Consider the following 288,358-nt stretch of genomic DNA (forward strand, 5'->3'; position numbering starts at 1 on the left):
CCTGTAGCCAATGATGACCTAAAAATCAAAGCCAAAGGCTCAGCAATCTCTTCCCTGGCTTCCCAGAGAATCCTAGGATAAATCCCATCCGGCCCCGGGGACTTATCTATTTTCACCTTGTCCAGAATTGCCAACACTTCTTCCCTACGCACCTCAATGCCATCTATTCTAATAGCCTGGGTCTCAGCATTCTCCTCCACAATATTATCTTTTTCTTGAGTGAATACTGACGAAAAGTATTCATTTAGTATCTCGCTGATCTCCTCAGCCTCCACACACAACTTCCCACCACTGTCCTTGACTGGCCCTACTCTTACCCTAGTCATTCTTTTATTCCTGACATACCTATAGAAAGCTTTTGGGTTTTCCTTGATCCTACCTGCCAAAGACTTCTCATGTCCCCTCCTTGCTCGTCTCAGCTCTCTCTTTTTTTTTTTTTTTTTTTTTTTTTTTAGCAGTCTTTTTTTTTTTATAAATGTTTTTATTCAGTTTTCATGTTTTATATTGGACAAATTACAAATTGTTAGGAGAGAAAAAGAACAAAAAAAAAAAACAACAAACAAACACGCAAAAATTAACATACATATTTACAGGTAAGCATCTTCGTAGTAGTAACTGCGCCCGCCCCCCCCCCCCCCCCCCCCCCCAACATGTTTATTTAGTTTGGTTTTGGGCCTTAGCTAGCCATCGAACCCCCGTACCGAACCTGTAGCCCCTCCCGCTACCTTCCCCCGACTATTCTTCCTCTTGTACATTGGCCACAAATAGGTCCCGGAACAGTTGCATGAATGGCTCCCACGTTCTGTGGAAGCCGTCGTCCGACCCTCGGATGGCAAATTTGATTTTCTCCATTTGGAGAGATTCCGAGAGGTCGGACAGCCAGTCCGCAGCTCTGGGCGGTGCTGCTGACCGCCAGCCAAACAGGATTCTACGGCGGGCGATCAGGGAGGCAAAGGCAAGGGCGTCCGCCCTCCTCCCCAGGAATAGATCTGGCTGTTCTGAAACCCCGAAGACCGCCACTATCGGGCATGGCTCCACCCTCACTCCCACCACTTTGGACATAACCTCGAAGAAGGCTGTCCAGTACTCCACGAGTCTGGGGCAAGACCAGAACATGTGGGCGTGGTTGGCCGGGCCTCTTTGGCACCGTTCACATCTGTCTTCCACCTCCGGGAAGAACCTACTCATACGGGTTCTTGTTAAGTGGGCTCTATGTACCACTTTTAGTTGCGTCAGGCTGAGCCTTGCGCACGTGGAGGTGGAGTTGACCCTATGCAGTGCTTCGCTCCAGAGTCCCCACCCTATCTCCATCCCCAGGTCGTCCTCCCATTTCCTTCTTGTTGCGTCCAGTACGGTGTCGTCCCTATCTACCAGTCGGTCATACATGTCACTACAGTTCCCTTTCTCTAGGATACTTGCGTCCAGTAGGTCTTCCAGTAGTGTCTGTCGTGGCGGTTGTGGGTACGTCCTTGTCTCCTTTCGTAGGAAGTTTTTGAGCTGCAGGTACCGTAGCTCGTTCCCCCCAGCTAGCTGAAACTTCTCTGTCAGTTCGTCCAGTGTTGCGATCCTGTCGTCCGTGTATAGGTCCCTGACTGTCAGTGTCCCCCCGTCCTGCCTCCACCTTTTGAAGGTGGCGTCAGTCAGTGCTGGTGTGAACCTATGGTTGTTGCAGATGGGAGCCCTGTTCGACATTTTGGTCAGGCCAAGTTGCTGCCGCAGTTGGTTCCAGGATTGGAGGGTGGCTGTCACCACTGGGCTGCTGGAGTGTTTTTTGGGTGGGGATGGGAGTGCTGCCGTGGCGAGGGCCCGGAGGGAGGTTCCCATGCAGGAGGCCTCCTCCGCACGCACCCACTCAGCCTCTGGCTCCTGGATCCATCCCCTTACTCGCTCGGCTGTTGCTGCCCAGTGGTAGAATTGTAGATTCGGGAGGGCTAGCCCTCCCCTGGTTTTTGTTTTTTGTAAGACCTTCTTTGGGATCCTAGCATTTTTACCCCCCCCATACGAACGCCATGATGAGTTTGTCCAGCGCTTTGAAAAAGGCCTTGGGGATGTAGATCGGAATGGATCTAAACAGGAAGAGGAACCTGGGCAGTACGTTCATTTTGATCGTCTGAACTCTCCCCGCGAGGGAGAGCGGGAGTGTGTTCCATCTTTGCAGGTCCTTTTTAACTTCCTCCGTCAGGCTGGTGAGGTTCCATTTGTGGATCCCTTTCCAGTCATGGGCTATTTGGATCCCCAGGTAGCGGAATTTATGTCGGGCTTGATTGAACGGCAGCCCCTTTAGTGCTGCCCCCCCCCCCCCCTTGCGGGTGTACTGGGAAGATCTCACTTTTGCTCATGTTGAGTTTGTAGCCCGAGAAGGCTCCAAACTCTTTCAGGAGCGCGATGATTCCGTCCATGCTGCTTTGTGGGTCCGAGATATAGAGGAGCAGATCATCCGCATAGAGTGAGACTCTGTGCTCTCTACCTCCCCTTCGGATCCCCCTCCAATTTTTTGCTGCCCTGAGCGCGATTGCTAGCGGTTCAATTGCTAGTGCGAACAGCAGCGGGGACAGTGGGCATCCTTGTCTGGTGCCCCTGTGCAGCTGGAAGTATTGGGAGTTGGTATTGTTGGTCTGTACACTCGCCATGGGTGCGTTGTACAGGAGCTTTACCCAAGCGGTGAACCCTGTTCCAAGCCCGAACCGCTCCAGTACCTCTATGAGGTATTTCCACTCGACTCTGTCGAAGGCCTTTTCTGCGTCCAGGGAGACGATCACCTCTTGTGTTCTCTCCCCGGAGGGGGTCATTATCACGTTCAGCAGGCGCCTGATGTTCGCGGTAAGCTGTCTACCTTTGACAAAGCCCGTCTGGTCCTCTGTGACCACCTCAGGTACACAGTCTTCTAGCCTCTTGGCTAGGATTTTGGCCAGTATTTTGGCGTCTGCATTCAGCAGAGATATGGGTCTGTATGACCCACATTCCGTTGGGTCTTTGTCTTTCTTAGGTATCAGCGAGATTGAGGCCTGTGCTAACGTGGGTGGCAATGTGCCCCTAGCTAGCGAGTCTGTGAACATCTCCCGCAGGTGCGGGGCCAGCGCTGTCGCAAATTTTTTGTAGAAGTCCGCCGGGAATCCGTCCGGTCCCGGCGCCTTCCCCGCCTGCATGGAGCTAATGCTGTCCATGATCTCTCCCAGTGCTAGTGGTGCTTCCAGATCCCGTTTTCTGCCCTCTCCCACAACTGGTATGTCCAGTCCGTCAAGAAACCGGTTCATCCCAGCCTTCCCCGTTGGGGGCTCTGAGGTGTACAGCTCTTGGTAGAAGGCCTTGAAGGTTTTGTTAATCCTCTCTGGTTCTGTTTCCAACGTGCCTCTGGTATCTCTGATTTGCGCAATTTCTCTGCTGGCTGCCTGCTTTCTCAGCTGGTGGGCCAACAGGCGGCTGGCTTTGTCTCCGTGTTCGTATAGGGCCCCGCGTGCCTGGCGGAGTTGGTGTACTGCTTTCCTGGTGGAGAGCAGGTCAAAGTTCCTTTGTAATTCTTTCCTCTCCGCCAGGAGTTCTACGGTCGGGGCCTCGGAGTATTTATGGTCTACCTCCAGTATGGAGTCGACCAGCTTCTGCCTAGCCACCCTTTCCTCCCTATCTCTTTGCGCTTTGTAGGCTATGATTTCCCCTCTTAGTACGGCCTTAAGCGCTTCCCAGAACGTGGAGGGTGAGACCTCCCCGTTTTGGTTGATCTCAGTGTACTCCGCTATGGCCCGCGCTATCCTTTCGCTGAAGGCCTTGTCAGCTAGTAAGGCACCGTCCAACCTCCATTTGGGGCGCTGGGCCCTTCCCGTCTCTAGCCGCACATCCATGTAGTGTGGGGCGTGGTCTGATATCACAATTGCGGAGTATTCCACCTTGTCTATCTCTGGAAGCACCGTTTTCCCCACCACAAAGAAGTCAATTCTGGTGTACACGTTGTGTACTGGGGAGAAGAAAGAGAATTCTTTCTCCCCCGGGTGGGCGAATCTCCAGGGGTCTACTGCTCCCATCTGCTCCATATAGTGACTGAGTTCCCTTGCCATGTTTGAGGTTTTCCCCGTTCTGGGGTTTGATCTGTCCGTCGTTGGGTCCTGTACACAGTTGAAGTCCCCCCCCATGATTAGTCGGTGCGTCGCTATGTCCGGGATTTCTGCCATGGTCTTTTGGATGAAGCTCGTGTCGTCCCAGTTGGGCGCATACACGTTAACTAGGACTACCGGCGCCCCATCCAGGGCCCCGCTGACCATGACATATCGTCCCCCTGGGTCCGTAACCGTCTTTGTCGCCCTAAACATTGTCCTCTTGCCAATCAGGATCGCCACCCCCCCTGGCCCTTGCCCCATAACAGGAATGATAGGTTTGTCCCACCCAGCCCTTTCTTACCCGCAGTTGGTCCTGCTCCCTCAAGTGCGTCTCTTGGAGGAAGACTATGTCGGCCCTCATGTTTCTAAGGTGGGTGAGGACTCTAGATCTCTTCACTGGGCCATTAAGTCCCCTTACGTTCCAGGTGACTATTCTGGTGGGGGGCTTCTGCCCCCTTGCTCCTGTGGGGTTAACCATATTTGTCCGGTGGACGCGCCCCTGCCCTCTGGGGTTTCCCTTTGTTAGGGGGCTGTCCAGGATGTCCACTATCACTGCTCTCCCCATGCGGTCGGGTCCCTGCGCTCCGGGGTTCCCCCTTGTCCCGGGGACACCCGCCATGGCCGTCCACTGTGTGTCCGCCACGCGGGTAGCCCCCTGCACTCCGGGGGGCCCCTTCACCCACAGACCGTACTGGGTGGGTGTTTGCAGCAGTTCCCTGTTTCGAGCCCTTGTCTGTGGCACTTTGTGGCCCTATTCCCTTTCTGGCCTCTTTTGTCCCTTCGTCCCTGCATTTCCCCTCCCTGGTCTCTCGCCCCCCGAGTGCCCCCCCCCCCCCCCGCTCTATCCCTTTCGGGGATACCCCTGTGTACCCCTCCATTGCCCCTCTCTCCCCCATTCCTGTCCCCATTTGCTCTCCCACCTTTGATGGGTGATCCCCCCCCTCCCCTGCCTGGCGCCTTCCCCCCTGTTGGGGGTGCGCTGCGGCCCTGCTCTGTTGCGCGCCCCCTTCGCTAGCTTTCCTGCTAGCACGGTGGCTCCCCGCTCGGAGGTTGCTGTCCCCCTTCCCCTCTCCCCTCTCCAGTACTCCCGTTCCCTCGTGCCGGGGCCTGGCCTCCCACCTGGAGCGGGCCCTTGGGCATTGGGTTGTTTTTCCTGGGTGCTCCTGCCAGGGGGGAGGGGGCTGGCTTTGCCTCGCCCCTCCCCACCCCCCCGTCGGCATGACGTATCTCCTTGCCATGGGCCCCTCGTCCCTACTTCCCATGGCGTTTTTCCAGCCCGTGCTCCTCAACGAATCTATTCGCCTCGGCAGGGGCTGTAAAGAAATATTCCTTGTGTTGGTATGTGACCCAGAGTTTTGCTGGGTACAGCATACCAAAACGTACTTTGTTCTTATAGAGAGCTGCTTTCGCTCTGTTGAACTCCGCCCGTCTCTTAGCTATGTCCGCTCCAAAATCCTCGTAGATTCTGATGGCGTGCCCGTCCCAATTGCAGGCTCTATTCTCCTTGGCCCAGCGCAGGATTGTCTCCCTATCCCGGTACCGGTGCAGTCTGGCTATAACTGCTCTCGGTTTTTCCCCTTCCTTGGGCTTCGGGCGCAGTGACCGATGAGCTCTGTCCATTTCCGGTGGGGTGGGAAAAGTTTCCCGCCCCACTAAGGAGCCCAGCATCGCAGCCACGAATGTTGTGGGATTTCTACCCTCTATCCCCTCTGGCAGGCCCACTATCTGTCTCAGCTCTCTCTTTAGATCCTTCCTCGCTTCCTTGTAAATATCAAGCGCCCCAACTGAAACTTCACGCCTCATCTTCACATAGGCCTCCTTCTTCCTCTTAACAAGAGATTCCACTTCTTTGGTAAACCACGGTTCCCTCGCTCGACCCCTTCCTCCCTGCCTGACTGGTACGTACTTATCAAGAACATGCAATAGCTGTTCCTTGAACAAGCTCCACATATCCAGTGTGCCCAACCCTTGCAGCCTACTTCTCCAACCAACACATCCTAAGTCATGTCTAATGGCATCATAATTGCCCTTCCCCCAGCTATAACTCTTGCCCTGCGGGGTATACTTATCCCTTTCCATCACTAACGTAAAGGTCACCGAATTGTGGTCACTGTTTCCAAAGTGCTCACCTACCTCCAGATCTAACACCTGGCCTGGTTCATTACCCAAAACCAAATCCAATGTGGCCTCGCCTCTTGTTGGCCTGTCAACATATTGTGTCAGGAAACCCTCCTGCACACATTGTACAAAGAATGACCCATCTAATGTACTCGAACTATATCTTTTCCAGTCAATATTTGGAAAGTTAAAGTCTCCCATAACAACTACCCTGTTACTTTCGCTCTTTTCCAGAATCATCTTCGCTATCCTTTCCTCTACATCCCTAGAACTATTAGGTGGCCTATAGAAAACTCCCAACAGGGTGACCTCTCCTTTCCTGTTTCTAACCTCAGCCCATACTACCTCAGAAGAAGAGTCCCCATCTAGCATCCTTTCCGCCACCGTAATACTGTCCTTGACTAGCAGCGCCACACCTCCCCCTCTTTTGCCCCCTTCTCTGAGCTTACTAAAACACCTAAACCCCGGAACCTGCAACAACCATTCCTGTCCCTGCTCTATCCATGTCTCTGAAATGGCCACAACATCGAAGTCCCAGGTACCAACCCATGCTGCCAGTTCCCCTACCTTATTTCGTATACTCCTGGCATTGAAGTAGACACACTTCAAACCACCTTCCTGAACACTGGCACCCTCCTGCGAAGTCAAATCTGTGCTCCTGACCTCTATACTCTCAATCTCCTGTACCCTAAAACTACAATCCAGGTTCCCATGCCCCTGCTGAATTAGTTTAAACCCCCCCAAAGAGCACTAACAAATCTGCCCCCCAGGATATTGGTGCCCCTCAGGTTCAGATGTAGACCATCCTGTCTATAGAGGTCCCACCTTCCCCAGAAAGAGCCCCAGTTATCCAGAAATCTGAATCCCTCCCGCCTGCACCATCCCTGTAGCCACGTGTTTAATTGCTCTCTCTCCCTATTCCTCATCTCACTATCACGTGGCACGGGCAACAACCCAGAGATAACAACTCTGTTTGTTCTCGCTCTGAGCTTCCATCCTAGCTCCCTAAAGGCCTGCCTGACATCCTTGTCCCCTTTCCTACCTATGTCGTTAGTGCCAATGTGGACTACGACTTGGGGCTGCTCCCCTCCCCCTTAAGGACCCGGAAAACACGATCCGAGACATCACGTACCCTTGCACCTGGGAGGCAACATACCAAACGTGAGTCTCTCTCGCTCCCACAAAATCTCCTATCTGTGCCCCTGACTATTGAGTCCCCAATTACTAATGTTCTACTCCTTTCCCCCCTTCCCTTCTGAGCAACAGGGACAGACTCCGTGCCTGAGGCCCGTACCCCATGGCTTACCCCTGGTAAGTCGTCCCCCCCACAAGTATCCAAAACGGTATACTTGTTACTCAGGGGAACGACCGCAGGGGGTCCCTGCACTGACTGCTTCTTCCCAGTCCCTCTTACAGTTACCCATCTATCTCCAGTCTTTGGTGTAACTATTTCCCTGAAGCTCCTGTCTATGACCCCCTCTGCCTCCCGAATGATCCGAAGTTCATCCAGCTCAAGCTCCAGGTCCCTAACACGGTTTTTGAGGAGCTGGAGTTGGGTGCACTTCCCACAGATGAAATCAGCAGGGACACTGACGGCGTCCCTCACCTCAAACATTCTGCAGGAGGAGCATTGTACTGCCTTCCCTGACATCACCTCTAGATTTAAAAAAAAAACAAGAAAAAGAAAAAGAAAGGAAGAGCTTACCTGATATTACCTCAAACCCTGCTCCCGCTCAAAGGTAAGCAAATTTAAAGGCACTCACTCACCTTCACGACAGGCCCCTGCTCCCGCTTCCCAACCACCGTGGGGTGGGGGGGTTGGCTAGAGGAGGAGGTAGGGTGGGAAACACTCACGAAGTGTTTCGGGTTTAACTGTCACTTGCCAACAGCCTCTCCACAAACCACCTTCAACTTAGGTTGACCGCACTGCACGTATGCAAATTTCTCCAGAACAGCTGATCAGTAGCTCTGCTCTGCTGGATGATTGCCTTCACTCAAACTCCTCGGGTCCCCTTCGCAGATTCACCTTCAACTTAGGCTGACCGCACTGCACGTATGCAAATTTCCCCAGAACAGCTGATCAGTAGCTCTGCTCTGCTGCCCTCTGCTGGATGATTGCCTTCACTCAAACTCCTCGGGTCCCCTTCGCAGATTCACCTTCAACTTAGGCTGACCGCACCGCACGTATGCAAATTTCCCCAGAACAGCTGATCAGTAGCTCTGCTCTGCTGCCCTCTGCTGGATGATTGCCTTCACTCAAACTCCTCAGGTCCCCTTCGCAGATTCACCTTCAACTTAGGCTGACCGCACTGCACGTATGCAAATTTCCCCAGAACAGCTGATCAGTAGCTCTGCTCTGCTGCCCTCTGCTGGATGATTGCCTTCACTCAAACTCCTCGGGTCCCCTTCGCAGATTCACCTTCAACTTAGGCTGACCGCACTGCACGTATGCAAATTTCCCCAGAACAGCTGATCAGTAGCTCTGCTCTGCTGCCCTCTGCTGGATGATTGCCTTCACTCAAACTCCTCGGGTCCCCTTCGCAGATTCACCTTCAACTTAGGCTGACCGCACTGCACGTATGCAAATTTCCCCAGAACAGCTGATCAGTAGCTCTGCTCTGCTGCCCTCTGCTGGATGATTGCCTTCACTCAAACTCCTCGGGTCCCCTTCGCAGATTCACCTTCAACTTAGGCTGACCGCACTGCACGTATGCAAATTTCCCCAGAACAGCTGATCAGTAGCTCTGCTCTGCTGCCCTCTGCTGGATGATTGCCTTCACTCAAACTCCTCGGATCCCCTTCGCAGATTCACCTTCAATTTAGGCTGACCGCACTGCACGTATGCAAATTTCCCCAGAACAGCTGATCAGTAGCTCTGCTCTGCTGCCCTCTGCTGGATGATTGCCTTCACTCAAACGCCTCGGGTCCCCTTCGCAGATTCACCTTCAACTTAGGCTGACCGCACTGCACGTATGCAAATTTCCCCAGAACAGCTGATCAGTAGCTCTGCTCTGCTGCCCTCTGCTGGATGATTGCCTTCACTCAAACTCCTCGGGTCCCCTTCGCAGATTCACCTTCAACTTAGGCTGACCGCACTGCACGTATGCAAATTTCCCCAGAACAGCTGATCAGTAGCTCTGCTCTGCTGCCCTCTGCTGGATCTGGTTTGGGTGAGAAATGATCTTCAAGCGTCTTAGTTAATTCCTTGTAAGTTATTGTGCCAGGCTTTGCAGGATGGACATAACTTTGTAATAGGGTGGATGTTTTCTGTCCTATTACACTCAAGAAAGAAGCTACTTTAAATTCATCCAGGATCCTGTTTGCAGCAAGGTTGTATGGAATCGCTCTGCATAGGAAATCCAAGTTTCCATATTATCAACAAATTATTCCATCTTGATAATATGGAAACTTGGATTTCCTATGCAGAGCGATTCCAATACCACCTTGCTGCAAACAATTATTCCATCTTTTCCTGGCATCATAGTTACAAGTTCTTAAGTTGTAGTACTTTCTTTAACGTTTTCTCCCCTCTAATTTCCGTTTTTTAATTTGTCTTATGTATTTTGTTTTTCTTTTAATAATGTTCTTTTCTTAGTTGGACTTTGACCTCAGGAATTTCTTTTTGGCAAACATCAATCTGTTTTAAAAACAGGAAATTCCAGCTGTAATTCATTTAATCTTGATTACTATTGCGTTATTTTTCCTCGTTGACCAGTTGCTTTTCCCAAAAGCAGGCCTCTCTCTCTCACTCTCTGAGTTGAAGGATCTAATATTGTAGCTGAAGGTGCTCAGCTGGAAAAACCCTCCAGCACGATAAATAACATGTTTCTTTTCAGCCCATCCCCTTATTTCCTAGCTTTCTCTTTTCGAGGAGGTTTCCACTTTCTCTGAGCCCACACTTGTGCTCTGTCCAATAAATCTTCTCCTTTCCTGCCTCTGACTCAACAAGAATCCTGAGGACTTTCCTTCACCTCCAATATTAATATGTGTTCCTAGCACGGATAAAAACCCTGTCCCTAATAGCTTGTTTTACTGTACATTTCTAAATGGTGGAGTGTTCTCCCGAGACTTGAGTGCCAGGTCTGAGTTGTTGTAGTTTCTTCGGACAACTACGGGAAATATATCCTCATCGCCAGCTTTGTTTTTTAATAATGTTATGTTTTCGGGGTTTTGCTTTTACTCACAAGTTGCCAAACTGTTGGTTACTTAACCAATTGTCAGAGTTTATTTATAGAAATGTTAATTGCTCACTGTCTAAGATGGAAGTGAGGGAAATATCCCAATTGCCTCTGATGATGTCTCCATGTCATCATGTGACATACTAGACAGAGAGGCATTAGAACATAGAACATACAGTGTAGAAGGAGGCCATTCGGCCCATCGAGTCTGCACCGACTAACTTAAGCCCTCACCCACCCTATGATCGTAACCCAATAACCCCTCCTAATCTTTTTTTTGGACACTAAGGGACAATTTTAGCATGGCCAATCCACCTAACCTGCAAGTCTTTGGACTGTGGGAGGAAACTGGAGCCCCCGGAGGAAACCCACGCAGACCCAGGGAGAACGTGCAGACTCCTAGCCGGGAATCAAACCTGGGACCCTGGTGCTGTGAAGCCACAGTGCTAACCACTATGCTACCGTGCTGCCCTTGGGTACAATATGTAACAGTTATCCAGTTGCGTATGTTAAAAATTAACTTTTACATTCTGCAATGATAGTAGTAATGTATTTACCATTCAGGAATTATGTTATAAAGTCGGTGAACTACTAGAAAACCCTCAAACATTAGAGAAATTGTGCACTGAGTTAATTTTTGTAATGTCCAATTTCATAGGATCCTTGCAGTGCTAAAGGTCATTCAGCCCATCAGGTCTTCCCCGACCCCCCAAAGGAACGCTCTACTCAGGTCCAAGCCCCTCCCTATTCCCATAACCCTGTAGCCCCACCTAACCGTTGGACACTAAGGGACAATTTAGCAAGGCTAATTCACCTGACCTGCACATAGAACATAGAACATAGAACAGTACAGCACAGAACAGGCCCTTCGGCCCTCGATGTTGTGCCGAGCAATGATTACCCTACTTAACCACGTAACCCGTATACCCGTAACCCAACAAACCCCCCATTAACCTTACACTACGGGCAATTTAGCATGGCTAATCCACCTAACCCGCACATCTTTGGACTGTGGGAGGAAACCGGAGCACCCGGAGGAAACCCACGCACACACAGGGAGGACGTGCAGACTCCACACAGACAGTGACCCAGCCGGGAATCGAACCTGGGACCCTGGAGCTGTGAAGCATTGATGCTAACCACCATGCTACCGTGAGGCCCCGTCCATCGGAGCCTCCATCGGAGAAACCGGAACACCTGGACGAAGCAAACATAGACACAGGGAGAACATGGAAACTCCACACAGGCAGTCACCCCAAGATTGCTTATGTGTTGACAGCTATTTTCTTCCTCTGAGTGTAGCATTTGTTATAATGGCACAGTGAGGGGTATCAGCATGTATCTCCGCAGCCCAGCAACTACTGGGACAGGAGAGATGGGGATCGTGCCCTTGTCGTAGTGTTGTGTTCGTTGCTCAAACTTCTAACAGTTTGTTCTTTGTAATGATTATAATACTTTTGTGTAGCACACAGCTTTCCTACTATGACAGACCTTTTGAGGAGTACCACCGCTCCTGCTTCAATGATTATAAATAGAACATTTGTTAACTGTTTCTATGTAAACATCTTTTTGTACTGACAGCATTGAAATTACACATTGTTTATTCACAAAATGCTCATCTTCAAGATTATTTGCATGCTTGAGATGTTTCTTTCCAATCTCCACTATAAAATTTCTACACTGGGTTACATTCTCTTCTGGCAGCAGAGGTTGATGTCAGAAATCACTTGAAGGTTTAAAGTCAAACGTCTATTGCTCTGATTTCCGCCTCCTAACAGAGCAGTTTCCAATATACATATCTTGGGGCAAGAACTTTAAGCTGCCTTGGTCCATTTTCAAATCACTTTGCAAATAGACCGTCATACATCTTGTACTGTCTTGTACAGGCATCCAGCCCCACCCTACTCTGGTCCATCAGTGCTGTCATGCCCCAGGATTTACAAATTACCCTCGCTAAAACTATGAAGGTAAAAGTAGGGCGGCACGGTAGCACAGTGGTTAGCACTGCTGCTTCACAGCCCAAGAGTCCGGGATTGATTCTCGGCTTGGGTCACAGTCTGTGTGAAGTCTGCACGCTCTCCCCGTGTCTGTGTGAGTTTCCTCCGGGTGCTCCGGTTTCCATCCAAACGCCCCGAAAGACGTGCTGTTGATAGACAGGTAAATGAACGGGGAATGGAGGGATACAAATCGTTTGGGCAATAGGTAGTAGGTGTAAATAAGGAATCTGAATCAGCACAGGCTTGGTGGGCTGAAGGGCCTTTTTCTGTGCTGTTTGTTCTTTGCTCTTTATTTGAAGACACATAATACATACCCTCTGTGGTGTAACAATTCCTGTGAGCAAGCAGCATGGTCCATGTGATTTGCAAGTGGCGACAGAAAGGTTGTTGCACTGTGTGGCACGTGCCATCATTGTGGGATTGAGGATTTCTGGGTTGCCTTACATTAGTAAATGTTCTAATGATTATAGCCTTTTTTAACCCTAAACTGCATCCAGCTCCTCTGAATGTTGGATGGTATAACTCCCGCTTCTGAAAATTGCTCCAATAACTTCCACACCGCCCTGTGGTAGGCATCACACCTTTCAAGCAATTTCTGATAATGGAAGTTACCAGGTTTTCCTGCCTTCTACTTCCTTTGAGCAAAGAGCGAAAAAAAGAACGAGTGCAAGTTTTATATCCAGCTGCAGCCCTTTACACACTCCCTCCTCCCCTCTCCCAAATGAGTGGGAGTTAAGTGCACACTTGTGGCCCATCTGGGGGTGACTGCTTGTGAAACATCTGAACACTTGGTTTGTAATGTTCCAGTCTCAAATACCAGGGCCAGAAAATGTAACTGCTGATTTGCATTGTGTGTGAATTTAAAATGGAAGCCCCACATATTTATTGAATGCGAACATGTCATCAACCGGCAGCTGTCAGGAAATTTATGTGAAATGCAAAGGAAAAGGAATGAGAATACGTTCCTAAATACCCAAATTCCCAGTTCCACTTGCATAATTTCCGCTGCACTTTTGCCAGCAAAACATTTGCATATTTTGTGCCTGGGCCCATTAGAAACTGGTTCGAAATAGCCCACATTTCTTTCAGATTAAATATTTCAATCAGAGGAAGAAAGGCATTCATCCCGTTAGTCTGGGTGAGGTTCAGACACGGGCCCAGAACTATATTTTTGACAAACATATCACACAGTCACAGTCGTTTTGACAAAAGACCTTTTTACCTCCTTTTGTTTGTCAACCTTCCATTAAGAAATATATGAAAACATTGGCATAACATCCAAAGATGTGCAGGCTAGGCTGATTGGCCATGCTAAATTGCCCCTGAGTTTCCAAAGGCTAGGTGAGGTTATGGGGTTTGCAGGGATTGGGTGGAGGAGTGGGTCCAGGTAAGGTGCGCTTTGAATGAGTCGGTGTAGACTGGATGGGCAGAATGGCCCCCTCTGCACTGCAGGGTTTCTACGATTCTATTCCATGTTGAACTTTTCAGGTTATAAATTCCAAAGCATAAAATTGAAATTATTATCCAAGACTGGTAGCAAAAGGTAACCTAATCATTGAAAATCGATTATTTTTAAAATATTTTTATTCTGAAGACTAGGAAAGCTAATATTATGAGGGGCAGCAGGGTAGCATGGTGGTTAGCATAAATGCTTCACAGCTCCAGGGTCCCAGGTTCGATTCCCGGCTGGGTCACTGTCTGTGTGGAGTCTGCACGTCCTCCCCCTGTGTGCGTGGGTTTCCTCCGGGTGCTCCAGTTTCCTCCCACAGTCCAAAGATGTGCGGGTTAGGTGGATTGGCCATGCTAAATTGCCCGTAGTGTCCTAATAAAAGTAAGGTTAAGGGGGGGTTGTTGGGTTACGGGTATAGGGTGGATACGTGGGTTGAGTAGGGTGATCATGGCTCGGCACAACATTGAGGGCCGAAGGGCCTGTTCTGTACTGTACTGTACTGTTCTATTTGACTTTACCTATTTGCCCTTTCGAATACGGTGCTGAGTCAATTTCTAGAACTGCGTGGAATACCCATATTTCCATTGGCAGTGCCACAAATTTGGCCCTGTGATTATAAAGGAACAGCGAGATTAGCAATCCAGAGACTCAGGTTAATGCTTTGGGTTCAGTGCTTAAATCCCATCGTGGCAGGTGGTGAAATTGGAATTCAATAAAATAATCCAGAATTAAAAATCTAATGATCAGGAAACCATTGTCGATTGTAATAGAAACTCATCTGGTTCACTGATGTCCTTTAGGGAAGGAACTCTGCCATCTTTACCCTGTCTGGCCGACATGTGACACCAGACCCACAGCAATGCAGTTGTTTCTTAACTGATCTCTGAAATGGCCCAGGAAAACACTCAATTCAAGGCTGATTTGGGATGGGCGATAAATACTGGCCCAGCTACATCCCCTGAGCGAATAAACAAAAATGGCCAATTTAACATGGTTTGATGAAGGGGAATTACTACAGTCCAACCTCTCAATAATATTTTACACCAAAGCCCAGTGTGCCAGTGACAGATGGAGTGGACATTTAAAATAATGGATGGGATGCTAATCGGTAGACCTCTTTGTCGCATTTGGTCGTGAACTTCTTGAGTACTATTATAGCAGCACCCACCCAGGTTAGAAAAGCTCATGAGATCAAGAAGGTGATCCATTCAGAGGTTTATTTCTAGCCAAAATAAAAGACCGCAGTGCAGCATATAGCACATAGGTCCCAACCGGGACGACCGATCATCTGGTCTCAATCCAGGCCGCCTTTTAAGGGTTGATTTTGTGAGCACATCAGCGGTGGAGCTCCACGGGGAGATCACTTGGGTCATCCCCATGGGTCTCGGTAATAAGCAGGTCTTTCACACTATTGTCTTACGTTCTGTGGGGGCGGTCTGGTCAGTTGATGAGACATCTGTCACAGAATTCTCAACCTCTGGCCTATTCTAGTGACCACAGCATAGAACATAGAACAGTACAGCACAGAACAGGCCCTTCGGCCCTCGATGTTGTGCCGAACAATGATCACCCTACTCAACCCCACGTATCCACCCTATACCCGTAACCCAACAACCCCCCCCCCAACCTACGGGCAATTTAGCATGGCCAATCCACCTAACCCGCACATCTTTGGACTGTGGGGGGAAACCGGAGCACCCGGAGGAAACCCACGTACACACGGGGAGGACGTGCAGACTCCGCACAGACAGTGACCCAGCCGGGAACCGAACCTGGGACCCTGGGGCTGTGAAGCATTTATGCTAACCACCATGCTACCTTGCTGCCCAACACGGAGAGAATGTGCAAACTCCACACGGACAGTGACCCAGAGCCGGGATCGAACCTGGAACCTAGACACCGTGAGGCAGCAGGGCTACCCCGCTGCGCCACTGGCTGCCTTGGGATTTCCTTTCTCGAATGTCACCACCCCGCTGCCAATGAAGAAATGGGTTTCCAGCAATGAAAGGTCAGGAACCCCATTGCCGTTCATTGAAATATCATTAGCCAGCTCCTCCACTGCATTATGAAATAAAAATCGCTTATTGTCACGAGTAGGCTTCAATGAAGTTACTATGAAAAGCCCCTAGTCGCCACATTCCGGCGCCTGAAAATTATTATAAACTCCCCGTTGGGGAATTGAACCCCGGTCTCCCGCGTGACAGGCGGGGATACTGACCACTATATTGCACTTACAGCACTTACGTTGCAGTAATTATTTTCTTTATTTGAAGTGAGTTTGAGTGGGGTGATCATTGCTCGGCACAACATCGAGGGCCGAAGGGCCTGTTCTGTGCTTTACTGTTCTAAATCTTCTAAATCTATTTGTTGAATTAAAGCAAAGAAGCAGGAAAGGTATCTGATTGTCGAACTGTTGCAACGATTTGGGATGAAGCGGGTAAGGGTTCCTTTATGATCCAATTAGAGAGTGAGTATTCATCCTCCGTACCCTGATGCTGGCCAGAAGCCTGTATTGGAAATCTGGCCGTGTGGCAGTAATCATTCACTTAATTCACTGCAGCCACCAAGTGTACCAGCCTCCCCGGACAGGCGCCGGAATGTGGCGACTAGGGGCTTTTCACAGTAACTTCATTGAAGCCTACTCGTGACAATAAGCGATTTTCATTTTCATTTTTTTTTCAAATGTGCCAGAGTGTGGACTGCAAGGTCTTGGCGCCAAAAAAAAACAGGGGCAGAGCTGAAAAATGTTTGAAAGACAAATTCCCATAAAAGGATGATCACCAATAGGGTGCACCTCACTAAAAGAAGCGTGCAGCAAGGATTTGTCAGGGTGCTGCCAGGAATAGAAAACGGGAGGTATGAAAAGAGAGTACAGATGTGATAACTATATTCATTGGAGCTGAGAAGGCTATGAGGAAAATTAATGGAGGTTTTGTTCAATTATGAAGGGTTTTAATTTGATGGTGCAAAGAAGGAAGATCATTTTATCTGCTGGGATTTTCTTTGAGAACGGGTCATCATTTGTAGGATAGGTTTACACAATTTGTAAAGGGTTTTTAATGGAGCACGGAATGATAGAGGGAATGAAGCGGAAGCAAAACGTGTTTTAAGCAAAAACAGGGTAAATATTTGAGGTTGTGGAAGATACATGGTTTTTGAGAGAGTGGAGGCTGATGCATTAGGTGGATTGGTTTGACGTAGACTGCAACTGGATGCAGGGAAGCTAGAAACAAACGTCTAACACCGGAGATGATCCAACACGGTTTTATTTAAACTATGAATGGCTGTACATGTTCAGCTGTGGGTTGACACTCTACTAATCCTACTGGCGACCTCTTACTGGTTCTACCAGACTTACTAGCTACCACATGGCAATAATGTCCATTGACTTGTGCACTCTGACTGTCTCAGTGTCTGGGTCCTGAAATGCCCTGTCAGCTTTATAGTGGTGGTGTCTTGTCTGGTGATTGGTTGTTCTGTGTTGTGTGTTCATTGGTCATCCCTATGTGTCAATCACTGCCTGTCTGCGTCTCATTATATACATGAGTGGGTATTATGACAGAGGCTACTGGGATTATTTTGGATGACTCCAGCAAAAAAAAATGACACAAACCCAGTGGGCTGGATAACTTGCTTCTGGGTGTTATATATCCATAACTCTGCCGTGCTTGTCAGATTCTTCAATTGTCCATACCATGTGCAACTTCCCAACCATCAGTAACAATGAGACTTGAAGGGGCTGAAAGAACTGATCTATTTGTTCCTCTATCCGTCTATCCTCTCTACCTTCTCTTGGGTGCAGTCACTTTCTAAAAGGGCTGAAAAAATATACCTTAAATCAGTTGTTAATTTTGGACAACAGCATATGTTTACAACCCCATCCATAGCCAGCCTGAAAATCAAGTACATTATCCACACAAAGCTTGTCATAGAATTTACAGTGCAGAAGGAGGCCATTCGGCCCATCGAGTCTGCACCAGCTCTTGGAAAGAGCACCCGACCCAAAAGGTCCACGCCTCCACCCTATCCCCATAACCCAGTAACCCCACCCAACACTAAGGGCAATTTAGCATGCCAATCCACCTAACCTGCACATCTTTGGACTGTGGGAGGAAACCGGAGCACCCGGAGGAAACTCACGCACACACGGGGAGGATGTGCAGACAGTGACCCAAGCTGGGAATCGAACCGGGGACCCTGGAGCTGTGAAGCAATTGTGCTATCCACAATTCTACCGTGCTGCCCTATTGGTTGGGAGGTTGGGAGAATGTATAAGCTGAAGAAGTGCATTGGAATTGTCAGCTGTCTTGTAGGTTGTCTTCAATCTTTCACAACTGCATAATCCAAGGTTATTTTGTGATCCTGCTGGACTAATTCTGAATCTGACCTGATAGATTACTTTGTGTTAAATGTTTACTTCATGTAGCCCATTATATCTGCACCTAGGCTCTCCCCTACTCACTTGCTTTCCCCATCACCCTGCTATTAAATCTCCTCCAAGTACTAGATCCAATTCTTTTTGAACGTTACTATCGAATCTGCTTCCTCCACAATAAACAGTACATTCCAGATCATGATACTCACTGTGTAAGAAAGAAAGACCTGCTTTATACAGCTTGCTCCATGACCACCTCAAAGTTTTTTACGATCAATGAAGTATTTTTTCAATTGCAGTCACTGTTGTAATTCAGGATAGGTGGCAACCAATTTCCCCTCACAAACAACAAAGTGATAATGACTTGACAACCTGTTTCTTCTGTGAAGTTGATTGAGGGATAAATATTGACCAGTTAGGGCTCCAGAGAGACATCCCCCCACTCGTCTTCAAGAAATAGTGCCACAGGATCCTTTACGGATTAACTGGCAGATGAGTCGTTGGTTTAACATCTCGTCAGAAAAATGGCACCTCTAACGCTGCAATGCTGCCTCAGCACTGAAATGGAGAGTCGGCCTTGACTGTTATCCGCAAGTCTGGTGGGACTTGAACCTAGAAACTTGTGAGTCAGAGACCAGATGAATACTAAAACGAGAATGATGACATCCCAAAAAACCTACTTTATCTCCTCGCTAGTTTGGCAATTATTTAAAATCTGTGTCCTTTGCTGATATTTTACAGGATCACTTTGAGATTGTACTTTAAGGTACCCAGAAAGCTTACTGCCCTTTCCACATCAGTGACTGCTTTGGCTCAGTGATAGCACTTGCAAATCTGAATCAGAAAGACATGGCTTGGAAACGCAAGCTAGCCGGAGATTCCACTCCGACACTGAGGGCATGCTGTTTTACAGCAACTTCATTGCAGTGTTAATGTAAGCCTACTTGTGACACTAATAAAGATTAATATTATTATTTCAGCAGCGGTGTAACTTTTGGATGAAAATTTAAACCTGTGATGCACTATCAATTACAAGAAGACGAGAGTAGAATGTAATCGAGGCTTTATTACACTGAGATGTGGGGCCTCCTACAGCAGCTGACGAAATGGGGAGCACACATATTAATACTCCGCCTACTGGGTGGAGCCAGCAGGCAGGGATCTACCCCCATACCTGTAGTACAGGGGCCTTACCGTAAAACACATATATATATATAGTATACACCAGTGGTGACTACCACATTCACCCCCTGTTAAAAAATGAGTCCAGCGGGGGTGGTGGAAATTAAATGAAAATCGCTTATTGTCACAAGTAGGCTTCAAATGAAGTTACTGTGAAAAGTCCCTAGTCGTCACTTTCCGGCATCTGTTCGGGGAGACTGGTACGGGAACTATATATAAAGTTGTGTTTAAAATTACAGATATTATTACAAATTCAGGCGGTCCGGTACCTTGATCTGCCGTCGTGAGCGCCGTAGTGCTGGTGACGACTCAGGCGGCGGCTTGGTCTTCGGTGACTCCGGGAACGTGTCAAAATCCTCTTCATCCCCGGGTGGGAGCAAGGGGAGGACGGATTGTCCCGGAGCGGGGGCTGCAGTGGGGTGCGCTGGGAGAAGGGAGGGTGGTGCCGGGACAGAGGAGGGGGGTGTGGAACCAGCTGGTGCCAGGTCCCTGAGGGAGACTGTGTCGGGGTACACTACGTAAGCGTACTGCGGGTTGGCGTGGAGTAGCTGTACCCTCTCAGCCAACGGGTCCACCTTGTGGAGTCGCACGTGTCCACAGAGGAGAACGGGTCCTGGAGCTGTAGCCATGTTGGGAGCGAAACCCCGGAAGTGGACTTCCTAGGGAAGGCAAAGAGACGTTCATGGGGGGTTTCATTAGTCGCGGTGCACAGGGGCGACCGGATGGATTGAAGGCCGTCGGGGAGGACCTCCTGCCAGAGGGAGGCCGGGAGATCTCTGGACCGTAGGGCCAGCTGGATGGCCCTCCAGACCGTCCCATTCTCCCGCTCCACCTGCCCGTTTCCCCTGGGGTTGTAGCTGGTCGTCCTGCTCGAGGCAATGCCCCTGTTGAGCAGGTACTGGCGCAGCTCATCGCTCATAAATGAGAATCCCCGGTCGCTGTGGACGTAGGCGGGGAAGCCGAACAGAGCGAAGATGGTGTTGAGGGCTTTGATGACGGTGGCAGACATCATGTCGGGGCATGGGATGGCAAAGGGGAATCGGGAATATTCATCGACCACACTGAGGAAGTATGTGTTCCGGTCGGTGGAGGGGAGGGGACCTTTGAAGTCCACGCTGAGGCGTTCAAAGGTGCGGGTGGCCCTCACCAGGCGCGCACGATCTGGCCGGTAGAAGTGCGGTTTACACTCCGCGCAGACCTGGCAGTCTCTGGTGATCGCCCTGACTTCCTCAATGGAGTAAGGCAGATTGCGGGCCTTGATGAAATGGTAAAAACGGGTGACCCCTGGGTGACAGATTGTCGTGCAGGGTCCGGAGACGGTCCACTTGTGCACTGGCACATGTACCTCGGGATAGGGCAATGGGGGGCTCGTTGAGTGGTCATCAGGGGGCCGAGCACCCGCGCCCATAGTAATCGACCCTGAGGATCTTGCAATAATGGCAGAAGAAGCTAATTGACCTCATGGGAGTGGTCAAGGTCATTGAATGCATCTTAAAATGACACCCTTTGCACTACACATCCAACCTCTCATGTTGTTCAATACACCACAGCCTCAGCACTGACCCATCAATAGACCTCGCACTACCAGCCTAACATCTGGTACACATCATAGATGTTCCAATGATGTCAACCTCACAGGCAAGTCCCATTGCTCCCATATACTCCCAGTTATTCAGCTATGTTAGGCACATTATGGGGCCTCACGGTAGCATGGTGGTTAGCATCAATGCTTCACAGCTCCAGGGTCCCAGGTTCGATTCCCGGCTGGGTCACTGTCTGTGTGGAGTCTGCACGTTCTCCCCGTGTGTGCGTGGGTTTCCTCCGGGTGCTCCGGTTTCCTCCCACAGTCCAAAGATGTGCAGGTTAGGTGGATTGGCCATGCTAAATTGCCCGTAGTGTAAGGTTAATGGGGGGATTGTTGGGATACGGGTCACGTGGGTTTAAGTAGGGTGATCATTGCTCGGCACAACATCGAGGGCCGAAGGGCCTGTTCTGTGCTGTACTGTTCTATGTTCTATGTTCTATTACTCAAATGCACAATTATTGACATTCTTCCTCCTCTCTTAAGGCAAGCTTGCCCATAACTACCAGGAGAGAAAAGAACCAATCTCCTGCACTCAGCAGCGGAGGTTATTCTCGTGGAAACCATTGAGGATGATGTTATTTTCCTGCCTTTTGCCCCTTCACAACACCCAGCTAGCCTTGCCACATGGGCTGCTATTGAACCTTTTGCTTTCCACCCCACCCTATTCCCTTCTCCCTAACCTTCCCCTTCCAATTGTCTGCTTTCAGATGCCCAAACATGGTCACCTGTCCAACCAGAACTACCCCAGGAGGAGGAGAAAAAGCAATAACATAGCATTGATGAAGAGGCCTTTTCACTTGATGTGATAATTCACAGCCATCAGCTCAGATAGTGGCTCAGCTGATAGCTGTGAAGATAGCAAAGAGTAGGAATCTTCATGCGGTGAGTCACCATGCAAACCAGCTGCAGCCAGGCGAGGGGGAAAGGACAGTTTGTTTACCTGCTCACTGGCGAGCAAGGTCGCAGACAAGTTTTGCAACATGGAACTCAGATTAAAAGTTCGATAAGGAAAAATACAAAAGAATGTTAATGAGCATCAGCATTCCTGATGCAATGGTGATGCTAGGTGCACTGTTTGGCCAACCAGACAGCCTACAGTCAGTATCAAGGAGCATGGAGGAGTTCAGCTCCACTATGGAAGGCATCACAGAGAGCTTCTCTTCTCTGTCTCTGTCCAGCGCCCTGTCATGTTGCAGTTTCAGACACACTGCAGGCGTACATGCCCACACCTATTTCAGCCTTTATGTGGACAGATTATCAAACTCTTTGACTTCCCTGTGAGGAGGTAGTGACACACCTGGCCAAATACAGGTGCTCACCACAACCCCTCTAAAAACCACTCCATGGTACTTCCAGGAACTTTGAAACAGCATGGGTTTTCCCAAATCATCTTACAAGTTAGATGCCTGACACTTTAAATTACATGGGTGATCAGGTGCGCTTGTAGCTGTATGAATGTTCTATAGTGAGTAAAAAGCAAATAAATAAATTGTTAAAACGTGGTCCATATTTGTAAATCATGCATCAAAGCAGTCATATTGGCCAAGTCCTGAAGGAAAGATCTGCCAGTCTAGATTGCAGAAGATGGTGAGAAAACCAACAGAGGAAAACTGTACTTGATCTCACCCTCACCAATCTAACTGTCGAAGAGGAAACTGCCCATGACAGTAATACTGACCACCACACAACCCTGATAAAGTTGAAGCCCTGTCCTAACATTGCGGACACCATCCATCATGTTGTCTTGCTTTAGCACCTCATCAAACATTCAGAACAGGTCTAACAGCACAAACCTGGCTTCCACAATGTTCTGTGGGCCCTCAGAAACCAAATTGTATTCAGCCGCAATCTGTAACCTCTTGGCTTGTCATATTCCTCACTCCACCATCAAGCCAGCATCCAACGCTGGTTCAATGAGGTGCATAGGAGAGCAAGTCAGGGCGGCCCATCAGGAATACCTAAAAATAAGACTCCAAGCTGATGAAGTAATATGCTTACTAAGCAGGAAAGCAGCATGCTATCAACTGAGCTAAGTGGCCCCACAACCAACAGATCGGATCCAAGCTCTTAAATCCTGTCATATCCAGTCACAAACACAGATGGATGATTTAATAACTAACACAAGGACGAAGCTCATGAACATCCTCACCCTTAATGATGGCCACATCGCGCACCGGTCTGCAAAAGACTAGAATGCTAGAGCATTCACAACCTATCAGTCAAAAATGGAGGTTGATGATTTGCCTTGGAATCCTCCTGAGCTCCCTAAAATGAAGAATATCAGTTTTGTCTCATTAGTTTCATTGCACAAGACCAGGAAATGACATTGGGCGCTTGATACATCAAAGATTACAGCAACAGTAATATCCCTGGTATGAAGCTGAAGAGTTGCTTTTTTTAGAACTATTCACTCCTCTGTCCAAGTTGACAATGTGGAAAATTACCCAGGTATGTCCAGGCACACATTGTCGGACAAATCCAGTTCAGCCAATCACTTCTCCATCAGCCTACTCTCAATCATCAGCAAAATAATACAAGTTATTGTAGTCAGTGCGTTCAAATGGCACTTGCTCAACAATAACCTGCTCACCAACACTCCACTTAGGCTCCACCAGAACCACTCAGTTCCAAACCTTGCTATAACCTTGGGTCAAACATGGACAACAGAGCTGAACTCAAGAGCTGAGGTGAGAGGGACTGTCCTTGAGATATAATCATAGAATCATAGAATTTACAGTGCAGAAGGAGGCTATTAGTCCCTCGAGTCTGCACCGGCTCTTGGAAAGTGCACCTTACATAAGCCAATGCCTTCACCCTATCCCCGGAACCCAGTAACCCCAGATAACCTTTTTTTTTTACACTAAAGGCAATTTATCATGGCCAATCCACCTGCACATCTTTGGACTGTGGGAGGAAACCGGAGCATGCGGAGGAAACCCACGCAGACACGGGGAAACTCCGCACAGACAGTGACCTAAGCCAGGAATTAAACCTGGGACCCTGCAGCTGTGAAGCAACTGTGCTAACCAGTGTGCTACCGTGCTGCCCATAGAATCCCTACAGTGCAGAAGGAGGCCATTTGGCCCATCGGGGCTGCACAAACCCTCTGAAACAGCACCCTAGCTCGGCAACCCCCCTACAATCCCATAACCCCACCTAACCCTTTGCACATTAAGGGGAAATTTAGCATGTCAACCAACCTAATTTGCACATCTTTGGACTGTGGGAGGAAACCGGAGCACCAGGAGGAAACCCAAGCAGACATGGGGAGAAGGTGCAGACTCCACCGAAATTGAACACGGGTGCCTGGCATTGTGAGGCAGTGGGACTAACCATTGTGCCACTGTACCACCTTAATCAATGCAATGTTTGACTGACGGTAACATCAAGGGTCCCCAGTAAACACAAAGCCAATGGGAATCAAGGAGAAAACTTGCCAGTGAATAAAGCCGTACTGACCACTGAGTAAGATGTTTGTTGGATGGTGTGGTGGTTCGAGGCAATATCAGGGAGACTTCCAGTATAACGGAACAAGGGTTTATTGGCAACAGTAAAGGTAAACCATACACAGGCACAGAGTCACTAAACAGATCTTCACTCATAAGATGAAAAATGCAGATGTTCATTGATGATTGAAGAATGTTCAGTACTATTCATAACTCATCAACTCATGAAGCAGTTGTATCATGTTGTCATACAGCAAGTCCTGGACAATGTTCAGTGCTGATAGGTGATAAGTAACATTCGCATCACACTAGTGGTAGTTGATGACCATCTCCAATGAGGAGATATTAAGCACCTTGTTCAGTGGTATTAACATCACTGTATTCCCCCAACATCAACCTCCTGGGGTAACTGTTGACCAGAAACCACATAAATGCTCTGGTTAAAAGGGCAGGCCAGAGGCTGGAAATTCTGCAGTGAGTAACTCACCCTCTGACTCCCGCTAAGCCTGTCCACTATCCACAAGGAACAATTTGGCAGTGTGATGAAATTCTCTCCACTTGTCGATGTGCTGCAACAATTCACCAAGGCTCCTTTGTCATTATCGTCTAAATCTAGAACTTTTAACACCTAGGGTAGCCGATATATGAAAACACTACCACTGACAGAACTCCCTCTGATAGCATTGTGGGTGTCCCTACACCTCAAGGATTGCAATGGTTTAGGATGATGTCTTACCAATATGTTTTTCAGAACAACGAAGGTTGGGCCATAAATGTTGACCCTGTCAGCTGTGCTCACATCCAATGAATGAATTTTGAAAAAAAAAATAGACCTTGTCATGATGATGATGGAAAATTATGACTGAGTGAGATTTACCTATAAATTCACCATTAAAAGATTAAACTGTTGAAAGAGGGATTTATTTTTTCAAAACCCAAGAAATGAGAATGACCAAAGGTGGCTACCTCCACTCACACAATGCCTGATATTGTAAATTGACCAGTTTCTGGAAAGTGCCTGGGTGGATTGCTCTGCAGGCCTGCCCTGACATGTTGCATAGCATTTCACACCTGGGAGGTGTCATCGACCATTTTAAAAAGGGGGCTCTTGAAAGGAAGCAATAAAATGCAAAGTGCTGCATTTTAATCAACAGTAAAACAATGGGAATTGCTGACAAACTAGTTGCACTCAAACCCCCTGTGGAGGATGAAATACCCGCGTCTTCTGTTGATTTCTACTATCTTGAAATCTGTGAAATGAAAGAGATGAAAGATCAGAAATGTAATTACTTATACTCCAACAATGACTACAGGGCAGCACGGTAGTATTGTGGATAGCACAATTGCTTCACAGCTCCAGGGTCCCAGGTTCAATTCTGGCTTGGGTCACTGTCTGTGCAGAGTCTGCACATTCTCCCCGTGTGTGCGTGGGTTTCCTCTGTGTGCCCCGGTTTCCTCCCACAGTCCAAAGATGTGCAGGTTAGGTGGATTGGCCATGATAAATTGCCCTTAGTGTACAAAATTGCCTTTAGCGTTGGGTGAGGTTACTGGGTTATGCAGATAGGGTAGAGGTGTTGACCTTGGGTAGGGTGCCCTTTCCGGGAGCCGGTGCAGACTCGATGGGCCGAATGGCCTCCTTCTGCACTGTAAATTCTATGACAATCAAGATTATTTCCAGGAATATACAGACAGGAGGTTTAAGGATTGATTTTGTCAAACCAAAAGCAGAGAAAAGTTGTCTGGAAAAGCCGCTGAAGAGAGCAACAAGGAATCTCTCTGAAGTGAGGTGTTATTCCAGCAAAGTGCAGTTACCTGAATTACAATTGAACTCCTGGATTTTAGAGGAGCAGTTAACTTCAAAGGGTCATTTTCAACAATTTACACCTCAAGGACAAGAAAAACACTTGCATAATTGTATATTTTTATAGCTTTAATTAGCATTTTTAATTTTTCTTATTTCTGAGATTTTTGGGCATGCATCATCACATAGACATAGAACAGTACAGCACAGAACAGGCCCTTCGGCCCTCGATGTTGTGCCGAGCAATGATCACCCTACTCAAGCCAACGTATCCACCCTATACCAGTAACCCCCCCCCCCCTTTCTTTGACTCAAGAAATCCTAGTTTGATTCACTCCGTATTAAAAATTAAATGCATTTGGATTGGGAAAGGTATTTACAGGAAAAATAAATAATTAAAAATATTGTTTCAACCAAATGAAGGGGCTGAATAAGGAGAGAAATTCATTCCTACTCCGACCTGCAATATCTCAGGTATCTAAGGACGGCACAGTGGTTCGCACTGCTGTCTCATAGGGCCAGGGACCCGGGCTCAATTCCAGCCTCGGATGACTGTCTGTATGGAGGCTGCACTTTCTCCCTGTGTCTGTGTGGGTTTCCTCCCACAGTCCAAAAATATGCAGGTTACGTTGCTAAATGCTAAATTACCCTTTAGTGCCCAAAAAGATTAGGTTGGATTACTGGCTTACGAGGATAGGATAGGGGCATGTGCCTAGGTAGGGTACTCTTTCCCAGGGTTGGTGCAGTCTCAATGGGCCGACTGGCCTCCTTCTGCATTGTAGAGATTCTATGATTCTTCAATATCTCTCTGAATCTCTCAACATTTAGATTAGTTTCTTCATTATCCTTTCTGACAGAATGGACCATCTCACATCTGCCCACATCAAACTGTATTTGCCAAATCATTGCCCATTCATTTAACTCATCCATGTCGCTTTGTCGTTTCTTTATGTCCTCTTCACAACTTACTCTCCTACTTATTGAAGTTTCGGCTAGTGTAGACTTGAGAGATGAACAGACACTTCCAACACTGATGAAGGTTCAACTCAATTTTATTAACTATTTCTAGCTAACTAACACACAATGACTGTGGGTCTAAATGATGCTAACTAAAACTAGAGACCTAGTCCGAACCAGTTGATTCTCTCAGCACGTGTTGTGAGTCTGTGCTGGGCTGGATGAGTTCTTGTTACACTCAGAGGCAGCACCCAGAATGAGCGGGAACCGTGGTGCCCTCTGCCTTTAAAGTGTGTGTATTCTAACTGGTGATTGGCTGCGGTGTTTGTACATGTTGATTGGTCCCTGTGTGTGTCCATCAGTGTGTGTCTGCACCATGATATACTGGTATATATTATGACACCTATCTTGTGTAGTCAGCAAATTTAACAAAGGTATCTTCGATCTGGTCATCTGAATCAATGATATAAATTGCAACATGTTGAGGCACCCAGGCACTGCTCCCTGCGGCACACCACTCATTACATCCTACCAACCTGAAAATGATCCATTTACGCCAATACTCTTTTCTGTATGCTCGGCAATCTTTTACCCCTGCCAATGTGTTATTCTGAGAGTAATCCTGAGATTGCAGCACTTGAGGATTTGATTTTTAACATCCTTCGCAACTGCTCAAATCTGCTTTCAGACCTCATCTGTGGAACACGGGCTCTGGCTTTTCACCCTCCTCCAGAAAGATATCCTTTATCTGGCCTGTTACATCCTTGACTTTGACAGTAAGGAGGCACCACATCGTCTTGGAGTTCCTTTTTACAACTGCAGAAACATGTGTCTGATCTCCTGACTATGAAATTTACTATCTTTCTTGCTCTTCCACTCTACTTCTTCCACTTTACCGTGGGCAGCACGGTAGCACAGTGGGAAGCATGGTAGCACAGTGGGAAGCATGGTAGCACAGTGGGCAGCACGGTAGCACAGTGGGAAGTACAGTAGCACAAGTGGATAGCACTGTGGATTCACAGTGTCAGGGTACCAGGTTCGATTCCCCGCTGGGTCACTATCTGTGCGGAGTCTGCACATTCTCCCCGATTTTGCTTGTGTTTCCTCTGGGTGCTCCGGTTTCCTCCCACAGTCCAAAGATGTGCAGGTTAGGTGGACTGGCCATGATAAATTGCCCTTAGTGACCAAAAAGGTTAGGAGGGGTTATTGGGTTACGCGGATAGGGTGGAAGTGAGGGCTTAAATGGGTCGGTGCAGACTCGATGGGCCGACTGGCCTCCTTCTGCACTGTATTTTTTATGTTCTATGTTCTACTCATATTCAACTCATGGTGTCATAGGCTTGGCTCTGGCTGCACTCCCCTCCAGAAACATCACCCTCTCCATCATCTAAAGTTGAAAATGAACTTGCAAGCAAGGTAGCGTAACTGCCTGGTTTTCTTAGACTGCCTGGTGAGCACACATTCCTTCCCTGCCATCACACTCCTAATCTGCACTGTGACCACCTCCCTAAATCTACTATCAACATAGTTCTCTGTCTTGAAGATGCACTGCTCGAGCCACTGCTCGAGTTCTGAAACCTGGAACTCAAGATTCTGCAGCCAGAGGCACTTCCTGCAGATGTGTTCTTCTGGGAGCAAATGGTGGATCCATAACTTCCCACAGACTGCAGGATGTACATTCCATTCTCCCAAGCTGAGCTGCCATACCGTAACTTTGAAAACTATTGATCACAATTAAAATTGGTGAGATAGTGCAGGTGAGGGAGGGTTTAGATTCTTGAGGCATTGGGACTGATTCTGGGGAAGATCAGACCTGTACAAGCTGGGTGGGTTACATTCCAACAGGACCAGGGCCAATAGCCTCATAGGGGTATTTGCCAGTGCTTTTGGGGAGGGTTTAAACTGGAGTGGCATGGAGATGGAAATCTGAGTGGGAAGATAGAAGGGCGGTAACCAAATATAGAAATGAAAGACAGAAAGCAGAAAGTAAAAGTGGAAGACAGAGGAATCTAGCTGCAAATGAGGGTCATGGCACAAAAAAAATTTTTAAAGTATAAAAGTATTAAAAAAGACAAGTCTAACAGTATTGTATCTGAATGCATAGAGCATTCACAATAAGGTAGATGAATTAAAAATGCAAATTGATACACATGGATACGATATGATTGCGAGTATGAAGGCATAGCTGCAGAGGGACCAAGATGAGGATCATAATATCCAAGGATATTCAATATTTAGGAAGGATAGACAAAAAGGGACAGGAGCTGGTGTAGTGTTGTTAGTTCAGGATGAAATAAGTGCAACAGTGAGAGGGGATATTGGTTCAGAAAACCTAGTTGCAGAATCAGCATATCTCCAACAAAATATCTCCTGCTCCACCAGAGGTGCAAACACCCTGGACCACTGCTACACGAGCATCACAGGAGCCTACCGCTCCATTCCCTGACCTCAATTTGGCAAATCCGACCACAAGTCGGTATTCCTACTTCCGGCTTACAAAGAGCAACTCAAGCGTGCTGAGCCAGTCAAGAAAACCATACAGTGCTGGTGCGAGGAAACTGAGGACATCCTCAACGACTGCCTGGAGACTGTGTACTGATCCACATTCAAGGCCGCGGCAGCTAACCTGGACAAGTACGCAACCACCGTCACAGACTTCATCAGTAAGTGTGTCGAGGACTGTGTACCAAAGAAGACAATACGGGTATTCCCCAATCAGAAACCCTGGCTCAACCAAATGGTTCACTCACTGCTGAAGTTCCGGATGGATGCGTTTAAGTCTGACAACCCTGACCTATATAAGAAATCCAGCTGGCAAGTGTACTCTCAGATATCTTCACCACCTCACTCCTCCGCTCTGAGGTCCCCACCTCCGTCAAGAAGACCACCATAATACCAGTACCAAAGAAGAACAAGGTAGCCTGCCTTAACAACTGCCGATCGGTGGCCCTGACGTCTGTTATCATGAAATGTTTCAAGCCATCAGGGATGCAAAAAGATAATACTGCATCAAACTAGAGTCGCAGGCCAACGGCACTAACCCACAGCGACTATGGCATGGCCTACACGAGATTACAGGCTATAAAGCAAGGCCAGGCGGAATATCTGGGGCTGGAGCATCCCTACCCATTGATTGAACAAGTTCTATGCCCACTTTGAGCAGTCAGTCAATGTATCAGTGCCATCCGCCCCAACAGCCTTGGGCACACCCATACCCACTATTACAGCCTCAGAGGTAGGAGCTGCCTTCTTGAAAGTGAATCCGCGGAAAGCGACGGGTCCCGACGGAGTCCCTGGGCGAGCACTCAGAGCCTGCGCAGACCAGCTGGCAAGTGTATTCACAGATATCTTCAACACCTCACTCCTCCTCTCTAAGGTCCCCACCTCCTTCAAAAAGACCACCATAATACCAGCACCAAAGAAGAATAAGGTAGCCTGCCTTAACAACTGCCGATCGGTGGCCCTGACGTCTGTTATCATGAAATGTTTCAAGCGGCTAGTCATTAGACGGATCACTGCCAGCCTCCCAGATGGTCTCGATCCACAGCAGTTTGCCTATCACCGCAGCCGGTCCACAGCAGATACTATCTCCCTTGCTCTAAAATCAACACTCAAACACCTCGACAACAAGGACACCTATGTAAGACTGTTGTTCATCGACTACAGTTCCGCCTTTAACACTATTATCCAAACAAGACCAATAACCAAACTCCGCAATCTTGGACTTGACCCCTCCCTGTGCAGCGGATCCTCGACTTCCCCACCAAAGGACCGCAATCTGTCAGGATAAGCAACAGCACCTCCCCCACAATAGTCCTCAACACCGGAGCCCCACAAGGATGTGTGCTCAGTCCTCTACTGTACTCCCTATACACACATGACTGTGTGGCGAGATTTAACTCCAGCTCAGGGCAGCACGGTGGCACAGTGGTTAGCATTGCTGCCTACAGCGCTGAGGATTTGGGTTCGAATCCCGGTCCTGGGTCACTGTCCGTATGGAGTTTGCACATTCTCCCTGTGTCTGCACAACCCAAAAATGTGCAGGATAGACGGATTGGCCATGCTAAATGGCCTTTTAATTGGAAAAAATAATTGGGTACTCTAAATTTTTTTTTTTTTAAATTTAACTCCAACTCAATCTAGACGTTTGTGGATGATACCACTGTGGTGGGCCGTATTTCAAACAATGACGAATCAGACCACAGGAGGGAGATAAATCACTTGGTTGTATGGTGTACCGAAAACACCCTCTCTCTGAATGTTGGACAGACCCAGGAACTTCATCCATCAACTTCAGGAAGCGTAGCACGACACAGACTCCCGTCTGCATCAATGGCTTCGAAGTGGAGATGGTCGATAGCTTTAAGTTCCTGGGGGTCACCATCACCAACAGTCTGTCCCGGTCCACTCACATTGATGCAACAGTCAAGAAAGCCCAACAACGTCTCTACTTCCTATGGAAGCTGAAGAAATTTGGCATGTCTGCATCGACTCTCATAAACCTCGACAGATGTGCGATAGAGAGTATCCTATCCGGCTGCATCACAGCCTGGTATGGCAACTGCTCGGTCCAAGATCGCAAGAAACGGCAGAGCGTGGTGAACTCAGCTGGAAGCATCACACAAGATTGCCACCCCCACATTGATTCTGTTTACACCTCCCGCTGCCTTAGGAAGGCAGACAGCATTATCAGAGACCCCTCCCACCCAGGCATTGCCTTCTTCCAGACCCTTCCATCAGGCAGAAGGTACAGAAGTCTGAAGACTCGCACATCCAGACATAGGAACAGTTTCTTCCCCACAGCTACTAGACTCCTCAAGACTCTCCCTCGGTCTGATCTGTTCCCTGTAAGAACATTATTCATCTATTTGCTTTGTTTGGCCCCTTGTTTCGCACTGTAACCAATCACAGTTTGTCGATGTACCGTTTGTCAATGTTCTCTGTTGATTGTTCTTTCGTCTACTATGTACGTACTGTGTACGTTCCCTTGGCCGCAGAAAAATACTTTTCACTGTATTTCGATACATGTGACAATAAATCGAATCAATCAATCAATCAGTCAGTCTGAGTGGAGCTAAGTAGCATGTGGAGCTAAGGTGTGGAAAACATTAGGAGGAGCTGTCTATAGGCCTGGACACAGTAGCGATGAGGTCGAGAATGGCATTAAACAGGAAGTTAGAGATGTAACAAAGTGCTATGGTAATCATGGGTGACTTTAATCTACATATAGACTGGTATAGACTGGGTAACCAAATTAGCAAAAATATTATGGTAGATAAATTCTTGTAGTCTGTGTGAGATGGTTTATTTAGATCAGGATGTTGAGGAACTAACTAAGGAATATGTTATCCCAGATTTGCAATTACGCAATGAGAAGGGGTTAATTAATAATCTTATTGTGCAGGGTCCTTTGAGGAACAGTGATCATCACATGATATATGATGGATTGATTAGGCTGGAATGTGACAATGTTTGATGTGAAACTAGGGTCCTAAATCTAAACAAAGGAAACCAGAAAGTGTGAGTTGTGAGTTGGCTAAGATAGATTGGGGAAGTTGATTAAAAGGCATGACAGTGGTTGGCAATGACTCATATTTATTGAATTAATGTATGTAATGCAACAGTTATACATTCTTTTCTGGTTTAAAAATTCCAAAAAAGCGACCGAACCATGGCTTACAAAATAAATTAAGGATAGTATTAGAATGAAAGAAGAGCCACATAAATTTGCTCAAAGAAATTGCAAGCCTGAGGATTGGGAGTTGTTCAGTATTCAGCAAAGGAGGACAAAGATTGTTGAAGAGGGGAAAATAGAATATGACAGTAAATTTGCAAGTAATGTAAAAGCAGGCTGTAAAAACTCCATAAGTATATAAAAACAAAAAGATTATTGAAGACAGTCTGAAACAAGAGAATATATAACAGAGAACAAGAAAATGGCTGAACAATTAAACAACTATTTTAGTTCCATCTTCACAGAGAATGACACAAATAACTTCCCAGAAATATAAGGAATCAAGTGTCAAGTGAGAAGGAGGAATTGAAGGAAATTTCTATCACTCAAAAAATACTTTTGGAAAAATTAATGGGACTGGAAGCTGATAAATCCCCAAGGCCTGATAATCTACACTCTCGGGTAGAAAAGCAGGTAGCCATGGAAATAGTGGAGGTGTTGGCTATTATCTTAAAAATTCTGTCGACACTGGAACATCCCTGGTTGATTGAAGGGTGGCAAATGTAACCCAGCTATTTCAAAAAGGAGGGCGGGAGAAACATGACTCGTTACCTGAACATCAACAGCCGGACAAATTCTAGTGTCTATTACAAAGGATGAATGAACAGGACTCTTGGAATATCAACAGGATTAGACAAAGTCAACATTGATTTATGAAAGGAAAAACATGTTTGAAAAACCTATTGGAGTTTTCTTGGAGATGTAACAAGTATAATAGAGGGCAAGTCCCCAGGACCAGATGCGATCTATCCCAGGTTACTGAGGGAAATGAGGGACGAAATAGCTGGGGATTTAACAGACATCTTTGCAGCATCCTTGAGCATAGGTGAGATCCCGAAGGACTGGAGAATTGCTAATGTTGTCCCTTTGTTTAAGAAGGGTAGCAGGGATAATCCATGGAATTATAGACCTGTGAGCTTGACGTCAGTGGTAGGCAAACTGTTGGAGAAGATACTGAGGGATAGGATCTATTCATATTTGGAAGAAAATTGACTTATCAGTGATAGGCAGCATGGTTTTGTGCAGGGAAGGTCATGTCTTACAAACCTAATAGAATTCTTTGAGGAAGTGACAAAGTTAATTGATGAGGGAAGGGCTGTAGATGTCATATATATGGACTTCAGTAAGGCGTTTGATAAAGTTTCCCATGGCAGGTTGATGGAAAAAGTGAAGTAGTATGGGGTTCAGGGCGTACTAGCTAGATGGATAAAGAACTGGCTGGGCAAAAGGAGACAGAGAGTAGTGGTGGAAGGGAGTGTCTCAAAATGGAGAAAGGTGACTAGTGGTGTTCCACAGGGATCCGTGCTCGGACCACTGTTGTTTGTGATATACATAAATGATCTGGACAAAGGTATAGGTGGTCTGATGTGCAAGTTTGCAGATGATACTAAGATTGATGGAGTTGCAGATAGCGAGGGGGACTGTCAGAGAATACAGCAAAATATAGATAGATTGGAGAGTTGGGCAGAGAATTGGCAGATGGCGTTCAATCCAGGCAAATGCGAGGTGATGCATTTTGTAAGATCTAATTCAAGAGCGGACTATATGGTCAATGGAAAAGTCCTGGGGAAAATTGATGTACAGAGAGATCTGGGAGTTCAGGCCCATTGTACCCTGAAGGTGGCAACGCAGGTCAATAGAGTGGTCAAGAAGGCATACAGCATGCTTGTCTTCATCGAACGGGGTATTGAGTACAAGAGTCGGCAGGTCATGTTATAGTTGTATAGGACTTTGGTTAGGCCACATTTGGAATACTGCGTGCAGTTCTGGTCGCCACATTACCAGAAGGATGTGGATGCTTTAGAGAGGGTGCAGAGGAGGTTCACCAGGATGTTGCCTGGTATGGAGGGTGCTAGCTATGAAGAAAGGTTGAGTAGATTAGGATTGTTTTCGTTGGAAAGATGGAGGTTGAGGAGGGACCTGATTGAGGTCTACAAAATTATGAGAGGTATGGACAGGGTGGATAGCAACAAGCTTTTTCCAAGAGTGGGGGTGTCAATTACAAGGGGTCACAATTTCAAGGTGAGAGGGGGAAAGTTTAAGGGAGATGTGCGTGGAAAGTTTTTTACGCAGAGGGTGATGGGTGCCTGGAATGCTTTGCCAGCGGAGGTGGTAGAGGTGGGCACGATCGCATCATTTAAGATGCATCTGGACAGATATATGAACGGGCAGGGAACAGAGGGAAGTAGATCCTTAAAAAATAGGCAACAGGTTTAGATAAAGGATCTGGATCGGCGCAGGCTGGGAGGGCTGAAGGGCCTGTTCCTGTGCTGTAATTTTCTTTGTTCTTGTTCTTGTGAGTGGTGAGCCATGTCTGACTAATCTATTAAGCTATCTGACTAATTTATTGAGGAGATCACTAACATGCTAGATGGAAACTATCTACGACTCAGTTACAGGGCATTTAATAAGATTCTGACCCACAGATTATGAGTAGAAATTAAAGTCCATATAATTTTGTGATCTGGGTTGTTAATTGTTGCAAGGTAGGAGACAGAGAGCATGGACATAGAGAATGTATCTGATTTGCAGGATGTGACACGTGACATTGTTTAAAATAAGATCGGTTAGGAGAAGTGGAGGAGTGAAGAGTTTTCTGAGTCAATTCGCTGAAACTATTAAAAGCTAGTACAGGTGAGCAAAAGGTATTAAAATGGCTAAGTAATTGAACGTTGTTTATTTCTCTCAAAAGGATTGAAATAAAAAAGTGAGAAAGTTTTGCTATCATTGAGCAAAGCCTTAGTCAGACCTTAGTTGCAATAATGTGTTTGGTTTTTGACCCCAACGGAAGGATATACAGACCTTGGAGAAGAAAAATGTTCACCGGGGTGTCATTGAGTTTTAAAGGGTTAAATAAACTTTTCTTCTATTGCCTTGGCTTTAGAAAGTTAAGGGATAGCTAATTAAAGCCTCTGAAATTATGAAGGGATTTGGTAGGGTAAGTACACTGAGGCTTCTTTCTTTGATTCATGGGCAGCATGGTAGCACAGTGGGTAGCACTGTTGCTTCACAGCTCCAAAGTCCCAGGTTCGATTCCTGGCTTGGGTCATTGTCTGTGTGGAGGCTGCACGTTCTCCCTGTGTCTGTGTGGGTTTTCTCTGGTGCTCCGGTTAACTCCCACGTCCAGAAAGATGAGCTGTTCGGTGAAATGGACATTCTAAATTCTCCCTCTGTGTACCCAAACAGGCGCAGGAATGTGGCAACTAGGGGATTTTCACAGTAACTTCATTGTAGTTTTCATGTAAGCCCACATGTGACATGTGGCATTAGATTATAATGCAGAGATTAAATCTTTGAAATGAGGGCTGGTCCATACAGAAAGCTCTTTTACAAAAAGGGCAACAGGAATTTGAAACTCTCTCCAAAACGATTGTAAATGCTTGCTCAATTGGACTTGACAGATCTCTGTTAGGTAAGAGTATAAGGGAATATGGAAAAAGTATGGACACAAAGAATTGAGTCCAAAGAAGGGTCGGTTAGGTAGGGTTACAGAGAATGGGGTGGGGGTGTAGGCCTAGGTAGGTTGTTCTTTCAAAGGGTCGGTGCAGACCCTATGGGCTGAACAGCCTACTTATGTCAGCTATGATATAATTGAATGACAAGGTGAGCTCAAGTGGCTGAATGTCCTTATTAGGACACAAACTATGCTATAACATTGGCCTTGGCTTTGAGCTCATGTGTATGTAGCTTGCGAAAGGATGATTGAGAATTATTTCTCTTCCAGCAATCCTGTGAGATGTATATTAATGGGTTCCAGTGCAGTTTTTCATACTATAAGTTGGTCCTAACAAAACAGTGCATGTCTTGAAATATTCAGACCCTACCTGCAGTAATTATTCATTCACCATTGCCACTGTACATTCTCCCAAGAGAAGCCATGCATTGAAAATCATAGTCTAATACTGAACTCAGCCGGTGAAACGTCCATAATTAGTGTTTCTGCATTTGAAGTTTCCCAGAGAAACCATTTGTTGATTGAATGGGAGAACAAAATTAAGTGTTTATAGAGAAGCACTCTTCTATAAATGTTCTTAAGTGAATGCAAATGTAGGCCACACAATTTATTTCAACTATACTTACCATTATCTATGTCACTGAAGCTTACATTTGATTTGGGGCGACATGAAGCCGCAGTGGTTAGCACTGCTGCTTCATGGCGGCGAGGATCCGGGTTCGACCCCAGCCCTGGGTCACTCTCCGTGTGGAGTTTACACATTCTTCCTGTGTCTGCGTGGTCTCTCCCCCACAAACCCAAAGATGTGCAGCGTAGATAGATTGGCCACGCTAAATTGCCCCCTTAATTGGAAAAAAATGAATTCGGTATATTATGGGTCAGGGTTCAGAAAATTGCAAAGTATAGCATGGAGTTCACCTGACCCACGATTTTTCATAGATTTTGGTTATGGGGAGCACAAGAGTCCACACTCCAGATGTTATGCAACAGAGACCTTAAGTATTTTTAAAACAAAAACAATGTTTATTCTATGAACCCAGTTAACATTTTATAAATACACAGTAAATATCTTATCAACCACCAACACACATAACCCCACAGTACAATACTCTATAGGTAACCCTTAATACTTTTCCTAGCAACATCCATAAGTTAAACCCTTTTTAACAAAGACAGCAGTTTTAAATTCTCTCCAGAAACAGGTATTACTTTGAAATCATCAAGTGATCTGGAGACATTCCTTAGAGAGAGAGATATATACAGCTTCTTGTTTGAGTGCAGCTCTCCAACTGAAAACAAAACCAAAAACAGAGCCACAAAGCAGCTTTTCAGCTCAAAATGAAAGTAAAAGATAGACAGGCAGCCCAGCTCCACCCACACACTAACATCACTACAGCTATTTGATAAACACCCATTTCTTAAAGGTATATCCACCTGACAGGTACTCGAAGTTTAAAAAAAACTTATATTAGATTTAAAGATCAACATCCTAATTTTAATGACCTGTTCTTTTTGAGTTGCTAGATACATTTAAGATCAGAACAGTTGGTATTACTTAGCGTGAAGATGGGGAATTGGGATGGGTAGGACCAAGTACCAATGGATCCAGATAGAATATTGAGCTTTCAACATTTCTATGCTAACAGAACACATGGAAGCAATAGTTCAGCTTTTGCACTTTTAGGTTTAGTATCGTGGAACAAGGAGACAGATGGTACCCCACAGATATTTGAATTAATCTGTATTTCAGGTTTGGATTTGAGGATTCAAACATGGAATTCCAAATTACATTTTCAGCTCCTATTAATTTCCATTGTCTTTTTAGGTCTCATGCAGATGACTCATCAGAATGTTCCAAGTGTAGTTAAACAGAATCTTCTGCCGTATCATGTAGGGAATATACAGTGAATGGTAGAACCCTCAAGAGTATTGACAGTCAGAGAGATCTAGGTGTACAGGTCCACAGATCACTGAAAGGGGCAACACAGGTGAAGAAGATAGTCAAGAAGGCATACGGCATGCTTGCCTTCATTGGCCGGGGCATTGAGTATAAAAATTGGCAAGGCATGTTGCAGCTGTATAGAACCTTAGTTTGGCCACACTTGGAGTATCGAGTTCAATTCTGGTCGCCACACTACCAGAAGGATGTGGAGGTTTTAGTGAGGGTGCAGAAGAGATTTACCAGGGTGTTGCCTGGTATGGAGGGAATTAGCTATGAGGTAGGATGCCTCGGTGAAGAAGTGGCACCTCCACCATTCCCTATTGAATAAACTCGGTTTGATCTCATTGGAACAAAGGAGGTTGAGGGCGACCTGATAGAGGTCTACATAATTATGAGGGGCATAGACAGAGTGGATAGTCAGAGACTTTTTCCCAGGGTTGAGGGGCCAATTACTAGGGGGCATAGGTTTAAGATGTGAGGGGCAAGGTTTAGAGGAGATGTACGAGGCAAGCTTTTTACTCAGAGGGTAGTGGGTGCCTGGAACTCTCTGCCGGAGGAGGTGGAGGAGGCAGGGAAGATAATGACTTTTAAGGAGCATCTTGACAAATACATGAATAGGATGGGAATAGATGGATACGGACCCGGAAGTGTAGACGATTTTAGTTTAGACGGGCGGCATGGTCGGCGCAGGTTTGGAGGGCCGAAGGGCCTGTTCCTGTGCTGTACATTTCTTTGTTCTTTGTTCTTTGTATCACATGGCTTAGTAATAGCATTTGTGTTTGAATCACAAACTTATGAGCTCAAGCAACTTTGTGTAATCTTGGTTGACATTTCAATGCCAGACAAAGGGAATGGTGGAGGTGCCACTTCTTCACCGAGGCATCCTACCTCAGCCAACTACCCCACCCTATCCCAAAAACCCACCTAAATTGCACATCTTTGGACACTAAGGGACAATTTAACATGGTCAATCTACCTAACCTGCACATCGTTGAACTGTGGGAGGAAACCGGAGCACCGAGAGGAAACGCACGTAGACAAGGGGAAAATGTGCAAACATCATACAGACAGTCACCCAAGGTCAGAATTGAACCTGGCTCCCTGGTGCTGTGAGGTAGCAGTGCTAACCACTGTGCCGCCGTGCTGCCAATGGAGAAACTATCAGGAAAATAGAAACAAAAATCCTGTGATTTTTCTCAACATATCGGCATAAAATTGGATGTTACGTAGGAGAATTGACACCACTCCTATCAGCTCCTTAATACATCTTCGGTCAATGGCAACAATCATCTCTGAGATGGAGATTTGAACAGAGAAACAATCATAGAATCATAGAATTTACAGTGCAGATGGAGGCCATTCAGCCCATCGAGTCTGCACCGGCTCTTGGAAAGAGCACCCTACCCAAGGTCAACAACTCCACCCTATCCCCATAGCCCAGTAACCCACCCAACACTAAGTCCAATTTTGGACACTAAGGGCAATTTATCATGGCCAATCCACCTAACCTGCATATCTTTGGACTGTGGGAGGAAACCGGAGCACCCGGAGGAAACCCACGCACACACGGAGAGGATGTGCAGACTCCGCATAGACAGTGACCCAAGCCAGAATCGAACCTGGGACCTTGGAGCTGTGAAGCGATTGTGCTATCCACAATGCAACCGTGCTGCCCCAATAATTGGTACTGAAGAAGTGCTGAAGTATCAGAGGTGCTCTCCGGTTGCTCTCTCAGATGGATGTAATAGATCCCATTTGAAGAACAGCAGCGCAGTTCTCCTGGACAACAGTGATCCCAGTACTAGCATCACTGAAAAAGTTCATTATTGCTGTTTATAAAATGTTGCTGCATGTAAAATGGTTACATATATTGTAAGAGTGGCCAATCTTTGGAATAAATCACTTTATTAGCTCCAAAACATTTTGTGATATAATGAGGATGTGATAGAAGGTTTGTAAAAATATTCGTACGTAAGTTCTTGCTTTGCCCTTTAATATAATTTCTAACCACAAAACATTGGATATATTAAACAAACAGTTTTCGAAACATTGTTCTAAAAGTAATTACTTGCTGAATGACTGTACGTGTAAGTTATTCCAAATGTGACTTCATGCACCAATGACTTGCTGCTGAATATCATTTTTAAAATGTAGTTGAAGTTTCACAACCAAAAATAACTATTCCAAACATGTTATGCACTAACTTTGGTGACCTGCAAATTGCCACTTAATGAGATATCAAGATTTCTAGTGCCTCTGGGCACTAGTAATCTCCCACAAATGGTGTGAATGCTACCCTGCATTAATAGTGACTTTCAATAAGAGACAATGACTATGCTCACATGAAAATGGTCCCAACATCGAAAGCTAGGAATTACAGCTTTATTCTGCTTTGAAGTATTTCAGACCATGGTTGAATCTTTCTGTTGGATTCATATAAAACTATTGGACAATATTTCCTGTGCAAACCACTGAGCAGAAAGTTGACCTGTCAAATCATACTGTCGGGTGTGATGGATATGACATTTCACCTCAACAGTTCAGCTTTATTACCCTGTTTGTCCATGTTTTGGCCAAAGTTGTAATGAGACCTGAAGCCGAGTGATCCTGGCAGAGCCCAGCACGGTGTGCAGATTACGGATGAGTTGCGTAATAGCACCATCAATAACTTCTTGCACTTTGTTGATGATTGAGTAGAGTGATTAGGCAGTAAATTACCAATTGGATTTCCCTCCTTTTTGTGGATAGGACATTGAGTAGACCCAGTGTTGTTACTGTACTAGAATAGATCAGCTAGAGATGTGGCTGGTTCTGAAGCACAAGTCTTCAGTGTTACTCCTGGGGTATTGTTGGGATCGTAGCCTTTGCAGTATCCATTGCACTCAGCCATTTCTTGATATCAAGGGGGGTAAATCAAATTGGCTGAAGACTGACATCAGCAATATTGGGGACCACAGGAGGAGGCCAATACGGAATATCCAATTGGCACTTCTGTTGCAACGATGAGGTTCATAGATTATTATGTTCGGTTACGATGGGCGGTATTCTCCCCCCCCCCCCCCCCCCCCCCACCCCACCCCACGCCGGGTGGGAGAATCGCCAGGGCGCCGCACGAGTCACGCCATGCCTCCCCGGCACCCGCACGCGATTCTCCCACAGCCCCCCCCCCCAAAACCAGCGGCACAAGAATCGCGGCGGGTCGCTCGGAGAATCGCCGCAAACAGCGAGAGGCGATTCTCCCGCTCGGACGGGCCGAGCGACCAGCTAAAAAAATGACAGTCCCGCCGGCGTCGTTTACCCCTGGTTGTTGCCGGCAGGAACTGTGCGGGAACGCTCGGGGGGGTGGGGGGGGGGCTGTGGGGGGGGGGGGGGGGCTGTGGGGGGGGGGCAGGGGGGCTCCTTTATCGGGAGGGGCCTCTGATGGGGTCTGGCCCGCGATCGGGGCCCACCGATCGGCGGGCCGGCCTCTCCCCCTCCCCGGGCCTACTTCCTTCCACAGCCAGCCCCAGAACCCCAGCGCCATGTTGATGACGGGCCGGCATCCGTAAGAAGTTCCCTGCGCATGCACAGGATGGCGCGGCCCAACTGCGTATGCGCACGAATGAGCTGCCCCAACTGTGCATACGCTGGTTGGCGTGGCGCCCATTTGGCGCCACGTAAGGAGGCTGGAGTGGTGTGAACCGTTCCAGCGCCGTGCTGGCCCCCTATGGGGGCCAGAATAGGTCGTGCCCGGGCCCTGTTTGCGCTGTCGTGAAACGCAACGGGGTTCACGACGGCGCAAACACTTGGCCTCAATTTCGGAGAATCTCGCCTGTAAGATTTAAATTTAGGTTAAATGAATATGGTCATGCTATTTATTCTGCAGTATGCTGATGGTAAGCCTGAATGCTTTGATTGTTAGAGATCAAAAAAGGAACGGGATTCGGTGGCGCGATGGCACTGAGTGGCACTGGGTGGCACGGTGGCACAGGGATTAGCACTGCTGTCTCACAGCACCAGGGACCCGGGTTCAATTCCAACCTTGGGTGTCTGTCATTATGGAGTTTGCACTTTCTCCCCGTGTCCAGTGGGTTTCCTCTGGGTGCTCCGGTTTCCTCCCTCAGTCCAGAGATGTGCAGGTTAGGTGGATTGACCATGCTAAATTAAAGGTTAGATGGGGATACAGGGATAGGGAGGGGCTGTGGGCCTGGGTCACGTGCTTTTTCGGAGCGTCGGTGCAGGAATTCTATGATTCTATGATTATTTTACTGCAAAGGTACAAGGTATTCACACTTGGAGACAAAGGTAGCATTCTCTGAGTATATCATGAGTAGAGTTTGAGTCTCCCTACATTCCAGGAAGGTGTTGGGAAATAAACAGTTGTGATGTATCTTATTTATAAGATGAAAATAAATTGGGTCAAAAATAGCTTATTAGCCTTCTTACTTAGGTCGTTTCACAGTACCACAGGAGGTCTTGTGGCACAGCGGGTAGCCTCATTTGTTGTGAGCCAGAAACTCCAGGTTCAAGTCACACCCCAGGACCTGATGGCTCAGGAAGATGCATTAATAGCATGTCAAACAGGTTGAGTATCAACCTTCAAAATCCTTCCAGCATGCCAGTGGCGGATGGTAAGAGCGGGCGGGTCTCCTACTCAGCCATGCTTGATGTTAAGTAGTGTCCCCTCTGGATACAGGCTTAATGAGCTGCTCCAGGAAATAACTCGCAATGGGAATAGATGAAAGTCTGCTTTGTGTACCATTAGGTTCAGGAAGAGAAACACCAACAGTGCCTTGGGGAAGAGGGATTTATTTGGGATCAGGTTATGGGTTTCCCTATGAATCAATGAATATCACAACCCAACAGCAGCTTTCATTTGAGAGGGTACAGGGGACAGGCAACCAACCCTGCAAGCAAATCTGAAAAAATGCTGACTCTATTGTTCATCTCACAGAATCTAGATGAACGCTCTTGCTCAGCCTGTAGAGACTGAGATCATGAGGATTTAGAGGCTTGAAGGACTGCCTTGTTTCTGCTAGAAGATAGGAATCTCCAGTATAACCCTCAAAGTGAAAGTCAGGTCTGGGACATGAAGCAAGCCACTGGCAGCAGAGAGTAATTTTAGACTGGTTCTGGAATGGTGAAGTGTCCGCTTGAGGATCAGTGTAATAAATAATTAAAGTGGGAGCTTTTTTAATCATGCTAAAAGTTAAATTGGGAATCTATTTGATGTTGTTTAAAATATATGCTGTCTACAAAAGGAAAATTGTGTTTTGCTCAGAGTGATTTTTAGTCATTAGTTACAGTAGAAGTTATATGATGCAAAATATTGATGTGTCATTCTTTCAGCTGTTAAATGGAAGTTTAATTGCACTTTAAAAGTTATCAGTCTCTATGGCAATCATAAAAGTTCTGTCTGAGGTTGTTGGCAAATGCTTCAACCTTATTTATTGCACTGATGTACTGACACCGCCATTATCATTTAGAATGGAGTCTCCTCCTCCTGTTAGTTGTTTAGTAATCAAAGACTATTCATGCCTGGATGTGACAGGACTGCAGAGCTTTGATCTGATCCATTGATTGTGGAATAGCTTGGCTCTGCCTGCAGTATGCTACATCTCCTGTTTCACATATAACATGTAGCTTCACCAGTTGGCACCTCATTTTTAGGCTTGCCTGCTGTTTGCTCTTGCTATGCTCTCTGACACTCCTCATTAAACCAGCATTGGTCCCTTGTCTTCATACTAATTGTAGAGTGAAGGAGGTTCCAACCCATGATATTAGAGATAAGGGTGGAATACAATCCTGCTACTAGCCTACATGGCTCATGGATGCAGTTTTGGGTCTGTTCAAAATTTGTCCCATATAACATGGTGGAAGAGAAACACAACACAATGGAGGGTGTCCTCAATATGAAGACATGATGCATGCGACAATCTCTCCTGCCAATATCATGGATCAATGTATCTGCCACAGGTGAATTGTTGGCAATGAATTTAAATGTTCCTTTCATGTTGGTTTTCTCACCACCTGTTGCAGCCCCAGTTATGTCCTTTAAGTCATAATTAGTAGTTGTACTACTGAGCCGTACATGGTGATGGATTACAGACTGGAGAAATCAGAATGGCAAAGATAGTCCAGGAGCTGAGTTTGTAGAATGTGTTCTTGTCAGTATCCTCAAGCAACACATTGAATCATAGAATCCCTACAGTTCAGAAGGTGGCCATTCAGCCTGCTCGGTCTGCACCGACCCTCTGAAAGAGCACTCTACCTTGGTCACTCCCCCGTGCCATGCCTGCAACCTAACCTACACTACTTTGGGCACTAAGGGGCAACTAATTACGGCTAAAGCTATTTTCTATCTAGCGTTGTGTAATGAGGCCCAGTTAATTAATAATCTCATATTAAAAGATCAGCTGGGAAGCAATGATCGTTATACAAATGAATTCTACTTTAATTTTGAAACTCAAACAAAAATCTTAAACTTAAACAAAACTAATTATAGAGACATGAGTGGAAGAGATGGCTAAAGTTTGGGATACCTTCCAGTTGGCTGGCGGTGACTCGTGGAGTGAGATAAGGAATCAGTGTTCGGGCGACAACTATTTTTTTTTTAAATTTAGAGTGTCCAATTATTTTTTCCAATTGAGGGGCAATTTAGCGTGGCCAATCTACCTACCCTGCACATCTTTGTGTTGTGGGGGCGAAACCCACGCAGACACGGGGAGAATGTGCAAACTCCTCACAGACAGTGACCCAGGGCCTGGATTCGAACCCGGTTCCTCAGCGCCGTAGGCAGCAATGCTAACCACTGTGCCACCGTGCTGCCCCGGGAGACAACTATTTTTCCAGTTCATATGAATGACTTTGATGAAGAGACATAGGGCGAGATTTACCACGCAACCTGCCGCAAAAATGTGATGGCGGGAAGCGGCCTGCCATTTGCTGGCAGCGGGATCATCTGGTCCCGCCTTGTCAATGGGGCTGTCCATTGAACACACCCCTCATCACCGGGAAACCCATGGCGGGGGTGCACCGCCGACGGGGCTGGAACATTCCGCCAGCGTGAAAGGCTGGAAAGTTTTAGCCATGGAGTTTCCCGGTGATGAGGGGTGTGTTTCCATGGACACAAATCTAAGTGGGCAATCCAGTTGAGAGTGGATTACAAAGAGGCAGAAAAGAGGTTTAGATTGATTAAGTGAGCACAGACTGGGAAATATGGAGATGCGTGAAGTCATTCACTTTGATCAGAAAAAGTCTGGCAAAAATGGTACAGGGCTTCAGTAAGACCACTGCTGGATTATTTGTAGATTTGGGGCTGGATTCTCTGCAGCCCCACGCCCAAATCGCGTTTGGCGCGGAGGCGGAGAATCGATGTTTCCACCCGAATCGGGCTCGCCGCCACTCCTGCGATTCTCTGGTCCCCTGGAGAAACGCTCGCACACGAATTACGCGGTGCAGCTGGGGGGGGGGGGGGGGGGGGGGCATTGCCAGAGGCCCTCCCAGCAATGCTCTGGTCCTCATCGGCCGAATTCCCAACCACGTGGTTCTAACCACGTCTCGCCGGTCGGGAGTCACATACGGTGACTGCGGACTCAGTCTGCGTCCGCCCTCGTGGGGGGCAGTGGGATCAAATACCGGTGGAGGGGCCTTATGGGCGACCGGGGCAGCAATCAGGCGGGTTAGATCGAGCGGCACAGGGCAGATCGTTGGGACCTTCTTTGTTGGTCTAGGTGCGCTGACTGTGTCCACCTTGAGTTCGGCTCAGCCGCTGCAGGCCACCGTCATGACTCGCAACCGGAATACCGGGGCCCGTTCGCACAGCTGAAGCAGCGAGAAGCACTCCGGGACCTCCCAGTCCTCTACAGGTAGGAGAATCGCTGTAAATTGTTTTATGGAAAGTCTGGTGTGAAACGCCAGCATTTTTACCCTGGCGTGGGGACATAGCCCCATTTTTGGAGAATCCAGCTCTCTATATTTAAGAATTGATATACTTATATTGGAGCCAGTACAATGCAGGTTCACTAGATTGACCCTTGGGCTGAGAGGGTTGTCCGATGATGATCGGTTGAGTAAATTGTATTTGTATTCATTGTAGATTATAATAATGAGAGATGATCTCATTGAAGCATTCAGGATTCTTAAGGGGATTGACAGGGGCTAGATACTGATAAGATTTTATCAGCTCGGCTGAGGAATCTAAAACACAGGGGTACATGTTTTGGATGTTGGTTACATCCTGGTAGATTTAAATGAAATCTTTGCAATCTGAAGTAGGTTAACACTTTAAGTACTAGAACTCTCTACAAAGACATAATAAACAGCACATGCGAGGAGCTGCCTTCCTGCAAGAAACTGCACAGAACTCTATCCAACACCACATAAATCCTTGGTGTAAGTATGCGCTCCTGACATCACTCTGTGGGCAGTACTGTACTCAGTCTCACATTAACCCTATCTGTGACAGACCCTTACACAACACCCCAAGTACTTAACCAACGTATTTGTCATGATATGCAGACACACACATAATGATATATAGACAAGCAGTTAATGGACACAGAGAAACCTGCAAGGCCGCGGATTCTGCGTCTGACATTCACCTTGCGCTGCTTACATACAGGTCGACCCCACTGTCCACTGGCATGTCGCCGGCTCAACTCCTGATGAACAGGGACCTGCGAAGGCTTCCAGCCATAGATGTGCCCAACCTGGATCACCTCCCGGTGCTGCAGAAGGTGCAGCAACTCCGAGACCGGCAAAAGCAGGACTATGATGCTCATGCCACCGATTTGCCTGTGTTATCCCCATTAAACACTGTTTGGGTCAAGGTCCCTGATGGAGGCTGGTCAGCTCCAGCTGCCGTTGTTCGACACGCTTCCCCCCCCCCCCCCCCCCCCCCCCCCCCCGCCCCCGCTCGTATGTTGTGCGTCTGGCTGATGGTTCTGTTGTGCGACGAAACTGACGGGCGCTGCGCAAAGTTGCCTGCCCGCAACCACATTCTTCTCCGTTTTCTTCTGTTGTTTTTCCACCTCCTGATACCTCAACTCAGAAGGCCACCAATCAGGCTTCAATCCCACCCATCAAGGCACTGTTATCCCCACCACCCACCACCTCTCCGGCGGTCGACCAGGACCAGATGCAAGCCACAGAGACTGGAGTTATGAACATTTGTTCTGTTTGCTATGTTCTGTGTTCTTGCATTAGACAGCTGTTTTCACATGTCCATATGTTCACATCCACTGCATGTATATATGTTAATATTAGCCTATTCTTGGAAATACGTTCACATATGTCATCCAAACATAAAAAAAAGGAAGATGTCATGATATGCAGACACACACATAATAATATACAGACAAGCAGCCAATGGACACAGAGAACAGAACATGACCAATAAGCAGGTAGGACACTCAGGGGGCGATCTGACTATAAAAGACACAAGGCACTGACACTCCACCTCTTTCCACTGATGAACATCTAGAAAGTCAGTCAAGAGTGTTGTTACAATCTCACACCTCCACCATGTGGCTAAGAGCTGGTCAGGTTCAGTCAGACAGAGTAATCACACTTAAGTTAGCAGAGAGTCGAACTCACAGAGAACTGTGCTAACTGTGCTATTAGTTCGATAAAGCTGATTGAACTAACTTCAAGGTCTGGAGTATCTTTCTGATCTAAACTGCATCCAGTTGCAGCCAGTGTTAGACCAGTGTACCTAACACGACAGTATTTAGTGTTATTATTTAGTATCATTATTCAGTATTTACTATTTAGGCATGGTGGCACAGTGATTAGCACTGCTGCCTCACAGCTCCGGGGTCCCGGGTTCAACCCCAGCCTCATGTAACTGTCTTTCTGGAGTTTGCCCCTCAGTGTCAAAAAAGGGTAAGGTGGGGTACTGGGTTACAGGGGTAGGGTGGACTTGTGGGCTTAAGTATGTAAAACATTGGCAACAGTTGCTTAACATTGTGCACCTTGGTGAAAGCTTGGAAAGTCACTTGTTAGAATGGTTATTAGCTCTTCCAGTGTCACCGTCACCTTGTTTATACGAAAACACAGTATTTCACTCATTTCACATGGAAGTTTTCATTGCAAATGAAAAATATTGGTAGAAGCCTGCCGTAATTTGAAAAAAAAATCCTGATTCAGCTTAGTTAATGGAATAATGTACTTTGAAATGTTAAAAAATGATAAATGAGTGAAAGTTATTGTAAACTGTCGACTGAACTTTGTAGGTATTTCTATTGTATTAAATCTATATTCATGTATAATATGTGAAGTGGTATTTAAAGTGGTAAGACGTTTCCCTGCCATGGACCTATTCTCTTCCACTATAGTTGGGAAATTGCCAACACTCAAAACATTAGACCCTGAATGTTGGTTATTATCACAAAATAAACTTAATTTGTGGTGCTTGATCTCAACAAAAATGGTCACTTAATTTACAGTGAAATCTGGTTGCATTCAAAAGGTGGAATGAACAAAAACCTCTTGATTGTAGGTTACTTTCAGCAATCCTGTGTTCCCTGTTTGGAATACTCCTTGTCAGTAACTTGTCTCACAGATTGGTCCTTATTAAGGGCTCATATGAATCTTTGTTTAGGAAACGCAGTTTTGGTGAATTCTTCTTCTCTTTGAATCAGACTATTTTGAATAATAGTTTGCATTGTTTGGTTTGAAACAGATAATCAAATCATCTTGGATTATCTTTGAATGTTGTGTCTTATTTCACAAGTGACACATGTTTAAGGATTGACAATCAATGTGGGTGACATTTTCTGAGATCATAGTCTGAAAAAGGGGCGGGATTCTCCAATCCCGCGGCAGAGTGTCCATGCTGTCGTATACGCCATCCCAGGACTAATTCTGGCCCCAAAGGGGGCCAGCACGGCGCTGGAGCGGTTTGCGCCGCTCCAGCTGTCGATCCCAGCGTGAACTGTGCGCCGCGGGATCCGTACATGCTCAGTTGCGCCGGTGCCAACGCGTGCATGCGCAGTGGCCTCCTTCACCACGCTGGACCCGTGCAACATGGCGCAGGACTTACAGGGGCCAGCGTGTAGGAAAGGAGGCCCCCAGTCACAGAGGTCGGCCCGCCGATCGGTGGGCCCTGATCGCGGTACAGGCCACATAGGAGGCCCCCCGGGGGTCGCACCCCACCTAGACCCACATGCCGCCACCCGACCCTTCAACACCGAGGTCCCACTGGCCGAGAGCAGGTTAGAACGGTGCCAGCGGGACTCAGTTCTTTTCTTACGGCCTTTCGGCCCATCCAGGCCAGACAATCGGTAGGCTGCGTAGAGCGCCCCCCGTCCGGCACCACGCCACCCACGCCGGCGCCAATGGCCCTGATTCTCCGCTCTGCGAAGAATCACGTGCCGGTGTCAGGGCAGCTTGGCCAGTTCACGGGGATTCTCAGGCCCGGCCCAGGGCTGGGAGAATCCCGCCCAGGATCTCAGTCACATTGGAATAGCCTGCTATTGTCCACTCACTGATGGAAAGCTGGGTGTAGTGCACCCACAGTTGTCTGCTAAGCTTCCTGATAGATTCCAGGCCCAAGGTATTTCCCCTTTAATCTCTTTGGTTGCAAAAGTCTGTTGCATATTGTCAAGATTTCTGAACTATAGGTGTCAATTTGGGTCTAAAATGGTGTCCACATTCCACTTGTATGCTTCTTGTGCTGGCCACGCCAGGTAATATTTGATGACGTTGTTAGCACAAGGCACTGGGAGTTGGAAATATGCAGAGTACACAGATAGCGGTACCAATCAGCATGTAACACTGATTTGAAGTGAGTGGTGCCATTTGCCATTTCACTGGTCTGGTTAGCTCCTTTTCTTAACCTTGTGCCACTGAACATGCATTCAGAGCAGGAATGAACCCCACCATCATCAACACTATCTCAAGGGATAATCAACCACTTTCAGATTACGTAATCTTATTTAAGTGGCTTGCTTGCCCCTTGAGTAGAGGGAAAACAACATCATCGCCGATGGCACAAGTGGTAGGTGTTCTTTGAAATTTTGGTGTTGTGAAATAACTGTCAGGTAAGTTAAGCGCACCAGCCATTTTCTATTTGTGGCCAGGGAGAGGAAGTAAATCTTTCTCACTGTGGGAAAGCTCATGGAGCTTCATTTCCTGCTTAGATAATGGGACTTTTGCAAACCACATAAAACTATGCAAGTCTACCTCTGCAGCCTATAATTTGCGAATTAATGAACCTGTCTCCCCACAAAAACAACTATGACAGGCAGCCCTGGGAAGTGAACCTTCAACCAGCTGTGTGGGTGGTAGGTGATGTACCACCTGCATTGCCATGCAGCCTAATCACTTCCCTTGCTTGAAATGGCTGCTCAGCTCAGAATTACTCCATTGCACCTTAGGGAGATCAGCCACTTTAAAAACTATTCTTCTGTATCACTGTAGGTTGCACTTTCATTATTCAGACACAAGAAATTAGACCTGCTTTGGAACGCAATAGCACCATGACCTGTGTGACACAAGGGAGAATGCGCAAAACGATTACAGTTTCAATTATTTTGTTCAGCAACTGGCTTCAGAAATATTTAATGTGTTGAAGACATTAGCATTTCTGCATGGCATTAAAATATATTCAGGTGAGAATTATTCACATCTATCAGCGACACTATTAATGAATAAATGTTCTTTCATTCTGGAGTGTCATTCACCAGTAAAGTAGCAGAGATGATTTCCTTCCACTAAAGTACAAAGTTTTCTCACAAGAAGAATGGACGATTGCTCAGTTTGGGAAATATTTTTGAGGTGTTGTTTATAGATTCCACGAGATTGTTGTTTTGTGTGCACTCTCATTTTGTTTTCCAACATAATACTTTGGCTGTCAGCATGATCACCCGTGAAATCTTGTTTGTTGTCTTCTACCTCATGGCTTAATCAGAGCAGCAGATTCTGAAATGATTATACAATTGCAATGTGTATTTATTGTATGTCCTATGCTTTTTCGTGCATGGAATGATCTGCCTGGATTGTCCGCAGAACAATACTTTTCACTGTACCTTGTAGCCACCTAAAATGGACGCTGAGCTACAAAATACGCCAAGCGCTAAGACTGCTGGGAAACAGACAGTTTAGCCAGAACAGCAGTCTGCAAAGAGAGCATTTTTGCATTCTGCAGCAGCAGAAACCAGTTTGGGCTCAGGTGAGAAGACCTTAGCTAGGTGCAAATGGCAAAACGCTTTGCATGCTAATGAGGCAATCAGACCTGAACACCCACACAATAGATACATTTGATTCTGAATGGACACATTTTAATCAAGGCCCAGACATCGAGGCACCAGAAACCTCCAAACAAAAGGGCATAAGAAACGCCCCCCCCATCACGGAGACCCCCTCGCATTGGGGAATTAAAACAGTATCGATGAGGAATTGACCCAATAGGTAGAGCCCGCCCAAGAAGAGGGAAGGACAATGGAACCCCTATAAAAGATAGGGACCTCGTGTTGTCCGGTCTGTTTTTCCGTGCTCCGGCTCAACTTCGGTCAAGGTCTGCTTTTCCGTGCTCCGGCTCTGACCACGACCTTGAAGATCCACTCTGACTCCAGCCGTTGAGCACCAGCCGCCGAACCGTAAGTGCCAGTACGACGCTCGCTACGCGAACTAAGCCCGCTAGAACCCCCAGTGACCAGAACGCTTGCTGAAGGTTGCAGCCCAAGACCAGGACGAAGGCCTCGCTCCCTGACCTTGCCTGTTCCTGTTAGATAAGTATTCTGATTACTTTAGTTTAGTCATAGCTTAGTCTCTTAGTGTGTGCATGAATATTTATTATTACTGTATAATAAATATTATCGTTTGGACCTTACTAATCGGTGTATCGTCTTTATTACTTTGAACTTGACCTTGGAATACTAGTGACGTTGTCTATACGGCAACTGGCGACTCCTAAAGCTGAATAAATACATAAGACAGCCTAGTGGTGTTAAGCACTTGGAAGTTAATACACCCCAATAAACGCGTTTTACGCCCATAGTAAAACGTGCAACATTTAGTGGCGACTCCGCCGGGACACGGTTGTAAGTGGAAACCCCACACCGTCCAGGACCCAGAAATTTGAATTGGAACTCCAAATTACAGAGAAAGTAAGAAAGTAAAGAAAATCACAAGTATTCAAGGTGTTCAAACTAATAAGCGTAATTCGGAAGTGTGTTTAGTGCATGCGTACTAACAGGGCTGTAAGGTAAAACTGAAAGCATTTTTGTTGCGACAAACGTTCGGCAGTTTTGTGAACGGAACATAGTGTAAGCCGTACCCGTTTCTTGAAACACAACCCCAGCAACCCCCTGTTCCAAATTAACTAAAAGAGAGTCAGAGAAAATGGCCATGCAGGCAATGGAACGTCTGATGGATCCAGAAAAGTGTGTGGTCGCAGCGACCAGCAACAGTAGCAGGGTAGGCCAGTGTCCCACGTGGGAGCTGGAACTCCGCAAATATTTACAAGGAAAGGGATGGCCCCTTTGGAAAGAGTTTTGTTTGAATGAGGAGACAGGTCCCGGAAGTATAGGACATACTTGGTGGGAGAACCTCTCTCAAATTCACAAAAAGAACCTCAGTAAAGCACGCAAGCCGATGGCGATTGTGTCCTGTTTGGCACAATTGCGAGGCACAGAGGAGGTCGTCAGGACGCTCCGGGCAGAATTAGAAGAAAGGAACCGAATGAGTAAGGTCGATGTCAGGGACATTGAGAAAGAGAATCTGGATCTAAGAGGGAAGTTGGTAGAGAAAGGTAGAGAGGTGGATGATGCCAAGAGGGCACATCAGTCTTGTCTAGCCCATCTTAGCAGTTCCCAGACCCAGTACGAAAAGGCTTATCAGGACGTGCAATGTGCCGTTCTGATAAGAGAGGAATCAGAGAAGCAGGTGGAGGCATTGCAGAGGCAATGCTCTGATCTCAAAGCAGCTTTGAGAGCACTCCATGCTGCAACCACAGAGCAAAGGCAAAGTACTGTGGATCACGCGAAATGCAGGAAACAGATTGCAGAGCTGCAATCGCTGCTTTCGGTGCAAAATGGGTTCCAAAGCACCTTTGGAACCCAGTTAGATGGAGAAAATGCCCCAGATTGGCAAGAATTAAGTGAAACAGCACAGCGATATGTTCAGGGAACATGTGCGCCAGCAGCGCAACAGAAAAGGCAGGCACCCCCACCCCCCACAGATCAGATCATAACCGCACCCATGAATCCCGTAACCACGCAGAGAAAAGCCATAACAGAAGGCGCACCAGATATAACCTACACCACCCCCTTAACTGTAACCCAGCTCAGGGACGCATGTGAGAAGATCACTCCGTTCCTCCCCACCGCAGACCCCCACCAGTTCTTCGCTAAAGTAAAACAGCAGGCTACCATGTACGGCCTGGATGAGAGAGAGCAGGTTAAGCTCACCGTGCTGAGCTTAGACCAGTCAGTAGTAGCAGCCCTCCCCGACCCACAGAACGTTGCCGGAGGCACCCTAGAAGAGATGCACACCTCCATTTTAGATGCCATCGGGTATAATCGAGGTGACCCCGTAGAAGGTCTTAATAAGTGCCGGCAGAAAAGATCCGAACACCCCACAGCATTCGCAGGAAGGCTGTGGATTCATTTCAATGCAGTTTTCGGCGAGTTAAACAGAGCGCATTTGAACCGGGAAAATATGGTCAAATGGACGCGAACCATAATCTCACACGCAACAGAGGCAGGACAGAGCGCTTGCAACAGTTATGACCCCTCAGAAGAGGCCCATAATGAGAAATGGGTCCTGAAAAGGTTGTCCCGCGCATGGGAGCAATCAATTCAGGCAAAAAGTAAGGTTCAATCCCCAGAAGAGGCTCAGGCTGCCGCAGATATTCAGGCAGTGAGAGAGCATCAGAAACCCGCATGGGTCAATGAAGGGAAGAACAGCCCACAGCAGAAAGGCCAGGAATGCTATAACTGTGGACAGTTAGGGCATTGGGCAAAAGAATGCCAAGCACCCCAGCGATCTCAGAGAGGCCAGCAGACAGGCACTCTGAACCGCAGTAAGGCAAAACCCATCCACAATGTAGCAGTACAGTCAGGACCCACCAATGTGGACGAGACGAACTGACGGTGTTCGGGCTCCCCCACTTGGGTCTGTGACACACTATGGGACTCATCAGGGAGACCCGTAGTCACAGCGAGAGTAAAAGGGAAGCCCATAGAGTTACTGTGGGACACAGGAGGCTCCCGCACCACCATTAACTCTACGATCACGGCACACGCAGACACGTGGCCGACCACCTCCACCATTACACTTAGCGGGTTCACCGGACACTCGCAGCAGGGACATATCACAGCACCCGTAGCGATCCAGCTAGGGAACATCTCAACCAAACATCCCGTAGTTCTAGTAAATCTTCCCCGGACAGCAGAGCACATCCTGGGGATAGACTTTATGAACGCTCATAGCTTGTCGTTCGACCCAGTGAACCAGTGTGTCTGGCGAATGGCTAGATCAGACAGAGCACCAGCCACCCTCACAGTAGGCGACTACGCTAATCGGATTAGCGCAGTGGGAGAGTACTCATTCGACCTGACTACACTCCACACCGACAGACAAATAAAAGCCCTACTGAACAAACACAGGACAGCATTTGCAAGTCACCGTCATGACTGTGGCAGAATGACTGGACCAGTTCACGTTACCGGACAGGACCCCCGACCACAGAAACAGTATAGATTTCCCCTGGAAGCAGAGGTGGAAATAGAAAAGGTGATAGGAAGCTTATTGGAGCAAGGTGTCCTCAGAACGGTAGCCTCGACCAATAATGCCCCTATTTGGCCAGTGAGGAAGCCCGATGGATCATGGCGTCTGACCATCGATTATCGGGAACTCAACAAAGTCACCCCCGCAGTAGCCCCAACGGTAGCTACTAGTCCCGAGACCATGCTCAAGCAGGGACTCAACTCCAAATACTTCACGGTATTGGACATCAGTAACGGATTCTGGTCAATACCATTGGCAAAAGCGTGCCAGTACAAATTTGCCTTCACTTTTAAAACACAGCAGTATACGTGGACATGCCTTCCACAAGGATTCCACAATTCCCCCTCCATTTTCCACCGACAGTTGGCAAGTGGTTTAGAGAAATTCTCCCGCCCCGAATGTCTGGTACAGTATGTAGACGACCTACTACTGCAGACAGACACAAAGGCAGAGCACATTACGCTTCTGGCCGAACTCCTGGAACTGTTGACTTCAATTGGATGTAAAGTTAACCCAAGAAAGGCCCAGATTTTGGAAAGTAAAGTGATGTATTTGGGAACAGTCATGACACACGGCAAACGCGAGATCGAATTCAAAAGAATTGATTCGATTGTCAAATTGCCCCTTCCCCAAAATGTTTCGGCCCTCCGGTCGTTTTTAGGACTGGTTGGCTATTGTCGGAACCACATCGACGGATTCGCGACAAAAGCCGCCCCACTCTCAGACCTCCTTAAGAAAGGAGCCCCCTGGGAATGGCTTCCGCAGCATACAGGGGCTGTGGAGGAGTTAAAACGAGCCCTTAGTGCAGCACCCGCGCTGCTAGTCCCAGACCAACTTTCACCCTATGCAATAGAGGTAGCGAGCACCGATCTGACCCTCTCGGCCGTTTTGCTTCAGGAACGGCACGAGCAGCTAAGACCAGTGGCTTATGCCTCCCGACTGTTAGACCCGGTAGAACAAGGATTCTCTGCCTGTGAGAGGCACCTCCTTGCTGTCTTCTGGGCAGTGCAATATTTCTCATACATTACCGGACTCAACCCCATTACTATTCTGACCGAACACACACCCACACAGCTACTCCTAGACGGTCGACTGAAGGACGGTTCAGTTAGCCAGATTAGGGCAGCTAGATGGACACTACTGTTACAAGGACGGGACATTACAGTAAAACGGACCCGCACACACACATATTTAGCAGACAACCTCCAATACCCCGGACAGCCCCATGACTGTGAAATTGTAGCTCCCCTGCATAACACAGGACCCTTTATAGCAAAAACAGCCCCCAGGAAGATAGGGAACCCAAAACAAAGTCCCCAACCCACAGACACGTGTGGACCCCTGAGGATTTACGTGGACGGTTCATCCACAGTTTTAAATGGTGAGCGTATCACAGGATGCGGCATCTATGTAGAGGACGCGCAGGGGCGCGCTCTCGAAGAAATCGCTCTAAAACTACCAGGTCACTTAGGCGCGCAGGCAGCAGAGCTCGCGGCCATAGCGTATATAGTGGACCACCCCGCTTCTTTCCCCAGCCCAGCAGACATATATTCAGACAGCTTATATGTCTGTAATAGCTTGACAGATTTTCTGCCCCTGTGGAGGACACGAGGTTTTGTCTCCGCAGACGGGAAACCCCTTCCATCAGCCCCTTTACTCCAGCATATTTTAGAAAAAGCGAAGGACAGGACCTTCGGAATAATAAAGGTACGAAGTCACCATAGGTCATCCCCCCCTGGGAATGTAAAAGCCGCCGCACTGGCTAAGGCAGGTTCCAGGCGAGGACACTTATGGACCCCCCCAGCTAGCGCACCAGCTAGCGCCCCTGTGAGCGCAGTCCAAATCTCACAGACAGATATTAAAGATCTTGTAGCAGCACAAAAACAGGATAAGGACCTCAGGGAGGTTTTTAAAGGCAACTTTGTGCCAGAGTACGAGAGCTTTAAACACGCACTGACCACACATGAGGGTGTGATCATAAAGGAACAACTTTATGTGGTCCCGCAGCAGGACAGGAATGCAATGATTGCTTTATTCCATGATAACCACGGGCATCAGGGAATTGATGCAACAACGAGGCACCTCAGGCAACTCTGTTGGTGGCCTAATCTCAGGACTGATGTCACGCATTACATAGAGAATTGCCTTATTTGTGCTCAGAATAACCCGGAGAGGTATTCTAAGAAAGCACAACTTCGGCATACTCGCCCAGTTAACGGCCCCTGGACAAACCTCCAGATCGATTTTCTAGAACCATTGCCCCCTTGCAGGAATGGCTATAAATACGTTCTGGTGGTCATCGACACCTTTACCAAATGGGTAGAGGCATTCCCCTCTAAAACAAATACAGCAAAGACAGCTGCAAAGATCCTGACCCACCACATCTTCACGAGATGGGGTTTACCCCGAAGTATCGATTCGGACCAGGGATCTCACTTTACAGGACGGGTCATGAGGAACGTCCTGACAATATTTGGAATAAAACAAAATTTTCATATTGCGTATCATCCACAGTCCAGCGGGATTGTGGAGCGCATGAATCGGACTCTAAAAACTACCCTTAGGAAAATGGTTCAGGAGAATAACTCCACATGGGATTCAGTGCTCCCATTTGCACTCATGTTCATAAGGAACACTGTTTCCACTTCCACAGGCTACACACCACACACACTCATGACCGGACGCCCTATGAAAGGGACAGAATTCCTTTTAGGACTGGACATGACCAGCCCCGAGGTGACAGCCCTCACACACGAAAAGACGGTTAGAGACTTGGTTGAGACTGTGAGGTCTGCACAGATTGCAGCCGCAGTTCAGCTAGGCAAACGCCGCCAACAACGCACAGCTTGTTTTAATAAGACCGTACACCCCACAGAATTCCAGGTTGGGCAACAGGTAATGTTATCTGTTTACAACCCCAGCAGTTTTTTGGCTCCAAAATATTCCGGTCCCTACTCAATTTCGGATAAAATTAGCCCCTCAGTTTACAGGGTAAAATATCCTAATGGGAAGACCGCGTGGTTCCATATTAACCAGCTTAAAGCATATGGGACACAGTCTAACCATGCTCATCATGTACTGCTAGATGCAGCAGAACACTTCACCCCGCCCACTAGAGACACTTTTCCACCATCCCCCTCACAGACCAGTTCATCAACGGACTCGCCCACGACTCCGCCCACAGACCACGACAGACCACGCCCCGAAACGCCCACAAGCTGCCACAGCAGAGACAGCAGGATAGACACTGACTCTGAGGACAGCGACAGCACACAGCCATACAGCCCACACTGCACCAACTACGACCCCGACTCCAGTGACCCCATGGAAGTCACTTACCTTAAAAACCCAGAACCACCACCCGACCCCGACTACCCCGACAACACACTTGACACAACACTATGGCACAGGGACAATTCATACAGACTTGTCCGCAATGACGAAAGTGACCCCCGGTCACACAATTCGAAAATAGCATGCCTGATCCACACAAGGGTGTGGGATCCGGGAGAGCAGGACGACACGGTGTCTGAATCCCGACACGGCAACCCCTTTGTGACCCTGTTCACAGAGACAGAGGAAAAGTGAGGTGTCCAGATGATGTAAAATAGGAATCGTTTGAGGGAAACGATGTCCTTTCTGATGGAACTTGCACGTATGTTTGTCTATCGTTTTATGTTTGTATTGTCTCAGTACTATAAATGGTTCAGCTGGAGGATGGACATCTTCTTTTCAGCTGAAAAGATTGTGACCACCTCACATACACGTTAGCTTGTCCGCCGATACCTTTGAGAACTTCGGTTCCAAAAACCCAGTTTGATTGGAGATCTTTTCAAAGTTGTAAGACTTGTGACAGCCTTACACACCCAATAGTTTCTCTGCCGAAACCTCTGAGAACTTCCATGGTGAGCAGCTCACCTTATCAGCTAAATTGTCTGAAGCCCTGCTCAATTTTCAGACGGAGCATCTTGGCTCCCTTGTTTTTAGGTGCCCCTCTATTCGGCGAATAGAGGCTGCAAGTCACGGTTAACACATTCGTACCCGTTTTAATCCAGGTTACTCAGGCAGTGGACAAACGGCACTGAGGACCCGCCCTGTCTGAGAACCAACCTTGGTCAGCCAAGCTCGGGTATGGCACAGCACGCCCTACCCGGGGATCACATCCAACTCGTACCCGTAGCGGCCCATACGCAACTCATTCGGACGTTTCTTTCAAAATTTTGTTTCATTTTTCATTAGGCAGCCCTTCGGCCGCCATCCCACATGCTATTTACATCCAGGAACATTTGGATGGTAAACTAGCAAAGCCTGTGAGACGGCTCGCAGGAGAAGGATTGTTAGGTGTATTCTGGTCTTCAAATTCGCTTTTGAAAAAAAAAAAAATGAGGGGAGTCACAGGGTGTGACTTGGCCAGTCATTTTTAAAGGGTCAATCGGAATATAAAAGACAGATGCACTAACAGGTAAAGATCTTAAACTGTGTATTGACAGATACTGTGCTTGATCCCATAGCTTTCGAAGGACGAGACAGGGATCGAAGCAAGGATTGTCCATACAGGAGGAAGAAAGAAGAAAACCAAGATAAAGATGATGGAAGCTCACCTATTGTTGTTAACTGTTATATCTGTTTGTGTGGAAACAAGACACGTTTCCCCCACAACCCCCACAGTAAATGTTTCCCTTACAACCACTCCCCAGTGCTCAGCTCTGATCAGTGAGGTTCAGACCTGGTGCACTAAATTTATGACATGGTACTCCATGTCATACGTAATCGAATCACTACTGGTGATTGCGATCCTCGTTATCCTTGTACAGACCCTCAGGTTGAGGAAGTGGAAGAGGAGAGCCTCCCGTTCTTGCCCTTCCGTCTATGGAGTTCGATCTCCGATTTTCCGATTTCATCAATCCCCTCTGCCCCATGATGAATAAAGAACTGTGTAATGAATAAAAAAAATTCGACCCTGTATTGTATTGTCCTATACTCGACTGCCGAGTTAGGAAATGGGATGTTGTGGTGTGAATGGTTAAGGTTTTAGAGTGTGAGGAAATGTTTAAGTAAAGTTAGGGATAATTGTGATAGGTAGAGGTTCCCAGTTTATGGTAATGCATGTCCCCTTTGACATAGTGCCAAGTAGAGATGTTAGGTAAAAAAATTTTCTTCCCATAGTTTAAGATAGAGTAGCCCAGGAACTGGCAAGAGGTCAGGGGACACAAAGAGGGCAACCCAGATGCACTCAAGGCGACATACATTGTGATCCTTCACAATATTTTGATTGTGAGGATCACAAGGAGGGAATGTAGCCACCTAAAATGGACGCTGAGCTACAAAATACGCCAAGCGCTAAGACTGCTGGGAAACAGACAGTTTAGCCAGAACAGCAGTCTGCAAAGAGAGCATTTTTGCATTCTGCAGCAGCAGAAACCAGTTTGGGCTCAGGTGAGAAGACCTTAGCTAGGTGCAAATGGCAAAACGCTTTGCATGCTAATGAGGCAATCAGACCTGAACACCCACACAATAGATACATTTGATTCTGAATGGACACATTTTAATCAAGGCCCAGACATCGAGGCACCAGAAACCTCCAAACAAAAGGGCATAAGAAACGCCCCCCCCATCACGGAGACCCCCTCGCATTGGGGAATTAAAACAGTATCGATGAGGAATTGACCCAATAGGTAGAGCCCGCCCAAGAAGAGGGAAGGACAATGGAACCCCTATAAAAGATAGGGACCTCGTGTTGTCCGGTCTGTTTTTTCCGTGCTCCGGCTCAACTTCGGTCAAGGTCTGCTTTTCCGTGCTCCGGCTCTGACCACGACCTTGAAGATCCACTCTGACTCCAGCCGTTGAGCACCAGCCGCCGAACCGTAAGTGCCAGTACGACGCTCGCTACGCGAACTAAGCCCGCTAGAACCCCCAGTGACCAGAACGCTTGCTGAAGGTTGCAGCCCAAGACCAGGACGAAGGCCTCGCTCCCTGACCTTGCCTGTTCCTGTTAGATAAGTATTCTGATTACTTTAGTTTAGTCATAGCTTAGTCTCTTAGTGTGTGCATGAATATTTATTATTACTGTATAATAAATATTATCGTTTGGACCTTACTAATCGGTGTATCGTCTTTATTACTTTGAACTTGACCTTGGAATACTAGTGACGTTGTCTATACGGCAACTGGCGACTCCTAAAGCGGAATAAATACATAAGACAGAGCCTAGTGGTGTTAAGCACTTGGAAGTTAATACACCCCAATAAACGCGTTTTACGCCCATAGTAAAACGTGCAACAATCTCGGTACATGTGACAGTAAATTTACATCTCACAAGGGAACAAGTGCTAAATTTAATTGAAACCCTTTCCAGGGGCTTGCTTCATAAATGGGAATAAAAGCATATTCAACATTGCTTTTAGAAAAAGAAAACTTTATTTAACACCTTTCATGACCGCAGAATGTCACCCGGCGCTTTATGCCCGATTGCGTACATTTTAAAGTTCAGCCCATGTGGTAGCAAAAGTAATGCAACAAGATCAGACAAACCAAACTGAGATAAATGATCATTTCATTTATTTGCATGGTGTTGACTTAGCGATGGAAGCTGAGTGAAGTCTTGACTCTTCTTTGTTTAACATCTCATCTGAAATACGGCATCCCTAATGGAGTATTTGTATCCCTTTGTATCACACTGGTGTATTAGTCTGGATAATGTTACCTAATATCTGCTTCACGTATAGACTCATGCTGCTTGGCATAATTAGTCCAATAGCTGGCCACACATATCGACTCATAAACAAAGTGAAATCACTGGATTCAATTTGGATTTCTCCCTCCACCTTTTGGGAAACATTGAAAGTGGTAGTACTAGGGGAAACTATTGAATTTCAAGTACATAAATAAATAAATAACCTTTATTGTCACAAGTAGGCTTACATTAACACTGAAATGAAGTTACGGTGAAAAGCCCCTAGTCGCCACATTCCGGCGCTTGTTCGGGTACACAGAGGGAGAAATCAGAATTCGCAGCTGGTATGGGAATTGAACCCCCGCTGCTGGCCTTGTTCTGCATCACAAACCAGCTGTTTAGCCCACTGAGCTAAACCAGTGGAAAAATCAGAGCGCCAACGATTGATTGATACGATTCTGTAAGTAGATTGGCCTTACTCTGTGACTCCTACCAGTGAACTCTTGGCAGAACGGAGAAAACTGCAAAGGGAAATCTTTTTAATAACAATGGGGTAGGCGGTGAATCAGCTTTGCAGAGCAAGGGATGTTTTATATGAGTATGAGGAAAGGCCTAGCTGACTGCTAGCACACCAACTACAACAATAAGTTGCCGGAAGGGAGATAATATAATTGAGGGAAGAAGGAGGAGAATTGCTGACAACACTGGAGGGTATTAATATGAAATGAAATGAAATGAAAATCACTTATTGTCACGAGTAGGCTTCAATGAAGTTACTGTGAAAAGCCCCTAGTCGCCACATTCCGGCGCCTGTCCGGGGAGGCTGGTACGGGAATCGAACCGCGCTGATGGCCTGCTTGGTCTGCTTTAAAAGCCAGCGATTTAGCCCAGTGAGCTAAACCAGCCCCTGTCAAATAAAGTATTTGAATCAATTTTTATGAGATTATGTAAGTCTGACCCCCAGAGGGAAGGGAATGAAACGAAGAGATTTTTTTGAGGGATTGGTTGTCCCAGAAACGAAACAGTAGGAAATGGAAGCTCTGCTGAAATGATAGGAAGTGATGGATGCAATTGGCACGATGTAGTTGTAGCCACCTAAGATGGACACTGGGCTAACAAGATGGAGAACTGCTAAGACTGCAGGGAAAAAGCAGTTTAGCCAAGACAAGCAGTCTGCAAAGACTGATTAGCATTTTGCACGCAGCAAAACTAGTTTCTGGCCAGGTGGAAGATCTCAACCAAAGGTGTTAATAGCAAAACGCTTTGCATATTAATGAGGCAATCCAGATCTGGGCACACACAATGGCAACATTTGGGTTTGAATAGATACTTTAAGTGGATGTCCAGACAGAGCGGCACCAAAGGTATCCACCACAAGAGACCGCCCCCTCCATCGGGGAGAGACCCTCACATTGGGGGATTCGAAAGATATCGATTGGGAGCTGATCCAATCGATACCTGAAGGTAAAAGCCCGCCCCAAAAAGGCACGGACATTGGGGCCCACTATAAAGATAGACCCCCACACATGGTCCTGTCTGTTTTCGTGCTCCGGCTTTGACTTCGACCCAGAACTTCGACTTGTATCCTGACTCCAGCCGTTGAGCACCAGCCGCCGAACCGTAAGTGACAATACGACGCTCGCTACGCGAACCAGTCCCACTAGACCCCCAGCGACCAGCACACTCTCTGAAGGTTACAGACCAAGATCGAAACGAAGGCCTCGCTCCCTGACCTTGCCTGTTCCTGTTTAGTTAAGTATTCTGATCGCTTAGTTTAGTTGTAGCTTAGTCCCTTAGCGTGTGCATGCGTATTTATTATATTTGTAATAATAAATACTAATCGTTTGGAACTTACTAATCGGTGTATCGTTTTATTACTTTGAACCTGACCTTGGAATATTTGTGAGGTGTTTATACGACACCTGGCGACTCCCGAGCTGAAAATACACATATAGAGCCTAGCAGTGTTAAGCACACGGCCTTTAAACGGAGGCGTGTTAATACACTCCAATAAACGCGAATTACACTCAAGTAAAACGTGCAACATAGTCACCAGGCCAAGATGGATTCCCGATTTCTAAACGGTTGTGACAGTATTGGCCCCACATCTCTTAAAGATGTTTTCTGATTATTTGGCACAGGAGAACTACTGACCACACTTGCTCAGGCGTCTATTTAATTAATCCCTAAGAAAGAAAAAGACCCAGTGGAATATTGACCCATGTCCTTATTAAGTATAGATGCAAACATTCTGGCTAAGGTTTAAGCACAATGGCTCGCCATGTGGTGTTTGAAGCAGGTTTTGTGAAATGGAGGTAGTTGTCTCATAATAAGAACGCCTTTCAAATGTTATTATGACATTGGGCGCACGGCAGCCTTCACGGCCACTTCCGGGGCCGATTCTCCCCCCCCCCCCCGGGCGCTGCTAGGAGCGCGGCTTTGTGCGTCACGGCGGCGCGGCCTTGACGACAGTCGTCAAGGCTGCACGTCAAGCGTCACGGCAGCTGACGCGGCCGATGACATCAGCCGCGCATGCGCAGGTTGGACAATGCCAACCCGCGCATGCGCAGTTGGCGTCTTTCTCCTCAGCCGCCTGGCAAGACGTGGCGGCTTGATTTTGCCGGGCGGCGGAGGGGAAAGAGTGCATCTGTTTTGGACGCTGGCCCGACGATCGGTGGGCACCGATCGCGGGCCTGTCCCCTCCCGAGCACAGTCGTGGTGCGCCCGTGCCAATCGGGCCTCTAGATGCCCCAAACGGGCATCCGGCGCCCGTTTCATGACGGCAGCGAGCAGGTGTCTTTGCTGCCGTGTTGAAACGGGCGTGAAAGGCCGGCCGCTTGGCCCATCAGCCTCGGAGAATCGGCGATTCGTGGCGTGGGTCGGGCGTGGGGTGGGGGGGGAGAATAGCGGGAGGGCGTGAAAAATGTCAGGAGGCCCTCCCGCTATTCTCCCACCCGGCGTGGGGGGGGGGGGAGAATCGCGCCCATTGTCTAAGAATAGGATGGTGGAGGTTGTGGTGGCTATGTATGCAGGGAAAACTTCTGATCGGGTTGAGTGGGGTTATTTGCTGGAGGTTTTGCGGAAGTTCGGATTTGCGTCAACATTCATCTCATGGGTTACATTGTTGTATAAGGCCCCCACAGCGAGTGTTTAGACTAATTTGGTTAGCTCTGGGTATTTACATCTATTTAGAGCAAGACACAGGCTGTCCGTTGTCCCCACTTTTGTTCACATTAGCAATGAACTCTCTGGCTATTGCTTCTTGGGAGTGGTCACGTATTGTCAGAAGTAGAAAACATAGAGTTTCACTATATGGGGATGATTTATTATTATGATATATATATAACGCATTGAAATATATGGATAAGATTCTGAATGTGTTGAAAAGTTTTGGATCCTCTCGGGCTACAACTTGAATATAACAAAACGTTAAATATTTTCAACAAATTCCAAAATAACTCTGGGGAGACAAACAGATTTAAGTCCCCTTCCATTTAAACTAACCAAAAATAAATTCAGGTACTTAGGTATTCAGGTGGCTCATGACTGGGGCCGCAATGTTTAAATGGAATCTGACAGGCCTGATGATGAGGAGTAAAAGAAGTTTTAAAAAGGTGGAATACCCTTCCATAAGCATTACTTGTATTAGCTGGGTGTGGTGAATGTGATTCACACCGGATTATAATCTGTATATACATGTGTCTGTATTGTAAGTGCAGTTGCACTACCTGTCCTCCAGGGGGAGTAGCTCTGGGAATGCTCGAGTTGTATGGGGCTTCTCCCTTGGCTCTGCCCAGGACTCCTCCCCCGGAAGCTCCTGTATAAAAGCTCAGTGCCACATGGTCAGCCGGCCAGTTCACCGAAAGTTCAATGGCTCACCGGCTGGCTCTGTTGCGAGTACAGTTGTCCCCCTTTATAACGCGGGTGTTGGGGTCCAAGGCAGCCACCCGCGTTGCAACCGAGCCGCGGATATCCACGATGGGGGTTTTAAATTTATTTAAAAATCTATGCTAGCGCTTCCCATTGAGAGTCTATGGGGGGCGGGGGGAGAGGTCAGACCCCCGTAGACTCACAATGGGAAGCGCTAGCATAGATTTTTAAATAAACTTAAAACCCCCATCGTGGATCCAATTAAAATTTCAGCGGCCGGCTCACTTTGATCCGGAGAAGGAAGCTGCTCTCAGTGAAATCAGCCGGCCGCTGAAATTGACACTGCCCGCTGCTCTCTCCCTCCAATCCAACTTTTAAGTTTTAATGTTTCTGATTGGAGGGAGAGAGCAGCCGGCAGTGTCAATTTCTTTTTTTTTCCTCCGGCTTGCCCCCTCTCCCCCCACATCCTCCAACTAGACCCCTCTCCCCCCACACCCTCCGCCTCGCCCCCTCTCCCCCCCAACACCCTCCGGCTCGCCCCCTCTCCCCCCACACCCTCCAGCTCGCCCCCTCTCCCCCCACACCCTCCGGCTCGACCCCTCTCCCCCCACACCCTCCGGCTCGCCCCCTCTCCCCCCACATCCTCCGGCTCGCCCCCTCCCCACACCCTCCGGCTCGCCCCCTCTCCCCCCACAGCGTCCAGCTCGCCCCCTCTCCCCCCACACCTTCCGGCTCGCTCCCTCTCCCCCACACCCTCCGGCTCGCTCCCTCTCCCCCTCTCCCCCACACCCTCCTGCTCACCCCCACAGCGTCCAGCTCGCTCCCTCTCCCCCCACACCTTCCGGCTCGCTCCCTCTCCCCCTCTCCCCCACACCCTCCTGCTCTCCCCCACAGCGTCCAGCTTGCCCCCTGTCCCCCCACACCCTCCGGCTCGCCCCCTCCCCACACCCTCTGGCTCGCCCCCTCCCCCCCTCTCCTCCCCCGTCCCCCAACACCCGCAGGGCCCCCCTCTCTCCCCCAACACCCGCAGGGCCCTCCTCTCTCCCCCAACACCCGCAGGTCCACCCTCTCTCCCCCACACCCCCAGGGGGGTCTCCCCCACACCCAGAGGGGGGTCTCCCCCACACCCGCCCCCCTCCTCTCCCCCCCAACACCCGCCCCCCTCCTCTCCCCCCCAACACCCGCCCCCCTCCTCTTCCCCCCCAACACCCGCCCCCCTCCTCTCCCCCCCAACACCCGCCCCCCTCCGCTCCCCCCCCAACACCCGCCCCCCTCCTCTCCCCCCCAACACCCGCCCCCCTCCTCTCCCCCCCCAACACCCCCCCCCCTCTTCTCCCCACCCCTTCTCCCGCCCCCCCCAACACCCGCCCCCTCCCCAACACCCGCCCCCCTCCTCTCCCCCCCCAACACCCGCCCCCTCCTCTCCCCCCCAACACCCGCCCCCCTCCTCTCCCCCCCAACACCCCCCTCTTCTCCCCCCAACACCCGCCCCCCTCCTCTCCCCCCCCAATACCCGCCCCCCCCTCTCCCCCCCCAACACCCGCCCCCCTCCTCTCCCCCCCAACACCCGCCCCCCTCCTCTCCCCCCCAACACCCGCCCCCCTCCTCTCTCCCCCAACACCCGCAGGTCCACCCTCTCTCCCCCACACCCCCAGGGGGGTCTCCCCCACACCCGCCCCCCTCCTCTCCCCCCCCAACACCCGCAGGTCCACCCTCTCTCCCCCACACCCCCAGGGGGGTCTCCCCCACACCCGCCCCCCTCCTCTCCCCCCCCAACACCCGCCCCCCCCCTCTTCTCCCCCCCCCCCCAACACCAACCTTGCTGTCATGGATGACCCTATCAGGACCAAGGAGCTCCAAACAGCATCACTTAAGGGATCAATTCAGTGCAAAAACCTCGCCATCTTGCGATCCTCTTCTCTCCCCCCCCCCCAAACACCCGCCCCCCCTCTTCTCCCCCCCCCCCCACCAACACCCGCCCCCCCCTCCAACACCCGCCCCCCCTCTTCTCCCCCCCAACACCCGCCCCCCCCTCGGCAGTGTCAATTTCAGCGGCCGGCTGATTATTTCAGTGAGAGCAGCTTCCCTCTCTGGATCAAAGTGAGCCTGCCGCTGAAATTGACACTGCCGGCTGCTCTCTCCCTCCAATCCAACTTTTAAGTTTTAATGTTTCTGATTGGAGGGAGAGAGCAGCGGGCAGTGTCAATTTCAGCGGCAGGCTCACTTTGATCCAGAGAGGGAAGCTGCTCTCACTGAAATAATCAGCCGGCCGCTGAAATTGACACAACTGACAGTTGGGGTCCATAATCCCCCCCGCGGTATATCGCGAACCGCGGTATTGCGGAGCGCGGTATAACGGGGACTACTGTATATTAAAACCGCTATTCTAATCCTACAAGCACGTGTCCGTAGAATTGTTGGTTCCAACACTGGGCGCGTGCAAACGATCAAAATGAACATCTTACCAAAATTTTTATTCATGGTTCAATCGCCCCCCAATATTTCTACCTAAGGTATTTTCTATAAAATGGCTGCAATGATTTTGGATTTCGTATGGGCTGATAAAATTCCATGAATTTGACTTGTGTTTTTACAAAGGAATCAGCAGGTGGGAGGGTAGGCCTGCCCAACCTTTTATATTATTATTGGACGGCTAATATAGAAAGGTTTCAGCAATGGTGGAAAGAGGAAGAGACGGAATGGGTGCAGGTTGAGGAAGCATCGTGTAAGGGGACTAGCTTGAAGACTTTATCTGCGACCCGACTCCCATTTACCCCGGGAAAGTTTACAGAAAGTCCCATGGTGGCATCGTCCTTTGTCAGTTGTGGTCAAGGTCACACAGAGCATTGCAATTCTTCCTCCAGTTCCTCTCGGGACATTATGGCTTCATTAAATTGCACAATTTGTTCCCCATATGTGAATCGTACAGGTGACTGATGCCTTGTTTGCCAGAGTTAGCATTTTGCTACTGATTAGGTCAGTGAGAATGAGTGGATGCTCGAATATGCTGCTCATACTGGGTTCATACATCTTTAAAGAATCATGGATTGTACAGGATTGGCAACCAAAACACTCCTAGATCACCCAGGAGCCTTCATTTGTCAAAAAGGATTTCACTTCCTCAATGTTCAGCTTGTCTGCAGCCAGCATCATGCATGTCTGCGCAAGAAACTCAGTGATGATTTCATCCTACACTCGGCAAGTCTCCCTGAGATATTCACACTTTGAAGAAGAGTTAGGGGATAGGTGCCACACTCTGATGATGTGGCTGATGACACCTGGGAAGAAGCCAAACACTGACTTCCAGGGAAGATAGAGCAGAAGCTAAGTGAGTACTAAAGTTATCATTGAGCAAACAATCAGGATGCTGAAGATGTGTTTCAGCTCCCTTTGCCAGAACCAGAGACTCCCTCTAGTATGCACCAGCCAGGCTTTCCAGGACAGTCGTGTTCAGTTGTGGCTTGCATTCCATTGTCCTGTAGCAAGGACTGGAGTTCCAGGAGAAGGAGGGTGATGAATGTGTTGCAACTTAAGGAGAAAGTGGAAGAGTGACAAGAGGACCAGGATAAAGTAGTAAACAAACTGATGACTGCAGTGTGTTACAATTAAGAGGTTTATAAAATGTTTTGGAATTGTCTTTAAATTTAAGATAAGATGAAGAGGATCATGAAGTTGTTCTGTAGTAAGCCTGGGTGAATACAATACAACACAATACAATTTGGTTGTTACATAGTAGAGCAGGTGGAGTGAGGGGTTGGACATATTTTATTGAGAAGAAAAATAAAGTTGTATAGATTTAGAGACAATGGCAGCAGTAGATGGACTATGAGACTCCAAAGTCCAAGAAAAGTATTAAGAACATTGGATTGTGTACAGTTTGTGCCTTATTCTGTCCAATTAATTCCAAGGTGAAATAGGGCTGGGCTCTCAAGGATAGCTAATAAACATATCCACCTGGATGCAAGGCCCATGCGATTCATGTTGCCATGATGATTGGCTTTGATGAGAAGATTACAGAGGAAGCTATTGTGATATTAGATTACAGGCTTTACTAAAATATCACTGAGTCTTCTGGGTCCAGGGGAGAGAGAGAGAGCAGAGGAACAGCCAAATATGGTTCACTCTTCAGGAATGCAGGTTGGAATTTGTTGTCAGATTAGAAAGACCAGATTCTGGGGAATTATAATTAGGCTGGAAGATTTTCCTAGCTTTAATTAGTAGGAGAACTCTTCAGGAAAACTCACATTGTGAAAGTAACTCCTGGAGTTAAAAGTTTCCACACTGGGAGAGGAAAAGATTGGAAGTAAACCATCAGGGGTTAAGAATAGTTTTGACATATTCTGGGAGATTTCAATGTCTATTTAAAATATACCTGATAATCGGATTTCTTGGTTGTGTTAAAAGTTCTGTTTTGTGGTTTACAGTAAAAGTTGCCTGCAAAAATAATTTAGTCAACAGTACATTTAGCCTGTTTCTTAAATCAAATGGCTTAAAACATGAAATCTTGATCCTTTCCTTTTGAACTAGAAGTTCAAATTTTTCCATGGGATGCTAACAAATGAATTATTTGGGTGTTCTGGGATCCATGGCCTCCGCCACACGACAGCACTTGGGGAACTATAGGCTAGGGTGCTTTCTGAGATTTGTAGTTTTTCATCATATATCTGTGACAGCTCTGAGAAAAACAAAAGCTCAACGTCTATGCTTTTCAAATTGGAACAGCACCCCATTGATCGCGAAGCATTGCAGTAGAATATGGACTGAGGGCTGGAGAAGAATTGGGTGATGTTTCAAAGGTGAAAATAGGTGGTCTTCATGAAAAAGAGTATGGGGCCCAGAAACTGATCTTGGGGTCAAATAGGATGCCAAGCTGATGAACAGATCGCTTCATCATGAGACAGTGGTCGGCAAGAGAGATTGAATCAATCACACTTGATAATGTTGCTCACTACAATGAAATAGCCTGCAAACACTTTCAATCTTGGTTTCCACATGAATGATGGCCATAGGAACAAGGTATTAAAACCAGAACAATAAAACATGTTCAAGCAAAGAGGGGGGAGAACACTGGCAAAAGAGAGAGCAATTTGTAATATGTGCCTTTCCAGTTACGCATTTTATTGTGTTTCACTAAACAAGTACATCATAGCTGTTGGAGCTTACAGTTGTTTAAGCAATATTTCTGCCTAATAGTGTGTGCTGTAAGGTTTGTGCTTTATAGAATTGTGATTAAATTGCAAGTGGATAAGTATTCTTGGGGGAACAGGACAGTTTGCTGTTAACAAGAGTGATGAGGGGCTTTCAACTAAAATGTTTTCTCTTTGAGTGGTTATTATGGAATCAGTAAGTGCTTCATTCACTGTTATCAATGAGTCTCATTTTTACAGCTGAATCTGAGTGATTTGCATGAGAGTCTTTAGGTCGGTTTGATAACCATCGGCTTTCTCATAAGTAGGGAGCAATGTCCCTGAGTAATTAATTAACACAGGTTCAACCGTATTCATGCCACTGAATGCGGGAGAATTCCATCTATCTTTTCTTTATAATTAAATCCTTTCTCCACCATCTTCAGGTTTTGTTTACAGCCTCTATGTTATTAGCCTGCAGATGAGGAAGACCAACTTGGAGACTTTTCTCGAAGTGCTGCCAGTGTCACTCCATGCTCAGTATTCCTGGAGGTCATTCCAAGGATTGCAGGCAATGTTCCCTGTCCAGCATTTCCTGCTTCTTGCAGGTAACACAGGTAGAATTTGCTGATATCCTCACAATATAACACTTACAGACACAACAGAGGATGCAACAACTTTTCCACAAACACCACAGGTGCGATTCAACGAACCCCATTGCTCACGGCTCAGATCTGGGCGCAATGGGTGAATCACGTGCAAGCCCCAAATTGGGATCATTTAAATGTGCAGGTGCCAGATTCAGTCACCGTCCGGGACTCAACGGCCGCACATGGGAGACAACGCCAGCGCGCCGTTAGTACTGCTTCGCACAAACGTGAACCAGGTGTAACAGCACCTGAGGGGGTCTCCAAGGCCATTGGAGAACCAGGTGGTCAGGATCAGGCCTCCCAAAATTAGGGGTTAAGGGGGGTGTCAAAAGAGCAGGGGTGGGGGGAAAGATCCGGGCAGACTTCAAAAATGGCACCCTGATCTGCGAGAAGCCTTTCTAACCAAATGCGGCCTCATTGTGGAGAATCTCCCCAAGGCCAAAATACACGGCAAAGTGCCACTGGAATATGGGATGTTTCTCGGCGCTGTCGAGAAACACCCCATTACCCGTGCCGTTCAGTGGACTGTGGAGCTCAGTCTGGTGCCCAATGTCAAGTTGGAGTTGGAATTCTACATGTTCTTTAAGAATGACAGGATGCTGCCTGGTAGGCAATCATTGTACCCAGCATCTTGTTCTGCATGATCATTTAACATTCTCTTGAATGTCACCCCAGCAAAGCCCTCATTTAAGACCAATAGAGAAGAACTCATCTGTGAATTTGCCCTTACAATGGCCTGGCACACACACTTTTCCTCTTGGCTAGATTGCAAACTACTCATCCCGAGTGACTCACCATGTGCAGAACCTAACTCAATATTAGCCAAACCATCATTAACGCATTGACCGAGGCATATAAGAGAATGGGCTCACAGACTAAACATTGGAAAGGAAAGGGGGCGGGATTCTCCGATAATCGGCACGATGGCCAGGACCCAGCGCCAAAAACGGCGTGGATCACTCCAACGTAGGGCCCCCCCCCCCAAACGTTGCGAATTCTCCGGACCCGAATGGGCTAGCAGCGGCGTGACGCCATTCGCAATGGCGTCACCCGCTGTGGACGCGGCGCGTCACTTGATGCCAGGCAGCGTAATCAACGCCGCTCAGCATCACAGCACAAATGACGGCATCACCCCCCCCCCCCCCCTCCAGAAGATCTCCAAACATGGCCATCCGCCGCGCAGCCCCGAGGTTCCAGGAGCATGACATCGAGGCGCTCCTGGATGCTGTTCAACAGAGGAGGGAGGCCCTGTACCACGGACATGGCCGCAAGGTCGCCCCACGCCTCAGCCAGCACCTGTGGAGTGAGGTGGCAGAGGCTGTCAGTGCTGTGGCTGTGACACCGAGGACAGGCACCCAGTGCCACAAGAAGGTCAGCGACCTCGTCAGGGCAGCCAGGGTGAGTCATCTCCACCCCCCCCCCCCCCCAATGAGCGGCACACCCCCATGTGCAACTAACCCTAACCCAAACCCTAACCCTAACCCTAACCCAAACCCTAACCCTAACCATAACCCTGACCCTACCCCTGACCCTGACTCTACCCGAACCCTAACCCTGACCCTACACCTGACCCTGACCCAGAACCTGACTCTACCTTAACCCTAACCCTAACGCTAACCCCAACTCTGACTCTACCCCTGACCTTGACCCTCACCCTGTCCCTGACTCTACCCTAACCCTAACCCTACCCTAACCAGGAACCTAACCCTAACCCTAACCCTAATCCTGACCCTGACCCTACCCCTGACCCTGACCCTAACCCTAACCCTACCCTAACCCTAATGTGTTGCGACCTCTGCCAATATACGCGCAACCGCTGTTGTGCAGTCATATACCTGTCTAACACTGTTGCCCTTTACCCCTGCCACCCACCCGCCCGCCCCGCACAGGAGAAGCATGCACACAAGAACAGGGAGTGTCAGAGGACTGGAGGGGGCACAGCTGATGAGAGACCACTCTCCGTCCAGAGGAAAGGGCCCTGGAACTGGCATGCGGACCTGAGGACCTGAAGGTTGCCCTACCCAGGACAGCACTACCCAGGATAGCTCTACCCAGGATAGCCCTACTCAGGATATCCTTACCCAGGACACCCCTACCCAGGACACCCCTACCCAGGACACTGCCACACATGAGACTGGACGACAGGACAGTGACACACAGCAGATGGGTGGAGACAAGGCGCCACCCCAGGGGACCATGGACTCGGAGTCTGACGATGTGCGTGCCACAACGCCACTGCTTTCTCCTACACCCTCCACCATTGCAGAGACCATCACCTCGGTTGGACACTTTAGTGATGAGGCGTCTGGTACACTCACTGGTGCGCACAACACAGCCGTATCAGTACAGCAGGTGGAGGTAGGAGCAGCTGAGGGGCCGGGAGGTCAGAGGGCATCCTGGTGCAAGCGAACATCTGACGCCCAGACGGGTCCCGGTGTTCCTGGAGTTACCACACACCCGCCCATAGACCCGATGCAGCCACCAAACCAGGGACGAAGGAAGAGGATGATGGCTGGCTTGAGGCGGTTGCAGACGCAGTTGGATGAGTCCACCCATGTCCAGGATCTGGGAGTGGTGCCAGTCATGCGTGCCACCCAGGCCGAAACCGCATGGATGGCGTCCACGGTGGAGGCAATGGGTGCGATGGTGTCAGACGTGGGGAGCAGGGTGCAAGGCCTAGGGCTTTCTGTGCAGGCGGCGTCTGTGGCCCAGGACTTGGCTTCCTTCACACAGGAAGCCATGAGCCAGTGCCAGCGGCACATGGCAGAGGCGCTCAACGCAGTGGCCCAGTCCCAGCAGGCCATGGTGCAGTCCCAGCAGGCCATGGCGCAGTCTCAGCAGGCAATGGCCCAGTTTCAGCAGGCCATGGCCCAGTCAAAGTAGGCCATGGCCCAGTCTCAGCAGGCAAAGGCCCAGTCTCAGCAGGCAAAGGCCCAGTCCCAGCAGGCCATTGCCTAGTCTCAGCAGGCCATGGCGCAGTCCCAGCAGGCCATGGCGCAGTCTCAGCAGGCCATGGCCCGGTTTCTGCAGGCCATGGCACAGTCTCTGTAGGCCATGGCTGAGGGCATTGGCGCCATTGCCCAGGTGCTGGCCGGCGTCGCCCAGACACAGACAGGGATGGCCAACTCCCTGAGCTCCATGGCTGCAAATTTACAGACCCTTGTCGATACCAGCACGGGCCTCCAGGACTGGCAGCACCAGGTGTTGGGGAGGCATCGGATGGCCGGTCCGTTCGCACCCACGACCCATGTGAAGGCCCAGGGGCCAACGGGCACCCCGAGAGAGGAGGAGGTGCTGGGGACCATCCCGGGTCCCCCTGTACGGGAGGCCCCGGAGCACCGCGACACCTCGGACTCCCCCCCTTCCGTCCCAGGTGCATCTGGTGGGCAACGGGCAGAACAGGCTGGCAGCTCGCCATCCCAGTCGCCCGAGCCGCAGCCCGGCCCATCTAGGCCAGGCCGCCCCATGAAACGGCCGCCAAAGGGATCCCGAGTCACAGGGCAGGAATCACAGGAGTCCACCTCCAGTTCTGCTGTACCGTCTGGGGAACCACCTAGTCAAGGGGCCCGTAAGGCCAAACAATTAGGCACTGAGTAAGTTGGCACGGGTGAAGGGCACAGACGAGTCTTAGGGGCTAGGGCGCATGTATGGACAGTTTGTAATTAAAATCACTTTCACACCTACAGAAGCTGCCTTTGTGTTCTATCCGAAGCGTGCGGGGGTGTCATGTATGTTGAGCGCCAGTGTGTGTGTGACGGGGGGGTTCGGACGTTGGCCCCAGGTGAGTGTGCCCCCCCTCCACCTGGGCCGCCCTCTCCATCGCCCCGGGCAGAAAATGGGACCGTGCGCTGCAGTCTCACGGCCGCAAGCAGGGATGGTCCGGGTGGATGGTGGTACTGTGGCCATGGGTCAGGTATTGACCAACGATGTGGAGCCAGGAGCTCATCGCAGACCGGGTCGTCATCATCCTCCGTGGCCTGCAATAGACACGCTTCCACCAGCTTACTGGTGAGCCCGGCCCGTCGTGCCGCAGGTGAATGTGCAATGGAGGGGTGGTGTGCATGAGGGTGGGGTGGGGGTGGTTGGGGGGGTTTAGGGTGTTGGTGCTGGGTGGGTGAGGGGGGAGGTGAGAGTAGTCGGATGTTGCCATGGTGTGCGGTATGTAGCCATACTCGCCGATTCGTATGCCCCCTAGTGAGTGACCCAGGCGGCTATCAGCCTGTCCCGTGCCCGCTGGCCCAGCCGGCAACAGTGGGCAGCTACCCACCCATGTCCAGCCTGTCTGCCCTGACCATTTCCCCCATCTCCCTCATCTGGGGTGATCTGCGCCTCTTCCTCCTGCTCCTCCACTCCCCCTTCCTCTGCCTGCGGCACATCGCCCCTCTGCTGGGCGATGTTGTGCAGGACACAGCAGACCACAATGGTGTGGCCGACCCTATCGGGCGGGTACTGGAGGGGCCCCCCAGAGATGTCCAGGCACCTGAAACGCACTTTCAGCAGCCCAAAGCACCTCTCTATCACACCCCTGGTCGCTGCATGGGCATCGTTGTAATGATTCTCCGCGTCAGTCTGTGGCCTCCGTATGGGCGTCATCATCCACGACCGCAACGGGTAACCCCTGTCACCCAGCAACCAGCCCCTCAGCAGGGGGTGGCGTCCCTCGAACATGCCAGGGATGTAAGACCACGACAACACGTATGAGTCGTGAACACTGCCCGGGTACCGGGCGCAGACGTGCAGGATCATCATGCAGTGGTCACAGACCACCTGTATGTCCATGGAATAGGTCCCCTTCCTATTGGTGAACACAGCCCTGTTCTCCGCAGGTGGCCGCACGGTGCCGTGCATCCTATCGATCACCCCCTGGACCATAGAAAACCGGCCACGGCAGCTGTGATGATATGACCTGCATACTCGTCTGCCATTGGGCCAGAACGTCGGCTTACCATTGGCCCTGGTCGGTCATGTGCCTCTCGACCGATTGGCCGAGAGGCTGAGTTAACCACGCCTCTACCAACGAGGTATAAATGCTCAGAAGCCTGACGATCGTTCCTTTCCACTGTAGACGATCGCCAGGCTGTGTTCTAGTTAATTAAAGCCTGACATTGGTAAATCACTCGCCTCGCGTGCAATTGATGGTGCATCAATTTAATTAACTACAACTTTGAAGATGGAGTTCCGCATCAAGCCCGAATGCCTCCGCATCAGCCCGCAAACTCCGAACTCTACAGAACTTTTCAAACTCTGGCTGACTTGCCTCGAAGGGTTCCTGGCATCTACAACCACCCCCCCCACCGGGGCACAGAAGCTGCACGTCCTCCACTCCAGCGTGGGTATTGCCGCTTACTCAATAATCGAAGACGAAACAGACTATGATGAAGCTATACGGAAGCTAAAAGGACAATTCCTCAAACCGATCAACAGGGTATTCGCTCGACATCTGCTGGCCACCAGAAAGCAGGTCCCCGGTGAGTCTCTAGACCAATACGCCCGGGCCCTCTGTGCCCTGGGGAGAGGTTGCGCCTGTGAAGCGGTGTCCGCTACAGAGCACATGGAGCTACTCGTCAGAGACGCTTACGTGGCTGGGATGCTGTCCCCCGTGATCCGCCAGCGGATGCTGGAAAGAGACGAACTCAGTTTAACGGAGACACTGACTCTCTCCGCCTCCCTGGAGGTCGCAGATCAAAGCGCTCGCACCTATGACCCTGGCCAGGCCGCCTCCTGGCACGCTTCCCACCAGCTACCCACCGCTCCCGGCCTCCCTCAGGCTTGTGCCGCGGGGCGCCCCGATAAATCCGCGGGGCCCCGCTGCTACTTTTGTGGATACGCTAAGCACCCTCGCTCGCGCTGCCCAGCCCGCTCCGCCCTCTGTAAGAGCTGCGGGAAGAAGGGCCACTACTCCACGGTCTGCCAGGCCAAATCGCTGGCTGCAGCGCTTCTGGAAGCTGCACAGCACTCTCCCCCCCTCCCCCAGGCCTCTGCAAACGGCCTGTGTGCCTCTCTCTCTCCTCCAGGGCCGCCCCAGCTGCTCCCGACTCGCGCCCCGCCGCCCGACATGCGCACCTCCCCGGCCCCTCCAGGCCTCTGCCTGCCCGCCGCGCACGTTTCTCCCCCCCGCCCCCGGGCCCCGGCGCCCGACCGGCTCGCCTCTCCGGGCCCCCCTGGTCCCTGCCTGCCCACAGCTGCCCTGCTTCCCTCGCTCCCGGACCCCGGCTCCCCCCACCCCCGGGCCCCAGCGCCCGACCGGCTCGCCTCTCCGGGCCCCCCGGTCCCTGCCTGCCCGCAGCGCGACTCGGCTCCCCCCGCCCCCGGCCCCCCGCACCCGGCCCGCGCGCCTTACCTCCGCCCACAGCTGATGCACCTAGCCGGCGTCCTGGAGCCGGCTTCCGCATCCCCACAGCTGATGCACCTAGCCGGCGTCCTGGAGCCGGCTTCCGCATCCCCACAGCTGATGCACCTAGCCGGCGTCCTGGAGCCGGCTTGTGCATCCCCGCAGCTGATGCCGGTCACTCACCTCTTGGAGCCGGCCTGCGCGCCTCTCCGCTCACAGCGCCGGCAACGCTAGCTCCGCCTCCAGCGGCCACGAGGGCTTCCTGGGCGCCGCCATCTTGGGGTGCCGACCCCACGTGCGGGTCCTGGGCGCCGCCATCTTGGGGCCCCTACCCCACGTGCGGGTCCTGGGCGCCGCCATCTTGGGGAACAGACCTCACCTGGGGCTCCTGGCCACCGGCTTCCACATCTGCCACGCAAGGTCCCTCCAGCATGGAATCGGACAGCGACGACGGATTTTCTCCACGGCTCGCGGCTGTTCAACTCGACCAGTCTCATCCACGCACGCTCGCCAAAACGACTACGCTGATCTACCTCAACGGCCACAAGACGGACTGCCTGCTGGACTCCGGGAGCACGGAAAGCTTCGTTCACCCTGACACGGTAAGACGCTGCGCGCTCCCTGTCCATCCCGTAACACGCAAAATCGGTTTAGCCTCAGGTTCGCACTCCGTCCACATCACCGGGTGCTGCATCGCGGACCTCACGGTCCAAGGGAAGGTTTTTAAAAATTATAAATTCCTTGTCCTCCCTGACCTTTGCGCACCGGCACTCCTAGGACTGGACTTCCAGTGCAACCTGCAGAGCTTGACTTTTCAATTCGGCGGCCCTATACCCCCCCTCACTGTCTGCAGCCTCGCGTCCCTCAAAGTGGACCCTCCCTCCCTGTTTGCTAACCTCACCCACGATTGCAAACCCGTCGCCACACGAAGCAGACGGTACAGCGCCCAGGACCGATCCTTCATCAGGTCCGAGGTCCAGAGATTGCTGACGGAAGGGGTCATCGAGGCCAGCAACAGTCCCTGGCGAGCCCAAGTGCTGGTGGTCCGGACGGGGGAGAAAAACCGGATGGTCATCGATTATAGCCAAACCATCAATCGGTTTACGCAACTGGACGCGTATCCTCTCCCCCGTATCTCTACCATGGTAAACGAGATCGCGACATACAAGGTCTTCTCCACTGTGGACCTTAAGTCCGCTTACCACCAGCTCCCCATCCGCGCGAGTGACCGACTGTACACCGCGTTCGAGGCTGACGGGCGCCTCTACCACTTCCTTAGGGTTCCATTCGGTGTCACGAATGGGGTCTCGGTCTTCCAACGGGAGATGGACCAAATGGTCGACAAGTACGGATTACAGGCTACCTTCCCGTACCTTGATAATGTCACCATCTGCGGCCACGACCAGCAGGACCATGACGCCAACCTCCAGAAATTCCTCCAAACCGCAAAACTCCTTAACCTCACATACAATAAGGATAAGTGCGTGTTTAGCACCGACCGCCTAGCCATCCTCGGATACGTAGTGCGTAACGGAGTGATAGGCCCCGACCCCGAAAGCATGCGCCCCCTGATGGAACTCCCTCTCCCCAATACCCCCAAATCCCTCAGACGCTGCCTAGGGTTTTTCGCATACTACGCCCAATGGGTTCCCAACTACGCGGACAAGGCCCGTCCCCTCATGCAAACCACGACCTTCCTGCCGTCGACGGAGGCCTGCCAGGCCTTTAGCCGCATCAAAGCGGACATCGCAAAGGCCACGATGCGTGCCATCGACGAGGCCCTCCCCTTCCAGGTCGAGAGCGACGCTTCAGAAGTAGCTCTGGCGGCCACCCTGAACCAAGCGGGCAGACCCGTGGCCTTCTTCTCCAGAACTCTCCAGGCTTCCGAACTCCGCCACCCATCTGTGGAAAAGGAAGCCCAGGCCATAGTCGAAGCCGTGCGACATTGGAGGCACTATTTGGCCGGCAGGATGTTTACCCTCCTCACAGACCAATGGTCAGTAGCCTTCATGTTTGATAATGCACAAAGGGGCAAGATCAAAAATGACAAGATTTTACGGTGGCGGATCGAGTTGTCCACGTACAACTATGATATCTTGTATCGTCCTGGGAAGCTCAATGAGCCTCCTGATGCCCTGTCCCGCGGTACCTGCGCCAGCGCGCAGATAGACCGCCTCCGCTCCCTCCACGCAGACCTCTGCCATCCAGGGGTGACCCGCCTACACCACTTCATTAAGGCCCGCAACCTGCCCTACTCCATCGAGGAAGTCAGGTCAGTAACCCGTGACTGCCACATCTGCGCCGAGTGCAAACCACACTTCTACCGCCCCGAGCGCGCACACCTGATCAAAGCATCCCGCCCCTTCGAACGTCTTAGCATTGACTTCAAGGGGCCCCTTCCCTCTAACAACCGCAACATTTACTTCCTGGCGGTTATCGACGAACACTCCCGCTTCCCCTTCGCCATTCCCTGTCCCGACATGACCACATCGACCGTCATTAAGGCCCTACTCTCCATCTTCTCACTGTTCGGCTACCCCGCGTACATTCACAGCGATCGGGGGTCCTCATTTATGAGCGACGAGCTGCGTCAATTCCTGCTCGACAGGGGCATCGCCTCTAGCAGGACGACCAGCTATAACCCCCGGGGTAACGGACAGGTCGAGCGGGAGAATGGTACCATCTGGAAGACCATACTACTAGCCCTCCGGTCTAGAAATCTCCCTATTTCCCGATGGCAAGAGGTGCTCCCCGATGCACTGCACTCTATCCGCTCACTCCTCTGTACTGCAACAAATCAGACGCCTCATGAGCGTCTTCTTGTTTTCCCCAGGAAGTCGTCCTCCGGATCCCCTCTCCCGACGTGGCTGGTCACCCCCGGACCCATCTTGCTCCGGAAGCATGTGCGGGTGCACAAGTCCGATCCGTTGGTGGAGCATGTCCAGTTACTCCACGCCAACCCGCAGTATGCGTATGTGGAGTACCCCGACGGTCGGCAGGACACGGTCTCCCTCCGGGACCTGGCACCCGCCGGCGTGCAGCCCCCCCCCACCACAGACCCCCCCTCCCCTTTTTCACCCCAGCACCCCACTCAGCTTCCCCATCCCTCATCCATGGCGTCTCCGCGGCCAGCTCAGGTGACGGAGACTACTCGAGGTCTATCGCTCCCGGACTCCAGGACATCAGCAGGACCATCAGCCGATCCGACGACACCTCCTCCACTACGGCGCTCGGCCAGGACGTCAAGGACCACCAAACGACTGATCGAATCCATCTAGAGTTCTACGGTCCCATGGACTTCCTTTTGTAAATATTGTTATGTCTGGGCCAGTGGCAAGCCCCCAAATTCGACAAGGGTACGGAGAGAAAATTATTCTCCCGACGGCTACTCATATCATCAGTTCTTCCCCCCTCCCCCCCCCCCCCCCCCGGGTCTCGTTCACCCCCCCCCCCCCCCCCCCCCCCCCCCGCCTTCCTTCTCCGTAAGGGGTGAATGTGATGATATGATCTGCATACTCGTCTGCCATTGGGCCAGAACGTCGGCTTACCATTGGCCCTGGTCGGTCATGTGCCTCTCGACCGATTGGCCGAGAGGCTGAGTTAACCACGCCTCTACCAACGAGGTATAAATGCTCAGAAGCCTGACGATCGTTCCTTTCCACTGTAGGCGATCGCCAGGCTGTGTTCTAGTTAATTAAAGCCTGACATTGGTAAATCACTCGCCTCGCGTGCAATTGATGGTGCATCAGCAGCGAAGCCCGCTGCCCGGGCATCCTGGCTGGCCCGGTCCATGGGGAACTGGATGTAGTCCGCAATGGCATATCGGGCGTCTGTCACTGCCCGGATGCACCGGTGCACCAATGTCTGCGAGATGCCGGACAAGTCCCCACTCAGCGCCTGGAATGACCCCGCGGCATAAAAGTTCAGGGCCACTGTAACCTTGACTGACACGGGGAGGGGGTGACCTCCATCAGTGCCACGCGGTGCCAGATGTGCCAGCAGGTGGCATATGTGTGCCACGGTTTCACAGCTCATCCGGAGTCTCCTCCTGCATTCCTGGTCTGTGAGTCCTGGTCCGACGAATGGGGTCGGTACACACGCGGCCTCCTCGGGCGTTTCCGTCGCCGTGGCGCCACGACGTCCTCCACCCTCTCTCCGAGCTCATCCTCTTCGTGCTCCCTCTCCTCCTCCACCTCGTCCTGTCGGGCGGTGGCCCTCCAGCCTGGGCACCTGCCGCTTTCCCCTCTGCGACATGCCCCTCTGCTGCATGCTCCTCTGCGGCAGCCTGCGCCACATCTCTGCCACGCTCCTCCTGCTCCAGGGCAACATATAGAATAGCGGCTGCCGCCACGGTGGCCAACATCGCTGGCTGATCAGGAAACATGACGGCCTGTGGAGTGGGGGGTGGGGGGGGGGGGGGGGGGGGGTGGGTGGAACAACAACATGTCATCATTGCCTGTACCCCCCCCCCCCCCCCCTCCCCCCCACACCCTCCGGGCAGCCAGGTGCCATGGGCTGCATGGGCGGGACTGTGGGAGTATGGCACCTGGCAAGGCGGACGACCTCCCTTCTCCCTCCCCCTCCCCAGCACTCGCGCACTCCCCCCCCCCAAGCACTCGCACTCTCCCCCCCCCCCCCCAGCACTCGCACTCTCCCCCCCCCTCCCCCCCCACCCGCCTCTCTGGCACTTGCACTCTCTTCCCCACCCCCCAGCACTCGCACTATTCCCCCCAACCCGCTCCCCCCCAGCACTCGCACTCTCTCCTCCCGCCACCCCCCCCCCCCCGGCACTCGCTCTCTCCTAACCCCCCCAGCACTTGCTCTCGCCACCCCTCCCAACCCCCACCCCCCCCCCCCCCCCCAACGTCATCCCGGCACTCGCTCTCGCCACACCCCCCCCTCCCCCGGGCACTCGCTCCCGCCACCCCCCCACCCCCCCCCGCTCCCCCGGCACTCGCTCCTACTCTCCCCACCGCCCCCCAACCCCCCCCCCCACCCCCCTGCCCCTCGCCACACCCCCCTCCCCCGGGCACTCGCTCCCGCCCCACCCCCCCGGCACTCGCTCTCACTCTCGCCACCGCCCCCCCAACCCCCCCACCCCCCTGCCCCCTCACCCCCCACCCACAGACTGCAGCCACGCCGTCTCTTCTCCTGTGGCCACCCCCCACGCCTGTGACGTACCTCCGCACTGAACGGCGCCAACCATCTGCACTGGCTGACGCCGTTAAATACCCGTCTCCGGCCGGGAGAATACGGGCAGCACCGGGATCCATAGCCTCCCGCCAGACCCGCCATTCTCCGAGGCGGGCGGTGGGATTGACACCTCGCTGACTTTTTGGCAGTAGGATAATTCGGGGGCAGGATTGACGCCTGCCCCCGGCAATTCTCCGACCCGGTGGGTGGTCGGAGAATCCCGCCCAGGGCCTCTACATGCCCACTCCTGCCACACAAAACTGCCCCCCAACCATCAAGTTCCACGGTGAGCCCTTGGACAATCTGGATCATTTCCCATACCTCGGGAACCTCTTCTTGGTGCGAGCAGACATTGACGCCGAAATCCAACATCAACTTCAATGCTCCAGTGCATTCTTTGGCCACCTGAGGAGCAGAGTGTTCGAAGACCGCGAACTCAAACCCAGTACCAAGCTCAGGATCTGCAAAGCATGCACTGATCCCCACCCTCCTGTATGCATGGACAATTTACAGCAGACACTTCAAATCTTTGGAGAGATATCAGCAATGCTGCCTCCGCAAAATCCTGCAAATCCACTGGCAGGATAGGCATACCAATGTGGATATCCCCTCCCAGGCCAATATCCCCAGTATCAAGGCAATGGTCAGGCTCAGATATCTCCACATCATGATCACAAGGAGGGCAGAGGAAACACTGCAAGTACACTCTGGAAGCCTCTCTAAATAAATACAACCTCCCCACCTGCACTTGGGAATCGCTTGCCTTCAAACGCACATATTGGAGAAAAGGCATCCGCAAAGGCACCAATCACCTCTCGCGTTGGAGGGTGGAGCACGCGGAGGCCAAGCGTAAACAACGGAAAGAGAGCGCAGAATCCAGAGTGTCCCACCCACCCCATCAAATACCAACTGCCAAACCTGTGGCAGACTCTGTGATCCAAGGTCGGACTATTCAGCTACCGCAGAACCCACCTCCCCGGAGTGGAAGCAAGTCATCCTCGATGCTGAGGGACTGCCCAAGAAGAAGAGGATTAGCCTCAAAAATACATACAGTGCCAATAACCAAGTTGGTGGCTGAGATCAAATGACTGTGTTCATCAGTAGGCTGGTGTTACTCTCCCTTTTCCTCCTACGACTGCAGTGGCTGGACAGACAGTGGTTGCTGATTGTCTGAAAGCAGATAATCAGAATAGGAATTAGCAGTTTAATGATAACCATGAAACAATTGTCGTAAAAACCCAACTCGTTCACTGATGTCCTCAAGGAGAGGAAATCTGTCATCCTTACCTGGTGTAGCCTGCAGTGATATTAAGGGCGCGATTCTCCGCAAATGCGGCGAGTCGTAAAGGCTGCCGTGAAACTGGCCGTGTTTCACGGCAGCCTCCACGCCCCCTCCCAGGACCCGATTCTCCCCCCCGGGCGGGGCTCGCAGCGGGGCCCCGTGAAGCACGGCATCGCGGGCTTAGCAACCGTCGCTAAGTCCGTGCGCCAAGCGTCACACCGGCTGACGCGCATGATGACGTCAGCCGCGCATGCGCGAGTTGGACAGCTCCAACCCGCGCATGCGCGGATGACGTCAATGCGCAGACGCGTCAAACCCACGCATGCGCGGGCAGTCATGCCCCTCAGCCGCCCCGCGGACTGATCCTGCGGGGCGGCGGAAGAACAAATAGTGCGCGGGTATCGGACCCGCTGCCCGCGATCGGTGCCCACTGATCGCAGGCCCATGCCACCCATGGCACGGCCGTGGTGCGGCCGTGCCAATCGATGCCATGGTTGTCCGGCAGGCACTTTACGGCCGTTTTCACGAACGGTGAGAGCAGGTGTGATCGCGTTCGTGAAAACGGCCGTAAAGGCCTGGGAACTCGGCCCATCGGCCTGGGGAGAATCGCTGTTCGCCGTAAAAAATGGCGAGCAGCGATTCGTGTCATGGGGCGGCCGTGGGGGGGGGGGGGGGAGAATAGCGGGAGGCCGTGAAGATTGTCGGGAAGGCCCTCCTGCTATTCTCCGACCCGTCGTGGGCAGCGGAGAATCGCGCCCTATGTTTGTGTTATAATTCACTGACTGACCACTAGGAGTCTCACTAGTATATAAGTGAATGTTAGAGTCAAGTGACCTCAAACTGATGAGGGAGCTGGGAGAGAGGTTGATTGTGCATGTTCACACTGTTATTGATCTGCTGCTTTGGATATATTTGACCCACAGTTAATGTTAATAATTCATTTATAGGTTTAGGTACATTTGTACATTTGTTCTTGTAATATAAATCAGGCCATTCAACAAGAACATTACATGGTACCAGGTTTGGATGGTATTAAACACTGAGAAAAAAACAAGACCGCCACGAGGTCCACAGAGAGTTGAAGATATTGCAGACTGCACGTATGAACTACATAGAACCATAGAATTTACATTGCAGAAGGAGGCCATTCACCCCTTTGAGTCTGCACCGGCCCTTGGAAAGGGCACCCCAGTTAATCTCAAGCTTCCATCCCATCCCCATAACCCCACCTAACCTTTCTTGGACACTAAGGGCAATTTAGCATAGCCAATCCACCTAACCTGCACATCTTTGCACTGTGGCAGGAAACCAGAGCACCCAGAGGAAACCCACCTAGACACGGGGAGAACGTGCAGACTCCGCACAGACAGTGACCCAAACCGGGAATCGAACCTGGGACCCTAGAGCTGTGAAGCAACTTTGCGAACCACTGTACTACCATGCTGCCAATGGAGTCGTTGAAGCCACCAATGAGTCTCAGATTTCATGGTAATGTGGAAGCAACTGGCATGTGTTTAAACAACAATTTAATATGTTTCTTACTGCAGTAAATTTAAGAGATTCATCAGATTTGCGTAAGATAGTGATGCTCCGAATAGCGGCAGGGCCCAAAGCAATTGCTGTGTTTAATACATTAAAATTTGCAAATGATGAAGATAGTAAAAATTTTAAGGAAACAATTTGAAGATTTAATGTACATTGCACCCCTAGAAACAATGGCATTTATGAACACTATTTGTTTAGATCACGTTTACAGAAGACAGGGGCATCCACAGATCATTCCATTGCTGATTTAAATTTAAAAGCTAAAACCTGTAATTTTTTTGCGATGGAATCTTCCATGATTCAGGACCAAATTGTGTTTGGTGTGAATGAAAATAAGCCAAGGGGACGGTTGCTGAGGGAATGGGAGCTGTCTTTGGAACACACAGTTATGACTTTTCAGGCTCACAGGCTAGCAGCACAGCATTCTAAAATGTTTCTCAGCAATGGGTCTTATTGGAGAAAAACAATTTTTCCAGAAAGGCGGAAAACTTCGAAAAAAAGGTGGGAAAGTTTCTGCAGCTCCTCGCACACCAATAAACAGGTTAATAGATCAGGACAAAGTATTTCTGTGTAAAATATGAGGTCAAAAGCACAAATTAAGGCAGTCCAGCATTTAGCAAGTTTTGTTCCAGGTGCAAAGGAAAAAAATCACTTTGCTCAGAATTGGTACTCCAAGCTCCCCCTCAGTTCTCACATTTTTTGACCCATCTAAGCAGATTAAAGTGTCAACAGATGCATCAAAAGATGGTCTCGGAGGAGTTCTTCTGCAACTCGAGCATGACGCTTGGAAACTAGTAGCATATGCATCACGATCTGTGACGACAACAGTGCAGTGGTACACTCAAATCGAAAGAGAATTCCTAAGTTTAGTTGTAGGCTTGGAGCAATTCCATAGCTTCGTGTATGTGCTTCCAACTGTATATCTGCATGTCAATCTTATTTCCACACTACTGCCAGTGTCAGATACACAGTGAGATCCAAGAAAGGACCAGGAAGGATGCAACTCTTCAAGAGGCAATGGGGAAAATCAACTCACACTGGCCCAGAAGTCAATGTATGAAGTTCTACAATATAAGATCTGAACTCAGTATCATTAATAGAGTGGTGCTTTGTTTAAACACTGTAGTTATACCTCACTCTCTTTGCAAGGATGTACTTCAGAGGATACTTGAAGGATATCTTGGGATTGTGAAGTGTAAACGGAGAGCTCATGACTCTGTTTACTGTCCAGGTATAAACTAGGATATTGATGGTCAGTTGTTGTGACACATGCCAGATGCATCATTGCAAGCAAACAAGAGAACTTTCTGATATCTTTTTGATAGCAAATATCTGATTTACCTACGGCACCATGGCAGAGATGAGAGAAAGATTATTTAATTACCATAGATAATTTTTCAAATTATCCCGAAATGGCTCTACTGTCAGGAATAACGGTAAACAGTGTAATACTGCATACCAAGTCAATTTTTGCTGGACATGGATTCCTCAAGTTGTCGTGCGTGCAACGGTCCTTGTTTTAGCTATAAAGTGTGGCAACACTTCGCTGTCACGTATGAGTTCAAGCACATCACGTCAAGTCTGTTGTACCCACAAGCCAATGGAAAAGCCGAAAAAGGTGTACAGATTGTCAAGCAACTGTTGAAGAAGGCAACGGACAGCCAAACTGATCTATATCTTACATTATTGAGTTAGAGAGCTACACCATTATCACATGGTAGATCGCCAAAAGAGTTACTCATGAATAAAGGGTTGCGTTCCACACTTCCATACTTGGAAAAGAAGGCAAAGAAGGCAGTAGCACTGCAGGAAATGCAAAACATTAAAACAAAACATAAGCAGTTCTACAATGGAACTTTACTACCTCTGAGTAGTGCTGACATTGTAAGAATAGATGATTCAGGCAATTGGTTGAGAAAAGCTATTTTACTTGAAGAAGTACCGCATTCCTACAATGTACAGATGAGGATGGGTTGGTTTTAAGAAGAAATCGTCGCGCACCCTTGAAAACCAGAGAAGAATTTCACAATAACGTGATGAATGACGAAGCTACGTCAGAATCAACGTCAGCTGCAGTTTCAGATAGTTCAGCAGTTCCTGAGCATGAGAATGTCATGGACAACATTGAATCTACAAGTTCTGTGCAGCAAGGTCAAAACTTTGAGAAGATCAATCAGCGTCAGAATAAAACCTTATCAACTCAATTTGTAGATTTGGACTATTTGTCCATACAATGCTTGCTGTTCTTATGTATATATATATATATATATATTTGTTAAACCAGTTTTAAAAATTTTAAAGAAAATAATCAATACTGTTAGACTCACAAGCTAATGATATCACATGTAAATATACTGATGATAATATATTAATTTATTCCTTCAAAGGAAAGGGGATGTAGTGATATGGTTGTGTTCTAATTCACTGACTAACCACCAGGGTTCTCATTAATACATAAGTGAATGTTAGTCAGGTGACCTCAGACTGACTAGGGAGTTTGAGCATGTTCATCTGTTGTTTTGTATATATTTGACCCACAGTTAATGTTAATAAATCATTTATAGCTCAAGCTACAAGTGGTCTTGTAATATAAATCAGGCCATCCGACAAGAAGATTACATGGTCTGTGATCCCAGGACCACAGCATTGTGGTTGACTCATAAATGCTCTCCGGGATGGGCAATAAATGCTGGGCCAACGGGCGATGCCAACATACCATGAACAGATTTTTTAAAAAGGTTCTTGAGGTCTTCCTGAACCTCCCCATCATCTCACTGTTCATGTCCACTAAGAACTCCGGTGCTCAATTTGTGAATCTTGGATTTCTCTCTCTTCTTTGGTGCTCCATTTGTGCAACTCGTACTGGCAGCCAGTAATAGCAGATTCCTTGGAGTGCAAGTCCCCTTTAAGAAATACTGATTGCGTTTAAGAGGAGCAAGTTGGCTGCACCATGCACGTGCTGCTCAGTCCCCTGCTGAGTGCTCAGGCAGCCAGCAGGCTGGGCCATGCTTGGACCAATGGTACAATCAGGTAAATGAACAGGTAGCACTGAGCTTGCCTGTTGCCTGTCTCAATGACAAATGGGCACAGGAAGCCAGAGAACCATGACCTTCACTCCCGCAAATGAGCCAAATTGAATTTTCTGTCCCAAATGTTTCACATTTTCTTTTCATTACGTTTTACTCTTTGTCTTAATCCAATCTTTCTGTCCAACACTATTTATTTTCTTGGATCAAACTTAATTCTAGTTCACCTACTTTAATTTATCTTCCTTCCCCATTATTCATCAAGTTCTTTCAAAATCCTTGTGCATTGTGTGTCCTTGTGCATCAGTCACTAAAAGTAAATGCGAGGTACAACCGGCAGTAAAGAAGGCAAATAATATGTTGGCCTTCATAGTGAGAGGATTTGATAATTGAGTATAGGAATAGAGATGTTTTACTGCGATTGTATAGGGCATTGGTGAGGCCACACCTGGAGTATTGTCAGTTTTGTTGTCCTTATCTGAGGAAGGATGTTCTTGCAGTGAACGTTTACTGACTGAATCCTGGGATGGTGGGACTGTCATATGAGGAGAGACTAAATTGATTAGAATTGTATTCATTGGAGTTTAGAAACGTATAAAATTCTAACAGCATTAGACAGGGTGAATTCAGAAAGAATGTTCCCGATGGTGGGGTGGCCAAAACTAAGGGTCATCGTTTGAGGATAAGCAGTAAATCTTTTCGGACTGAAGTGAGGAAAAATTGCTTCATCTAGACAATGGCGAATCTGTGGAATTCACTACCACAAAAAGTAATTGAAGCAAAACATTGTGTAGTTTCAAAAAGGAATTAGTCATAGGGTAGCACGGTAGCATTGTGGATAACACAATCGCTTCACAGCTCCAGGGTCCCAGGTTCGATTCCGGCTTGGGTCACTGTCTGTGCGGGGTCTGCACATCCTCCCCGTGTGTTCATGGGTTTCCTCCGGGTACTCCGGTTCCCTCCCACAGTCCAAAGATGTGCAGGTTAGGTTTATTGGCCATGCTAAATTGCCCTTAGTGTCCAAAATTGCCCTTTGTGTTGGATGGGGCTACTGGGTTATGGGGATAGGGTGGAGGTATTGACCTTGGGTAGGATGCTCTTTTCAAGAGCCGGTGCAGACTCGATGGGCCGAATGGCCTCCTTCCGCACTGTAAATTCTATGTATGTAAAAAAATAGCTCATGGGCTAAAGGGTTCGGAGTATGCGGGGAAGGTGGGATCAGGGTATTGAACTTGATGATCAGCCGTGGTTACAAAGCATGGCTGAGCGGATTAGACAGGCTGAATGGCCTCCTCCTGCTACTATTTTCTATGTATGTTTTTTGTGTAAATCTCAATGGGCAGGATATACAATATTGGCCCTGCTGCCCATCAGGCCCCAGATTCCCCTTTGCCCTCACCATGCTGTTCCCAACTCACACTTCTAACAACATAGGCTGTTTAGCACACCGGGCTAAATTGCTGGCTTTTAAAGCAGACCAAGGCAGGCCAGCAGCACGGTTCGATTCCCGTAACAGCCTCCCCGAACAGGCGCCAGAATGTGGCGTCTAGGGGCTTTTCACAGTAACTTCATTGAAGCCTACTCGTGACAATAAGCGATTTTCATTTCATTTTCATTTCATATGGTGTAAAACATTTCTGAGCTGAAGACTTAAGTCTAACTAACGGCATATATCATGAAATTATCTCCTCCAGAAAGATCAAATCTCCTCTGTAAAATTCAAAATTAATATCTTCTGGATTTAATTGGCAGAGAAATTTGGTGGCCCATCTATGGGCTCTTTATTCACAGATGTCTAATAGCCTTCACTCAAATGGGATGGCTTGAGCAGGCCAGGAATTTGAGCTTCGAATCTCTCCTGTTCACTTCCCATTCCTTCAGTCACAGCTGTGACCATGGAAACTCTCACTCTTCCCTGGGGCTCCAATAGTGAAGCTCCTACATGCAGATTGGTGTGGCCATCTAAAATGGCCGCCTGCAAAGGGTAATGGGAGTTGTGGTCAAGCTGGGACACAGACAGTTCACAGCCACTGTGTATTGTGCAAAGGAAAAGCCAGACCGAACTGAAACCTGCACCTGTTAAAGGTCAATCACCGATTTCCCCAGGACAATGGACTCAAATCAAGGAATAGCACAATAGCAGACACCCCGGCGCCGCTCCCCCTTATTTGGAAAGGCATACACACTTAGAACAATGACGACTAGGACCCGCCCTGCCATCAGCGCCGGCCCTAGGGTTGCTGGCGCCCCGGGCAAGCTGAACTTCGGCGCCCTTGGAGGGGGGGGGGCTGGGGGGGGGGGGGGGCTGGGCCGGGGGCGGCGGGGCCGGGGGGTGGGCCGGGGCCGAGGGGGGGGGGCCGGGGCCGAGGGGGGGGGGGCCGGGGCCGAGGGGGGGGGGCGGGGCCGAGGGGGGGCCCGGGGGCGGGGCGGGGCCGGGGGGGGCGGGGGGCGGGGCCGGGGGGGGTCCGAGAGGGGGGGGGGTGGACCCGAGGGGGGGGCTGAGCGGGGGGGGCGGGGGGGGAGCGGACCGAGCGGGGCGGACCGGGGGGGGGCGGACCGAGGGGGGGCCGCCCTGGGGGAGGGCGGCCACCGCGCATGCGCTGGTTGGCACCGGTCCAACTGCGCATGCGCGGGACCCGAGTCTCTGGCGCCCCCTAGCACATGGCGCCCCGGGCGACTGCCCGGGTTGCCGGTGCCTTGAGCCGGCCCTGCCTGCCATCAAGGTACTCGACCCTAATTAGTCGGTATCGATCAGAGTGATTGAGACTCTATCGATCCTTTGGACCCTGAGTTAACCCAACCCAAAAGGGCGCGAAAGAGAAGAAGGATAAGAAGCCCTGCACACTCAGGATCTCTTGGGACCGGCCTGTGCCACACCAATCACAGCATAACGACCAGCCAAGTTCAAGACCACGATCGCTACCTGAGAGAGAGAAACGGGCCGCAGCCGAGACAAACCTGACGATTTCCAAACGACACACATGGGGACTCAGATAAAGGCCTTATCTACCCGCACAGAGCTGGTCATCCAGAAGTTAAGTAAAGGTCATCTTAGTTGATAGGTGTAGTTTAATACGTAGCCGCGTGTATCATTGCACAGAGAGATAAAGTCTTGTGTTTAATAATAAACTGTCTTTTGAACTAACATACTGGTTGTATTGACTGGTTGTCAATGCAAGAAATATACTCGCAGCTTGTGGTTTGATAATAAAGTGGCAACACTGGCAACCAGTAGCATATTTCATCCACTGAGGGAAGCTTCCTCTTTCACGTTGCCCCGGAAGAGGAGTAGGCTGGCTGTACCACGTATGATCAACACATCATTCTCAGCCCCGTCCTGAATGCTAGGGCAGCCAGCAGTGTGGGGCTGCATGGATCACACTATAGTCAGACAAATCGATGTGTAGGTTAAATTAAAGGGGTAATGGGATCGGACGGGGGAGTGAGCTTGGGTGAAGCACTCTTTCAGAGGGTCGCTTCAGACCTGATGGGCCGAATGGCCTGCTTCTTGCACTGTAAGAATTCTATTCTATTCTAATTGAGGAGCCAGCAACAAGATGCTTGCTGCCTGTCTCAACAGCAAATGGTTGGCAGGTCATAAACTATTCCACACAGTCAAAGAGAGGCCAAAACACATTCTCAGCCCTTTCTCTTTTGCGGCCATGAAAACAGAGAAAGGAAAAACTTAAAATGTGGTTGAGGAATGCTTACCTGAGTTAACCAGCAGAACGTTCACCGTGACCTGTTGAAGTTTCCCTCCTTTATCGCTGCTGATTTTAACCCTCAGAGCCACTCAATAAGAGTCAAGTTTATATCTTTCCCCAAGCTCAAGGGGATGAATGCTGCATTAAAACAACATTTTAAATCATAGTTAAATGGTAACTTGTTTCCTGTTACATGATAAATCTTTCACCTCATTGTTAAGTGTGCCTATTTTCCATGCCAATAATTCTTTAGTATGCAATGAGAAGCTGAATTCTGTGGCAACATAAATACAGGGAGACTGGACATTAATCTTTCAGGTCCAGGGATGGCAAATTTTCAGAATACATTGAGGTGATTAAATTAATTGCATTGTATTGGTTGGCACACCAGTAAAATAATGAATCGATAGTTTTGCTACATTAGATTATTAATGTGTTTTGCTGGATGAATAACATTATTAGATTTAACAAATTGAGATCATAAATATTGCAGAACCCATAGAATATATCAACTTCAATCCTGTCCTCCTCTCACACTTTCCACTCTTAATATTTGTTATTTAAACCTGCTGGATTGGAAATTTAATATCACTGTCTACAAATTAGTAAAATTATTGCTAATAGATGAAGCTAATTTCGTTCACACATTTTCCCTGTATAGCTTTTTTCTCTTTTGTCCTACCTGTATTCATTCTCCCTCCCACTGCGCCCATTTTCTGGTGTGGTGCGCCCCCGCCAGCAGTACCATCCTCCGCCCCAGCAGCCGGTCAATGGGGTTTCCCATTGTGGGCACCCCCACGCCGTCGGGAAATCCAGGGGCGTGAGTGCGCTTCTGGCGAAACAAAAGATCCTGCCAACTGAGATGTAAGAAATATAAATGCATTAAACTCAAATTACATCTCCTTTAATTATTAACGTTGCAGTCTTACTATCAAGACTATTTGGGAAATAATATGAAGCTGGAGGTGTCAACGTAGCTCCGCACTTTCACCTCTGAATAGAAAGGTTGCAGATTCAAGTACCACAATAGAGACTGGAGCTGATGACCTTGGTTGACACATTGACAAAACACTGGATCAGTTATTGCACTGTCAGAGGTGCTAATTTTTGCTTGAGTCATTTGCCCCGGTGCTACTTTGCTACTTTGATGGAGAGCATGGGATCTCTCCCTGGCGTTCTGCCCAATATTTATGTCTCAAACAACATCACTAAAACAAATTATCTGGTTATCACACTTGTTTGTGGAACCTTGTTGTGCACAAATTGGCCGCTGTGTTACTTCTATTACAGCAATGATGATGCCTCAATAATATTTAATTGGCTGTAAAGTGCTTTGTGATGTCTTGAGGTTATGAAAGGTGCAATATAAATATAAGTATTCTGTTTTAATGTGAAGGAGGATGACCTGAAGACTGCATGGATGTGAGTGCAGAGACCATTCTTTCTATGCACTGATATATTCCCACTATGTACTCGGGTCATAATTCTCTTCATTTATCAGCAGTTGGGTGTAGGTGTAGTGCAGAAAGTAGACATCGCAAAACTGCTTGTCCCAAAACTATTCTTTAGGGTGGATAAAAGTTTGGCAAGATAATAAAGTGCACTTTGGTGTTGGAGCAATGCTGCAGATGGAGGAACATTGGAAATAATTATACTGAATGCGTCAGCATTTCTTTCAAGTAATAAAGCAATATTTTAGTTACGCCATAGTTCAAATGTATTTTGTTGGACAAACAAGATCATTGCATTCACCAAGTTGAGTTGACACGAAACAGACAGGCTAGAAGGGCCAAGTTCTAGAATATGAGTTTGTCACATGTTTTGCATCATTCTCGACTCCATGGAGAAACTTGGTGGAAGGAATGCAGTCAAAGATGGACATCGGAGTGATTCACATTTCATTCAGCCAGGCAGCATCAGAAAAACATTTTTTACATGAGACACATCCTGCGGGATTCTCTGTCGGTGAGATCCTCCGCTTCTCTGGCAGAGCACGCACACCCGCGGGTTTCCCGACGGCGTTGGGGGTAGCCACAATGGGAAACCCATTGGCCAGCTATGGGAACGGAGAATCCCGCTGCCGGCGAGGACGTGCCGCGCCAGAAAACAGGGCTAGCCGGACAGAGAATCCCGCCCATTAATCTTGTGCAAATGGTCAGTAATGGAACATTGGGCCCGCCTGGCAAGAATCCGTGTGAGCCAGTTATGTCACGGCAGTGGCCTAAATCGGGAACATCGCCTGGCGCTAAGTAGTTAGCGATATAACCGACTCACACCCATTGGCGGATTCCAGATCTCGCCAAGGCACAGCGAAAATCCAATAACCACCAATTAAGGCCAATCTCTATCTCATTAACAAGATGGTCGCCATATCTAACGGCTTCATGGGATCTAACCAGCTCGCCAGTGAGAGATCCTGTCAGCGACGATTAGTCCTTGTCCACACAAATGGGGACCAGGCAGAATGCCACCTAGGGATCTCCCAGGCAAATGAAGGTCCCTGGGTGGTCAGCGACAGGGAAGGGTGGCACTCTGGCTCTCCTCTGGCATCTGGGCACCTTGGCACTGCCTGCCTGGCACCTTGGCACTGTCAGGCTGGCAGGAGAATAGCCAAGGTGCCAGGGTGGCAGTGACAGATGTGTCCTGGTGCTGTGGGTGGCACTGTCACGGTCAGGACCTGAGGGGAGTGATGCCCCTTAAAGGAGGGGTGACGGGTGTATGGAGGTTGGGGGCTGGTGAAATTCAGGTATCAGAGACCTCCAGAAGGTTTGGTAGTAGAGGGTGAGGGTCTAAGGAAGGGGGGGATCTGAAAGGGGATGTGGGCCCACGGCAATCCCATAGCAGGGTGGTCTCACTGGGAGGGGAGGAGGTGGCGGTGTGGTGTACTGCCCATGTGTGTGGGGGTGACATTGCCCATGAGTGGGGGCATGGGAGACGGTCAATCTCACTTAGATGTCGGGGCACCCTTCAAAAATGGCGGCTCGATCTCTGAGGTGCCTATCGAGCCAGCAAGCTCAGCTCCCCAGTGATGCAAATAATTCAAAGTGTGGGCTAGCCCATAGAGAAACTTGCAAGGGCCAAAAGCATGACTAAGTGCTGTTCGATAGCAGTCAAGAGTTTGCCGACACGGCCGTCGAGGAGCTTGCGGGAAACTTGGCTCGCTATCGCACTTAGAACTTGTCCCATTAAATTGCATCTATTGTATCAAACGGTTGATATATATATTACAAACTTTGGACTGTGTCTTAATGACAAGTTAAAGCATTCTTTCAAATGGAACAAGTTTTCACATGACTGAACTATGTTTGGACTTTTCTGCAATGGTAAAAATTGCTTCCTCGCTCTTGCTCAGTCTCTCTTTTTAATGCTGCTCCTCAACTAACTATGTATGAATGATTGTGAAGAATTCTAATGTTATTAAATATTGAATACCTGCCCGGTGAAGTTAAAAGGTAGAGACCCTGATGGCTGCATGAATTTCTATGCAGGCAGAAAGTTTACAGTTCAGTTCTTGCTCTTTGGTAAACTCGTTGACATTCCATGGGAAAGCTGTCAGCTAAAATTCCCTGAAATGTCCCGAAATCAACCAGCAGTGCAAAGGTCAATGAATATGGTACACGGTAGAGATCAAAGATATGTATGTTTTTTAGTACATAATTCCTAAGAATCCGAACAATAGGTTAACATTGTTTCTTTTACAACCATGCTGACAAATTATTAATACAATTTAAAAACTTGTTACAATTGGATAAGAAAATGACCGTTATCAAACACTTCACGAGGACTTGTCACATTTCCATGTAGTGGAAAGATAATTTCTGTATTATCATCTAGTAATGGTTGTAATTAGTGTCGCACAAGCAACAGGGTGTAAAGATGGGGTAATTACAGAAAAATCCAGAACTGAGTTTACTTAATTGTTCATCGCAGGAGCTGGCATAGGGAAGATGTATGAAAATAGCTGACAACTATTAAACCCCCAGTGAGACCTTGGTTTATAACGGACCTCAACATTTTCACTTCAGTTAACTAATGGCATCTGACAATGGTTCAAAATGGGAAACTCCAGGATGCAGTCAGGCACTTATTTTGAATCTGTGGGTGAGTGAAATGATCCTCATGAGATATGTTCTTTGATAATTAACCGTTGACTGTTCTTCAAAATGATACAGACTCCTCATATTGTGTGTGTGACATTCAACTTAATTGTTTTCAGATTTTGTAAAAGACCTTAGTTTAAACTATAGCACATCCCTACTTTCTATGGGTGTACTTTTGTCACTCACTATTACAGTGTGACTTTTAGTTTTTGGCATGGTTTAGAAATGCCATGGAGAGAATTTTAACTCCTGGGTGCAAAAGGTACCTAGCAAATAACCAACATGTCTAGGAATCACAGAGCGAAGTGCAGATGAATTTAATAGACAGACCTCAATAAAAGCCACTTGTCAACCTCCCTGTCAGAACGGCTGGCAAGCACTTTGAGGTTACTGCTTTGGGCAAAGGTAAGTATGAGAACGGTAGTCAAATGTTTGGGTAGGAGGGGTCCAGGACAAAAGCTTACATGATGCTGTTGTGGGCGGGGGAAGCACATCTGCTCGTCCTGGTCCAACAAAGAAAATAAATACCTTTACCTTGAAGGACATCTTCTCTCTATGATTCACCTCTGACCTGCTTCAGCCTGAAAAAATAGCTGCTTCCCTCCCTTTCTCAGTGCTAAATGGAAGTATTTGTACATATACAACATGCTACATTAGCGTTTAGAGCCAGAATGGTGGAAACCAGAGGGAGAGCGGTTCTACAGCAAGGCCTGGTATTAGAGGCCCAACAGCACAGAGAGCACAGCAGGGACCCAAGTGCGTGGAAAGAGGGATGGAGCCCAGCGAGAGTGCTGGAGGTCTGAGAGCACGGAATGTGCAGCAGAGGCCCAAGAACGCAGAAAGAGGGGTGGAGGGTGGAGGATGGAGAGCGCAGCGAGAGCGCTGGAGGACTAAAAGCACAGGGAGTGGAGTGGAAGTCAGGAAGCAAGGCGATAGCAAAGGGGACTGGAAGCATGGCCAGAGTGCCACAGAGTTCCAAGTGCTGGATGAGATGTTATGGCCTGAGAGTAATAGAGGCCGGAGTAAGTGGACAGCAAGGTAGCATAGTGCTTAGCACTATGGCTTCAAAGCGCCACGGTCCCATGTTCGATTAATGGCTTGGGTCACCGTCTGGTGGAGTCTGCATGTTCTCCCCATGTCTGCGTGGGTTTCCACCGGGTGCTCCAGTTTCCTCCCCAAGTCCCCAAAGACGTGCTATTAGGTAATTTGGACATTCTGAATTCTCCCTCTGTGTACCCGAACAGGTGCCAGAGTGTGGCAACGAGGGAATTTTCACAATAACTTCATTGCAGTGTTAATGTAAGCCTCCTTGTAACAATAAAGATTATTATTATTTTCTGTACACATGTAGTCATGTCATCACAGCCTTTGTTCTGCAGCATTTCGCTGCAATCACCCTTGCTCCCAATAATAATATGCCATCTTTGCAACTTAACTCATCTTTTCTTATCTAAAAGGTTCATAGCTGCTCAGACCTATTTTCATAATAATAGCTGTGAAGGACCATGGTTGGATTCTCCGTACCTCCAGCCCCGGTTTGCAGCACAGCACACTGACGGAGAATCCCGCAGCATTTGCTTGACTCGAGATTAAGTAGTCCTTCTGGGTCCAAAGTTTAGTCTGCTGTGTCGACACTGGCAATGTGTTGAAAAAGTGCAAAGCCTGATCAATCTCCTATGGTACTGGCAGAGGCGGTATATTCTGAGGTAAGGGAAGGCGGCTGGAAGCTTCCACGCTTGAAAGGTAAGCACCCATCATATGTTGAAACGTGGCCTGCTAACCACTGAGCCCAGAATAGGACCCTAGCTGAAACTTTGGGGGAAATGGTCTTATCATCCTAAGATAACCACAACAGGGGTTTGTGGTCTGTAATGACAATGAAATGTCATCCATAGATGTATTGATGGAACCTTTTGACTCCAATTATTAAGGCTTATCCTTTTTTGATTTGTGAGTAAGCTTGTTCAGCACTGGGCGAAGACATCGAAGCATGAGCTATAGGCCATTCTACAACAATTTCTATTTTCTGGGTTAAAACCGCTCCTATTCTGTAAGGGGATGTGGAGCAGGTAAGGATTATCTCTTTTGATGGGTCAAAATAGACCAAGAGACTGAAAGACTGTAAAGCTAGTTTAACACGGTCAAAGGCTTCCTTCTGATACTCTTTCCAATAGCACCTCTGGTACTTCTGAGGTAGTCTGTGTAAGATTACATTGTGGAAAGAATAGGAATAAATCTGCTGTTATAGTTCACCGTTCCTAAAAAGGATTTCAATACTGACATATTTTTGGGGACCGGTGCTTCATTAATCACTTTGATCTTCTCCTCCATAAGGTGCAGCCTCTTGATGTCTACCCTGAATCCTAAGTACATTATTTTATGAGCTTGGAACACACATTTTCTCTTCTTAGCCAGACTCCGGCCTTCTTAAACCTTTTAAAAAGTTATTTGAGATTTTCTAGGTGCTCCTCTTCAGATGCTCCTGTGATCAGTACATTATTTAGATAGACAATCACCTTGGGTAGGTCCTGTGGTAAACTTTCCATCTTGTGCTGGAATATCGTACACGCCAATTAAATTTCAAAGATTAAGAGTGTACTTATATAAGCTTTTGTTGGTGTTTATTGTAACGGATGTCCTGGATGTTTCGTCTAGCTCTATTTGTTAGTATGCATGACCCATATCAAGTTTGGTGTAAATTAAGCCTCCTGCTAATTTTGCGTATAAATCTTCACCTCCTGCTCCTGGGTACCAGTCCAATTTGGCTGCCTGATTTGCACTTACTTTGTTGGCCCAGCATATTCTAATGGTTCCATCTGGCTTCACCACTGGCACAATTGGAGCCACCCGCTCTGAAAACTGTGCAGGTTTGATGATGTCTAAAGTTCAACCTCAGCCTTTTCGTGTAAGGCATAGGGGATGGGTCGGGCTCTGAACAACTTAGGTGTGGCCTTCGGATTCAAGTATACCTTTGCTTTTAGGCCCTGTATCTTGCCTAACTTGCCTGGGGAAACCTCCTGAAATCTTTTAAGACAACATGGAGCCCCTACCTGGAAGATTTCTGGACAATTTAATCTAATTTGGCTGAGCCAATCTCAGGCCAGATTAGGCCCTTGGTCCCCCACCGCTATTAGGGGCAGTTTCGTTGACTGGTATTGATAGCTCACGGGTGTTGTTGTTGTTCCGAGAATTGTTAAGGCTTCCCAGTATTCGTGGCTAACCAGGCCAACGTGCTTCTTAATTTCAGGGGCTGGACCCTACCTTGCAGATAATGATACGCTTGTTAACCTATTATAGCGGAGGTCCCCATGTCCACCTCATAGAATCCATAGAATCATAGAATCCCGAGAGTGCAGAAAAAGCTCATTCAGCCCTGACCCTCATAAAAAGCACCCCACTTAGGCCCACTCCCCTGCTACAATCCTGTAACTCCATAACCCCACCTAACATTAACTTCTAAGTTATTACACTGTATATTTCAGATTTATTTTCAACGTTCTTCCCAACACTGTGTACTGGAGCTTTTTTTGACGGCCCCTCTGGGCTCTATCTAGTCTTGCATTTCCTCCTAATGTGCCCTCTTCTATTGCAGGCATAACATGTAGCTACTTTGAATTTATGTCCCTCCTGGGGGAGATCTTCCCCACACTGTACAAGGTACTCTGCCAAGTTGGTGCTGGACTCCTCCATGCTCATGAATGTTGACTGCACACATTCTGGATAGTCTGTCAATGCGCCAAGCATTGCATGGTGCATGTCCGCATACTTTTCTGGTAGCCAGCCCTTTAAAGACTTCATCTGCATTCTCTGCAGCAGAACTGTGTGTGATCTTGCCCTCTGGTGAACTGCCACCTGCACTATCCATTCCCCCTGCCAGGGATGCAGACAAAGTGCACTTGGTGGTTCACTATGTACAGATTCCAACTCGGTGCCACCCTCTGTTAGCTCAGATGATGGCTGCAAGTATCAGGTGGAGTGATGGTGTTTTATCATTGTCAGTCTCTTCCTCCTCTTGTGCTTTTCACTCCTGCATTAATGCCTGGTCAGGAGGATATCTTGGATATCTGAAAGGAGAAACACACAAAGATAAAGGGGCAGTTAGAGAAGGCAGGAGATGGGGTACACAGTGAGGGGCGCATGATTTTACCATTTGCAGCTTGTAAATCAACAGATATTATTGGGTGAATTGGAAGTGGGGTGTGAGAAGGTGAATTAGGTAGGAACATATGATAATCTTCAAACCATCAACTCTGCTGTTGACAATGACCTTCATCATTGACACTCTAATGATGAAAAGTACCTTATCCTCCCTGGAGTAAGGACAGCTCTGCCTGGCCCTGCTAATTAGGTGCTGTTGCATTTGGTTGTATACCACATTGTCCTGCAAGTGAGTGGGAAATATATTGGTAAATATGGTGAAATGCATTTGAATGAAAGAGTTGTCATAACTGGTAGTGTGAAAGGTATGAGATGTGACTGTGAGGCTTTCAACAATGCTAAGTATGCAAAATTGCGATGAGCTATGATTGAGTTGTGGTTGACGCAGATTATTGGTCGGTGAGTGATGGGTGGTGCATTGTGCAGTATGCGGTGCTAGCGGTGCAGTTAGTGGAATGTGGCGTATGATAAGATTCCATCAACCTTGTGTGAAATCATTGAACTTCTTGCAGCACTGCAGCAGGTCTTCCGGGCTACACTCCTGACAGTGATCTGCTTGGCTATCATTGCCTTCTCAGAGTTTGTCTGGTGGCTCGCCTGGTTCCCAAGAGATAAAAGGACCTCTCTTCTCCAGAACATCTCTTGCTCCAAGAACCCCACGGTTCTGTCTGAAAACCTTAGAGCAAGGTTGGCGGAGTGACAGACAGTGTTGAGGATTACTAGAGAATACAGCAGGACATAGATAGGTTGGAGACTTGGGCAGAGAAATGGCAAATAGAGTTTAATCCAGCAAAATGTGAGGTGATGCATTTTGGTAGGTCTAACATAGAGGGGAAATATACCATAAATGGCAAAACGTTTAGGAGTATAGAAAGTCAGAGAGATCTGGGCGTGCAGGTCCACAGATCTTTGAAAGTGGCAATACAACCGGACAATAGTCAAGAAAGCATATGGACTGCTTCCCTTCATTGGACAGGACATTGAGTATAAAAACTGGCAAGTCATGTTACAGTTGTATAGAACCTTGGTAAGGCCACACTTGGAATATTGCACACAATTCTGGTCATCACACTACCAGAAGGATATGGAGGCTTTGAAGAAGGTGCAGAGGAGGTTTATCAGGATGTTGACTGAATATAGAACATAGAACATACAGTGCAGAAGGAGGCCATTCGGCCCATCGAGTCTACACCGACCCACTTAAGCCCTCACTTCCACCCTGTCTCCGTAACCCAATAACCCCTCCTAACCTTTTTTGGTCACTAAGGGCAATTTAGCATGGCCAATCCACCTAACCTACACATCTTTGGACTGTGGGAGGAAACCGGAGCACCCGGAGGAAACCCACGCAGACACGGGGAGAACGTGCAGACTCCGCACAGACAGTGACCCAGTAGGGAATCGAACCTGGGACCCTGACGCTGTGAAGCCACAGTGCTAATCACTTGTGCTACCGTGCTGCCTACCTGATTTGGAGTGTGTTCGCAATGCAGAGGCTAAATAGACTCGGACTGTTTTCAGACTCGGACTGTTTTCAGTAGAACGACGGAGGTTGAGGGGTGAACTGATAGACGTCTACAAGATTATGAGGGGCTTAGATAGAGTGAATGGGCAGGCACTCTTTCCCAGGGTGGAAGGGTCAGTCACCAGAGGGCGTAGGTTTAAGGTCCATGGGGCAATGTTTAGAGGAGATGTGCAAAGCAAGTTTTTTACACAGAGGGTGGTGAGTGCCTGGAACGTGTTGCCAGAGGAGGTTGTGGAAGCAGATACCTTAACGGCGTTCAAAAGACATCTTGACAAATACATGGATAGGATGGGTATAGAGGGATACGGCACAAGGAAGTGCTGAGGGTTTTGGTCAAGGTTGGTATCATGACCGGTACAGGCTTGGAGGGCCGAAGGGTACGTTCCTGTGCTGTATTGATCTTTGTTCTTTGTTCAAGCTCTTTCCCATGCTTTTCTATTATTCTGTCTTTTCCAGGTTCAAGTTACTACTGCAATGTATTCTGGTTCTTACTAACACCAGCCCCAACCCTCTCCCTTTAAGAGTTGCTGGCATGATTTAATTAGCACAGGCTAACTTGAAATCATGCTAGCCTCTCAAATTTCTGTGCCTCAAGCAGCCACTCAACAATATGCTTAGTGATGGCTGCATGCTGCAATCATGTATAGTTTGTAACAAAGTTTGTAACAGGAATCAGGTGACCCTAAGCTGTCTTGTGGGCAAGGTGTAATATGAGGTGAACTCAGATCAGTGGAAGGGCTGTCAATCCCTGTTTTCAATCAATGAAAGGGATGGAGTCAATTTACAGATTATACCACGTGGCTATGGTGCGTAGACTCCACATCCACATTGTCCAATTCCTGTCCACCACCTGTCACCTCAGCACTTAATCTGCATATCATACCCATTTTGCGGAAAACCTTTGCGGAATTTGATTGAGAAAAACTCCCCAGAACCAAAATGTCCCAGTGATAGGGCCCATTGGCATCCTGATCAATGAGTGGTGGCTGAAGTTAGACCATGTCCCGGGAGCATGATGAGAGAGAAGCTCGGTGCCTGGGATGGTGTGGGTGAGTGTTTGCCCGGAATTAATATCAATAACATAGTTACCCTGCATTAATCACACATCACAATCTCAATGCCTGATTTAGGCCTTATTCAGTGTTTCCCTGCCTGCATGTACTGGATACTCTAATCGTGCGACAACCTTATCTACATTTCTTTCATACTGTGGAAAGCAGACTGATGAACACTGATGAGGCCAATTGTAAACCAGAAGTTTGTTTACATGGGCATAAAACAGAATAATTTCCTGTGAATTCCAATCTATTTAATCGCATGGAACACCACCCTCCTCTTGTTTAGCAGGCTAAATTCATTTGACAAACTAGAAAATCTCCATAGCTAGTCAGTTCTAATTATACGCAGAGTTAACAACTTGCATTTGTAAAGCACTTCTAACATAGTAAAACATGCCATTGCACTTCATAATCATAATCAGATAAAACCAACAGGTGATTAAAAGCTTTAAGGAGCTTTAAAAGATGAGAGAGAGGTGGAGATGTGTGAAGGTTTAAGCAAAGAATGCCAGAGATTAGGGGCCAGGAGCTGAAAGTAGGGTGAAGGACCCATCCCTTTGTGCTGGCCTCCATTTTCAATACCTGTATACTGTCCTATTACCCAGTTCAATCTGTCAAAAATATAGGGGCTGATTTTAATTTAGACAGCAATGGTGAGTGGTGTGATCACAATGTCCACCTGACATTCAGACTGAGCAGCCCAAGCCTGGGCAGCACGGTAGCACAGTGATTAGCACAGTTGCTTCACAGCTCCAGGACCCCAGGTTCGATTCCCGGCTTGGGTCACTGTCTGTGCGGAGTCTGCACGTACTCCCCGTGTCTGCGTGGGTTTCGTCCGTGTGCTCTGGTTTCCTCTCACAGTCCAAAGATGGGCAGGTTAGGTGGATTGGCCATGATAAATTGCTCTTAGTGTCCAAAAAAAAGGTGAGATTGGTTACTGGGATAGGATGGTGGCGTGGGCTTAAGTAGGGTGCTCTTTCCATGAGCCAGTGCAGGACTGATGGGCCGAATGGCCTCCTTCTGAGCTGTAAATTCCACAATTCTATGAAGCCATTTCACAAACCAAAACACACAATTTCACACATATTTCAAATATATATTTTCATAAAAGGTGTGGGGCACCTGACAAATCGCTCTTTTGTATTTCTGCTTTTCCAGTCCAAGCAATAATGGTCACATCTTACCGAAGAATTAGAACTTCCTTGTTAGAAAAATATTGAAACACCAGGTGAGCAAAACATTTCATAAGAAGAAAGGCACATGCTTAAGTAAACTACTATATCTTTGCTCACCTCTGAAGCTGAAACATATTTTGGATATCGTGAATAAATTCCTGCATTTATTTGTTTACACGCACTCGTGGTGTACAAGTACTCAGTATGATTAATGGCCTGCAGTTTATTCCTGACATTGCTGCTGTTTTCCACACAGCTCCAAAAATAGATTTCAGACAAAATTGGCAATGCATTTTATATATATTTAGAATTTTAAATTCAGCAGATTTATATTCTCCCCCCAGGATTAAAATTAAACTGATCAGGGTCCGTTTTCTTTTACCAATTAACTTGTAATTATGAATTAGCCATTTGAATTGAAAGTGCCACACAGGTGATGCTTTGGAAAGACCTCAGAGACCACTTAACAAAATGTAATCAATGTCGTAACCTCATCATTTCTGTGTGAGATCCAGCCTTTGAGTTTTATTGCTCTGAATATTCATTAAGGTCAAATGTTAACCACATTTCCTTTTTCTATATTACCACATCTCTTATACTCTTTGCATCCTTGGTGGTGTTCTGCATTCTAGCCCTTACTTGCCTCGCCTTGTTTCTCAATTAAAATATAAGCTGTGTGTTTTTGTTGTAGCTCCATAATTTTAAGACTTGTCATCGCTATTGTAAGAAATATTGGTAAGAACAACAGTCAGTTCCATTTGTTCATGTTCTTGGTCTCCCTCCCCCTCTCTCTTTTGTTCTCTGTGTTTCTTCTCTGCTCTCTTTCTCTCTTCATTTCCCTTCTTCCTTTAACTCTGACAGTTCTTTCAACTATGCCTAGTGGTCATCCCATAATATTCCCGAGCAGTGACACGTCGTCAAACTGGGCCCAATAGTCATGCCACTCGATATCTCAACAACAAGGATCCCTATATCAGACGATAGCTGCACCTTCAACACTATAATCCCAGCCAAGCTCATATCAAAGCTCCCAAACCTAGGACTTGGCTCCTCCCTCTGCAACTGGATCCTCGACTTCCTGACCATAGACCACAATCAGTAAGGATAAACAACACCTCCTCCATGATAGTCCTCAATAACGCGGCCCTGCAAGGCTGCATACTTAGCCCCCTATGCACGCACAACTGTCTGGCAAAATTTTGGCTCCAACTTCATCTACAGGTTTGCTGACGACATGACCGTCGTGGGTCGGATCTCAAACAACAATGAGTCAGAGTACAGGAGGGAGATAGAGGACCTAGTGAAGTAGTATAACAACAATCTCTCCCTCAACAGCAGCTAAACTCAGGAAGCGAAGAATCATATACATGTCTGTATAAATGGTGGCGAAATTGAGATGGTTGACAGCTTCAAATTCCTTGGTGTGCACAATCTGCCCTGGTCTTCCCACTTCGATTCTACAACCAAGAAAACACAACACCACCTTTACTGCCTCTGGAAACAAAGAAAATGTGGCATGTCCACTTTGAATCTCAACAATTTTTATGAATGCACCACAGAAAGCATCCCATTTGGCTGCATCACAGCTTGTTTGGCAACTGCTCAGTCCATGGCCACAAGAAACTACAGAGAGTCATGAGCCCAGCCCAGTTCATTACGCGAACCTGCCTCCCATCCATTGACTCAGCCTACACCTCCCGCTGCCTTGGGAAAGCAGGCAGCATAACCAAAGACCCCTCCCAGCTGGGTTATTCTCTCTTCCAACCTCTTCTCTAGGGCAGGAGATACAAAGGAGAACACGCACTAACAGATTCAAAAACAGCTTCTTCCCGCGGCTACCAGACTCCTAATGGATTATTAGGGTCCATAATGCCCCTCTTATGGACTGAAATGATCTCTCCATGCACTGACTAGGATGACACTCCGTATGCCTCACCCAATGTCTATGTTTATGTATTTACTTTGTGTATTTATCATAGGTCCTATGTTTTTAATGTATGGAACAATCTGACTGGACTGTAGGCAGAACAATAATTTTCACTGTACCTCGGTACAAGAGACAATAAATTTAAATGCAAATCCACAGGACTAGTTAGCTTGAACAAGTGGCATCCTGAAAATATTTAATCACATTGGCCATTCATCATGCTCTCACACTAGTTAGAAAACAAGGAAATTAGAAATGACTAAGACAGTCAGGAGAAAGAAGATGTATCCTGGTTATAACATGTCCATCTATAATACAGGGCAAGAAAAAAATCCAGGAAGATATTTCACATCCACAGCTCTGAATTCAGACATCTTCATTTAAATAGATCAACATTGAAGGCCGCTTTCAGGGGAAGCTTGATAAACACATGAAGGGGAAAGGAATAAGTTGTTGATAAGAAGGTAGGAGGAGGCTCAAGTGAAGCATAACATTAACATATCTCAATTTTGGATGAAGGGACAATTTCTGGGCTGTAAAATCAACGTAATTCTATCTCATGCTGTTTTGAAATCTTAAGGGTCTTCTGCATCACACATGTTTTCATGGAGCATTTTCTGGGTATCTCACTCTGGTAAGAAAAGTGAATGGAACAATAGCCATAGCAGAAAGTACAATCAAATCTGCAGCTGAAAAGAGATTGACTAAAAAGAGGTATGTTTGTAAAAAAAAAACTTCATCCTCCCCACAGAGTTTATAGGCCCAATACAACCTGTAGTGTTCAATGGATCGACTGATCTGTGTTTGATTATGTTGGCCTGTTCACTAATCTATGTTAACTCCATTTGATTGCTTAATGGCTGAAGTTAATTAAAACAGATGAGCTTCTAACGAAAGGCCTATATACTAAATGATACCATGTGCTTTAAAATTCGATGAGTTCTGATAGGTTTTTAAGTAATATAAATAAACATTTTGTAGGTTTGGAACCAGTGTATTTTATGCTTTACTCTGAGATAATTCCAACATCTCAGAGACACAGTGACCCAGTGAATACACAGCAATATTAGTGATGGGGATGTTCAGAAAGTTTAACTTTAGCTCCAGAATTATTTCTCTCTTTGCGGGGCATCCTCTTATGTTGTGGAAGTGATAGATTTCGGGATTCAAGATCTACTTTTTGGCGACAAAGATATAAAGTGCAGGTATAGCAGCTATCTTGAAGAAAGCAATACTTGTTCATATTCAGGGAACAGAAGGCCAGTGAATATTTGAGCAGCTCACATTTACATTTACATCTACATTTGATATGGCAATACGTGCTCTCAAAAAATACTTGGGCAAAGAAATGTGCAATGATTGAATGATATACATTCCACAGAGATGCTAAGGAATTTGAGAAATGGTCGTGTAGTGTAATGTCACTGAACTAATAACCCAGAGGCCCAGGCTAATTGTTGTAAAAACCCATCTGGTTCACTAATATCCGTCAGGGAAGGACATCCCCCATCTTGACCTCGCCTGGGTGACATGTGACTCCTGACCCACAGCAATGTGGTTGACTTTTAATTGCCCTCTAAAATGGCCTAGCATGTCAGTCATTTTCAAGGTCAATTATGGATGGGCATCAAATGCTGGCCTGGTGAGCCCATTAGACAATGCATAGAAGCTTTGTGACAATTCTTATCGACATTCAGTTTGATATAATAATTAATGAACTAATTTGTGACTAGTTAATTGAAAATACTTCAATTCCACGAATTAGAAAATGTCTCTTCCTGGAGGATGATGATTTAACTTCGGAAAAACAAAATTGAATCTGCCATTTTAGGTTACAAAAAGGTTACAAATGGATGCACCCTAGCACTCAGGGTTGCAGACACAACTTGCTCAGCCAGCTGAAATGAAAAGGTTACAGATAACGAGATGCCAGCAATCCCATCAACATGTGCCCCATCAAAGTTAGATACTTTTCAGACAGTACCCATGTCCAGCTCGAGGGAAAAGTGCAACTCATGCTTTGAGTGGAACCATTTTGCAAAGATATCTGGGTTATCAAAGAAGAAAATTCATCAGTTCAACACATGGAGGACTCCCTTCCTGAGAGTGAGGTACAGGAAGTATAAGCCTTCGCAAAATGTAAAACATCAGGTAATTTTAAGGAATGTGATAAAAAACATCATATCGGCAAACTAGGTGAAGCATCACATGATTAACCATTCAGAGAAACACCCTGACACCTGGGATCAATTCTTTCAAACAGCTGGATCAAGTGACTGCACTTTAAATTATCCATAGCGAGGTCAAGCCTGAAGATGCAAACTTGTGCAAAAGGATTTACTCACACAAATGTGTACGAGAGCCTCAGAAAGAGACATTTTGAAGAGAAACCACTCTAATGTGAGAAGTGTAAGGCCTTGCTTCATATTTCCTTCTTCCTGCAGAGATATCTATTGATACACAACAGCAAATGAGCTTTCAAATGTCATCTATGTGATGAAGCCTTATGATTCTTTCTGTTCTTAAGAACCATAAAAAAGGCAGGTATTAGAGAGGAGAATTATCCATATTTTTACCCGAAATTTGACAGTAATGGAACATTACATGTGCAAATTAGAAGCCACACAGTTAAACCAGTGTCCCTACTGTGACAAAGATTTCAGCAAGAATGACAGATGCATATTAAAACATATTTATGGGGAAGTAGATAATCCTCCAACCCATTCCTGACCTGTCTCCCATAGAATGATGGGCAGGGAAGGCATCAGGTAGCCAGCCCACCCCTGGGCTAATTGAGACCCTTAACTGGCCAATTAGAAACCACTTCAGGGCCTCATTCCAGTTTTGCTGTTAGCTTATGTTCAGAGGGGAAGGTGGGCAACTTTCTCTGTGTGGTTTGCTGTCAGGCAGGAAGGGGGGTTTCCTCATTTGAGCGGCTCATTTGAGTAGTGTCGTATGCCCAGCGGAGGCACCCCCCACAAGACTGTACACCACTTTGACCCCCTGCCCAGACCTCTAAAATTCATATCTCACTGACTGCCTCCCTCGGTGGGGCCCTTCCAAAATCACGGACTTACCTGACGTCCAGGCTTCATGATGCCTCTTCCTCAGTGACTTCCTGCCGTCCCAGCAGTAGCCACCACTCGTCCAAGCACTGCTGTATTCAAGTAATACATCTCTGCTGGTGGAACGTCACGTGATCTGTAGTGCCATCAGCAGGGTGTTTGCATGGGTTTCAGTTTCCATCATAGAATAAACAAGAACAAAGGCTTTAGAACATAGAACATAGAACACTACAGCGCAGTACGGGCCCTTCGGCCCTCGATGTTGCGCCAACCTGTGAAACCATCTGAAGCCTATCTGACCTACACTATTCCATTTTCATCCATATGTCTATCCAGTGACCACTTAAATGCCCTTAAAGTTGGCGAGTCTACTACTGTTGCAGGCAGGGCGTTCCACACCCCTACTACTCTCTGAGTAAAGAAACTGCCTCTGACATCTGTCCTATATCTATCACCCCTCAATTTAAAGCTATGTCCCCTCGTGTTGGTCATCACCATCCGAGGAAAAAGACTCTCACTGTCCACCCTATCTAACCCTCTGACTATCTTATATGTCTCTATTAAGTCACCTCTCAGCCTTCTCCTCTCTAACGAAAACAACCTCAATTCCCTGAGCCTTTCCTCGTAAGACCTTCCCTCCATACCAGGCAACATCCTAGTAAATCTCCTCTGAACCCTTTCCAAAGCTTCCACATCCTTCCTATAATGTGGTGACCAGAACTGCACGCAGTACTCCAGGTGCGGCCGCACCAGAGTTATGTACAGCTGCAGCATGACCTTGTGGTTCCGAAACTCAATCCCCCTGCTTATAAAGGCTAGCACACCATATGCCTTCTTAACAGCCCTATTAACCTGGGTGGCAACTTTCAGGGGTTTATGTACCTGGATGCCGAGATCTCTCTGTTCATCTACACTACCAAGAATCTTGCCATTAGCCCAGTACTCTGCATTCCTGTTACTCCTTCCAAAGTGAACCACCTCACACTTTTCCGCATTAAACTCCATCTGCCACCTCTCAGCCCAGCTCTGCAGCTTATCTATGTCCCTCTGTATCCTATAACATCCTTCAGCACTATCCACAACTCCACCGACCTTCGTGTCATCTGCAAATTTACTAACCCATCCTTCTACACCCTCTTCCAGGTCATTTATAAAAATGACAAACAGCAGTGGCCCCAAAACAGATCCTTGCGGTACACCACTAGTAACTGAACTCCAGGATGAACATTTGCCATCAACCACCACCCTCTGTCTTCTTTCAGCTAGCCAATTACTGATCCAAACCGCTAAATCACCTTCAATCCCATACTTCCATATTTTCTGCAATAGCCTACCGTGGGGAACCTTATCAAATGCCTTACTGAAATCCATATACACCACATCAACAGCTTTACCCTGATCCACCTGTTTGGTCACCTTCTCAAAAAACTCAATAAGGTTTGTGAGGCATGACCTACCCTTCACAAAACCGTGTTGACTATCGCTAATCAACTTGTTCTTTTCAAGATGATTATAAACCCTATCTCTTATAACCTTTTCCAACATTTTACCCACAACCGAAGTAAGGCTTCACAGGTCTATAATTACCAGGGTTGTCTCTACTCCCCTTCTTGAACAAGGGGACAACATTTGCTATCCTCCAGTCTTCCGGCACTATTCCTGTCGACAAAGACGACATAAAGATCAAGGACAAAGGCTCTGCAATCTCCTCCCTGGCTTCCCAGAGAATCCTAGGATAAATCCCATCTGGCCCAGGGGACATCTATAACTAACACATGATGACTGTGGGTCTAAATGATGCTAACTTAAACTAGAGAATTAAGCCTTGTCCGAGCCAGTTGATTCTCTCAGCACGTGGTGTGAGTCTGTGCTGGGCTGGATGAGTTCTTGTTACACTCAGAGGCAGCACCCAGAATGAGCGGGAACCGTGGTGCCCTCTGCCTTTATAGTGTGTGTATTGTAACTGGTGATTGGCTGCGGTGTTTGTACATGTTGATTGGTCCCTGTGTGTGTCCATCAGTGTGTGTCTGCACCATGATATACTGGTGTATATTATGACAGGACCCTTACACCATCCTGCAACAAATGGATTGGCCGATTGATTTATACGGTCACTTTAACATTCTATCAAGGCATCAAAGTATGAAGGGACTTTGTCCAAAAGAGTGAACGATTTCCTGATGTTATACCGAAACATCACATACAAAATGACAGAGTTCAACAGCAATGCGGCTTTTTAAAAGAAAGTTTGACTTTTTGATGCCACCTGATACTTCAGAGATTTTCAAACAACAACCAAGCACAGATTGCTAGGAGAGTGCAAAATAAAACAATCATTCAATCCCTTTCTCCTTCATGTGTTCTTGAGTTTTCCCTTAAATCCATCTCTGCTATTCACCTCAACTATTCCTTGTGGCTGCGAGTTCCACATTCATACCACTCTGGGAAACAGATTTATGCTAAATTTCCGACTGAATTTATTTCTAGCCCTGAGTTGTCATCTTCCCCATAATTGGAAACATTTTCTCCACGTCCTCCCTATTGAACCCCTTGATACCAGAGAAATGCCTTCACCCAGAGAGTGGTCAGCCTGTGGAATTCGCGACCATGGAAAAGCATTGTATCTTTTCAAGGAGGAATTAAATTTAGCTCTTGGGTCTAAAAGGATCAAAGAATATGTGGGAGGGAAGCGTAACAGGTGACTGAATTGGATGATTAGCCATGATCATAATGAATGGCAGAACAGGCTCAAAGGGCTGAATGGCCTACTCCTGCTCTTATTTTCTATGTTTCTATGTTTCACTCAAGGTGAGGGATGTTAGCATGAAGCTACACTACCAATAAAAATGGATACCTGCAATTAGAATCTAGCATTTAATTTGAGCGTGAGAAGCCTCTAAACAATGGTGCCACACTTAAATAAGGGTAATTAGAAAGGGGTGAGGGCAGAGTTGGCTGACGTGTACTAGGAAAGGAGGTGAGCAAGAAAGACCCAGAGGATTGGAAAACTGTCAATATAGCACCTTTATTCAAAAAAAGAGGGAAACAAAAAGCAAAAAGCAAGGCCAGTTAGCTTAATTTCTGTCATTGGGAAAATGTTAGAGTCCATTATAAAGAATGTAATAGCAGAGCACTTAGAAATGCATAATATGATCAAACCGAGTCAGCATGGCTTCATGAAGTGGAAATCATGCTTGACAAATTTATTAGAGTTCGCTGAGGTGGTAATGAGAAGGATAGATGAAGGGAACCAGTAGATGGAGTAGGGCGGCACGGTGGCAAAATGGTTATCACTGCTGCCTAACAGCGCCAGGGACCCAGGCTTTGTGATTGTGTGGAGTTTGCATGTTCTTCCCATGTCTATGCGGATATCCATCGGGTCCTCTAGTTTCCTCCCACAGGTTAGATGGATTGGCCATGTTAATTTGCCGCTTAGTGTTCAAACGGTTATGTGGGATTGCAGGGTTATGGGGATAAGTTGTGGAGTGGGCCTAGGTTGGGTGCTCTTACGGGGGGTCGATGCAGACTCAATGAGTCGAATGGCTTCCTTCTGCACTGTAGGGATTCTATGATTCTATGAATAAATCGGGAAACAGGCGCCGTAGCTGATGAGGGAGAGAGAGGAGTTAGGACACGCAGAGGCTTGACCGTGGGCTGCCGGTCCTGCCGCTGGCTGATTCTGGAGGGGACAGGGGGTGGGGGGAACGTCTGCCAGGCCTGGAAGGGCAGTGCGGGATGACGGGGGTGACCAGCGGAAGGGGTTGTGGGTTCGGCGTGACCCTCCCACAGGAACAGTGTGTCCAGGAAAGGCAGCCAGCTTTCTGAACACTTCATTGACCACCCACCATGGCCCCTGGTTGTGCAGCGTAACAACGGCCATGTGGGTGCCACATCCCAGCCCCACCCCATCAGCTTCCCTAACCCCCCCCCCCCCCACACAATTGGCCACCACCCACCAGCAGGGCAGCACGCGGCCCACACAAGGGCACCGGCCAAAGTAGTCCCGGCAGGAGGACACTGGATTGGAAGCCACTGAGCATACCACTGGCATGGGTAGTACCAATAGTACCCCTGGCAGTAGAGGTGGGAGCCAGGGCCAGAGGTCCACATGGTGCCGGGCACCGACGGGGCCAGGGGTGCGATGGGCAGGGTGCCAGGGGGGTGGCCAGGGGTGGGTGTGGGGATGCAGGAGGAAGGAAGAGGAAATACGTGGTCAGGGGTTGCAGTGCAGACCGAGGCCAGCATGTAGCCCGGTGGACCTGGTTGGACACAGGGGTATGCACCAGCTAACATGTCTGACTTTCACCCCTTAAGGACAATGGACTTCGGAATCTAACCAGGAATGGTGGCCTTCATCCTAATCGCCGCAGCCCTGGGAGATGCACTGAGACTGTGTGAACTGGAGCTGCTCGAGGGAGACCCTGCAGCTGTGGAGCCTGCTCCAGAGGAGCAGGAGGCAGCCAGTGAGGATGGGGAGCTGGCCGCCCAACAGGTCAAGGAGGGGGAGTTGCAAAGAAGGCATTTGGACAATCTCTTGAGTGCCTTGACAATGCCCCAACTACCTGAGATTGGGACATGCTTTGCAGCACCTCATCAAGCTCCACGTAGGACTGGGACTCATTTCCCAGTGACTGGGACTCAGCCGTGGCCGTCACTTACTGAATCACGCTTTGGACACCTCCACTCATGCTACTGACATTGTGCACCAGGTTCTCCACTGCGGTCGGCACCCTAGCAGTGTTGGCCTCAGTGCCACACATTGCCGCCCCCATCTCCTGTGCCTGTATCCTCTGGGACTCCTCGAATCAGCTATGGACCTGCTGGAGTGTCGCTAACATCTTCCTCAGAATATCACAGCTGCACCCAATCGACTACATCAGCTCCGGGTAACTCTGTTCCAGAGGCTCAGCATCTGACTGGGATCCAGCTGGGTCCTGGGATCTAGTAGACCTCCGACTGCTGTCTGGCCTTGACATTGCTGCCTCCACCTGATGTGCATCAGCAACCGTGTGGTTCTCACCAGAATGTGCCCCAAAAGCCCGACCATGACTGTCGCCCACCGAGGTGTGAGAATCTGCATGGTGATGGCTGAGGATGACAGTAGATTAAATAGTCCCAGTCGATTGGAAGGTAGCAAATGTAGCATTACTATTCAAGAATGGAGAAAGAGTAACTAGAGGATCTGTCAACGAACACAGTGATCTCCTTGGAGTTCCCATCTGAAGTTTTCTTATGGGAGGCAGGGCCGGGACCATGCCAGGTGGCTGGATCCTGGGTGGATTTGCACCGGCCCCTTGGCACCACCACTCACCTCGCTCCATGAGCGTGCACTTGCCATTGCCCATCATCATACCACGCCGGTAGATCCTCACCCTCTGTGCCATACACCAACCTCTACGTCGGTGACCAATCTGTCCTCGGCTACTTCCCGCGACCTCCCAGGCCCATTCCTCATAGTGGGTGATGTCCGGCACCCCGTCACCCGTCTGGGCCCTCTCTGGTCTGTTGTGAGCCAATGTCTCCTGCGGGAATACCGAGGAGTCATTGTGAGCCGCATGCTTCGTTCATCGCAGGGTTGGGGGTCAGAGGAGGAGTATTTGGGGGGCTGGGGGGAAAGGATGTATGGGGGGATTCGGAGGTTGGGGGAAGGTGTGGGTAGCATTGCTGGACATGAGTGGGCCGCGGTACAATACGATACTGGGCAATGGCAGGCACATGCTCATTGGGGGAGGGGCACGGGGCTGGTGCCAATCCACCTGAGCAGCCCGGTAGAGGTCATTGATCTTCTTATGGCACTGGGTGCCGGTCCGCCTGGTGACGCTCCCCATGATGAGGGTTCCTACAACTTCCTCCCTAGCAGCACTGGCTGCCCTGTGCCTGATCCTCCAAGACCCTGAGAGGAACAGGGCAACCCATCATGTCTTGACCGCCAAGCCAGGTGGACATGCCCCAAATCGTGGGGCTGGTCTCCTCAGTGGCATGGCTGTGAGCTGTGTGGGGTTTGGTCTGCAGGATCAGTTTAAGTGCTACTCTCCCTTGTTCGCAGGGTGCTGGCGGGCATGGACCCAGCGAATCAGCTGGCAGGAACATCACTTGCAGTGTGAAGCCCAGGGGGCCTCGTTAAGTGGACCAATTAACATTTGATGCCAGTGGCGGCTTCGTCAAGTTGAGAGACGTGAAGCTTGAGGCAGTTCTCGCTCGCCACCGCACTTCGAAAACTTTCGATTAAATCGCACCCTCTAAATCCAAATGAGGTGGTTGCAGAGATTGTAGATTTATTGCTTGTGAACTTCTAAAATTGTCGAAATTCTTAAATCGTCCCAGTAGATTGGAAGGTAGCAAATGTAGCACTACTATACAAGAATGGAGAAAAAGGAACTAGAGGATCTGTTAGCCTGACATCCGTCATCATGAAAAAAGCTGGAATCTGTTATTGAAGAAGTAGTAATAAGCCACTTAGAGAGTCATAATATGATTAAGCCGAGTCAGCAGGGTTCTCTGAATGCGAAATCATATTTGACAAATCCATGCGAAATCTTTGAGGATATAATATAAAGGGAAGCCAATTAATGGAGTAAATTAGATTTTCCAAAGGCATCTTTTAAGGTGCCACACCATACTTTATTGCACATGGTAAAAACTCATAGGGTTGGGAGTGTAATATATCAACAGGAAAAGAAGTTTAAATAACAGAACAAAGAGGCACAACATGGGGTCATTTCCAGGTTGGCAGGTTGGCACAGGTGAGGTGCCACAAGGATCCGCTCTGGCATCTCAATATTTTATACCCTATATTTAAATGAGTTAGATGAAGAAACAGAGTGTACGATATTCCAATTTTCTGACAAGGCTAGGTGGGAAAGTAGGCTGTGAGGGGGACAAAAGAGCGGAGTTAGGGATTGTTCTCAGCCCCAGCAAGTTTCACTAGGACAGGAGGAGGGGGGGCCTTGAGATCCCACCCGATCTGTTACCAAATTAACATTGTTAAGGAGCTCTGTGAGAGATCATTGAGGTGAATACCTTTACTTTCACAAGTGTGCCTGAGCTGCACACAATACCTGGGGCAGACCAGCTGAATGCAGGTGGACACACAGTGGGGATGTGATCACAGACACCACAGGGCCCCATGAAAGGGCAAACAGCACAGAGGAGGAATTGTCCATTGGGAGACAGGTGCTATTGGCTTACCATAGTTGGTGGGAGTAGTGGCCAGTAAGTACTTAGGCAGCACAAGGGGGTCATCACCCCCCAGATTTTGTGGGGAAATAAAAGAAGGTGCCAGGCTGCCAACTGGAAGGTGACTTGAGCACCGAGAAAGCTGCAGCTGATAATAGAGTCACATCCCTCAAAATGTGGGGCCGAGTGATGGGGAGGAGCAAGGCACCTGCAAGGCGGGTGGGACCCCAAGCATCATCAGGATCACAGAGGAGAGGGATGAAGGGAAGTAAGGTCACACATTTTAAATCCTGAGTGTAGGATCTACCACCAAAGATTGAGCCCAGAACCAGCGTAGCAGGAGATGGCAGCTCTTCAGGCACATGGTCACAGACATCAGTGTCCTCATCATGGGAGATCTCACCTCCTCGGAGCACTGGGTGGCATACCCTGCCAGTGGCCATGCAAGTTATTGTGGCCTTGAACCTCATCACTTCTGGCTCCTTCAAAGGATCAGCTGTGGAGCTTGGTAATATATTGCAAACAGCCATACACCAGAGCATCTTGCAGATCACTGAGACCCTGTTGCCTTAGCTAGGCTTATCTTTCACTGCCAGACATAAAGAGTCTTGCAGCAACAGAAGGTAATGCATTTTGCCACCATTACTGGATTGCCACGGGTGTGCGGCATCATTGCTTGCAATCTGTGGTTCTGCAGTGATCACCCCTGTGATTTTCATCAATGGGAAGGACTTCCACTCCTGGTCTGTGATCACAAGAACTTATTCAATATGTGCACTCACTTTCCTGGCAGTTGCCATGTCTCCTTTATTCTTCTATCTGTTTAGGCTGGCAGAATACTTCACTCCTTCTCCAAAATTCTGTGTATAGATTCTAGAGGACAAAGAATACCCCTTTAAGAAATGGTTATTCACTCTTCACAGGCACTGCAATCAAAAGCATCTGCTCAATCGGACCACCATTGTGCAATTGGGCTTCTGAAGACATAGTTCTAGAGCCAGATACGGATGGATAGCATCCCTGTAATACACTTCTTCTCGGGTCTCACTCGTTGTGGTGGTCTACTATGCACTCCATTACATAGCCCTCCAGAGAGGAGTGAAGGAAGAGTATGAAGCCCTAGACAGACACTGCTCATTGGAGGGAGAGGAGCAGCCGGATCTGGAAGAGAAGGAGGAAGATAAACTGGAGGAGGAAGATGCGGAACAAAGAGGTGCCAAACTACATAGGGGGATGGCTGAGACTGGCAAGGGCCTTGAGAATCTCATCAGGATGCCATTAACATCAGGGATCATCTGATTCTGACCCACGGTGAGCGCTATGGCCTGGAGCTCTTTCTAAGTTACCTGTGTTAACATTTCCATTGAAGTGCAGCCTGAAACATGGATGAAACTGTTCATGAACATTCCACATCTGCCCAGGGGTTTCACTGTCGCCGCTCTTCTAAACTACCTTTTGCCTTTTTCATGCCCTGCTATAAATAAAAGGAAGGCAACATATTTGGCTTCAAGTGTCAAGACTTTCATGATCCTAAAAAAGGAAACGGTAGCGGGGGGGGGGGCGATGAAACTCAGACCGATTACTCATTTTCCCAGGGATGAACCCGAGACCTGTGAGGAATCGTAACTTATAGTTCCTACTCCTGCAGCAAAACCCTGCCCAGAGAGCAGGAGGTATGAGTAGGGGAAGTGTGGGCAGCAAGGTGATAGATGGAGTATAATGTAGAGAAATTACTGTTATGTTCCTTGTATTGTTCTCGAAGATAGCCAAAGTCGTACTGTTTACAAAGAATATAAATCTATATGTTCAAACCAAAGCTACTTTATTTTACACTACTTGAAATGGTTTGCAGACTCTCCTGATAACAGCTAACAAAATAATAGCATTCAATCTATGTTACGGTAATTAATTATCTCTCTCTGATACAACCTACACTCTAAATTAACCTTACACTATCCTTCTTCATCCTTCCCATAGCTTCTCCCAGAATGCTTAGAGACACAGCCTTTTGTAAGATTACTCAGTGATGCCATCTAGTGGTAATGTACATGAACATCACCTTGTTAACCCTTTACTCGCCTTAGATTATACATATCATTACAAAGACAGGTTATTCACTTTGGTAGGAAGGATAAAGCTAAAAAAATGTTGATGTTCAGAGGGATTTGGGTGTCCTTGCACACAAAACACAAAAATGTAACATGCAAATTTAACAAAACAATTAAAAGGGATACGATATGTCTCCCTTTATTGTAAGGGGTTGGAGTGCAAGTGCAGGGAAGTCTTTACTGTACAGTTTTTGTCTCCATTTAGAAGAAAGGATATATTTGTCTTCTAGCGATTGCAACAAATGTTCACTAGATTAATTCCCAGGATCTGGAAAGATTGAATACAATGGGCCTATACACTCTGGAGTTTAGAACAATTAGAAAAAAATTCATTGCAACCAATAGGATTTGAAGAAAGCTTGACAGGGGAGATACCGAGAAAAGTTTTCCCTTGGCTGGGCAATCTGAAACCAAAGGGAAATAGTGATAGGAAAAGTGGACGTCTATTTAAGATTGATGTTATGAGAAACGTTTTCACTCAGATAATGTGAGTCTTTGGAATTCACTATTCCAAAGTGCTGTGGAAATTTAGTTATTGCAAATGATAGTTGTCGTGTTATTCACCCTGGGGTAACATGGACTGCAACCGGATGCAGTTGGACTGTAAAGCAGACACCAAACTTCGACGTTGGTTCAATACAATATATTGAACTTCTTTAACAATGCACACAGCTGGCTGTGGGTTGACTCTCTACTACTCTAAGTGTATTAACTCTAACGAACTAGACCAGGCTAGCTCTGAGCCACGTGTAGAAGGTGCTAACTGATATATACACCCTGACTGTCGCTACAGTTATCACCAGTGGAAAGAGGCGGAGTGCTGATGCCTCGTGTGCTTAAGAGTAGGAACCCCTCCCCCCTTCTAGTGTTCTGTCTGGTGATTGGTTGTGTTCTGTCCTGTGTGTTGATTCGCTAATCTGGGTGTCTGTCACTGCTTGTCTTTACCTCATGATGTCCATGGGTGCATATTATGACAATAGTCTTTTAAGGGAATTAAAGGATCAGTGGGCCCGGACACAGAGGCAGCAATCAGCTCCCAACCCTGATTTCATGCTGGATCGCCAATTAACAGTGCCCAGCATGAAATGCACTGAGACTGGCTCAGCACAGCCAGTGGGGGCAGGAGCTGGGTGGGCACTGGCTCCAATGGGGTTCCGGTTGGTGGTGTTTAAAGAGCTGAATGTTCTCCCTGAAGGCTTACAGAGGTGAACAGGTGAATCAGGGAGATATCTGACAGTGACTATGGAAGGAGTCCCTGAAACGAGTATGGCCTCAGGAACTGCTGCCCATGCCAGGTGGGAAGGTAATGCCCATGAGTTATCTATGGGTTCTTCTCAAGGCAATGACTGAGCAGCTGGATATTTTAATATCATGGGATGGTGCCACTTTATCAGACGAAAAGGGAATGGACTGAGGTGGTTTCCCAGGTTAGCGAGCATGATGCGATTTGCCACACTTGGCTCCAGTGCTGCCCAACTTCAATTACCTTCTGCACTTCACCAGGATAAGCACCAAGTTCATAGGAAAGTGAGTACAGATGTCTGAGTCAGAGGCAGGACTGCCTGATACACATGGGTGGGCAATGCAAAGTGCAAATGGCACATATCACTATGCCAGGAAAGATGGAAAATATGCCCAGTTGCAGTGAAGGTGTGTAAGAGTGAGGCATGCCAATTTAATGGGCACCTGAACCAGTGTTGCAAATTGGGGGGGGGGGGGGGGGGGGGGGGGGGAGGTTGGCATGAAACGGCATGTGGAAAGGGAATAATGAATACACATAGTTTTTTTGCAGTAGACACGAACCCATAATATAGAGGAGCACGGACGAACATGCGGGTGGGTGCCCAATTTCCTGATCTTGACTGATGCTGAGAGCAAGCCCTTGACTTGGTGCGGGAATGTGGAGCGTCCACATGTCACAGAGAGGTTGGAGTGTCAGAGGAAGGTAAGAGTCAGTGGACAGTGAAGTGTGTTGGAGGGTTCATACCAAGAGTACCATTGCTTGCACACTCACAATGACTCACTTGTCCAATTTGAGAAGCGGCCAGAGTGCATGCACTGTGGCTTTGTCATGTTTGTTACTGGCATTTCTCTTCCTCACTCAGATGTGCCATCCTCACGATGCCACAGAGACTCTGAGGAACCTCGCTCGACCCGCAAGGAAGAGCCATGGACAGATACACTCATGTCACATCCTCTCACTGTACCATACACAGGGACATACAGACAGGTTGGTGGGCATTTCCATGTTAGATCAGATGGCAGTGCACAGTGGTGAGCAAACATTATAGAATTTACAGTGCAGAAGGAGGCCATTCAGCCCATCGAGTCTGTACTGGCTCTTGGAAAGAGCACCCTACCCAAGCCCATACCTCCACCCTATCCCCATAACCCAGTAACCCCACCTAACACTAAGGGCAATTTGGACCCTAAGGGCAATTTAGCATGGCCAATCCACCTAACCTGCACATCTTTGGACTGTGGGAGGAAACCGGAGCACCCGGAGGAAACCCACCCACACACGGGGAGAACGTGCAGACTCCACACAGACAGTGACCCAAGCCGGGAATCGAACCTGGGACCCTGGAGCTGTGAAACATTTGTGCTAACCACCATGCTACCCTGCTGCCCTTATACTCAGTTGAAGAGCTGTTGGAGGCAGAGAGTATGAAGGGCGCTAACAGTCGAGGCAGTGCTGGAGATGAGGACGATGCTGAGTCTGAGACCTGTGATGAGCCTCTGGATTCATTCACCATGCGGCAGATGTTAGTTGTCCAGCGGGAAGTGCGGGAAGATCTGGCGGAGATACCTGAGAGCCTGCATGTCATGGTCTCTGTGTTGGGGGGACCATGCAGAATGTGAGCACTGCGATGACTCACCTGTCCGACTGCACAGCCTCTGCTATTGAGAGAATGGAACAGGATTAGGTGTCCCTGGGTTTGTGTTTACACCTGGAGGCCTCCACACTGGCAATGATCTGGGCATCTAGTAATGCTGCTCGGTGCCTGTCCATCCATGTTGTGCAGGAAGGCTCAAACCAACCTCATGCCGGCAGATGAGTAGCAACTTACATCTGCGGACACCTCTCAGGGTGCTCTGGATAATGGCAGCAGCTCCTCCACCCCTTTGCGTTGACTGTCATATCTCACAAAACCATGATGGAGGAGTACACAGCCATGGCGCTGGACCCTCCCACCCAGATGGGGAATGCATAGGCTCCGTCAACAAGAGTATGATTGGCAAGGTAACAGGATATCAGAGTCAGCAGGCTGCTTCCATTGCTACTGCTGGGATTGGGGGGGGGGCACAAAAGGGGGGTGGCACCAAGAGCCAGAATCACAAATACAAGTTTAAGTCACTTTGAGCAGATGAAGGGTTGGGCTGCCACAATAGTTTTTTTTTTAAATTTAGAGTACCCAATTAATTTTTTCCAATTAAGGGGCAATTTAGCGTGGCCAATTCACCTATTCTGCACATCTTTTGGGTTGTGGGGGTGAAACCCACGCAAGCACGGGGAGAATGTGCAAACTCCACACGCTCAGTGACCCAGAGACGGGATCGAACCTGTGACCTCAGCGTCGTGAGGTAACAGGGCTAACCCACTGCGCCACCGTGCTGCCACAATAGTTGAGACGTGCTCAGGAGGATATTGATGTGCTCTTCCTGATCATTTCAGGCATTGGAACTTCATCTTGAGTATCCCTATGGTCATCTCAATTACTGCCCTCGTGGAAGTATGGCTTTGATTATATCCACCGTCACCTTAAGAGTCACAGGCATAGGGTGGCCACCTACACAGCTTGAGACGATCTCTGGGCCAATCATCTCACAGCATCCTTTGGCACTGGACCTCAGACATATCCAGGTAGCAGGAGCTCTGCCTGCAAACTCTGCCAGCTGGCAATGGCTTCTTTGATGGACCCTTTTGCCTTTCCTGACGGCTCTGCCTCTCTTTCGACAGGTCATACTATGGGATGTTGCTTGCAGGTACATGCTCTCCTCACTTTTTCCCTCTCCCGGAAGCCCCTCCAGCAGAGTTGACAATGCCCGTACTCTTCAAGATGATTACACTGAAGGGGCACTCTCAGAGGAAAGTCTCTGTGAATGCTGAGAAATCAAAGGGATATACAGAACACAAAAATGATGCCAAAAACGGTCAATAAACCAACTCCCAACAAAACACCTACCTACTCAACCAGCCAAGATCCTGTGCACCTTTTATCCCACCCCAGATATAGAAATCATGAAAAGCATTTGCCTGGCTAAATGATCTATGCGCCAAGCATTAAAATGCACAGGTCACTCAGAACGGGAGACAATTGTCTTTCAAATTGCCTCAACTACCCCTTTAATTGTCGGTAGTCACGGTTCCAATCTGCGCACATGCCCACCAACTGAAATATTGCAACGCAGCACGATGACACCAGGACGCCATCAAAATGTCATCACACACCATTTAACTCTTCATTAGGACTTCTGTGAGCCTGCACCCGCTCAACGGATGTGAATTCCTGGCCATGGAACCAGGTGGCAAAACCAGCTGAAGGTGTATTTACAGTGTGTGATGTCGCAAGGGACTGGGGTTCGTGATAAGCGGGGTGGAGTTCACTCAGTTCAATAGCTCACACAGTTGACCAAATACCAAAAGTTTAATGTTTATTTGGGGTGGCATGTGGCGCAGTGGTTAGCACTGGGACTGTGGCGCTGAGGACCCAGGTTCGAATCCCGGCCCTGGGTCACTGTCCGTGTGGAGTTTTCACATTCTCCCTGTGTCTGCCTGGGTTTCACCCCCACAACCCAAAGATGTGCAGCGTAGGTGGATTGCCCTTTAATTGGCGAAAAAATAATTGGGTACTCTAAATTTATTGAAAAAAAGCTAAATGTTTATTTAAAGGTCTTCAGATAGTCAGAAAATAAAGGAAATAAACACCTAGCTCCTCTTTGAGCCAAGCTTTACACACAGTATATCCCTATTTAAATCTGGACGGCTAATCCATTTCCCAGGGAAATCTCAACACAGTACATAACAGCGACAGTCCTTCAGGAGGGTAAGGCAGAGGCAAGGTCACAACACGGACAAAGGAGGTCAGATTACGATGACGGGTTCTCATGCAGGCTAAAGTTCAATCCAAATCAGGGTTTTTGTGGATTCTAAGGTCAGCAACAAATACTCAGTATGCTTACGACAAACTCCACTCTCCAAGGCTCCTTCCTCCACCTTCACCAAGTTGCCTTTCTCCCCCTAGCAGGACTCTGCTTACATAGTCTAGCAAGGACACACAGCTGATACTCATTGCACTGATACCTGATATGGGTTTTCCATCAGTCTGCTGTGTGATTTCCAGGCTGACATCCTGTGGCCATTTTGCTAGGAGGAAATTAGAGAATCTTATGGGAAAAATACCATCGGTCTAGTACACTGGTAACACCACAGTTGATTCACCTGAGGAAGGAGCAGTGCTCCGAAAGCTCGTGTTTGAAACAAACCTGTTGGACTTTAACCTGGTGTTGTAAGACTTCTTACTGTGCTCACCCCAGTCCCAACGCTGGCATCTCCACATAATGACCACAGTTGATGACATTCTGCTGGGATTTCCAGTGTGCTGCTTTGCCTGTATTAACATTGTTTTTATCCCTTCTTCACCCATATCTTCCAACACCCGGACCAGTTTTATTAGGAGGGTATCAGCTGGTAAAATGCTATTGGCATCTGGGTGACATTATATAACCCTAATGAGAAACCTGATTTCAGAAGAGTACAATAGCCAACTTAAAAAATGGGGTATAAAGAAATAAGAAAGTCTTGTATTTCTATTGCATATTTCATGATCTAATGATGTCACAGGTACTTTATTTGCCTGAAGAACTTGAGAAGTATGGGCACTGTTGTAAAGTGGAAAACACAGAAGCAACACAATTACGTGCTACACCAATGTCTGACAAACAAGCAATGAAATAATGATCAGATATTCTGCTTTCATTGGTTATTAGATAAATGTGGGCCTGGATATTCAGATAATCCTCTGCTCTTCTTCAAAATAATGCCAGGGGTCTCACCTAAGAGGGCAAGAAATACCTCTGATATTGCAGTGTTCCCTCTGTCCTTCACTGTAATGTCAGCCGAGGTTATGTGACCTGTCCTACAGTAAGGCATGAATTCATAACGTGCCACAAATATAGAGACATATGAAGGAGGGTAGGCCATTTGACCTTTCATGTCTCTTCTACCAATCAACGAGGTCATTATTGGTCTGTGACTGAATCCATACACCTGACCTCGCGCAATATCCCGTTTGGTTACCAAAACCCTTATCAATCTCAGATTTATAATGGACAATTCAGCTCGCATCATCTATCTTTTGCAAAAGAGATTATGTAACTTTGATCATCATTTGTCACTCAGTGATTACTACTTTCACTCTTGAAGGATCTGTCTTTAACTATGTCCTCATGTCTTCACCAAACTGAAATAGTTTCCCTCTATCTATCCGATCCGTCCCCCTTAATATGTTGAAAAATTCAATCAAATCACCACTTAATCTTCTAAATTCCTGGGAATAGATTAAAAGTTGCACAAACGCTTCACATAATTTAACCTTTAGGGTCCAGATATCAATATGATGAATCTGTGTTGCACTCTCTCCAAGGCCCATAGATCTTCCTACGTTATGGTGACCATAACCGAACACAGTGCTGCCACCGTGTGGTATAACATAGGTATTGCATTGCTGTGGAAACATTTCCACCACTTTGTATTCTGTGGGAGCGATTCTCCGGCCTTGTTATAATAATAACCTTTATTGTCACAAGTAGGCTTACATTAACCCTGCAATTAAGTTATTGTGAAAATCCCTGGTCGCCACACATCGGCGCCTGATCGGGCACACTGAGGGAGAATTCAGAATTTTCAAATACGCTCGCTCTCAAACATAACGAGGCCGGTGAATAATGGAAGAGGCCAAAAACAAAATCCACGCCGGGCGCCAAACAGTTTGAGATGCAACCGGCCCACTCCCGTAAGCGAAATTGGTGGGCTCCAGCTCCCCCGAGTTCCACCCCTCTGATGTGGCCACGTCTCGAGGACACCACCAATTATCACCACTTAAGCCCCATTTCCAGACAATTAACGAAAGCCATACTTTATCCAACGGCCTCCTGTCATTCAGCGGCCTCCCCAGCAAGTGGTCACGCTGACGCCGATTAGTATTCCTTTCGAAAACCGTGAACCTGGCGGAAGGGCTTCTGTGGGGAGCTGAGGGGGTGAGTAGCCATCTTTGCTCACAGGCAAAGAGACCGGGGGCATTGGGCTTGCTGCCCTAGCGCTTGGCGGGGTGAGACCCTCCGCATGGGTAGGCCGTCATGTGGGGGGGGGGGTAGCGGGGAGGCCCCGGGGGGACACCCAGCGAGCAACGGCTCGCGGCACCACCAGGCCAACATGTACCCACTCTGGGGCAACCCTTGTCCCTGCCCATCTGCCCCACCGATTAGCCACACCCCCTAGCGACTGCTGAAGCCTCTGGCTCCGCTGCTCAGGGTATTGCTGATAGAGAATTGGCAATCGTGGTGAAGTGAGCGCTTCACAGATGCCAAGTGGATTCCCGTGGGTGGGTGGGCCATGTAGCATATATGGGAGTCATTGCCTGGCATCACATACAGACCGTGATCTCAGGACACTGTGTCTGAACACTGCAGGAGGCAACACCACACATGCAACATCCGAACACCCAGAGGATGGGACGCAGCTCCGGGGACACGTCCATGGTTGGAGGGACGGTGAACGCCACAGGGAGGGGAGGGGATGCCTGGAGAGATGGGCAAAGGGTCTGGGGTCAACCAGCATTGCAGAAGAAAGTGACAGAGGCATCATACTGGTTGTGTAAAAGGGAGTTTAATGTGTTTCACAACCCCCCACTCCCGGTGGTGCAGCCCCCACACCCTCCAAATCCTGAACCCCCCTCCTTCCACACCCCCTACCGAGCCCCACCAACCGCCTTCCCGGTGCCCTGAGTGATCCTCAACATGCCTGGCCCTCCGAACTCTATCACTACAACTTGGTGTTTCCCCAGGATGCACATCTGAGGTGGAAGCAGCCAGCTGGCTAACCCGTCCCATGGCCCTCTATGCCCCTGGTGGGTGTCCTCTTGGCTCTCTGGGGCCGGAGGGTCCCGGAGCACTTGTTGGTGGCCACATCAGAGGGGTGGAACTCGGTGGAGCTGGTGCCCACCGTCGCCTACCATTGGCACTCAGTGCCTCCTCCTCCCAGTCGGTGCCCATAGGGCCCAGAGTCCACCTTGAGGTGGAGCGGCAGCTGGTTCAAGTCCCAACTGTCCCTCCACCATATGGCTCGGCCAGCCCTGGCGGTTCCCCAATGTCTGCACCATTGTTATCGGCGATGCTCCTCAGTGACTGGGACATGCTTTACAGTGTCTCAACCATGCCTACCTGAGACTGCAACAAGTTCCGCAGAGCCTCGGCCATGCCCATCTGAGAGCGGGACATGTCCCGCAGAACCTCATCAAGGTTGGCCTGGTACTGGGTGACATCCCCCAGTGAGGCAGACATTCTGTCGAGACCCTCAGCTATGGCCGCCACTGACTTCACAACACCTTGGCCACCTTCACTAATGGCGTTGATGTCGTGCACCAGGCTCTCCACTGCAGTCGCCACCCTAGAAGTGTTGGCCTCGGTGCCACGCATTACCGGCGACATTTCCTGCGCCCGTAGCCACTGGGACTCCTCCAGTCGGCCATGGGTGTCACTGACATCTCTCTGATTGCCATGACCGCTCCCTATCATCTCCATCAGCTCCGGGATTACCTTTTCCTCAGGCTCAGCATCAGGCTGTAACCCAGCTGGGTTCTGGGATCCAGCAGAGCTCCGGCTGCTGTATTGCCTGGGGGTTCCTGCCTCCACCTGATGTGCATCAGCAGCTGTGTGGTGCTCACCAGATTGTGCCCCCGAGGCCTGTCCACTAACATTTCCCACCGAGGTGCGTGTATCATTGGTAGCATTGAGGATAGCACAATTTCTTCACAGCTCAAGGGTCCCAGGTTTGATTCCGGCTTGGGTCATTGTCTGTGCGAAGTCTGCACATCCTCCCCGTGTGTGGGTGGGTTTCCTCCGGGTGCTCCGGTTTCCTCCCACAGTCCAAAGATGTGCAGGTTAGGTGGATTGGCCATGATAAATTGCCCTTAGTGTCCAAAATTGCCCTTAGTGTTGGGTGGGGTTACTAGGTTATGGGAATAGGGTGGAGGTGTTGACCTTGGGTAGGGTGCTCTTTCCAGGAGCCGGTGCAGACCCCGATGGGCCGAATGGCCTCCTTCTGCACTGTAAATTCTATGATAATCTGCACTGGTGGAGGGTGGGGATGACACCTGTGATGCCCCGATTGTGTCTTTCTAGGAGCTCCCCTCCCAGAGGTGGTCTCCTGGGTGGCTGGAGAGGGGGCCACATGGGATCTGTTGGCGCCGTTGGCTGGAGGACCTGTGGGAGAATTGACACGTAGTCAGTGGGAGGGATGGGACAGTTAGCAAGGAAATAACAACTCATGTTTGACAGGTCCTCTGGGTGGGGCACCTCTGCCATGTCCGCCAGCCTCCATGCTGGTGACTGTTCTGTTCTCGGCCACCCAAGACACCTCCAGTGTGGATTCCTTGAAAGAGATGGGGAGCCTTATGTCTGGAACCCCATCATCACTCTGGGCCTCTCCCGATAGTTGTGGGAGAGCTTTTCCTGAGGAGACACAGAGAGGGCATCATTAACCACTCGCGTGGTTCACAGTGGTGGGAGGGGGAGTGAAGGAAGGGTTGAAGGAATTGAAGGGGGACAGAGGGAGGGTTGGGGGTTGCATGGAAAGCTGGGGGGTTGGATGCGTGCGTGAGGGCGGAATGGTCTCAGGGGGCTGTCGTTAGTGTCTATTTATTCCGACACTGGAGGCCAGTCCTCCTGGTCACACTCCTGGCAGTCACATCTGCCTCCACCTCGTCCCAGGCAGCGCTGGCTGCCCTGTGACTGACCCTCTGGGACCCTCGGGGGTACAGGATATCTCTGCTGTCCTCCACTGCATCAAGGAGCTACCTAGATCTGCATCCCCAATTCCAGGATATGTCCTCCTGGGTGCCATTGCTGTGAGCTGGCTGGGGTTGGCTGAGCAAGTGCAGCTTAAGTGCTGCTCGACTTTGTTAGCCGGCGGGGGGGGGTGGGACTAGTGAGCACAGTATCGGTGAATCAGCTGGTGAGCCTTTATTTGCGGCGAGAAGCCCGTGGGACCCTGTTATGTGGACCAAATAACTGTGAACAGCATTGCCGGCCTCGCTAGGCCCCGTGTGGGGAAGCTCGCAGTGGTTCCCAGTCACTACAACAATTAGAAATCTTTACAGAGAATCGTGCCCTTGATTGAATTTTTCGAGGAGGTGACTGGGTATGTTGATGAAGGCAGTGTAGTTAATATAGTCGACATGGACTTCAGTAAGGGTTTTGGCCATGTTCTGCAGGGGACACAGTTCAAGAAGGTGAATTGCCTCTATGGGTGGAATCTTCAGGCCGCACTCGTTACAAAGGGCAGAAAATGCAGGATTCACACCCACAACTTCATGTTAATCAATTTTAATGCATTTCCATGTACTTAGCAGCCCTCCCCCCCCCCCCCCCCCAACCAAATGATTGCCTCACATTAAATATTCACACGTCACATCGGCATGGTTCAAGATAGATTGGGCCAGGCAGGAGGCAGTTGAGGTGATCCCTCCAGGGGTGCAGGCATAAGTATAGCCTCTGGGAGAGGGGGGTGCCATTTTGGCAGTGCCAACCTGTGCCAGGGGGCAGTGGGAGCCCTATGGCAGGGAGTGCATATAAATGTTGGCCAGGGAGAAGTGGGAACTCTGAGAGGGTGTTTTGCCGGGGATGAATGTTGTGAGGGGAGGGGGACGGGGTGGAATGAGTGCTTTGAGGCGATGAATCTGTGGAGCCGGTGTCCGGCTCTTGGAGTCACCGTCCTGCCAGAGTGACGGTGTAAACCACGGCCACACACTTTTATTTGGCAACGAGGCTCAAGGTTCCGTGAGAAACTCAGTCAGTTGAACTGGAGAGTTCCACGCCAGTTTTCTGTGTGAGCCTGACACTTTTAAAAAATCTGGTAAGATTCCTCCCTATGGCTGTGTACTTGCTGAGAACAATATAGAGTAATATATATTCAAGAATATATAGGCACGGTGGCGAAGTGGTTAGCACTGCTGCCTCATGGCACCGAGTACCTGGGTTCGATCCTGGCCCCGGGTCACGCTCCGTGTGGAATTTGCGCATTCTCCCCGAAGATGTGCCGGTTAGGGGGGGAGTGGCCACACTAAATTGCCCCTTAATTGGAAATTTGTTTCGAAAAAGTATAAGATATATTCTGTAACTTGCGTTAGTCTTAAAAATCTGTGTGAATCTGCGAAGATATAGATGAGGTGAAGGATTATGTGTTCTAGTCAATCTTTTAATTAATGTTTTATTCTTTTGTTAACAGCTAATCGGCAGTCCTGAGACTCTGTGCACCCACGCTTCTGAAAAAAACGTTAAGGTCTATTTGAGCCAGGGTACCATTCTGAGACTTCCTTATCCAGTAGTAACACTATATGGGTTCATAACAAGGTGAGTAAGACAGCAGAGATATGGAAAGTGGCCAAACTTCTCCATACCCTTTATAACAAGCATGCCCACCTTATCAGTGTTAGCTAGGCTGGGGAAAGAGCCAGCACAATGAGTTAGAGGTCATGTGCAGCTCAGATTTGAAGCAAGTCGTATTGATGTGGCACAATTGTGTTGTTTCATTTCTGCAAGAATGACACAGATGATCATGTCGACTACTACCCTATCTATTTTTTTTTAACTTTCCAATTCAAGGGCAATTTTAGCATGGCCAATCCACCGACCCTGCACATCATTTTGGGTTGTGAGGGTGACACCGTCGCAGACACGGGGAGAATGTGCAAACTCCACACAGACAGTGAACCAGGTCCTCAGCGCTTATGAGGCAGCATTGCTAACCACTGCACCACCGTACCACTCTGACTATCACCCTATCCTGATAATCAATGTCATTGGTGTGCCGAGTGATTTGGGTCCTTACTACTTTCTAAAACATGATTAGGTACATCAGTGACATTCATTTTTTAAAATTGATTTAGATTACCCAATTCTTTTTTTCCAATGCACGTCCAATGCCCAATCCACGTACCCTGCACATCTTTGGGTTGTGGGGTTGGGACCCACGCAGATACGGGGAGAATGTGCAAACTCCACACGGACAGTGACCCGGGGCCAGGATTGAACCCTGGTCCTCGGCGGCGTGAGGCAGCAGTGCTAATCACTGCGGCACCACTGTGACCTTCTTGAGCAGCACTTGACAAGATTTGAACTCAAGCCATTGAATCAGACCCACACCCTCCAATAATCCATACACAATGTACAAAGCGATGCATTTGGTGTACTTTTTATCAGCTGCAGCCATCAAGAGGAAAAATGCACCACTTTGATGAAATTGTTCTTTTAAAGCACATCCTCTGTATGTTTGGAACGTGTTTCAGTATCGATATTAGTAACAGCACAAAGATGTGACATGAGTCTGATGGCATGTCATAAATTAGCCCTGAAACTTCTGGCCGGTCTAATGAGATGGCCGCCTCTGTGGAGCAGCCAGCTGTCTAAGTTTACAGCTCACAGATGATGACCCAGAGCTGAACAATAATATTATAGCAAAAAGAGATAAAGCTGGATAAACTCAGCAGGTCTTGAAGTATCTGTGGAGAGTGAAATAAAGTTAATTGAGTCCGCATGACCCTTCATCAGAGCCAAGTGTTATTACATATATAGTGGCTTTAAGCTTCAAAGCAAATGCATAAAAAGCAATTTTCATTAGAAGTAAAGTCAAGAAACTTAACTTCCTGGGTAGAGTGTTAGTCAACAATTGCACTTTGATGGTCCATGAATCTCTGATGCTTAGCTTGATCATAGAAACCGTACAATGTAGAAGGAGGCCATTCAGCCCATTGAGTTTGCACCAACTCTCCAAAAGTGCACCCTACCAAGGCCAACTTCCCTGCCCTATCCCCATAACCTCATAACCCCACCTAACCGGCCCCTCACCACAGCAGAATAGAGGCCACTGGACATGGTCAGAGGGCCCAAGGAACGGGTGCTCAGGGAGGCAGAGGTGAACAATGGGCAATGAAGTGAGACCATGCTGAGTTGCGGTTCCCTCTGACATATGTTTCACCTCCACCCACCACCACCCCACAACCACACCAGCCACACATCCCCTCTCCACCATCATCCCGTTCCCCCCTCCCTACATAAACTCCTCCTCACACTTGGACACGACCTAGTGCGCACCGCACACATGTCGCAGTGCATCAGGTGGACATAGGAACTCCCAAGGGGCGGGTTGGTTGGATGGCGGTCCGACCCCAGGGACTAGATGCCATCCGGATGGGTGTCGGGCTTCTGGAGCGGACGGTTGTATCGATAATGGAGGTGCAGTCACTGAGCTGGAGACTACATGAGGGGTTGTCGGCGAGCATCCAGAATCTGCAGGTGCAGTTCGAGGAGTCCAACTGCATGCAGCAGCAGGAGAGGGTGCCGGCCATGTGTGCCATTCAGGCCAACACAGCACGGGTAGCTCCATGGCTGCGAGCATACAGACACTGGTCGAGACGAAAGCGGGCCTCCAAGACTGGCAACATCAGGTGGTGGGGGAACCTCAGGGCATAGCTCTGCTCAAACCCCTGTCCCATGGAGTAGCCCGAGGGCCATCGGGCACCCCGCGAAGGAGGATGAGGTGATGGGGTCCGTACCGGTGACTCTGGTATGGGACATGCCAGAATGCTGCAGAGCCTTGTACTCCCCCCCCCCCCCCCCCCCCCACCCCATCCCTGGTGCATCTGGTGGGCAGCAGGCAGAACAGGGTGGCATCACACCACCCGGAATACCCGAGCAGCAGCCGGACCCATACAGGCTCAGTCCGCCCAGACGGCCACCAAATGGGACTCAGATCACAGGGCGTGAACCACGGCAGGCCGCCTTAACTCCTGATGTACCACCTAGAGATCTACCTATGTGTAGTGTTAGGGCCCGTAAGGCCAGAGAAGCAGACACCACTTAAGTTGGCACGGATGCAGGGCACAGTATAGCGTTAGGGGCCAGGAGACAAACCTGTATATATTTGTTCACATTAAACACCTGTGCACATCATTACAAACAGCCTCGGTGCTCGGTCAGAAGGGTATGAGGAATGGGCTGGTCAGGGCTGGTTGCAGAGGGGGTGCCACTCCGGTATCCCACCAACTACCCGCACCCCCCAATCCTTCCCAGGGATTCAATGGGACCGTGCGGTGGAATGGTCAGCTCGCATGCAGGGATCACCCAGGTGGACGGCGGAAAAATCATGGACAGCAGTCAGACATTGCTGAACGATGCAGAGCCCAGAACGCATCCCAGAGTGGGTTGCCAATATCCTATGGGCCAGACCCGCTTTGACTCGAAGAGGCCAGGAACTGTTGAGTGTGCCAGGATGAAGGTGTCATACACATTCCCCAGGTATCGGGCGCAGACGTGCATGATGAGCATCTCATGTTCACACACCAGCTGTACGTTTATCAAAGGTTTAACAAACCCTTTTGGTTTGTGAAGACCAGTTTATCATCTGCAGGTGCTCGTAGGGGGCTTACATCTGGTAAATCACCCTCTGGAACCGGGGCACCTTGTTGATGGCGGCGAACCATGCTGCCCAGGCATCCTGGTGGGCTTGGTCCACATTGAAATGGATGTATTCTGCCGAACGGGCATATTGGGCCTCTGTGACGGTGCAGATGCACCTGTGCACCGAACTTTATGAGGTCCCGGTCAGGTCCACACTCGGCGCCTGCAAAGAGCCCGTGGCGTAGAATTTCAGGGCAACATTGGGGGCACCCATATGGCCGGTGGTATTCTGCACAACGAGGGGCCACAGTGAGTGGTCAGTAGGGAGCGCAGCAAGGTGTCTGCCTCACAGGCCATGGCAATACCGGTTAATGCCTGGAAACCCTGATCCCGTGAAGGGTTACCCTGGCACCACGACCCATCCCCTGACCCCCCCCCCTACCCAGCCAGTGTCAGGACCGACAGCCCACGGTTACGCCACCATATCTCCAACCTCCTCCTTCTCCCTCATCAACCACGGCCTCAAATTCACGAACTCTGAAAGCACAAGTGAACCTTGCCATCGGGAATTCCCCACGGTTGAGCGGAGGATCACGGAAGCCCCGGAGAATACAAGGTCAGGCCCGCTAATCATATGTCAACGGCATTTACTGTTCGTGCAAAGGGGAATGCATCGATGCCGCTGCCAAGGCACTGGAGAGTTGCAATGTGGCATGAAGCCGGAGCCTGCAACGATTTTGGCGTCACAACCAATTCTCTGCCCAATTGCGTTTCCCGATTCTGCCGTCGGCCGACGGAGAATCCCATCTCAGATTCATCCATTCAGGAGGATGTATAAATTCAAGCCCATTTACAAGGTCTCTCCTGGGAAACTTTATCACAGGAGATAGCATCTCATGTATGAATCTTTGGGAAAAATGTGGTCTTTGCTGCAGTCAAGGTCCACCACATGCACTGTTCTAACTGTGACAGAGAAATTGTACCATGTTCTCAACTTGCATTGGTCAGTTCCAAGACGCCAGTGGACATTCATGGTCTTCACTCCATTTTTTACACTCTGAAAATACTGCATAGATGGTCAACACATTTCAAAAACTGCCTGATTCAACAAATTGCATTTATGTCTGCTCTAACGCTAAGCCCTGAAATTAATTAATTTATTTTTAAATTTAGAGTACCCAATTCATTTTTTCCAATTAAAGGGCAATTTACCGTGGCCAATCCACCTACCCTGCACATTTTTTGGGTTGTGGGGTCGAAACCCACGCAAACACGTGGAGAATGAGCAAACTCCACACGGACAGTGACCCAGAGCCGGGATCGAACCTGGGACCTCGGTGCCGGGAGGCAGCAGTGCTAACCACTGCACCACCGTGCTGCCCTTATTTCCTGAAATTTATACTTATCACAAAAAACTTTCTTTCCTATAAAATGCAGCTAATTTGTAACAACAAAAAAACCTTGCAGCTGCGAATCTCCAGTCTGGCTGAAAGTGCATGGAATAGACTTCCGGTTGCGGTGATGCGGAGCTAAGCTGCACGTTCGGTAGCTCCCGCTAATTTTGGTCTTTTGGGCTCTTTTAAGGGCCCGTAGCGGTGCTGGTTGGACTTTTCCCGGTGTGGGAACGCATCCACTGTGCTTATCTGCCGGTGGATGGACTGGACCAGGAACGGAGCGGTCAGAAAATCGGCTTTGGAGCAGAGAAAGGTGCGAGGCAGGAAAAACAAGATGGCGGCGGGCAGGGAACCGGCAGCGTGGCAGCAGTGGGAGCAGGAGCAGCAGGAGCTGCTTCAGCGCTGCTTCAGAGAGCTGAAGGCTGAGATCCTGGAACCGTTTAAGGCCTCGCTGGACAAGCTCATGGCGACTCAGACGGCTCAGGGTGCAGAGACCCGAGAGCTACGGCACAAGGCCTCGGAGAGCGAGGACGAACCCCTGGGCCTGGCAGCGAAGGTGGAGTCGTACGAGGCGCTCCACAAGAAGTGGCTAGCGAGGATGGAAGAGATGGAGAACCGCTCCCGTCGGACGAACCTGCTGATTCTGGGCCTCCTGGAGGGGCTGGAAGGTTCGGATTTGGGGGCATATGTGGCTGTGTGCTGAACTCGTTAATGGGTGCGGGGTCATTCCAAGGACCCTTGGAGCTGGAGGGTGCACATTGAGTGCTGTTGAGGAAGCCCAGGCCGAACGAGCCACCTAGGGTGGTGCTGGTCCGTTTTCACCGCTTCGTTGACCGTGAGTGTGTGCTGAGATGGGCGAAGAATGAAAGGAGCAGCAAGTGGGAGAAGGCGGAGATCAGGATCTATCAGGACTGGAGCGCGGAGGTGGCGAAGAGAAGGGCTGGTTTCAATCGGACGAAGGGAGTACTTCAGAGGAAGGGGGTGAAGTTTGGCCTGCTACAGCCGGCCCGCCTCTGGGTCACTTACAAGGATCGCCAGCTCTACATCGATTCTCCAGAGGAGGCCTGGGCCTTTGTCCAGGCAGAGAAGCTGGACTCGAACTGAGGACTGGGGGGCTGGGGAATGATGTACATAGTCCGGAGGCTTTGTCCTCCTAGGTATCCTTTCACTTTTATTGGTTGTGTTTGATGATGCCTTTTTGCTTTTCTGCTTTTTCGCCTTTTGGGGCTGTTAATTATTTATTTGGGTGCTTATTTGCTTTTTCACTGGTGGAGGGCTGGGGAGCTGTTCGCGGTCCCGCTGGGTCATGTGCCCGTCTTTTTCCCGCGTGTTGGGTTGGGGGGCGGGGTTTGGGATGGAAGCGTGGGTTTTCTTCCCGCGCTGGAGGAGCAGTGGGCGGGGCCGGCACTGCGATGGGGGATTGGTGGTTGTGTTGCATCGGGGGGGAGTCGTTGGGATGGTGGGAGCAGCCGGGGTCAGCAGGAGTCGGCTGATTTACGGAAGTACGATGGAAGAGGTTACGCAGCTAGGGGGGCCCTAGCTTGCGGGGGGGGGGGGGGGGGGCATTGGGGGTGGGGGGTACCGGGTTGCTGCTGCAGGGGCCGAAGGGAAACTGCTGGTGACGGGGGAGGTTGGGAAGGGGGTCTGCCACTGTGGGGAACGGGCCTGGGGGGTTCTGCGGGCACGTGGTGAGCTATGGCTGACCGGCGCAGAGGGAGGGGGAAGACCCCCCAGATTCAGCTGGTCACATGGAACGTGAGGGGGCTGAAAGGACCGGTGAAGCGGTCCCGGGTTGTGGCGCATTTGAAGGGGCTGGGAGCGGACGTGGCTATGCTCCAGGAGACGCACCTTAAGGTGGCGGATCAGGTGAGGCTGAGAAGAGGCTGGGTTGGACAGGTGTTTCACTCGGGGCTAGAATCGAGGGGTGGCGATTTTAGTTGGCAAGTGCTTGGCGTTTGTGGCGTTGAGTGTGGTGACGGACAGTGGAGGTAGATACGTAATGGTGAGTGGTAGGCTTCAAGGGGAGCGGGTGGTTCTGGTTAATGTGTACGCCCCCAACTGGGACGGTGCAGGCTTCATGCGGCGAATGTTGAGCCGGATCCCGGACCTGGAGACGGGGGGCTTGATCTTGGGAGGGGATTTTAATACTGTGTTGGATCCAGCACTGGATCGTTCGAAGTCAAGGACGGGCAAGAGGCCGGCGGCGGCCTCAGTGCTGAGGGTTTCATGGATCAGATGGGAGGGGTAGACCCTTGGAGGTTTTTGAGGCCGGGAGGTAAGGAGTTTTTCTTTTTCTCCCATGTCCACAAGGCTTATTCCCGGATTGACTTTTTTGTCCTCAGCAGGGCGCTAATCCCGAGAGTGGACCTGGACCTGGGGGAGGGAAGGATCAGCGCCCGCTGTGGAGGTTAGATGTGAGGCTTCTGGCAGAGGAGGAAGTATGGGGGCGGGTCCGTAGGGGTATAGAGGAGTATTTGGAGGCTAATGACAACGGGGAGGTGCAAGTTGGGGTGGTCTGGGATGCGCTGAAGGTGGTGGTTAGAGGGGAGCTGATATCTATTCGGGCGCACAGGGAGAGGGGGGATAGGGTTGAGAGGGAGAGGTTGGTGGAAGAAATGGTCAGGGTGGACAGGAGGTATGCGGATACCCCGGAAGAGGGCTTTTGAGGACGCGTCGCAGTCTCCAAGCGGAGTTCGATATACTGACCACCCGGAAGGCGGAGGCGCAGTGGAGGAGGGCGCAGGGGGCGGTATATGAGTATGGGGAGAAAGCAAGTCGGATGCTGGCCCACCAGCTCCGAAAACGGGAGGCAGCGAGAGAGATAGGGGGAGCCACAGATGCAGGAGGGAACCTGGTGCGGAGTGGTAGGGACATTAATGGGGTGTTCAGATCCTTTTACGAGGGGCTGCACCGGTCGGTGCCCCCCAGGGAGGTGGGCGGGATGGACCGCTTTCTGGATAAGCTGGAGCTCTCAAGAGTGGAGGATGAGCGGGTGGAGAGTCTGGGGGCCCCAATCGAGGTGGAGGAGCTGATGGAGGCGCTGGGGAGCATGCAGACAGGGAAAGCACTGGGACCTGACGGGTTCCCGGTGGAGTTTTATAAGAAATTCTCAGATCTGCTTGGCCCGCTGCTTGTGAGGACCCTGAATGAGGCGAGGGAGGGGGGGGCTTTGCCCCCGACGATGTCTAGAGCAATAATCTCACTGATCCTGAAGCGGGATAAGGACACCCTCCAGAGTGGGTCTTACAGGCCGATCTCGCTCCTCAACGTGGACGCAAAGTTGTTGGCTGAGATACTATCCAGGAGGGTGTAAGATGTGGTCCCGATGGTTATCCATGAGGACCAAATGGGGTTTGTGAAGGGGAGGCAGCTGAATGTCAATGTGCGGCGGCTTCTTAATGTCATCATGATGGCGTCGGCGGATTGGGAGGCGGAAATAGTAGCATCGATGGATGCGGAGAAAGCTTTTGACAGGGTGGAGTGGAGCTACCTGTGGGAGGTGCTGAGGAGGTTTGGGTTTGGTGAGGGATTCATTAGCTGGGTGAGGCCGCTGTATAGTTCCCCGGTAGCGAGTGTGGTGACGAATGGGAGGAGGTCGGAGGACTTTCGGCTGTCCCGGGGGACGAGGCAAGGGTGCCCCTTGTCTCCCCTGCTCTTCGCGTTAGCGATTGAGCCCTTGGCCATGGCGCTGAGGGATTCGAAGAACGGAGGGGGATTGTGGGGGAGGAGCACCGGTTGTCACTGTACGCAGATGATTTACTGTTGTACATCGCGGATCCGGCGGGGGGGGATGCCAGAGGTGCTGAGGATACTTGGGGAGTTTGGGGATTTTTCGGGTTATAAGCTCAATGTGGGGAAGAGTGAGCTGTTTGTGCTGCACCTGGGGGACCAGGAGAGGGAGATAGGAGAGCTCCTGTTGAAGAGGGCGGAGGGGAGCTTTAGATATCTTGGGGGTCCAGATAGCTAGGAGCTGAGGAGGCCCTGCATAGGCTAAACTTTTCGAGGCTGGTGGAACAGATGGAGGAGGAGTTTAGGAGGTGGGATGCACTGCCACTCTCTTTGGCGGGTAGAGTCCAGTCAGTTAAGATAACGGTGCTCCCGAGGTTTTTGTTTCTCTTCCAGTGCCTCCCCATATTGATCCTGAAGGCTTTTTTTAGGAGGGTTAATACTGTAAGAGTAATCTGGGGTTTGTGTGGGCGCGGAAGGCCCTGAGAGTGAGGAGGGTATTCCTGGAGCGTGGTAGGGAGGTAGGCGGGTTGGCGTTGCCCAACTTGTGTGGGTATTATTGGGCTGCGAATGTGGCAATGATTCGTAGGTGGGTGATGGAGGGGGAGGGTGCCGCATGGAAAAGGTTGGAGGTGGCTTCCTGTGTGGGTACGAGTTTGGAGGCATTTGTGATGGCCCCGCTCCCACTCCCCCCGGCAAGGTATTCTACGAGTCAAGTAGTGGTGGCTTCCCTCAAAATCTGGGGGCAGTGGAGGCGGCATAGGGGGGAAGTGAAGGCCTCAGTGTTTGCACCAGGGAGAATAGATGGTGGGTTTTTGAGTTGGCATAGGGCAGGCATCAGGCGGATGGGGCACCTTTTCCTCGATGGGAAGTTTGCGACTTTAGAGGAGTTTGAGGGGAAGTGGGGCCTCACCCCTGGGAATGCTTTCAGGTATATGCAGATCAGGGCGTTTGTTAGGCGGCAGGTGGCGGAGTTCCCGCTACTGCCGCCTAGGGGGGTGCAGGATAGGGTGCTCACGGGGACGTGGGTCGGTGAGTGTAGGATCACGGCAATTTATCAGGTGATGCAGGAGGAGGAGGAGGCCTCGGTGGAAGAGCTAAAAGCGAAGTGGGAGGAGGAGCTAGGGGAGGAGATCGACGAGAGGACGTGGGCGGACGCCCTGGGGAGGGTGAACTTGTCCTCTTCTTGCGCACAGCTCAGCTTAATTCAGCTGAAGGTGTTGCATAGGGCGCACATGGCTGGGGCCAGGATGAGCCGGTTCTTTGGGGGAGAGGACAGGTGTGGGAGGTGTTCAGGAGGCCCAGCGAACCACACCCACATGTTCTGGGCATGTCCGGCGTTGGAGGGGTTTTGGAAGGGGGGTGGCGGCGACCTTGTCCAAGGTGGTCGGTTCCAGGGTGGAACCAGGCTGGGGGCTCGCGATCTTTGGGGTAGCATCGGAGCTGGGAGTGCAGGAGGCGAGAGAGGCCGGTACCCTGGCCTTTGCGTCTTTAGTAGCCCGGCGTAGGATTCTTTTACAGTGGAGGGACGCAAAGCCCATGAGCCCGATGGCCTGGATTAACGACATGGCCGGGTTCATCAGGCTGGAGAAGGTTAAGTTTGCCCTGAGGGGCTCGGTACAAGGGTTCTTCCGGCAGTGGCAGCCCTTTCTCGATTTTCTGGCGGAGGGTTAGAGGGTGGTCAATCTCAGCAGCAACCGGGGGCAAGGGGGGGGGGAGGAGGGCAAGGGGGGTGGGTTAGGGATCTGTGAAGGGGGTTTGGATTTGCGACTGTTTGGTTCTTTCTTGTTTTTTGTATTGTTATTAATTCATTGCTTTGTATTGGGGGGTTCTTCTTTCTGTTTATTTCTATACCTTGTTTATTTTATTGTTGGGAGAAAATTTGTTGTTGAAAAATTTGAATAAAAATTATTTTTTAAAAAAGAATGTGCATGGAATTTTTGCTGGAATGCCAAATTCTCCGTTCTCACTTGCAGGGGGAGGTGGCAGCAGATGAGATTAAAGAATCCCGCCCAGCTTCTTACAAATGATTTCTTGACTAGCTGGCAGTTAACATGGTGCCTTTAGACCAGTGGTGTGCAAATTAGGCTCGTGAGTGGACCACTTGAGTGGCCTTTCTTCATCTCATTGGACGCAAGTTTGAAATCGGGCATGTCACTAACCGACACAGTGAATAAAATTAAATACATTTACTGCACGCCAAATATTTCATAACAAGTATAGAAAATCTTCATCATTCAAATATTAATAAACTATCAACTTCAAATGGTAAAAATAGAAGAAATATTTACGCTTACCTTGCTTACGTCATACTCAATGCAACTTCTGCGCTTGTGTATCTAGAGTTTGCAGGACTGCTAAGTGAAGGTGCTTTGACAGGATCTGTAAAATGTTTCCAGTCTCTTCGGCTTGTTTACTTTTGATTTCTCTTTCCAATAGACTTTGAAGATTAGATGAACCAGTGAGACTAGTGGATATTCTGAGGAAGGTGGAGAATGAGAAATGGACAGGAAGACCAGGAAAAGGACAACTGAAAGAATTGGATGTGGAGAGGAGAGCAGCCGAAGTTGTGCACAGTCTGGGTGGCTTTATTTGAGGAAAGATGTAGCGGCATGGAGGCAATTAAGAGGTGGTTCATTTGGTGGAATCTCCGCTCCAAAATCGCGTTCGGGGATGGGAACGCGATTCTGTTTTGGCGCCGAAATCGGGAGCAGCGCCAGTTTTTCAATTCTCTGCCCCCTGGAAACAGGTTTACTCATGGAGTACGCTGCACTGCGTATCCACCGCCTCAGGCCATTGCCTGAGACCCGCCCCGCAATACTCCGTTGCCGAACAACCGAATTCCCAACGGCGTGGCTTACGTGTGCTCACACCGTCCGGGATCCTTGCGTGGCAGCTGTGGGCTCAGCCGCCACGCACGGGTGTGGGGGGGGGGGAGGGGGGGGCTGCTGGGGGCAATGTGGGAGGCCGGTCCGGGGTGATGTGTTGGGTTCTCTGGAGCTGTGGAGACTGCGTTTACCGTAGGAGTAACATAGACAGGCTACCAACACTTGTAATAGTACAACACTATTTTATTTACTTAAGAACTGTTGAACATACTTGCACTGTGGGTCGACACTATGTTAGATTGATTGAAGACCTATGCCTAACCTGACCAGCCTATACTGCTAGCACATGGTGGATGTTTGTGCTACTGACTGCGAGCTCTGTCCATCTCAGAGGCGGCATCCCGAATCAGCGGGAAAACTAGTGCCCTCTGGTTTTATAGTGACCGTGCCCTAACTGGTGATTGGCTGCAGTGTTGTGTGTGTTGATTGGTCTTGCAGTGTGTCAGTCAGTGTGTGTCTCTGCACCATCATATACTGATGTGTATATTATGACACGGGGCGCCCAAGTGGCCGATGTGTGGCACTAATTCGGCAATCCAGCTCCGGCGGCTGAGTCCGCCATGGAGCACAGCTCGCTTGCTGCAGGCAGCCATCGTGCGCATGCGCGGCCTCTGACCCGGAAGTGCCGGGGCCGTATCAGCAGCTAGATCTGTGAGCTCTGTGACGGCACCCTGCTCGCCGCCAGCAAAACGGGGAGTCTGTGGCCTTTTGACGCCAGTTTTCATGACAGCACGAGGACTCAGACTCCAAAATGGAGAATCCAACCCATGGGGTTTGTCATATGAAGAGAGATTGAACAATTTAGACATATAGGCCGGAATCCCCGGGGAGAGGTGGGAATCCCGCCCCAACGCCGGCTGCCCTATTCTCCGGTGTCGTTTTTCGGGCAGTGGCGGGATTCCCGCCACACCGGTCGGGGGCCATTGACAGCGCCCCCCCCCGGCCATTCTCTGGGCCCTGATGGGCCAAGCGACCGTCCAGTTTTGGCCAGTCCCGCCGCCATGAATTACTCACCCCACACACGGTGGGACCTGGCAGGTGAGTGTGCGGGTGCAGTCCCCCGGGGGGAGTGCGGGGGGATCAAGACCTATCGATCTGCGGGCAGGCTTGTTCCATGGGGGGACTTCTTTCCTCTGCGCCGGGCCCCTGTAGGGCTCCGCCATATTGCCCTGGAGCCAACGCGGAGAAGAGAACCCGTGCACATGCGCGGAAATACACCAGCCGGTCTGCGCATGCGCGGAAATATGCCGGCCATTCCACGCATGCGTGGGATCACGCCAGCCGTTCCACGCATGCGTGAACTTGCGCTGGCCCTTTGGCGCTGGCCAGAGCGGTGCCAACCTCTCCGGCATCCACCAAGCCCCCGGAAGTTTGGAGAATTCCTGATTTTTGAGGCTGTTGATGCCGGATAGTTGACGCCAGTTTTCCTGCCAGCATGGGGACTTAGTCCCCAGAATTGAGAATCCCGGCCATAGTTTCTCGAGTTTAGGAGGGGTGATAAAATTGAGATGCATAAGATGATAAAAGGTATAAAATTTAGACATGGAACAGATGCTTCCTCTTGTGGGACATCCTAGAGCGAGATGTCATCGTCTTAGGATAAGAGGTAGCAAATTTAAAACTGAGATGAGGAGAAACTACTTCTCCCAAAGGGTTGTGAATCTGTGGAATTCACTATCCCAGGGTGCAGCGGATGCTGGGACAGTGAATAAGTTTAAGGAGGAGTCAGACAGATTTTTAATTGGTAATGGGTCGAAGGGTTATGGAGAACGGGCTGGATGGTGGAATTAAGACCAGGGTGAGATCAGCAATGATCAAATCGCGGAACAGACTCAATGGGCCAAACGGCCTAATTCTGTTCCTATATCTTATGAACATATGAAAGAAGAAACCTAGATTGGGCCTGAATCAAGATTAAGGGCAGAATTCTCCCATTTTGAGGAATCCCGCACCGGTGAGGAGCGAGCACCGGTGCCGACTGAAACACCCACCATCAGCGCTGAAAACAGCCGGAGAATGTCTGTGTCCTGGGCCGCACATGTGCACGGCTGATGACTTGCACCGGTCACGCCGTACAACATGGCGCTGGCTGTGCGCTAAACCTAATCCACCGATTGCGACCCTGGCCATCCCCTGGTCCCCTACCAGTCCCCCCAGCGATGGCAGACGCCCCCCGGCTAGCAGCACGAATCCCGGCCAAGTGTGGCGGCGCTGGACACAGTCCGCAGCCGGCACACCAGCTCAGACCACGCGTGTCGCACGCCGTCAGGAACTCGGGCCCACCGGGGGGAGGGGGGGGGGGGGGAGAGCATCATGGGTGGGCCGGCCGATGAGACGCCAATGGCATTGCGTTCGCATGCATCGTGGATCATGCTGAGGGGGTGGAGAATCGATTCTCCGCCAATTGCCGATTACAATTTTGGCATTGGCAACAGAGGATCCCACCCACAATCTTTAGCCTCAACTACTTCCTCCGGTAACAAATGCAACAGACTCACCATTCTCTGGGTGAAGAAATTTCTCCGCATCTCTGCCCAAAATGGTCTACCCCTTATCCTCAATATGTGACTCCTGGTTTTTAGACACACCCACCATTGGGAACACCCTTCCTGTATCTCCCCTGTCTCGTCCTTTTAGAATTTTATAAGTCTCAATGAAATCCCCCCCCTCATTCATCTGAACTCCAGTGAATATAATCCTCAGCGATTCAATCTCTCCTTATGTGTCAGTCCCACCATCCCTGGAATCAGTCTGATAAACCTTTGCTGCACTCCCTCTAGAGCAAGAACATCCTTATTCAGATTAGGAGACCAAAACTACACACAATATTCCAGATGTGGCCTCACCACAGCCCTGTATAGTGGCAGAAAGCCATCCCAGCTCCTGTACTCAAATCCTCTGCATGCTTACCTTCAGTGACTGGTGTACAAAGACACCAAGATCTCGTTGCACACTTCCCTCTCCTAATTTATGGTCATAGTCTGTTTTCTCGTTTTTGCTACCAAAGTAACTTCGCATTTATCCAAATTATATTGTGATATAACGCATAACCCACCATCATGTGTGGGTGCCACATTTTAAGGACGGCCAGCATCCTACTTTCAGCAGCTTTTGCCCAAGATGCCATCAGAAAGGGGAAATACAGGACAAGCCTCAGAGTTTAGTGATACTTCACTGGGCATCCTCCTTCACTATGTTGAGGCCAGGGAGGACATCCTATTCCCAGCAAGAAGGAGGAAGAGGCCAAGCAGGGAGACATACCTGGCATGGGCACAGGTGGCTGATGCCATTAACACCAACTGGGTCCAGAGAAGGTTGACAAGTCAGTGCCAAAAGAGAATGAGCAATTTAATTCGCTCCACCAGTGTAAGTCTCATCCATGGCCTCACAATCCACAACCGAAGGGAGGGGGAGAAACTGGAAGTGTTCCACAATGCCACAAGCCTCTCCCTGCACGTGAGCTGACGGGCATCGATCATGAGAGAGCCATCGGCAATGCAAGCCTGGGCCTTCACTATCACCTGGTCCGAATGATCCCACTCATTTGGAACTTGTGGTTTAATGTGCCTCCACCTATATCCTGGAGGCAGTTGATGCTGTCACTGGCACTTTCCTTTCTCATGCAGGTGTGTTCAGAAAGTGACCAAGACCAGAGGACGATCAGGGTGACGGTCCCTTCTCCATCCCTCGTCTTAACCCCAGCATCAGCCCAGAGGGGCCATAGCTATCATTTCACCCTCCATCCAGGTACACACAAACTAGTATTATTATTAGTGGTATTAGTGTATTAGTGGTATCAGGTATAAGTGGTAATTCAGCTTGGGTCGCACAAACTAGTGGTCACCGCACGGATGCATGTCTGCAGGAAGAGAAGTTCAGATGAGCTCCCTGACTCTCGGAGGACACAGCCCGGTGATTAACCTCTGGAATCGACCTTCCAATAATGGTGGAGGGTCTGCAAGGGTCTGAGCGACATCAGGCAAAACCTTTGGATGCCATTAACAATGTGACATGCAAATTGAAGCAATCCATCCGCCAGCACTTTGCAATGGCCCACAGTTGTGTGCACATCGAGGACTCCATGGGGAGGGTGGCGGACGTCTTTGAGACCCTTGTCCAGAAAAATGCAGACTTGTGTGCAGGCCTCCACTCCATCACTTTTGCCATTGGTGAGTTCATGCAATGGCAATGCGAGAGGTGAATAGGGCACCTTGACATCCCTTGAGCTGAGCCTTCCCCTCAAGAAGTCTGTCCGGGGCCCTTGGGCACCCAAAGGCAGGAGGAGTATCAGTTGGACACCTCAAGGTCATCCACTCAAGGTTCTCAGAGATTGGCCGCTCCCTCCGTTTCCCTTCAACCTTTGACCCCTTCAGCCTCGTCCTCTGTCAACGCTGAGGAAGCAGCTGGCCGATTGGCAGAAAGCCAAAATCAGCCAGAGCCCTCCAGGCCTCCTCCCTCCTGAGGGAAGCCACATAAGTCATCAGAAGAAATATGGCTGACAACTCCACCTCTGCTTTCTGTTCCACCAGCACCCAGGCATAATGGTTAGCCAAGAAAAATAAATCAACTTTGAGTGCAAGTGTTTGCACATGAACACTGTCACTGTATATTATGTAAATATATTCAGACTTGCACTAAATAATGTCTGCTGTTATCCTTCAATGTCATTATATACACTTTGCAAGGTCTCTCCCAACTTCACATCGACCACCCTCGTAACACTGGTAGTTCAGCTGCACACAGCCAGGCCATAGATGATTCAGGGGGAAGAAGTGTCTGTGGCAGGGCCTTTCACAGCCTTGTACAAACACTGCCCCACACACTCTCTACTCATCACACTCATCTGACTGCCCCGAGCTTTTCCAATGCTGCCTGTTGGGGTTCTCTTTCCGTTGTCCATCCCACTGACCAGTGTCTTGGCCCACCCACTTAGATATGCAGCACCTGTGTCCATCCAACACATGGGCGGAGTTAACTCTCAGTTCTGATACATTGATGAGCAACAGATCCTGCAGTCACTCCCCAACATTCTAGTACGGCCGCATTTGGAGTATTGCGTACAGTTCTGGTCGCCTCATTATAGGAAGGACGTGGAAGCTTTGGAACGGGTGCAGAGGAGATTTACCAGTATGTTGCCTGGTATGGAGGGAAAATCTTATGAGGAAAGGCTGATGGACTTGAGGTTGTTTTCGTTAGAGAGAAGAAGGTTAAGAGGTGACCTAATAGAGGCATACAAAATGATCAGAGGGTTAGATAGGGTGGACAGCGAGAGCCTTCTCCCGCGGATGGAGGTGGCTAGCACGAGGGGACATAGCCTTAAATTGAGGGGTAATAGATATAGGACAGAGGTCAGAGGTGGGTTTTTTACGCAAAGAGTGGTGAGGCCGTGGAATGCCCTACCTGCAACAGTAGTGAACTCGCCAACATTGAGGGCATTTAAAAGTTTATTGGATAAGCATATGGATGATAATGGCATAGTGTAGGTTAGATGGCCTTTAGTTTTTTCCATGTCGGTGCAACATCGAGGGCCGAAGGGCCTGTACTGCGCTGTATCATTCTATGTTCTATGCTCTATGTTCTATTCCCCACTCCCTACCATCTCCCACATTCACCCATTCTCCTTCCGATCCTTCGACCCCTGCATCCTCTGGCAGTCCATCTCCCTCCATCCCAGAGTCCTGCCTCCCTCCCTCCTTCGAAACCCATCCTATGCCCCTCCCCTTTACAGCCCCCCATACAATTCCTCCACTCCATCCACTCTCACCCTCTCCTCACTCTCCACTCCAACATCTTCCCTCAATTCATCCACCCTTCTAGTCTCATATTTTCTATGTGCCTGACCTCTGGCTCTTCATCCTCCCTGACCTTGTCCCTTTCCCCTCTGCCTTCAGCATTCCTGACTCTGCCCCACTTCTTCCTCAACCAAAACTCCTCCAGTGCTAAACACTCCCTCCTTAACTCCTGCATTCACCTTCACTGCAACCACCTATAGTCTAGCTTATACCTTAGTGTCTAGTCTTCCCCCTCGCCTTCACCGTTCCTTACGCCCTCCCTCAGTCCTACATCTTTTGAGACATCTTTTCACATGACCCTATCTATCTACGCCATCTCCCCGTCCTCTCCCCAAACAGCCACGCCCCACACAACCCCTCCCCAAACACTTCTCCCATCCAAAATCTTTCCACCATGTGTCTCACCTCCAGCCTTATGCCTTACCCTTCCGGAATCCCTCACTCAGTTCTTTCTCAATAGCTGCTTACCCCACAGCACCATCCTCTTCCCCTGTCCTTCTGGACACCCTCGGCCTGCCACACTCTCCAGCCCCCACCCCATCCCGGCCTCCTCCTGATATCATTGTTCCCCCTCTAAGCTTCAGCCTGAGACATTCGGCCCTCACCCACACCCTTCCACACCACATACCCATCTGCAGTTGATGAGGAGTTCTGGAACAGGTCAGAGAGCTCAGCGAAGACCATGGAAGACGCTGGGAATGCAGAGGCTGCTGCATGGCAATCCCCATGACAATCTCCTGGGAGCTGCATTGCGTTGGCCCCATACATGAAGATCCAGCCATCATTGGGTATGATGTGCTTCTCCAGGCTCCTGTAGCTGCAGTCCTCCAACATCATCATCTCCTCAGATATCTGTGAGATGAGCAGGGCCCAATAAAGATAGGACCAGACTTTATTCTAAATATGTTTTGCAGTGGTGTGTTTTCCCACTAGCATCGCAGAGAATTTGGAGTGGGAGGAAGATTCCGTTCAGGCCAACATTTACATCCTATTAACGGGATGCATATTAGCTTCATGCCGGCCTCTGGTGGGTTTTCCAACCTGCAATGGAGGGAGAAAGCAGAAGACCCTGAATTCACGCTGGTGCAAATCCGGTTTCTGAACCGCCCGCCCACATTCTCCCACCCTGCCCGGTACCCAACTCTCTGGCGGGATAATTCTGCCCTAGAAGTGGGAGCCCTGGGAGAGCAGAACCTCACATATTATCAGAAGTAAGAGAGTGAGGCAGCGTCACTGGGGCTGACTTCTCAGAGGATGCAGAACCAAAGCAGCCATGCTTTGATGGGTGAAGATATTGGACCTCTGGTGCTGCAGGTAAGGAGGGTAACTCTGGAGCATCAGGGACAGATGAGTTACAAAATGGCAGAGATTAGATGCATTGCAGATCTGAGGATAGTCATACCAGAAATAGACGGTCAAGCAAATGGCTGAAAAGAGTGAGGAAATTAATATCAGTAGAGAAAAGACTTGGCAAAAACTTAAGAGACTAAAATCCAACATATCCCCGGGATCTGATGGCTTACACTCTCGAGTTACGAAGGAGAGAGCTGCAGAGATAGCTGATGTGCTGTTTATGATTTTACAAAAGTCTTTAGATTCAGGATTGGTCCAAATAGGATTGTAAACTGGCAAATGTTACACACTTTTCAAGAAAAGGGCGAGAGAGAAACAGTGAATTACAGATCAGTTAGCTTAGAACCTGTTGTTGGGAAAGTACTGGAAACTATCTTAAGGAACTGTTAATAATGCACATAGAAAAGTATAACATGATTAGAACAAGTCAACATGGTTTTACTAAAGTGAAATACTGTTTGACAAATTTAGAGAATTTGTTGCAGTTGTAACTGTTAGGGTAGATAAAGGGAAACCAGTAGATGCAGTATACCTGGATTTCCAAAAGATGTTTGAAAAGGTGCCACACCAAAAGTCAACAGGCAAGATAAGTGCCCATGGGGGTTAAGGGAATGATTAATGGATAGAAGGCTGAGATTGGGAGTTTTTCAAGTTGGCAGGCAGTGACTAGTGGAATGCCACAAGGTTCTGTCCTGGGGCCTCAGCTATTTATAATCTATATTGATCACTTAGATGAAGAGACAGAGTCAAAGTTTATGATGATACCAAGTAAGGTAGGAAGTAGGGAGGCTACAGAGATATTGCAAAACAATATAGACATGTTAAGTGAGTGGACATCAAGATGGCCGATGGAGTATAATAGAGGGAAGGGTAAAACTGTTCACTTTGGTTTTAAGAATCGATAAACAGAATATATTTTTGAAGGATGTGAAATTATTAAGCATTGATATTTGAAGACTGGGGTGTGCTGATGCAAGGAACACCGAAAGTTAGCAAGCAGATTCAGAAAGAAATTAGGAAGACATGTTGGTTTTTGATGCAAAGAGGGTGAAGTACAAGAATAAAGAAGTCTTGCTGCAATTGGATGTAGTTTTGAAGAGGCCACGTCTGGAATACTATCTGAAGTTTGGACTCAACGTTTAAGTACACATATACTTGCATTGGAGGTGGTACATTGCAGGTTCACTAAATTGGTCCCTGGGATGAGGGATTATCCTCTGATGAGAGGCTGAGAAAATCAGACCTTTTATTCCCTGTAGTTTGGAAGAATGAGAAATGACCTCATTGAAATGTAAACAATTCTGAAGGGGCTTGATAGTATCGACACTGAAAGGTTTCCGCTGATTCAAAAGTTTCCTCTTATTTGACCAGCAGCTCTTGTGGGTGACCACCACCCTTATTTGGGCTGACGGTTCTGGCATAGCACCCAGTTAATTGGCCATTACTGGGAAGGTGCCACACTGCGCCCTGCCATCCATCCAAGCTGCGTCACCTTCCACTTTCAGCCTTGCCAACTGGTCCATAATAAAATACAGCCCACGATTCTAGTTAGGGAAGGAGACCCCATACTTCTGATAGTACTCTATTTGCACTCCTTGCAGCTCTGTACCAATCGTATGCACTTTCCAGCACTTCACTTTTTATTAGTTTAGCTCAGTGGGCAGGACAGCTGGTTTGTGATGCAGAGCAAGGGTAGCAGCACGGGTTCAATTCCAGTATCAGCTGAGAATTCTGAATTTTCCCTCTGTGTACCCGAACAGGTGCCGGAATATGGCGACTAGGGGCTTTTCACAGTAACTTCATTGCAGTGTTAATGTAAGTCTACTTGTGACAATAAAAAGATTATTATTATTAAGCTGCAGAGCTCCGTTTCTTCCCTACCCAATTTTGTGCCTAATGAGCTGACAGGTCTTCGTTCCATGTAGCTATTTTTGATTTCATTGCATCACACGATTATCTTTCATAATATCAAATTGTTTCTTGACGAGATTTATTGAGAGATACAGTGTAAAATAGTTAAGGTACTGGACAAGCAACCTGAGTTCAATTAACATGGCAACTTGCCAGCATCAGAAAAGATCACCATCAAAGATGGTTCACAAAAGGAACATAACAACTCAACTTGGTTTTCCCTACAACCACAATTGAGGATTAAAATGCTAATCAACCACATTCATAGCAGGTTAGAAATACCTCAACTCATCAGATTCCTCTGTGTTGATTTTCTATAGACATTTTATTTTCTGTTTCGACCAAAATGCTGTTTGTCTTCCAGTTTTTAGTTCTGGAAAACTCAAAATGTTAAAGTAGATTTTCTGAGTCATTGCTTGCTGACAGTTTATTTGGAAATGTCCTGGATGTGTTGCTAAGGTTCTTCCATTCACTTAAGGGGTGCGAGGATAAGGAAAAGCTACTCTTCAAAACCATGGGCTGGATTTTACAGACGGACGGACTGCTCACCCTCATGGAAGGAATGTTGCACAGCAGGCGACACATCAGAAAGAAGGCACGGCCCTCGACCGTAACACAGTGGGCTCAACTAAGTGAGAGTAGGACCTCCACCCCTCACTGGGAGACAGTCTCACCCTCAAGAGCTGCCGGCCAACCTGGCTGGCCAACTGCTCCTGCAGTCTGGGCACACCGGAAATCAGTAATGGGCACTGCCGGGACTGCCAGGTGGAGCACCCAGAAGAACAATGGCTACCTCAGCAAGACAATTCCAGGGCTTTCAGGGTGAGGGAGAATCCAGTGAGGCCAGAGAGGGAGGGTGGAGGGCTGGATTTTGGAAGGCAGGTGTTGAGGAATGAAGGGATGGTGTGACACCTTGGAGGATATCAAAGAGCTAGCATAGACACAGTGGGCTGAATGGCTTTTCCGGTGCGTCACCATTCTATGATTCCATGGTATCAAATCAGCGGACCTTCATCTCATATTGCTTAGGAGAAAACAAACTCCCCCATTTACTCCCGAAGTGAATATCAATTTTATTCATTCATTTACGTGATGTGGGCTATACCAGCATTCATTGCCCATTCAAAATTGCCTTTGAGAAGGTGGTGGTGAGCATCCCTCTTGGATCGCTGCAGTCCATGAGGTGTATGTACACCCACAGTGCTGTTAGAGAGGGAGTTCCAGGTATTTGATCCAGCGAAAGTGAAGGAACTGTCATAAGTGTCGAGGAATGAAGGGATGGTGTGACATCTTGGGGGACATAAAAGAGCTAGCATAGACACAGTGAGCTGAATGGCTTCTCCGGTGCGTGATATATTTCAAAGTCAGGATGAAGAGTGACTTGGAAGGGAACTTCCAAATGGTGGTGTTCCTATGTGTCTGCTGCCCTTGTCCTTCTGGATGCTGGTGTCTAAGGAGCCTTGGTGAGTTCCGGTTAACATTGTTTATCTTTGAAAATTCGGCTTGCAACCAATCTTCTCAGTCATGCAGCAGGTGCATATAAATCCCGAATCCCAGGGGGGCTGATGACATGCAGGCTTAAGCATCCTGGTGGATTTGAAGGATTAATATTTCTTGTGCTTTGTCGGCTGATGCAAGGGATTTGAATTTTAAAATCTGTGTCTGCAACAAAAGCCCTAGAAAAAAATGAGCATCTCCATCTGCAGTCACAGCGTATGCTTTCAAATCAACCTCTGTCTAACAGACTGTAACAAAACACCGACAGAGCGCAGAAAATTACAAGTATAGTACAGAGATTGATCATAATAACATTATTTGTTCAGGTATTATGGCCATTACCAGCCCTGGGGGTCTCATTACAGATCTGAGTGAATGAGCAGCTCAGGACTGGTAATGACTGTAATACCTTCCAAAATGCTGTTAATACTATATCGCACCACATGTGAATGAGGGACATTAGACAAGTGTATCAAATATCTTCCAGTGTAAAAGGATGAAATATTACCAGCAATTACACAGAGGGCAGTGGGTGCCTGGAACTCACTGCCGGAGGATGTGGTGGAAGCAGGGACGATAGTGACATTTAAGGGGCATCTTGACAAATACATGAATAGGATGGGAATAGAGGGATGCGGATCCCGGAAGTGCAGAAGATTTTAGTTTAGACGGGCAGCATGGTCGGCACAGGCTTGGAGGGCCAAAGGGCCTGTTCCTGTGCTGCACTGTTCTTTGTTCTTTTGTTCTATAAAGCTGCAAAGAAGCTGGTTCTTCCGACAATGGTACCATGAGATTTTCTTTCCCCCATTTCTAGTCAGGCGTTTGCTTACCAATTCAAACAGAACCACCAACAACTTGAAACAAAGTGAGATTCAAAGAGAAAGAACCGATTGCATTGATTATGATCTGTTTCATTATCTCACAAGATACAATAAGCATGAAGTGCATCCACAGTTGTCATGTAGAAAACATGGCAGTCAATCTGAACACGGCAAAGTCCCACAAAAGCAATGTTGCTGATGATTAGATTCACTTTTTTTAATGATGTTAGTTGAGTGATGGTAATTGGCTAGAAATTGGGGCAGCACGGTAGAATAGTGGTTAGCACAATTGCTTCACAGCTCCAGGGTCCCAGGTTCGATTCCGGCTTGGGCCACTGTCTGTGCGGAGTCTGCACGTTCTCCCCGTGTGTGCGTGGGTTTCCTCCGGGTGCTCCGGTTTCCTCCCACAGTCCAAAGATGTGTAGGTCAGGTGGATTGGCTATGCTAAATTGTCCTTAGTGTCCAAATTTGCCCTTACTGTTTGGTGGGGTACTGGGGATAGGGTAGAGGTGTAGGCTTGGGTAGGGTGCTCTTTCCAAGAGCCGGTGCAGACTCGATGCGCCAAATGGCCTCCTTCTGCACTGTAAATTCTATGATTCTATGAACTCTACTGCTCTATTTTAGAATAGTATCATGGATCATTTATCATCAACTGAACAGGGAAGACAAGTTCCCAGTTTGATGTCTCATCTGACGGATAGTACCATGACAGCACACCCTCAGTTATGGGAGCTGATGTTCAAAACAGCATCAAATACCTGAGGTTGTAAACAATACAGTTCAGCTTCAGAAAATTGCCTGAGAGCAGGATGCAATTGGTCACTAAGCAATCATAGAACATAGAACATAGAACAGGCCCTTCGGCCCTCGATGTTGTGCCGAGCAATGATCACCCTACTTAAACCCACGTAACCCGTATACCCGTAACCCAACAATCGCCCCATTAACCTTACACTACGGGCAATTTAGCATGGCCAATCCACCTAACCCACACATCTTTGGACTGTGGGAGGAAACCGGAGCACCCGGAGGAAACCCACGCACACACGGGGAGGACGTGCAGACTCCACACAGACAGTGACCCAGCCGGGAATCGAACCTGGGACCCTGGAGCTGTGAAGCATTGACGCTAACCACCATGCTACCGTGAGGCCCCGTTCTCCATTTATGCTTCCCAATGTTTAATTGGTGGAAATTTTTACGCATCCAATACTAGGTATCAGACTCTCAGCATGACAAATCAGAGAGAGTGGGGAACGGGTGGGGTGGGGCTGGAGTATGGTGCTAGTTAGTAATGTTTGTTGTCACCGTGCATGCAGAGGCTAATTTTATCTTTTAAATCATATCAAGGCAGAATAGGAGGAGGCCAAGGTCGTATCCTAGTGAGAGTTCAGAGGTAATGGTGCGGGAGTGGGAAGAGAAGCCATTGCAGGAGAATCTCCGAATGTGACTGGATCGGGAAGAATGAAACCATGAAAGGGCAGTCCCACCCAGCTGAACAATGAGGGAGAAACATTAAAGGAGGATGCTCTGACCAACAGTCTCAAAGGCTGCAGATATATTGAGAAGGATGAGGAGGGCTATTGCACTGAGTCACCAGGGATGCGATCTGTGAATTTGATAAGGGCTCTTTTGATGTGGTGACAGAGCAGAAACCAGACTGAAGAAGTTAAGGTATGAAATTATAATAGGCCAATTTGAAAGGGAACAACACATTTGATGATTTTGGAGATGAAAGAGAGGTTAAATTTGAAATGGCCGTTTTTAGCCACTTGAGCAATCTTATGAAGGTTACACGCATTTTCCAATTCCAAATGACAGTCTCCTATTGATTTCATTAGTCTTGGGTACAACATGTTTGATCAGCACACATAATTGTTGTCTTGGTCATTACAATATTTCTTGATGACTTTATCATTTTAATGGTGATATGGTCAAGGACTGTGATCGCAACTTGTAATGGAACCAAGTTGCTATATGTGATCCACATGTGCCAGAGTAAGACAATGAGGAATAACTTGGATACCCAGAAATGAGCATTGGGATCACGATGCATGATTAATGTTTAGTTCAGGCAGCATATCAACAATCATGCTGACTGCGTATTTCCATGACCGTCTGTGTCCAGAGATAATGGTCACCTTCCTAATCACTGGCAATGTAGTCTTTACCCAGCACTGATGTTGCAATTGTGGTTGTAGCCAGTGGTAGATTATAGAGTGGTCATCCTCACTAAAATGTAAGCATCTTGCATATCATTCCTTGCTGAGGGAAAGGTGGGAGAATAGTTCCCTGAAGCTCCTGGATGGATCAGGCTATTGTTTAATGTATTTTCCCCCTCCTCCTCTGCCTCCTTCTTCCAATAGTTTGTTCTACTCTACTTTGACTCTATTCATTCTCCACGTCATGCTGTACTCTGAGAGAAATGGCTGCTATTACACCCACATCCAGGAGCAACGGACTTTTACAGAAGACTTGAAGTCAATAAAAATCCTTTAGTCCCTGCATACCCCTCACTGTAATTACATGTTGTTAAATAAGATTAATGACTATTCTAAAGCAGTACAGGCATTGTCTCCTCTGACCAGCACTCTGAGCCTTACTCCATTATACGTTTGTAACAGGAAATCGGCAAGGATAAGGCTGTTAAGGGCAGCACGGTGGCTCAGTGGGTTAGCCCCGCTGCCTCACGGCGCCGAGGTCCCACGTTCGATCCCAGCTCTGGGTCACTGTCGATGTGGAGTTTGCACATTCTCCCCGTGTTTGCGTGGGTTTCACCCCCACAACCCAAAGATGTGCAGAGTAGGTGGATTGGCCATGCTAAATTGTCCCTTAATTGGAAAAAATGAATTGGGTACTCTAAATTTAAAAAAAATGTTTTTTAAAAGGATAAGGCTGTTAATACCTTACAAAAAGCCCATCTGTTATAACCCCCATGATGCCACGTGGACGACCCAATTGATCTCGCCATTGGGCTGATGGAATACGAGCTCCCCATCTCAGGAGTGGGGGTCTAATAACTGGGTTCGGTAATATCCACCGATAAAAGCCGGCCGAAGGGAAGCGGCATCTTCAGATGGCCCCAGCCACTACTTGTACTTCCCGCCATTTTGTGGCTTCCATTTGTTTCGGAATAAAGTAATCTCTTTCAAACCTTTTCGGGGCTCCTCATGATTACAATACCACCCCCAAAATTAAACGTGCTTAGACCAGCCCGGAGAGTGACTCCTAAACTTACATTCAAATTGGAGTTCAATTCAATGATGGAAAACAAATGTTGAAGTATCAACATGGCTGTTCTTCATGTCCTTTGCCTTTATTGTGAAATGCAATCATTCCTGAATATTGATTTTAACTGTGCCATGAACAGAATTTGCCACAGCTAACCATCTTTGGGTTAGCATTTATTTAATAGGGATAGGTTGAGAAGATAGTCTAATGGACAATTATTTATGTGTCAATTTTGGTCCCCATGAAATAGTTACATAACCGAGACTTCACACGCAACAGCAGTACAGCTGGACATGTATTAATGCTTCACACTCCTAAAACATACAAAAACAAATCATGTATTTTCAACGACCAATTTACACTTGGTGCAGCGATAATTAGAAAGAAAAACTTAGGCATTTATTAAAAATATCTATACATTAAACATTCAAGCACACAATATACTGGGTGGTTAACATTATTCAATGACCACAAACAACTAAAACCGAGTTCTGCTATTGTCAATTTGATGCACATCAGTGTTTTGGTTTATCAATAATGTGTGAGGATCCTGGGAAAATTATACAAAAATCTCCGACTTGCAAATGAACTTAAACTTGACATGGCATTTTTGTCGCAGAATTTACGTGACAATTAAAATTTGGCTGCACTCAGACATTCAATTAAATGTCCAAACTCAGATTGGCCCAACTGGATTATCCATGATGTGGTGATGCCGGCTCTGGACTGGGGTGGGCACAGTTAGAAGTCGCACAGTACCAGGTTAAAGTCCAACAGGTTTATTTGAAATCACACGCTTTTGGAGCGCTGTTTCTTTATCAGGGGAACTGCCCCCTTCACCTGATGAAGGTGCAGTGCTCTGAAAGCTTGTGATTATAAATAAACCTGTTGGACTTTAACCAGGTGTTGTGCGACTTCCAACTGGATTATGAAAATGATATAGTCATCCTTTTGTAACGTTTTCAAGTGTAGCTGAATGGTGGCATATTAAATAATATGTCATGTGGTTACCAATTTACCAGACTTATGCTGCAAGTGACATAAAGACTTCCAACATGAATATATTCCTATTGCTTTGCTAACACTGTTCATGGATTGAACTTGCTGGGATGCAGTTATCTCACTACATTTGCTCTGAGTTGTGAGACTGAGCGAATAGACAGTCATTATAATGGAATGTTTCAATTAACCTGATATCACTGGAAAAGCCTCAGTGGTGTGGAGTCAGGGCTGGTAAATTTAATGCATGGCCGCTTCATAGCCAGTGTATTAGAGAATCCATGAAAAGTATTAAATTAATTAGCAGTGCATTAAAACGGGAGCCTTGACACTGCTTGAGGAAAAACAATAAAACAATCAAGTTTAACATCATCTGGGATTTAGAAATAACAAAATACTAGGAGCCAAATTTTTGATTACACAAGGTTAGGGATAGTCAAAAGTTCTCATTGGACGGGTCATGGGATCCAGCAGAAACTCTATGGATGATGTGGGCAGGGTCCAGGATCAGAGGAGGAATCCAAATGGTGATGGGATAGGTTCAAAAGGGAGAGGTGGCACCTCCACATCCACAATGATAGGGCCAGGATGATGGAGGGAGGTTGAAGAGTTACACAGGGAAAGTACACAGTGATTTTGGGAGGGTCAAGTGTGGCACAAAGTGAAGTGAATTATAATCTTAGCCTTGACTATTGTGGATCATGCAATTCCTTGGGTGATCATTCTCACTTAAGGTTGAGAAAGGTAGGCCTCACAGACACTTAAATGGGCCTGAAGAACTGATATAACTCTCCCCGAAAGAAAGAACATAGAACAAAGAGTGCAGAAGGAGGCCATTCAGCCCATCAAGTCTGCACCAAACCATTTAAGCCCTCACTTCCACCATATCGCCCTAACCCAATAACCACGTCTAACCATTTTGGACACTAAGGGCAATTTAGCATGGTCAATCCACCTAACCTGCATGTCTTTGGACTGTGGGAGGAAACCGGAGCACCCGAAGGAAACCCATGCAGACACGGGGAAAACGTGCAGACTCCGCACAGACAGTGACCTAGCAGGGAATCGAACCTGGCGCTATGAAGCCACAGTGCTAACCACTTTGCTACCATGCTCCTAGGAACCACCAGATTATATTACTGTACTCCAGGTATCCTTTTTGACATATTTTAGCTAGATTATAACAACCCTGGGGTGATGGGGGTCTGGGGATATCTTCTTAACTATGTACCTACCTCTCCACTGAAGACTGTACAGAGATGGGTTCTTGAGTTTGGACAGGGAAGATTATATATAAAGGTTTATTAAAGAACTGAACATGTAATTCAGCTTTGATGGTATTTAATCGTGAGATTGACAGTTCTAGGAAAGGTAAGTTCAGCCTTGTTTCTAATAAAGATAAATATTTAAGTTATCCATAAATATTTAGAATAATATTTATTTTAAATCCCCAAGCAGAATGCAACCCAGTCGAACAAGGATACCTCTATCCCAATTAAGAGGAGAACTATGATCCTTCACTACAGCAGGTACCTTCACCTTGAGAGATGCTGGAGTAAATCCAACAAATCCAAACATCCTCCTGTGTAGTTCCAATATTTATGTCCTAAAATAACTAAAGAAGCAAGAAGCATGCTGAGAATGCATGCTGGACAACATTTTGTTTTTTTGTCTGATTCCTTCAATCAAACTGAATACTGAGAGGTACAGGAGGAGGTCAGCTTCTTGCAACACCCCTTTCCGGGATTCAGTAAACAAGTTGTTTAGAGTCATCCTTGAGCTTATCTAACGTTAGATTGTAACATTTTACAATTTAGAAGGCCTTGCTGAGGTGATATAAAGGCCAGCTCCGATTTTTTTCTCCTTCAGACTGTTTTTTTTTTCTTCAGAACTGCCTTGTGTCAGAGGATGTGCTGCAGGATACAATTACACCCAGGACTTTTACAAACTTTTTAACTCATGTCCCTTTGTCCAACAGATGAATTCTGCTCTTCATTTTTTGATCCCTTTTTCATAACTCCATGTTTATAGCTGGATTATTTGTCTTTTTGACTGCATTCCTTCACAGAAGCATGGGGGGTTTAAACTAATTCAGCAGGGGCATGGGAACCTGGATTGTAGTTTTGGGGTGCGAGAGATTGAGAGTAGAGAGGTCAGGAGCACAGTTTTGACTTCGCAGGAGGGCGGCAGTGTTCAGGTCTGTGGTTTGAAGTGTGTCTATTTCAATGCCAGGAGTATACGAAATAAGGTAGGGGAACTGGCAGCATGGGTTGGTACCTGGGACTTCGATGTTGTGGCCATTTCAGAGACATGGATAGAGCAGGGACAGGAATGGTTGTTGCAGGTTCCGGGGTTTAGGTGCTTTAGTAAGGTCAGAGAAGGGGGCAAAAGAGGGGGAGGTGTGGCGCTGCTAGTCAAGGACAGTATTACGGTGGTAGAAAGGATGCAAGATGGGGACTCTTCTTCCGAGGTAGTATGGGCTGAGGTTAGAAACAGGAAAGGAGAGGTCACCCTGTTGGGAGTTTTCTATAGGCCACCTAATAGTTCTAGAGATGTAGAGGAAAGGATGGCGAAGATGATTCTGGAAAAGAGCGAAAGTAACAGGGTAGTTGTTATGGGAGACTTTAACTTTCCTAATATTGACTGGAAAAGATATAGTTCGAGTACATTGGATGGGTCGTTCTTTGTACAATGTGTGCAGGAGGGTTTTCTGACACAATATGTTGACAGGCCAACAAGAGGTGAGGCCACTTTGGATTTGGTTTTGGGTAATGAACCAGGCCAGGTGTTAGATCTGGAGGTAGGTGAACACTTTGGAGACAGTGACCACAATTCGGTGACCTTTACGTTAGTGATGGAAAGGGATAAGTATACCCCGCAGAGCAAGAGTTATAGCTGGGGGAAGGGCAATTATGATGCCATTAGACATGACTTAGGATGTGTTGGTTGGAGAAGTAGGCTGCAAGGGTTGGGCACACTGGATATGTGGAGCTTGTTCAAGGAACAGCTATTGCATGTTCTTGATAAGTACGTACCAGTCAGGCAGGGAGGAAGGGGTCGAGCGAGGGAACCGTGGTTTACCAAAGAAGTGGAATCTCTTGTTAAGAGGAAGAAGGAGGCCTATGTGAAGATGAGGCGTGAAGTTTCAGTTGGGGCGCTTGATAGTTACAAGGAAGCGAGGAAGGATCTAAAGAGAGAGCTGAGACGAGCAAGGAGGGGACATGAGAAGTCTTTGGCAGGTAGGATCAAGGAAAACCCAAAAGCTTTCTATAGGTATGTCAGGAATAAAAGAATGACTAGGGTAAGAGTAGGGCCAGTCAAGGACAGTGGTGGGAAGTTGTGTGTGGAGGCTGAGGAGATAAGCGAGATACTAAATGAATACTTTTCGTCAGTATTCACTCAAGAAAAAGATAATATTGTGGAGGAGAATGCTGAGACCCAGGCTATTAGAATAGATGGCATTGAGGTGCGTAGGGAAGAAGTGTTGGCAATTCTGGACAAGGTGAAAATAGATAAGTCCCCGGGGCCGGATGGGATTTATCCTAGGATTCTCTGGGAAGCCAGGGAAGAGATTGCTGAGCCTTTGGCTTGATTTTTAGGTCATCATTGGCTACAGGAATAGTGCCAGAGGACTGGAGGATAGCAAATGTGGTCGCTTTGTTCAAGAAGGGGAGTAGAGATAACCCCGGTAACTATAGGCCGGTGAGCCTAACGTCTGTGGTGGGTAAAGTCTTGGAGAGGATTATAAAAGATACGATTTATAATCATCTAGATAGGAATAATATGATTAGGGATAGTCAGCATGGTTTTGTGAAGGGTAGGTCATGCCTCACAAACCTTATCGAGTTCTTTGAGAAGGTGACTGAACAGGTAGACGAGGGTAGAGCAGTTGATGTGGTGTATATGGATTTCAGTAAAGCGTTTGATAAGGTTCCCCACGGTCGGCTATTGCAGAAATACGGAGGCTGGGGATTGAGGGTGATTTAGAGATGTGGATCAGAAATTGGCTAGTTGAAAGAAGACAGAGAGTGGTAGTTGATGGGAAATGTTCAGAATGGAGTTCAGTTACGAGTGGCGTACCACAAGGATCTGTTCTGGGGCCGTTGCTGTTTGTCATTTTTATAAATGACCTAGAGGAGGGCGCAGAAGGATGGGTGAGTAAATTTGCAGACGACACTAAAGTCGGTGGAGTTGTAGACAGTGCGGAAGGATGTTGCAGGTTACAGAGGGACATAGATAAGCTGCAGAGCTGGGCTGAGAGGTGGCAAATGGAGTTTAATGTGGAGAAGTGTGAGGTGATTCACTTTGGAAAGAATAACAGGAATGCGGAATATTTGGCTAATGGTAAAATTCTTGGTAGTGTGGATGAGCAGAGGGATCTCGGTGTCCATGTACATAGATCCCTGAAAGTTGCCACCCAGGTTGATAGGGTTGTGAAGAAGGCCTATGGTGTGTTGGCCTTTATTGGTAGAGGGATTGAGTTCCGGAGCCATGAGGTCATGATGCAGCTGTACCAAACTCTGGTACGGCCGCATTTGGAGTATTGCGTACAGTTCTGGTCGCCTCATTATAGGAAGGACGTGGAAGCTTTGGAACGGGTGCAGAGGAGATTTACCAGGATGTTGCCTGGTATGGAGGGAAAATCTTATGAGGAAAGGCTGATGGACTTGAGGTTGTTTTCGTTAGAGAGAAGAAGGTTAAGAGGTGACTTAATAGAGGCATACAAAATGATCAGAGGGTTAGATAGGGTGGACAGCGAGAGCCTTCTCCCGCGGATGGAGGTGGCTAGCACGAGGGGACATAGCCTTAAATTGAGGGGTAATAGATATAGGACAGAGGTCAGAGGTGGGTTTTTTACGCAAAGAGTGGTGAGGCCGTGGAATGCCCTACCTGCAACAGTAGTGAACTCGCCAACATTGAGGGCATTTAAAAATTTATTGGATAAGCATATGGATGATAAGGGCATAGTGTAGGTTAGATGGCCTTTAGTTTTTTTTTTCCATGTCGGTGCAACATCGAGGGCCGAAGGGCCTGTACTGCGCTGTATCGTTCTATATGTTCTATGTTCTAGAAGGTGATGGGCGAGGAGGTCATGGGTTGCAAGTTTAGGGTCACTCACACAATGGGCTCAATCCTCCCCCCCCCCCCCCCCCCACGCCAGATGGGAGAATCGCTGGGGCGCCAGGTGAGTCCCACCACACTGGCCCGGCACCCGCACGTGATTCTCCCAAACTGGCGCGGCGAGATTTATGGCTGGGCGCTCGGAGAATCGTCGCTCGCCGTTTGTAACGGGCGAGCGGCGATTCTCCCGCCTGGATGGGCCGAGCGGCCTGCCCAATGCGACGTATTCCCGCCGGCGCCGTCCACACCTGGTCGCTGCCAGCGGGAAAAGCGCGGGAACGCTGGGACCAACTCCGGGAGGGGGGGTGGGCAAAAGGGGTCTGGCCCGCGATCAGTGTCCACCGATCGCCGGCCTCTCTGAAGGAGGACCTCCTTTCCTCCGGCGTCCCGCAAGATCACTCCGACATCTTCTTGCGGGGCAGCGGAGAGGACGGCAACCATGCATGTGTGGGGCAAGCTCTGATGCGCCACTGCAATGTCCATCTGCGCCCAGGATATGTCCGACTATGGCTGAACTCTCCAGTCCTGCACCTCTGCCATGGACATCACAGTATGTCCCAAACCTTGGATGTCCTGACACATGGCTCTGATTTCTTTCCCCAGGCCTTCCACCAGGCACGCCACCCTTACAGTACTGGCCTGGGTGCCACGCATTGTAGGCAACATCTCCTGCACCTGAAGGCAAGTGGACTCCTCCAGCTATACTTGCCGGCATTGGAATGTTGCTGACACTCCTTTCTGTAGATTCTGGCTCTGAATCTGCATCTGCATCAGTGATGGGATTAACTTTTCCAGAAGTGCGACATCTGTCTTGGTGGAAGCTATTTCCTGTGATCGGACAGTTGCCTGATCGTTCACTCCCTCAGAAGTCCCTCTATCTGATGTGCTGCATGTATGTGTGTGGTGCTCACGAGAGGGTGACCCAGGAGCCTCTTTGCTGATATTTCCCACCAAGATGATAATCTCTGCGGTGATGGATCGTGTACATGAAAGCAATGTAGAGATGTCGGTGCTTTTCCAAGAATGGTTCTCTCGGATGTTCTGAGTGCCTGGAGGAGGCGCTGTGATACCGAATGTCCCGGCCTTGTCTGATGGGGATCCGGGCAACAAAATACATGGGGCCAGACCTTGGGACGGACAGGTTTGTGGACAGGATAGACTCACTTGAAATCAGGAGATCTGAGTTGCATGAACTCTCATATCCTCACCACATGCAAAACTCCATGTCAGCCACTAACATCATTATTCAAGAAAAATGGGAGTGAAGAAACAGGGAACAACAGGCCATGAGACTAATAGCTCAGAGGCCCAGGCTAATGTGCTGGAGACACAGATTCAAAATCCACCACGGCAGCTGATGAAATTTAAATATGATTAATTAACCTGGAATTGGAAGCTAGGCTCAATAATAGTGACCATGAAATGAGCAGCAATTGTCATAATGTAGAAACCTATCTGATTCACTTTGTCCTTTAGGGAAAGAAATCGGCTGTTCTTACCCAGCCTGGCCTATATGTGACTCCAGATCCACTGCAATGTGGTTGATTTGTGAAAATAGCCTCTGAAATGGCACTAGCAAGCCATTCTGTTCAAGAGCAATTCGAGATGTGTAACAAGTCCTGGCCTTGCTGGAGATGCCCACATCCCGTGAAAGAATAAAAAGAAAAAATTAAGGAAGTCTTGCCAATGCGCTTAGAAAAGCATAGTATGGGGCAGTACGGTGGCACAGTGGATTAGCCCTGCTGCCTCATGGCGCCAAGGTCCCAGGTTCGGCCCCGGCTCTGGGTCACTGTCCATGTGGATTGGCAATGCTAAATTCCCCCTTAATTGGAAAAAATGAATTGGGTACTCTAAACCAGTGTTCTTCAAAGTCGGGGGCGCGACCCGTGGGAGGGTCGCGGGCGGGTGTCGGGAGGGTCGCGGAGCCTTTGTCCGCGCGCCCCGCTCCTGATCGCGTAAATCCCTGATCATAATTTCATAATGCCGGCTGCAAGTGGCCGGGAACATGTCAAAACAAAATTCGGCAGCAATGCGCATGCGCGCACGATGATCGGCGTGCATGCGCATTCCGCGAACATGTTTTTAAAAATCGGCCGCATTGCGCGTGCGCGCACGATGATCAGTGCGCATGCGCAAATCGGGCACGCATGCGCAGTGCGGCCGCTATTTTTTTAAACAGTTGCAGCTTTTTGTTTTACAAGTCCTGTAGTGGTTTTTATTCATTTTTTTCATTTATTTTATTCGTTTTTTTACAAGTTTGGGGCGGTTTATTCATTTTTTTTCATTTATTTTATTCATTTTATTTTTATTTTTTTTTACAAGTTCGGTGGGGGGGGGTTTATTTCATAAAATTTTATAGGAAAAAAATTCAGAACTTTGGACAGATGGAGACTCCATACTTTCCAACACCGGAAGGCCTCACCTTCATCCAACAGGTTCCATTGGAGGAATGTGTACGAAGGCCAAAGGGACCCAAAACCATCTCCTCCATTTTTGTCAGCAGCAAACAAGTTAAGAGAAAATGGTGGGTCGCGCAGGTCGGCCGGCGTGGGTCGCGCAGATCAGCCGGCGTGGGTCACGAAGGTCAGCCGGCGTGGGTCACGGAGGTCGGCCGGCGTGGGTCACGAAGGTCGGACGGGTTGGGTCCCGAAGGTTGGCCTGTTGGTAAAAATGGGTCCCCGGAAAAAAAGTTTGAAGAACACTGCTCTAAATATTTTTTTTAAATTAAAAAAAAAGAAAACATAGTATATTAAAACAAGCCAACATTTTATTATGGGTAATGAAATCCTCTTTGATAAATGTATTTGCCTTTTGAGGATGTAACTAATAGGGCAGATCAAGGGGAACCTGTGGGTGCAGTATACTTCGATTTCTAAAAGGCATTTAATAAAGTTCCACAAAAAAATTAATAAACAAGATAAGGGTTCATAGAGTAGGGAATGAAATATTATCATGGATAAGCATTGGCTACTGGACAGGACGCACAGAATAATGGGGCATTTCCAAGTTGGCAAGCTGTGAGTAGTGGAGTCTCACAAAGATCAGCGTCGGTGGTCTCAGCTATTTATAATTTATATTAATGACATTCTTCTCAGCTACAGAGAGCTTTTCTGATGATACATAGCTAGGAAACGGTGCAGAGGACATTTGCCAGGATGCTGCCTGGGTTGGAGCATTTGAGCTATGGAGAGACTGGATAGTCTCAAGCTGTTTTCTTCAGAGAAGGGAAGGCTGAGGGGGGACCTGATTGAAGAGTAGATGATTATGAGGGGTATGGACAAGATGGATAGACAGCAGCCATCCGCTTTAGTTGAAATGAGGACATAAAAGAGCAGCACGGTAGCATTGTGGATAACACAATTGCTTCACAACTCCAGGATCCCAGGTTCGATTGCTGGCTTGGGTCACTGTCTGTGTGGAGTCTGCACGTTCTCCCCGTGTGTGCGTGGGTTTCCTCCGGGTGCTCCGGTTTCCTCCCACAGTCCAAAGATGTGCAGGTTAGGTGGATTGGCCATGCTAAATTGCCCTTAGTGTCCAAAATTGCCCTCAGTGTTGGGGGGGGTTACTGGGTTATGGGGATAGGGTGGACGTGTTGACCTTGGGTAGGGTGCTCTTTCCAAGGGGCGGTGCAGACTCGATAGGCCGAATGGCCCCCTTCTGCACTGTAAATTCTATGATGCTATGATCATTTTAAAGTGAGGGAGAATCATAGAATCTTAGAATTTACAGTGTCCATTGAGTCTGTACTGGCCCTTGGAAAGAGCACCCTACTCAAGCCCACACTTTCACCCTATCACCGTAAACCAACTTAACCTTTTTGGACACTTAGGGCAATTTAGCATGGCCAATCCAACTAACCTGCAAATCTTTGGACTGTGGGAGGACCGGAGCACCCGAAGGAAACCCACGCAAATACGGGGAGAACGTGCAGACTCCGCACAAACAGTGACCCAAGCCTGGAATTGAACCTGGGTCCCTGGAGCTGTGAAGCAACTGTGCTACTGTGCTGCAAGGAGGAGGGTTAGAGGGGATTTGAGAAAAAGCTTTCTTTCCCAAAGGATGGTTGGAGTCTGGAATGCAGTACCTGGATTGGGAAAACTCATTGTACAAAACTCATGTACTTAAAACATATGTGGATGAGCACATGAAATGTCATAACAAGTGCTGAAAAGTGGGATTAGTTTAGATTTTGTGTAGTTTGTCAGTGCAGTCTTGGTGGGCTGAAGGGTCTCTTCTCTACTCCATGACTCAAGGTAGGAATGCAAGCTGCAAGGAGGCCACAAAGAAGTTGCAGAGTGATAGCAACAGGTTAAGTGAGTGGGCAACAAGATGGCAGATGGTGTATAATGCAAGGAAGTGAGAGGTTATTCGCTTTGATCAGAAAAATAGAAAAGCATTGAAGCAACAGTGCTAACCACTGTGCTACCATGCCATGGGCTTGAAACTTGTAAGCGTTGATGTTCAGAGGGATATGGTTGTGCTCATATAAGGAACACAGGTATAGTGAATAATTTGGAAGGCAATTGGAAGGGTATTGATGGTGGATTGGAGCAGAAAAATAAAGATGTTTTGCGCCAATTCCACAGAGCTTTGGTGAATGCACATCTAGAATACTGTGCATGGATTTTCTCTCTCTTTCGTAAGGAAAGATATACTCACATTGAAGGTGGTGCAGTGAAGGTTCACTTGTTTTGTCTGTGGGATGAGAGGATTATTCCGTAATGAAAAATTGAGTAAATTGAGTCATATACTGAAGTTTCGAAGAAGAGGAAGTAATCTCATTGAAGCATATGAGATCCTGAAGGGGATTGACAGGGTAGACACAGAGAAGTTGTTTATCCAGGATGGGGAATCTTGAACATGGGGCATTATCTCAGGATATGGAACTGGTCATTTAGGACTGAGTAATTCCTTCACTCTAAGGGTTGTGAATCTTTGGAATTAGGTACCCCGATGGTTGTGGATGCTCAATTGTTGCATATACTTAGGATTGGGATAGACAGATTTTTTACTCGGAAATGAGAAATAGGCGGGAAAGTGAAGTCGAAGTCAAAGGTCAGCCTATTGATCATATTGAATGGCAGAGCAAACTCAACGTGCAGTCTGTCCAACTCCTGCTCCTGTTCCCTACATTATTATATTATTCTGTCTGTCCCACATTCTGTTGCTCATGACAAAGAAGCATTGTTTCATAAACAGCATTTCTCTTCGATGTGAAAAGTTTGCTAAGTACTTTTTTGGCACAAGACCACTACTTAGTGTCAACAATTGTTTCCATTCCTTACTGATAGGAAGAGAGCTCATTGTCAGTCAGATATATTAAAATTAAACCCTCTCATGACCTCAGGAAACCATAACCGAGACAGACAAGCGTGTGCATCAAGGTCAAAAAAGGGATATCACTTGAAGCTATTTTGCTAACGTAGTGACCACATTCATTCCAAAGTGCATCTCCCTTTTACCTTTTTTTCAATAGAGCTGTTTTCTTTCCTGACAGATCTGTTGCTTTTCTTATCCCTTTGAACAAGCCGTTAGCATGTTGTGTGTGGAAGGATATCTGAATATTCCAGCAAAGTTGTAACCAGTAATCATTGGCACACTGCCTAGCTGTCTGTTGGCTCTTAATGCATTTACAGTCTTCTCCCTCCATTCCGTCTTGCAGTCAATGAGAGCGGACCACTTGGCTTCAATGACAAGTTCATCACAGTGATGTTATCCATGAATGAGTCAGCATTTTTCTGCTCTTGCTTCCCATCTGCTGACAGCATCATATTGTGGATGGTATCTCAAAGTATGTTCCATTTCACTGCTCCATTGTGCTGATAAGTTGAAAAGTGCCTGTTGAATCAAGTTGAGGGATAATTGGATTTTATCCGGGGTCCTTCAGAACCTGGGAAGTATTAAGGCTTGGGCTGGTAAGTGCCAAGTAATATTCACATCACACAAGCAACGGCCTTCTTCAACGAGAGAGGATTTAACCATCGCCCTTTGCACTTGCATCCCTGAATCACCCACTAACAAAATACTAGAGGTCACCATTGACCAGGAATAGAACTGGACGAGCCATATAAATACTGTGGCTACAACAGCATAGAACATAGAACAGTACAGCACAGAACAGGCCCTTCGGCCCTCAATGTTGTGCCGAGCCATGATCACCCCACTCAAACCCACGTATCCACCCTATACCCGTAACCCAACAACCCCCCCCCTTAACCTTACTTTTATTAGGACACTACGGGCAATTTAGCATGGCCAATCCACCTAACCCGCACATCTTTGGACTGTGGGAGGAAACCGGAGCACCCGGAGGAAACCCACGCACACAGGGGGAGGACGTGCAGACTCCACACAGACAGTGACCCAGCCGGGAATCGAACCTGGGACCCTGGAGCTGTGAAGCATTTATGCTAACCACCATGCTACCCTGCTGCCCCAGCATGTCAGAGGCTGGGAATTATGCAGTGAGTAATTTATATCCAGACTCCCCAAAGTTATAAAACGTAGAGTCACAGGTCCACTAATTAGTTTTAACAGCAAGAAAAAAACATTTATTAAACATGAAAAGTTGGATTATTATGCAATGTTCCTTTACTCCCCCATCACTGTAAGAGATACATACAGATTTTAAGATGAACATGAATTATAATGTACATTTTAAGCTACAATGGCCTCCTTAACACAAAGTCTCTATAAGCACACAGATCAACTAAACACATCTGCTCTGAGCCCAAGATAGTGTTTGTGAATTTCTGCTCAGAATTCCCAATATTTATCATATTGGTTCTTGTGTTTTTCTATGAGTGTGACCATTTCAGCCATCTTGTTCTGGAACATAATTTCAGTTTCTTTTGCTGTCTGAATTGCTAATTCTGCTGTCAATTTCAGTTCTTCAGTTAATTCCTCTTGCTAAGCTTCCCTTCTTCAAGCTCGTTCTCCCGAGTCAATTCTTCACTGGACTTCTTATTTTCCAGTTGCTTTTTTCCATGGAGCTCAGCTTATTCTACTTTGACTCATTAAGTTCTGCTTCTTAACTTCATTTTGTACATTTTTGTAACTTTATTTTAAGTATGCAATCAGTCATTCCATCTTGTTGTTTTAATGTCTTCTCTGGAGCTTTAATTATTTTTGCTGATTCCTCTTTATGTTCAATAGTTTGTCGTTTCTTTCATTTCTGTGTTTCCACCAAGGGGAATCCATCATGTTCTTACTGGGCAGATAATTTATACTTGTCAGAACTTCAGCCAAACACTCTTGGCTTCACTGTTGGTCAGGTTGTCTAAGATGAGGTGTTAATTGGTTTATATTCTGAAATTCTCTTTTTGTCCTTCTTGTGGGGTCTTTCATTGTCCTTCTTGGATTGTTCAGTGCCCTCCTGTGGAATCTTTCAGTGCCCTCCTCTTGGGTCTTTCAGTGCTCTCCTTCCTGGGTCTTTTATTGCCTCCTCTTTGAGGTCTTTGACACCTATGGATTTTTTTTTTGAGAATTTGCTCTTAAATGGGTCTGTCTTTTGCCCTCTTTTCGGGCTCTTCTATTGCCTCCTTTCTGAGGTTTTCAATGCCTCTTCCTTGAGGTCTTCATTGCCTCTTCTGAGGTCTCCCATTGTCTTTCCTTTGAAGTCTTTGTTACTTGTGGACCTGCTTGAGAGTTGCTCTCTACTTGAGGCTTTCTGTAATTTTCTTGTCCATAGCTGTTCCTTCCTTCACAATCATAGAATCATAGAATTACAGAATAATAGAGCAGAAGAGGCCCTTCAGCCCATCGAGTCTGCACCAACGCATGAAAGACACCTGACCTGCCTACCTAATCCTATTTGCCAGCACTTGGCCCATAACCTTGAAAGTTATGATATTCCACCTGTTAAACCAGGTATTTTTTAAAGGATGTGAGGTGACTTCTCTCTACCACCCTCCCAGGCAGTACATTGCAGACTGTCACCACCCTCTGGGTAAAAAGGTTTTCCCTCATATCTCCGCAAAACCTCCTGCCCCTCACCTTGAACTTGTGTCCCCTCGTAACTGACCCTTCAACTAAGGGGAATAGCTGCTACCTTTCCACTCTGTCCATGCTCCTTATAATCTTGTACATCTTGATCAGGTCACCCCTCAGTCTTCTCCAGCGAAAATAATCCAAGCCTATCCAACCTCTCGTCATAATTTAAGTGTTCCATTCCAGGCAACCTCCTGGTGCATCGCCTCTGCACCCCCTCCAGTACAATCACATCCTTTCTATAATGTGCCGACCAGAATTGCACACCGTACTCCAGCTATGGCCGCACCAAATGTTCCATACAACTCCAGCATGACCTCTCTGCTTTTGTAATTTTTGCCTCGATTGATAAAGGCAAGTGTACCATATGCCTTTTTCACCACCCTATTAACCTGGCCTTCTCCCTTCAGACATCTATGGACAAACACGCCAAGGTCCCTTTGATCCTCGGAACTTCCCAGTGTCAGGCCATTCATTGAATGCTTCCTTGTCAAATTACTCCTTCTGAAGTGTATCACCTCACACTTTTCAGGATTAAATTTCAGTTGCCACTTATCTACCCATTTGATCATCCCGTCTATATCTTCCTGTAATCCAAGATACTTAACCTCACTGTTAACCACCCAGCCAATCTTTGTGTCATTCGCAAACTTATTGATCCTAACCCTAACTGCCCCCTCCCCCTCCCCCCACATAATCATCTATATAATTTATATAAATGACAAACAATAGGGGATCTAGCACAGATCCCTGTGGTACGCCACTGGACAGTGGCTTCCCGTCACTAAAGCAGCCATCTGGCATCACCCTCTGCTTCCTTCAGCTAAGCCAATTTTGAATCCACCTTGTCAAGTTTCCTGTATCCCATGTGCATTTACCTTCTTTATAAGTCTCCCTGTGGGATCTTGTCAAAGACTTTGCTGAAATCCATGTTAACTATATCAACTGTATTACACTCATCTGCACACCTGGTCACATGCTCCAAATATTCAATCAAATTTGTTAGGCATGACCTCCCTCTGGCAAAGCCATACTGACTACTCCTGATCAAACCTTGCCTCTCCAAGTGGAGATAGATTCCCTCCTTCAGAATTTTCTCCAATAGTTTCCCAACCATTGACGTGAGACTCACGGGTCTGTAGTTCCATGGCTTATTTCTACAACCTTTCGTAAATAGTGGGACCACATTAGCTGTTCTCCAGTCCTCTGGTGCTTCCCCCGTAGCCAGAGGAATGAAAAAATTGGGTCGGGGCCCTTGCAATCTCTTCCCACACCTCCCACAGTGTGTGCCTAGGGCACAATTCATCCGGACCTGGAGATGGTGTCCACTTTTAAGCCTGCGAACAGCTCCAATACCTTGTCACTCCGTATGACAATTTGCACAAAAACCTCACAGTCTTTCTCCCTGAGTTAATATCTGCTCATTCTCTTGGGTGAAGACAGATGTGAAATATTTATTCATTCTTGAGGCTGCTGTTGTAAGTGGATTGCCACTTTAAATGTATGACTTCTTTAAGGGTATGTAGTAATCATTTCCATCACATAGGTTGTAGTTGCCCGGATACAGTTGCCTTACCTTTGCAGGTGTATTTTGCAACACATATATCAATGCAGGTACGGAGCGCTCTGAGCTGTTTCTTTTACTCTTAAAACTGCAGCACTGCTCCCTAATGCCAGCATTCTTTTAAGCTTTTGAATTTTTTTTAAATGCAGCATTTCTTTGCCTTTTATCCAAGTTCCTTCTTTTTTGTTTCATAGAATTTACAGTGCAGAAGGAGGTCATTCAGCCCATCGAGTCTGCACCGGCTCTTGGAAAGAGCACCCTACCCAAGGTCAACAACTCCACCCTATCCCCATAACCCCACCCAACACTAAGGGCAATTTTGGACACTAAGGGCAATTTATCCTGGCCAATCCACCTAACCTGCACATCTTTGGACTGTGGGAGGAAACCGGAGCACCCGGAGGAAACCCACGCACACACGGGGAGGATGTGCAGACTCCGCACAGACAGTGACCCAAGCCGGAATCGAACCTGGGACCCTGGAGCTGTGAAGCGATTGTGCTATCCACAATGCTACCGTGCTGCCCCTTCTTACCGTTCTTAAATATGAAGTCACAGCTCTGCTATCTGGCAGCTCCATCTGGAAATCATCTCTTGTTTTTTTACACTGTATGTTTCTTTCTTTAAACATTTTGAACCTACCAGCCAATTTTACAGGTTTGTTTTTATACATCTGTCTTTCAGTTTCTTTAATGCGCTGAACCTCACACCTAGTCTACAATGTAAGTAGAGGTAAGTTTTGTATTTGGTCACCCTTCTTGTGGGTTCTGATCCAGGGTTTGGCTGCTGTGTTCTCTTCTTTGCTCACCCATCTTTTCTGATTCTACATTACTCAGGTTTTGGCAATATCTCAATATTTCAAATGGGTCTTGTTACGATGACCACCAAGGCCAAGGGGGATCGTCGATCAATCTCCCTATGGCGTTCGTGGAATATGACTTTCCCTATTGAGCTTGCAGAAACTCACTCAATGGGAATCATTCAGCGGGAGTTTAAAACCTGTAGCTCAAACCCAGACCGGTGTTCCCGATAGTCCCTGGGCTGGGATGCAAGTATTGTTCCAATAAACAGGAGTTTTGTATGAAACCTGACCCCAACAGTTATTAGAGGTCTATTCGTCAATAGAGAGGCATTAAGGTGAGTATTTTCTTTTTCCAGACTTCCATTGAAGCAGGAAGATTACAGGTGTCAGGCCAGAGGCAGTATCAGGATAATTTATCCTCGTCGCCAGATGTAAAGATGCACAGTTAAAAACTCCATTAGCGAACACAAAAATTATTTATTCATAAGAGTTGTTCAGCAGCCAGCCGCATGACTGCAGCTAGCTCTCGACATGTTTCTTTGCTTAAGAGAGCTCCACCTGAGTCCCAATTGGTCCCCCAGTCCAGGTGACCCTTAATCTGCTGTGCTGTCCTCAAAGGGACAATCACCCCAATAGGCCACTCTTTAAAGCAGTGTTGTCAGCTGATGGTGAGTTTCACCAATGATAAGCTACCCCCGCCATTACATTGCATGTGTTTTGCATGCACAGCACTGCCACTTAGAATTTTAAATATGATCCTGGAGGGAAAGGCAAAAAGAAAGAAAGTGGACGGGACATGCAGTTCCAGTCATGACATCTCTTCTCTCTTATCCCCTGAATTGTGAAAGACTCCCAGCATCTGGAAAATATAATTCAAATTAGCACAGGGCAGGATTTGCAGGAAGGCTGTTGCTTTCCCCAATTACGATACAAAGGTTCTGCAAACAAATCATATTTATATTCTGCAATAAGGATTTCATAGAATTTACAGAGCAGAAGGAGGCCATTCGGCCCATCGAGTCTGCACCGCCTCCTGGAAAGAGCACCCTACCCAAGGTTAACACCTCCACCCTATCCCCATAACCCAGTAACCCCACCCAACACTAAGGGCAATTTTGGACACAGGGAAATTTATCATGGCCAATCCACCTAACCTGCACATCTATGGACTGTGGGAGGAAACTGGAGCACTCGGAGGAAACCCACACACACACGGGGAGAACGTGCAGACTCCACACAGATAGTGACCCAAGCCAGGAATCGAACCTGGGATCCTGGAGTTGTGAAGCGATTGCGCTATCCACAATGCTAGGATCACGCACAGCGAAGGAAATTAATGTCTGGAAGTAAATGAGTTAAATATCAGTGCATTTTCCCAAAGAACTCCTGTTGTGTATCAACGTTTGGAACAATAAAACCAGTTGGAAAACGTTGATTTCAGCAGGCCAAACTATGGAAATAATAATGCAGCCATTTTAATCTGAGTCCCACAGATGGAGCTCACCTCAATGTTGCAGTGTTTCTTGCACTTCAGCCCCACATTCTTGATCCATGGGCAGCCGGTGCGGAAAGGGGCGGGGAAGGAGGAGGACCGCCTTGTGAACCTACTCCTGGACCTGGCAAAACTTGCAGTGAACGGCCGAGGGCACCATTCAACCCGAGTGCCTGCCCCTCTTCCACGGCTTCTTTCATGGCCGGGTGTCCCTGGAGAGGGAGCATGTGGGGTTCACAGGCACCATAGAGGCCTTCCGTGCTTGGTGGGCACCACAGGGTCTGGTGTGCTTTATTGACCCTTTTAATCACATTTGAGTTTCATGTTTTAAGTCGCATTTATGTTTCATTTTTGTTTCAGATGGTATCCGTTTAAGGGGCCTGTCCCTTTTAATTTGTCCCTCAGTTTGTTTAGTTTAGTTTATTTGGTTCAATTAAAATAGTTGGAGCTCATCTGAACATTGTGCAGTTTAATGGTGGACCTCATTATCACAGATCTCCTGCCCTGCAAGGCTGATATTGGACTGCCATGCAACTGACTTTGGTTCCCTTTAATTAACTATCATGAATTGCACAACCCTCTGACAACAATTAAAATCAGTTCTCTGGCATGGTCAGACTCTTTGCTGACATCGGTGCCGTGCAATTTATGCAGCTTTTATTTTATGTAAATATATATGTATATACATGTATATATATATATGAATGGCTGATGAATGTAAACTGCACAGTGCTTTACTGTTGCAATTTATGATGTAAGTGCCATACTTATTTAAATCAATTAGCCGACTTGTTTTTAAGTGCCCTCTGGTGTTCTATTATCCTCCATCTAATGCCCAGTTGATACAATTAAATGAACGGACACAGTTATAGCTTTAACCTGAACATTGGCACTGCAAAGGAAATACTTTCGCGATGCTTTGAATTATGCAAATGTTACACTTGTGGCCCATCAGAGATTGGAATTCTTGGTAGGTATCTCAAACAGTCAGTAAAAGCTCATTGTCAGGTACCGTGAAGAGCTTTAATAGATATAACCATCTAGAGGTTCAACACAAATGGAGCAAGCATAATGAGGCGGAAGTTGGAGCTTAATGCAACTGCTTTACAGGTGCAAAACTGATATAATGAGGGCCAATTGGGGGATTCAGTGTCTTACGTCCAAATGAAGCATGCAGAATGCTATTTCACAGGTAACCATGGTCGATGACTAAAGCAGGCATCTCAATAAGACCCTTTCATATGTAACTAAGGGGCTCAAAAAATACCTTAAGTTTCTCTGGCCCTGAGGAGGGATAGAAGCATAGAGCATAGAATTTACAGTGCAGAAGGAGGCCATTTGGCCCATTGAGTCTGCACCGGCCCTTGGAAAGAGCAACCTACATAAGCCCACACCTCCACCCTATCCCTGTAACCCAACCTAACCTTTTGGACAATGAGGGGCAATTTAGCATAGCCAATCCACCTAACCTGCATATCTTTGGACTGTGAGAGGAAACCGGAGCACGGGGAGGAAACCCACACATGTGACAATATGGATATTGTATGGTACATTAAGGGTTAACAATTTTATGTAGATACATAGAACATAGAACATTACAGCGCAGCATGGGCCCTTCGGCCCTCGATGTTGCGCCGACCTGTGAAACAATCTGAAGCCTATCTGACCTACACTATTCCATTTTCATCCATATGTCTATCCAGTGACCACTTAAATGCCCTTAAAGTTGGCGAGTCTACTACTGTTGCAGGCAGGGCGTTCCACACCCCTACTACTCTAAGTAAAGAAACTGCCTCTGACATCTGTTCTATATCTACCACCCCTCAATTTAAAGCTGTGTCCCCTCGTGTTTGTCATCCCCATCCGAGGAAAAAGACTCTCACTGTCCACCCTATCTAACCCTCTGACTATCTTATATGTCTCTATTAAGTCACCTCTCAGCCTTCTTCTCTCTAACGAAAACAACTTCAAGTCCCTGAGCCTTTCCTCGTAAGACCTTCCCTCCATACCAGGCAACATCCTAGTAAATCTCCTCTGAACCCTTTCCAAAGCTTCCACATCCTTCCTATAATGTGGTGACCAGAACTGCACGCAGTACTCCAGGAGCGGCCGCACCAGAGTTATGTACAGCTGCAGCATGACCTCGTGGCTCCGAAACTCAATCCCCCTACTGATAAAGGCTAGCACCCCATAAGCCTTCTTAACAGCCCTATTAACCTGGGTGGCAACTTTCAGGGATTTATGTACCTGGATGCCGAGATCACTCTGTTCATCTACACTACCAAGAATCTTGCCATTAGCCCAGTACTCTGCATTCATGTTACTCCTTCCAAAGTGAACCACCTCACACTTTTCTGCATTAAACTCCATCTGCCACCTCTCAGCCCAGCTCTGCACCTTATCTATGTCCCTCTGTAACCTATAACATCCTTCAGCACTATCCACAACTCCACCGACCTTCGTGTCATCTGCAAATTTACTAACCCAACCTTCTACACCCTCTTCCAGGTTATTTATAAAAATGACAAACAGCAGTGGCCCCAAAACAGATGCTTGCGGTACACCACTAGTAACTGAACTCCAGGATGAACATTTGCCATCAACCACCACCCTCTGTTTTCTTTCAGTTAGATCCAAACCGCTAAATCACCTTCAATCCCATACTTCCATATTTTCTGCAATAGCCTGCCGTGGGGAACCTTATCAAACGCCTTACTGAAATCCATATACACCACACCAACCGCTTTACCCTCATCCACCTGTTTGGTCACCTTCTCAAAAAACTCAATAAGGTTTGTGAGGCATGACCTACCCTTCACAAAATCTTGTTGACTATCGCTAATCAACTAATCAACAGATGATTATACACCCTATCTCTTATAACCTTTTCCAACATTTTACCCACAACCGAAGTAAGGCTCACAGGTCTATAATTACCAGGGTTCTCTCTACTCCCCTTCTTGAACAAGGGGACAACATTTGCTATCCTCCAGTCTTCCGTCACTATTCCTGTCGACAAAGACGACATAAAGATCAAGGACAAAGGCTCTGCAATCTCCTCCCTGGCTTCCCAGAGAATCCTAGGATGAATTCCATCTGGCCCAGGTTATTTATCTATTTTTACACTTTCCAAAATTGCTAACACCTCCTCCTTGTGAACCTCAATCCCATCTAGCCTGGTCGACTGTACATAGAACACACAGTACAGAAGGAGGCCATTTGGCCCATCGAGTCTGCACCGAACCACTTAAGCCCTCACTTCCACCCTATCCCCGTAACCCAATAACCCCTCCTAACCTTTTTGGACACTAAGGGCAATTGATCACGGCCAATCCACCTAACCTGCACGTCTTTGGACTGTGGGAGGAAACCGGAGCACCCGGAGGAAACCCACGCAGACACAGGGAGAACGTGCAAACTCTGCATAGACAGTGACCCAAGCTGGGAATCGAACCTGGGACCCTGGCACTGTGAAGCCACAGTGCTAACCACTGTGCTACCTGAGTATTCTCCTCGACAACATTGTCTTTCTCCAGTGTAAACACTGACGGAAAATATCCATTTAACGCTTCCCCTGTCTCCTCTGATTCCACACACAACTTTCCACTACTATCCTTGATTGGCCCTAATCTTACTCTAGTCATTCTTTTGTTCCTGATATACCTATAGAAAGCCTTAGGATTTTCCTTGATCCTATCTACCAACGGCTTTTCATGTCCTCTCCTCGCTCTTCTTAACTCTCCGTTTAGGTCCTTCCTGGCTAACTTGTAACTCTCAAGTGCCCTAACTGAGCCTTCATGTCTCGTCCTAACATAAGCCTTCTTCTTCCTCTTGACAAGTGCTTCAACTTCCTTAGTAAACCATGGTTCCCTTGCTCGACCACTTCTTCCCTGCCTGACAGGTACATACTTATCAAGGACACGCAGTAGCTGTTCCTTGAATAAGCTCCACATTTCGATTGTACCAATCCCCTGCAGTTTCCTTCCCCATCCTATACATCCTAAATCTTGCTGAATAGCATCATAATTGCCTTTCCCCGAGCTATAATTCTTGCCTTGTGGTATATACCTACCCCTGCCCATCGCTAAAGTAAACATAACCGAATTATGATCACTATCACCAAAGTGCTCACCTACATCTAAATCTAACACCTGGCCGGGTTCATGATAATGATAATCGCTTATTGTCACGAGTAGGCTTCAATGAAGTTACTGTGAAAAGCCCCTAGTCGCCACATTCCGGCGCCTGCCCGGGGAGGCTGGTACGGGAATCGAACCGTGCTGCTGGCCTGCTTGGTCTGCTTTAAAAGCCAGCGATTAAGCCTGGTGAGCTAAACCAGCCCCAATACCCAGTACCCAGTACTCATTACCCAGTACCAAACCCAATGTGGCCTCGCCCCTTGTTGGCCTGTCTACATATTGTGTCAGAAAACCCTCCTGCACATACTGCACAAAAACTGACCCATCTATAGTACTCGAACTATAGTATTTCCAGTCAATACTTGGAAAGTTAAAGTCCCCCATAACAACTACCCTGTTACTCTCGCTCCTGTCGAGAATCATCTTTGCTATCCTTTCCTCTACATCTCTGGAACTATTCGGAGGTCTATAGACAACTCCCAACAAGGTGACCTCTCCTCTCCTGTTCCTAACCTCGGCCCATACTACCTCAATAGACGAGTCCTCAAACGTCCTTTCTGCCGCCATAATACTTTCCTTGATTAACAATGCCACACCACCCCCCCCCCCCCCCCCCCCCCCCCCACCACTCTTTTACCATCTTCTATGTTCTTACAGAAACATCTAAATCCTGGAACCTGCAAAAACCATTCCTGTCCCTGCTCTACCCATGTCTCCGAGATCGCCACAACATTGAAATCCCAGGTACCAACCCATGCTGCAAGCTCACCCACCTTATTCCGGATGCTCCTGGCCCTGTGCCCCATTGCTTACCCCTGGTAAGCCCCCCCCCCCAACAGTATCCAAAACGGTATACTTGTTATAGAGGGGAACGACCACAGGGGATCCCTGCACTGCCTGCCGGTTCCCTCTCGTTCCCCTGACGGTAACCCATCTACCTTCTTCTTTTACCTGAGGTGTGACTACCTCCCTATAACTCCTGTCAATAACCCCCTCCGCCTCCTGAATGATGCGAAGTTCATCCATCTCCAGCTCTAGTTCCCTAATGCGGTTCTCGAGGAGCTGGAGTTGGGTGCACTTCCCGCAGATGTAGCCAGCAGAGACACTCGAGGTGACCCTTACCTCCCACATTCTGCAGGATGAAAATTCAACTGCCCTAGCCTCCATTCCCACTGAACTAACTTCCCAACTACTAAAAAACAAAAAAACAAACAAAAAAAAAACAAAAAAAAAACTTGTTAGTTTAGCAATCCGACGGACATCTAACCACCAGATGATGATCAAGAGCAGTCATGTAGATCACGTCACACTTTTGACTCTAGGAGTAGGTGATTAGGCGTGAGTGAGTTAGTCGCATGTTCAGGAGACCTGCAGATAGAATTATAGCATAGTTTATTTAGCAACCTTTGGATCTTAGTAAGATGTTCAAATCTAGTTATAAGTAGTGTTAACAAATTAGCTTTGTTAATCAAGATAATTTCATGCTCGTTCACTGTTGAACACTACACATCAAAGCCATCCTTATCAAGAAAGCAGAGAACACAGGGAGAAAGTGTAAGCTCCATGCAGACAGCCACCCAAGGCCAGAATTGAAGCCGGGCTCTGGAGCTGTGAGGCAGCACTGCTAACCACTGTGGTGCCCCTTGACGTTCTTGCTATAGAGGAAGTGCAGAGAAGGTTTACCAGATTGATTCCTGGGAAGACAGGACTGATGTATGAGGACAGACTGAGTCGCTTAGGATTGATCGCGTTGGTGTTCAGAAGAATGGGGGTTGAGGATCTCATTCAAACCTATAAAATTCTAACAGGACTGAACAGGGAAGATGCAAGAAGGGATTTCCTGATGGCAGGGTGTCTATACCAGTGGTCAAGGTCTGAGTATACGGAGTAAACCATTTAAGACTCAGAGAGTCCCAGAGAGTTGTCGGCCTGTGGAATTCACTATCACAGAAGATAGTTGAGGCCAAAACATTGGGCGGGATTCTCCGAAATTGAGGTAGAGTGTCCGCGCCATCGTGAACGCCATCGCGTTTCATGACGGCGTGAAACGGGCGTGGGCACGACCGATTCAGCGACCGGTTCACGCCGCTCCAGCCTCCCTTCCTGACGCCAACTGGGCGCCGCGCCAATCCACGCATGCGCGGGGGACTTCCTCAACGCGCCGGCCCTGACGCAACATGGTGTGGCGGTTCAGGGGCCGGCCACGTAACAAAATAGGGCTGGTGCTGGAGAGGCCGGCCCGCTGATCGGTGCGCCCCGATCACGGGCCAGACTCTATCGGAGCCCCTCCCCCCTCCCCACAGGCCGCTCCCGACCCTGCGGGCAGAGTTCCCGCCGGCTGCGAGCAGGTGTGGACGGCACTGGCGGGACTCTGCCATTTCCGCGTGGCCGCTCAGCAGGGTGTGTGGAGGGGAGTCAGGGAGTCTCGGAGAATCGCGTGCTAGCATCTGGGCGGCATGGCGCGGTTGCAGCGATTCTCCGGCCCGGCGCGGGGCTCGGAGAATCCCACCCATTATGTTTTCAAGAAGCAAAGGAGGAAGACAGGATCAAGCTCTGTGTTGGATGATCAGCTATGATCATAATGAATGGCAGAGCATGCTTGAAGGATTGAATGGCCTCTTCCTGCTCCTATTTTTGGGTTTCTGTGGCCAAATGTGTGGTGAGTGATCCAGGCCTGTGCTATCCACAATTCTTCAGCAGCCTTTATCTCCAAGCTGTGATTGGAGGTAAGGTTTTTTGGATTTAGGACAAATAGAAAGCTCCAACGACTGCACGGTTCTCCTTTTAAAAAAAAATTCCAATTAAGTGTTAATTTAGTGTGGCCACTCCACCTATCCTGCACATCTTTGGGTTGTGGGGGTGAGACCCACGCAGACACATGGAGAGTAACCTGGGGCCGGGATTAAACCTGGATCTTTGGCGTTGTGAGGCAGCAGCAGTGATAACCACGGCGCCACCGTGCCATCTTCAACTCCACAGTACTCCTGATCACTGGTTTTCCATCATTTCCATCCACTTCCTAATCCAGGATTTAGTTCCATGCAGGCCGCTGCTTGTGAGGCAACCAGTCCGACATTCATCTATTTAAAATGGTGTAGCTGCCTGCAGAGGTGTGACACATAGCAGCATCTCATCCAAGCAGGGTTAATAAGGCCTACGGCTGAATTTTCGGCTGGTCTCCCAGTGGATCACATGCGATTCCAGCTCACTGCCAATTTCAGGCCAGAATATTGGCCGAAAGACATCTCTGCCCAAATAATCCTAAAACAGAATTGCAAATCAACGAGAACCAGGAACGTTATGACTAAACTAAGAATATATCAATGACACAGTTTAATTAGCCAGAGCCATTCAGTCCTTTGAAATATCCAGTACCTCTTCAATTGATGCAATTAAAGGTCCTTTCTACAAATGTAATTTCAATTAACAATGTCCAAATAGAAGGAGAAATGAAGGTTCTCGAGATTGCCTTTTGCTGTTATTTAAGATATGAGAGAATGCAATTTATGATTGAGTTACTCAGAATGTTAAAATACCAATCTGTGGTGCCTGAAAATAGCAGCTCTTTAACTCTGCTGCTGCCCTGGGGAAGAATGTCCCTGGAATTGACCCATTGAATGCATGAACTTCAGGCAGAGAAATTTTTCAGCATTAAGGGAAAATCCAATATAGAAAAAGGCACAAATTGAGTTTTGTTGTAGCTCTGTTGTTTTTTTTTTTTTGCTGAGAAAATGATTTCTGGAGATGGAATTAATATTTTGTTTTTCCCTTTAGGTGCAAATAGCTTGGATTGAATTTAATTAACACCCCAAGCAATGTTTGGAACACAGTCTCCAGGGACACCCAAACTGTGAATTCAGTTTCTCACAAAGCCACATACTCCTTTGGAAATTCAAAGTGTATGCAATGTGAAGCTGAAAGGTGAGATGAAATTCATATTTTAATCTCATATTTAATTTCTTACCGTGCCTTTTTTATTTCCCATATGTTCATTTTGTCTCTGCCGCATGTGCTACTTATTTTTCATTGCCCTTTAAATAGTAAGTCTATTTATTTCTCGAGCCACTGCTGCTCTTTTTTTTAATCAATTCCACAGCATTTATTTTCAATTACGTGCATATCTCTCTTTAAGAGAGTCCCAGTGTTTATGGCGTACAAGGTGTCCTTGGGCACTGGGAACCAAGACTGAGAATGATCCTTACTTTCTTTGTAGGAAATATTCAAGCTATATAATTAGTTGATTTCAAATTATTTTTTATAGTTAAATACAAATACATTTGGTTCATTTGAGAAGCTGAGGAACTGGAGCTGTTTGGAGTTCAGGGGGTTCTGTGTCATATAGGATAAGAGGCAGAGCAGAGCTGTACTTTACCAGATTGGAGTGTTTAATTAGAAAGTGACAAGTTTACATAGGCAATCCCCTTCTATAAATATAGACGTAACATTGGAACTTAACATGGAAAAATTCAGCATAAATGTGCAGCAAAATGAAGGTGTCGTAAACAGGAAATCCTTTTGGACACTAGTTTCTTAATATATGGTATGTGGCTTATTGGACCATACTTACATGCATGGTACCGGGGTGGGGGGTACCCCAAAGATTCCCCTGAGGACACCCCACGCTCTCCCCCACTCCGCCTACAGCAGTCCCCATGTAAGGAATGCACGGCAATAAGGAAGTTCAAACTTGCATTGGGCAAAGGCCCCACACTGGGAAGCATCCAAAACTCCAATTTAAATCACAAATATTGAATGTTCCAACTATTCTACTGTAATAGTTACCCTGAAAATATTTGAAGTATTAAAACCACTTCTAACTTCTCAGTAATTATAGTACTGACCCCCGACTCCCCCCAGGTGACTCCCTCATGTGACGTCCCTCAACCACACCCCAGAACCATCCATGGGAACCCCAGGCAACACTACCCCCCTCCCCTAAACACACTGCCATCCATCCCCCGACTATCCACACTCCCTGACTCCCCACCACACACCCTGTCCATCCTCCCCACTCACCTCCTGAACACCTGTGCTATGCCCCCCCCCACTGACCAGCCAATCCTCCCACTGACCATCCAATCCCACCATTGATCAGCTAACCCACTCACTAGCCCCCACTCACCACCTGACCTCAACTGACTGCTTGACCCCTTGATTACAATACTTACTCACTGACCACTCACCCATTGATCAACTGACCTTCCCCCCCTCTCCAACTACTCTACTCCCCTGATCACCTAATCCCCATCCTATCCACTTACCTCACAAACTTACCTTCTCCCTTTCTTCTGAGAGTGACTGGACCTTAAACCTATCTGCTTTACGGCGGCTGGTGCTGCGAAAAAGGGGACATGTCTTCCTTACCTCCTACTCAGCTGCCATCAACACAAGGCCCTTGGTATCCACTGAACAGCACTATTCTCACTCAGCCTGAGCAAATAAAGAGACAGGGTAAAGGGAGCAATAGGCTGAATGTGATAATGGTACACAGCAAATGGAGAAGGTAATGAGACAAAAATGGAAACAAAGGGCAAGATTTGTCTATCCATGGCGGAGCAGGAATGTGGAGTATTTCCTGTGGTGGAGGCTGACATGTCCTGCCTCCCAGCTCCACATCAGTGCATCAATGCTGCAGTGTTGCGACCACTCTGCCTCCACCATTCCACAGATGTGAGACACTGAATGGAGGAGTGGGTGGAGGAGGTGGTCAGGGGGAAGGGGGAAGGCATGGTGTCTTCCAAGCGCTGGTCCTCAACCTCTGTCCAATTCGCTCCAGTGATGATGGACACCATGGGATGTGGGCATCGCTGGCATTTATTGCCCATCCCTGAGGGCATTTAAGAATCAATCATATTGCTGTGGATCTGGAGACAGATGTAGGCCAAACCAGGTAAGGACGACAGGTTTCCTTCTCTAATGGATATTAGTGAACCAGATAGGTCTTTACGACAATGGTTCCACAGTCACCTTTAGACTTTTCATTCAAGATTTTTTTTATTGAATTCAAATTTCACCATCTACCATGGCAGGATTCGAACCCGCTTCCCCACAGCATGACTCTGGGTCTCTGAATTTCTAACCCAGCAACAATACCTCTGCACCACAGTCTCCCAGGGAGCCTTTGAGGAATGATCCAAAATACAATGATCCAGCCGCGGTGTCATGCTAACCCTTTTGAACATTCTCTTCTTTGACCAGGTGATGCTCGTGCACAACCAGAGAGATCGAGAGAAGACCAGGGTGGGGGTAGTGCGGCATGGTGCTATCTATCACACATCAAATTCCTCACTGAGTATGAGAAAAGGGCCTCACAGCTCATGAGTGTGGAGTGGGCCAGAGCCATTGGTGATTATTGTTTGGCCTTCAACATCCACCAGCATGGAGCAGATGAGGAGCGCTCTACACTGTTAGTGGTGTCATAGCCATCACTTTCACCCTCCACTACCCCAGGTACACATACCATGGTGGGTATTAGTATAATTCAGGTCGGGTCGCACAAAGTGGTGGTCACCGTGCAGACACGAGTCTGCAGCATGAGGGGGCAAGTTCAGCTAAGAATATCTGGGGAAGCGGCAAATGATAACAAGCCTCCGGAATCGGCCTTTCAACTAATAGTGGAGGATCTGTGAGAGACGGGGCGACATCAGGCAAAACTGTCGGATGCCATTAACAATGTGTCAGGAGAGTCAGAGGAGTCATGCTATTTGAAGTGGTCCACGGGTGTGCGCTCATTGAGGACTCCATGGGGTGGGAGGCAGAAGCCTTTGAGACCCTGGTCCAGCAGAACGTAGAGTTGCCATAGGTGAGTTTATGGAACGGCAAGACAAGAGCGGGACAGGGCACCTCGACATCCCACCAGGCACACCTTCCCATCAAGGAATCAGGCCAATGCTCTTGGACACCCAAAGGGAGGAGGAGCAGCAGCTGGATACCCCAAAGTGATCCCGCTCCCTCCGATTCCCTTCAGTCAGTGACCCCTTCAACCTCATCCTCTGCCATCACAAAGAGTACCAAAGACTGAACGTGCAGTTCAGCTGGCCCCTTGGTGGAACCAGGACCAGCGCCCTCCCAGTCTTCCCACACTTGAGGACAGCCATCAATGTCATCAAGGAAACAGGGCTGACAACTCCACAGGCTGCCTCCACGCTTGCAGCACCTAGGCATAGTGGTAGGCCAAGAAAAATAAAGACATTTTGAGCACATGTATTTGCACAGGTGAATACTGTCACTGTATAATATGTAAATATATTCAGAGTTCTCATGGTTCCACCCGTTGGGAACTTAGCGTGGTGGCTGCGGACTCTGTCCGCACCGCCCTGGTGGGGGGGGGGCTTCCAGAATGGCCAGGCTACTGATCGGGGGCCACCGAGCCGCAGGCGTGCGCAATCTGGGGAGGGAGCCTATGGGCGCAATTTTTCGCACTCACGACGGTGCGGAGAATAGCGGGGGTCGTAAAATTTTACGGCCACGCTAGTCCGACGCCCTCCCGCTATTCTCCCTCCCCCCCCCCCACGCTCGACTCCCGATACGAATCGCTGCCGCCGTTTTTTTACGGCCAGCAGCGATTCTCAGCATGTCCGATGAGCCGAATTCCCAGCCCTTTACGGCTGTTTTTACGAACGGCAAACACACCTGGTCTGGCCGTTCGTAAAAACGGCCGTAAAGTCCCGATTTTTAAAACCATGGCACCGATTGGCACGGCAGTACCACGGCCGTGCCAAGGGTGCCATGGGCCCGCGATCGGTGGGCACCGATCGCAGGCAGCGGATCCGATGCCCGCGCACTCTTTGTCCTTCCGCCGCCCCACTGTATCACTTCGCGGGGCGGCTGAGGGGCATCCCGGCCCGCGCATGCGCGGGTTTCGCGCAAATGCGCGATGACGTCATCCGCGCATGCGATGGTTGGAGTCTTCCAATCCGCGCATGCACGGCTGACGTCATATGACGTTAATTCGTTAAGCCCGCGATGCCGGAGTTTACGGCGGCGGCATGCTAGCCCCGACCGGGGACCAGAATCGGTTCCCCGTCGGGGAGGGGGGGCTGGCGTCAAACCCGCCCGGATTTGACGCCAGCCTTACGATTTCTCCCTGTGTGGGAGAATCGCGCCCTATGTTTTTGGTGCCGGTCTGCAGTGTGGGTCTGTCATGTCGCGCGGGGTGGCTGACGCAGGCCACCACCGTGCGCATGCGCGGATCCCAACCAGAAGTGCAGGGCCTCGTATCGGCAGCCAAAGCTGCGAGGAGCACTTTCTTCAGAAAAGTCCGGAGTGATTCGCCAGTGTTTTATCGCACGCATGGGGACATAGCCCCAGTATTGGTGAATCCCACCCACTATCTTTCTCTGCCACCACTGCTTCCACTTCCTGGCCACCCTCGTCCCTTCAAACCCCCTCCTCAGCCCCTTGCACTCTCTGAACCCCTCCCTAGTCACTTCCTGCTTGACTCCCACCTCCCGTTACCCCCACACCCCATCAGACCTCCTCCCTCAGTCCTTTCTCTTCCACAGCACCTTCCTTTTCCAATGCCATTCCTTCTTCCCGGGCTCTCTTGACCCTCCGAACTCCCTCCTCCCTCTCAGCCTCACCACCGATGTCTTTGTTCCGCCTTTGCAGCCTCACCTCCTGATGTCTTTGTTCCGTCTTCGCAGCCTCATCTCCCTAATGCTTTTGTCCCTCAATTCCACTCTCACTCCACCTGACATCTTTGTACCACCCTTCCAGCCTCACCACGTCGCCCTCCACCCTGAGACCTTCCACCTCCATACACACCTAGCCTCCCCCTTCGCTGCACACTTACATATGGTTGGTGAGGAGTCTGACTTTCTGAATCCCTTCTGAGAAGTCAGTGAAAACCTTAGAACATTCTGGGTGTGTGGAGGCTCTAAAGGCAATTTGTCAGCATTGATGTAGAAGCTGCTGTCTGGGGCCCCCAACCTAACGTGAGCTACTTCCCATTGGCGTTATATGCGTGAAGATCCACCCATCATTCACTGCAACGTGTTCTTCCAGGGTCTGTTAGTTGTTGGCCTCCAGCATCATCCTCTGTTCAGATATTTAGATCTGAGTAGGGACCTACAAATCTAGATCCCGACATTTGCATGCCACATTGTTCCACGTGTGTTGCACCGACATGTTTTCCCGCTGGTGTTACGGAGAATCAGTTGTGGGGGCAATATTCCAGTTGATCCTTCATCTGCATCCATTATTGGGTTGCAAATGTGTGATATGCCAGCCACCACCTGCATCTCAAATCAGTGATACTTGGGACTAGCCACCAGGATAAGAATGCTTTCCGTAAATTTTGGCAACCCAATGTTGATTTCTTAATATTGCATCAAAATAATTCCTCGGCCTGGCTTAACAATTTCAGATTGATGGCCAAATTGTGCTTTAAAACAGCATCAATATGTAAAGACATAATTTAGTGAGCAGTGAAAATTAATTTATTTTACCAGTTACGTTTGTTAGGTTGTGTAATGGAGTCATTTATGGGTGTACAATCAGTGAGGATGTTTTGCATCGCTGCCACCACTTCATCCTCTTCCTGGACATCCAGGAATACGCATGTCCAGGAAGACATATGGAAGAGGGTAGAAGTTATATTACATTATATAGAAGTCATATCACAACACATGTTCATATAATGCTGATTCAAGTCAGGATGCTTGATGTGAATGAAGGCTCTGTACATACCGCTACTTCCTCAGTTCCATCTGGGATATGGTTTGGTCAAAGTACTTGCTGTGAGGGACCTACTTGTGCAGTTTGAAAGTCTTCACACAGAGAACAAAAGTGGGTGGCCACTACATCTCCCAGACCCTCCTCCCAACCCCCACTCCCACAAAGTACCTAACCATCTACCTATTGCACAAGCACCAATTGGTTCCCTTTAAAGTCACATCATCACTTTCTTCACTGAGCAGTTGAAAAGGCAAGTTGCCATTTGGCAGGTGAGAATGGTCAACAAGGGGTGGCACGGTGGCACAGTGGTTAGCACCGATGCCTCACAGCATCAGGGGCCCAGGTTCGATTCCGGTCTTGGGTGACTGTCTGTGTGGAGTTTGCACTTTCTCCCCACGTCTGCGTGGGTTTCCTCCATGTGCTCCAGTTTCCTCCCACAGTCCAAAGCTGTGCAGGTTAGATGTATTGACCATGCTAAATTGCTCCTTAGTGTCTAAAGGTTAGGTGGGGTTACAGGGATAGGGTAGCGAAAGTGGACCTGGGTAGGGCGCTATTTCAGAGGGTCGATGCAGACTTGATGAGCAAATGGCCTCCTTCTGTACTGTTGGGATTCTATGAGCACAGTAAGAAGTCTTACAACACCAGGTTAACGTCCAACAGGCTTGTTTCGAATCACTAGCTTTCAAAACTAGAATCACTAGATTCAAAACAAACCAGTTGAAATTTAACCTGGCGTTGTAAGACTTCTGACTGTGCTCACCCCAGTCCAATGCCAGCATCTCCACATCAGCGATTCTATGATTACATAGGAAACAGTTCAAAATTATACATTTTGTGGAATTGATTAAAAAAGAAAGGAAACTTCATAACCGCATTTTGACAAACACGTGCAAAACTGACCATTGCCTTTGCTTACAACATCAACAGGTTGTTATGATATTTCGTTAACTGCTTTGAAGTTGATTTATTTATTACTGAATAGGTAAATATATATATCATCACAGAAAGTGATGGAATCTCACGTGTTAGTCAGCAGGTAGCAGATGTACAGGAGAAATAAAAGCAGCAAGTTCTGGTTAAAACACAGCAGATAGATGTGCATGCGTATAGAAGAGCGCTCCTGAATCTTTTTATTCTTTAAAAAAAAACCTTCACTGAATCGTTAGAGTGCGGAACGAGACCTTTGGCTGATCGAGTCTGCACTGGCCCTCTAAAAGGGCATTTTACCTCGTCCTTATCCCTGTTAAGTTGCACATTCTTTTTTTCTGTTCAGATAGCAATCCAATTCCCTTTTGACACCCTTGATCAAACCTGCCTCCATCACCCTCTCAGGAAGTTTGTTCCGGACTCCAACCACACTCTAGATGATAAACATTTTGGCACAGCATTTTAATTATTTTGAATCTGTGCCCGCTTGTTCTTGATGTTGTTTTTAGCAGGAAGTTTCTCACTATTTACCCTGTCCATATCATTCCAGAACTTGAATACCTCTATCAAGTCTCCCCTCAGCCTTCTTTTCTCCAATATCATAGATTATCATAGAATTTACAGTGCAGAAGGAGGCCATTCGGCCCATCGAGTCTGCACCGGCTCTTGGAAAGAGCACCCTACCCAAGGTCAACACCTCCACCCTATCCCCATAACCCAGTAACCCCACCCAACACTGAGGGCAATTTTGGACATTAAGGACAATTTATCATGGCCAATCCACCTAACCTGCACATCTTTGGACTGTTGGGGGGAAACCGGAGCACCCGGAGGAAACTCACGCACACACGGGGAGGATGTGCAGACTCCGCACAGACAGTGACCCAAGCCGGAATTGAACCTGGGACCCTGGAGCTATGAATAATTGTGCTGTCCATAATGCTACCGTAATGCTACCGTAAACAGGATCAGCCTCCCCAATCTATCCTCATAGCTGCAGTTGTTTATTCCTGGAACCATTCTTGTGAATCTCCTCTGTACTCTCTACAATGTCTTCACATCCTCCCTCAATTATGGAACCCAGAACTGGACGCAGTGCTCCAGATGAGGCCTAGCTAGTGCCTTATACAAGTCCAACATGACCTCCTTAATCTTGCACTCAATGCCCCTATTGATAAAACCTAAGATGCCATGTGCTGGATTCTCCGATCCCCGACGCCAAAATCGCATTCGGCAACAGGGCGGAGAATCCCTGATGCTGCCCAAGCCGGGTGTAGCCACCTGGGGTGGCTACGTCCCGATTCCAAAATGGACACTCGCAAAGAGTACAGGGAAAAATGGACAGCACTAGAAAAACAAGCAGGTACAAGGTTTCCTGTGGATTGGAACTTGCAGAGCCCAGACAGAACTGAAACTACAAGCCATTAGCATAGTAATGAGCTATCTCCGGGGACAAAAGAGAAACATTTAAACAATCGGTACCAGGGCAGACTCCCCGGCTCCAGTGGAGACTAAAACAAAGGCAGGCCAGCGGTTACCTAGGGCCTGCCCAGCGATCGGGGAGCGACCCTGTTATTGGAGAGAATCGATACAAACGATTGGGACATGGTCCAATTAATTGGAACCAAGTCCAGGGTCCACCCAGAAGGGCGCAAAACCCTTTGGGCTATAAAACAGAGTCCCCAAGATCAGAACGCTCTCTTAAGAACCCTTGAACTCTTCATCTTCACCTTGGCATTTGGCTCTCAGCGACGAGAGGCCTGCCAAGCACCAGCCATGTAAGTCGAAGGTCAATGCACGCTACGAGATAGGCGCTCCTAGCTACTATTCTATACCAGTTCGAAGCCAGCAGTATCAGAACCGGACAACGGCCATTGTGTCTCTGACTGAGTGGGCACTCGAAGCTAAGTATAGGCTTTTAGTAGTAGTTGTAGTTTAGTGAGTAGAGTTTGGGCATGAGTAATAATTGACTGTGTGTGTAAATAAATGTGCATTGATTTCAAACTTACTAACTCGTGTATCGAGTCATTGATCAGTATTCGGTTTTGAACCTTGTGGTGGTATCAGAAAGATACCTGGCGACTCTTGAGTAAAGGTAATTATAACAGAGTAAATGAAGGGAAAGCATGACGAGCAACACGGGGACGGCGCCGCTTTCGCGATGCTCCGCCCCCTGGAAAGCAGCGTACTCTAGGAGTACGCCGCACGCCTTATCCACAGTGAGGCTCCATCCCCGACTGGCTGAGTTCACGATGGCGTGGGACACGTGTGGTCTCACCCGTCGTGAACTCAGTGAGGCGGCTGCAGACTCAATCCAGCCAGGGTAGTCCAGTCCGTCACAGTCAGGGGAGGGTCGATCCGGGAGGGGGTTTAATCGAAGCTGGGGGCACTGCGGGGGGGGGGGGGGGGAGGGAGGGGCGTGCTAGCGGCCGAAGGGGTGGACTAATTTTATGCTCCGGGTCCGCTGGCTGCATCCACCATGAAGCACGGCACGGTCGCTGCAGGCCGCGGCCGTGCGCACGTGCGGCCACGGACCCAGCAATGCCATGGGCCGTATCGACAGCTAAAGCTGGGAGCTCTAGGCTACCGCCCTGCTAGCCCCCCCCACCCCCCAGAGCAGGGAATCGGTGGTCAGTTTGCAGCAGTTTTCCTGGAGTAAAACACCACCGTTTTCACGCCGGCATAGGGACTTAGTCTCCCAAATGGAGAATGCAGCTCCATATGTTTTATTAACTGCTTTCTCAACATGCACTGCCATTTCCAACGACATACTTATATAAACCAAGGCCACTTGCTTACTTTACAGTTTCTCCCTTTATTTTACAATGTCTCTCCTTATTCCTCCTGCTCAAATGAACCTCACACATCTCTGCATTGAACTGCATCTGCCACTTGTCTGCCCAAACCACCAACATGTCTACATCCTTTTGAAATTCAAGACTATTCCCATCACATGTTGACAGCATTTCCAATTTTCATAGCATCTGTAAATTTTGAAATCATGCCTTGAATACCGAGGTCATTCATATATATCGGGAAGGGCAAGGGTTCCTCCGCTGACCTCCGTGGAGTTCCACTACAGAACTTTCTCCAATCTGAAAAACAATCTATCACTACTCTCTGTTTCCTATCACTCAGCCAATTTCTTATCCAAGTTATTATTTTCACTTTTATTCCATGAGCTCGAATTTTGCTTACAAGTCTGCTGTGTGCCACTGTATGAAATACCTTTTGAAAATACATGTGTACCACATTAACTGTTTTGCTCTTATTAACCTTCTCTATTAACCTCCTCAACAAAACTCCAATAAGTTAGTTAAACATGATTTTCCCTTGAATAGTCCATGCTGGCTTTCCTTAATTATCCTGTTCTTGTCTAAATGACTATTGATTTTGTCCTGGACTATAATTACCAGGAGTTTCCCTACCACTGAAGTCAAACGGGTTGGTTTTTGTGACCAGCTTTATCTTGCACCACTTTTTGAACAATGTTGTGACATTCTGAATTCTCCAGTCCTCTGGCACCAACACCATTTCTAAAGGAGACTGGAAGATTATCACTGCAATTTCCACTCTCACTTCCAGCAGAACCTATCAACTTTAAGTAAAGACAGCTTTTTAACACCGCTGCCTTCTCAATTGCAAATTCTTCTGGTTTTCAAGTTACTGCCTCTTCGGCCTGGGTAGCATCCTCTTCCTTTGTAAAGACAGATGAAACATTCTCACTTATTATCTCAGCTATTTCTCCTTCCGCTGTGTGCAAGTCTTCTTTTTTTTAATCCCTAATAGGCCCTTTTTTCACCACTCTATTATTTGTTTGCTTCTAGAAGAACTAGGTAATTCCTTTTATGTTAGCTACCAGTCTCTTTTCATGCACTCGCCTTACTTTTTTTTATTAGATTTACCATTTCCTCTCTGATCCTTCTATTTTCAGCCTGATTTTTCATTGTTTTTTCCTCTATCTCTTTTACACGTACTTCCTTTTCATCTTCACTTATATCTCTCTCATCATCCAGAGCACTCTGGATTTATTTGTCCTACATTTCCTCTTCAAAGGAATATACCTTGACATTTCCTGCAATTCCTTTTCTTTGAAGTTGGCCCAACATTTGATTCCAACTCACTCAACTCAGGTACACTCTCATACCATCAAAGTTGGTTTGCCCCCACAGTGGGCTAAACATCTGGCTTGCAATGCAGAACAATGCCAGCAGCACGGATTCAATTCTCATACAAGCCTCCCCAAACAGGCACCGGAATGTGGCGACTAGGGGCTTTTCACGGTAACTTCATTGAAGCTTACTTGTGACAATAAGCGATTATTATTACAATTAATTATCCCTGCTCTGGTTTGCTCCTTTTCCATGGCCAAGTTAAACCTTATGATACATTGATCACTGTCCCCTAAGTGCTCCCCCACTGTTATCAGATCCACTTGGGCCAACTCATTCTCCAGAACCAGGTCCAATAGTGCCGTCCTCTCATTGGACCGGAAATAAGGTGCTGTAAAAAATTGTCTTGAGCACATTCAATGAATTCTCGCCCCTCTTGTCCCTTTGCATTATTCCTATCCCAGTCTTTATGTAGATAATTGATGTCCCCCATTATAATTATTCTGCAATTCTTATACCTCTAATTTCTTTGCAAATTTGTTTCTTTACATTTCTAGATTCTCTAAATTTAGTTTATCAATCAGTGTTTGATACAGTAAGAGCCAACAACACAGCACTTGCTGTGGTAGAGGAAGGTTACTCAGATCCCTGCTCTAACCTTTTGAGATGAAGCTCTCTTGTTATTGGAACCATAAGGGATCTGTCAAGGCCTGTTCCACCTGCCCCTGTGCAGGGCAAACTTGATCAATCCAGAGGCTAGGCTGAATATGGTCAGTATGCAAGAAAAATGGCAGTGCTTTGAATGTATTTTATGTTTCCATGTCATCTGTCATCATCATTGCTCTCCTCGTGAGTGACACGTTACTCTTACCTCTCTGCAGGGCAGCAGAGCCAGATATATGCAGCGGAATTCTCCTTTCCTGAGACTAAATGTTGACGTCGGGGCAGGATTTCTGGACTTCTATGACAGCAAAACCGGCGCTGTGACTGGACCGATTCAACAACCATTGAGACGCCACAAAGAACACGATCGATTCCAATGAGAAATGGTGCCGGATTCACTGGGTCCGTGATTGGCATTCAGGAGGCTGACAAGCTTCAGCCGCACATACACACTTCAATCCTCGCACCCTCATCCCAGCCAACAAGTTGGCACTAGTTGCACTGGAGTGCATCCATCCCGCTGGTGGGTCGGTTGTGGCCAGAAGGAGCCTAGACTATGGCCTGGGGGGACACCCATACAACCCTGGCCCTACGTTCACAGTGGGCAGTTAGCAACGTGCGCAGCTGCATGAGTACCTGATAGGCTGCGACAATGGTGTTCCGTGCCCATCCACCCTGACACCACAACCCACAGCCTAGCCACCCGCTACTACTCTCCCCCGGCCCTGGCAGGCGTCCACCGGCTGTGACACAACCATCAGCAAACTATGGCAATGTTGGACACTTTCCACAGTCCCTCTCTCTCTACCTCAGCAGGCACGGCGCCTGTTTCACGATTTGGAGGCACGAGCACAAGTGGAGGCAGAGTTGAGGAGGCCCCAGAGAATACTGGGTCAGGCCTGCTAATGATATACAAATGGTGTTTACTGTACGTGTGGAGTGGATCGCTATGACCCATTCAAGAGGCTGAGGCACCGAAGAATTACGATTTGGCGTGAAATAGGCGCAAAAAACGATTCTCCGCAAATCGTGTTTCCTGATTCCACCGTCGGCCGACGGAGAATCCCGCCCAGTACATAAGGCTACTGGTTCGATATGTTTCATTTTGTGCAGAGTGTTAGGCATGTAAACATTCACAGTGTGCATGATTGTACTCTAAATCTGCAAGGACTGATTAGATTGGCATGAATTACTGTTCCACAATGGAAGCCACTGCAATGTTAAGTCCTCACGCTCTCCTCCTTCATCTCCGCTGTGCTAATGTGCATGCATCTGTCATGGTGCGAGATTGGTCCATGTCCCTATGTTGGCACACCCTCCTGAGGAATCAGCTCCTCTCAGGAATTGTTGAATGGAAGAACCATGAGTTGTTTTTTTTTATGTGTCATGGTCCTGGCGAAGATAAGGCGTGGATATGAATTCATAATAGCAATACGATAATGTTGCTCCTCAGCATAATTATGGTGCTCGCATTTCACTCAGTGCTGAAATCAAGTCAAGTTGACTTGTATGAGTTGTGTGCCAGTGATATTTAATTTTGAAGTTCCAGTTTCTCCATCGCCAATGGTTAGGTTCAGTGTTCTGACACTAATCACCATCTGCCTCTGCAGATGTGAGCCAGATAGTCTGCTGCAATGCATCTCCAGTCCTCTTCCTCACCATTGTATTTTGTGCTCTATTCCCCTGCAACGAGAATAGCAGACCTAGAAATGACTGGAAGACATGTCTTCGCCTAATGTCTGTGGTGGATTTGGCGAGGGTAGCTATCAGGCAAAGGTATTATGAATGGCACTGATGTAAATCTAAGGAATATGTTGTGTCATGTGGTATGACATCCTGGGCTAGTGTGTGGTCAATTCCAGTCCCACATTCTCCAGAGTCACAACACAAGTGAATTCACCAATAATTCTGACAAAAATACCCAAAGTCTTTGGCCCTTGGCTGCCCAATAATTAGAGTCACCAGGTTTGAACGTTTAAACACAATTATTGTTTATTTAAGACAAGGACTACCGTGAAATATGCAGTAAATATAACTGTGTATCAAGCTAATACCTACTACCTCCTTTAACTGTCCCACCCCCTACCACACACAAACACGGTAAACAAACACAGATGTTGACACTCCTGGACTCTGTCTTTTGCAAGAGGTCAAACAGTTATGTATTAAACAAACACTCAACATTGTAACGTTTGATTCGAAATGGTGTTATAACTAAACATAAATCAAGTACACTATGCATATAATCCTTGTGTGTTAAAATGATCACAATTATCTGAAAACCTGGAGTTTTAGATGTTACCCCATTAAAACTGGCCAAGATCTGCTCACTGAGTCTTCACTCAGGGTGCCACATGCATGAGGTTGTTCCCATAGGACATCGCTAAATAAAATGAGTCAAGAGCTGTGTCTTTATCCCTCCTGTATGCCTGTTCCATGGAAGGGGTCATGTCCGCTCCAAGAGCACAACATGCCAGAATACCTCATTCTTCTAACTATACGGTCGGGATTACGGACGATTCTCCGTAGCCCGACGGCAAAAATTATGTTCAGCGATCAGGCAGCGAATGGATTTTCCCGCCAAAAGCGGGGCTGGTGCCTGTTTGACGTGGGTATGCCATGCTCTGCCTTCTGCAAAGTGGTGTCATCGTGACATGCGGCGTTTCATCTGAACGGTGCGTCATCGGAAGGCAAACCCACAATGCTCCGCCCCCGATAGGCCGAGTGCCTGACAGCACAGGACACATGTAGTCCCAGCAGTCAGGAACCCGGCATGCCAGCTGCGGACTGTGTCCAGCGCCGCCACACCCAGCCAGGATCCGTACTGCTGGTCGGGGTGGGGATGGGTGTCTGCTCAGGCTGGGTGGACTGGTGGGGGTCACCAGGGGGTGGGCTGTGGGGTCGCGGTTTGCGTGTTAGGTTACATTCACGGTCGGTGCCATGTTGTACAGTGTGACCGGTTCAGGCCGTCAGCCATCCGCGTATGTGGCCTGAGACCCAGCCATTCTGCAGCCGTTTCCTTGCGCGATCCACGGGCGTTTCACATGGCGCTAAGGGTTCATGCTGGTTTGCCGGTTGTGAAACACCACGGGTCCCAGGCCGGCATCGGCACTTAGCCGCAGAAATGGAGAATCTTGTTTTTCCAATATGTAGACTTTGTAATTTTAGGTGTCAGGTCCCACCGGAGTCAACACAAGCTTTGAAGTGATCTTGAGGTTCAGGTGTTGGATTCTGTCTCATTACAGATGAGCCTTTTGGTTAACATGTTGATTTGTGCAGTTGAGAATATCCTGTTTTGCCCTTTGGAGATCTTCTCGCAAAAATTCTTTAAAATTTTATTTTAAGTTGACCAATTTTCCCAGCATGCCTGCAAAAAGTCATTTTGCATGAGCAAGGCCTTATAGCAGTGCAAAAGGGTAAAAAAAAATAAGGATGAGTCTCTGCTTCAGATGATGACATGCTTTCTTCACAGCATGTTTGTTGATTACAGTCTCTGGTTTTCAGCCGGTAATGGTCTTCTTTGGCATTCATTCAGGAGCCCTGCAGTTTAGAAAATGTAGTTCTCAGAGGCAGCAGGCATTCTGGAGACACTTCATTTCTAATCAAACTGGGCCTTCAGCTCGAGGTTCGCATTCAGGCCTATCTTTCTGGAGAGACACTTTATATTTCACATCAAACCTTGCTTTCAGCTCATGGTTTGACTTCAGGCCTCTGCAGTCTCAAGAGAATGGCACCCAGACTTGCTGGAGGTAGAATCTCATAGTGGTCTTCTGGAGAGACTTAGTTGGATATTCTTTGGAGAGAGTTAGTCAGATCAGGCTGCCAGAATCAAATCTGAAACCAAACTGGGAGCTTGGGACTCTACAAAGCCTTCCAGTGGAATAATATCCAATCACCACCTGTTACCAGGCAGAGCACGGCCCTCTGGGCCCATTCATTGGCCACCAGCCAAATCCATCCAACCGAGACCCCACTGATACAGACAGTCTGCAAGCATGAGTTTAAACCAGCGCAACATTCAGGATTCTTCGGTTTGAATTAAAGTAACATGTTTCTTGTCTTAAAATCAAATGTCCATTAATTATCGATAGATCAAAAGTGAAACAGCAAAATAAAAGGGTAAATAAGGGAATAAACAGGAAGGACCCTTACACGGTGCAGACTCGATGGGCTGAATGGCCTCCTTCTGCACTGTAAATTCTATGAAACAAGTATATTGAACTTTTAAGGAAAACCTGCCTTTTTTAAAGTAATGAATAAAGACACTGGCAAAATGATGCCTCAAAGTGACCACTAGGGGGAAAATCCCTATGTGGATTATACTGACAGACCTTCCTGGGTGGACGTGGAATTTCACACTGAAGAGGTGCCAAGGCCTACTTCAGTGGTGGATGTGAGGGGTGGAGGAATAATGGGATATAATCTGCAACTCGACTTATCTTTCCTAACCTGCTTAAGCTATTAAAATGTTTCCTGCACTGGCCCCAGATACAGAGCACGATGATTATATTGATCCTTTAAATCATCGAGGAAGCATATCTTACCTGCTCGCATACATCGGAAGCGTGTGTCCCAGAAATGAAATGTAATGAGCATTCTCACACGCCCCACAATCTTCCACATTTCTTGTCTACTATTGCCCGCCCGCACCCCCTCCTCTGCATTATTATGTTTGCTTTAGATTTGTACCATCCAGTGTTTCTTTCTCAGTGACCTACTTGTGAATTCAGAGCCAGTCGCATATTTTCTAGTCCCATCAGCCTGTGGCCTCCATGAACTTAATCTGTTTTCTTAAAAGCGAATGCAATAGTAACTTGGTTTAAAATGATGTTGGCGACATCCTGAGAGATAATTCAAGAGTGCTTAAATAACTTTACAAAGACATCTCTCAACTACTTCTGAAAGAAAAATTATCAAAACGAATAATCAATCTGAGTAACACAGCAGTAATATACCTTCGAATAAACAGCCAGAAAGGGGATACCATAAGTTCATTGATCCGCAAAAGAAATCCTATTATACAGGAATTAAATTAGTTGTCATGTTTTATTCCACAAAGGGATCTGGCTTGGAGCTATAAATTTAGATAAGGAGCAAATCAGTGTGGCAGATGTTATATTAAATGGTTTCTGGTCTTTAACATTTGAAGGTGACCAGTATGTAATAGCTGCACTGAAGCCAAGGGATCTCAACAGATCCGTGAGGCACAAAAAATTGTCCTCATTTGGACAAGAGGACAGTATTTATATCCTGAAGCCTTTTTTTTTGCTCGCAGCTGGCAACCGAAGATTCATGAAGGAAATAGCAAGGTTACCAATGCTGCAGACATTTTCTGCGGGTTTTGGTAATAGGGCAAACATAATATGCCAGCCCAGGAGAGTTTACACTGTGTTCCGCAGAAAATCTGTCTGACTGACAACCGTAAGTGAACCCAAGTGGCTCATGGCCCAACTATTTCAATCAGGATGTGTCAGATGGGCTAAAATCTGAAGGTCTGATTCGACAGTCCCTTCCACAGACGCACTGCAGTGAAGTAAACACACACCCCTGAAAGCGAAAGCAAAATCTCTGAGCTGCTGGGCATCTAAACTAAAAATGAAAATGTTGAACGTGTTCAGCAAGTTAGGCAGCAATGGCAGAGAGGGAAACAGAATTAATAACCTGATATTTATGGGAGGATGGGGTGGGGGGGGGGATGTTGGAGCAGGGAAGAAGCCCAATACGTGGGGAACATGGTGGTGCTGCTGAATTAAAGGGCAGAGCCTTATTACTTTGCTCTTCACTCTGAATCCTGCTTTAATTGCCAAGGAAGGGGCAGCACGGTGGCGCAGTGGGTTAGCCCTGCTGCCTCACGGCGCTGAGGTACCAGGTTCGATCCCGGCTCTGGGTCACTGTCCGTGTGGAGTTTGCACATTCTCCCCGTGTTTGCATGGGTTTCGCCCCCAAAATCCAAAGATGTGCACACTAGGTGGATTGGCCTTGCTAAATTGCCCCTTAATTGGAAAAATGAATTGGGTACACTAAATTTTTTTTTTTAAATAATTGCCAAGGAAGCCAACAGTAGGAAGGAAATTATTTGTTACTTTTAAAGATTTATTACTTTTAACAACAACCTGCCCATGGCAGTAATTACTTACAATTACAGTCCCTGTTGGGAAAATCCGGTACCTGCTCGGGCCGGCTTTTATGCTTGGTTCTAATGAGCCCCAGCTGGCTGGGCCTCCACCCCCTGGAATCTCGTATTCCATGGTCACCGCGGGGATATCGAGAATGGTTCCCCGTGTGCCTCGTGGGGGTTATGGCACCTTCCCCCCTCAAAGTTCGAAAGTTCCCCCTCTGTCATCATCAACAGAGGCATTCTGCGTTGCTTTGTCTGTGGCTGAGCTCCTGCCTGCGGTGGGTCTGGATCAGGTGGTGCATACCTGTCGGCCGATCGTCTTTTTCTGGCCGACCTCCGGACAGCTATTGCTGGGACCCCGGCCCCGGAAAAGACATCATCGGTTGTGCGGTTGCCTCTGTGTCGATATCCAAATTGGAATCATCTTCCTTCTGCTGGTCCACTTGATGGGTCATTTCCGGATGGGTACCCTGGCTGAGGGGATGGCAGAGGCATCGACCTCTGTGGTTGGGCATCGTGTAGCACGGGCTCCCACTTCTTAAGGTGATCCACATGTTTCCATTGGATTTTCCCTTGAACTTTGACATTATAGGAATGGTGGGAAGGGGCAGCAGGGTAGCATGGTGGTTAGCATAAATGCTTCACAGCTCCAGGGTCCCAGGTTCGATTCCCGGCTGGGTCACTGTCTGTGTGGAGTCTGCACGTCCTCCCCCTGTGTGCGTGGGTTTCCTCCGGGTGCTCCGGTTTCCTCCCACAGTCCAAAGATGTGCGGGTTAGGTGGATTGGCCATGCTAAATTGCCCGTAGTGTCCTAATAAAAAAGTAAGGTTAAGGGGGGGTTGTTGGGTTACGGGTATAGGGTGGATATGTGGGTTTGAGTAGGGTGATCATGGCTCGGCACAACATTGAGGGCCGAAGGGCCTGTTCTGTGCTGTACTGTTCTATGTTCTATGTTCTATGTTCTATGTTCTATTTATTTTAACAACAATCTGCTGATGGCAGTAACTATCTGCAATCACACTCCCCATTGGGATGACCAACACCCTGCTTGGGCTTGGCTTTTATGCTCATTTCTAATATGCCCCATATTGGTAGGCCTCAGCCCCCTACTTGGGAAGCGTGTACTCCACGAGACCAATGGTTTCCCATGGGCCTCGTGAGGGTTATGACAACCACCCAGCAATAGGAACATTTTGCGAGTGGGTACAGGCTGGTGTTTTAACTTGTAATTTGAAGCAAGCAGGGAATGGGAAATACTGTGAGGTGGGGTTGGCGGGGGGTAGCAACCTACAAACTGTGCCGTACAAAGCACTTATCTTCTGGATTCAGCTGTTCCCACCTCCCTTTAGCTGCTGAGCATCACAAGCCAATGTTAAGTTTAAATAGCTTCAAAAATATCAGACACAAAGCCTTATTTGCATATCGTACTGATGGACAGTCTCAAGAGCAGTTTACACAAGTACTCCCAAACTTGCAGTGGTAAAACACAAGTAACTAAGTTTATGGTTGGTTGGGGTTCAGCTTCACATTTTTCCTGGGTCAACCCTCTCACTGCCCCTGTAACCATCTCCGTTCCATTGTGGGGAACGTTTAAAATTATCGCAATAATTCATGCAGATGTCCTTTTATCAGAACTGCCCCTTGAAACATGCTATCCACCAACAGCCCACAATTCCATTACCCCATGCCCCCACCCTCCTTTAACAAAATGTGTTGTTCTTTCACAAACATTCAGGGATATGTTTATTCTTCTGCCTGCAATTTGAAAGACAAATGTATTACTGAATACTAATTTGTGTAATGTATTAATAATATGGTTCTGCATTTAAAGGATGCAATAATAAGGACTGATGCAGGTGCATCAAAAAGCATCAAAGCATGTTTATACTGGGATGAGTACATTCTTATTTATTTTACCTATGAAAACCCAACCTGCAAGCTTCCCACCTTGTTTCAAGAGTTTAGAACAGTGGTTCCCAACGTGGGGCGTACGCCCCACAGGGGGGCAATTTGATTTTTAAGGGAGGCAATTGAGCGCGACTGAGGCGGTCTGGGTCCAAATTTTCGATGTTTATTTTTTTGGATTTTCCAATCTATCAATGCTATCAAAGCTAATGCCAAATGTGAGCTTCTTTTCAAGCAATCTTGTGAAGATAACAATGCAGACCATGTGAGACGTTTACTTCACACTGAGGTACGGTGGCTTTCGAAGGGGAATTGTTTGAAAAGATTCATGGAACTATTTGATGAGCTTAGTGACTTTTTAAGTGAAAAGCCTGAAATGAAACACCTGCTAACCGTTGATGGAAAAGCGTTTGTGAGTTATTTAGCAGATATTTTTGAAAAACTGAATGTGTTGAATAAACAACTTCAAGGAACACTTAATGTTTTTTTTCTTTTTTCTTACAATTTTTTAGTAATTTCTTGCTCAGAACTTTAACTGTCTTTTGTTTATTTCATTTTTCTTTTTCATGGATGCCATGTTCTTTTGAAGCTTGTTTAAACCAAGGTATTGGCGTTTTAAGCTTCTTCAGCTGAAACGGAGTTCACTTTTTAAATGATAAGAATTATATATCACCACATGGGGGGGGGGGGCATCAGGATTTTAGAGGTGATTAGGTGGGGCATGGCCAAAAGAAGGTTGGGAACCACTGGTTTAGAACATCTTAATCACAGTTGCCTATGTGGCAATTGATGATCATACAAATTCATGTGCTCCATCAGTCCCCGGTAAAAACCCCAGCTAGTTTACATTCCTCAATCAAACTCACATTTTATGAATGAAACATGAGATTAAATATTGAAGCTTTATGGAATTTGCATGTTTCATACGATCAGTAGCTGTATTATAGGGTTAAAATAGGAAGCCTACAAGTGTGAGATAAAGGCATTTAGGAAGAAGGGAACAGGAGTAGTCCATTCAGCCCCAAGAACCTAGGGCGCGATTCTCCCAAAACGGGAGAAATCGTAAGGCTGGCGTCAAACCCGGGCGGGTTTGACGCCAGCGCGCCCCTTCCCGACCGGGAACCGATTCTGGTCCCCGGTCGGGGCTAGCAGCCCGACGCCGCAAGCTCCGGCATCACGGGCTTAACGAATTTCGTTAAGCCCGCTTGCCGGAGTTAGCGCCGGCTGACGTGTCATATGACGTCAGCCGCGCATGCGCGGATTGGAAGACTCCAACCCGCGCATGCGCGGATGACGTCATCGCGTATTTGCGCGAAACCCGCGCATGCGCGGGCCGGGATGCCCCTCAGCCGCCCCGCGAATGGATACTGCGGGGCGGCGGAAGGACAAATAGTGCGCGGGCATCGGGCCCGCTGCCCACGATCGGTGCCCACCGATCGCGGGCCCATGGCACCCTTGGCACGGCCGTGGTACTGCCGTGCCAATCGGTGCCATGGTTATAAAAAGCGAGTTGTTCCCGCCGTTTTTACGAACGGCCAGACCAGGTGTGTTTGCCGTTCGTAAAAACAGCGTAAAGGGCTGGGACTTCGGCCCATCGAACAGCTGTGAATCGCTGCCGGCCGTAAAAAAACGGCGGCAGTGATTCGTGTCGGGAGTTGGGCGGGGGGGGGGGAGAATAGCGGGAGGGCGGGAAAAATGTCGGGAAGGCCCTCCCACTATTCTCCGACCCGTCGTGGGGGTCGGAGAATTTCACCCCTATTCTATCATTCAATTTGATCGTGACTAATCAGTAACTGAACTCTATTTACTGACCTTTTGTTGATACTTCTTGATGCTCTGAGCGATCAATATTCTATTGTTCTCAATCTTGCAACTTTTGAGTTGCCCTGTGGAACCTGTTGTCTCGAAGGGTTCAGTATTTGATATTGAAACGTTCAAATGCAGGCGAAGGACAATATTCCAACTTTGTTCCATCAGCAGAAATTTCTCCTGCTGGCAGTGTCACACCAGGAACATGTGTTTCCGACACTCATTTTCTTATCATTGGCAAATCATGCTTTGTGTGCACTAAATTTGTCATTTTACTTTCTGGCAGCTGAGAACCTGTTTGTAGTATAAATCGGGATTTAGGGTGCTGTCAAAGAAACTGCTGAGTAAAAAATAATACCAAATATTGAAATAAAATATGCCAAGACTGAAAAAGTCCCACTTCAATTTGACTCCAAATGAAACAAAACACATTTCCGGGCTCAGCCCATTTGAATAGCCTGTATAAACATCCAGAAGGACAACTGTCTGGGAACACCACTTATTGCAAGTCAAGGTAAGCAAGGCAGACACTTCTGAAGGCATTAAATTTGCTGGTACAGTGCAAATTCCTAATGGAGTTTTGTGCCCACTGGCTGCTTTAAGAAATTTCAGCAAATAATTGACAACCCTTGTCGGCCTCCTACAGCTCCTCTCCATCACAGATGCCAGTCTGCCGACAATTTAATTTAAACCTCTAGGTATCAAGAAATGGCTGAAGCCGCTGAATACGGCAAAGACGAAGAATCCTGATAACATCCTGGCTGGAGTATTGAAGATTTGTGTTCCAGAACTAACCGTTCCAGTGCAGCTACATCTACCTGCCAATGTGGAAAATTGTCCAGAAATATATTGTTCAGAAAAAGCAGAACAAATCATATCCAGCCAATTACTGCACTTTGTCCTCACCTATCACCAAAGTAATGGAAGGCGTTGTGCTATTATTTGGCACCTACACAGAACTAACCTGCTCACTGGTACGTGGTTTGGATTCGGCCATAACCACTATGCTCCTAACTTCATTAGGACCTCGGTCCAAACATGAATAAAAGAGTTGAATTCCAGAAGTGAGGTGAGAGTGACTGTCCTTGATACCGATGCAGTATTTTACAGAGTGTGGCCTGGAGGGGTCCGAGCAAAATTGAAATCAATACGTATCAGGTGACTAACTCTCCACTGGTTGGAGTCCTGTCTAGCACAATGCAATACAGTTGTTGGCCAGCGATCATCTCAGCCTAAGGACACTGCATGGAAGTTCTTCAGGGAAGTGTCCGAATCCCAACCATCTTCAGCTGCTACATCAATGATCTTCCCTCCAACCTAAGAATTCAGGATGTTTGCACAATGTAAGATACCATTTACAACTCCTCAGTTACTGAATTAATCTGTACCGGCAGGCAACAAGGTCTGGACAATCATTCAGGGTTGGGCTGATAAGTGGCAATGGACATTCACGTCACGCAATAATCAGGCAATAATAATCTCCAAAAGGAGAGAATCTAACCATTTGTATTTGACATTGAAAAGTATTACAATCGCTCAATCCATCACCGTTAATATCCTCGGGCTTACCATTGACCAGAAACTTACCTGGACCAGCCATATAAATAGGTTGAGTGGTGATAGGTTGAGTGAGTGAGCATAAATCAGGCAGATATAAAATACTACGGGAAAATGCGATGTTGTTCACTTTGGCAGGAAAAAAGCAGAGTATTACATAAACTGAGAACAACTGCAGAATTCCAAGGTGCAAAGGTGTTCTCCTACATGAGTCACAAAAGGTTAATATGCAGGTAAAGCGGTATCCTTTATTGCAAGAGGAATTAGCATAAAAGTAAGGATTTTATGCTTCAATTATACATGTCATTGGTGACCATATTAGTGTAATTGTGGTCTCCTTATTTAAGGACAGATGTAAATGGGCGGCACAGTAGCACAGCGGTTAGCACAGTTGCTTCATAGCGCCAGGGTCCCAGGTTCGATTCCCAGCTTGGGTCACTGTCTGTGCAGAGTCTGCACGTTCTCTCCGTGTCTGCTTGGGTTTCCTCCGGGTGCACCGTTTTCCTCCCACAAGTCCCAAAAGACGTGCTATTAGGTGAATTGGACATCCTGAATTCTCCCTCTGTGTACCCGAACAGGCGCCGGAGTGTGACGACTAGGGGCTTTTCGCAGTAACTTCATTGCAGTGTGTTAATGTCACGCTCCTTGTGACAATAAAGATTAATATTATTATTATTATGTGTTGGAGACGGTTCAGAGGAGGTTTACTAGCTTGGTACCTGGAATGAGTGGGTTGTCTTATGAGGAAAGGTTGGACAGACTGGGTTGTTTTCCAGTACTTTAGAAGAATGAAGGGTGAGTTGATTGAAGTATATAAGATCCTGAACGGTTTTGAAAAGGTGGACATTGAAAGAATGTTTCCCCTTGTGGGTGAGTCCAGACGTAGTGGGCACTGTTTTAACATTGGGACTGCCCTACTGTTAAAACAGTGGCTCCAAGAGCAGGCCAGAGGCTGGGAATTCTGAACCAAGTAACTGACTTTCTGACTCTCCAAAGCCTGCCCACAAGGCACAAGCCTGTACTGTAATGGAATACTCTCCACTTGCCTGGATGAGTGCAGCTCCAACAACACTCAGGAAGCTTGACATCATCCAGTACAAAGCAGCCCACTTTATTGACACCATATCCACCAGCTTATCCACCTGGTACTGTGGCAGCGGGATGTACCATCTACAAGATGGCACTTTAGCAACTCACCAAGGTTCCTTTGACAACACCTTTCAACTCATGACCTCCACCACCTGGAAGAACATAGAGTGGGGACTCATGGGAACACCACACTTATAAGTTCTAATCCAAGCCGCTCACCATCCAAACTTGCAATGATTTCACCATTCCTACGCTGTCAATTAGTCAAAATCTGGGAATTCCGCAACCCCCTCCCTGAACAGCAGTCGGTGCATTTATACCATATGGACAGGAGCAGCTTAAGAATGCTCACCATCACATTCTCAAGAGCAACTTGAGGTGGGAAATAAATGCAAACCTTACCTTACTCAGGGCGGCATGTGGCGCAGTGGTTAGCTCTGGGACTGCGGCGCTGAGGACCTGAGTTCGAATCCTGGCCCTGGGTCGCTGCCCGCGTGGAGTTTGCACATTCTCACCATGTCTGTCTGGGTTTCACACCCACAACCCAAAGATGTGCAGGGTAGGTGGATTGGCCACGCTAAATTGCCCCTTAATTGGGAAAAAGAAATAATTGGGTACTCAAAATTTATTTAGGGGCAGCAGGGTAGCATGGTGGTTAGCATAAATGCTTCACAGCTCCAGGGTCCCAGGTTCGATTCCCGGCTGGGTCACTGTCTGTGTGGAGTCTGCACGTCCTCCCCCTGTGTGCGTGGGTTTCCTCCGGGTGCTCCGGTTTCCTCCCACAGTCCAAAGATGTGCGGGTTAGGTGGATTGGCCATGCTAAATTGCCCGTAGTGTCCTAATAAAAGTAAGGTTAAGGGGGGGGTTGTTGGGTTACGGGTATAGGGTGGATACGTGGGTTTGAGTAGGGTGATCATGGCTCGGCACAACATTGAGGGCCGAAGGGCCTGTTCTGTGCTGTACTGTTCTATGTTCTATGTTCTTACCAGCAATGCTCACGACCCAAGAATCAATGAAAATGAAGCAAAAGGGAACCCTGGCAATAAAAGAAAGATCAGTCTCCCTGGATGCACAGAAAGCTGATTGACCCTTTTTCAGTTAGCATTATGGAGCCGCACTCTAAATCTGATCTTCATTATGGTCTTTACAGGTGACCGGCTGTAGGAGTGAATGGGATTAAAAGTACATGCCTCATGAGGTCATTCATGAGCCTTCTAAAAATGCCCCCCTGCATACATGATCATTAGACAGTAGAATGTCAGCTCTGCATTCTCTAATATCTGATATTCATTTACTAAAATGAAAGACTTGATTTGGAAGATGGTAGTCAAAGACAACACAACCAACATATAAGGGTGGAAATTGCTATTGGTGAAGTTATGATATGAATGCTTAGTGTCAAATTTATATCTCTGCTATTTTTCATACAGATATTTGTCCATTTAAAAAAAACCCATTAAAGCCACAATGAATATCAGATTAAAAATGCATATAGTGTAAATTAAGCATTTCAGAATTGAGTCTTCCCAGTTTGGGTCCTGGTGACATAACCAGAAGTAGGCAAAACCAGCCGACCAAATCCAGTACATCCTCCCCATCATCCTTGCCCAATGAGGAGTGCAGTTTCTCTGTGTCGGTGGCTGGCAGGTCCTCCCTTCTCTGCTCCATGCAGTCGTGCAGGATGCAGAAGATTATTGTAATCCTCAGCATGCTTTGAAGTGTACATTGTTATGCTCTGTTAGAACAGTCGAGGCAGCGGAGTGTCTCTTTGAACATTCTAATGGCTTACTTGATAGTGGTCCTTTTGGGCCCATGGGAAGCATGATACTACTCCTTGGTTGAGGTTTGAGAGTTCTGACTGGTGTCATTAGCTGAGTTTTGAGTGGATAACCCCATCACCCTGAATCCACCCCTGCAGGCGCGCAGGATGCTCAAATAACTGTGGCACCTGAGAGTTAGGAAGGGTGAATCATGAAGGGTGAACCTGGGAAACACTTGGAGGATCCATTTCTGGTGTTCACAGAGCAATTGCGCAATGATTGAGTCCATCCCCTTCTTGTTTATGAAGTCTCCAGGCTGGACCAAAGCAGCTCTGACTGTCTCTGTCGATTCCAGCTTCCAGTCGTTTTAAATCAGGGGTGGGCAAACTACGGCCCGTGGGCCGCATGCGGCCCGCCAAAGGTATTTCTGCGGCCCACCAAGTCATTTAAAAAAAAAATTAAATTTTTTTTTTAAGGTTAATGGAGGGGGGCTGTTGGGTTACTTACTGGTATAGGGTGGATACGTTGACTTGAGTAGGGTGATCATTGCTCGGCACAACATCGAGGGCCGAAGGGCCTGTTCTGTGCTGTACTGTTCTATATTCTATATGAGGCGCCCAGAATCATAACCGGGTGAAGTAATTATTTTACTTAATATACTGTACGGCCCTTTGTGAATTGTGAATTTCTGAATGTGGCCCTTGCACGGAAAAGTTTGCCCACCCCTGTTTTAAATAGTAAAAAGTCTCACAACATCAGGTTAAAGTCCAACAGGTTTATTTGTTTACTTGTAAAGACTCAAATTCCAACCATTCTTCATATTCCAATCTGCAATTATCTTGCAATAGTGCCTCTCCATATATACTGTGATTGTGAACCTGCCTCCACTTTACCTGATGAAGGTGCAGTGCTCCCTCCGAAAGCTTGTGATTTCAAATAAACCTGTTGGACTTTAACCTGGTGTTGTGAGACTTTTTACCATGCCCACCCCAGTCCAGCGTATTTAGGGCATTGGTAACCTCTCTGATGCAGTGATGTGTGGCTGCCTGTGAGATGCCACGCATTGTTCCGTAAAGCCCTTAAAGAATTTTAATGCTACACAAACTTTTAACGCCACTGAAGGAGAGCACACAGGGCAGTGACTAACTCCCCTGCTACCCTCACCCATCTTTGGCTTTGCCTCCCAATCATTTGCACATGGTTTAGGATGCACCATTGCTTGCCATTGCATTGGGCAATGGTTGCCTCTATTCTGACCAGGCTCAGCCTCTGTTGTACGTGAATCAATGTCATCCATCTTCTGCACTGCTCCTCTTCCACCCGAGGCTCCAGGGACACTTGGACAATCCAAAGACCCATTTTAGTTCCAGAGAGCGCACAGAGGGCAGAAGCCAGGCAAAGGTTTGCCTGCCATAGTTGACCTGAATCTCAACCCGAATCTTGCATCAGTGGACAAATAGCAACAGCCCTGGTTTTGTCTGAGCACAACCTGGGGTTCTTTAACCACACCCTGCCCAGCCACAGCCTGATCTTGCTTCCAGTGTCCCGCGATCATTGCTCTGTCACTCTTGACCCTCCCTTGATACTCTTGACCCTCCCTTGATCACCCTCGATCTGCCCCATAATCATTCTGTTTCCTTCCCCCTCTTCTAGCCAAAGTCACCGCGTGCTCATGGACAGCAGCAGCTCGCTCAGCTTAACCCTCAAAGTTTACCTCACCAGCTTAGGGCTGGTTTAGCTCACTGGGCTAAATCGCTGGCTTTTAAAGCAGACCAAGCAGGCCAGCAGCACGGTTCGATTCCCGTGCCGGAATGTGGCAACTAGGGGCTTTTCACAGTAACTTCATTGAAGCCTACTCGTGACAGTAAGCGATTTTCATTTTTTCATTCCTGCCAACTTTAACAAGTGACAAAAGTGAAAGCCTATGTTTCCCATGCACAGTCAACCTAATCACAAAGTTAGCATTTAATCGCAAAAACTTGTGCTTTATTGAGTGTTCATTGCATGCAAATCTTTTTAATTGACCTTCCTGCTATGTGCCACTAGTACTGCTTGCAACCCAATGCTGGGAGAATTCAGTGTATCTGACCCGAATTTGGGAATTTGAAACTTTGGGCACGATTGAACGGCCGAATCATGCCCAACTTGGTGAAGCAATAAGGCCGTTTAATCTTGCTAGGGACCTCTTGCGAGATTTGTGATTGTCATGGAAATAAGATAGTCAGATGCTTTGAGCTTCATTTCAGGTAATGTAGTTGGACACGAATCGTGGAGGAGTTATATTGGTTAGAAGCCACTCCAAACACACTACTTTACAAATTTAAGAGCATACATTTATACCATGAAATAAACAACCTGGAGGACAAAAAACAGGCTTCTGCTGGCCATGTTTACACAAAACAAACCTTGGGCATGTTCAGGACAAGTTATCTAGTATGTTTTCTGTCTCTGACTAAAAACTTTTAAAGCAGATTGTCAGCAGAAAAAGGCTGCAGCTGCAGCATTTGTTTACATTATTCGACTTTCCAAGAGTTTGTACAGAAGCAATCAGAAAAATGTAGCCAAGAATCCCATCATGCTTTTAACAAGTGCCTTTTCGTGTCAAATATAGCCAAGCAACTAGATATTAACGAATACCCTTAAGCGGGCAACTAATCCGCACACTAACTTGGCTTCTACAGTGATGCCGGAACACCTTTCGAGATGGAACGAGATCTCGTGAGGCATTGTGATCTCGATCTCGCCCTCACTGATTGGGATCAAGGTTTCCATATTGAAGTGAGCAGTTAACTCACTTAAATATGTCTGCGCCGCATTCTCTCAGCACCCGGGAATGATTACCCGCGCCTGGGAGACCTCGGCTTGATGCCATTTAGCACTGGTCCACGCAAAAGTGGACCAGGCATAACGGCACCTGGGGAGTCTCCCAGGTTAGGAAACCCCCAGGTGTTCGGATTCTGGGCAGAGTAGTACCCTGCCAGGATGCCAGAGTGCCAGGCTGGCAGTGCCAAGGTGTCTAGGTGTCAGGTTGCCCATGCAGAGGATCGGCCTCGGCCATGTGGTGGGGTGGCTGGGGCTCGAGGACTCCCTAACAGGTACGTTGGGGCATTGGGGGGTTTGAGAAGCCATGGTGGGGGAGCCGGTAGATCAGGGCACCATTCAAAAATGGCACTCCAATCACTTCGTGCACTGACAAGCTCAGCAGGAGCTTCAGTGAGGAACGCCCCATGAAGGTCAATATGGCCTCCATGGGGCGTTCCTCACTAAAGCCAAAACAGAAGTGTCCCATTTGATAGCGGGGCCACCCTTGACGCTGCAGCTGCCGAAAAATACCATGCTATTCGCACCCAAAACGGGGCTCTATATCTTGGGCATTAAATCGCGCCATAATTTCCAGCCCAACTCAGCATCCCTCCTCATCTCTTTCCCCATTCCCTAGGTCAGTATTTAATTCCACCAGTAGTGCAGCAATGGTAAGAAATGAAAGCAAACATTATGACAGTGTTTGACAGTGTGAGGTAATCATTACACTGCAATACTTCATCAAAGAACAAAGAACAAAGAAAATTACAGCACAGGAACAGGCCCTTCGGCCCTCCCAGCCTGCACCGATCCACATCCTTTATCTAAACCTGTCTCCTATTTTCCAAGGTCTACTTCCCTCTGTTCCCGCCCGTTCATATACCCGTCTAGATGCCTCTTAAATTATGCTATCGTGCCCGTCTCTACCACCTCTGCTGGTAAAGCGTTCCAGGCACCCACCACCCTCTGCATAAAAAACTTTCCACGCACATCTCCCTTAAACTTTCCCCCTCTCACTTTGAAATCGTGACCCCTTGTAACTGACACCCCCACTCTTGGAAAAAGCTTGTTGCTAACCAAAGTCCTATACAACTGTAACATGACCTGCCGACTCTTGTACTCAATACCCCGTCCGATGAAGGCAAGCATGCTATATGCCTTCTTGACCACTCTATCAACCTGCGTTGCCACCTTCAGGGTACAATGGACCTGAACTCCCAGATCTCTCTGTACATCAATTTTCCCCAGGACCCTTCCATTGATCATATAGTCCGTTCTTGAATTTGATCTTCCAAAATGTATAACCTCGCATTTGCCTGGATTGAACTCCATCTGCTATTTCTCTGCCCAACTATCCAATCTATCTATATTTTGTTGTATTCTCTGACAGTCCTCCTCGCTATCTGCAACTCCACCAATCTTTGTATCATCTGCAAACTTGCTAATCAGAACACCTATACCTTCCTCCAGGTCATTTATGTAGATCACAAACAGCAGTGGTCCGAGCACGGATCCCTGTGGAACACCACTAGTCACCCTTCTCCATTTTGAGACACTCCCTTCCACCACTACTCTCTGTCTCCTGTTACCCAGCCAGTTCTTTATCCATCTAGCTAGTACACTCTGAACCCCATACGACTTCACCTTTTCCATCAACCTGCCATGGGAAACCTTATCAAACGCCTTACTAAAGTCCATGTATATGACATCTGCAGCCCTTCCCTCATCAATTAACTTTGTCACTTCCTCAAAGAATTCTATTAGGTTTGTAAGGCATGACCTTCCCTGCACAAAACCATGCTGCCTATCACTGATAAGTCTATTTTCTTCCATATGTGAATAGATCCTATCCCTCAGTATCTTCTCCAACAGTTTGCCTACCACTGACGTCAAGGTCACAGGTCTATAATTCCCTGGATTTTCCCTGCTCCCTTTCTTAAACAAAGGGACAACATTAGCAATTCTCCAGTCCTCCGGGACCTCACCCATGCTCAAGGATGCTGTAAAGATATCTGTTAAGGCCCCAGCTATTTCGACCCTCGCTTCCCTCAGTAACCTGGGATAGATCCCATCCTGGGCACTTGTCCACCTTAACGTCTTTTAGAATATCCAACATTTCCCCCTTCTGTATGACAACTTGACCTAGAGTATTTAAACATCCATCCCTAGCCTCAACATCCGTCTTGTCCCTCTCCTTTGTGAATACCGATGCAAAGTACTCATTAAGAATCTCACCCATTTCCTCTGAGTCCACGCATAAATTCCCTCTTTTGTCTTTGAGTGGGCCAATCCTTTCTCTAGTTACCCTCTTGCTCCTTACATACGAATAAAAGGCTTTGGGATTTTCCTTATCCCTGTTAGCCAAAGATATTTCATGACCCCTTTTAGCCCTCTTTATTGCGCATTTCTGATTCGTCCTACTTTCTCGATATTCCTCCAAAGCTTCATCAGTTTTGAGTTGCCTCGATCTTATGAATGCTTCCTTTTTCATCTTAGCTAGTCTCACAATTTCACCCGTCATCCATGGTTCCCTAATCTTGCCATTTCTATCTCTCATTTTCACAGGAACATGTCTGTCCTGCACTCTCATCAACCTTTCCTTAAAAGACTCCCACATTTCAAATGTGAATTTACCCTTAAACAGCTACTCCCAATCCACATTCCCTAGCTCCTGCCGAATTTTGTTATAATCTGCCTTTCCCCAATTTAGCACTCTTCCTTTCGGACCACTCTTGTCCTTGTCCATGAGTATTCTAAAACTTACGGAATTGTGATCGCTATTCCCAAAGTAATCACCGACTGAAACATCAACCACCTGGCCGGGATCATTCCCCAATACCAGGTCCAGTATGGCCCCCTCCCGAGCTGACAGTAATTTCTACTTCTGAATTTGGAAACATTAGTAATACAGGAAGGAATGAATAGGGTGTGTAATATTTTGAATTATCATGTAATTTGAATAGAATGACTCAATTAAACTGAGTGACTGTAAGCATATGATTCAATTGGACAGAAGCTGACATCATTCGAAGCCAGAATCAACTGGAAACAGGAAGAAGTCTTTTGTTACTTTGCAATCACTGAAAGTTCTTATCCACCCCTTCCCGCACTCCCAAGTCACCTCGTCCAATTGGAATTATTTGATTGATTGCAAGTACAAATGAAATTATTTCTATCCTGCAGAAATTGGAATTGCTTAAAATGTCTGTGCCACCTTGATGCTCTGTTCAGATATGTCCATCTGCGAGGTAGAAATCATTGTCCTGTCTCTGTGTATTTTTCAACGGATGCTGTGAGATCTTAAAACTTCAGCTAAAGTTATTATCAGAAATGGAACATTGAATGTCAAAGCAAGTGAGATGGTGGAGACCAAGCAGGCTCACCTGTCACATTAAAGGGAAGCGAAAATGGTGGGTCACGAAGTTCGGGCGACGTGGGTCGCGATGGCCAGCTGGTTTGGGTCGCGAAGGTTGGCCAGCGTGGGTCCAGAAGGATGGGCAGTTGGTAAAAATGGGCTGCGGGCAAAAATGTTTGAAAAACACTGCTCCAGAGGGAGTGCAGGGAAAGTTTTCCAGACTGATTCCTGGGATGACAGGACTGTTGTATGAGGAGAGACTGAGCCGGGTAGGATTGTATTTGCTGGAGTTCAGAACAATGAGAGGGGATTTTGTAGAAACGTATAAAATTCTAACAGGACACGGAAGGGTAGATGCAAGGAGGGTGTTCCTGGTGGTCAGGGTGTCTGTACCAGGGGACACAGTCTGGGGATATGGAATAAACCATTTAGGCCTCAGATGAAGAGAAATGTCTTCACCAAAAAAGTGGTCAGGCAGTGGATTTGCTAGCACAAAAGGTAGTTGAGGCCAAAACGCTATGGGCGGGATTCTCCGTTTCTGAGATTAAGTGGCAGAATTTGTGGACTTTTATGACAGCAAAACTGTGACCAAACCTGGATCAATTTGGCAACTGTTAAGGGGCTAGCACCAGTGCCACATGAAACACAATCGATTCTAATCAAAAACAGTGCGGGATTTGCCGCGTGGGTGATTGACACTCAGGAGGCTAACAAGCTGCAGCCACGCATACACACTTCACTCCCCAAACACACCATCCCGGCCAACAAGATGGCACTGGTTGTACTAGAGCGTGCCCATACAGATGATGGGTCCGCTGGGGTCAGAGGGCACCGATGGAGATGGCCTGGGGGGACACACCCATACAACCCATGGCCCTAACTTCACAGTGGGCAGTCAGCGGCATGTGCAGCTGCATGGCTGCCTTGTTGGCTGGGGCAATGGTGTTCTGTGACCATTCACCCCAACCCCACAGCCTGACCACCCCCCGCCGGCCCTGGCAGATGCCCCCGGCCAGCAATACAACTGTCAGCACACTCTTGCAATGTTGGACACTTTCCGTGCCGCCTCTCTCCCTCAGCAGCCACGGCGCCGGTTTCATGATTTGTAAAAGCACATGCGAACCGCGCCGTCGGGAATTCGGCCCATCAGAGGAGGAGTATCGCGGAGGCCCCGGCGAATACCGGGTTGGGCCTCTAATGACATGCAAATGGTGTTTACTGTACGTGCGTTCCAGACTGCATTGCGCCATTGTTGAGGTGACAGAGAATTGCGATTTTGGCATCGGAACCTATTCTCTGCCCAATCCCATTTCACGATTTTGACGCGGTCAACGGACAATCCCACCCGATGTTTTCAAGAAACAGTTATATATAGCACTTGGGGTGAAGGGGATCAAAGGATATGGGAGGAAGACGAGATCAAGCGATGGAATTCGATGAGCAGCCATGATCATAATGAATGGCAGAGCAGGCTTGAAGGGCCGAATGGCCTACACCTGGTCCTACTTCAATGTCATTAATCAGCAGCCCTCGTTCTAAATTTGTATGACTCAGAAGGACTGCATAATTCATCCATCAGGGCTTGAAGAGTAAAATTATGAGAGAAAAGCGAAAATTGCATAAACCGAAATGATAGACACATACAACTAGTAACTACTGTTAATATAATGAAGCAAGTTGTTTGAAATTATAAAAGGATTCAGTATATACACGTAAACTACTTCTGGCGTGGGAACATAAAACATGTGATTTGAGCTTGCCTAAACAAGGAATTCGGTTTATCACACACACCTTAGCGGAGATGTAGAATTCCTACCCCAAAAGGCTGTGGATGCTGGGTTAATTAAATTTTCAAGAAGGAGTTTATTCAGGAAGGGTATCAAGGGAAAGAATGTAAGGTGGATAAATGGAGTCGAGAGACAGATCAGATATGATCTAATTGAGTGGTGAAAGAGGTTTGAGGGGCTGAATGGCACACTCCTGTTCCAATATTCATATGGAAAGACTTCTGGTGGCAGGCATGGACTGCGTGGTCACACATTTAGTGGCTCTAGCTCAAGGTGGATTTAATTGGTCCTTCCCCACACTTTAAGGGTGTTTTTTGAGGGCGAAAGGTGTGTAAGTGCCCAGGGAAGGTACTACTCCTCTGGTGAGTCTGGTGCATCGATCAGAAGATGAGAAGTGCCACAAGAAAGAGAGCAGCTGGAGCAGGACAGATTTCATTGTGCGCCACATGTACCCGCCCAGTGGTTGACAGAGCATCTAGTGGAGTTTTTAAATAATAAGTTCCAGCAGCAGAGGAAGAAGGCCTGGCTAAGGTGGTGGAGGCGCTCAGAGCAGTGGTTGAGAAAGTGGGGCAGAGACTGTAGGCTCAGGGCCTGCCGATCAAGAAGGTGGAGGAGGTAGTGGGGGAGCATGAGTGGATGGCCGCGTTGGAGAAAGTGGTGGACAACTAGAAGTGGCTGAGAGAGAAGTTGGAGAACATGGAGAATCGCTGCAGGTGACAGAATTTGAAGATAGTCATGATGCCCAAGGGCATCGATGGAACGGAGGCGGCCAAGTATGTGGCAAGGATGCTGGAACAGTTGATGGGAAGGGGGCCTTTGATTGGTCCCTCGAGGTGGATCGGGCGCATGGAGCGCTGAGGTGGAGGCTGCAGCTGGGGCAGCCGCTGAGCGCAATGGTGGTGCAGTTGCATCATTTCTTGGACAAGGAAAAGATTTTGCAATATGAGAGGCAGACCAGGAGGTGCACCTGGGAAGGGACTGAGCTGCAGATCTACCAGGTCCTGGGTGCAGAGTTGGCAAAGAGGAGAGCTGGGTTCAACCTGGTAAAGGCTGCCCTCTTCAAGAAGGGAGTGAAGCTTTGGGTTTTATACTCTGCCCGCTTGTGAGTGACTCATTATAAGCAGGAGCTTTATATTGACTCGCCGGAGGAGGCGTGGACTGGTAGGAGTGTGTGGACACTGAACTTTGGAGAGGGGCTTTGTATTTATGGCAGAATGTTTGGTGTGGGTAGTGTGGGATGGGTTTTGATGGGAAAGTGGTGATGGTGAGTGTGCATTTTGTTCCTCTTTGTTTGTTGGTGGTTGGGGAGAGAGGGGTGGATTGGAGGGGGATTGGGAGGTTAGAGGCTTTGGGTGGAGGCCACCATGCTAGCTAGGCAGTCTAGTTAACTGAAGTGATGTGGGGGGTCATCAGGAGGAAGGTGTTGGGGGGGGTGGTGCGTTGGTTCTTTGCTTGGGGGTGGAGGGCGAGGGTGGATGGTGGCTGATATGGGTGGGCTGGTGTGGCACAGTTGGGAAGAGAGAGATGGTGATGGAATCTGAGAGAGGGGTTGGAGGGGCGTGTGATCCGGCAGGGGCCTGGCCCAAGAAGAAGTTGATATACAGGGGAGGGGGGCAGGGAGCCCCCCCGACCAGGCTGGACATGTGGAACGTGTGAGGGTTGAATGGGCCAGTTAAATGGTTGCATACATGTATTTGAGAAGTCTGAAGGCGGGCGTGGTGGTTTTACAGGAGACACACCTGAAACTGGGGCATCAGGCGAGGCTGAGAAAGGGATGAGTGGGGCAGGTGTTCCACTTGGGGCTCGGTATAAAGACGAGGGGAGTGGCAGTATTTGTCAATAAGAAGGTTGCATTTGAGAATTGGGGTCGATCCGAGGGGTAGGTATGTGAATCACTACAGTGCAGAAGGAGGCCATTTGGCCTATCGAGTATGCATTAACCCTCTGAAAGAGCTCTCCCAATATCACGTCCATATGTTCGAGGTGTGTCCAAGAATGAAGGGGTTCTGGCAGGGGTTCTCGGATGTTATGTCTGAGGTGCTGGGTATGGTGGTTGCCCCGAGTCTGGAGGTGGTGATATTTGGTGTGTCAGAAGACCCGGAGTAGAGAGGCCGGTGTGTTGGCCTTTGCCTCCCTGATAGCCCGGAGACAGATTTTGTTGTATTGGTGGGACTCGGAGGCGCCGAAGGCTGGGGTGTGAGTGAGTGGGCTGGCAGAATTCTTGCAGTTGGAAAAGATCAAGTTCGCTCTGCGAGGGTCAGTAGAAGGGTTCACCCTGTGGTGGAAACCGTTCATTAATTTCTTCAAGGCGGATTAAGGGGTCAGCGGGGTGTTGGGGGCAGGGTTTTGAGGTGGGGGGTAAGAGGGTTAAAATGGGGACGTGGATGGGGATAGGTGCCGGGGCTGGAGAGTTAGATTGTTTGTTGGGTTGATGTGATGTTCTTTGATGCTCTTTGGTTGTACTTTTGACATTTTGTGCATTTATATTTTGTTTAAAAGCCTTGACGGCAAATTATGCTGAAAGGAGCAAAATAAATAGGAAAATCCTGCTGCAAACTAAGCTGTGCTGAAAGGGTTCAGGATGCTGAATGAGTTCAGGGCTGTAAGAATAGGCTGTAAATTGTTTGGAGTTGATTTACTCTGACTATAATTGCAGACTTTTCATTTTTGAAAGCACAGCTGCCCAACCTTGAGTCATTGTTAGGTTGAGGAAAGTCCAGGAATAAAACGGATGCCGGTGGCTGTTCTTTTAATCCAGCTGCTGGCTGACTAAGCTGGTTCCAGCTGGCAGCTGAGCATGAAACAGGCTCCACATCTGTCGGGTCTTCATGATGAAGCATTGCAGTGGCATTAATATCTCTCCCACTGTCAGAAAGTTTGCTTTGATTTGTTACTGTTGGCTGCACAAGAAATAAGGCAACACGTTTTTCACACCTGATGTCCCACGCCAAACTCCATGGATTTTTTTTATTCTCCTTGGATAACTTAATTTCCTGTCCATTTTCTTCAATGTTGCTTAAAACGCTCCAGAAGCTGTGAAAACACCGGATCCCGAGCAGTTCTGTTGTGATGACTCAATTCACCCTGCAACAAATCATGTGCCCTAATTCCAGCTGGAACAATTTGATACAGATGCCCCATTGGTGCTTCTGTGGATTAGATGAGCAAGAGGTCGAGCAAGAAAACCGTGTCTATTTTGCAGAGTACGACTTTTTTTTCCAAATGCAAGAGGTTTTTGTGCAGCCACAATCAGGTGAAATTTGTGTGCACTTTATTAAAGGCTACAAAAGCAGAGCAATAAAGACAAAGCGACTGATGGCATCAAATGCCAGGTTTCTTATGGCAGTAAGACCAAATGCATTCACATAACACATTTAACATAGTAAAAACATTTCACTGCACTTCACAGGAGACTTGTGAGGAATGAAAATTGACAGCGAGCCACAGAAAGAGACATTAGGATAGGTGATGTAAAACTTGATCAAAGGGGTAAATTTTAAGGGGTATTTTAATGAGGTAGCAAGAGGTAACAAAGCACAGAGTTGAGAAATACATTTTCAGAGAGTTGCGGCAGGATTCTCCGTCCATTCACAGCAGTGGGATTCTCCAGTCCTGCTGCAGTGAATGGGCGGTTTGACTGAGCACCAAGTTCTCTGTCCTCACTACCAGCGTTAGCAGGACAGACTCACAACGGAGAATCCCGGCCTAGATCTGCAATTGTGCGACATATCACCGAGGACGCTTTTTGTATAACCAAGAGGTTTTTGTTAACAATAATAAAGTTTAACTATATATAATCTCAGAGGTATACAGTTCTTCACTTTACAACTCCCCGGTCCACATTGCCCTGCCCCTGCTCCCAGGGCCCACGCTTTTACCCCATTGGTCAGGGTTCGCGGGCTACCACATGATAGCCCCAAACGGGTCACATGGCCCATGAAAGATCGCTCCTTAAAGGGGCTCCGCCACCACATTCCCCCCCCCCCCCCGCCTCCTCCCGCTTAAGTTCCTGAACAATATATACATCACAGGTTATAACAGTTAACTATGTACAATGTGGGCAGGACCATAAAAGGGTGTAGCACAGCACAGTTCTTAGTAAGGTGAATCCATCAGGGGACTTCTTAGACCTGGTGGAATGCCTCAGTTCTCTGACCGGTTCATCCACCAGTGAGATAGTATCTTTGTCAACAGAAGGAGGTTGCTCGAGGTCTCGACAGGTGTGTCGGGGGTGCCCCCTTCTCCAGCTTCCTGCCAAATTCGGAGGGACCTCTTCTGAGTCCCCGGTTCCCTTGCTTAGGATCCGCCGAAGGGGAGTCAGTAGTGCCTACTAGATCCACCTGTTCAGTCACTTGAGCTGCAACTTCTCAGCTCCTTATATGCTCTACATGCTTTGCACCTGGTACGTCCACAAGGCATGAGACTGGGCCAGAGTTTGCCACAATTTTCTCTGGTATCCACAACGGGCCAGATGCAGAGTTCCTTACAGATACTACGTCGCCGGTTTTAAATGCTCTGTTGACTTTGGCTGAATCTTGATGCCTCTTTTGGGACCTTACCTTGCCTCCACCCTCCCCACCAAATTGGCACCTTACCCCTAAGGCGAAGCGTCGCAGGTCAAAATGATTTGTTTGCCTGGATCAATATGGGCCAACAGGTTGGACGACTGGATTGGATTGGATTTGTTTATTGTCATGTATATCGTGGTACAGTGAAAAGTCTTTTTCTGCGTGCAGCTCAAACAGATCATTTAGTACATGGAAAGAAAATATGTAATGGGGCAACACAAGGTACACAATGTAAATATCTAGACATCAGCATCGGATGAAGCATACATGAGTGTGGTATTAATCAGATCAGTCCACAAGAGGGTCGTTTTGGAGTCTGGTAATAGCGGGGAGGAAACTGTTTTTGAATCTGTTTGTGCGTGTTCTCAGACTTCTGTATCTCCTGCCCAATTGAAGAAGTTGGAAGAGCGAGAAGCCGGGTGGGAGGGGTCTTTGATTATGCTGCCCCTTTCCCAAGGCAGCGGGAGGTGTAGATGGAGTCAGTGGATGGGAGGCAAGTTTGTGTGATGGGCTGGGCGGTGTTCACGACTCTCTGAAGTTTCTTGCGGTCTTGGCCTGACCAGTTGCCATACCCGGCTATGATGCAGCCAGATAGAACAAAGAACAAAGAACAATACAGCACACGAACAGCTCCTTCAGCCCTCCAAGCCCTTGCTGGTCATAAAGGGCTGGTTTAGCTAAGGGCTGGTTTAGCTCAGTGGGCTAGACAGCTGGTTTGTGATGCAGAACAAGGCCAGCAGCGCGGGTTCAATTCCCATACCAGCTGACCTGAACGGGCACCGGAATGTGGCGACTAGGAGCTTTTCACAGTAACTTCATACTTGTGACAATAAAAGGTTATTATTATTATTATTACCAACCTTGGCCAAAACCTTCAGCACTTCCTTGTGCCATATCCCTCTATACCCATCCTATTCATGCATTTGTCAAGATGCCTTTTGAACGCCTTTAATGTATCTGCTTCCGCAACCTCCCTTGACACTCACCACCCTCTCTGTAAAAAAACCTGCCTCACATATCTCCTCAAACCTTTGCCCCACGGACCTCAAACATATGCGCTCTGATTATTGACCCCTCCACCCTGGGAAAGAGTGCCTGCCCATCCACTCTATCCATGCCCCTCATAATCTTGTGGACCTCTATCAGGTCACCCCTCAGCCTCCGTCTTTCTAATTAAAACAGTCCAAATCTATTCAGTCTCTCTGCATAGCTAACACGCTGCAGACCAGGTAACATCCTGGTAAACCTTCTCTGCACCATCTCCAAAGCCTCCACATCCTTCTAGTGGTAAGTAATATTCCAAGTGAGGCCTTACCAATGTTCTATACAACTACAGCATGACTTGCCAGTTTTATACTCCATGCCCCGTCCAGTGAAGGCAAGCATTCCGTATGCCTTCTTGACTACCTTGTCCACATGTGTTGCCACTTTCTAAGATCTGTGGACCTGCACGCCCAGATCTCTCTGACTTTCTATCTTCCTAAGAGTTTTGCCATTTACAGTATATTTCCCCTCTATGTTCGACCTACCAAAATGTATCACAAATATTTGGCTGGATTAAACTCCATTTACCATTTCTCTGCCCAAGTCTCCAACCTATCTATATCCTGCTGTATCCTCTGACAATTCTCAACACTATCTGCCACTCCGCCAACCTTGGTGTCATCCGCAAAATTACTACCTATATTTTCCTCCAAATTCTTTTTGTGCACTACAAACAACAGAGGCCCCATCACAATTCCCTGTGGAACACCACTCGTCACAACCTTCCAATCAGAAAAACAACCTTCTACTGCTACCCTTTGCCTTATGCGACTGAGCCAGTTCTGTATCCATCTTACCACCTCACCTCTGATCCTGTGTGACTTCACCTTTTGTAGCAGTCTGCCATGGGGCACCTTATCAAAGTCTTCACTCTAGTCCATGTAAATAACAGCCACCGCCCTCCCCTCATCAATCATCTTTGTCACCTCCTCAAAAAACTCGACCTCCTGCTTTCTGTGGTGCATCTGTAAAAGTTCGTAAGAGCCAGTGTGAACATGTTAGATTTCCTTAGTTTCCTAAGAAAGTATAGGCACTGTTGTGCTTTCTTGGTGGTAGCTTCGACGTGGGTGGACCAGGGCAGACTTTTGGTGATGTGCACAGCTAGGAATTTGAAGCTGTTAAACATCTCCACTTCGGCCCCGTTGATGCAGACAGGGGTGTGTGCAGAACTTTGCTTCTTGAAGTCAATGACCAGCTCTTTAGTTTGCTGGCATTGAGGGAGAGATTGGTGTCATTGCACCACTCCACTAGGTTCTCTATCTCCCTCCTGTATTCTGACACACCGTTGTTTGAGATCAGACCCACTATGGTTGTGTCGTCAGCAAACTTGTAGATGGAGTTGGAGCCTACGACTGTAGGGCCTGTTTGACTGTGTTCTGGTGGGCCTTTCCAATGCCAGTGTTGGTGCTTCTTTAAAAGGAGGTGCGGCAACTGCCAAATCAGAGATGAACTGGCCGTAGTAATTTACCGTGCCCCAAAACCATTTCAATTCTTTGACTCCAGGACGTCTTTGATGGCTTTGACCTTCTCTTCTAAAGGGTATAGGCCTTTTGAATCCACCTTAAATCCCAAATACATGCCCTCACTGGCCTGAAATGTGCACTTTTCTCTTTTTAGTCCAATGTCAACATATTTTAAGGACTTCTTCCAGGCTGATCAGATGTCGCATCATCCAGACGTCTTCTATGTACACCACGACTTTTAGAATTGCTTGCAGCAAGTCGGTCGAAACATTGCTCAAGCATACCAAAGGGCAACTGGGTGTATTGAAAAAGTACATTGTGCATGTTGATGGATGAATATTTCCTGGAATCCTTGTCCAGTTCTAGTTGTAAATAAGCATGATTTAATTCAAGCTTTGTAAATGGGAGGCTCCCGCCAAATTTGCATAGAGGTCTGCTGGGCAGAGAATCCGATACCTGTCAAGTTGGGCAGCCTGGTTAATGGTGAGTTTGTAATCATCACAGATCCTGACAGAGTGTACAGCAAACTCTGGTGCGATGAGGCAGCAGCGCTAACCACAATTACTGTTTTATGGTGCCCAATTCTTCCAAATGTGTTTAATTCGGCCTTGACTTTCTGGTATAGAGTATATGGGACGGCCAGCACGGCAACACTGCGGTAGGGCAGCACGGTAGCACAGTGGTAGGGCAGCATGGTAGCACAGTGGTTAACACCGTTGCTTTGCAGCTCCAGGGATTCAGGTTCGATTCCCGGCTTGGGTCACTGTCTGTGTGGAATTTCTAAGGGCCGGTGCAGACTTGATGGGCCGAAAGGCCTCCTTCTGCATTGTAAAGTCTATGCTTCTAGCTCTGAAGAATTTTGGTGTGCATTCACGGTTCATGTAAATTTTGGCCTTTACCCCTCTTATTCGGCCAAGTTCATTTTGAAAGACATCTTTGTACTTGCACAGGACTTCTTGAAAAATGGCATCTGATATCCTGAATATTTCTGCCAGTTTAGCTTATCTGCCAGTCAATCTCGCCCCATGAGGCTTGGTCCTGGTTCATCCACAATCATGGGTAAATTGGCAGACTGTTGTTGATATGACACTGGCGTCGTCATCCTGCCCAAAGTTTTTAAGGTTTCCCCTGTATACGTTGCCAATTTAGAAGTTATGTTGATTAAGCTGAGGGGTTAGACGCTTCCTTAAAGATACTTGTAGCTTTGTTTACCCACCACTGTGAATGACGCCCTGTGTCAACCTCCATGCTTAATGGCCCCATTACCCAAAATAACTATTTCTATTGGAGCTTCCTTGTTTACTTTGGGCAGCATGATAGCACATTGGTTAGCACTGCTGCCTCATTGCACCAGAGACCCGGGTTCAATTCCGACTACAGGTGACTGTCTTTGTGGAGTTTGCACATTCCCCTTGTGTCTACGTGGGGTTCCTCCGGGTGCTCCAGTTTCCACCCTCATCCCAAAGATGTGCAGGTTAGGCAGATTGGCCATGTTAAGTTGCCTCGAGGTGGGGTTACAGAGATAGGATGGAGGATTGGGCCTTGGTAGGGGGCTATTTCAGAGTGCCGGTGCAGACTCAAAGGCTTTCTGCACTATCGAGATTCTATAATTCTAATTCCTTTAACCATGTTTAACCTGTAAATTTTTGATTCCTGTTCGGGATCCTGCTCGACTTGCTGCACAGGAGTGGTGCTGTTTTATTTTCAAACTGGGTGATCACTGTCTCGTATTGCAATGTTCTTGAATATGGCCAATCCTGAGGGTAGGGAGTGAAAGTGAGGATGGGAGGGTGAGAGTGAGGGGTGAGAGTAATGGTGGGGTTGAGAGTAAGAGCGGGGGTGAGAATGAAAGGGGGGGGGGAGACTGAGGGCGGGGGGGGGTGAGAATGTGGGCAGGGGGTGAGAGTGAGGGTGGGGGGGTGAGAGTGAGGGTGGGGGTGAGAGTGAAGGCGGGGGGTGAGAGTGAGGGGGTGAGAGTGAGGGTGGGGGGTGAGAGTGAGGGTGGGGGGGTGAGAGTGAGGGTAGGCGGGTGAGAGTGAGGGGGATGAGAGTGAGGGGGGTGAGAGTGGGGGTGGGGGTGAGAGTGAGGGCGGGGGGTGAGAGTGAGGGGGGTGAGAGTGAGGGCAGGGGGGAGAGTGAGGGGGGTGAGAGTGAGGGGTGTGAGAGTGAGGGCGGGGGGGTGAGAGTGGGGGGTGAGAGTGAGGGTGGGGGGGTGAGAGTGAGGGCGGGGGCAGAGAGTGAGGGGGTGAGAGTGAGGGGGTGAGAGTGAGAAGGGGATGAGAGTGAGGGCGGGGTTGAGAGTGAGGGGCGGGGAAGTGAGAGTGAGGGGGTGAGAGTGACGGTGGGGGGTGAGAGTGAGGGTGGGCGGGTGAGAGTGAGGGGGATGAGAGTGAGGGGGGTGAGAGTGAGGGTGGGGGTGAGAATGAGGGCAGGGGGTTGAGAGTGAGGGGGTTGAGAGTGAGGGTGGGGGGTGAGGTGAGGGCAAGGGGGGACAGTGAGGGGGGTGAGAGTGAGGGGGGTGAGAGTGAGGGCGGGGGGGTGAGAGTGGGGGGTGAGGGTGAGGGTGGGGGGGGTGAGAGTGAGGGCGGGGGCAGAGAGTGAGGGGGTGAGAGTGAGAAGGTGATGAGAGTGAGGGCGGGGTTGAGAGTGAGGGCGGGGAGGTGAGAGTGAGGGGGGTGAGAGTGACGGTGGGGGTGAGTGAGGGCGGGGGGGTGAGAGTGAGGGCGGGGGGGGTGAGAGTGAGGGGGGTGAGAGTGAGGGTGGGGAGTGAGAGTGAGGGCTCGGGGGGTAAGAGTGAGGGCGGGGGTGGGAGTGAGGGTGGGAAGGTGAGAGTGAGAGAGGGTGGGTGAGGGTGAGGGTGGGGGGTGGTGAGAGTGAGGGTGGGGGGTGAGAGTGAGGGTGAGGGTGTGCGAGTGGGGTGGGGGGGGTGAGAGTGAGGGTGGGGGGGTGAGAGTGAGGGCGGGGGGGTGAGAGTGAGGGGGGGTGAGAGTGAGGGGTGAGAGTGAGGGTGGGGGTGAGAGTGAGGGCGGGGGGTAAGAGTAAGGGCGGGGGAAGAGAGTGAGGGCGGGGGTGAGAGTGAGGGCGGGGAGGTGAGAGTGAGGGGGGGTGAGAGTGAGGGGGGTGAGAGTGAGGGTGGGAGGTGAGAGTGAGGGCAGGGTGAGAGTGAGGGTGGGGGGTAAAAGTCAAGGCGGGGGAGAGAGTGAGAGTGGGGGTGAGAGTGAGGGCGGGGAGGTGAGATTGAGGGCGGGGCGTGAGAGTGAGGGGGGTAAGAGTGAGGGTGGGGGGGGTGCGAGTGAGGGCGGAGAGGTGAGAGTGAGGGTGGGGGGGTGAGAGTGAGGGGGGTGAGAGTGAGGGTGGGGAGTGAGAGTGAGGGCGGGGGGGTGAGAGTGAGGGTGGGGGGGTGAGAGTGAGGGTGGGGTGAGAGTGAGGGTGGGGGGGGGTGGAGTGAGGGCGGGGGGTGAGAGTGAGGGTGGGGGTGAGAGTGAGGGCGGGGGGTGAGGGTGGGGTGAGAGTGAGGGTGGGGTGAGAGTGAGGGTGGGGGGGTGAAAGTGAGGGCGAGGGGGGTGAGAGTGAGGGCGGGGGGTGAGAGTGAGGGCGGGGGGTGATAGTGAGGGCGGGGGGGTGAGAGTGAGGGCGGGGGGTGAGAGTGAGGGCGGGGGGGGTGAGAGTGAGAGCGGGGGGGTGAGAGTGAGGCGGGGGGGTGAGGGTGGGGTGAGAGTGATGGCGGGGGGTGAGAGTGAGGGTGCGGTGAGAGTGAGGTCGGGGTGAGAGTGAGAGTGGGGGGTGAGAGCGAGGGCGGGGTGAGAGTGAGGGTGGGGGGTGAGAGCGAGGGCGGGGTGAGAGTGAGGGTGGGGGGTGAGAGTGAGGGCGGGGGGTGAGAGTGAGGGCGGGGTGAGAGTGAGGGTGGGGTAAGAGTGAGGGCGGGGGTGAGAGTGAGGTCGGGGGTGAGAGAGAGGGCGGAGGGCTGACAGTGAGGGCGGGTTGAGAGTGAGGATCGGGGTGAGAGTGGGGTGCGGGGGGTGTGAGAGTGAGGGTGGGGGGGTGAGGGTGGGGAGGAGGAGGTAGAGTGAGGGCGGGGGGTGAGAGTGAGGGCGGGGTGAGAGTGAGAGCGGGGGGGGGTGAGACCGAGGGCGGGGGTGAGGGTGGGGGAGTGAGAGTTGAGGGCGGAGGTGAGAGTGAGGGCGGGGGGGTGAGGGTGGGTGTGAGAGTGAGGGTGGGGTGAGAGTGAGGGCGGGGGGTGAAAGTGAGGTCGGGGGGTGGAGAGTGAGTTCGGGGGGGGTGAGGCTGGGGTGAGAGTGAGGGCGGGGGTGAGAGTGAGGGCGGTGTGAGAGTGAGGGCGGGGGGTAAAAGTAAGGCCAGGGGAAGAGAGTGAGATTGGGGGTGAGAGTGAGGGCGGGGAGGTGAGAGTGAGGGCGGGGGGGTGAGAGTGAGGGGTGAGAGTGAGGGTGGGGGGTGAGAGCGAGGGCGGGGTGAGAGTGAGGGTGGGGGGGGGGTTGAGAGTGAGGGCGGGGGTGAGAGTGAGGTCGGGGTGAGAGTGAGGGTGGGGTGAGAGTGAGGGCGGGGTGAGAGTGAGGTCGGGGTGAGAGCGAGGGCGGAGAGCTGACAGTGAGGGCGGGGTGAGAGTGAGATCGGGGTGAGAGTGAGGGCGGGGGGGTGAGAGTGAGGGCGGGGGGTGAGGGTGGGGTGAGAGTGAGGGCGGGTGATGAGTGTGAGGGCGGGGTGAGAGTGAGATCGGTGTGAGAGTGAGGGCGGGGGGGGTGAGAGCGAGGGCGGGGGAGAGTGAGGGTGGGGGGGTGAGAGTGAGGGGGCGGGGGTGAGAGTTGAGGGCGGGGGTGTGAGGGTGGGGTGAGGAGTGAGGGTGGGGTGAGAGTGAGGGCGGGGAGTGAGGGACGGGAGGGGGGGGGGTGAGAGTGAGGGCGGGAGGGTGAAGGTGGGGTGAGAGTGAGGGCGGGGGGGTGAGAGTGATGGCGGGGTGAGAGTGAGGTGGGGGTAAGAGTAAGGGCGGGGTGAGAGTGAGGTGGGGTGAGAGCGCACGGTCGGAGGGGCTGACAGTGAGGGCGGGGGGTGAGAGTGGAGGGGCGGCCCCCCCCGGTCGAGAGTGAGGTCGCAGGGTGAGAGTGAGGGCCGGAAGGGGTGACAGCGAGGGCGGACGGGGGTGACAGGGAGGGCGGGGGGGGGTGAGAGTGAGGGGCGGGGGGGGTGAGAGTGAGGGGTGGGGTGATAGTGAGGGCGGGGTGAGAGTGAGGTCGGGGTGAGAGTGAGGGCGGGGGGGTGATAGTGAGGGGGGTGAGATTGAGGGTGGGGTGAGAGTGAGGGTGGGGTGAGAGTGAGGTGGGGTGAGAGTGAGGGTGGGGTGAGAGTGAGGTCGGGGCGTGAGAGTGAGGGCGGGGGGGGTGAGAGTGAGTCGGGGTGAGAGTGAGGGCGGATGGGGTGAGAGTGAGGCGGGTGAGAGTGAGGGCGGGGGCTGAGCGTTGAGGTCGGGGTGAGATTGAGGGCGGGGGGGTGAGAGTGAGGGTGGGGTGAGGGTGAGGGCGGAGGGGTGACAGTGAGGGCGGGGAGTGAGAGTGAGGTCGGGTGAGTGAGAGTGAGGGCGGGGGTGTGTGAGAGTGAGGGCGGGGGGTGAGATGTGAGGGCGGGGAGTGAGTGTGAGTCGGGGTGAGAGCGAGGGCGGAGGGCTGACAGTGAGGGCGGGGGGTGAGAGTGAGGGTGGGGTGAGAGTGAGGTCGGCGTGAGAGTGAGGGCGGGGGGTGAGAGTGAGGTCGGGCTGACAGTGAGGGCGGGGGGTGAGAGTGAGGGCGGGGGGGTGATAGTGAGGGCGGGGGGTGAGAGTGAGGGCGGGGGGTGAGAGTGAGGTCGGGGTGAGAGTGAGGGCGGAGGGCTGACAGTGAGGGCGGGGGGTGAGAGTGAGGGCGGGGGGGTGAGAGTGAGGTCGGGGTAAGAGTGAGGGTGGGGTGAGAGTGAGGGCGGGTGAGAGTGAGGGCGGGGTGAGAGTGAGGTCGGGGTGAGAGCGAGGGCGGAGGGCTGACAGTGAGGGCGGGGGGTGAGCGTTGAGATCGGGGTGAGAGTGAGGGCGGGGGGGTGAGAGTGAGGGCGGGGGAGTGAGGGTGGGGTGAGAGTGAGGGCGGGGGGTGAGAGTGAGCACGGGGTGTGAGAGGGGTGAGAGTGAGCTCGGGGGTAAGAGTGAGGTGGGGTGAGAGTGAGGGCGGGTGAGAGTGAGGTTGGGGTGAGAGCGAGGGCGGAGGGCTGACAGTGAGGGCGGGGTGAGCGTGAGATCGGGGTGAGAGTGAGGGCGGGGGGTGAGAGTGAGGGCGGGGGGGGTGAGGGTGGGGTGAGAGTGAGGGCGGGGGGTGAGAGTGAGGTCGGGGTGAGAGCGAGGGCGGAGGGGCTGACAGTGAGGGCGGGGGGTGAGAGTGAGGGCGGAGGGGTGACAGCGAGGGCGGAGGGGTGACAGCGAGGGCGGGGGGGTGAGAGTGAGGGCGGGGGGGTGAGAGTGAGGTGGGTGAGAGTGAGGGCGGGGTGAGAGTGAGGTCGGGGTGAGAGTGAGGGCGGGGGGTTGATAGTGAGGGGGGTGAGAGTGAGGGTGGGGTGAGAGTGAGGGTGGGGTGAGAGTGAGGGTGGGGTGAGAGTGAGGGTGGGGTGAGAGTGAGGTCGGGGTGAGAGTGAGGGCGGGGGGGTGAGAGTGAGGTCGGGGTGAGAGTGAGGGCGGTGGGGTGAGAGTGAGGTCGGGTGAGAGTGAGGGCGGGGGCTGAGAGTGAGGTCGGGGTGAGAGTGAGGGCGGGGGGTGAGAGTGAGGGTGGGGTGAGTGTGAGGGCGGAGGGGTGACAGTGAGGGCGGGGAGTGAGAGTGAGGTCGGGGTGAGAGTGAGGGCGGGGGGTGAGAGTGAGGGCGGGGGGTGAGAGTGAGGGCGGGGAGTGAGTGTGAGGTCGGGGTGAGAGCGAGGGCGGAGGGCTGACAGTGAGGGCGGGGGGGTGAGAGTGAGGGTGGGTGAGAGTGAGGTCGGCGTGAGAGTGAGGGCGGGGGGTGAGAGTGAGGTCGGGCTGACAGTGAGGGCGGGGGGTGAGAGTGAGGGCGGGGGGGTGAGAGTGAGGGCGGGGGGGTGAGAGTGAGGGCGGGGGGGTGAGAGTGAGGTCGGGTGTGAGAGTGAGGGCGGAGGGCTGACAGTGAGGGCGGGGGGTGAGAGTGAGGGCGGGGGGATGAGAGTGAGGTCGGGGTAAGAGTGAGGGTGGGGTGAGAGTGAGGGCGGGGTGAGAGTGAGGTCGGGGTGAGAGCGAGGGCGGAGGGCTGACAGTGAGGGCGGGGTGAGCGTGAGATCGGGGTGAGAGTGAGGGCGGGGGGTGAGAGTGAGGGCGGGGGGATTGAGGGTGGGGTGAGAGTGAGGGCGGGGGGTGAGAGTGAGGTCGGGGGGGTGAGAGTGAGGTCGGGGTAAGAGTGAGGGTGGGGTGAGAGTGAGGGCGGGGGGTGAGAGTGAGGTTGGGGTGAGAGCGAGGGCGGAGGGCTGACAGTGAGGGCGGGGTGAGCGTGAGATCGGGGTGAGAGTGAGGGCGGGGGGTGAGAGTGAGGGCGGGGGGGTGAGGGTGGGGTGAGAGTGAGGGCGGGGGGTGAGAGTGAGGTCGGGGTGAGAGCGAGGGCGGAGGGCTGACAGTGAGGGCGGGGGGTGAGAGTGAGGGCTGGGGTGGTGAGAGCGGGATTCTCCGATCCTGGGGCTAAGTGTTAACGCCATCATAAACACAGGAGCGTTTTACGACGGTGTGATCTGGCCCCAAGGAGCAGCAATCCTGTGGTGCACAGGGGGCCAGCACGGCAGTGGAGTGCTTCATGCAGCTCCAGTTGCCGATACGGGCGCCACCATGGCCAGCACGGGTTCACGCATGCGCGCCATGACCGGCGCTGGTCTGCTCATGCGCGTGGGTTACCGTCTTAGCACCTGCCCCCGGGCAATATGGCAGAGCCCTACGGGGGCCTGGTGTGGAGGAAAATAGGCCCCCTCCGCAATTAACCCCTCTGCCAATCGGTAGCCCCTGATCGCGTGCCTGGCCAACGTGGAGGCTGCACCCTGGAGTCGGATCCCCCATCTCCCCTACCAGGGAGCGGGACTCGGCTGTAATCGGGGGGCATTTGGCGTTGAACACCCCCAACTGACTCCGCGCCGACCATGCTGTTGCCATTGCCGCGTTGTGGCGTTGCAGCATTTGCGCGCCCCTCCCCCCCCCCCGCCAGCGATTCACCGACCGCCGGCGCGGGATCAGAGAATCCCGCCCACAGTGTTTACTGGGAATCATAAGTCATGGGGACAAGTAGCAGCATTTCTACTACAACCGCCAACCACCTGGTGCCTCCCTGGACGTCACTGAATTGACATAGAACAACCAGAAGTTGTGGTCCATGTTGGATATAATCACATAGGAATGGAAAGAGTTGATGTTCCATGAGCTAGGGAAGAAGCTAAAAGCAGGTTAACGATGGTCGTTACCTCTGGCTTTCTCCCAATGTCACACCCTGTAACCCATGGCGGGGGGGTGGGGGGAGGGGGGGGGGGGGGGCGGTGGCATTCATAACATTCTGCCCAACAATTCTGGCACTTGCAACAGTTTGTGTTGATCAATAATCGGTTAGCTTTAACAGGAAAAACAACAGAAACGGCAAGAACGGCCTCGCCATCAAATGGGACTCCATGTTTCTTGTGACCTCAGCTCGGAAGACCCTGCCGAGGCTGCACGTTACCGTTGTATAAATGAATTTTCAAAAGGCTTTTGGTAAAATGCCACAAAGTACACTAGTTAACACAGATAAAGGTCATGAGATTAAAGTGACAGTGGAAATTTGTTTATGAAATTGGGCTAAGGTGCAGAAAACGGAGTGCAGTAGTGAACAATTATCAGCTTGGAGAGAAATATATGATGGTTTCCCTAAGGACTGGTGTTGGCACCTTTGCTCTTTCTGATATATTAATGACCTGAACTTGGATTTAATTTCAACGTTTTCATCTGATACAAATCTTGAAGTTAAGCAAACAATATGGATTGGAGTAGAAAACTTCAAGAGAACATAGGCAGAATGGTAAAACGGGTAGAAACATGACAGATGAAATTTAATATCGAGAAGTGATTAATTTTTTGATAGGCAGAGTGAGAAGAAGGAATATAAACTATGTGACACAATTTTCAAGGAGGTGCAGGGATGGAGACAGGCAAGTCGAGAAACCTGTTTTTAAAAAAAAAAGCATTGGATCCTTGGCTTTGTCAACATTAGTGGAAAGTACAAAGCAAGGAAGTGGACGGTTTAATAGCACAGTGCTTAGTACTGTTGCTTCACAGCACCAGGGACCCGGGTTTGATTCCCGGTTGGGGTCACTGTCTGGGCGGAGTCAGCACGTTCTCCCTTTGTCTGCGTGGGTTTCCTCCGGGTGCTCCGGTTTCCTCCCACAGGTCCCGAAAGACGTATTGCTAGGTGAATTGGACATTCTGAATTCTCCCTCTGTCTACCCGAATAGGCGCCGGAGTCTGGCAACTAGGGGATTTTCATAGAAACTGCATTGCAGTGTTAATGTAAATCTACTTGTGACACAAATAAAGATGATTATTAAAGCTTCCTTTATTCATGAAATGCTGCTTATGCCTCAGCTGAAGTATTGAGTTCAATTCTGGACATCACACCTCAGGGAGAAAGTCAATGACTTCGAGAGCATGCAGAAGAAATTTAGTATAATGGTATGGAGAATGAAAGACTTCAGTTATGTGGAGACTGGGGAAGCTTGGGTTGTTCTCCTTTGAACAAAGAAAGTTAAGAGGAGATTTGATAGAGGAGTAAATAAAGGAAATTATTTTCAGTCACTGCAAGATTGATAACTGGAGGAATTCCGTTTTATTTTACACTGCAGTTTGTTATGATTTGTGATGTATTGCCTCAAAGGGTGATGGAAGCAGATTCAATAGTCACTTTCAATAGGGAATTTTGAAAAACAAAAACCAAAGAGAAAATGCTGGAAAATCTCAGCAGGTCTAGCAGCATTTGTAGGGCAAACTTTTCAAGTCCAGATGACCCTTTGTCAAAGCTAAAGACAGAGAAAGTGTGAAATATTTATACTGTGGAGTGAGAATGAAAGATGAGTCCTAGCCACAGAAACCCACGGAAATGGGGTGCTAACAGCCACAGAAACCAAGGGGAAAGAGTGCTAATACATTCCCCAAAGAGAATAAAAGATGTGAAAGGTCAAACTGCAGAGAAACTAACATCAGAGGGTAAACTGTGACAGATGTAGATGTGGGGGGGAGGGGAAGGGGGAAGCAAAGGGGAGAAAGGGTAAAGAAAGGTGTATACGATGGGAGGTAAATATATATAAATAAAGATAAGAGAGGACGAAACGGTAAAGGACAGTTAAAATGAAAAGGAAATGTTCCACATACCCCATAAAAAGGCAAGCGTAGCTAGGACCCATGCCAGTACCCATTGCTACACCTTTGATTTGGAGAAAATGGGATGAGCTAAAGCAGAAGTTGTTGAGGGATAGAACAAGTTCAGCCAGGTGGAGGAGAGTGGTGGTGGATGGGAATTGTCCAGGCCTCTTTTCGGGAAAGAAGCGAAGAGCTTAGGCCATCCTGGTGTGGGATGGAGGTGTAAAGAGATTGCACATCCATGGTGAATAGGATGCGGTTAGGGCCCGTGAACTAGAAGCTGTCAATATTACGCAGGGCGTCGAAAAGAGGCCTGGACAATTCCCATCCACCACCACTCTTCCACCTGGCTGAACCCGTTCTATCTCTCAACTATTCCTCAGATGCCCTGCGTCATATTGACAGCTTCCAGTTTTATTTGGCAGGCGCAGGCTAGTGGAGAACCTTTTTTTCCCGGATGTTTAGTCTGAGGTTCATTCTCTCATATGCCTTGGTGAATGCATCAACAGTGGTTTGTAGCTCGGCCTCTGAGTGCGCCTGCATACTGCAGCTTGATGGCAGAAATGGCGTGGTCTAGGTTCTGGCCTGGAGGCTTTGGAAGTTGAACAGTTTCTCGCTTGTCTGATATGTCAGCTCCTTTCCAGTGGGGGCTTCGAGGTGATGGAGTGGAGTGTTGCTGCGAGGAAGATGGAGAAGAGCATTGGTGTGATGATTCAGCCCAGTTTGACCCCATTTTGCACACAAATTGGATCTGTGGTGTTTCGTTGGTGAAACTGTGACATTGAAATATACACGTTGAAAGCTGTGTACTGGTTGAAGTCCTCAAAGTGCCCTCTTCAGTGGGCATTGGCTTGAATGTGATCACAGAGCAGGCGGAGAATAGTGACAAATTTCTGCGTGCAGCCGAATTTAAGGAGGATGTTCCACAGTTCCTCCTAGTTTACAGATCCGAAGGCCTATGAGAGATCGAAGAAGGCCATGTACAGAGATTGGTTCTGCTCCCTGCACTTTTCCTGAATTTGTCGTGAGTTGAAGATCATGTCCATTGTGTGTCTTGATGGGCAGAAGCCGCACTGACAGGAACAATTCAGCCATTAGGAGAAGGCAGTTGAGGAGGATTCTCGTGATGAGCTATCCTGTTGGGGACAGTAGATAAATCCCTCTGTAATTTCCACAGGCGGAGTTGCCTCCTTTCTTGAAGGTGGTCACAATGAAGGCATCTCTGAAATCACCCAGTATGCTCTCTTCCTTCCAGACAAGGATGATGTGGTTGTGGATTCTTAGGCTCATTTTAATACTTCTATAGGGATTCTGTCTGCGCCAGACCGTTTTTCAGCTGTCGAATGGCTTTTTCGACCTCAAGGTCAGCTGTGGTTGTGCTGAGATGGTGGTGGGTAGTGTGTTGCGGGATGGTGTCAAGGTCACTTACATTGAAAGCTGTGTATTGGTTGAAGTCCTCAAAGTGCCGCCTTCAGTGGGCATTGACTGCCTCTCTGTCTTTGATGAGCGCCTGTCCATTTTTGGCTCTCAGTGGGGTGGGTCCCTGAGTAATAGGACCATAGATGATTTGAATTGCATTGAAGAAGCCATGCACATCGTGGTTGTCAGTGAGTTGCTGAGTCTCCTGCCCTCTTTCCACCCACCATCCGTTCTTCAGTTCACAAATTCTTTGTTGCACCTCGACCTTCAGTTGCCTGCAAGCTTGTTTCCTCTCACTCGAGTTTTGGTGGAGCTACCAGTTCAGGGATGCCTTGCGTGTGTGGTCAAAGAGATCCTGGATTGCCTTATTGTTCTCGTCGAACCAGTCTTGGTGTTTCCTGATCGCTAGCCCGAGCGTCTCCTCGCAGGTGCTGACTATGGTGGCCTTTATGGCAGACCAGGCGCTGGGGGCATTCTGTGGCTCTGGCTCATTTGTCATCGCCAGGTTAGCTATGAGCTGACTGAGTAGCTCTTTCTTCTCAGGGTCTTTGAGTCCAGCGACATTGAAATTGAATCTCCTGTGGCAGAGTTTTTTTCTGCCTGTGCCGGTTTGGGACAAGGAGATAGGACAAGATAATTTGGGACAAGAACAAATTAGTCGGTGGTCAGCACAGCAGTCATTGACTTCAGTCATGGCACGGTTGATGTTGGCATCCTTGCGGCCCCTCGCTCGGACGATGATACTCGGATTATAACACACAGGACAAACAACAGGATGTCTCGTAAACCAATCAGATATGTTAATGAGCAAAGCAGAGTCTGAAACAAGTAATGCAAGTTAGTATATCATGCACAGAAAAGGAAATAAAGAGAGGGAAAGATGCAAGGGATTAAAAGGGACAAAGAGGAAAAGGTAATAAACTAATCAATATTTTAAAAATCTCTCTTGACAATTAAAACGGAAGGAATGAAATTCCACATTTGTAGAAGTTGATTTTCAGTGCTAGACAGACTGTAATTCAGATACATGTATTCCACGTATTTCAATGCTGAGTCTGTTGTCAAGGCACTGATGTTGTTCAGCTTTTGGAGGAGCAGGACATCTCAGCAACTTCCTGAATTCCATACTTAATTGTGTGTGTGTGACCCTAAGAAGATGTCTGATTTAACCTTTAATAGTGGTGATACTGATAAACTCACCATCATCAGGGGCTGTTTAGCTCACACGGCTAATCGCTGGCTTTGAAAGCAGACCAAAGCAAGCCAGCAGCACGGTTCGATTCCCATAACAACCTCCCCGAACAGGCGCCGGAATGTGGCGACTAGGGGCTTTTCACAGTAACTTCATTTGAAGCCTACTCGTGACAATAAGCGATTTTCATTTCATAAATCTCATCACAAAATGGCCGTCATATCCATTCACTAATGGTGGGCAAGGGCAGGGGACTATTCTGTCTCCTTTGTGCCCCATACAACAGGAACGTTTTTGTTGAGACAGTGTAACTTACTCATCTGTAGTATCAGTTGTCAATTGATCGATTTGTAAATATATTTTTGATTATAATTACACTCAGATGATGCAAAATGTCACCATTCTGTGCATCCCGTCCCAAAAGAGATTGAGTATTCTATATTGATTTCCCTCAGCACCCTCACATTTAATTTGATCAAGCAAGCATGGTAGCATGGTGGTTAGCATAAATGCTTCACAGCTCCAGGGTCCCAGGTTCGATTCCCGGCTGGGTCACTGTCTGTGTGGAGTCTGCATGTCCTCCCCGTGTGTGCGTGGGTTTCCTCCGGGTGCTCCGGTTTCCTCCCACAGTCCAAAGATGTGCGGGTTAGGTGGATTGGCCATGCTAAATTGCCTGTAGTGTCCTAAAATGTAAGGTTAAGGGGGGGGTTGTTGGGTTACGGGTATAGGGTGGATACGTGGGTTTGAGTAGGGTGATCATGGCTCGGCACAACATCGAGGGCCGAAGGGCCTGTTCTGTGCTGTACTGTTCTATGTTCTATGTTCTCGCAAATAGGATTCCTATCATTAACATCCTGAGAAATCTTCAGGAAAACCTTTACAGTGGCCTGCCCTGTGGACCAATATTTATGAATCATCTGCTAATGTTATGAATTAGTGACTTGAAAAGGCTAGTTACTGTATTGTGTGGGACATTTCCTTTGCTGGCTGTGCGCCACCATTTTGGTTTCCTGAGAAGCTAAAATAACCCTGACAAAACAAACCCCACAACAAAGGAAGCGATTTCCCAAACACTTGTCTTTTCATTGGGGAAGCATTCAAGTTTAAGAATAGTTTTAAATGATTGCTTCCTTTTTTTGTTGTGGGCGGGACTGTCTAGGATTTAAATTTCTGTTGGTGCACTGTACATTGGTTAACTGTGGGTGATTGAAGCCCAGAAAATGCTTCCTAAACATGTCTGTATTTAACAGTTTCACTCGGCACATGTTGCATCAGCTGGTCACTGCCTCAGTCCACATTGTTGACATTGGGAACAAGGACCCTTCGGTACAGAACGTGATGTGGACCCTTCAACCTATCTGCAGTGACAAAGTTGGCAGTTACAGAGGGAACATACAAAGTTAGCCAGCTGATGTATCGGAAGACATCCAGGTTTTGTTCGAGCAGGGACTTCCCAGGTCACGGCTAATTTTGGCAGCAGAATCTCCAGGACGCAGCTGCCTCTGACAGGAGGTTGTTCTGTGTGCACCTAACTAAAGTAGCTTGTGATTACCGCTGCCCTGAGACAGACAGGAAGACAAACAGGAAGTGGTCCCTTGTCATGTAATGTGAGACCCAAGGCAGACATGTTATGATGCTGCTCACTGAATGTATTACCCCATGCACAGTACCTGGGGTTTATTGAAGATCTGTGCCGAGGGGGATTATTGAATACCGAGGCGTTATAACCCCCACGAGGACCACGAGGGTACTTTTGTTGATCTCACCGTAGGACCAATGGAGTATGAGCTTCCCAGATAGTGGGCAGAGGCTGGAGCTTGTTCTAGCCAGCCCATAGCAGTGCCTGATGTCATTATTTCTCCCAGCAAGGACTGTACTGGCAGAAAGTCTGCCGTGAGCAGAATATTATTGTGGTGAATTATAAACCTAGTAATTCACACTGTGTTGTATCATATGTATTGTGTCCTTGTGGGCTGTATATACGAGCCATTGCGCAGCTCTGCCTATAGGGGAAGATGAGGAGTTTGTCCTGGGCTCCACCCTTGGCTCCGCCCATGGCTCCGCCCATGGCTCCTCCCACTAACCGGAAGTATAAAGGTCTGCAATCGTGAGCCTGCTGCCAGTTCATCTCGTCGCATAAATTTAGATTTATTAGAAATGTTTTTGGTTCAGTTTGCGCCACTTTGATATCAAATGTGTCCACCATTTCAAAAGATTGCTGAGGAATAGCCTATTCACATTTTCCGTCTCAATACAGTATGAAAAGAAACAAAACAAATGATCTAAATGTGTAGTCAGTGTCTTTCAGAGTATTCTCTCTATTGTTTTACAGATCGTCACAAACATTAGAACGAGCAGCAACCGTTGAAATTTTTGAAGGTTGAACATGTACAGCCTGTTTAAAATTAACAATTTTACACAAAGGATGGCAAATGTGAAAAAAGAACTATCACGGGGACCTGGCCCACATCTTCCACCTTAAGTCCTGTTTTCGATGATATGGACATTGGAAGGTTTGGACTAACATGTGCTGGACATTAGCTTTTCATCCAGGGATTAGGTTCAGCCCGAGCCCAAGCCGTTTGGGATAATAGAAATCTCTCTGCCTGCTGTCTGTAAGAATCTTATTGTGAAATCGGTTTGAACAGGTTATTTTCTTAATCCATTCCCTGATTTGGGCGCCTTTGGAGGCAAGGATTTATTATACATCACTGGAGTGCGTGATGGGGGGCATCTTCTTAAACTGTTTAACATGGTGAAGGTACTTGCACAATATTTTCAATGAAATGAAAAAATGAAAATCACTTATTGTCACAAGTAGGCTTCAAATTAAGTTACTGTGAAAAGCCCCTAGTCGCCACATTCTGGCGCCTGTTCGGGGAGGCTGTTAAGGGAATCGAACCGTGCTGCTGGCTTGCTTGGTCTGCAAGGTGATGAAAGAATGGCAAAATATGTCCAAGTCAGGAGGATGTGTGACTTGGAGGAGAACTTGGTGATGATAGTGTTCCCATGCACCAATTGCCCATGTCATTTTAGATGGTACAGGTCATGAAGTTGGCAATATTGCTAATGAAGGCTTGATGAAATGCTGAATAGTACTCACTGCAGCCAAGGTAGCAGGAGGAGCAGATGTTTAGGCTAATCGTTGAGGCACAGATCAAATGGGTTTCTTAGTCCTGGATAGTGTTGACCGTCAAAATGTTATTGTGGATGTGCTCATCCTGGTAAGTGGAGACTATGCCATCATACCCCTGGCTTGTGCCAGTGTTAGGTCATGTTCCAAGGTACAATTTGATTCAGATATTACACATCTAGATTGAACTATGCCTGAATCTGACAAGGTTTTCCTTCAGACCATCAAATAAATTCATGGTTGCGTATAAACCCAAAACATACACATTTTTCTCACTTGATGGTTGTACAGACATGCCTCCAACAGCACTGCAATAGGCTGTAACTATGTAAATCACATGTTCACCAAAATTCTGCATTTTCTAATTTGAGGTAAATTTGAAGGTGATTAAAAATCCTAGTGAGTGCATAGACCAGTAGAAAATCAAAGTTCATGCAATTTTTCACAGCAGTCTCCAGCTAATTAATGAAAGTTATGACCAAGGTCAAACTGGTGAGTTCAAGGTCAAACAAAGGAAAGAACAAAAATTACCTGATGTAATGAGATGTCCGTGGAAGAATGTGAACCTGGGATGATAAAACAATATACAACAGTATCCAAAGCAGTATGTTTGTTTGAGAGGTGGATGGATGGCCACAGGGGACTCCTGCACTAGCTTTCTGATTTTTACACATTGCCTTTCCACCTGTGCAATACACACCTGCAGTGTGACCACCTCGCTGAGCGTGCTATTCACAATTTCCGCAGCATCATAGATGCTACACAGTGAGTCCACCCGCAGCTCCATCTCTGAAATCCAATTATCTAGAAGCTGCATTTGGACACACCTTCTGCACACATGGTCATCAGCTTCCCTAATTTCCCACATAATACAGGAGGAGCATATCATGGGTCTGAGGCCCCCTGCTATGATGTCCCTTTTTATTAAGCTAGTTAGTCCCTGAAAAAAAGTTTACATTAGCTAGGGGCCTTATTTACGTTAGCCAGGAACCTTGTTTCTGACCAAACACTTCTGAAATATGGTACAGTACTATTCCATGCTCTTTTTTTTTATTCCCTAAGTTAGTATTAAGCAATGAATTAGTTCACAAGATTGAAACTATTCAACAGGAGTTTCTCATCAATCAGCTGCTTTGTTTGGTCCCACGTTACTTTCTGAACCGGCGTTTGTATTTATTCTTCTCCTCTGCCATTGTTCCAAACACCAGGTCATCTTGTGCTCTTTTTAAACTCCCGGCTTCTCTCACACTCTTTTCAACTCCCGGATCCTCTCACACTCTTTGTAATCTCCCGGCTCCTCTCGCTCTTTCAAACTCCCGGCACCTCTCGTGTTATTTTTTACTGAAGAAATCGCAAAGGTCTGGGGACTTTCTGGAAATGCAGTTTCTACAACAGGATGATGGACAGCAGGAGGCCCCCCCAGCCTCAAAAGGAGAACATTATCATCTTCAGCAACCAGAAGAACAAGGTCTGGAAAAAGACAGAGGCAGGGTGAGAGATAAACAAGTGTGAAGAATAGCAGGACATGGGGCAGCACGGTGGCCTAGTGGTTAGCACAACCGCCTTACGGCGCTGAGGTCCCAGGTTCGATCCCGGCTCTGGGTCACTGTCCGTGTGGAGTTTGCACATTCTCCCCGTGTCTGCGTGGGTTTCGCCCCCACAACCCAAAAATGTGCAGAGTAGGTGGATTGGCCACGCTAAATTGCCCCTTAATAGAAAAAATAATTGGGTAATCTAAATTTATTTAAAAAAAAAAAAAAAAAGAATAGCAGGACATAAAACATGAGCAGTTGCCATGGTTTGACCAAACACCAGTATTTGCTTGGATCTGTCTGAACAAATGGATCTTGTTTACTGGATCTGTGAAACAGAATCTCAACAACCAGAGGGTCATACAATTGACAGCATCAAACCTCTGAAGAGCTGGAAAAATAATAGAAAGAAGCAGGGAAAGTAACTGTGAACATATCATTTCAAAGATTTCGACCTTCAACACACAGATCTTTGAATTTGGCATGCTGACAGACATGTTAAAGGGTTTGCATGTTCCCTCTGGGTCTGGGTGGGAACCTTTAAGGAGTCAGGTGAAGTCTCTACCCCAGAGGGCTGTGGAGACTCAGTCGTTCAGTCTGTTCAAGACTGAAGGATGAATTTTCCATCCTTTTCCACTGGCGGGGTCTTCTGGTCCCGCCAACAGTGACCCCCTGCGGTGGGCTCCCCGGTGGTTGCAAGTCATACAAGACACCTAGACATTGATGGGACTTTAAAAACACATTGTGGGAAGGTCGGAAAATCCCAGTCTGAAATGTATAGTTTCCTGCATATTAAAAAATCCAGGGATATGGGCAGAATGCAGGAAAATAGTGTTGAAATAGAAGATCAGCAATAATCTAATTGAACAGTGGTGCATTCTCGAAGGGCTGAATGGCCTCGCCCTATTTTCTATGTTCTTATAGCAGTCAAAGTGATGACACTCTTCAGCTTGTGTACTAGCAATCTTAATTTCTCGCATCTTCAAGGAACATGCAACAGAGTAAATGCATATTATTACATATAGTTCCCTAAAATGCAAGCATTAGCAACTGGAGATTCCCAACAACCGTTTGCTGTTAATGGTATTCTAAAGGTATTGAATACTATCAACGACATACTGTTAATATAATGTTATTATCCAGATAGAGTAGCATAGTGGGCATGATACTGCACTCGTAATCCAGAGACCTGGACTAAAGACGTGAAGATGTTGGTTCAAACGCCACCACCGCAGCTGGAGAATTAAAATTCTGTTATTCTAATGAATTTCTAATAAGATGCTAGTGTCAGCAATAGCATTAATTAAACTACTGGAGTTTCATCTGGTTCGTTAATGTCCTTTCAGAAAGGTAATCTGATACTTTGTTGTCAACTTTTCCACATGGGACTCCAGACCCTCACTCTTCCTTCTGTGCAATGGTCGAGCTAGCTAGTCAGTTGTAAAGGATGGTCAATAAGTTGGTTTAGCACAGTGGGTTAAACAGCTGGCTCGTAATGCAGAACAATGCCAGCAGTGCGGGTTCAATTCCCGTACCGGCCTCCCCGAACAGGCGACTATGGGCTTTTCACAGTAACTTCATTGAAGCCTATCTTGGTTTCGGACAAAGCTCGGCACAACATTGAGGGCCGAAGGCCTGTTCTGTGCTGTACTGTTCTATGTTCTATGTACTTGTGACAAAAAGTGATTATTATTATTATATAAACCACAGCCACATCCAGTGAATGACCACTATAAAAACCTGCGGGGAACAAAAAAACATAATTAACATTCAGGTTAGATGTGCAATAGAAGTGGGAATGGTAGGAAAAAGATTTTGAAAAAGGAAAGATCCATGATAGTGCAAAATGTGGGAGAGATTAAATGACAAACAGGTTGATTGATGTTGCAGGACCGAAGAAAATGGTAATGTCATGATATGCAGACATGCAGATAATGATATACAGACAGGCACAGACAGGCAGCTAATGAACACAGAGACAGGACATGACCAATGAGCAGGCAGGACAATCAGGGTATCTCACTATAAAAGGCACAAGGCGCTCACACTCCGCCTCTTTCCACTGATGAACATCTACAGAGTGAGTCAGGGTGTATGTACAGAATTACACCTCCAGCATGTGCTAAGAGCTAGTCTGGTTCAGTCAGACAGAGTAACCAGACTTAGGTTAGCAGAGAGTCAAACTCATAGAGAACTGTGCTACTGGTTCAATAAATCAGATTGAACTAACGTCAAGGTATGGAGTATCTTTTGGTTAAAACTGCATCCAGTTGCAGCCTGTGTTATCCCAGAGTACATAACACAACAGGTAATGGCTCAAATAAACAAAAGATTAATCTAGATAAGGTGTGAATGGCAGCATGACAACCTGCTATCCTAAAGCAAGAGAAAAATAAGAGCGAGAAAAGAAAACTAGCAAAGGAAACAGAAACAAAATTTGGGTCAGCGTAATGAAACTAGCATTGAGTTGAGAAGGCTGTAAAGTAACAAATCAAAAGGTTGGTTGCTATTCCTCGAACTTACGTTGAACTTCATTGGAAATGGTTGAAGACCTCTTACACACATCCCAACTGGCATGGTGGCACAGTGGAATCTGAATTTGTACTCATTGGAGTTTAGAAGGATGAGGGGGGATCTTATTAAAACTTACAGGATACTGCGAGGCCTGGATAGAGTGGATGTGGAGAGGATGTTTCCACTTGCAGGAAAACCTAGAACTAGAGGGCACAATCTCAGACTAAAAGAACGACCCTATAAAACAGACGAGGAGGAATTTCTTCAGCCAGAGGGTGATGAACCTGTGGAACTCTTTGCTGCAGAAGGCTGTGGAGGCCAAATCACTGAGTGTCTTTAAGACAGAGATAGATCGGTTTTTGATCAAAAAGGGGTTATAGGGAGAAGGCAGGAGAATGGGGATGAGAAAAATATCAGCAAAGATTCAATGGCAGAGAAGGCTCAATGGGTCGAGTGGCCTAATTCTGCTCCTATATCTTATGGTCTTATGGTTAGCACTGCTGCTTCACAGTGCCAGGGGCCCAGGTTCAATTCCATCCTCGGGTGACTGTATGCAGTTTGTATTTTCTCCCCGTGCCTGCGTGGTTTTCTCCGGGTGCTCCCGTTTCCTCCCACAATCCTAAAATGTGCGGGTTAGGTGGATTGGCCATGCTAAATTGGTTCATAGTGTCCAAAAGGTTAGGTGGGGTTACTGGGTAATGGAGATGGGGTGGAGGCATGGAATTAGGTAGATCTCTTTCCAAGGGCGGTGCAAATTTAATGGGCCCAATTCTTCCCTCTCCCGCTATTCACTGACCTTGTTACGCTTGCGCATGAGTGTAATGAGGCAGGAAGATTGCATCTCTTATTGAGATGCTCCAGGGATGAGTGTCGGGCCAGGGAGATGGCGTCTGCTGTGAACAGGTTGTGACGGTATGTAAATGTCAGTGGATCAAGGCATCCGACACTTTGTGTGGGATTATTTATTTTGAATTAAGGTACAATTTAGCGTGGCCAATCCACCTACCCTGCATATTTTGGGTTGTGGGGGTAAGACCCACGCAGACTCAGGGAGAATGTGCAAACCCCACATGAGAGTGACCCAGTGCCGGGATCGAACCCGGGTCCTCGGTGGCGTGAGGCAGCAGTGCTAACCATTGTGCCGCCTTTGTGGGGATTATAACCCCCATGGATGTGCAGAATTGAGGGACAAACCCAGTTTTGTGAATAACTTAGATTCCGCTAACTCCACACACCTTGGGAGATCAGAAATAGAAACAGCTTATCATCCATTGACTGTGACTGTGCAGTCTGAGATGGGCACGATTAAAAATGGGGCTACCCAATCACCGTGATCATTTTCCTTAGCACACCACTCTTTCAGAGGCTACATCTGAATCACATGATACATTGCATCATGTCCTCTTTAGTGGTGTCTGCAGAAAACATAACCTAAACGTAACCCTTAAAGGTGGATCACAAGAACCTTCGCACACAAGAGCTGGAAAAAGGTCTATCTTTTAACAGTTAAAGAATGCGGTATTTCACTACTGACATATCAATGCTGTTAATGTGATAGTCCTGTGCTATTCTGACCAGGTCTCTTAGCGAGTGCTGCTGGGCTGTGTGGTAGTGTGGCCTCTTTAAGGGGGTGAACTTGTGACCTGAGAATTGGGAGCAGTTCAGAATTCAGCAAAGGAAGACAAAGGGATTGATTAAAAGGGTAAAATAGAGTGTGAGCATAAGCTTGTGGAGAACATAAAGACAGACTGTGAAAACTTCTATAGATATATGAAAAGAAAAAGACTGGTGAAGCCAAATATAGGTCCCTTACCATCAGAAACATAGAACATACAGTGCAGAAGGAGACCGTTCGGCCCACCAAGTCTGCACCAACCCACTTAAGCACCCTATCCCCGTAACCCAATAACACCTCCTAACCTTTTTGGTCACTAAGGGCAATTTATCATGGCCAACCCACCAAACCTGCACGTCTTTGGACTGTGGGAGGAAACCTGGAACACCCAGAGGAAACCCATTCAGACACAGGGAGAACATGCAGACTCCTCACAGACAGTGACCCAGTGGGGAATTGAACCTGGGACCTTGGCACTGTGAAGCCACAGTGCTATCCCCTTGTGCTACCGTGCTGCCTTCAGGGGAACAAATAAATGGCAGACCAACTAAATATATACTTTGGTTCTGACTTCACAAAGGAGGACACATGTTATGGACCAGAAACCAAAAAGGAAATGCTGGGAAATCTCAGCAGGTCTGGCAGCATCTGCAGGAAGAGAAAAGAGCTAACGTTTTGAGTCCAGGGATGGGATTCTCCCTCAATTGGCGGTATGGCCCGTGCCGGTGCCAAGAACGGCGCGAACCGCTCCAGCGTCGGGCCAACCAGAAGTTGCGGAAACCTCCGCACGTCCGGGGGCTAGGCCAGCGGCGGAGAGGTTGGTGCCGCGCCACCCGGCCCCAAAGAGCCGGTGCGAGTTGGCGCAGGCGCAGAACCACCAGCGTGGTTCCGCGCATGCGCAGGGGGGTTCTATTCCACACCGGCCAAGGCGGAGCCCTACAGAGGCTGGTGCGGAAGGAAGGAGTGCCCCCACAGTACAAGCCCGCCTGCTGATTGGTGGGCCCCAATCATGGGCCAGGCCACCGTGCCCCCCCCCCCCCCCCCCCCCCCCGGCCGGATCCCCCCCGCACCCCCCCCATGGACTTCAGTAGCCAGCCTACAAGCCAGGACCCGTTGTGATGGACCATGTCCGTTTCATGCCGGCAGGACTGGCCAGGAACTGATGGCCGCTCGGCCCATCGGGGCCCGGAGAATTGCCGGGGGGGCTACTGCCAACGGCCCTAAACCGGCGCGGCGTGATCCCTGCCCCGCCCGAAAACCGGCGCCGGAGAATACGGCATCTGGCTTCGGAGCGGCGGGGCGGGATTCACGCTGCCCCACGGGGATTCTCTGACCCGGCGGGGGGGGGGGGGGGGGTCAGAGAAACCTGCCCCAGATGACCCTTTGTCCAATACAGGTTAGACCACTTTGGATTAAGGTGAGGAGAAATTTCTTCAACCAGAGTGTGGGAGCATGTGTATTTCTCTACCACAAAGCAATTAAGGCCAAAACATATGTTTTCAAGAAGAAGTTCGATATTGCTCTTGGGCTAAAGGGGTCAAAGAATATAGTGGGTAAAGCAGGAACAGGTTACTGAGTTTGATGAACAGCCGTATTCATAATGAATGGCGGCAAGGCTGGAAGGGCCGAACCATGTACTCCTGCTCCCATTGTTAATCTTTCTATCTCACTGCCAGTGCGAGAGATGGATGAGGCACCGAGTCTCTCTGCTCGGTGCCTGTCTTGCAATGATGAGCAGGGAGGTTCAAACGAACCTCACCCTCAAGGACAAGCTGAATGTCACCTCTGAGGGTTCGCCTTCGGGTGCTCTGGACGATAGAACCTGCTCCTCCACCTCTCTGCCAATGACCATCGCCTCTGACGATGCTGTAGTGACCAAAGTGTTTAAGGGCTACTGACATAGGAACAGAGGAATTAGTAGAAGAAGTAGGCAATTCAGTCCCTCCAGTCTACTCTGCCATTCAATCAGATCATGGCTGATCTCTTCCTGAACTCAAATCCACTTCTCCACCTGTTCCTCATATCCGTTTAACTTGTTTTTTTAATCAGAAATATATCTATCTCGTTCTTGAAACCATTTGCCTCATCTCCCTCCTGGTCCTCTCTTCTCCTCAGAAGAGTTCCCACGAGCTGGGTATACAAACCGCATAATCAGAAGTGAACAAGGCACTGCCTCATGCACCTAAGGGTGCACCGTGCTGAAATATTCAGACAAAGGTGGCAAGAGAAGTGTTCTGAAAGAAAGCTATCCACAAATGAAATGTACCAGGAATGACAGAACCTCTAAGGTCACAAGAATTCACAGGAAAATACTGTAACCTAAAGAGACAGAGGGCGGGATCTACCGGTAGCATTGCACCTGAAAGCAGCGGGGCTCAACGCAACCAGTAGAAGCGGGGGAAATCCCACTTCCGGTATAAACCCGGCTCCCCACAGCTGGCGAGATATAACGCAATCTCACGGGCCATTTCAAAGTGAACCCCGCCCACTGTGGCCGGGATCACTTCCTAGCAAATCTGCAAGGGGCTGGTTTAGCACACTGGGCTAAATTGCTGGCTTTTAAAGCAGACCATGCAGGCCAGCAGCACGGTTCAATTCCCGTACCAGCCTCCCCGAACAGGCGCCGGAATGTGGCGACTAGGGGCTTTTCACAGTAACGTCATTGAAGCCTAATTGTGACAATAAGCAACTTTCTTTCATATTGGAGTGAGGCAGCTCGTCTCTCTCAAATATATGTTCCTGAGGCATGGGATCTAATTCTCTCACCTTGGAGACCTCGGGCAAATGCAGTTCAATATTGGTCCCCACAAATGGGGACCAGACAGAATGGCACTCGTGGGGGTCTCCCAGGGATTAGAGGCTCCCAGGTGCAGGTTGGTACCATGGCATGGCTGGTGTCACCTGAGTACCATGGTGATGCCAGCTTGGATCTGTGGCAGCTCCAGCCTGACACCCTGGCAGTGCCCCTTGGGTGCCAAGTTGCCAAACTGACATTTTCTGTGTGACGGTGATTGAGCCAGGGTGGGGGGGGGGGGGGGGTGTGGTCAGTGGGAACCCCCAATTTTGGCCTGGGTGGGGTTCTGGGCTCGAGAGATTGGGACGCCATTTAAAATGGCATCCTGATCTCTCACTGCACTGCGGAGTTCCGGCAAGCGGAGCACCTCACTGCAGGGAACAGGGTTAAGAGTGGCCTCATTGGGGAGTTTCCAGCTCCAGAGCCCCGACGAGGGAACAAGCGGTCCTAGATCTTGTCCTGTGTAATGAGACAGGATTGATTCATGATCTCATAGTTAGGGATCCTCTCGGAAGGAGCGATCACAATATGGTGGAATTTAAAATACAGATGGAGGGTGAGAAAGTAAAATCAAATACTAGTGTTTTGTGTTTAAACAAAGGAGATTACAAGGGGATGAGAGAAGAACTAGCTAAGGTAGACTGGGAGCTAAGACTTTATGGTGGAACAGTTGAGGAACAGTGGAGAACCTTCCAAGCGATTTTTCACAGTGCTCAGCAAAGGTTTATACCAACAAAAAGGAAGGACGGAAGAAAGAGGGAAAATCGACCGTGGATATCTAAGGAAATAAGGGAAAGTATCAAATTGAAGGAAAAAGCATATAAAGTGGCAAAGATTGCTGGGAGATTAGAGGACTGGGAAATCTTTAGGGGGCAACAGAAAGCTACTAAAAAAGCTATAAAGAAGAGTAAGATAGAGTATGAGAGTAAACTTGCTCAGAATATAAAAACAGACAGTAAAAGATTTTACAAATATATAAGGCAAAAAAGAGTGGCTAAGGTAAATATTGGTCCTTTAGAGGATGAGAAGGGAGTTTTAATAATGGGAAATGAGGAAATGGCTGAGGAACTGAACAGGTTTTTTGGGTCGGTCTTCACAGTGGAAGACACAAATAACATGCCAGCGACTGATAGAAATGAGGCTATGACAGGTGAGGACCTTGAGAGGATTGTTATCACTAAGGAGGGAGTGATGGGCAAGCTAATGGGGCTAAAGGTAGACAAGTCTCCTGGCCCTGATGGAATGCATCCCAGAGTGCTAAAAGAGATGGCTAGGGAAATTGCAGATGCACTAGTGATAATTTACCAAAATTCACTAGACTCTGGGGTGGTCCCGGTGGATTGGAAATTAGCAAACGTGACGCCACTGTTTAAAAAAGGAGGTAGGCAGAAAGCAGGAAATTATAGGCCAGTGAGTTTAACTTCGGTAATAGGGAAGATGCTGGAATCTATCATCAAGGAAGAAATTGCGAGGCACCTGGATAGAAATTGTCCCATTGGGCAGACGCAGCATGGGTTCGTTAAAGGCAGGTCATGCCTAACTAATTTAGTGGAATTTTTTGAGGACATTACCAGTGCAGTAGATAACGGGGAGCCGATGGATGTGGTATATCTGGATTTCCAGAAAGCCTTTGACAAGGTGCCACACAAAAGGTTGCTGCATAAGATAAAGATGCATGGCATTAAGGGTAAAGTAGTAGCATGGATAGAGGATTGGTTAATTAATAGAAAGCAAAGAGTTGGGATAAATGGGTGTTTCTCTGGTTGGCAATCAGTAGCTAGTGGTGTCCCTCAGGGATCCGTGTTGGGCCCACAATTGTTCACAATTTACATTGATGATTTGGAGTTGGGGACCAAGGGCAATGTGTCCAAGTTTGCAGATGACACTAAGATGAGTGGTAAAGCGAAAAGTGCAGAGGATACTGGAAGTCTGCAGAGGGATTTGGATAGGTTAAGTGAATGGGCTCGGGTCTGGCAGATGGAATACAATGTTGACAAATGTGAGGTTATCCATTTTGGTAGGAATAATAGCAAACGGGATTATTATTTAAACAATAAAATATTAAAGCATGCCGCTGTTCAGAGAGACTTGGGTGTGCTAGTGCATGAGTCACAGAAGGTTGGTTTACAAGTGCAACAGGTGATTAAGAAGGCAAATGGAATTTTGTCCTTCATTGCTAGAGGGATGGAGTTTAAGACTAGGGAGGTTATGTTGCAATTGTATAAGGTGTTAGTGCGGCCACACCTGGAGTATTGTGTTCAGTTTTGGTCTCCTTACTTGAGAAAGGACGTACTGGCGCTGGAGGGTGTGCAGAGGAGATTCATTAGGTTAATCCCAGAGCTGAAGGGGTTGGATTATGAGGAGAGGTTGAGTAGACTAGGACTGTACTCGTTGGAATTTAGAAGGATGAGGGGGGATCTTATAGAAACATTTAAAATTATGAAGGGAATAGATAGGATAGATGCGGGCAGGTTGTTTCCACTGGCGGGTGACAGCAAAACTAGGGGGCATAGCCTCAAAATAAGGGGAAGTAGATTTAGGACTGAGTTTAGGAGGAACTTCTTCACCCAAAGGGTTGTGAATCTATGGAATTCCTTGCCCAGTGAAGCAGTTGAGGCTCCTTCATTACATGTTTTTAAGGTAAAGATAGATAGTTTTTTGAAGAATAAAGGGATTAAGGGTTATGATGTTCGGGCCGGAAATTGGAGCTGAGTCCACAAAAGATCAGCCATGATCTAATTGAATGGCGGAGCAGGCTCGAGGGGCCAGATGGCCTACTCCTGCTCCTAGTTCTTATGTTCTTATGTGCCCGGGTGGGCGTTAGATAGCGGCGCTCCGAGTGCTGGGAAACACTCAGCTAATCTTGCGCCTTATGGGACTTTGTCCCCATTCCAGAAGATCACGCCCAGAGCCTTTGCTTGATGTTTAAAGGGAAAATGCTGTGAGAAGCTTTGGGGATGGATGGTGAGATATTGTTGAAATGAAAATAGATATAGAGAAATACAGCACAGAACAGGCCCTTCGGCCCACGATGTTGCGCCGAACCTTTGTCCTAGGTTAATCATAGAATTTTGGACAATTTGTCATGGCCAATCCACCCAACCTGCACATCTTTGGACTGTGGGAGGAAACCGGAGACCCGGAGGAAACCCACGCAGTCACGGGGAGGATGTGCAGACTCCATACAGACAGTGACCCAAGTCGAAATCGAACTTGGGACCCTGGAGCTGTGAAGCAATTGTGCTATCCACAATGCTACCGTGCTGCCCTTAAGAAGTTAACCTACACTCCCTTATTCTACCCTAATCCAAGTACCTATCCAATAGCCGCTTGAAGGTCCATAAATTTTCCGACTCAACTACTACCACAGGCAGTGCATTCCATGCCCCCACTACTCTCTGGGTAAAGAACCTACCTCTGACATCCCCTCTATATCTTCCACCATTTATCTTAAATTTATGTCCCCTTGTAATGGTGTGTTCCACCCAGGGAAAAAGTCTCTGACTGTCTACTCTATCTATTCCCCTGATCATCTTATAAACCTCTATCAAGTCGCCCCTCATCCTTCTCCGTTCTAATGAGAAAAGGCCTAGCACCCTCAATCTTTCCTCGTATGACCTACTCTCCATTCCAGGCAACATCCTGGTAAATCTCCTTTGCACCTTTTCCAAAGCTTCCACATCCTTCCTAAAATGAGGTGACCAGAACTGCACACAGTACTCCAAATGTGGCCTGACCAAGGTTTTGTACAGCTGCATCATCACCTCACGGCTCTTAAATTCAATCCCTCTGCTAATGAACGCCAGCACACCATAGGCCTTCTTCACAGCTCTATCCACTTGAGTGGCAACTTTCAAAGATCTATGAACAGAGACCCCAAGATCTCTCTGCTCCTCCACATTGCCAAGAACCCTACCATTAACCCTGTATTCCGCATTCAGATTTGTCCTTCCAAAATGGACAACCTCACACTTGTCAGGGTTAAACTCCATCTGCCACTTCTCAGCCAAGCTCTGCATTCTATCTATGTCTCTTTGAAGCCGACAACAGCCCTCCTCACTATCCACAACTCCACCAATCTTCGTATCATCTGCAAATTTACTGACCCACCCTTCAACTCCCTCATCCAAGTCGTTAATGAAAATCACAAACAGCAGAGGACCCAGAACTGATCCCTGTGGTACGCCACTGATAACTGGGCTCCAGGCTGAATATTTGCCATCCACCACAACTCTCTGTCTTCTATCGGTTAGCCAGTTTGTTATCCAACTGGCCAAATTTCCCACTATCCCATGCCTCCTTACTTTCTGCATAAGCCTACCATGGGGAACCTTATCAAATGCCTTACTAAAATCCATGTACACTACATCCACTGCTTTACCTTCATCCACATGCTTGGTCACCTCCTCAAAGAATTCAATAAGACTTGTAAGGCAAGACCTACCCCTCACAAATCCGTGCTGACTATCCCTAATCAAGCAATGCCTTTCCAGATGCTCAGAAATCCTATCCCTCAGTACCATTTCCATTACTTTGCCTACCACCGAAGTAAGACTAACTGGCCTGTAATTCCCAGGGTTATCCCTATTCCCTTTTTTGAACAGGGGCACGACATTCGCCACTCTCCAATCCTCTGGTACCACCCCTGTTGACAGCGAGGACGAAAAGATCATTGCCAACGGCTCTGCAATTTCATTTCTTGCTTCCCATAGAATCCTTGGATATATCCCGTCAGGCCCGGGGGACTTGTCTATCCTCAAGTTTTTCAAAACGCGCAACACATCTTCCTTCCTGACAAGTATCTCCTCAAGCTCAAAATAGGCTCGGAAAATATTGGTCTTCCTATCTGGACGAAAACAAATGGAGGAATATACAGAAATATTACTCCATTCCTTTCTATGATATAATTGTGACATAAATTATGCACAACTTCAACCACCTGAAAGATTTAAATAAATGTTTATCCTTTCAAATTCACGACAGGCTGTAGCTTTCATGTATTTTTGCAGGCTGTTGATAAATGTCATTATTCCAGACCAAATTCTGTTGCTGCTGAAGAATCCATCATTTTATAATCAAACCTAGCTGCATTGAAAAGTTCCATCTGTCAATAATTTTACTGAAAGTCGACATGAGTACAAAATAGTGTTTCTCTGATGCTGTCATTGAGCTGAACATCCCAAACAGACTGGATAGCAGTGGCCCCTCAACCAGTGGCACACTGGTGTGCCATGAAAAAAGAAACAAAACTTGAGTAATTAAACTAAAATAACCTTCCTATTCAGCTCTGCGGTTGACATTTCCAAGACGCGACGAATCTTGGCCTCCCAAGTGTACAGCAGCTGAGAAGGAGCCACATGTGTGTGGTTTATGTTGGTCAGGCCCATGTGCATGACCAATGGAGCTTGGAGCTGAAGACAAGAGGCGCGATTCTTCCAGCCCTGCGCCGGGCCGGAGAATCAGTGTAACCGCGCCACGACGCCCCGACGCTGGTGTGCGATTCTCCGAGGTGCGGAGAATAGGCGCCATTTGCGCCAGCGCATTTGGCGCGGTGCCGGTCACGGGCCACTGTACGCGGCGGGCCCCGCCAAGCGGTCGCGCGGAAAAAGCAGAGTCCCACCAGCGCCGCCCACAGCTGGTCGCTGACGGTGCGAAGGGTCGGGGGGCGGCCTGTGTGGGGGGAGGGGGGCTCCGTCCCCGGGAGGGGCTTCCGATGGGGTCTGGCCCACGATCGGGGCCCACTGATCGGCGGGCCAGCCTCTCCCCAACCCCCGGGCCCAATCTGTTGCGCGTCCGGCCCCTGAACCCCCGCGGCATGATGTGTCGGAATGGAGCGTTCAGTTGAGCCACCACGCATGCACGGGTTGGCGCGTCGCCACAGCGCATCCGTGGGTTGGTGCCGCCCCCAGTGCACAGCAGGAATTAAGGCTGGAGCGGCGTGAACCTGTGGGGGCCAGAATCGCTACTGCCCGTTTTGCGCCGTCGTGAAACGCGACGGCGTTCACGACGGTACGGACACTCTGTCCCGCGATCGGAGAAAGTCTCATGCGCCCGCATAAAAAGTGGAATCTTAAAAATGCTGCAAAAAACCTGGGGGAAGCGTGAGCAACAGGGAGAGATAAAAAAAAACAGGACAGAGGAAAGGGCGATGTTAAAAACTAAGTGCTCGCCGAGATGTTCCTCAAATGTTGCGAGAATACCTGCCTCCACCACCCTCTCAGGCAGCGGGTTCCATATTTCCACCACCCTCTGGGTGAAAAAATGTTTCCTCAGTTCCCCTCGAAACCACTTACTCCTCACATGAAATCTATGCCCTCTGGCCTTACACACCTCTAGCATTGGGGAAAAGATTCTCCTGATCTATCTTATCTACACCTTTCATAATTTTGTATACCTCTATCAGATCCCTTCCTCAGCCTCTCCTGCTCCAGAGAAAACAAACCCAAGCTATCCAGCCTCTCCTCATAGCTGAAACTTTCCAACGCAGACAACATCCTGGTGAATTTCCTCTGCATCCCCTCCAATGCAATCACGTCCTTCCAATGGTGGGGCGACCAGAATTGCACACAATCTGTGGCCTAACCAATGTTTTATAAAGTTATACCAAGACCTCCCTGCTCTAATATTCTATGCTCCGGGTAATGAAGGCAAGCATTCCCTATGCCTTCTTCACCATGCTATCTACCTGTGCTGCCATCTTCAGGGATCCATGGAATTGTGCATCAAGGTCCCTTTGTTCCTTAATACACCCTAGGGACCTACCGTTCATTGTGTATATCCTGCCCTTATTAGACCTCCCAAAATGCATTACCTCACACTTATCAGGATTAAATTAATATCCATTTACATATATGCCACTACATCTCTATTGGCCAATTGCTTAATCTCATTTTCTAGTTCACTTTAGCCAGCTTTGCCTTCATGCCCTCATAACTGCCTTCATGTAAATTTTAAATAGTAGCCTTCAAAGCACTCTTTTCTCTTTCAAAATGAACGTAGAATTTGAATTACGGCCAGTATTTTACAGCCCGCCAAGGCACGTCTCCCACTGTCAGGTTGAGCAGACCATTAAATTGCCACTTACTTCGGCAGGATCATAATATCCCGGCAGGGAGGGGCCATAAAATCCTGGCCTATGATCACTGCGACCAAGGGGTGAGCCTTCAGCGTGAGTTTATCAATAATGTTATCTCATTACACAGTACCAGGTCTCATATGCCCTCCTGCGATTCCTGCTGGATGGTTGGGTGCGATCCAGATCACAATCCATCCACACTTAGAAATCGTTTTGGAGGGAAGGCAAGTTTTGCATCGGCACCGAGAGAGGCAAGACCTGAAAACGGCGGCAAGACCAGTTTCGCAGAGACTATGGCACCATTTCTAGAGAGCACCCCAATCTCAAATTGACACTAAAGGCTCCCTCACCTCACCACCATCGCCACCATCGGAGCTTCAGTGACCCCCCCCCCACCTCCATTCTCACTGACATCAACCACCACCTCTACCACCACCCCGCCCCCCCCCCCCCCCCCACCCGGGCAATGGGTCTCCCTACAGGCCCCGTCCTCTTCCTGCTGGCATCAGACCCCGCACCCGCAATCACCTGTTCCAGTGCCCCTGCAGGTTAATGGCACCCTGTTATGCGATCACCAAGTCCCATAGAACATAGAACAGTACAGCACAGAACAGGCCTTTCGGCCCTCGATGTTGTGCCGAGCCATGATCACCCTACTCAAACCCACGTATCCACCCTATACCCGTAACCCAACAACCCCCCCCCCCCCCTAACCTTACTTTTTAGGACACCACGGGCAATTTAGCATGGCCAATCCACCTAACCCGCACATCTTTGGACTGTGGGAAGAAACCGGAGCACCCGGAGGAAACCCACGCACACACGGGGAGGACGTGCAGACTCCGCACAGACAGTGACCCAGCCGGGAATCGAACCTGGGACCCTGGAGCTGTGAAGCATTTATGCTAACCACCATGCTACCGTGCTGCCCTTATTCCCCATGCCCTTATTCCCCATTTCCATGTCCCCCTTTAATCCCCCCTTTATATCACAGCCCCTTCATGGCACACCCCTCATGCCCTGCCATATTGGCACTGCCAGGGGCAGTGCCAGGGCATTGACTTTCCGGGCCTACAATAGCTGATGGGCCCACCATGCATGTTCATCAAGCCTGCTCTCTGGTGGTGGACACCAGTAATGAATTCCCGCCAGCTTTATGTTGCACCAGCGGATGGGAGAATACCAATAGCCATTAGAATCTGGCTTCAACAGTCTTGGGGTATTTAAATGATTTAAATATGCTAATCTGGTTCCTCCCCAGTGAGAATGTGAACCAGTTTACGGTAACTGGAGTGGGCCGGGATCATCACGTACTGTTTGGCACGTGGTGCAGATCCAGTTTCAGACCTTTCCTACTATTCTCCTGACATAGTGGGATTTGTGCCAAGTGCAACACGGCCGGAGAATTGCCCCCCTTGTCATTATCATTTCACATCTCAGTGCAATCACTTCTATTTTCTGATATTCTGAATTTAGGTCATTCCTCTCTATCGTGTTAATACCATCATTAGTTAACAGAGCCACCTATCCATCTTTTCCTAAGTCTTTCCTAAATGTCACATACCCTTCAAACTCTGTCATCCTGCAGCTGTGTCTCTGTAATGGCTATCAAATCATACTTATTCATTTCTATTTGTTCATCTCTTTTGTTTTGCATCCTATGTGAATTTAGATACAGAGCCTTGAGTTTTGTTCTTCTTGTAGCATTTAGCCTTACCTGTTGATTTGCTGTTAGAGTTGTACTCTCTGTTCTTTCCTGTCACAGCCTGTTTAGCATTTTTCATATTAGTACCTTTCTCGCTTGCCTTGCCTCTTCTCTTTGGTTTACCACATCTTCCTAAATTTTATCCCTTGCCCCCACTATTTAGTTAAATCTGAAGCCTCAAGAATAACTTCTGTAGTCTTGCTCGTGCTTTTCACAAATTATTCTTGTAGATATGCTCCACAGACATTGATCACAACAAACACAGCCGCCAATATAGCAACACTGGTTATTCAGAGATGGCATCTCACCGGAGGATAATGTTCTACTAGCCAAATTCAGAGAAATCATACCCAAAACCATGCAGGAAGAACTTCACTAGAAGATACATGAAAGCCAAATTGGAATGGAGGAGTAAGCTCAGAAACAGATAAGCTGTGTGTTAATAATAGTAATAGTCGTTATTGTCACAAGTGAATTGAAGTTACTGTGAAAAGCCCCTAGTCGCCACATTCCAGCGCCTGTTCGGGTACACAGAGGGAGAATTCAGAATGGCCAAATTACCTAACAGCACGTCTTTCGGGACCAGTGGGAGGAAACTGGAGCACCCGGAGGAAACCCACACAGACACGGGGAGAACATGCAAACTCTGCACAGACAGTGACCTAGCTGGGAATTGAATCTGGGACCCGGGCGCTGTGCAGCCACAGTGCTAACCAATGTGCTAATACAGAGACATTGAAAATGTGGTGTCCATATACTATGCCAGGACAGAAACAATGGCATACATAGTTGAATGATGGCTACTGAAGTACCACCCACACAATGGCATATTTCGGGATCTGCTTTATTCACACACACCCAAGAATGGTACGCCACTGTGGCATATTACTACTCAAAGTTTCCTTTTACCCGCAAGGTGAAAGAAACATAGAACTTGAGATCAGGAGTTGGCCAGTTGGCCCTTTGAACCTGCTCCACCGTTCAATACATCATGGCTGATCTGGTTGTAGTCTCAGCTTCACGTTGCTGTCCGCACCCCCCACTCCATAACCCATGACTCCCTTGTCTAACAAAAATCTATCTAACTCAGCCTCAAATACATTTGAAGGCCGCATCTCCAAGCCATTTTTCACAATGCTCAGCAAAGGTGTAAACCAACATAAAGGAAGGATGGTAAAAAGAGGGAAAATTGACCGTGGATATCGTAGGAAATGAGGGAGAGTATCAAATTGAAGGAAAAAGCATACAAAGTGGCAAAGATTAGTGGGAGACTAGAGGACTGGGAAATCTTTAGGGGGCAACAGAAAGCAACTAAAAAAAGCTAATAAAGAAGAGCAAGATAGATTATGAGAGTAAACTTGCTCAGAATATATAAACAGATAGTAAAGCTTCCTACAAATATATAAAACAAAAAAGAGTGGCTATGGTAAATATTGGTCCTTCAGAGGATGAGAAGGGAGATTTAATAATGGGACATGAGGAAATGGCTGAGGTTTTTTGGGTCGGTCTTCACAATGGAAGACACAAATAACATGCCAGTGACTGATGGAAATGAGGCTATGACAGGTGAGGACCTTGAGATAATTGTTATCACTAAGGAAGTAGTGATGGGCAAGCTAATGGGGCTAAAGGTAGACATGTCTCCTGGCCCAGATTGAATGCATCCCAGAGTGTTAAAAGAGATGGCATGGGAAATTGCACATGCACTAGTGATAATTTACCAAAATTCACTAGACTCTGGGGTGGTCCCAGTGGATTAGAAATGAGCAAACATGACACCACTGTTTAAAAAGGGAGGTAGGCAGAAAGCGGGTTATTATAGGCCAGTTAGCTTAACTTCAGTAGTAGGGAAGATGCTGGAATCTATCATCAAGGAAGAAATAGCAAAGCATCTGGATGGAAATTGTCCCATTGGGCAGGCGCAGCATGGGTTCATAAAGGGCAGGTCGTACCTAACTAATTTAGTGGAACTTTTGAGGACATTACCAGTGCAGTAGATAACGGGGAGCCAATGGATGTGGTATCTCTGGATTTTCAGAAAGCTTTTGACAAGGTGCCACACGAAAGATTGCTGCATAAGATAAAGATGTATGGCATTAAGGATAAAGTAGTAGCGTGGATAGAGGATTGGTTAATTAATAGAAAGCAAAGATTGGGGATTAATGGGTGTTTCTCTGGTTGGCAATCAATAGCTAGTGGTGTCCCTCAGGGATCAGTGTTGGGCCCACAATTGTTCACAATTTACATAGATGATTTGGCGATAGGGACCATGTGAAATGTGTCCAAGTTTGCAGATGACACTAAGATGAGTGGTAAAGCACGAAGTGCAGAGGATACCTGAAGTCTGCAGAGGGATTTGGATAGGTTAAGTGAATGGGCTTGGGTCTGGCAGATGGTTTACAATGTTGATAAATGCTGTTATTCTATCATTCTACCATTTTGGTCAGAATAACAGCAAAATGGATTATTATTTAAATGATAAAATATTAAAACATGCTGCTGTGCAGAGAGACCTGGGTGTGCCAGTGCATGAGTCGCAAAAAGTTGGTTTACAGGAGCAACAGGTGATTAAGAAGGCAAATGGAGTTTTGTCCTTCATTGCTGGAGAGATGGAGTTTAAGACAAGGGAGGTTATGCTGCAATTGTATGAGGTGTTAGTGAGGCCACACCTGGAGTATTGTGTTCAGTTTTGGTCTCCTTACTTGAGAAAGGATGTACTGGCACTGGAGGGTGTGCAGAGGAGATTCATTAGGTTAATCACAGACTTGAGGGGATTGGATTATGAAGAGAGGTTGAGTAGACTGGGACTGTACTCGTTGGAATTTGGAAGGATACGGGGAGATCTTATAGAAACATATAAAATTATGAAAGGAATAGATAGGAGAGATGCGGGCAGGTTGTTTCCACTGATGGGTGAAAGCAGAACTAGGGGACATAGCCTCAAAATAAGGGGAAATAGATTTAGTACTGAGCTTAGGAGGAACGTCTTCACGCACAGGATTGTGAGTCTTTGGAATTCTTTGCCCAGTGAAGCAGTTGAGGCTCCTTCATTAAATGTTTTTAAGATAAAGATAGATAGTTTTTTGAACAATAAAGGGATTAAGGGTTATGGCGTTTGGGATGGAAAGTGGATCTGAGTCCACAAAAGATCAGCTATGATCTCATTGAATGGCGGAGCAGGCTCGAGGGGCCAGATGGCCTACTCCTGCCTTCTGGGGAAGAGAGTGTCACACTCTCAGAAAGTTCACCTCATCTCTGTCTCATTCATTCTTAAAGTATGTCCCTGAATTCTAGTTCTCCCCCTACCGCCCCCCCCCCCCCCCCCCCCCCCCCCCGGCCCCACAAGAGGATACATCCTCCCGGAATCCACCCTAGCCATTCCCTTCCAGATCTTATGGTTGGGATTCTCCAACCCCTCCCTGGAGGGAGGCGCGAATCCCGCCCCGCCGCCCCGGCGACGGCTGCCCTACTCTCCGGTGCCATTTTCCGGGCAACGGCAGGTTTCCCGCCTTGCCGGTCGGGGGCTGTTGTCAGCGCCCCCCCCCCCCCCTAGCTATTCTCCAGGCCCCGATGGCCATCATGTTTTGGCCAATCCCCCCCGGCGTGAATTACTCACCTCACGGGCGGCGGAACCTGACAGGTGAGTGTGTGGGGGGTTCCAATCGCGGGGGGGGGGGGGGGCACCACGGTTGCCTGGCCCACGATCGTGGCCTACCAATCTGCGGGCATGCTTGTTCCGTTGGGAGACTTCTTTCCTCCACACAGGGCCACTGTAGGGCTCTGCCATATTGCCAGCACATGAGCGGAAATACGCCGGCCGGTCCGCACATGCGCGAGATCATGCTGGCCATTGCGCGCGTGCGCGAGATCACTCTTACCGTTCCGCTCATTTGGTGTCGGCCCTTTGACGCCGGCTATAGCATCGGGGATGACTCCGGCGGTGACTTAGCTCCCTAGAAACGTGAGAATGCCTCACCTTGGGGGGCCGTTGACGCCTGAGTCGTTGGCGCCGGTTTTCCCGCCGACATGGCGACATAGCTCCAATTTCAGAGAATCCCGCCCTACATGTTTCAATAAGGGCAGCACAGTAGCATTGTGGATAGCACAATTGCTTCACAGCTCCAGGGTCCCAGGTTCGATTCCGACTTGGGTCACTGTCTGTGCGGAGTCAGCACATCCTTCCCGTGTGTGCGTGGGATTCCTCCGGGTGCTCCGGTTTCCTCCCACAGTCCAAAGATGTGCAGGTTAGGTGGATTGGCCATGATAAATTGCCCTTAGTGTCCAAAATTGTCCTTAACATTGGGTGGGGTTACTGGGTTATGGGGATAGGGTGGAGGTGTTGCCCTCGGGTAGGGTGTTCTTTCCAAGAGCCGGTGCAGACTCGATGGGCCGAGTGGCCTCCTTCTGCACTGTAAATTCTATGAAAGATCACTCTTAAAGACTTTTCTTTTTGTTTTTTTAAAATGTTTTCGAGTATCCAATTCATTTTTTTTCCAATTAAGCGGCAATTTAGTGTGGTCAATGCACCTACCCTGTACATCTTTGGGTTGTGGGGGCGAAACCCACGCAAACACGGGGAGAATGTGCAAACTCCACACGGACAGTGACCCAGGGCCAAGATCGAACCTGGGACCTCGGCGCCATGAGGCAGCAGAGCTAACCCGCTGTGCCACCGTGCTGCCCTCACCTCTCAAAGACTTGAGAACTACAACTATTAGCTCAGCAGTATGAGTTCTGTTTTCTGTGCAAGGGAAAACCAATAACATTCATATCCAACGTTGTAACCTCACCTGAGATTAGAGATGCAAATTTAGAAAAAGAGCTTTTGGCAGCTGTGTATAGATGTGAGAAGCTCCATACATTTCCCTCTGCGAGAAAGTCCATAGTGGAGAGCGATCAGAATCATTCTGAAGAAGAGTGTTACTGGACTTGAAATGTTCACTCTTTTTCTCTCTCCATAGATGCTGTGAGACCTGCTGAGATTTCCCAGCATTTTCTGCTCTTATTTATAATACTAAGTATATTGTACATATAAGATTAAATATAATGTGCCGTAGCATGGCTAATGCGTTGCATTTTTTAACACTGGGTGTGTTATCCAATATAATAGTGTGATTCTTATTTAATATAATGTTAAATAAATTAAACAGTACCATGTACATTATACAATATTGAGCTAAATATATTGTTCCATGTAATCTAGGTACTTTGTATCTATAATGCTAACTATATCATGCAATACATTAATCACCATTTCACATTTTATAACTGCATGTTTATCCAATTATCATTATTTTTTTTGATACACTGAGATGTTGAGCCAGATTTTTAATATGGCATTAGGAAGCTGATACCTGGGTGAATTCCAGGTCTCAACTCCACAGTTCAGCTGTGTCACTCTCACAGTACATCTTTTAAATGTAAATGGCGTTATTGGCCAGGAGGCGAGTTGGGTGCCCAAGTGGCTCCAGTAGCTAGAGCTGCCTGTAACCACCAGCAGCAAAGGCAGGCCGCATCCATGTTGGGGACTGCTGCTTCCTTGCTCAATAGAGTTGACAGCTCATGAAAATGCAATGGAAGTGGATCAAAGTGGATAGCAGCATTGCACGACGAGGTGAGGACCAGCACTTGTGCCAGCAACAGTTGCCCCCACAGATTTGCTTCCAAGACTACTGCAGAGGTATGTAACTGGGCCCTGCTGTGAATATAATTTGTCTGCTGGCATGCACAAGATGATGCTGGTTCGCTGGAAAAATTGAAAATGGACTTCAGAAATAGACGACTTAAAGATGGATTAATTGGCAGTGAACAGCGGCCCTCTCCACTCACTGCCCCTACTTATTCAATTTTCCACTGTAACCATTCATATTACTTCATTTTTAGTGACCAGACTAGTTGATTGGAATATCAATAGTTTTTTTGTGGCTTTTGACTCCAATCACAATCACAGTTAAAAGTTAATAAGTGGCACGTTAAGCTCATGGAAGCAAATTGAATTCAATGGCAGATTTCTGTCAAAGTAAGAAATCTCATTAAAAAGTGATGATCATATCTGATGAATTGGTGCGTCTCAAAAATGAGCAATTGAAATATAATCTCTATTGAGACATGAATTCAGTTGTGAGTGGGTGTCACTTGAGGTGAATCCTACTCAACAAGGACACCAGAATGGCGAGACAAATGGAGACCAAGGTTCCTCTCGTTCACACTCTGTCATGCTGGTCGTACATGATACAATAATGATGGAGGTGTTGACTAACTCCGAAAGTTAGTGATTCCAAATAAACCTGTTGGACTTTAACCCGGTGTTGTAAGAATTCTTACTGTGCCCACCCCAGTCGAACACCGGCATCTCCCCACCTTGACTCTGCAGCAACAAATCTCTCATTTTCCATTTCTGCGCTATTTCTTTATGTTTTCAGTGTAACGGCAGTGTTTATGTTTATGCTGGTTGATCTTATACTTTGCAATATCAGTAAAATACTGCAGTCCGATGTGCAGAATTACATGGCAAATGCCTGTGTCACAGAAATTTGCACAGGCATACAGGCCTTCATCCTTTGCTACAAGTAACTTTGCAAACATTCTGCAGTTGAAAATGAGGTTCGTGAATTAATCTTGATTTCCAGTCTTGACTCATCAACTGCTCTGAAATGTTATTCTCAAGTCACTGCTGACTTTGAAGATCTGTCAATCTGAGTTTGCCTTCAGACCTGCAGACTTCAACAGGTAATGTTTATAATCCCATATTTCTTTATCTGCATTGCAGTGGCTCGGTGTTTACTGATCTTAGCATGCATGTTTCTCCTGAGCTACAGGATAATATCCAAGGGGGAGGACAGCTGTCAGAAATTATTGCTATGCATTTCAAGATTAGTCACAAGTGAGGAGATGAACAATGAACATTTTAAACAGAAACTCTAAACCTATTTTTTCGTCATGAAACTGGAAAGGAATATAGAGGATAATAGAGATCTCAAAGCAGGGATTGAGGGGGAGGCAATGACAAGATTGTGAGTGCTATTGAAAGGAAATATAATTATTCCCCAGATCATCATAGACATTGCCTCATCCTCTATCAGTAAAGATGCCATTTCCCTTTGTCCCCTTATACAGTGCACAGCTTTACAGTCCCACGTTCAACAGAAATCTTCATTCCTCTTTGGGGCCCAATTAAATGCATACCAGTACCATAGGCTACCCTTATTCCCAAATATATGAGTGAAGACTTGCTAAAAGTTCTGTACTAAAAGAAAAACGATGAAGCATGTCGCAAGAGATCATAGTCACTCACCTGCAGTTAAGGATTGGACGCATGTTCTCCAGAATGATCAACTTGCAAATACTTTCAGTGAAAAAAGGTACAATTACTAAATCCACCCGGGCTGCCATGGAGAACTAAGCATAAATCATGAAACTGTGCGCTTTCCCGCTATGTTGTGCACATAAACCTTCTCCTTGGGCCCTCCATTAGACTTGCTCATATATAAAGGGATAACATCAGAAGTATATATGATGCTGATGCAATATTGATGTCAGATCAGTAATAGAGATCTGGATGAAGGAAATGTTGCTGTAGGTCAGTCTGATATGTAAATACTTGTGTGAATAACGAGTAATAGTTTTGAGAAACTACAGGTTCAAGGACCATACGTTGGGAAAATCTAACCTTTTTTGTTAGTGTCACAGTAGGCTTACATTAACACTACAATGAAGTTACTGTGAAAATCCCCGCGTCGCCACACTCCGGCACCTGTTTGGGTACACTAAGGGGGAACTCAGAATGTCCAATTCACCTAACAAGCCTGTCTTTCGGGACTTATGCAAGGAAATCGGAGTGCCCGGAGGAAACCCATGAAGACATGGGGAGAACATGCAGACTCCACACAGACAGTGACCCAAGCCGGGAATTGAACCCGAGTCCCTGGCGCTGTGAAACAGCAGTACTAACCACTGTGCTACCAAACCGCCCTTATAGACAATTTCCAAAACCTCTGTCGAGACCACAGCCATACAACAAAATAATCCCCACACGATTGGGATGTACACCTCAATCTCAGTCCCACTATTAGAACTGATAGTGTTGCCGACACTATCTCAACCACAAACCATAGTCAAGGTGGTAAATCGGCAACACTAGGAAAGTAGCACCTTGTAGAGGGATTCACTGGTGCTTTGAACATGGATCGAGAAGCTCCCCTCTGGTAATCCATCCCTAAAACTTCTAATTTATTACATAGAATTTACAGTGCAGAAGGAGGCCATTCGGCCCATCGAGTCTTCACCGGCCCTTGGAAAGGGCACCCTACCTAAGCCCACTCCTCCACCCTATTCCCGTAACCCAGTAACTCTATCTATCCTTTTTGGACACTAAGGGCAATTTATCATGGCCAATCCACCTAACCTGCACATCTTTAGACTGTGGGAGGAAACCGGAGCACCCGGAGGAAACCCACGCACACACGGGGAAAACGTGCAGACTCCACACAGACAGTGACCCAAGCCGGGAATCAAACCTGGGACCCTGGAGCTGTGAAGCAATTGTGCGAACCACTATGCTACCGTGCCACCCTACCTCTGAAGTCTCCTCACAGCCTATATTTTTTGATCACACACTTGCTCACCATTTAATCCTTCTACTATTGCCAAATGTGGTTTGTTATTTCAAATATCCTAGGATTCTTTTTTCTATTAAAGGCACTAAGTGAATGTTGTCAGTGCTTCTGCTCCTCCTGCTCCACTTCTTTCTTTCTCTCTTCCAATTTGGTTTCCTCCTCTTCTTTCTTTCCCGAGTCTTTGTCTGGCTTCTTTAAATTCTCTTCTATCTTTTCCTTTCTTTTTTCAGACTATCTCTCCTTTCCATTTTCATCATCATCTTTTTTTGTTACTCTTCCCTTCCTCCTTCCTCCCTTCCTTCGTCCTCCTCTACCCTTTCTGACAGTACAGTTCGCTTCATCTTTCACCCTTTTCTGGCTGAAATCCAGATTTCTTCAGCGATGTCTGGAATTATGCAGCCCCTTTTCTCTATTGGATTTGGTCTTGTTAAATTTAATCTGCATATAAAAAAATGTTCCCTTCTTTTAAATACATTTGATAGTGTGACTGAATGTCAATAGAAGGATCATACATTTCACAATAAGAGAATAAAACACGTGGATGTGTTGAATTGAAGAGACATTGTTCCATTCAATGATCATGGCCTGCAACAACCTTTGGCATCACTATCAGAATCAGAGCATAGCACATTGTTGGTTCCATGAACTTTCAATTTTCTGTGAACAGATGTTGTTGCAGAATCACTGCATGGTTCTTCATCCACCTTCCTCTTCATTTTCAAAAGCAATTGATCACTAATTCTTTCATCGCCATTGATTTTTGCTTCCTTTCACTTGAAGAGGCATTGTGGGCCTTCTAAAGGAAGTGGGTTAATCAGCTGTTTGATTGGTGTCATTTTACAGTCATCGATGTTCTCACCCTTAATAGCTGATGCCATGCTATTATGTATATTTTTCTTCAAGACAGGCATGCTCTGAGAAATATTTGCACCTGAAGTGGATGGCAATGGGTTTACTGCAAACGGCTTTAATAAATTACTTTTAGGAAAGTTCAATACACTTTCTTCTTCCGATTTGCTGTCTTCTTCCTTAGCTTTGGAAGAATTACGTACCATTGGTTCAAGATCAGATAGCGATAGGTCTATTTGGCAGCAGTTGTTTATCATTTCTTCATAATCAGAATCCAAATCCGATTCAGAACTCTCGTCTGAATCTTCATCACTGTTGTTACTATTAGATTCGGACTCCTCTTTCTGAGGATTACCTTCAGTCTTGGAGTTCTCAGTGTCTGGTTTTCTATTAGATTTTATATTTGACAAACTTCTGTGAGGAATCATTCCCACAGAGATAATTTCATCAGTATCAGCATAATCAAATTCACGATCATTGTCTTTTGATGTGTGATTAATATCTTTCAACATCTCTTTCTTTGAGTCATTTAAGCCCAATGGGTTTTCCGAATTCCCATGTGACCTGCCATTGGTATCTCATGCGCTGTCCGCAGTACTTCCCTCGGACTCTCTGCACTAATGGGTGAAGTTACAACCTGCACTCCTGCCAAATCATTCCCAAGAAGTAAGTCTACTCCGTCGACGGGTAACATCTTAACCATTCCAACCCCGACTGGACCCGACACTAAACCACACTCCAATTGTACTTCATACAATGGAACTGGGATATAATTTACACTCATCCCATTCACTAATACATTAGCTTTCATGAAACTCTCCGCCTGTCCGCGCGTGATTGGAATATCCTGTCCTACACTTCAGCAATGGACAGCAGTGGGCCCCAAGACTTGGGCATCCTGACAAATGCTGCTGATGTCTTTCCCCAATGTTATGTCGGTTCTTCTCTGTAGTGGTGCTCTGTGGTATCCTGAGCACCTGGATGGGGGCCAGTGATTCCGGACTCCTCGGCCTTGTCTGACGGTGATCCATGAAGATAACAGACATGAGTGAGATCATAGAATCATAGAATTTACAGTGCAGAAGGAGGCCATTCAGCCCATTGAGTCTGCACTGGCTCTTTGAAAGAGCACCCTACCCAAGTTCCAAACCTCCACCCTATCCCGATAACCCAGTAACCCCACCCAACACTAAGGGCAATTTTGGACACTAAGGGCAATTTAGCATCGCCAATCCACCTAACCTGCAGATCTTTGGACTGTGGGAGGAAACCGGAGCACCCGGAGGAAACCCACGCACACACGGGGAGAATGTGCAGACTCCGCACAGACAGTGACCCAGCCGGGAATCAAATCTGGGACCCTGGAGCTGTGAAGCAATTGTGCTAATCACAATGCTACCGTGCTGCCCCGAGATGTTGGGAAGGGATGGTCTGTGGGAGAGGGGTGTCTCACCTGCTATCAGGACATTTTCATTGCATTGGGCTCTCATTTGTTTGGCGCATGCCAACCTCCATTGAAGCCACCGCCGTTTCCTCATCCTCGCCCACACATTGCAGGGCCCTTTCGTCTGAGGGGGTTTAGACACAAATATCTGGGGCTCCCAGTGATTAACCTTGGAGACACAGAAAATCATAGTGAGAATCTGGGAGGTGGGTTTTGGGGGGATCTGTAGTTCGTGCATGTGTTGGGGGTTGGTGGAAGATGGGATGTGAGGGAGATGCGGGAAAGTGGAGGATTGGGATTGGGGGCAGATGTAGGGAGTGGGAGACGGGTATGATGCCAGGGGCACAGAGATGGTGACGCACCTGAGCTGGCCTGAGGAGATCGTTCATCTTTTGGCATTGTGTGCCAGTCCTCCTGGTGAGGCTGGCAGCACAGACAACCTGTGTCACTTCATCCTAGGTGTTATTGAGAATGACGGGCATGAGTCTCCGCCTCGGAAAGAGGGTGTCCCGCAATGGTATCCAGCATTCTGTCAAACTCCCGGTACGTTGGTGCAACTGTGCATGCAGCCACCTTCTTGACTGCGATGGCAATCTGTGGTGAGTAGAGTGTTTAAAAACGGGCCTAACATGTCAGGCTATTAACGTGATTCCCGCCCCAGCGAATCGTATGCCAGCGGGGCCGGGAATCGCTTGGGCTGCTCGAGGGTTGCATGCTGGCACATTTGCATTACCTGAACTTCTCTTGACTGGCGCTCCTCATGGGAGTACACAGATCCCGTGTTTCTACTCCGCCGACAGCACTTCGTCTCCAGAACAGAGAATCCAGCCTTATGATTTCATTTTTGCACCTACCGTTTCTATGAAATAATTATAATAATTTAGACATGTCACAAAGATACATCCTCCTCTGAAAAGTAGCATTATTGTCAGACTTTGATCTATTAATGCTCATGTGGTTTTTCTATTTCCCACACCAGCCATCTTTGTCAACTCTGAATGACATTGGGAATTTAGCCAACTTCTGTAGAGATATGGATAGTTTTATACTGAAGGCCACCACCCAGTGGCGTCTGGATTCAGAATGTTGCCAACCTCATTTGATGTTGGGCCTTGGCGCTGCTAGACAGAAGGCTCTCCCGTCCTATCTATCAACAGAACTGGGTTTGGGCCCAGATGCGACGATTTCCTCAAGGGTTCAAAATTCTCTTCAGGTCATTGCTTCCCTTTGGAATTCACTGGGTATTTACAAAGTCGAGTTTAAGTCGAGTTGGAATGTACCAATATTGAATTATTGAACATAACTCAAAGTAAACTGGCTTTACTTCTTAGCTCCACGTTTAGCCCCTTCTCTCATGTGCATTAATGAACATTGCCACAAGACTGCCAAAGATAGCTGCCTCAGAAGAGAATACTCCCATTAATAGGGCCAGTCAGCATTAGGGGGTGATGATGGTGCAGGGGTAATGTCACTAGACGGGTAATCCTGAGGCTCAGGCAAATGTGCAGCATGGATACAAATCCCACCATGGCAGCTGGTGGAATTTAAATTCAATTAATGAAATCTGGATTAGAGCACAGTGATCCGTCATTCACAAGGCACTGGCCCTCTGAGGGAACATGTATTCTGTTGGTGGGACCTCTTCTGAAGAGGAAAGAAGGGACAGGAGGGAGAGGAGGACAGGTGAGTGTGGGAAGCTTCCCAGGGAGAGACTTTTGAGAGAAGAGGCAGGGGCTCAGTTGGTGCAGGGTCAGCAGGTGGGATCTGTGCAGCGTCTCTCAACCAGCCACACACAGTTGTACCAAGGTGGTGACTGATGCCATCTTTAGAACTATCGTACTTTGATCCACTTATGGACAGATAAGGTGAGACAGGTGAGAGAGCACGCGCTTCGCTGCAATGGCTGGATTCCTCTCATCTAGGGTGATGATTGATAGATTGTCCTCATGTGGCCATCAAGGTGCCAGAAGGCGAGCTGGGAGTTTTCACAAACAGGAAGGGATTTTTCTTAAACAGGAAGGGATTCCACTCGATGAATATGGAGATTGTCTAGGACCACTGGACACAGAGTCTACGGGCGCGATTCTCCGCTCCCCACGCCGGGTGGGAGAATCGCAGGAAGGCCCCCCCGACTAATTTCACAACCCCCTGGCGCCCCCCGCGATTCTCCCACCCCCCCCGCTCGTAAGAATCGCCGCTCGCCGTTTTTCACGGCGACCAGCGATTCTCCGACCCGGATGGGCCGTGCGGCCTGCCGTTTGCGACCGTTTCACGACGGCGGCAACTACACCTGGTCGCTGCCGTCGTGAAATCGCCGTGAGATGCCCGTTTTGGGGCTTGTAGGGGGCCTGGTGGGGAATGAGCACCACGACTGTGCTCGGAAGGGGACAGGCTCGCGATCGGTGCCCACCGATCGTCGAGCTGGCGTCTCAATCGGATGCACTATTTCCCCTCCCCCACCCCGCAAGATCAAGCCGCCACGTCTTGCGAGGCGACTGAGGGGAAAGACGGCCACCGCGCATGCGCGGGTTCGAGCTGTCAGCCGTCGTGACGTCAGCCGCGCATGCATGGATTGGAGCCGGCCAACCCGCTCATGCGCGGCTGACGCCACATTGGTGCCGCCGTCGCGTCACTCTCGGCGCGCCGCCCGGCGGCCGAGAGTTACGGAGCGCCGCTCCTAGCCCCGCCGAGAGGGGAGAATAGGGGGTAAGGAGCGGCCTCCAAGGCCGTCGTGAAGCTCGGCCGAGTTCACGACGGCCCTCCCGATTTTTCCCGGGAGCGGAGAATTCTGCCCTACATGTTTGTGCCCGTTACCCTGGGAGCTCACGCGATTGGTACATCTTGCAGCACTTCCAGATAACAAGACTGTTTGTGGCTCCTGCAAGATTGGACGAATGGCTCCTAGGTGACAAGGTCCCTTGAAGAGGCGGTTGATGACCCCACTCTCACCCAAGAACTGAGGCAGAGAGATACAACAGGAGTCATGCATCAGCAAGAGCAGTAGTGGAGATTATGATTTACCTGCAGAAAGTGCACTTCAGATGCCTGGACTAATCCAGGGGACCTTTGAAGTATCCTCCAGAGCATGTCTCCCCCATTAGCGTTGCATGCTGCAGCCTGCATAACCTGGCTCTAGCAATGTGGAGGAACTCAGTGGAAAGTGAGACTGCTCCACAGGCCAGGGAGGACAACTCCAGTTATGGGTCTGAGGAAGAGCCTGGGGAAGGCTAGGGTGATGATGTGGAGGCAGATGACAGGAACATTCAGGGAGGCAGGGATGCTTTTATCCTTCAGCTAGACATCCAAAGCATCGGTGCTTCCTCAAGACAGTGGCAATTTGCCCTTTGCCATCATTCATTAAATGGAAGCTCAACCCAGAATGCCAGCACCACACAATGAAATATAGTTACGAACCTGTGCAGCATCTGGTACCTATTCAAAGAATTCAGCCAACACAGCCCAGTAACATTTTTTTTAATGTTTATGATGCTTCACATGAATGGAAAAAGAAATACAAAATTGTCGTCTCTCACATAAGGTTTAAAATAATGAAAGCAAATAATGTCACCCATGACAGGCCCCTGTTGTGCTCAAGGTGCCTTCAAATGATGTCTGCTGGTGTAGTGTCTTGGTGCTCCATCTTACTCACTGGAACATCTTTGGAGGGAGCCTGCTGAATTTGTTGTCCTGGTGGCGGTGATGATCTTTGTTGTCATCATCTGGCCACCGGAGCCTGAGTTGGCGCCAGTTGCCCCATGGTGGACATTCCTCAGTCACCGCGGCATCATCAGACGCAGTGGCCACTGGCAAAGTGGTGGAAGAGCTGCTGGCCTCACCCAGAGCACTCTGAGAGGAGCCCACAGAGATGGCAAGCAACTCATTCACCAGTGTGAGGTGAGTTTGCATCTCCCGGCTCACAATTGATGCGTGGACAAGGGGCCAGGCGACTCATCCAGCTCTCACGCTGCCAGTGACCTCCTGAGGTTTGTCTTGACAGGGCCTTGATTGGTCACCCAGCATAATATCACGCATCCCAGTTGGGAGCAGGTTTTACATCTGCTTCACGTTGCATTGACATCAGGAGCACCCCAAGGATAAAATTCAGACCATGAAAATTGTAATCTTGTTAGCCACTTCTTTAATGGCAGTCGCGCATACTAAAGAACTCTTATTATTTTCATTTTACTATTTTCCAATATTAAGTTTTGCTGTTGTAATGTTTTGTTACACTACAGTCACATTTATTAATTCATTAGAATTAGTGAAGAGCACAATATTTAGACTAGGATTTCTTTACTGTTAGGTACGGTTAGAATCTATCCAAACAAACATTCCTGAATGAGCTTCTGTACAACCCAGAACTAAAAAAAACAATGATTTCACATTTCAGTGTCGCATGTTATAGCAAGTGCTGCAAATTAGAAAGAGGAACATGTCCAGACGTGAAATTGTCGCTGATTATCTTTTTGTTCGTGCGTTAGCTACTGTTGTATGCTAAGATGTCGGGCTTTTCATCACAAGCATGTATTCATCCTACTGGATCAAGGGAAAGGAAGAACGAGAAATATGATGGGTGATGATAATAATAATGGACACCATATGACAAATGGTGGGTTTGAGTGGTTAAAGAATAGGTAGGCAACTCAAAATTAACTCAGGGCAGAGGAACAGATGGCATCCAATGAGTGTACGAAGGCAAATTTGGGGAGGGTGTATGGAGTCACAGCTTCTGTCTGAAGAGCAACAAGGCAATATAATTTTTTAAAATGTATTCATGGAATGTGGGTGAGTTGGATGGGCCATAATTTATTGCCAATTGAGTGGGCATTTGGGAGTGAATCACATTGTTGTGGATCTGGAGTCACATGTAGGCCAGACCAGGTAAGGACAACAGATTTCCTTCCCTAAAGAATAGTGAACCAGATGGGATTTTACAACAATCGCTAATTGTTTCACGGTCACCATTAGGGTGCGATCGAACGTCCTCATCACGTCCAACTCGGTGATGCAACGACGCCAGCCTCTCGCGAGATTTACGACACTTGTGATGCCTCCGAGATCTAACGAGATCTCGCAAGACATCGAGACCTGGATCTCGCCCTCAATGGCCGGGATCCAGATTTGTATATTTAAGTGAGCAGTTAGCTTCACTTAAATATGTTTGCACCAGAGTATGCAAAGGCCCGGGATCGAACGCCTGTGCCTGGAATACTTTACCATGGCATCATTTAGCACTTGTCCACACAAACTTGGACCTGGCGTAACAGCATGTTGGTAGTCTCCCAGGTGATTGGAAGCCCTCGGGCGGTTGAGCTCTGGGCAGGGTGGTACAATTATTCCACTGTACTTGTTGAGTAAAGTCCTTGACATGAAGGACATCCTGATATGGTAAGGATGAAGGAATTAGTACACAGTTATTTTTGGTGACCGGGATTAGATACTCAAATTGAAGAGAAAGTTGGGCCAAGCCAATCGTGTGCAAAACTAAGGAAAATTCCACCATTACATCTGTGAGAATGGCCAATACAGAGAATGCACTGAATGCATACATTGATTATGCTGGTCTACTGGAGGGTCACATGTTCGTGGTGCTTGTAGACGCACACTCAAAATGGCCAGAAGTCATGATAACTAAGTCAATGATGACTGAGCAGACCATTGAGAAACTAGACAAAGCATTTGCAAGATTTGGAGCACCAGAGCAGATTGTCAGTGACAATGGTATGCCGTTTACTTTGCAGGAGTTTGAGGACTACTTTAAAGGGAATGCTATACACCATATCAAATCAGCTCCATATCATCCAGCAACAAATTAATTGATTGAATGTTTTGTCTAATCATTAAAGCATTCTATCAAAGCATCAAATGACCAGGGGATATTATCAAGAAGAGTAAACAAATTTTGAATATCTTACAGGAACACTGTACTTGCTACCACACAAAGTTCACCAGCAATGCTGTTGTTTAAAAGGAAACTACAAATACAGTTTGATTTGTGAACTCCACCTGATACTTATGAGATTGCCAAATGACAACATCAAGCACAAATTGCGAGGAGGGAGAAAATCTTTAAAAGACAAGTATTCAACCAGGGAGAGAGAGTGTTTGCTTGGAATTACATCATGAGCAGGAAATGGGTACCAGCTATTATCCTATCGAAAACAGGTCCAATATCGTACAGATGGATGATGAAAATGTTTGGCGGCATCATGCTGATCAGTTACTCGCTGCATGAAGTGAGTTTACAGAAACTCCTCAAGAGAATTTAGAGGGCTATACTTTGGAAGGGAGACTAGACACAGAGAGGAGTTCCAATTCTGTTTCTGAGGACTTTTCAATGCCTATAGTGATACTGAAATATCTACTCAAGACGTACCATCTACTGAAAGATATGAGGGCACCCCAGGTCCCATGTAGGCGGGTTCAAGAACGCCGAATCCTGCCAAAAAGGAGTAGATGTCCGCCACATCTCTTATTGAATTGTATATATGTATAGAAATCCCCACATCTCTTATTGAATTGGATACACAGAACATAGAACATCGAACATACAGTGCAGAAGGGGGCCATTCAGTCCATCGAGCCTGCACCGACCCACTTAAGCCCTCACTTCCACCCTAAGCCCGTAACCCAATAACCCTTCCAAACCGTTTTGAACACTAAGGGCAATTTAGCACGGCCAATCCACCTAACCTGCACGTCTTTGGACTGTGGGAGGAAACCGGAGCACCCGGAGGAAACCCACGCAGACACGGGGAGAACGTGCAAACTCCACATAGACAGTGACCCAGCCGGGAACTGAACCTGGGACACTGGTGCTGTGAAGCCACAGTGCTAGCCACGTGTGCTACCGTGCTGCCCTTATAGAAATAACCTATCAGGGATCTGTTGTATAAATATTATTTTTGTTGCACTAATGAAGTAAAGATGGAGGAGTATTGTGTGTCTATGAATACACTTGTTGGTTCTGCATAATGTCGTGGTGGCGTTAGCAGAGTGTTTTCATTGGCTTTGAGCAGATCACCATCTTGATTATATTGAACAAAATTCCTAAGAAACCTCTCATCATGTTTTACAAGAATCCATCGTGTTGGCCCTCCATACCTTTTCTCTTTGCGCCAACAAAGAAACATAACAGAAATGGGAGATTTTGCTGAGTTGCCTATCCTGCCTGAAAGAATTGGCAGGTAGTAATTGAGAACAATGGTAACTCAGATGCTAAGTGGCAGTGCCCTCCCTGCCCTGCTGTGAGGAGCAAGATCCTCACAGGTGCCTATGACATTGGTGCTGGCTGAGGTGGAGGTAGAAATGTTCCCTGAAAACCTGCAGAGGGTAGGGCCTTCTGAGGAAAGGCCTCCTCCTCTCCTCTCTCCAGCCTCAGCTCTATTTCCGTCATGTTTCAGACCCAGGAGCACTGCAGCCACAGCTCCCATGACAGCAGCACCCTTTTTTAAAATAAATTTAGAGTACCCAATTCATTTTTTCTAATTATGGGGCAATTTAGTGTGGCCAATCCACCTACCCCTGCACATCTTTGGGTTGTGGTGGCGAGACCCACACAAACACGGGGAGAATGTGCAAACTCCACACGGACAGTGACCCAGAGCCGGGATCGAACCTGGGACCTCAGCGCCGTGAGGCAGCAGGGCTAACCCACTGCACCACCGTGCTGCCCTTGCAGCACCCTTTTGCAGATAGATCACATAGCCCTGTCAGGATGCAACAACACGTCCTTCCAAATTCAGCAAGTTGACAAGAACGCCTCCAAAAATGTATCAGAGTGCTTCCACAAACACTTTCAGAGTAGCAGTAAGTTTCCTCACCTGCATCTTGCGTGGCTGACCCTTTAACTAGCACTTGTGCTGCTGAATCAGCTGTCAGTGACTGCCACATTACCTTCAGGACCTGTGTGTCCCAAGTTTGCAGAACATGCATCAAAACAGTCTGAGAGGCTATTTCACGTGACAGTCTTCCCACTGTGAAAGCTTTGGATGCACACACGCCACTCCCACGGCAGCGCCTTTACCGGCATTGGGCACCAGCCGAGTCATGCCAGCAATAGCTGGCGGAGGGAGGGTAGCACCCTCCACTTTGAGTGCCTTTGATGCTGGCTCCAGTGGTGCGAAGAAGCCAAATTTGTCAGACAACTTGTTCACTTGCTTTGGAGCTGAAAGAAAGAATATTTCCACCCCCTCACCTGACCAGATTTGAACTCAGGCTCCAGAGTCACACCACCTCATCCCAATCTTTCAGGTTAATGAAACTTTCTTGACAAAAGCAGTCCTTGAAACTGTTACATCAAATTTGGGGCAGCAGGGTAGCATGGTGGTTAGCATAAATGCTTCACAGCTCCAGGGTCCCAGGTTCGATTCCCGGCTGGGTCACTGTCTGTGTGGAGTCTGCACGTCCTCCCCCTGTGTGCGTGGGTTTCCTCCGGGTGCTCCGGTTTCCTCCCACAGTCCAAAGATGTGCGGGTTAGGTGGATTGGCCATGCTAAATTGCCCGTAGTGTCCTAATAAAAGTAAGGTTAAGGGGGGGGGTTGTTGGGTTACGGGTATAGGGTGGATACGTGGGTTTGAGTAGGGTGATCATGGCTCGGCACAACATTGAGGGCCGAAGGGCCTGTTCTGTGCTGTACTGTTCTATGTCTATAAATTCACCTTGGAACTGTATCAAATAATCCAAAAAATCCCTATTGAGACTTTTATTTGCGTTCACCTCTGTCCTTGTCGTAATCTGTGATTATGTTAATTGTGAAGTCAGCGATGTGTGGTAAAGTCAGGTAGGAGGGAAAGCAGAAGTGGAAGGATGTGGGCTGACTGATAGCAAGAGGCTGTGTATCCAGATGATTACAGCTTTTTGGGAGCGAGCTGCCATTCTGTCTCTTAGCAGAGCCATCACGAATGACTGTCAAATTTCATAAAATGCTCCGTAATTTAAAAATGACACGTTTTTTTATGCGTCTGCCATTTCTTCGAACATGTTTATTAGGTCCCTTCAGCAGCTGTCATTTCTGGAGAATAGGATTATTATACGCTCACAGAAATAACCCAGGAGGGATATCTCAGAAAAATGTTCCCAGTCATAGTTGAAGCAATTTTCACAGGTCAGTTATATGCAGCATTCAGAACTTCCACTGCCTTCAAGCAGCATCCAGTTAATATTGTTTCAAATTATCAATTATTTAAACAAATACAAATACATCAAGTTAGAGTTGATTTCCCTGAAGACAAAGGAAGAGGATTGATAAGACTTGCGTATAATAGAAATTACAATTACCAGGAATTCACATTTCCTGTTTGAATGCAGTAAGTTCCAAATCAGTTATTTATGTTGAAGAATTCTATGGAACACAACGTGATGATTAAATTACTTTGTTTGATTTTTCAGTAGTTTGAGAAATCTGGCTAACGGATGAATGCACCTTCCCCTGAAATGTAGTCTCTCCTCCTGGCTTTACCTTCCATCTCTTGCTTTGCCCATCCCATAGTCGTGGTGATATAGCTCTTATCATCACATCACATCTTTGACCCCCCACTCCTCGCCCACTTCTTCTTCTGAGAACATACCATCTTTTTCCGCCTTCGCACCCGTTGAAGCTGATGCCCTCCTCTGCTTGCTCTGCCGTTCAGGAATTCTTGAATCTTCCTTTGTCTGGAACTCCCCCCTCAACCTTAGCACCAGGGGAGACCCTACTGGGAGCGTGGGCTCTGGGCAACGTTTCTTGCGTTAATTAGAACATGCAAGCCTCTCCACCATGTCGAGGTGATGATCCTTGGAAAGGATCACCTTTTACCACCCCACTTTTCCTCATTTCCTACCACCTAATCATGAGCCAAAGAGGTTCCTCCTTGAGATATATTCACTGCTTACATAGAAACATAGAAAATAGGTGCAGGAGTAGACCAATCGGCCCTTCGAGCCTGCACCACCATTCAATATGATCATGGCTGATCATGCAAATTCTGTATCCCACTTTCTCTCCATACCCTTTGATCCCTTTAGCCACAAGGGCCACATCCAGCTCCCTCTTGAATATATCCAATGAACTGGCCCCAACAGCTTTCTGTGCTAGAGAATTCCACAAGTTCACAACTCTCTGAGAGAGGAAGTTCCCATGCCCAACTGCCACTGGATATAATGGAATATGTCATCAAGCAGAGATTTATTCATAACTCATCTCCCCTCCGTCAGTCTTACACACACAATTCTTGAGGGTCTTCAATCTTCATCCCGTGACATTGAAGGTAAAGTTTTTTCCAAATGTGCAAATAGTTTCATAATTTGCCTTTTATCATTTTTCGACTACCTGACTTACAGGAGCATAACATTCAGATGCATGCACAAATGTAAGCAATTCTGCATGTCCAGCTTATCCACTTAATTGTGGTGTCGTTTACTCTTGTTATGTTGCTGAATATAAACAATCAGAAATAGTTGAGGACAAAGCAAAACAAATCTCATCCTATCTACTCTATTTCCAATTCAGAACATTTTTTTCAGAAAAGAGGAATACAGGCTGTTATTTCTCATTCCTACATTGTTAATGAACTGACTGAAATATGTAAATCTGTACACGATAATTAGTATTAACCCATAAACCCATGACATCAATGGGTAAATAGGAACATAGGAATTAAGAGCAGAAGTAGGCAATTCAGCCCTTCGAGTCTGCTTTGCCATTCAATCTCTTCAATTGCCATGGCTGATCTCTTCCTGGTCTCAAATCTACCTCTCCATCTGTTGTCCATATCCCTTTACCCCATTTTTAAATCAAAAATATATCTATCTCCTTCTTGAAATCATGTAATGACTCAGACTACACTGCACTATGGGACAGCGAGTTCCACACATTCACCATCCTCTGCGAGAAGTAGTTCCTCCTCATCTCAGATCTAAATCTACCGTCTCTCAACCTCTTGTTCTAGATTTGCCCACAAGGGAGAACATTTGGTCTACGTTTACTTTATCATTTAGACATTTAGTATTTCATACGCCTCAATCAGATCCCCTCTCATCCTTCTAAACTCCAGCGAATATAAGCCCAAACTGCTTAATCACTCCTCATACATCAATCCTTTCATCCCAGCAATCAATCTGGTAAACCTCCTCCGAACTGCCTCCAATGCCACCATATCCTTCCTCAAAGAAGGAGACCAAAATTGGACACAATACTCCAGATGTGGTCACACCAAGGCACCATATAATTGCAACAACACCTTATACGCCAGTTCTGTTGCAATACATGTTAACATTCATAGAACATAGAACATAGAACAGTACAGCATAGAACAGGCCCTTCGGCCCTCAATGTTGTGCCGAGCCATGATCACCCTACTCAAACCCACGTATCCACCCTATACCCATAACCCAACAACCCCCCCCCCCCCCCTTAACCTTACTTTTATTAGGACACTAAGGGCAATTTATCATGGCCAATCCACCTAACCCGCACATCTCTGGACTGTGGGAGGAAACCGGAGCACCTGGAGGAAACCCACGCACACACGGGGAGGACGTGCAGACTCCACACAGACATTTGCCTTTTTAATTACATGCTGTATCTGCAAACCAACTTTCTTTGATTCATGAACAAAAACACCCAGATCCCTCTGCCCAGACACATATTGAATATGTTTTCCATTTGGATAACAATTTGCCTACCTATTTTTTCGGCCTCACACATATCTCCATTGAACTCCATCTGTTAAATTTTGGCCCGATCTCCGAGCCAATCCCTCTGCATCTGTAAAATCGTTATCTCCTCTTCACTGCCTGCTTTCCCACCTATTTTAGTATAATCCACCAATTTTGTTCTCTTACCCTCTGTCCCTGCTTGCAGATCATTTATATAAATTTTAAACAGTTGAGGTCCGAGGACTGAACCTTGCGATATCCGCTAGTTACAGTTCGCCAGCCAGAGTAGGACCCATTTATCCTGACACTCTGCTTTCTATCAGTCAGCCAATCCTCAATCCAATCTAGTACTCTACTCCCAATCCCCTGCGATCTCACTTTCTGGATCAGTCTTTTTTGTGACACCTTATCAAACGCAGGAATTGCCATTTGAGATATTGCTACCAAATTTACCTCAGCTAAAGATAACCCAGCACCATCCCTCTGTTTACTGGCTGCTGAAATGCAGGTGCTCTTGCATGAGGTATTTCCAAGCTGAGGTGTTCTCTACGTCATTTCATAGTGCTAAACCCATAGATCAGCATTACATACCTGCCAAGACATGCAGCCAAATCTGAGGATTGGTCAGCATGCTCTCCATTGCATGGTAGCCTTAGGTCTTACTACAGTGAATGCTGCAGCTTACACCCACCTTTCCTGCTAATCCAGACCCTGAGATGGGTCCCCATGGTCACTGGCATATAATCATGCCACAACCTGTAAAAATGGCTTGTGGTAGGTATTTTCTTCACTGTGGCCTATCAGGAGGGGTTGCTTTTTTCATCGCCCTGGCATGCAATATCTTATAACAAATGGCATGTTCCGATTGGGATGCTTCCAAGGAATCATTCTGCATAATTATCATGTTTTTAATTTCTGTAGCAAAGACACATTGTGGGCCACTGTAAAGTTTCCTTTGGGAAGAATCATTGTTTAAATAGTCCTGATGAGGGGTGGCAAAAGTGGTCATTCCTGTTGCTTAATGTCTATTTATCTCTGCGTGGTTTGTTGTAATATTGCGTGCTTATGATCAGGCAAGCATGGATCTTTAAGAGAGCTAAGCGTGACATCATACCACATATTATAGTGACATCATGCCATGTGATATTATGACATCATACCATGTGATATTGTGATGTCATGCCATGTGATAGAATGGCATTATACTGCGATATTGTGAGATCATGCCATGTGATATTGTGACATCACTCCATGTGATATTGTGACATCATGTCATGTGATATTGTACAATCATGTCATGTGATATTGTGACATTATGCCATGTGATATTGTGACACCATGCCATGTGATATTGTGACATCATGCCGCGAGATATTGAGACATCATGCGACGTGATATTGTGTCACCATGCCATGTGATATTGTAACATCATGCCATGTGATATTGTGACATTATGCCATGTGATATTGTGTCATCATGCCACGTGATAGTGTGACATCATGCCATGTGATATTGTGACATCATGCCATGTGATATTGTGACATCATGCCATGTGATATTGTAAAATCATGTCATGTGATATTGAGACATCATGCCGTATGATATGTGTCATCATGCCATCTGATATTGTGACATCATGCCGTGTGATATTGTGACATTACGCCATGTGATATTGTGACTTCATGCCATGAGATATTATGCAATCCTACCATGCGATATTGTGACCTCATGCCATGCAATATTGTGACATTATGCCATGTGATATTGTGACATCATGCCATGTGATATTGTGACACCATGCCATGTGATATTGTGCAATTATACCGTGTGATATCATGACCTCATGTCATTTGATATTGTGACATTATGCCATGTGATATTGTGACATCATGCCATGTGATATTGAGACATCACGCCGTGTGATATTGTGCCTTAATGCCATGTGATATTGTTACTTCATGCCATGTGATATTGTGACATTATGCTATATGATATTGTGACATTATGCCATGTGATATTGCGACATTATGCCATGTGATAGTGTGTCATCAGGCCATGTGATATTGAGACATCACACCGTGTGATGTGTAATCATGCTATCTGATATTGTGACATCATGCCGTGTGATATTGTGACATCACACCATGTGATATTGTAACTTCATGCCATGTGATATTGTACAATCATACCATGTGATATTGTGACATTATGCCACGTGATATTGTGACATCATGCCAAGTGACATTGTGACATCATGCCATGTGATATTGTGTCATCATGCCGCGAGATATTGAGACATCATGCGACGTGATATTGTGTCACCATGCCATGTGATATTGTAACATCATGCCGTGCAATATTGTGACATTATGCCATGTGATATTGTGTCATCATGCCATGTGATAGTGTGACATCATGCCCTGTGATATTGTGACATCATGCCATGTGATATTGTGACATCATGCCATGTGATATTGTAAAATCATGCCATGTGATATTGAGACATCATGCCGTGTGATATGTGTCATCATGCCATCTGATATTGTGACATCATGCCGTGTGATATTGTGACATTACGCCATGTGATATTGTGACTTCATGTCATGTGATATTGTGCAATCCTACCATGCGATATTGTGACCTCATGCCTTGCGATATTGTGACTTTATGCCATGTGATATTGTGACATCATGCCATGTGATATTGTGACATCATGCCATGTGATATTGTGCAATCATACCGTGTGATATCGTGACCTCATGTTGTTTGATATTGTGACATTATGCCACATGATATTGTGACATCATGCCATGTAACTTTGTGACATCATGCCATGTGATATTGTGTCATCACGCCGTGTGATATTGAGACAACATGCAGCGTGATATTGTATCACCATGCCACGTGATATTGTGACATCATGCGATGTGATATTGTGTCATCATGCCGCGAGATATTGAGACATCATGTGACGTGATATTGTGTCACCATGCCATGTGATATTGTAACATCATGCCATGTGATATTGAGACATCATGCCATGTGATATTGTGTGGAGATGCCGGCATTGGACTGGGGTGAGCACAGTAAGAAGTCTTACAACACCAGGTTAAAGTCCAACATGTTTTTTTCAAACACTAGCTTTCGGAGCTAAATGAAATGCTTCGGGACCGGTTAGTGTGTGGTAAAAACGACCTCACAATACAGAAAAGCCTGTTGGCGGAAACGGAGCTAGACTGCAGGCAGGCGTTACAGCTCGCACTGTCCCTAGAAAAGGCAGCAAGTGGGGCGCAGGAACTACAGGGCACGACTCATGTACCCGTGGAATATAAGAAACAATTGCTCAGATTACCGTTGACGATAGTAGAGGGCTCCGGACCGAGCTTAATTGGACGAAACTGGCTGAAAGACCTAAAATTAGATTGGATGAAAATTTTCCAGAGTGGAAGCGGGCAGTTGAGTGGAGTACTCCAAAAATACCCGGAGGTCTTCCAGGAAGGTTTGGGGGAAATCAAAGGCGCCAAAGCAACTTTACACATGGACTTCCGGAGGTATTGGTGTCGGACAACGGAACGGCAGTCACAAGTGGGGAATTTGGAAAATTCCTGAAGGAAAACTGAGTCCGTCACATCAAAACGGCCCCTTACCATCCAGCGACCAACAGCCTGGTAGAGAGAGCGGTCCAGACACTTAAAGCGGGACTCAAGAAGCAGCCGGTAGCGTCAATGGACACAAAGCTCTCCCATTGGCTGTTTGATTACAGGACCACACCGCATTCCACAACGGGCAAACCGCCAGCTGAACTCTTAATGGGAAGGCGGCTGCGAACAAGGCTGAGTCTCCTTTTCCCAACGCAGGGGGCATGATAATAGTCGGCAGCAGAGACATTTCCAGGTGGGGGCACCGGTTTGGGTCAAGAATTATGGGAATGGACCAACGTGGGTCAAAGGCACGGTAGAGTCCCAAACAGGGCCCATATCCTATGAGGTTTCGATAGGAGGTAAGGCGCTGAAGAAACCAAATAGGTAGACCAAATAAGGGCAGCGGAACCACACCTGGAGGCAGGCGAAGCAGGACCGCCTCAAGCCCAGCCCAACCCCAGCCCCGAGCAATTTCTCCAGACCCTGTCATCCAGTCGTCAGAGACGGAGATGGACACGTTCGACGAGGCCGCTGCGACACCTCTCCCCGAGGAGGAGGAAGAACAACTTCCAAGGAGGTCGTCAAGGAAAAGACGGGCACCTATAAGGTACACCCCGCCCACTTCAGAGAATGACCCGGCGGACGACACAGAGGTGACAGACCCAGACATGAGGAGCAGGAAGAAACTCAGAGGAATGCCAGCTGGCAGGAATTCCTCGGACCTTGGGGGGGAGGGGTGTAATGAACTCCAATTGGCTTTATTGTTTGGCCAATTGGAGTATGAGCTCCCTCAATGATAGCCCATTGAGGGGGCCCATATAAGCACCTGTGTAGGCTTTGTGAGCCAGTCTTAAGTTGACTGGACTGCTAGCAGCACTGTTTGTAGCTGCTCCTGTAATATCGTTATTGTAAATAAATATTGGTGTGGTGACGGAACTCCTGCCTCCCGTGGAATACTACAATATCCCACAGCCACCAATTGTGAGCCACCTCACTGCTGGAAAACATGACGTGGGAGGGCCGGAAAATCCCGCTCACTATTGATGCACTTTTGGTAGATGGATGGAAGTTCAAAGCCTGTTGCTGCACTGTAACACATTCAAGCTCTTGACTCCACAACAATAGCAACGGTAAACAAAGTCAGGGGTGGGATTCTCTAATCCCACGGCAGAGTGTCCACGCCGTTGTAAATGCCGTCGCGTTTTACAATGGCGTGAACGGGCCAACCCAACCACTAATTCTGGCCCGCAAAATGGGCCAGCACGGCACTGGAGCAGTTCATGCCACTCCAGCTGCTGATCCTGGTGCGAAGTGGGCACCGCGGGATCTGCGCATGCACAGTGGCAACGGCACAAACGTGCACATTCACAGTGGCGCCGGCGCCAACGCGCGCATTCGCAGTGCCTTCCTTCACCGTACCAGCCTCGACGCAACATGGCGCAGGACTACAGGGGCCGGCACGGAAGAAACAAGTTCCCCAGTCAGAGAAGCCGGCCCGCCAATCGGTGGGGCCCGATCGGTGGAGGCCCCCCCCTACCCCCGCAGTGTTGGACATGTGCTAGCCTTTATCAGTAGGGGGATTGAGTTTCGGAGCCACGAGGTCATGCTGCAGCTGTACAAAACTCTGGTGCGGCCGCACCTGGAGTACTGCGTGCAGTTCTGGTCACCACATTATAGGAAGGATGTGGAAGCTTTGGAAAGGGTTCAGAGGAGATTCCTCTAATTCTCGCTCATCTGCAGGAAGAGCAACATATGAGATTACTACCCTAGAGGTCCTGCTTTTTAATCTTCTGCCTAGCTTCTTAAATTGCCGTCGCAGGACCTCGCCACTCCTTTTACCTATGTCATTGGTACAATGTGGACAATGACCTCTGTCTGATTTCCCTCCCGGTTTAGAATGCTTTGTACCCACTCAGAGACATCCAGGACCCTGGCACCACGGAGGCAAACTACCATCCTGAAGTCCTTTATTGCGGCCACAGAAGCACTTATCTGTACCCCTGATTATTGAATCCCCTACCGCTATTGCCTTTCTACGCTTTGTACCCCCTGCAGTAGGGCTAGTCGTGGTGCCTTTGCTCTGGCCACTGCTGTCCCCTGATGGACCTTTAAAAGATATTCTCTCATCTAGTAATTGTGTACTCCAGTATCTCCATCTAAACCTGGCATTCTGGAAGTAGACAAACCTTTAAAAGGCTTTGGTGCTTGTCTGTTGCAGGACAACAAGCCCATTGCATTTTCGATCCAACGTCCTCACAAAAGCCCAGGCAAACTATTGCAAAATCGAAAAGTGAAATTCTGGCACAGGCATATGGGATATATCGATTCCACATATACCTGTTCAGCAAACATTTTGTAGTCCAAACTGATTATAAGCCTTTGGAAATAATTTGCAGGAATTGATTTACAAATGCACCACCACAGCTTCTTGTCAAAATCCAAGGTCACGACCCAGGGATCCAGTACAAACGGGATCCAGGATGGTAACACTAAACACTCAGAGTTGTTTCCCAAATCTAGCCAATAATAAACATGTATCCTTAGATCTGTAGGTTGATGTCACTGAATATGAAGGAGAGGGCAATCTTTACATTGATCTCATCCAATTTGGTCAGAGCCAAGCGGAATAAATTCAACATGTTATATCTAATGATGGTCGGCTATAAGAACAGAAACACATCATCATTAGCGTGTCGCATGAAAAACTGCATTATTTTTGGTCATATAGAGACAAGTTATGCCTATTGAGAAATTATATTTTCAGGGTAAAAAAAGTGCTGATTCCCAAAGTCTTGTGTCAAGACATGTTGAACCATCTCCACATTGGTCATATGGCTGCAGAGAAAACCAAAAAGCTAGCAAGCGAATCTGGCTATTGGCCTGGCATCAACAAAGGCGCAGATTGATTGATTGATACAATCATGTGAGATTTATCAGCCTCATCCATCACAGCATTGAAAGAAATCACTTATTCCACATGAAATTCACTCTAAACCATGGTCCAAGATCGCCCTAGACCTATTTCAAGTCCATGGTCGGTGACAGAAAACTGTAGCAAATTTCCTTTTGTCAGGCGAGTCAATGACACTACCAATACCATTGGCACATTGCCTCTTTGGTGTCCAGAAGAAGATCAGGCAAGACAATGGTTCATAATATAGCTGTCAACTCCCCTTGATATCAAGGTAGCATTTCACCCAGTATGACATCAAGGAGACCTAGCAAAACAAAAGTCAATGGGAATGAGGGGGAATATTATCGACTGGTTGACTCATACCCATCACAATGGAAGATGGTTTTGGTTGTTGGAGCTCAATCATCTCAGCTCCAGAACATCACTGAAGGAGATGTTCAGGGGAATTTCCTGGGCCCAATCATCTTAAGCTGCTTCATCAATGACCTGCCATTACATGGTCAGAAGTGGAGGTGTTCACTGATGATTGCACAATGTTCATTACCATTCGCGACTCCTCAAATACTGAAGCAGCCCATGTCCAAATGCACCTGGACAATATTCAAGCTTAGGCTGACAAGTGGCAAGTAGCATTTGTGTCTCACAAGTGCTGGGCAACTGCCATCTACAATAAGAGAGAATCTAACTTTCATCCCTTGACATTCAATGGCATTGCCACTGCTAATACCCTATCAAAATACTGGGGGTTACCATTGACCAGAACCTCAACTGGACTAGCCATATAAACATAGTGGCTACAAGAGCAGGTCAGATCCTAGGAATCCTATGGTGAGTAACTCACCCCCTAACCCCCCCAAAGCCTGTCCACAATCTACAAGGCACAAGTCAGGAGTGTGATGGAATACTCCGTTCCCTTTCCTAAATGAGTGCAGCTCCAACAACACTCAAGAAGCTGAACACCATCCAGGACAAAGCAGTCCAGTTGGCTTCCATCCCTCCCACAAACATTCACTCCACCCGCCACTGATGCACAGTAGCAGCGGTGTGTACCATCTGCAGGATGCACTGCAAGAACTCACCAAGATTCCCTGGGCAGCGCCTTCCAAACCCTACCATCTTGAAGGACAAGGGCAGCTGATCTGGACACCCACCTGGAGGTTCCAATCCAAGACTGACTTGGAAATATATTGCCATTTCTTCTCTGTAACTGTGTCAAGATCCTGGAACTCCCTCCGTAACAGCACTGTGGGTGTATCGACATCACAGGGACTGCAGTGGTTCAAGAAGGCTATGCCTTCTCAATGGCAATTAGGAATGGGAAATTAATATTGGCCTAGTCAGCAAATCCCACATCCCTTGAATGAATAAAAAATGTCAGCAAGCTATTTCAGCATATATGAAGGAAGTAGGGCATACTTCATATCACATCCTTTTTATATTATCTGCAATCAAATGGGCGGACAGAGCATACTGTACACCAGTTAAGCAATGATCAGAAAATATAAGGTAACTCGAAAAGTCCTCAGGATTGTCATTTTGAACTTGCGAGCTATATAACAAGGTAAGGACCTACTTTCTCCCGCAACACTTATATGGAGAGAGTGATGCAGGAACATGAATTGGGGACAATTGCCTTAGCTCCACCCCAGTCAAAATGTGAGAGTAGAACACAATAATGCCAACATTTGGATATGTGAAAGGGTACTGAGAAATGTACTCAGCTCAGATTATATGCCAACAAGAGGCGAGGCCACATTGGATTGGTACTGGGTAATGAACCAGGCGAGGTGTTAGATTTGGAGGTAGGTGAACACTTTGGTGATAGTGACCACAATTCAGTTACGTTTACTTTAGCGATGGAAAGGGATAGGTATGTACCGCTGTTATAGCTGGGGGAAAGGCAATTATGATGCGATTAGGCAAGACTTAGGATGCATAGGATGGGGAAGGAAACTGCAGGGGATGGGCACAATTGAAATGTGGAGCTTGTTCAAAGAACAGCTACTGCGTGTCATTGATAAGTATGTACCTGTCAGGCAGGGAAGTGGTCGAGCGAGGGAACCGTGGTTTACTAACGTAGTTGAATCACTTGTCAAGAGGAAGAAGGAGGCTTGTATAAAGATGAGACGTGAAAGTTCAGTTAGGGCGCTCGAGAGTTACAAGTTAGCCAGGAAGGACCTAAAGAGAGAGCTAAGAAGAGCCAGGAGGGGACATGAGAAGTCTTTGACAGGGAGGATCAAGGATAACCCTAAAGCTTTCTTGAGGTTGTTTTCGTTAGAGAGAAGAAGGTTAAGAGGTGACTTAATAGAGGCATACAAAATGATCAGAGGGTTAGATAGGGTGGACAGTGAGAGCCTTCTCCCACGGATGGGGGTGGCTAGCACGAGGGGACATAGCCTTAAATTGAGGGGTAATAGATATAGGACAGAGGTCAGAGGTGGGTTTTTTATGCAAAGAGTGGTGAGGCCGTGGAATGCCCTACCTGCAACAGTAGTGAACTCGCCAACATTGAGGGCATTTAAAAGTTTATTGGATAAGCATATGGATGATAAGGGCATAGTGTAGGTTAGATGGCCTTTAGTTTTTTTTTCCATGTCGGTGCAACATCGAGGGCCGAAGGGCCTGTACTGCGCTATATTGTTCTATGTTCTATGTTCTATAGGTATGTCAGGAATAAAAGAATGACTAGAGGAAGAGTAGGGCCAGTCAAGGACAGTAGTGGGAAGTTGTGCGTGGAGTCCAAGGAGATAGGAGAGACGCTAAATGAGCATTTTTTGTCAGTATTCACACAGGAAAAAGGCAATGTTGTTGAGGAGGATACTGAGATACAGGCTGCTACAAGACTAGATGGGATTGAGGGTCATAAGGAGAAGGTGTTAGCAATTCCGAAACATGTGAAAATAGATCCCTGGGCTGGTTGGGATTTATCCTAGAATTCTCTGGGAAGCTAGGGAGGAGATTGCAGAGCCTTTGGCTTTGATCTTTATGTCTCCGTTGTCTACAGGAATAGTGCCAGAAAACTGGAGGATAGCAAATGTTGTCCCCTGGTTCAAGAAGGGGAGTAGAGACAACCCCGGTAACTATAGGCCAGTGAGCCTTACTTCTGTTGTGGACAAAGGTTTTGAAAGGATTGTAAGAAACAGGA

The 288,358-nt window shown here is 48.2% G+C and overlaps 1 long non-coding RNA gene across 2 annotated transcripts; it reads left to right on the forward strand.

The window, feature by feature from the left end:
* The first annotated feature begins 45,973 nt into the window (after positions 1-45,973).
* Positions 45,974-238,553, forward strand: LOC119970183. Of its 2 annotated transcripts, none has more exons than XR_005461559.1 (4): positions 45,974-46,154; positions 130,219-130,343; positions 181,882-182,028; positions 238,078-238,553. It is a non-coding gene; the product is annotated as an uncharacterized LOC119970183 (long non-coding RNA). The 2 variants fall into 2 exon arrangements; XR_005461558.1 differs by lacking the exon at positions 238,078-238,553 and adding an exon at positions 184,306-184,435.
* Positions 238,554-288,358: the final 49,805 nt, after the last annotated feature.

The sequence above is a fragment of the Scyliorhinus canicula genome, chromosome 8 (assembly GCF_902713615.1).
Source record: "Scyliorhinus canicula chromosome 8, sScyCan1.1, whole genome shotgun sequence".
NCBI classification, from domain to species: Eukaryota; Metazoa; Chordata; class Chondrichthyes; order Carcharhiniformes; family Scyliorhinidae; genus Scyliorhinus; species Scyliorhinus canicula.